At 48.6% G+C, this 261,642-nt stretch overlaps 6 protein-coding genes, 1 long non-coding RNA gene and 1 pseudogene across 34 annotated transcripts; 3 read left to right on the plus strand and 5 right to left on the minus strand.

The window, feature by feature from the left end:
- Positions 1 to 4,401: 4,401 nt before the first annotated feature.
- Positions 4,402 to 6,160, minus strand: LOC100437814 (keratin, type II cytoskeletal 8-like; annotated as a pseudogene).
- A 12,333-nt stretch (positions 6,161 to 18,493) lies between these two features.
- Positions 18,494 to 20,101, plus strand: LOC100450160 (WD40 repeat-containing protein SMU1-like). The gene is given in 1 exon segment (XM_054550915.1): positions 18,494 to 20,101. A coding segment is annotated over 1 exon segment (1,542 nt). The 5' UTR covers positions 18,494 to 18,523; the 3' UTR covers positions 20,066 to 20,101.
- Positions 20,102 to 32,548: 12,447 nt separating this feature from the next.
- Positions 32,549 to 148,521, plus strand: ARHGEF11 (Rho guanine nucleotide exchange factor 11). Of its 14 annotated transcripts, none has more exons than XM_054550925.2 (43): positions 33,647 to 35,104; positions 90,834 to 90,866; positions 92,061 to 92,075; positions 92,402 to 92,493; positions 94,160 to 94,258; positions 98,105 to 98,154; positions 99,309 to 99,366; positions 100,213 to 100,391; positions 101,546 to 101,617; positions 106,786 to 106,905; positions 108,571 to 108,616; positions 109,256 to 109,332; positions 110,491 to 110,628; positions 115,019 to 115,093; positions 115,308 to 115,409; positions 116,836 to 116,934; positions 118,152 to 118,194; positions 119,466 to 119,562; positions 119,744 to 119,866; positions 120,791 to 120,814; positions 122,045 to 122,189; positions 122,807 to 122,906; positions 123,687 to 123,716; positions 126,884 to 127,010; positions 130,087 to 130,266; positions 130,357 to 130,404; positions 130,628 to 130,815; positions 131,134 to 131,280; positions 131,569 to 131,648; positions 131,807 to 131,932; positions 132,431 to 132,548; positions 133,394 to 133,572; positions 134,166 to 134,241; positions 134,497 to 134,664; positions 135,827 to 135,917; positions 136,632 to 136,757; positions 137,188 to 137,249; positions 138,194 to 138,412; positions 138,709 to 139,071; positions 140,106 to 140,201; positions 141,123 to 141,370; positions 141,625 to 141,814; positions 142,558 to 148,521. In XM_054550925.2, the coding sequence occupies exons 1-43, from the start codon at positions 35,073 to 35,075 to the stop codon at positions 142,614 to 142,616; spliced, it is 4,740 nt and encodes a 1,579-aa protein (XP_054406900.1). In that variant the 5' UTR covers positions 33,647 to 35,072; the 3' UTR covers positions 142,617 to 148,521. The 14 variants fall into 14 exon arrangements, with proteins under 14 accessions (XP_024109621.2, XP_054406900.1, XP_054406909.1 ...); XM_054550930.2 differs by having other exon boundaries at positions 33,648 to 35,104; positions 122,810 to 122,906; XM_054550934.2 differs by lacking the exon at positions 123,687 to 123,716.
- LOC129058296 (uncharacterized) lies at positions 111,731 to 116,841 on the minus strand. Its single transcript, XR_008523375.2, has 4 exons — positions 116,280 to 116,841; positions 115,359 to 115,562; positions 112,598 to 112,779; positions 111,731 to 112,182 (listed from the first exon to the last, which is right to left on the minus strand). It is a non-coding gene; the product is annotated as an uncharacterized LOC129058296 (long non-coding RNA).
- On the minus strand, positions 145,534 to 157,962 carry LRRC71 (leucine rich repeat containing 71). 12 transcript variants are annotated; one of them, XM_054550992.2, is made up of 16 exons: positions 157,616 to 157,952; positions 154,475 to 154,624; positions 154,019 to 154,147; positions 153,853 to 153,928; positions 153,556 to 153,633; positions 151,283 to 151,351; positions 150,898 to 151,057; positions 150,738 to 150,821; positions 150,550 to 150,639; positions 149,236 to 149,385; positions 148,937 to 149,030; positions 147,979 to 148,067; positions 146,765 to 146,806; positions 146,575 to 146,686; positions 146,064 to 146,185; positions 145,534 to 145,770 (listed from the first exon to the last, which is right to left on the minus strand). In XM_054550992.2, the coding sequence occupies exons 1-16, from the start codon at positions 157,773 to 157,775 to the stop codon at positions 145,654 to 145,656; spliced, it is 1,722 nt and encodes a 573-aa protein (XP_054406967.1). In that variant the 5' UTR covers positions 157,776 to 157,952; the 3' UTR covers positions 145,534 to 145,653. The 12 variants fall into 12 exon arrangements, with proteins under 12 accessions (XP_054406967.1, XP_054406962.1, XP_002810047.2 ...); XM_054550987.2 differs by having other exon boundaries at positions 146,575 to 146,689; positions 157,616 to 157,946; XM_002810001.5 differs by lacking the exon at positions 146,765 to 146,806.
- A 4,181-nt stretch (positions 157,963 to 162,143) lies between these two features.
- Positions 162,144 to 184,734, minus strand: PEAR1 (platelet endothelial aggregation receptor 1). 3 transcript variants are annotated; one of them, XM_002810002.4, is made up of 23 exons: positions 184,603 to 184,734; positions 174,428 to 174,537; positions 173,603 to 173,707; positions 173,033 to 173,133; positions 172,088 to 172,180; positions 171,591 to 171,834; positions 170,718 to 170,838; positions 170,391 to 170,527; positions 170,102 to 170,314; positions 169,612 to 169,786; positions 169,405 to 169,525; positions 168,509 to 168,672; positions 168,315 to 168,417; positions 168,043 to 168,189; positions 167,693 to 167,818; positions 166,196 to 166,324; positions 165,951 to 166,079; positions 165,591 to 165,803; positions 165,291 to 165,379; positions 165,050 to 165,182; positions 164,813 to 164,881; positions 164,473 to 164,721; positions 162,144 to 163,926 (listed from the first exon to the last, which is right to left on the minus strand). In XM_002810002.4, the coding sequence occupies exons 2-23, from the start codon at positions 174,526 to 174,528 to the stop codon at positions 163,775 to 163,777; spliced, it is 3,114 nt and encodes a 1,037-aa protein (XP_002810048.3). In that variant the 5' UTR covers positions 174,529 to 174,537; positions 184,603 to 184,734; the 3' UTR covers positions 162,144 to 163,774. The 3 variants fall into 3 exon arrangements, with proteins under 3 accessions (XP_002810048.3, XP_054407037.1, XP_009241113.3); XM_054551062.1 differs by lacking the exon at positions 184,603 to 184,734 and adding an exon at positions 176,164 to 176,426; XM_009242838.3 differs by lacking the exons at positions 173,603 to 173,707; positions 174,428 to 174,537; positions 184,603 to 184,734 and adding an exon at positions 173,457 to 173,590.
- An 11,714-nt stretch (positions 184,735 to 196,448) lies between these two features.
- NTRK1 (neurotrophic receptor tyrosine kinase 1) lies at positions 196,449 to 217,353 on the minus strand. 2 transcript variants are annotated; one of them, XM_002810004.5, is made up of 17 exons: positions 217,072 to 217,353; positions 213,765 to 213,839; positions 213,394 to 213,465; positions 211,219 to 211,287; positions 209,956 to 210,101; positions 209,558 to 209,700; positions 206,509 to 206,641; positions 204,313 to 204,639; positions 203,894 to 203,911; positions 203,669 to 203,724; positions 203,287 to 203,389; positions 202,618 to 202,764; positions 202,070 to 202,200; positions 201,710 to 201,882; positions 198,944 to 199,184; positions 198,138 to 198,296; positions 196,449 to 196,842 (listed from the first exon to the last, which is right to left on the minus strand). In XM_002810004.5, exons 1-17 carry the CDS (start codon positions 217,281 to 217,283, stop codon positions 196,657 to 196,659), a joined length of 2,391 nt encoding a protein of 796 aa, XP_002810050.4. In that variant the 5' UTR covers positions 217,284 to 217,353; the 3' UTR covers positions 196,449 to 196,656. The 2 variants fall into 2 exon arrangements, with proteins under 2 accessions (XP_002810050.4, XP_054407056.1); XM_054551081.2 differs by lacking the exon at positions 196,449 to 196,842 and having other exon boundaries at positions 197,720 to 198,296; positions 217,072 to 217,302.
- Positions 217,354 to 219,103: 1,750 nt separating this feature from the next.
- On the plus strand, positions 219,104 to 238,089 carry INSRR (insulin receptor related receptor). Its single transcript, XM_002810003.3, has 22 exons — positions 219,104 to 219,675; positions 223,866 to 224,417; positions 225,976 to 226,279; positions 226,378 to 226,520; positions 226,732 to 226,876; positions 228,677 to 228,891; positions 229,090 to 229,216; positions 231,360 to 231,598; positions 231,999 to 232,166; positions 232,303 to 232,498; positions 232,722 to 232,763; positions 232,839 to 233,059; positions 233,292 to 233,428; positions 233,511 to 233,673; positions 233,855 to 233,960; positions 234,645 to 234,697; positions 234,891 to 235,120; positions 235,616 to 235,726; positions 235,853 to 236,012; positions 236,330 to 236,459; positions 236,595 to 236,729; positions 237,019 to 238,089. The coding sequence occupies exons 1-22, from the start codon at positions 219,591 to 219,593 to the stop codon at positions 237,248 to 237,250; spliced, it is 3,894 nt and encodes a 1,297-aa protein (XP_002810049.3). The 5' UTR covers positions 219,104 to 219,590; the 3' UTR covers positions 237,251 to 238,089.
- Positions 238,090 to 261,642: the final 23,553 nt, after the last annotated feature.

Genomic DNA, 261,642 nt, shown 5'->3' on the forward strand with positions numbered 1-261,642 from the left:
TGACACATGATCTCACACCTGCTTCTAATACAGAGAGTCCCACACGTGATCCTTCCCCTAAAGGGCCTTATAATAGCACCCTCTTCAACAAGATCCTGCCTACTTCCTATCCTCCCTTTCCAAGCCCCATGCCTACCTTCTCAGGGACCCCCACACAACCAAGGGCTCTGCCACAGATTCTCAAACATCTCCCTTCAATTCCACACATCATTTTCTCATTAGTCTAGTATGCACACTGGGTCTGCTGACCTTTCCTCATCCACCTTGGCATCCTCACAGAAACCTCAAGGCTGCAAAATCCAAATAGCAGCCCAATGGCCGGCTCCACACAGAGATACTGAGTGCTGACTCTGAGAACTCGAAACAAACCCTGTCATCAGGATGACGGCCTTCTTACTTCTCATCTCTCTTCCTCTTTGTCAAATGTTTCCAAGAAACCAGAACTGGAGGGGACGAATGCTAAGGTTTGCTTCTGGAGAGCAGCCAGGTAATGAGTGCTAACACCCCAGGGATGTCTGTAGAAAGGGTCTTCTACGTTAAGGAGTTCTGCATTCAGTCCTACACAGTTCAAGGCATGGCTGAAAAGACCCTAATGAAATGGTTAAACACATGGACTTTAATGTCACGTATTTATTTATTTATTTATTTTTATTTTTATTTATTTATTTTTTGAGTCGGAGTCTCGCTCTGTCGCCCAGGCTGGAGTGCAATGGAGTGCAATGGCACAATCTTGGCTCACTGCAACCTCCGCTTCCTGCAAGCAATTCTCCTGCCTTAGCCTCCCAAGTAGCTGGGATTACAGGTGCCCGCCACCACACCTGGCTAATTTTTGTATTTTTAGTAGAGACAGGGTTTCACCATGTTGGCTAGGCTGGTCTCGAACTCCTGACCTCAGATGATCCACCTGCCTCAGCCTCCCAAAGTGCTGGGATTACAGGCGTGAACCACCGCACCCAGCCAATGTCATGCATTTATTAATTCAACAAATATTTATGGGGTACCTACTCAATCCTAGTCACTCTACTAGATAATGGCATGCTGGACCCTGATCTCCCAACACAGAAATTTTTAAATCCTGATTTAAAGCATTTACCAATTACCATGGTGTAAATACTCCCACCACAGTCAATATCAGTGAATGTAGAACTGGGAAGAGATGTATACAATCAGCCCTTGTGACCCAGTACAAGCTGGCTTTGGCAAACCACTAGACAATGAACAAAATACACATAGACTCTATATTCATGAAATTAAGTATAATAACTAACATTTATTGAGTGTCTACTATATGTCAGATAATATTGTAAGAACTTTATAGATATAAACCATTTAATCATCACAAAACCCCTGGAAGGTATGGTTATCTAACAACAAAAAACTAAACACATAATCTCAAATTGTGATAAGTGATGTGAAGCAAACAAAAAGGGTTGGGGGAGAACACAAAATTGAAAAGTTTGCTGATTTTCATGGTGTAAATACGCCCATCATGACCAATTTCAAGCTACCAATGTGACTTCAATTGGTTTGCCAAATTCTACAAAATTTACCATATTGCTCTCATTAGCCAATATGAGCCAGTACAAGCCAGCTCCGGCATACTACTTGGATAGAAGAAGGAGGAGGAAGGGAGAGTGAATTTGGAATGGTCACAGGTCTCTCTGGGAGATGGAATTTAAGCAGAGACATGAAAGATGACAAGGAGATAATCTTATGCAGAACCAGGGACCACCCAGAAAGAGAGGCATGAAATGAGGTTAGAGAGAAAGGCTAGGGCCAGATCATGCAGTGTCCCTTTGACTGTGGGCAGAAGATTGAAATTTATTCCATATGCATAGAGAGACCTGGGTTTAAATTTCAGTTCCACCGCTTACTATGTATGTGATTATGGGAAAGTCCTTTAACTTCTTCAAGACTCAGTTTTCCTCATGGGTGAAATAGGTTTAATACCTGAAATCTATTCTCACTGTGTTATCATAACTAATACATGAGATGTGTATATAATGCCTGCCCAATACTGGAGCTATTATTATTACTAACCCACAATACATAATGCCCATTCATGTGAGAAAGAGAGAACTAGGGGTAAATGTCTGAGAGCCCTGGAAAATTTGCTCCATATGAGGTTGCTCTAGGGTCTCAAACTCAAAGGCCTACAGGGCCAGGCATATCATACCCAATGGAACATGAAAGAGACTAAGGCAAACAGAGAACATGCTATGTTCCAAAGGGAGCAGTTATTACAAAATCTAACAGGTTGTAGTCATCTGTAACATGAACCCCATGTTGACCAGTCTTCCAATTATTGGGATTTTTATATGAAATCTCCCCATTTGCAAATGTTGACTCTAATTCCAATTTAAAACACTGTGTAGACCAAACCAAACAAACCTACAGACCACTCATTTGTGACCCCTGCTTTATACCTTTCAATGGGCTCTTTCTCTAACCCAGGAGGAATTGGACTAGCCAAGGAATGCCTTTGGCTGACTCTGACTGGGGACACACAAGTGAAGTTAGGCTGTAAGAGTGACCTTCAGGATGAAAGTGCAACTCAACTTCCAAGGCGTGGCCAAGCAAAAGAAATGATTCCGTATATCCTACAACTCCTAGATGCTCATAAGCTCGGAAATCACTTTCTGATAATATATTAGTTTCAATCCACCATCTTGTTTTTTTATGTTTCTTTTTTCTTCTTTTGAATTTTTAACAAATTGTTTCATTTCTTTTTTTGTCCTCTACTAATTTAGAAATTATATACACAGTTTCTGTCTTATAATGGGTTGACCTCAAATTTACAACTTGCGTTCTTAACTTGTCCAATGTTGTTGTCTAATGTTAAGTACCTTTACTGCTCCCTCCCAGACAGTATAAGAATCCTAAATATTTTCAGGTTTTAATTTTATTTTTATTTTTATTTTTTATAGAGATGGGGGTCTCGCTTTGTTGCCCAGGCTGGTCTTGAACTCCTGGGCTCAAGTGATCTTCCCACCTCAGCCTCCCAAAGTGCTGGGATTACAGGTGTGAGCCAACCTGCCTGGTTGGGAACCCTAAATATTTTAATTACACATCCCCTGCTCTCCACTGCCAAACCTCACTTTTGTGGCTTTTCCATTTTTGTCTGGCTGGAAAGATGACTCTTAGGGCCACCTTGGAAGCAATGTGCTGAAAATGGAGAGTCTTTGCCTGCCCTGGTACCTGAATAAATAAGCAGGGAAGGGCTGCATGCCTGCTATGTGTTTACCCACTCTGTACTGTTAGGTGATTAAGGAATACATTTATGATGGTTAAGGCACTGATATTTGGGGATTTGCTTGTTACAACACATAACATTATCCTATTTAATACAGATATTTTCAGACGGGCACGGTGGCTCACGCCTGTAATCCCAGCACTTTGGGAGGCAGAGGTGGGTGGATCACAAGGTCAGGAGATCAAGACCAGCCTGGCCAATATGGTGAAACTCCGTCTCTACTAAAAATACAAAAATTAGCTGGGCATGGTGGTGAGCACCTGTAGTCCCAGCTACTCGGGAAGCTGAGGCAGGAGAATCACTTGAACTCGGGAGGCGGAGGTTGCAGTGAGCCAAGATCAAGCCACTGCACTCCAGCCTGGGCAACAGGGCAAGACTCCGTCTCGAGAAAGAAAAAAAAAAGAAAGTAATTTGTCCTTTTTCTCTAATCGTTTTTTTAAAAAATTTCTGTGGTTCTTTCAATATGTGTCTTTACAGATAAGGAAGAATTCTTTATTTGTAACATAACCACAATATTGTTATCATACAAAATATTAACTGTAATTCCTTAAATCACCAAATATCCCATGTACAAAATTCTGATTGTCTCACAAATGTCACTTGTTTTTTAAAAACAATGTGTTTGTTTAAACCAGTATTTACAAGGTGCACACATTATGATCAGATTATATCTTTTTAATCCTTTTATCTATAGGTTCACCCTCCATATTGCTCACTCTCCCTCTCTCTTTCTCTGTGTGTGTGATTTTTACATACATATGTATATGTATATACACACACACAAGTATATAAAAATATAAATATAATTTTTTTCTGGCAGTTCATTTGTTAAAGAAACCTGATTGTCTTCCAGAGGCCCCATAGTCTGCATTTTGATGATTACAGTTTAATGGTATCCTTTTAGTAAGATAACTTCATAGTGTTGTGTAGAGTGTACACTAGTCTCTCTATGCTAATATGGTCAATGTCTATATCCATTAGTTCACTAAAAGTTATATAATATTGATATCCCAATTACATCATATATTGATTTATTAGATGGAATACACCTATAAGGATAAATTCCCCTTCATCTGTTTTTTGTTTTTTGTTTGTTTGTTTGTTTTTTGGCAGAGCTAGCTGAGGTTTTATTTTGGACCAAAAAAAAAACAAAAAAACAATTGAATTGTTTTGTAGCTGGAGGCATGGGCAAGGGGGATCCCCAAGTAGTAAACTCCCCCGCAGGTGGGCTGAGGGCTAGAGCTGAGCCTCAGGTGGGTCTCCTGTTCCCAGTGCTACCCTGCATAGCGGCCTCCCTCCCGGGCTCTGGGGCAGCGCAGGAGGGGCAGGCTGGGAGGGGCTGCCGCAGCTGTTCACTTGGGCAGGAGTCGGAGGACTCGGACACCAGCTTCCTATCACGTGTCTCGATCTTCTTCACAACCACGGCCCTCGAGGAGCTGGTGCGGCTGAAGGAGCTGGAGCCCGCGCCAGAGCCAAAGCTGTAGCCCAGGCCATAGCTGAGGCCGGGGCTTGTGAGGCCCCCATAGGCCGAGCTCAGACCACCTGCATAGCCGCTGGTGGTCTTCGTGTGAATACTCATGTTCTGCATCCCAGACTCCAGCCGGCTCTCCTCGCCCTCCAGCAGCTTCCTGTAGGTGGCGATCTCGATGTCCAGGGCCGGCTTGACGTTCATCAGCTCCTGGTACTCACGCAGCTACCCCAACATGTCCTGCTTGGCCCGCTGCAGGGCGGCCTCCAGCTCGGACAACTTGGCGTTGGCATACTTAATAGCCAGCTCTCCGCACTGCTGGGCATCTGCAATGGTGGCCTCCAGGGAAGCCCTCTGGCCTTTGGGGCCCTCAATCTCAGCCTGGAGCCGGCTGATGTTCCGGTTTATCTTGGAGATCTCAGCCTTTGTGCGCCACAGGTCATCCCCGTGCTTCCCAGCCAGGCTCTTGCAGCTCCTCATTCTTGATCTGGTACATGCTCTCAGCCTCAGCCTGGCTGCGGTTGGCGATCTCCTCGTTCTGTGCCTTGACCTCAGCAATGATTCTGTCCATGTCCAGGGAGCGGCTGTTGTCCATGGACAGCACCACAGATGTGTCCGAGATCTGGGACTGCAGCTCCCGGATCTCTTCTTCATACAGCTGCCTGAAGAAGTTGATCTCTTCAGTCAGCCCTTCCAGGCGAGACTCCAGCTCTACCTTGTTCATGTAAGCTTCATCCACATCCTTCTTGGTAAGGACAAATTCATTCTCCATCTCTGTACGCTTATTGATCTCATCCTCATATTTGTCCTTGAAGTCCTCCACCAGCCCCTGCATGTTGCCAAGCTCCACCTCCAGCTTCAGCTTCTCCTGGCCCAGAGTCTCCAGCTGCCACCTAAGATTGTTGATGTAGCTCTCGAACTTGTTGTCCATGTTGCTCCGAGCCGTCTTCTGCTGCTGCAGGAGGCTCCACTTGGTCTCCAGCATCTTGTTCTGCTGCTCCAGGAACCATACCTTGTCTATGAAGGAGGCAAACTTGCTGTTGAGGGTCTTGATCTGCTCCTTCTCCTGGATGCGCACGGCCTGGATGTTGGGGTCCACCTCCAGGACAAGGGGGCTCAGCAGGCTCTGGTTGACCATGACTGCGGTGATGCCTCCCATGCCGCTGGCCGCACCATAGCCGCCGCCCAGGCCACCCCGAAAGCTGCTGCTGCCCACTCGGGAGAAGCTCAAGGAGCTGATGCGGGCACCGGGCCCACTCAAGTAGGAGTGGTTGCTGAAGGCCCGGGGACCAGAGGCGGACACCTTGTAGGACTTCTGGGTCACCCTGATGGACAGTGGAGGCAGCAGTGGAAGCAGGCAGGCCAAACCAGGCGAAAATCCTAGAAGGAGCAGAGAAGCTGCTTCTTGGTCCCCTTCATCTTTTATCAGTTACCCAGTAGTGCAGTTTATATAGGAAAGACAGAATACATATATGATTATTTCCTTTATTTACCAGTTTTCAAAAAAAAAATTAATAAACTGGTTCCCTAGCATCCTCCAAGTAACCAATTTACTTTGCTTTATTGCCGTTGTTTCTGTCATTAGGAATTCATAGATTTGAACACATTTGTTGTTTTGATCTACACCTAAGGGTGTAGCCCTTTGAGATTCTGGTTTAAAATGGACGTGTCTTATCAGAGCCTCACCTTTGGCAGGTCTTGGGTTTTTATTTTTGTCACCTTAGCCCCACGTCATCACCAAAAATACAGCTTAGTTTGGAAGATTGGAAATGGCTCTCAGGGCAAATACAACTTTGAGTTAAGGGCATGTTTCACTAGATTTTCATCTTCTCCTAGATGTTGGCCTATTAATTCCTATCTTAATTGCTTTTTTATATTTCCTAAATATTTAATTCAGTTTTATGACTATTCTCAGTAGGAAGATTGTTCTGAATTCTTTAGTCTCCATTACTATAAGAATTTACTTCCTTATGTGGTATATATACACCATGGAGTACTACTCAGCCATAAAAAGAACAAAATAATGCCTTTTACAGTAACTTGGATGGAGCTGAATGCCACTATTCAAAATGAAGTTACTCAGAAATGGGAAATCAAATACTGCATGTTCTCACTTACAAATGGGAGCTAAGCTATGGGTACACAAGGGCATTCAGAGTGGTATCATAGACATTGGAGACTCAAGTGGGGGACAAGCAAAGGGTACAATGGGTACAATGTACAATACTCAGCTGACTGGTGCACTGAAATCTCAAACTTCATCACTATACAATTCACTCATGTAACCAAAACCTCTTATACCCCAAAAGCTATTGAAATAAAAAAAAAAAACTTCAAAGAATTCACTGTCTTGAAGATGCCTTTCCTGACCCAATCCTAACTCCTCAAAATCATTTGTGAGACTCTCAATAATCTAACCTCAGTAGACCTCCTCTTCCACTGCCTTCCCATTAAACTATATGTTTGAATTCTACAAATATTTTTCTTCCCTAACACTCTTTTTATCCCAGACTTCCTAGCCTTTGCTAAATTCCTCTGCCAAGAATGCCTTAAATTCCCCAAAATAATGATTAAACCCTAACTATTTTTTAAAGACTCAACCTAATTATCACTTTTCCCATGCTCCCCAAATATTATATTCATTCCTCCATTTTATCAATATAAAAGGTTATGTCACAAAAGCCATGGCAGGGTTTAAGGGCTGTGATCAATGGTGTCAAGTGTCTCAAAAGAGTCCAATTGTCACCAAAATGTATCCACTGGACCTGACAGAATGGCGGCCCCTGGAGACTGCTGCCCGGGCAGTTCAGAAATACAGTGGGGAAGAAATCCAGACTGAAACATGCTGAAGAAAAATGAGCAGTGGAGGTAAAAATGTAGATTATTCTTTCAAGGAGCTTGGTTGTGAAGAGGCGCCAGAGGTTAGGTAGGTTTCATGTTTTGTAAATGGAAAAGATGCATAAATATGTCAGAGGAAAGAGACAGTAGAAAGGGAGAAGATAAAGATACAGGAGACAAAATGACAATTTATAGCACAAGTTCTCACTGAGACTTGAGGACAAAAGTAAGGTGGAGAGGTTTACAGGAGAACCTTAGGGGTGGGGGTGAGCTTTAAATACAAGTTATAACTTCATGTTTTTTATTTTCATAAAACAAATAAGAAGAGTTGTGGAGGGGAACACTTGAAGCAAGGGGTGAAAGTTTATAGTAGCTGCTATGGGGGAAAGGGAAGGAGTTGATACCTCTCAGAAACACACAGGATCACAGAAAATCAAGCAGAGGGAAGAGATCATGAATTTGTACTGGTATAAAATTCCATGGCTGGGTAACTGACTGTCCAGCAGTCTTCACCAACACAGATGCAGGGTCGGAAAAGGAGGACAGATGTACTGCTCTGGGGTTGAAGTTTATAAAGGAACAATGGGTTTGGGGGTATTAATAAGAGAAGTGATGGATCAAAGATATAGACCGATAGACTGGAGAAATTGGAGGAGTGAAGGGAATGTTGATTTTAGTGAGAGAGAACAGATGCAGAGAGGGGTAAGTGTTGATAGGGAAGGAAGTCATAGCCAGGGATATTGGGCTTGAAGAATCAGTTGATAACAAACTCCATGATACGGCATAAGAGTAAGTGAATGACATAGAGTAAAAGTAAGAGAAATTGAACACTAGACAAAGGACAAAAAAGCTTGAACATTGAACAGCCATTAACACTGATCCTGAAAGCCATCCAAGATGATGGCAGGATCCACAAGATATAGGAGAACTGAGTGAGGTGCCAGAATTTTAGATGTGACCAAATCCCTGTATGTCAATTTTCTATATAACAAATAGGAGCAGAGGGTCATGTTGCTAGACTAAAAGAGTCTCAAAGAGGATGGAAGAATTATGGTCATGGCTTTGGGCTTCCATTTTCTTGTCTGGAAAAAAAGGCGAGATTAAATTAGGTCATCTCTGAGCAATCTTAGAGCTCTAAAATCTACGAGCTCCTATCTAGACCATGACAGACTTGAGGGTGCTCCCCACTTTCTAGCAGGGCACTCCCTGCATCTGCTGCTCACACTCTGCTGGGGTTCCCACGTGTCAATGCTCAGCTTTTCAGTCACTCCTCAGCCATGCCCCTGTGTTTCCTGGGCTCATGGGCTGGCCTTCACCCTCTAAACTCCATGGACTCTGATTTATGTGCTTCTTGTCGTCTGTGCTAGCCTGACCTACCTAGCTTGGTGTATCTACTTAGCAATAAGAAGCTCTCTTTATTCACTGTCCGTCTTTTTACCCAAGCCTCAATATCCACCATTTACTCAGCTCTGCTCAGATACCTAGTTCTTGGCAGACCTCTTTCTGTTTCCTACCACTAACACCATGATGTAGGCCTGTAGTTAACATGAATTAGGAAAGCCTTGGGCTGCCAAGGACCTCTTCCTCTCCTATCCATAAAAGCCAAGACTGACTCAGATTGATTAGAGCTTCCCCTTCATCCAATGTTGTTTTTACATGAGTCCACTCCATTTAATCTTTCTTCCTCAATCTTCATTATTCCACCACACGTACTCATTTTAGGACTTCCAATTTCAACCTCACCCTTCACCCTATCCAGCAGCACAGCTTCTCGCCTCCCACTTCTATCCCTAATGCTAATCCACTTCTCAAAAAGGCAGTCTCTCCCACTTTTGGAACCATTGTGATCTTGGTTGAGAATCTCTAATCTCTCCAGTCTGACTGCTGTGTGTTCTCCAGCTGTGAGGATTAGTGAGGCATCAGAATAGGTTGGCACACATACTGGGCTATCCCTGCAGCTGTTGTGCTTTTTCAGAAACCACCAAGCAGGGAGCCCAGCCTGCCAGCAAAGAGCTACAGGCTACAGTGGCTCCTTGCAAATTTCCTCTGAAAACACAGTGGGAAAGGTCACTATGTGTGCAAGTCCTTGGACAGGACTCTGTAAAAGCCTCCTGTGAAACTCATCCAAGTGCATGAAGAAGTGGTAATCAAACTATCTGGGACCTTATCCATCCCACTTTATGTATTGCTGCTGGAATGAAGTAGTCTTTACCTTTTCCCATCTCCACCAGATAATCCTACTGGCTCCCCGCTGTCCTCTCTTAAAATTAAAATAATTTAGGGCCAGGCGCGGTGGCTCACGCCTGTAATCCCAGCACTTTGGGAGGCCAAGGCAGGCGGATCATGAGGTCAGGAGCTCGAGACCAGCCTGGCCAACATAGTGAAACCCCATCTCTACTAAAACTACAAAAATTAGCCGGGCATGGTGGCGCCCTCCTGTAGTCCCAGCTACTCGGGAGGCTGATGCAGGAAAATCGCTTGAACCTGGGAGGCAGAAGTTGCAGTGAGCCAAGATTGCGCCACTATGCTCCAGCCTAGGCGACAGAGCGAGACTCCGTCACAAAAAATAAAAATAAAAAATAAAAAATAAAATAAAATAATTTAAAAACTGGATGTTTTTATTATTGGGCTAATACAGGTTATTGCAGAAAACCTGGAGGAAAACAAATGGAGAAGTGTAAAGAAGACTATATAAATCTCTTGTCATTCCATCCCCCAGAAATAATATTGTTATTATGTTGGCATGTTGCCTAATAATCTTTTTTTTTTTTTTTTTGAGACAGTCTTGCTTGGTTGCCCAGGCTGGCATGCAGTGGTGCGATCTCGGTTCACTGCAAGCTCTGCCTCCGAGGTTCACCCCATTCTCCTTCCTCAGCCTCCCAAGTAGCTGGGACTACAGGCGTGAGCCACTGTGCCCGGCCACAGTCTTATGTGTATGTGTGTGGGGTGTGTGCGGGGGTGTAAGAATACGTTTGTGTTCCTTGTTTTGTTTTACAAAATTGGCATACCTGATAATATTCCAGAATACAGTTAGGCTGTAATTCAATTATTTTATATTATCAAAAATTTTTCCAATTTTGTATTAGTATAAGTAATGATGCTGCAATAAACATCCTTGAGGAATTATTGAAGCAAAAGATATATCCACTGTAAGCCTCTTTATTCATGCTGCCAAATTGTCCCCCAAACAGTAAAAATCAGTTTCTACTTTATTCAATGAGAGTTTCTATTTCACGGAACACTTCTTGCCCACATTAGATAGTTTTACTTTTCTAATGTTTTGCAAATTTGATACTGATTGGTAAACAACATCTTATTTGAATATGTACCCCTTTTGAAAGAAGTTGCTCATTTTTTGTTTGTTTGTTTAGTGGGTTGGTTTGTTTTTTTAGAGACAGAATTTCTGTGCCAGTCTGGAGTGCAATGGTATGAACATGGCTATGGAGTAGCTGGACTACAGGTGTGTGCCATCACACCTGGGTAATTTTTTCATTTCTTTTGTAGAGATGGGGTCTCATTATGTTCTCAGGCTGGTCTTGAACCCCTGGGCTCAAGCGATCCTCCAGCCTTGGCCTCCCAAAGTGCTGGGATTACAAGTGTGAGCCACCACCCCCGGCCCTTTGTACATTTTTTCCCATGCTGATTGGTCCATTCGATCTCAACAAAAACTAGCCCAGTCTCCAAACTTTATTCCACTGTGCTCATCCTCCTTTACCAACCTCATTTCTCATGACCTCCCACCAATCTGTATCCCACAATAGCCAAGCTTGTCTCATTACACAATGCTTGCACTCTTCATTTATATAAATAGCCAACTTTAATTATCACCTGCTATGTGTCAGGCATTGTACAAGCACTTTGCAAGTATTAACTCATTTAGTCTTCACACCAGCTCTATAGGCAAGGTATTATTGTTATTATTAACTACTTTTAAAATGTGGATACAGGCATAGATAAATTAAGTTAACGTTTCCAAGATCACACAGCTTGAATCTTGAACCCTGGAGGATCTAAGAATCAAATCCAGACAGAGGGCTCAAGAGCTGATCATTAGACTAAAAAGCCTCCCTCCTAAAAGGGTAACATGAACAACCTTCCTTTAAAAATTTTACCAATGTGAAAATTTTTCAGATTTTAAGTATAGGAGTGGGGTTAAAGTTTGAAAATAAAGGGCAAGCAGAATTTTTCTTTTTAGCCGAGATAGAGTAGTAGGAACTGGATTCGGTTGTTTCAGTTGAAAACAACTGAAACAACTAAAAAAATAGACAAAATACATGAAACAATAGTTCTCAAGACATTGGATACCAGGAAATGAAGGACAGTGACTCCTGAGAAGTGGAAAACAAATACAGGGAGCCCTACATTGCTCCAGCTTACTTCCTGGACAAAGTTTCCAGGCCAAGGCACAGGAAGGGGGAACTCAGGTGGAGTCTTGTGGTATTCCCCGAGTTGAGGAGTCAAAATTAGGAGTCCAGGAGGGCAAGGTGGCTGGAGTTCACAGGCCAGAGTATCAAAAAGGAAACTGCTGCATAGAGAGGACTCCAGAGATCTGCACAGGGCCGGTCTCTTTTGAGTACTCAGCTGAATTTAGATCAATGAATGTATGTGAGGAAATTTCCTCAGAGTGAGGAAAAAACTTCCTGAAAGGATTAGAAAGAATAACGCTTGGCCAGGCACAGTGGCTCACACCTGCAATCCCTGTACTTTGAGAGGCCAAGGCAGGTGGATCACTTGAGGTTAGGAGTTCAAGACCAGTCTGGCCAACATGGTGAAAACTCGTCTCTACTAAAAATACAAAAATTAGCCCAGCTTGGTGGTGCATGTCTGTAATCCCAGCTACTCAGGAGGCTGAGGCATGAGAATTCCTTGAACCTGGGAGGTGGAGGTTGTAGTGAGCTGAGATCATGCCATTGCACTTCAGCCTGGGCCATAAAGCAAGACTCCAACTCAAAAAAAAAGAAAAAAAAGAAAAAGAAAGAATAACCCTTGACACTCACACAGGGCCAGCAATAATGTCTGTTCCCACCAGCCAGAGTGAAAGATCTGTTAATTCACAAGGTAAGGCAGAGTACACAGAAAGGTCTAGCCTCAATAATGAGGGGGAAAAAAATCAACCTTAGAATAAATATAGTCCTGGTTTTACCACACAAAGTTTAAAAGAACAATCTGAAGGGTTCAGACTGTTTCTAAGAAACTTTACTGCATTCTACAGCAAAATTCAAGAATATATATAAGAAATCAAAAATATCTAGCACCCAACAAAGTAAAACTCACAATGGCTAGTATCCAACAAAAAATTGCCAGGCATGGACAAGACAGGGATGCCCTCTCTCACCACTCCTATTCAACATAGTGTTGGAAGTTCTGGCCAGGGCAATCAGGCAAGAGAAAGAAATAAAGGGTATTCAATTAGGAAAGGAAGAAGTAAAATTCTCCCGTTTGCAGATGATATGATTGTGTATTTAGAAAACCCCATCATCTGAGCCCAAAATCTCCTTAAGCTGATAAGCAACTTCAGCAAAGTCTCAGGATACAAAATCAGTATGCAAAAATCACAAGCATTCCTATACACCATTAACAGACAAACAGAGAGCCAAATCATGAGTGAACTCCCATTCACAATTGCTTCAAAGAGAATAAAATACATAGGAATCCAACTTACAAGGGATATAAAGGACCTCTTCAAGGAGAATTACAAACCACTGCTCAAGGAAATAAAAGAGGACACAAACAAATGGAATAACATTCCATGCTCACAGATAGGAAGAATCAGTATCATAAAAATGGCCACACTGCCCAAAGTAATTTATAGATTCAATGCCATCCCCATCAAGCTACAAATAACTTTCTTCACAGAATTGGAAAAAAAAACTACTTTAACGTTCATATGGAACAAAAAAAGAGCCTGCATTGCCAAGACAATCCTAAGCAAAAAGAACAAAGCTGGAGGCATCACACTACCTGACTTCAAACTATACTACAAAGCTACAGTAACCAAAACAGCATGGTACTGGTAGCAAAACAGATATATAGACCAATGGAAAAGCAAGAGGTCTCAGAAATAACACCACACATCTACAACCATCTGATCTTTGACAAACCTGACAAAAACAAGAAATAGGGAAAGGATTCCCTATTTAATAAATGGTGCTGGGAAAACTGGCTAGCCATATGTAGAAAGCTGAAACTGGATCCCTTCCTTACACTTTATACAAAAATTAATTCAAGATGGATTAAAGACTTAAATGTTAGATCTAAAACCATAAAAACCCTAGAAGAAAACCTAGGCAATACCATTCAGGACATAGGCACAGGCAAGGACTTCATGACTAAAACACCAAAAGCAATGGCAACAAAAGCCAAAATAGACAAATGGGATCTAATTAAACTAAAGAGCTTCTGTACAGCAAAAGAAACTACTATCAGAGTGAACAGGCAACCTACAGAATGGGAGAAAATTTTTGCAATCTACTCATCTGACAAAGGGCTAATATCCAGAATCTACAAAGAACTCAAACAAATTTACAAGAAAAAAAACAACCACATCAAAAAGTGAGCAAAGGATATGAACAGACACTTCTCAAAAGAAGACATCTATGCAGCCAACAGACACATGAAAAAATGCTTATCATCACTGGTCATCAGAGAAATGCAAATCAAAACCACAATGAGATACCATCTCACGCCAGCTAGAATGGCAATCATTAAAAAGTCAGGAAATAACTTTGTTGGAGAGGATGTGGAGAAATAGGAATGCTTTTACACTGTTGGTGGGAGTGTAAATTAATTCAACCATTGTGGAAGACAGTGTGGCAATTCCTCAAGGATCTAGAACTAGAATTACCATTTGACCCCATAATCCCATTACTGGGTATATACCCAAAGGATTATAAATCATACTACTATAAAGACACATGCACACGTATGTTTATTGTGGCACTATTCACAATAGCAAAGACTTGGAACCAACCCAATGCCCATCAGTGATAGACTGGATAAATAAAATGTGGCACATATACACCATGGAATACTATGCAGCCATAAAAAAGGATGAGTTCATGTCCTTTGCAGGGACATGGATGAAGCTGGAAACCATCATTCTCAGCACACTATCATAAGGACAGAAAACCAAACACCACATGTTCTCACTCATAGGTGGGAATTGAACGATGAGATCACTTGGACACAGGGCAGGGAACATCACACACCAGGGCCTGTCGGGGGGTGGGGGGCTGGGGGAGGGATAGCATTAAGAGAAATGCCTAATGTAAATGATGAATTATGGGTGCAGCAAACTAACATGGCACATGTATGCCTATGGATCAAAACTGCACATTGTGCACATGCACCCTAGAACTTAAAGTATAAAAAAAAATTCCAAAATTAAATAACATAATCTATCACATCAGCTGGCTAACAAAGAAAAATTACATGATCATATTAATAGATGCAGGAAAAGCATTTGACAAAATCCAACATCTATTAAGGATAAAAACTCTCAGCTAGGAATAGAGAGAAATTCCCTCAATTTGAGAAAGAATATCCATGAAAAAAAATGCCAGGCATGCAAAGGAAATTATTGCCCACAATAGGGAAAAATATCAATCAATTGAAACTGATCCAGAAATGATACATGAGATAGAATTAGTACCCACAAAGAATTATTATAACTGTATTACACACATTCAAGAAGCTAAAGGAAAGACTGAGCATATTAAGGATAGACATACAAAAAAATGTAAAAAGAACCTAATTGAAGTTCTTGGTATGAAAACTCTAATGTTTTAAATGAAAAATACACTGGATATGATTAATAACAAATTAGACATAGCAGAAGAAAAGATTAATGGATTTATAGAATAGCAATAGTAACTATCCAAAATGAAGCATAAAGAGAAATAAAGACTGAAAAAAACAGATTCAGTGAGCTGTGAGACACTTCAAGTGTCCTATTATACAGAAATTAGTTTCCAAAGGAGAGGAATGAGATGAGGGAAACAGACAAAAATATCTGAAGAAATAACAAAAATTTACCAAATTTCATGAAAACTATAACCCACAGATCCAAGAAGCTCAATGAACCCGCAAGCAAAGAAACTACATTAAGAACATCATAATCCAATTGTTTAAAACAAGAGATAAAAAGAAGATTTTGAAGGAAGCCAGAGGAAGAAATACACATTACATACAGAAGAATAAAGATAGGGTATAAAGATGATTTCTCATTATTTTTAAAAAAATGCATGTTAGAAGATGGTGGAGCAACATCTTTAAACTATTAGAAGAAAATAAACTGTCAACTTAGAAACCTTTAACTCTACAAACATGTCCTTCAAAAATAAAGACAGGACCAGCCTGACCAACGTGGTGAAACCCTGTCTCTACTAAAAAAACACAAAAAAAATTAGCTGGGCATGTCGGTGTGCACCTGTAGTCCCAGCTACACAGCAGGCTGAGGCAGGAGAATCCTGAACCCAGGAGGCAGAGGCTGCAGTGAGCCGCGATTGCACCACTGCACTCCAGCCTGGGTGACAGGCCAAGACTCCGTCTCAATAATACATAAATAAATAAATACATAAACAAAAAAGACAGCCCAGGCACGATGGCTCATGCCTGTAATCCCAGCATCTTGGGAGGCTGAAGCGGGAGGATCAGTTGAGCCCAGGAGTTCAAGATCAGCCTGGGCAATATGGCAAGGCTCCATCTCTACAAGAAATAAAGACAATTAGCCAGGTGTGGTGCATGCCTCTAGTCTCAGCTGCTCAGGAAGCTGAGGTGGGAGGATTGTTTGAGCTTAGGAGGTTGAGGCTACAGTGAGCCATGATTGTACCACTGCAGTCAGCCTGGGTAATAGAGTAAGACCCTGTCTAGAAAATAAATAAATAAAATAAAACATTTTCAGGCATACAAAAGTTGAAAGAATTTATCACCAGCAGACACTACATAATAAGAGATGTTAAAGGAAGTATTTCAGACAGAAAGAATGATACCAGATGAAAATCTGGATTTATACAAAAAAATGAAGAGCATCAGAAATAGTCAGTATGTGGGTAAATACAAAGATTTCTATATTAATTATTTAAATCTTTTAAAAGGCAATTGACTGTTTAAAACAAAAATAATAACAATGTAATGTAGAATTTGCAACAAATGTAGAAGTAAAATATATGTTAACAATAGCACAAAAGCTGGGAGGAGAGAAATAGAAGGGTACTGTTACTGGGTTATTATATTATATGCAAAGTAGAATAATACCACTTGATAGTAGTAGAGAAAAATTAATGCATACTATAATAGCACAACAAAAAGTTACAGCTAATAAGTCAATAAGAGAGATTAAAATAAATCATTAAAAATATAACCATATATCTAAAGGAACTAGAAAAAAAAAGAGCAAACTAAGCCCAATGTTCGCAGAAGGTAAGAAATAATAAGAGTAGAGTGAACATAAATAAAAAAGAAAATAACAGAAAATGGAGAGAGTCAATGAAACCAAAACTTGGTTCTTTGAAAAGATCAACAAATTGACAAACCTTTAGCTAGGTTGACAGAAAAAAAGAAGACTCAAAATACTAAAATCAGAAATAAAAGTGAGGACATTACTACCAATTTTACAGAAGTAAAAAGGATTATAAAAGAATACTATGAACAATTGTATGTCAACCAATTGGAGAGCCATGCTGAAATGAACAGACTTCTAGAAACACAAAAATTACCCTAACTCAAAAAGAAATAGAAAATCTAAATAGACCTGTATGTCATATGGATATCAAACCAGCCATAAAAAACCTCCTGCTATGGACTAAATTATGTCCCACCAAATTCATATGTTGAAGCTCTAACCTCAGTGTGATGATATTTGGACATGGGGACCTTTGGGAGGTTCAGATGAGGTCATGAGGATGGGGCCCTCATGATGGGATTAGTGTCCCTATTGGAAGAGATTTCAGAGAGCTTTCTCTAGTTTTTTTCTCCACCAGGTAAGAATACAGTGAGAAAGCGGCTATCTGCAATCCAGGAAGAAAGTCCTCACCAGAACCCAGCAATGCTGGTACCCTGATCTTGGACTTCCCAACCTCCAGAACTGTGAGAAATAAATGTCTGTTGTTTCTGTCACCCTGTCTGTAGTATTTTGTTATGGCAGCCCAAGCAGACTAATACACTTTCCAACAAAGAAAAGCCCCAGGACCAGATAACTTCACTAATAAATTCTACCAAATATTTAAGGAGGAATTAGTATAAATTTTTCTCTAACTCTTCCCCAAAATTGAAGAGGCAGGAATACTTCCTAATTCATTCAATGAGGCCAGCATTACCCTGACACCAAAGCCAGATAGAGAAACCACAAGAAAATTACAGACCAATATCCCTTATACAGACTCAAAAATTCTCAACAAAATACTAGCAAACTGAATTCAGCAGCATATTAAAAGGATTATACACCATGACCAAGTGGGATTTATCCTCAGAATGCCAGGATGGTTCAACATACAAAGATCAATCAATGTAATACACCTCATTAATAAAATTAATTTAAAAAACCATGATCATCTCAATTGATGCAGAAAAAGAATTTGACAAAATCTCACATCTTTTCATGATAAAAACACTCAATAAACCAAAAATAGAAGGAAATTTTCTCAACATGATCAAGACCATACATGAAAGATCCATACTCACTGGTGAAAGACTGGAAGCTTTCCCCTAAGGTCAGGAATGAGACAGGTTCTTCCACTTTCATCACTTCTATTCAAAATAGTCCTGTAAGTTCTAACCTGAGCAATTACGCAAAAAAAAAAAAAAAAAAGCCATCCAAATTGGAAAGGAAGGAGTAAAATTATCTCTATTAGCAGATGATATGACATTATATGTAGAAAACCTTAAAGAATACATACACAGAAATAGTTAGAATGAATAAACAAATTCAGGGGGGAACTGGGGCCTGCTCCTGGAGAGATACAGCTATGTTGATCAAAATCGAATCTTTGGATGTGATCCGCCTTATCATGCAGTACTTGAAGGAGAACAGTTTACATCGGGCATTAGCCACCTTGCAGGAGGAGACTACTGTGTCTCTCAATACTATGGACAGCATTAAGAGTTTTGTGGCTGACATTAACAGTGGCCATTGGGATACTGTGTTGCAGGCTATGCAGTCTCTGAAATTGCCAGACAAAACCCTCATTGACCTCTATGAACAGGTTGTTCTGGAATTGATAGAGCTCCGTGAATTGGGTGCTGCCAGGTCACCATTGAGACAGACTAATCCCATGATCATGTCAAAACAAACACAGCCAGGGCGATATATTCATCTGCAGAACCTTTTGGCCAGGTCTTACTTTGATCCTCGTGAGGCATACCCAGATGGAAGTAGCAAAGAAAAGAGAAGAGCAGCAATTGCCCAGGCCTTAGCTGGTGAAGTCAGTGTGGTGCCTCCATCTTGTCTCATGGCATTGCTGGGACAGGCACTGAAGTGGCAGCAGCATCAGGGATTGCTTCCTCCTGGTATGACCATAGATTTGTTTCGAGGCAAAGCAGCTGTCAAAGATGTGGAAGAAGAAAAGTTTCCTACACAACTGAGCAGGCATATTAAGTTTGGTCAGAAATCACATGTGGAGTGTGCTCAATTTTCTCCAGATGGTCAGTATTTGGTCACTGGGTCTGTTGATGGATTCATTGAAGTATGGAACTTTACTACTGGAAAAATAAGAAAGGATCTTTAGTATCAGGCCCAGGATAACTTTATGATGATGGATGATGCTGTCCTCTGCATGTGTTTCAGCAGAGATACAGAAATGTTAGCAACTGGTGCCCAAGATGGAAAAATCAAGGTATGGAAGATTCAGGGTAGACAATGTTTAAGGAGATATGAGAGGGCACACAGTAAGGGTATCACCTGTCTAAGCTTTTCTAAGGATAGCAGTCAGATCCTTAGTGCTTCTTTTGACCAGACAATTAGAATTCACGGTTTAAAATCTGGGAAAACCCTGAAGGAATTTGGTGGCCATTCCTCCTTTGTTAACAAAGCAACATTTACACAAGATGGACATTATATTATTAGTGCATCCACTGATGGCACTGTAAAGATCTGGAATATGAAGACCACAGAATGTTCAAATACCTTTAAATCCCTGGGCAGCACTGCGGGGACAGATATTACCGTCAACAGTGTGATTCCACTTCCTAAAAATCCTGAACACTTTGTGGTGTGCAACAGATCAAACACGGTGGTCATCATGAACATGCAGGGGCAGATTGTCAGAAACTTCAGTTCTGGTAAAAGAGAAGGTAGGGACTTTGTTTGCTGTGCCCTCTCTCCCCGTGGTGAATGGATCTACTGTGTAGGGGAGGACTTTGTGCTCTACTGTTTCAGTATAGTCACTGGCAAACTGGAGAGAACTTTGACAGTGCAAGAGAAGGATGTGATTGGTATTGCACGTCACGCTCATCAGAACCTGATTGCTACCTACAGTGAAGATGGATTCCTCAAGCTCTGGAAACCATAATTCAACTTTTCTTTTTAAATCAGCTTGAAAGCACGTACTTAAGGCATATTCATGTAATGTGCTTTTTTTTTTGCCAGCTTTTCTAAGCAAATAGACTGTCTGAATTAGTCACAAGGATAATTTTGTGAAAATTCATGTTTAAGTAGCAAGTACCCTTCCTTTTCTTATATTTTTTTAAGGTATTACTTTATCTTCTTCTAACTGGTGCAGTCACTTAATGTTTTCATTAATCTTCTACCTGGAGAGTGAAATACTGATATTTCTAGAAAAAAATTTTACTCCTTTGATTATTTGAAATGCTGATTAAAATGTCCCTCCCATAGTAAAACTTGTAAATAAGGAACTATATCATATTCAGTAGCTGTGTTCTGTTCCATCTTTTTTTTTTTTTTTTTTTTTTTTTTTTTTTTTTTGAGATGGAGTTTTGCTTGTTGCCCAGGCTGGAGTGCAGTGGCACGCAATCTTGGTTCACTGCAACCTCCGGCCTCCCGGGTTCAAGTGATTCTCCTGCCTCAGCCTCCCGAGTAGCTGGGACTACAGGTGTGCAACACCACACCTGGCTAATTTTTTTGTATTTTTAGTAGAGATGGGGTTTCACCATGTTGGCCAGGCTGGTCTCAAACTCCTGACCTCAAATGATCCACCCGCCTTGGCCTCCCAAAGTGCTGGGATCACAGGTGCAAGCCACCGTACCCGGCCCATCTTTTTTTTTTTTTTTTTTTTTTTTTTTTTTAAGATGTTAATAAACTTCATACCTTTCTGGAAAAAAAAATTCAGCAAAGTTACAGGACATAAACACACAAAAATCAGTTGTGTTTATACACACTAGTAGTGAAGAATTTCAAAATAAAATTAAGAAAACTATTCTATTTTTCAGAGAATCAGAAAGAATAAAATACTTAGGAGTGAATTTAATCTAGGAGGTAAAAGACTTATACACTAAAAACTACAAAACATTGCTTAGGGAAATTAAGGATGACCTAGACAAATGGAACGACATCCCATGTCTATGGGTTAGAAGACAATATTGTTAAGGTGCCAATACTATCCAAAGCAATCTACAGAATCAATGCAGTCCCTACCAAAATCTCAAGGGAGTTTGTTTGTTTCAGGGTTTTTGGTGGACATAGAAAAACTTATCATAAAATTATTTGGAATTTCAAGGGATCCCAAATAGCCAAAACAATCTCAAAAAAGAACAAAGATGACTCAAACTTCTCAATTTCAAAACTTACTACAAAGCAACAGTAGTACTGGCATATAGACATATAGACCAATAGAATAGAATAGAGACCCAAGAAATAAACCCTCATATATATGCTCAATTGATGTTTGACAAGCATGTCAAGACCATTCACTGAGGAAAGGCAATCTTTTAAACAAATGGGGCTGGGAAAAATAGATATTCACATGCAAAAGAAAGAAGTTAGACAAAATCTCACAACTTTTCATGATAAAACCCTTACCTTACACCATATATAAAAATTAGATAAAATGAATCAAAAAACTAAGTTTAAGAGGCAAAACTATAAAACTTATAGAAGAAAACAGACAGGAATATCTTCATGACTTTGGATTTGGCAATGGTTTCTTACATATGATAATAAAAGCACAGGCAATGAAAGAAAAAATAGATAAATTGAGCTTAATCAAAATTAAACACCTCAATGCATCAAATGACACTCACAAGTGAAAAGCCAACACACAGAATGGGAGGCAACATTTGAAAATCATATATCTGATGGAATTATATCCGGAATAAATAAAGAACAACTCGTCGACAACAAAACAATCCAATTCGAAAATGGGCAAAGTTTCTCCAGAGAAGATATACAAATGGCCAGTGAGCACATGAAAAGATATTCAACATCATTTGTCATAAGGGAAATGCAAATCAAAACCACAATGAGATACCACTTCACACTCAAAACAAGGGAAAACAAGTGTCCTTGGCAAGGATGTGGAAAAATTTGCACCCTTGTGTGTGGATAATGGGACTGTACAATGGTGCAGCCACTGTGGAAAGCAGTTTGGTAGCGTCTCAAAAAGTTAAACATAACTGGGCACGGTGGCTCCCACTTGTAATCCCAGCACATTGGGAAGCTGAGGTGAGAAGGTCACTTGAGCCTAGGAATTCGAGACCAGCCTGGGCAACATAGTGAGACCCCATCTCTACAAAAAATTTAAAAATTAGCCGAACATGGTGGCACACACCTGTAGTCCCAGCTACTTGGGAGGCTGATGTGGGAGGATTGCTTGAGCCCAGGTCAAGGCTGCAGTAGCCTAGGTAATGTCACTGCACTCCAGCCTGGGTGACAAAGTGAGACCCTGTCTCAAAAAAAAAAAAAAGTTAAACATAGAACTACCATATAATCCACCACATAATCCAGCAATTCTCTTCCTAGGTATGCATCCAAGAAAATTGAAAAAAGAGACAACCATGTACTTGCACAATAGCCAAAATGTGGAAACAACCCAAGTGCCCATCAACAGATGAATGGATAAACAAAATGTGGAATAATTAATATACACACGGTGAAATACTATTCAGTTATACAAAGTAATGAAATTCTGATGTATGCTACAACATGGATAAAACTTATTTTATCCACCTGAGGTCAGGAAAATATTATGCTAAGTGAAATAAGCCAGATACAAAAGGACAAATATTATATGATTCCACTTATATGAGATGTTTAGAATTGGCAATTCATAGCAACAGAAAGTAGATTAGAGGTACCGGGGGCTACAAGAAAGGGGAAATGGGGAATTATTGCTTAATGAGTACAGACTTTCTGTTTGGGAAAATGAAAAAAGTTCTGGAAAAAGATAGCATAATGATTACACAATATTGTGAATATGCTTAATGCCACTGAATTGCACATTTAAAAATGGTTAAAATTATAAATCTGTTTTATATATAGATACACATATATGTTATATATATAAATATATGTTTTATATATATATAACACATATAACATATATTTTACTACAGTAAAATACACTCAATCCAAAAGAAGGAAGAAAAAACGGAAGAAAGAACAGATGGACAAAGAGAAATATAATAGCAAAATGGTAGATTGAAACCGAAACCAAAACAATAATCACATTGATTGTAAATATACTAAACAACTCAATTAGAAGGCAGAGATTGTCAGACTGGGGGCATGGGGAAAGCACATAACTATGTGCTGCCTACTAAAAACCCACTATATTAGTCCATTTTCACACTGCTATAAAGAACCACCTGAGACTAGGTCATTTATAAAGAAAAGTTTAATTGAGTCGCAGTTCCTCAGGCTTAACAAAAAGCATGACTAGGAGGCCTTAGGAAACTTACAGTCATGGCAGAAGGCAAAGGGGAAGCAAGCATGTCTAACCATGGTGGAGCAGAAGAGAGAGAGACAGCGAGGCAGGAACTGCCACACACTTTTAAACCATCAGATCTCATGAGAACTCACTCACTATCATGAGAACAGCAAGGGGGAAATCATCCCCCAAGATTCAGTCACCTGTCACCAGGCCCCTCACCCGACATGTGGGGATTACAATTCAAGATGAGATTTGGGTTTGGGTGGCGACACAGAGCCAAACCATATCGTCCACTTTATCAATAGTTCCCTTGCATCAGAAGAGAAAAAAGAAATAAATAAACCCACTTTAAATGTAAAGACACAAATTAGTTACAAGTAAGAGTGGAAAAAGATATACTATGCTAACTCTAATTTTAAGAAAGTTGGAGTGGGGCCGGATGTGGTGGCTCACGCCTGTAATCCCAGCACTTTGGGAGGCTGAGGTAGGCAGATCACTTGAGGTCAGGAGTTTGAGACCAGCCTGGGCAACATGGTGAAACCCCATCTCTACTAAAAAATACAAATATTAGCCAGGTGTGGTGGTGCATGCCTGTAATCCCAGTTAGTTGAGAGGCTGAGGCAGGAGAATTGCTTGAACCTAGGAGGCAGCAGTTGCAGGGAGCCAAGATCATGCCACTGCATTCCAGCCTGGGCAACAGAGGGAGACTCCGTCTCAAAAAAATAAATGGCCAGGAGTGGTTGCTCGTATCTGTAACCCCAGCACTTTGGGAGGCGAGGCAGGCGGATCACCTGAAGTCAGGAGTTTGACACCAGCCTGGCCAACATGGTGGAACCCGGTCTCTACTAAAAATACAAAAATTAGCCAGGTGTGGTGACATATGCCTGTAATCCCAGCTACTCAGGAGGCTGAGGCAGGAGAATTGCTTGAACCCGGGAGGCAGAGGTTGCAGTGAGCCGGTATCACACCACTGTACTCCAGCCTGGGCGACAGAGCGAGACTCCATCCCAAAAATAAATAAATAAATAAATAAATAGATAAATAAAGTTGGAGTGGCTTTATTAATATCAGAGAGTACATTTCAGAGCAAAGAATATTATCAGGGCTAAGGAGAGTCATTTCATAATGATATAGGAGTCAATTCATGAAGAAGATGTAATAATCCTAACCATGTAGGCACCTATTAACATAGCTTAAAAATACATGCAACAAAAATGGATAGAACTGAAAGAAGAATAGACAAATCCATAATTATAGTTAAATAGCTCATTCTCTCTCTTTCTCTCTCTGTCTCTCTCTCTCTGTCTCTGTCTCTCTCTCTCTCTCTCACCCTCTAATTCATCAAACAGAGAGAAAAATCAGTAAGGCCATAAAGGCTTTACTACTAACCAAACTGTCCTGACATTTATTAGAGCACTCCACCCAACAGTAGAAGAATGCATGGAATATTTACCAAGATAGACCAGATTCGGTGCCATAAAACAAGTCTCAATAAATTTAAAAGGATTCAAGTCATACAAAGTATGTTCTCTAACCACAATATAATTAACTTAGCAATTAATAACAGAAAAATACCTGGAAAAGTCCCCAAATGTTTAAAAACTAAGTAATTCACTTCTAAATAATCCATGAGGTCTTTTTTATCTTTCTTTCTTTTTTCTTTTCTTAAAATAGAGACAGTCTTGTTATGTTGGCCAGGTTGTTCTTGAACTCCTAGCCTCAAGCAATCCTCCTGCCTTGGCCTCCCAAAGTGCTAGGATTACAGATGTAAGCCACTGCACCTGGCCCATGAGTTTAAACTGAATGAAAATGAACACAGAACATAGCAAAACTTGTGGGATGTAGGTAAGACAGTACTTAGAGAGATAGTTTTAATGTAAAAGTGTCTATATTAGAAAAAAACTCAAATCAATAACCTCAGCTTTAACCTTAAGAAACTAGGGGAAAAAAAGCAAAATGAAACCCAAAGTAAGCAGAAGAAGGGAAAAAATAAAGACCAGTGCAGAAATTAATGAAACAGAGAAAATTAGGAAAAAAATCAATGAAACCAAAAGTTACTTGAGAAGATCAATACAATTTATAAACCTGTAGTCAGACTAGGGAAAAAATTACAAATATCAGGAATAAAGGAAGAGATCAGATTTTATACACATTAACAACATAGTAAAGGAATATTATAAACAGCTGTATACTGAGATATTCAACAACTTAGATGAAATGGACAAATTCTTTGCAAGACTGAATCTATCAAAGCTCTCTCAAGACAAAATAGATAACACAAACAGACTTATTTCTTATATCTATTATATTCTTATATCTATTAAGAAGATCGAAATTTTAGTTAAAACTTTCCTATGCAAAGGAAACTCCAGATCCAAATGGTTTCACTGGGGTATTCTACGAAACATTTAAAGAAGTAATAATGCCAATTCCACACAAAGTCTTCTAGAACATTGAAGAAGAGATAATTCTTCCCAACTCATTCTATGAGGCCAGCATTATTCTGAAACTAGACAAAAACATTATAAGAAAAGAAAAGCGGCTGGGTGTGGTGGCTCACGCCTGTAATTCCAACACTTTGGGAGGTCGAGGTTGGTGGATCACCTGAGGTCAGGAGTTCGAGACCAGACTAGCCAATATGGTGAAACCCCATCTCTACTAAAAACACAAAAATTAGCCAGGCATGGTTGCACGCGCCTGTAATCCCAGCTACTTGAGAGGCTGGGGCAGGAGAATTGCTTGAACCCAGGAGGTGGAGGTTGTGGTGAACTGAGATCACACCCCTGCACTCCAGCCTGGGCTACAGACTAGTATCTATCATGAGTATCATGAGCACATATGCAAAATCCTTACCAAATTTTTAGCAAATCAAATCCAACAATGTATAATAAGATTAATACATTATGACCAGGTAGAATTTATCCCAGAAATTCAGCCTGGTTCAACACTGAAAATTCACCATATCAACCGGCTAAAGAAGAAAAACCATATAATCGTGTCAACTAATGCAGAACAAAGAATTTGATAAAATACACCTATTCTTTTTTTAGAAAAAACAAATGTTGTTGTGTATATTTGAGTTTTATAACATGATGTTATGGGATACATATTGAGAGTAAAATGATTACTATAGTGAAAGAAGTTACCATATTAATCATCTCACATACTTTTTTTGTATGACAAGAGTAGCTAAAATCTACTTATTTAACAAAATTTCCTATGTAGTCCTCATGTTGTACATTAAAACACAACTATTCTTTGAAAGCTCCCAGCACACTAGGAACAAGAGAAAACTTCCACAACCTGATATAAAGAATCTAAGAAAAACCTACAGATAATATCATATTTAATTGTGAAAAAACAATTGCTTTCCCCCTAAGATGAGAAACAAGGCAGGGATGTCTTATCTTAGTAGTTCTATTAACATTGCATTAGATGTTCTAGCTAGTGCAATAAGACAAAAAAAAGAAATAAAGTGAGTGCAGATTAGAAAGAAAGGAATAAAACTGTTATTATTCTCAGATAACATAACCATCTACTCAGAAAATTTGATGGAATTTACAAAATATCCACTAGAACTAATAAATAGGTTTACAAGATTGCAAGATACAAGATCAATATACAAAAATAACTGTGTTTCTATGTACCAGTAGTAAGTAATCAGAAATTGAAATGTGAAAAATGCCATTCAGCAATAAATAAAAGCAACAACACAGATGAATCTGAAAATAATTATGCTGAGTACAAGTCATTAAAAAAGATACACACTATATGATTTAATTTATATAAAATTCTAGAAGATGGAAGCTAATCTATAGAAACAACAACTATATCTGTGATTGCCTGGGGACCAGAATAGGGAAGGGTGTCCAGTGGGAAGGGTTGGGAAGAAATAATCAGAAAGAAGCAACAGTAAAACTCTTCAGCATAATGTTCATTATCTTGATTGTGCTGACAGTTTCATGTGTGTGTGTCAAAACTTATCAAACTATACATTCTAAATATGTATAATTTATTGCATGTCAATAAATTTCTTTTAATTTTTAAAAGGATATTTTTCAGTTTTGTTTGTTCGTTTTGTTTTTGAGACAGGGTCTCACTGTGTCGCTCAGGTAGGAGTGCAGTGCCATGATCACAGCCCACTGCAGTCTTGATCCCCTGAGCTCAAGCGATCCTCCTGGCCTCAGCCTCTAGAGTAGCTGGAACTACAGGTATGCACCACCACGCCCAGCTAATCTTTTTGATTTTTAGTTGAGATGAGGTCTTGCTATATAGCCCAGGCTGGTCTCAAACTCCGGAACTCAAGCAATCCTCCTGTCTTGACCTCACAATAGTTTTCAGTTTTAAAAGCAGGATTTGGGCAGTTTTTTATTATCTTCCCCTTGGCATCTCACCTTTTTTGTTTCTCACATTTGATCCTAGGAACTTTGTCTTATCTGGAAGAAAACACACACACACACACACACACACACACACACACACACACACACACAACACATCCAACTTCCCAAAATATTAGCCTTCGGTCTAAAATTGGTTCTCATTCACACATTTTTTTCTTTACAATTTATCTTGGCACCTTCTCTGTTATTCAATTTGTCTCAGCTACTTGGAGTGTGATGGGAGAGCCTGGTTTCTAAGGTAACCACAGACAGGAAGGTAGTAAGCTGGGGAGGCTGAAGGGCACACCTGGAAGGTGACCCTGCAAACAATGCAGACCTCTCACTTCGAGTAAAGGTGAGAAGCTCCTTCTCCAATAAATTCCCTGAGATCCTCAAGAGAGATGAGGGCCAAATCTCTGGGGGAAAAAACTCAAGGGACATTGAGAGGGAAGACAAAGAACTAAGAGAAAAATTGCTGGTCCACTGCCCCATGGGAAAAAGAACTCTCTGGGGGGTTGAGGAGTTAAACCAATGGACTCTGCTTCTAGCTCCACCCTCCCCAGTTTCTCCTCAAAAAGCTCTGCACCTCTCCCATCTTTCTGAGAAGGTTCTGCCAAATTCATCATTCTTTGGCTTTATCACTTTCCCCCCAGGGCCTGGCATGGTGCCTGTGACAAGGAGGCAGCACAGGTAATAAAAGGAAAGCCAGCCACAGACCCTGGAGCCAGACTGCCTGGGTTCCAGCTATGTGACTCTGGGCAAGTTATTCTCCCTCTCCGGGCCTCTGCTTCCCCATCTGAAAACAAGGTTGATATTATAAAAGTACCTACTTCAAGAGGTTGCTGAGAAAATCGAGTAGTTAATTCTTGTAGTTTGCTTGGAACAGTATTTACATAGCAAGCACTATATATGTTTTGGGTATGATTATAACTTGCCCAGAGTCACATAGCTGGAACCCAGGCAGTCTGGCTCCAGGGTCTGTGGTTGGCTTTCCTTTTATTACCTGTGCTGCCTCCTTGTCACAGGCACCATGCCAGGCCCTGGGGGGAAAGTGATAAAGCCAAAGAATGATGAATTTGGCAGAACCTTCTCAGAAAGATGGGAGAGGTGCAGAGCTTTTTGAGGATACCTGATATTAAAATTTTATTGGGAATTCAACAGGTTAAATGAACATAATATTCTGAGTGACAATGAAATGACATCTGTAACAGAGATTTTAGGACTGGTTGTTCTGGCTACCCAGAAGTATTCTAGAGAAATCAAAATCAGCTAATGAAAAAACCACAGAATTTTCTCACCCTTAGGAGTAAGCAATATCTTAATTAAGCCTCTCACATCATCTTCCCAATTGATAAAGGTTTAAGAGGAGTGAAAGATCGTCAATGAAACAATGGCACTACGTCTCCAGTGGTGATTTTATTTTGCCAGGTCTGTCCCTTAACAGCACCTCAGAAGGAGAATGACAGCAACCCGGAGTTCATCTCTTTAAAAAAAAAAACCAGTCTGGGATGGTGATGACTGCTCATGGATGAGAAGTTGCTTCTCTAGAATTCACATCGTGAACCATTCAAGGTTTTTCACCACTGCTCTCTGTCAGCTATTCAATCAAGCATTGAGTTTCTAGAATCTCTCCCACAAATAAAAGCTGACCATACCCACCTACTCACCTTTTTCTTTGCTTCTCACTACTTAAAGATAATCAGGTATGAATTCTAGCCTCAATCTATCAATTAATGGGATTTCATGCAAATCACCTAAAACTTCTCTGTGCCATAGTTTCCTTAACTTTAATGTAAATAGACATAACAACTAGTGCCCTACCTATTCCCCAGGATGTTGGGCAGAGAAAAGGATTCATCTATTGATAGAGTTCTGTGGAAAAAAAGTTCAAAGGACTACATTCATTTAAGGCAGAGGTGTCTAATCTTTTGGCTTCCCTGGGCCACACTGGAAGAAGAATTGTCTTGGGTCACGTGTAAAATACACTAACACTAACAATAGCTAATGAGCTTTAAAAAAATCTCGTAATGTTTTAAAAAAGTTTATGAATTTGTGTTGGGCTGCATTCAAAGTTGTCCTCGGCCACATGTGGCCTGCGGGCCCCAGGCTGGACAAGGTTGTTTTAAGGTATTGCTCCCTAAGATTTATCCTGATTTTCCTGCCCAGCACTCTATAGCTTACAGAGCCCAGGCTTGTTCATATTAAATCCTTACAAACTGCAGATGGCAGTTCACAAAGTTATCTAGTTCTCTGGACTCCTAGTCTAGTGCTCTTTCCATTGATCACCAGCTGCCTCCAGATGCCTACAACCCAGTCTGTCTAGGACACAATCTAATCTATTTTGTTTTTTAACCTGAGACTTGCAGTTTACTTAAATGGCCAACTAACTTCAGGGAACTCTGTCTTATTAAGCCACCCTCATAATCTTCAAAGTGGAGTGTTCAAGGAGATGCATGAGGAAAATGTTTAAGAATGCACACATGGCTGAGGCGGGTGGATCACGAGGTCAGGAGATCGAGACCATCATGGCTAAAACAGTGAAACTCCATCTCTACTAAAAATACAAAAAATTAGCCGGGCGTGGTGGCGGGCGCCTGTAGTCCCAGCTACTTGGGAGGCTGAGGCAGGAGAACGGTGTGAACCCGGGAGGTGGAGCTTGCAGTGAGCTGAGATTGTGCCACTGCACTCCAGTCTCGGCAACAGAGCGAGACTCGGTCTCAAAAAAAAAAAAGCATTCCTAATAGTATTTAATTATAGCAAAAATAATTAGGTTTTACTAATACTAATGACCTGGCATTCTCACTCAGTCACTATGTCAGAAGTCATCTGTCACACACAGTATATGAGGAGGTTCCAAGAACCAGAGGTAACATCACCATTGACATTCATTTTCTTCATAATGTATGCCATCCACCAGGCAAAAACAAGCCTGTTAACTGCTACAAACTTTACAATTCTTTGTAATGACAGAGAATGACCATGAAAATCTTTGCTGTGCAGATTGACAATCTCCTGGGGAAAGCCTAAAATGAAATACTGAACATGGAGGAGATGCACATTTTTATTTCAGTGTTCTATGATGAGAAATGGCTGTCAAGAGTATGCTACCTAGCACTTACTTGCAAAAACAAAAACAAACAACAACAAAAACGCCGCTTAATCTGTCCCTTCAAGCTGTCCCTTCAAGGTTAAGATGACAGTCTATCTATGAGCGAGGAAGTCACTGCTTTTCTAAAGAAACATATACTTTAGGAAAAAGTATTTTGAAGATGGATGACTGGAAATGGTTCCAACATTGTGATTTTTTTAATTACCAAAAACAATGGTTTCACCTGTCAAAACCTTTGCACTCTTTGAAAAATTAGGAAACAGAATTTGAAAACCTATTTTTTAAAGTTAAATGAAATTTCTTAATGGCTGGAACCCATTTGTTAAGAATATAAAAATGTAACACCTTCCAATAATTCAAGAAGTATTGACTTAAGATATAAATTTACTCGTTGAATTTCAATTAGAAGCCTTTGCATTGTTGATGAACGGGATTGGAAAATAAGTATCATGATTTAATAAATGCAATCAAGGGCATACTTATTCTGTTTGAATCTACCTATCTTTGGCAAGCATCTTTTCCAGTTATGACAGCAATTAACTTTCACCAAAAAGCATGATTTAAAAAATGTTCATTTTTAAATTTCAACCTTTTAATATTTCTACACTAGGCAATGTTGTATAAGATATGTAATAAAATATACGTAAATACTTGCTTTAAAAATATTACATATATTAAGAAAACATTATCATTATTATTATTATTTTGAGACGGAGTTTTGCTCGTCACCCAGGCTGGCGTGCTGTGGCGCAATCTCGGCTCATTGCAACCTCTGCCTCCCTTCAAGCGATTCTCCTGCCTCAACCTCCAGAGTAGCTGGGATTACAGGCGCTCCCCACCATACCCAGCTAATCTTTTGTATATTTAGTAGAGACGGGGTTTCACCATGTTGGCCAGGCTGGTCTCGAACTTCTGACTTGAGGTGATCCACTCGCCTCGGTCTCCCAAAGTGCTGGGATTACAGGCGTGAGCCACCGCGCCTGGCCAAGAAAACATTATTTTAAAATGTTTGGCAACCAGTGGTCTGTCACCACAGAGCAGTGTCCACATTTGAGAGCAACATTTTTGCGGATAGTATGGGAAAGAAAGACATAATTAAGTCAGCAACAATCTAGACTGTGCTTCAAACGCTGGGCAGATCACCTGTTTTCGGGAGTTCTGGCCTAGGGGTTGGTGAAGACAGGGTGAAGGAAGCAGGTTCTTTTATTTGCCAATCTAGACCTGATATACATTAGAGGGAAAGTTCCTGGTTCATAGTAGGTCTTCAATTGATGCTTATTCGTTTCTTTTTCCTCTTGCAATTTGCATATCTACCACTTCTAACACTGGTGAGGTTACTCCAGAGCTCACGAATGTGTACAGATAATTTACATATACATATCCACCCCCTCCCAGAACAATCCAGGTAGTGTGAAAGGAAGAGAACTTATGCAAACACCCCACTGCCTGCAGAGTATTTTACAATGGCATTTACCTAGGCAAGAAGGCAAAGTCCACTCCCCAATCCTAGTGAGAGTTTCCTTTTTATTTTAATAATTTTTTTTAAATTTTTTATTATTATTAGTTTTTTGAGACGGAGTCTCGCTCTGTTGCCCAGACTGGAGTGCAGTGGCGCAATCTCGGCTTACTGCAAGCTCCGCCTCCCGGGTTCAAGCGATTCTCGTGCCCCAGCCTACCGAGTAGCTGGGATTACAGGCACGCGCCACCACATACGGCTAGTTTTGTATTTTTAGTAGAGACGGGGTTTCACCATGTTGGCCCAGGATGGTCTCGAACTCCTGACCTCAGGCCCCGCCTCGGCCTTAATGATTTTTAATCATAACGCTCGGGACATTCTGACTAATGTCATGTTACTTGTAAAGATTTAGAAACTGTGATTCTATGAGAGGGGGTTATGAAAATAGAATTGCTCTGGAAAGGCTCTTCCATAGAGTTCAAAGACACTTTACACAGCCTGGTATTAAGATGCCCAAGCCAAGCCGAGAGGAAACAGCGAAGGGTCTTCCCCCTAAGTCGGTGGTATTAGAAGTGGGAAGGACCACAGAAACGGGAGGAAACAGTTAACAGAACTGACACCACGAAGGAGGCCGCAACAAATGTTTGAAAAATAAGATCAGAAGAGAGGTGGAGAGACGGTGAGCCATAGCTGCGGGCGCCGGGGTAATGCCGGTGGACGCAAAGAGGTAAACCTGCACCCGTGGGCAGGGGCACGGGGCGCGGGCACGGTGGCTGGGCGGGCAGGGGGTAGGAAACAAAGGTCGGCTCCCGAGCAGAAGTCAATAAGAGGGGGAAAAGCAGCCGAAGAAAAGCGGCGAAAACGCGGCAGGGGTGGCGGCGGCGGCTGGGACGGCGCGCGGTGCCTGGCGGGGTCAGGGCCGGGGTCGCCCGCGGGCCGGGCCGCGGCTGAGACGGGGACCCGCTAGGCCGCGCCGAGGGGCAGGGCCGGCGACTGAGGGGCCGCAGAGGGGACCGGCCAAGGAGCGACGGCAAAGGGTTGTGGGGGGCCGGGCGCGCAGGGAGGCCGGGACAGGAGCGGACCGGTCGGCAGGCGTCGCGGCCGCGGGAACCGAGGCAGGGAAAGGCGGTCAGCTTCCCGCCCCCGCCCCCGGCCGCCGCGGCGTGAGGGGAAAGGCCGGCGGGCGGCGGGCAGCGCAGCGAGAAGGAGGAGCCTGCGGCCCCGCCCCGCGGGAGCGAGGGAAGGAGAAAGGCTCGCAGGGAAGAAGGAGGGAGGGAAGGGGGGCGGCCGGCCGGGCCTGCGCCCGAGCGAGCGGCGAGCCGAGGGGGAAGGGGCCCGGAAGGAGGCGAGCGCGGCCGCGACGCCGGCAGTCGGACGCCCGCTCGTGCCGGCCTGCCGCAGCCGCCGCCGCCTTCCCTGTGCGCCGAGCCTGGCGTCCCGAGCGGCCGCGAAGGCCGGAACACTGCGGTCGGGCGCGGGGCGAGCGGCGCCGGGAGCCGGAGGCCCGGCCGGGCGTCCTGCGCGAGGCACTGCGGGCTCCTGCCTTAGAGATTAGGTGAGGGGCGGAAAGGGAGGCAAGGAGAGGCCGAGAGGAGAAAGGCGATCGGATTTTCCAGGAGGCTGGTGTGGAAGAAAAACCCACCTCGAACTCAAATCCACAATAATAATCCTAACGAATAATAAGGGAGCCGTCTTTCTGGCCGGGCGAGAGAGAGGGAGAGAGAAGGGGGAAAGGGAGGAAGCGAAATCTCCGTTTCATGGAGGCTGAGGCAAGAGAAAATTTCGGAGCCTGGATGTGGAGGAGCCCAACAGCAGAACTAACTCAGGAAATTGTCTTTCAGAAAAAGGCCGAACGTAGGCTGGGTCTGAGAATCAGGCTGGGGTAGGTGGAGGAGCCTGCAAGTTTAAAGGAAAAAGAAAAGGAGAGAATATTTTCAGAGATTATCTCTGGTTTGTTATCATTACTACCATCTTTTTTTTTTTTTTTTTTTTTTTTTTTGGTGCAATTGGCTCATTTAAGAATTTCAAAACATTTAATGTAAAAGCTTTTTTTTTTTAAGGAAGTCCATAAATTTTGGTTCCCAGGGTTGCACTGGACTTGGAAGGAGTGCTGTTGTGTACATACTATTGTATGGTTTTATTTATTTTTTTACTGTGCAAATCAGCTGGAAGATTTTTTCCAAGTGCCATTTCGGATTTATTAATCCTTTTTTTTTCCTTTCCTCAAAGATATTTGCTGTTGTCATATTAAGCATTGGAGACCTGAAAATTATTTTCCCCCTTTGAGCTAGAGGGTCTCTTGCCAACAGAAGGACAGCTGAGAAAACTGGATTTAAAGGATGGTTTTATCTGTACTTTGCAGTTAACAGTGATATTTTGAAGGCACATTTTTCTGTGATTCATTTTTTTAGCCCATAGTGCTAACCTTGAAGAGATTCGTGGCTGGGTTTTTGGTTTCTGAGAAGGTCGTAGTTTTTCCTCTTTTCCTTTTTTTTTTCTTTTTTCTTTTCTTTTTTTTTTTTTTAAAGCAGGGGAGGGGAAGAGGGGCTGAGAAAGGAAATCATGTTCACTGGTAGAAGTAGAGTGGAGCATCAGTTACCAGGGTCCTGAGAGCTGGAGGAGAAAGGATTCTATCTTCAAGTTGGGAGGCCCTCCTCTCACCTTGCTCAAAAATTGCAAGCGATTCAATCCTGATCAAGACATCAAAGCTACAGGATTCTGGAACCGTGGAGACACCGAGAAACCATGAGTGTAAGGTTACCCCAGAGCATAGACAGGTAGGTTTGCTAATAATTTGATTTTTCAACATTGACTAAAGGAAAGACTGGGAGGGGTGGTGTTGCATTTTAATAAATGGTTGAGAATAGGGGTCTGGGTGGGCTATGGGAATTGGTGGGCGAGGAGCATTAGTCTCTGGGGACTGTCAGCCTCTGTGGTTATGTGCTCTCTGTGTGTCTATGTTAAAAACATAGCTCTTGATTCAGCGTCTTTTGAATATAAGCAATAAACAGTGAAGCCAGGAGAGGGGAAGGAGGAGGATGTGTTTCCAGTGGCTTTTGACTTTTGCCAGGGTAGAGGCTGAATTTGAGTCCCCCCAACTTGCCAGCCTCAGGTGGGGGCAAGCCAGTCTTGTGAGCTCCTAGGGGTGCACTAGGGGGACTGGCTTTAGGTGTTGGAGCTGCTGGGAGAAGGGCCCTGGCAGGGGCGTGGGCCTCCACCAGGCTGGTTGGTATGGAATGGTGGGGCTTGGTGACGGGGTGGATCCCATTTCTAGAAATGAAGAGGATGTTCTTGGCCTGAATGATGGGACAGAAACATCCTTTGCACCCATGCAGGTCTGGATTTTTACCAGTAGCTGACATGGTCCCAAAATGCATAGATCACATTAGAGTTTCCTCTCCTCCAAGCTTAGAGTTTAAATTGAGACCTGCCAACCGGCTGATGCTCTAGGTTTAATCTTCCAAGCTGTTCTTAATAAGCTTGACTCTGCAAAATGGGCCTTCCCTCTGCCTGGAGCCAGAAGAAATTGTTTTGGGCTCGTAGGCCTGCGGGGCTGCAGCACTGGCCCTCAGAGTCTGAACACATGACACCCCTTCCCCCAAAAGTCTGCCCAGCCACCTCTATCACTGGTAATGTTACTGTGTGGTTGCAATTCTTACCTCCAAATGATTGGTACAACTTCGTAAGGTGTCTGCCTTTTCCTTCCCTCCCCTACCCCTCCTCAACCCTTCTCTCCATGAGAACCTTGCTTGGGGGGTGTGTTTTGTGGGCACTGTACACATCCTAACTGGATAGATGGGTGGTTGAAGGACTGAACAAGCAAATGAAAGGACTGGGCTTGGAAAAAAATATTACTGGAGAGATAGGGAAGAATATTTGCAAGGGAGCAATTGCTCCCTCCATGCCCAGTCCACCTTCGGTTATCCATGCTAATAATAATTTCCTTTTGGCTGTGGAATGTGGCCTAAAATGCATATAATCTCTCTCTCCCAAGCACTAATCTCTGTGTTGCCTCAGAGTCCCATTTAGATTAGTTCAGCAATCCCTAGATGGGAACTGACTTGGCAGTGGAGAAGAGAAGGCAGACAGCCACGAAAGATATATGGCCAGTTCAGACCTCCCTCCTCCTTTCTGTTGGCCTCTCTGCAGTTTGACCCTTGGAAAGGGAGAACTGAGGTGTGTCAAGGTGAGGAATTGGAATGGTTTACATGGCTGCCCTTCTTCCCTTTTCATCCTCTTGGAGTTTGCGAATTAGTGCACTTGCCTTTTTAAGATTTGGATGGTGAACTCTTTCTGGTAAATGCAGGGATTTGAGAAGATGGGAACCCAAGTTTTGGGGGCATGCAAGAAGGAGGAGGCGGTGAGGGTTCCTGGATTGATGTGAGACACTTCTGGGGGTTTGGATATCCTCATAGATAAAAATCTCAGGATTTGCCCAGCACATTACAGTTTCCTAAGTGCTTTCGTAGAACATATCTCATTTGAATCTCACAGTGGTTCTGTGTGAGGTAGACAAAAGCATCAGAGGTTATTATTCATGTTTCACAGAAGGGGAAACTGAGGCTCAGAGAGGCTACCTGGCTTGCCCAGTGCCATCTTGCCTGGCTAGTGGCAGAATCTGGACTCAAAGACTCAAACACAGGTCTTCTGAGTCTGAATCTGTGGCTCTTTCATTGCCCCATCACGTCTAACTAGGCTTCTATACTGGTCCTGTAGAATGTGTGGGGCACCGTTTTCTTCTTTCTCTTTGGTAGTAGGGTAAAGTGCCCATCAGCAGTCAAGGTCTTCCCTTCTACTTTTCTGTCTTGGGGCTCCTACCTTGGGGGTTCAATCTTGGGGCTCATACCTGTAAGTCCTATAGTTAAAGCACTATTTTCTCTTATAAGATAGTGCAGCTTTGCAGGGTAAGGGTATTCCTCACCTCCACCCTGCCTGATTCTCTTCCCCATTAAGAGTGATAGGACTCAGATCCCCTTCAGACATCCCCAGCTAGCTGCATTGAATCTTACTCCCTTAACTGTAGGCTTATTCAGTTGGAACTTTGGGCAACATCAGCCTCAAGACTCTATGGATTTTAAATAATTTACAGTCTTAAATCACACTGAAAGGAATAAAATGCTGCAGATTATGGAGTCTAGTATTGTTTCAGTTTATCAGTTTGCTGTGTAGAGAGCCTAGTGTAAGGTGCTGTAAGAGAGTTTTAGAAAATTAAGGTGTACAGTTCTTGCTCACAGAGAGAGCATGCAACTAGGGGACTGGGAAACATGTAAGACTCTTGAAGACCACATAAAGCAACACCAGACTGTAAGCCCCTCACAAGCAGGGACAGTTTGGTTTGCCTGTATGAAATCCTGTGTGCCTAGCTTAGTGTCTTGCATGAGGTGAGTACTCAAGAAATGTTTGACAAATGAATGTTAGAGTGAATGAACAGATCAGCAAGTATAAATTCTTTCATTGCAGGTTGTTTCAACATTCACGTGTTAATTTCAAATGTAGTCAAATGAGGTCAATTAGAGAAGATTTCCTAGGTAATGTGTATTTTCTAGAAAATACATGACATAATAAAGGACCGTGTATTTGGAAAGAGATTGTAGCTGAGAGTAAGAAAACTTTGGAATATTTACTTGGCAGTTTTTAATCTCCTGTAGCACCCTGTTCAAGAGTGACTCCTGGGTCCATAGAAAGCATAAAGTATTTGCAACTATTCTTTATCTTTCAGTGTTAATCAGTTATTACTGAAAGATGGGCTGAAGTGTAAGCTGTTCATGTCCCTTTCAGTTTTTGTCCATGAGCAACTTACTGCCCATTAATATATATTCCTTCCAAGAGTTTCTAAAAATGTGTTTGCTATTGCAAACAGAGATAATGATACTGAATTATTTTTACAGGAGTGGTCATGAGTTTTGCTAAGCCATCTATATCCGTTAGCCTGGTTCCCCCATGGCAAATGTTTTTGAGATGGACAGGTGGGTTAGAGGTTTGCATCCATGAAACATCTTTCCTCTTCTCAAAGTTAGTTCATGTGAGGATCAAACCAAAGTACTTTAAGCCGAGAGTTTGTGATGTGAGTCCTGGCTTTCCCTTTAACTATGTGACCTTGGGAAAGTCACATTCCTCCTCTGGCTTCCACATGTAAAGCAGTAGTAGTTCATTTCTATAAAGTACAATCCAGTTCTCAAACATTTTTATATGGTGTGTCATTTGAGGATTGTAATGTTTGTTTCATCTCTCTCACAGGCCTATTGAAAGGAGCAAATCAAATGAGATAATGTTTTCAAATTGTTTTCTAAACTGTAAACTCTATATAAATTATAGATGGTAAATTCACAGATTTGATTTAGCTTCGTGCACAACTTTCTGAGCTAAGTAGCCCAAAACAAAATAAGGTGACTGAAATCTTTATATCATTTTGAAGAATTTAAGCAGAGTGAACTGGCTTTATTGTTGTAGAAGTGCATGGGGTCAGGAGGAAGGAGTATTTTTCCAATAGATAGGGTACTAGAAGAATGTGAGAAGAGAAGTGTTGCTGAATCTCCTTCCCAGAAACTCTGATGAATGAGAGAGACTTCATCTACCTTGGCTCACCTTAAATGTCTGTTAGTGATGGGGATAGAAAGGATTTGTTCTGTGATCTCCAGCCATTCCTTGTCTTAAAAGCATATGACTTTCCTAATTCAAAATAAATCCAGACCCAGCAACTGTTCTCTGTCAGGGGTCTCTTCGCACCTTGGCTTCTGGTCTTTACTGACCCCTGGGACCAAGAAGTCCCCAGACATTTAGCTGAGTTTCTACCTAGATTAGAAGGTTGGCCTCCCAGAATGGAGACAGGGATCCAGAGCTACGTATGGTAAGTCCCTGAAATGCTGAGTCTTTTCCAAAATGTACCCTTGTTCCCATCTAGGGGTGTGAGATGAGAGACACAATGGATTTGCAGCTGAAACATTTGGCAATTAATCACCATTATGAGAAGGAGCAGACTAAGCTTAACTTCAGATACTCAAAAACATTTCTGAAAGAGCGCCCTTTTATTAATGTATTTGTTTAGATTTTTTAATAGACAAGAAATAAGAAAAATTAAATGACAATACGAGTTCATCAAAAATAAAAAGATTTTGTGAACGGCACATAGCTAATCCCCTAGTTAGTATAAAGGTAAAGGAGTTCTGGAAGCTCACAGCCTCTGTGGAATGGAGTTTAGAAACTCTAGTTTGTATAGTGTTTCTTGCTGCTTTAAAGTTCTGATAATCTGTTGTTTGTGAAAAGGCTTTGTTAACTGTTGAGTTCTATAAACATAAGAGGAGTTATTTTAATCTATATTGACTGAATCAGTTTCACCTCTTCATAGTGGCATTGCCTTTAAAAATTCATTTTATTGGTTTATTATTTTTTAAGCTTAACTCAAAGATATATCACGTGGCTTGGAAACTCTTTTTGCTGTGGGTTGTGGTGTTCCTTCTTTTGTCAATCACTATATTGATAAAAGACCCAAGCATACACCTGCTAGTGGCATGAAAGATCACTCCTTTGCCCCATGGGGTAAACCATACTGAAGAAGTTGCTGATCCTGGTCTCGAAAAAAGTATAACTTCATAAAAAGTCATGTTAGATCTTTTGTGAAAGGAGGTTTGGAGTTCTGAGGAAAGAACACAGCATCTGAGTTAGTAGACATGGATGATGGAGCCAGCTTTGTTAGCAGCTGGGTGAATGACCTTGCAAAGGTGCCTACCTGCCCTCGACCTCAATTTGCTTATCGGGAAAAATGAGGGAATTAGGCTAGCCAGCCTCTAAGATTTGATTCCTTTTAGCTATTACGTTCTTTGAGCCTCTGAAACCAGAATGCTTTGTGTCCTTTCAGTGGGCCAAATGGTTTTTCAGAAATCATTATCTGGCTTTCCTGAAAATCAGTGAAAATGAAAGCTTGAAAAGAACAGAGAACAAAGCTGCCTGATCAAATGGGAGAGAAGATGGAAGTACAGGGACATGGAAACATGAGGAGGAACTGAGAAATCCATGGCCCCTAATAGAATTGGAATAGGATTTGGAAGGTGGTTTTGTTTTTTGTTTTTTGGGACAGGGTCTCACTCTGTCGCCCAGGCTGGAGTGCAGTGGCATGATCACGGCTCACTGCAGCCTTGACCTCCCCAGGCTCAGGTGGTCCTCCCACTTCAGCCTCCTGAGTAGCTGGCATTACAGGCATGTGCCACCACACCTGGCTAATTTTTGTAGATAGGAGGTTCACCATGTTGCCCAGACTGGTCTCAAACTCCTGAACTCAAGCAATCTGCCCACCTCGGCCTCCCAAAGTCCCAGGATTATGGGTGCAAGCCACCATGCCAGGCCTGGAAGGTGTTCTTAAGGTCTGGAAGAATACCCCAATTTATTGTACTAAAACAATTGGACAGATTTCAGGGAAAAATCACAAAAATCTGGCAGGACTTCAAGGGATCCTCTTGCCCTTTACTCTTGACTCCAAATAGGTTATCTCTTAAGCTAATAAAGACAGGTTGAAGGCCTCTCCCATTTTCAGTGATCTCTGGAGGATGGTTCCATGAGTTCAACAATTAGAAATCCTTTTGGATACGAAACTTCCTCTGCCACAATTTAAAACCATTTTATTGTCTTTCTATTGTGATTTCAGCATAGGCCTTAAAGTCACTAGTATCCCTCTATTACCTTTGTTGACTTCCTTAAGATTTTCCTCCTCATTTTAAAGAATAGCAAACTAAGACATGAATATGTGAGAAAGGGGCTTTGAAAAGTTAGAGTGAAGTAATCTCAGAGTCTTGCTTTCCAGACCCTGCTCCTTTGTCTCCAGTATTTGGGAGCAGCCACTACAAAATGGTGTGATGGGATCTGTAGTCATCAGTCACAGCCTGGCCTCAAATCATGTAGGGAACCAATCTAGCAGCCCTCCTGGTGATGACCTGTGATCTGTGGCGCTTGACAGTCGGTTGGTTGGACTTGAAATATTTATCAGATGGCTCAGTGCAGTTCTCAGTGTTCTGAGAGGTAGTACAGGAGAACATAGAGCTTACATTCTTTTTTTTTTTTTGAGACAGAGTCTTGCTCTGTCACCCAGGCTGGAGTGCAGTGACGTGATCTCGGCTCACTGCAACCTCCACCTCCTGGGTTCAAGCGATTCTCTGCCTCAGCCTCCCAAATAGTTGGGATTACAGACACCTGCCACCACACCCGGTATACTTTTTGTATTTTTAGTAGAGACGGGGTTTCACCATGTTGGCCAGGCTGGTCTCAAACTCCTGACCTCAAGTAAACCGCCCACTTCAGCCTCCCAAAGTGCTGGGATTACAGGCATGAGCCACCGTGCCTGGCCTCAAGCCTGAATTCTTGTTGGGAAATGTTATTAACAAAACAACACAAAATAAAAAGATGGTACATAATTGCTGAATCGTTATGTACACCAAAAGGTACATTTAGAGAAGGGCGGAAGGTTGGTGCTAATAAGAATAGTCAAAGGCAGAGTAGTTAGGAATTATTCAGGTCGAAGAAAGAGAAGAGGCCATTTCAGACTAGAGGAGCGACATGAGCAAGGTTCTGTCTGGGGTGGCACCAACATGGTGTGGTCTCCAAGTGTTAAGATTATTGTAGAGCAGAGAGAAGTTAGACTGATAAGGTGGGTAGGGTAGGGGGAATGAAGGGATTCAGACTTTATGTGGTAGTAGAAAGGGAGCCGGGGAAGGTTTATGTATTATACGGTGATAAAAATAGTGTTTAAAGAGAGAATTCTGATATTAATATATAGAACAGAAGAGATCTTGGGGTTAGGAAACCTAGGAGTTTTTGTAGCAATCTTAGGAAAAGATAATGAGCTTCTGAATCAGAATGGTTATGGTAGGGACAAAGAGGAGTGGCAGGATTCCCAAGACGTTTTGGTGGCAGAATTAACCAGTATTTTAAGACTGAATCAAATTTATTTATTTATTTATTTATTTATTTATTTTGAGACAGAGTTTCGCTCTTGTTGCCCAGGCTAGAGTGCAATGGCACGATCTTGGCTCACTGCAACCCCTGCCTCCCAGGTTCAAGCAATTCTCATGCCTCAGCCTCCTGAGTAGCTGAGATTACAGGTGCCCGACCCCATGCCTGGCTAATTTTTAGTATTTTTCAGTAGAGACGGGGTTTCACCATGTTGGCCTGGCTAGTCTCAAACTCCTGATCTCAGGTGATCCGCCCACCTCCACCTCCCACAGTGCTGGGATTACAGGTGTGAGCCACCGTGCCCTGCCTTGAGTCAAATTTTATTCCCAAATTTATGAGACTGGTGGACTAGGAGAAGGGTAGTGCTATTGATAGACTAGGATCTTCAATAGAAGTCATTTTGTCTGCCATTGATACCTAGCAATTTACTGAATACAGTGGATACTTAACCTTCCTTAGACCCTTAGGTTAGGCCATTTCTACCAAATAGTTTTAGAGTTCTTCCATACAGCTTTTTAAGAGAAGCAGGAGGCTGGGCGTGGTGGCTCACGCCTGTAATCCCAGCACTTTGGGAGGCCGAGGTGGGTGGATTACCTGAGGTGAGGCATTTGAGACCAGCCTGGCCAACATGGTGAAACCCCATCTCTACTAAAGATACAAAAATTAGCCTGATGTGTTGGTGCACGCCTGTAGTCCCAGCTACTTGGGAGGCTGAAGCAGGAGAATCACTTGAACCCGGGAGACAGAGATTGCAGGGAGCTGAGATCACACTGCTGCACTCCAGCCTGGGCGACAGAGCAAGTCTCCGCCTCAAAAAAACAAACAAAAAACAAACAAAAAAAAGTGAGTAGTCAGTTCTGGGAGATCCCTTAGGAAGTTGGATCATGGTTTGAGGAGATTAGCCTGTATTTGATGAATCCTGATTAATCAGCCATATATATATATATATATACACATATTCCTATATATATATATACATATTCCTATATATATATATATACATATTCCTATATATATATATATACATATTCCTATATATATATATATATACATATTCCTATATATATATATATATATACACATATTCCTATATATATATATATATATATATATATATATATATACATATTCCTATATATATATATTCCCACATAGCCACCCAAACTCTGGGGCTGGAGGGCCATCTATGTGGAAATCATTCTAGTTGACTAATGTAGAGAATATAGGACTTTAAGTGAGCCCCAGCTGAGTGACTAACTAGCTGTGTGATCAGGATAATTTGTACCAGCCTGACCAACATGGAGAAACCCCGTCTCTACTAAAAATACAAAATTAGCCGGGCGTGGTGGTGCACGCCTGTAATCCCAGCTACTCAGGAGGCTGAGGCAGGAGAATGGCTTGAACCCGGGAGGCAGAGGTTGCAGTGAGCTGAGATTGCGCCATTGCTCTCCAGCCTGGGCAACAGGAGCAAAACTCCATCTCAAAAAAGAAAAAAAAAAAAAAAGCATTTTGTGAATTCCATGGTGCCAAACATATGGTGAGTGTTGTTAGGGCATTTGGTTTGGCAGGGACCCCAGATTGTCCTAAACTCTCCTCAGCTGCCACTAGAATACCCATGCTTGAATTACCCTCAGTCCTGTGCTGATTTTCAACTAAGGACGGACAGGCATGGCTGTGGGACCATAGTGAACAAATACAGGACAGTAGTTAAAAATCAGGGGCCTAAGCGCTCATCCCAAAGCAGATCCTTTGCTGGAAACCCACAATGTCTTTCCTTTCTAGCCCAAGCTCTCCAGCTTGGGATTCATGACTTCTTTCTTCAGTTTAGCCCACATCTCAATAATCGTAAGTCTCATTACTATACCCTGTCACCCTGCTTCGGGTAGACCAGCCTCATTCCTGGGCCCACATCCCTCTTTGCACACCTTTATATCAGTGTTCTCTGTCTTCTCCCAACTCCATTACTCTTATTTCCTTCAAGGAAGCCTTTGCTGGTTAATATCACCAACCCGACACCTTTATATTATTCAGCATTCCTTTTGCACATACATACAGCAATTCAACTCTATCTTATTTGCTTGTATAAAATAATTTGTGTAAAAGTTCTGGCAGAATATCTAGCACGTGGTAGACTGTTATGTTGGTTCTTTTATATGGTTCTTGTGTTTTATCCTGTTCCTAAGGGTTCAAGAGCAGTGTCTCCTCATTGTTTTGGGTTGTCTTCTTCGGCCCAGCTTAGTTCTCTTTAGACAAGGTATACTCCCTATGTGCTCTTTCCTGACTCGAACATAGCTCATTCTTGACATTGCTGATTCCTTCCATGCCTAGCCAAGGGATTTTAAGAAAGCAAGCTCTAAACACTCCTGCCAGGAACTAAGACCAAAATTCCTCTCGTTCTCATCGGGTGCTAGGTCTTTGGTACTTGGTATTTCTTGCAGGGACAGAGCAGCCTTGTTGGGGTTGCCTGCCTTCAGCCTCTCAGAGTTCTGGGGATTTCCCCATTGGCGGCTTGATTTCCGGACTGCCTTTCCCTGCAGGGGTCTGATGGGCACAAGGCCTACCCTGCCATTGTCCCGCCTGCCCCAGGCTGGCCCCATTCATTTCCCAGAGCAGGGCCTTCAGAAGCTTCCCCCCAAGAGACTGCTGCTGCAGAGAAAGGCCACTGTTGTTCTGGGGGGAGGTGGCTGGAGAGAGTGTAGTAAATAGCTATGTGAATGGGACCTTGTGTGCAGCTAGAACCACAGACCCTCTTCCCTTCAGAGCCCCAGGGAGAGGGGAAAAATACCACTACGATTTCAGTGTCTTCACAGGAACAGGGTTTCAGGTTTGGAAACATTCATGCCATCCCTCAAATAAGAAGCTTGGTCTGTTTAACAAATCTTCACTTATCGTAGTGCTAGGCATCAAGGATTCAACCAGAATACGCTGCATACCTTGCCCTTAAGGAGCCTATGGTTTCGTGGAGGGAGACAGAAGTAAGTATGATAGCACCCAAACTTACTCCTGTGATAACAGTTGAAGCACTGGGAGAGACACCTAAAGAAGGTTTCCTGGAGGAAAGGACCTTTACATTGAGGCCAAAAAATAAAAGCTAGGCTGGAGAAAGGGAAAGTCTAGGCAGAGGGAACAGCAGGTACAGAAGCCTCAAGCAAGAAAGAGCATGGTGTTGTGAGAATTGCAAGTGGCTGTGATCTGTAGTGAGACTATAGAACCATTAATTAAATGAAACTGGAGAAAAGGAAAATGAGTAGGAGCCAAGGCCTGAGGACCATGTAATGCTCTTAGAGGTTTTGGACTTGATCCTGAGGGCAGTGGAAGACCATTGTGAGATTTTAAATAGAGGGTGACATGATCAGATATGCTTTTACAAAAGCAAGATCACCATGGCTACAGTGCAGACATGGGATTAAACGAGTGAAAGAGTGGAGAGAGGGAAGATGGGTTAGGAGACCTTTGTAGTAACCTGGACAAGAGGTGAATGTGGTCTCTGCTACGGAAGTGACTTCAGAGAGGGAGAAAAATGAGAGATCAGAGGTTACGAAGTTGATTATATGGGGGTATGCGGAGGCATGAAGGAGAGTGTGGGGCAAGGATGACACCCTTACCCTTGTCTTGGGCTACTGCGTAGTACTATTCAATAAAAAAAGGAACTCTGGAGGAAGAACATCAGATGGTTGAGGGAGAGAGGAGGAGAGGGGTCAGCATCCCTTTGGACATGTTGTGTTTGAAGTGCCTGTGGGAGATCCAAGGAAAGATGTTCAGCAGACAACTGGAGCTCGGGCTGGAGGTCAGGAGGGGATAGAGAATCACATTAGCAGGTCATCAACACCTAGACGGAGCAGCAGAAGCATAAGACTGTCCAGGGGCAGGGTGTGGAGAGAGCAAAGGGCTGTGCACAGAACCCTGAGAGGCATACATTTAAAAGGGAGGTGAAGGAAGATGAGAGGCATACATTTAAAAGGGAGGTGCAGAAGAGACTGGCAGGGAGTGACAGAAGCAACCACGGCAGTGAGGAACCTCCAAAGTGAAGGGAGGGAGTGATTAACAATGTCAAGTTCTCCTAAGAGGTCATGGACGAAAAGGACAGAGAAATGCCTGGACTTAGTAACTGGGAGGATGTTCATGGCCTCCGTGAGTGGTTTCTGGGCAGTAGCAAGGGAAGGAGCCAGTTCCTTGCGGGTCCAAGTGAGAATAGGAGGTGAGGAAATGGTGATGGACATAGTCTAGTCGATTCTTTCATGAAGTTTCGTCAGAAAGGAAAAAAAAAATGTCGCTCCTGGTCCTGTCAGGTAGGACTTTAATTTTTTCAAGGTAGGGATGTGTTGCCCTAGGTCAAAGGTTCTCAATCTTTAGAATCCTTTAGAATCAGCTGGAGAGCTTGTTAAAATACAGGTCTGTGGGCCCCACCCCAAACGTTCTGACTTAGTGTGTTTGAGCTGAGTTTGGGGCCTGAGGATCTGCATTGTTACAACTTCCCAGATGATGCCAGTGCTGGCATTCTGTGCTTCCAGAGCCACTGCCTTATGACATCTGTGCTCTTAACGAACTCTTTTTATGTTCTCAGAACAGAACTTTTGTTCACTGTCTATTTCAAAACTTGTCAGTGGCTCTACTCTGCTGGGAATTGCTTCAGTGGCTGGTGAATACCTTGGAGCAGACTGGTCACTTTGTAAGCTTAACGTAAGCTCCCCATCTGGGAAACCTTGCTTAGCCCATTTCTGTCTACCTCTGACATAGGTGCAAATAAATCCTATCTACTAGAGATCTTTAAGGATGGTGGGCTTACAGGATTTTTTGTAATTTCGAAATTAAAGCCCAGAAGAGTCATACATAAGAGAAATGTCAAAGCTTATAGTAAATGTCAAGATCAAATATATGTAATTTCAATAATTCAGTTTTGGATTAAGTGAGAGAATAAATTTCCTAAAATGGTTTCTCAAACTGATCCCAGGTTCTGAATTTTCCAGTGGTAAGGATCCTTGGAATGTCATTGTTGCCTCTTAGAATGTTATTAGAGCTCTTAACACCTGGTTGCTGCACTCAAAGAGCTTAGGGCTCCCCAACAAGCTTCCACAGAGTGATCGGTTGTTCTGCCCTTGCAGGAGTCCACACCACCACTATGGCTTCTCTGCTCAAGGGGTGGGAGTAGGGGTCCCATGCAGTTCTGGGGTTCTGTTCTAGGGCCTTTGCCACTCCCCTTGAAATTGGGTTCAGGGAGCACACTACTGTGGTTTCTGAGAGCCCCCTGACCTTCAAGCCTCTTCCTCCTCTCCTGCTTTTCTTTTTTCCCTGTGCATTAGTGGGCCGTTTCTCATCATCTCCAGGTTCTCCAGACCAATGGCTCTGAGTCTGAGATGCAGGTGTGGGTCAGAGGATAGTGGTAGGCACATGACATGGCCTGGCAATTCTTGTGCCAAAGGGTTTCCTGAATAACACTTCAGGCCTTAGGATCATTTAATTAAGCAATGGGAAACCCAGAAGAAATCCTAGTTCTCTTAGCTCAGCCTAGTTCAGGGCTAATAGCTACACTTCTGCTGGAACTCATGCCTGGAGACACATCCTTTTACTAATCCTGAACTTGAGGCCTGGCAGGTTGAGAAAGAACTGGGCAAGATATGGGGGGAGAGACCACTCCCTTGTTAAGATCCTCCTTCCCATTTGTTGGTCTGGCCTATGGGAATTTTAAAATTCATTCAGCACATTTACTGAATACATATTAAATGTTAGGCAGCATTCCAGGCACTGGGGATACACTGGAACTTTCACTCTGTTGGAGCAAGACAGACAACAAGCAAGTGTTTAAAATTATTATTATTGTGATCCATCATATAAATGAATTTTATAAGACCTGGGTTCATAACTGCTGTGGGAGAGGCAGGAGGAAAGATGTGACAGGATTAAAGGAGGGATTAGAGTCGAGAAGAGAAGTCAGTTTTTAAAGTGGGCCAGGGCGGGGGCGGGGGGCATAATTCATGGGAAGAGAAGGATGGAAGCTTGAGGACCAAGATAAGAGTGCAGTGATGATGAGGCTTCTTGGTATTTCTGCACTACAAGATGTATTTGGCAAAGTATCTTGTCCATTATCTGATTGAGGTAGTCCAGGGCAAGGATTTTTATTCCCGTTTTATAGATAGGGAAGCATGCTCAGGGAGGCTTTAGTAACTTGCTTAAGGTCCAGAAACTAGGAAGTAATGGAATTGGGATTTTTTTTTTAAAAAATTCTGTGCCTACTGAGCCCTAACCTAGTGCTGTTCCTCTTTTCCTGTACCGCTGTCAAGGCTTGGTGGTAAAAATATGTAATTCTTCAGGGAGCCAGACATCAGATTTGCCTGACAGTAGTGAAAGACAGTGAAATTTGCCTGACTAGGAAAGAGATAGGTAAATCAGGAGTCAAGTCCCCCAAGTTTTTCTGTCTCTTCCCAATACAATTTCCTTGTCCATGGCCCCTTTAGGACCTGAGGTTTGCATTCACTGTCTAAGAAGAGGATAAGTCCCTCTTCTTTGCCTCCTCATTGGTTAATGGTGGGGAGAGTGGCACGCTGGGGCTGGTAATGTTTCAGTGAGGCTGAGAAAGATGCAATCTCCTCAAAAGTGGCTCAGCACTCTGCCACTTAGCAGCGCAGCATCTTTTAAGCTACTCAGGGGCCCTCTCTTTGTGTACACTATGGTGCCTGGGACTGTGTAGTAAATGGATGCTCGGTAAAGTTTTATTGAAAAATAGGTACAATTTTTTTGGTTAACAGCTTTATTGAGATATACAATACCATAAAATCTACTGCTTTAGAGTGTACAGTTCAGTGATTTTTAGTGTATTCACAGAGTTGTACAACCATCATCACTGTCTAATTTTAGGACATTTTAATCACCCCCAAAGAAATCTTGGCCCATTAGCAGTCACTCCCCATTGCCACCTTCCCCTAACCCCTGAAAACCACTAATCTACTTTTTTCTCTATGGTTTTGCCTATTCTGGACATTTCATGTAGATGTAATAATATAATATGTGGTTTGTTGTGTCTGGCTTCCTTCACTTAGCATGATATTTTAAAGATTTAACCTTGTTTTAGTGTGTATAAGTACTTCATGCTTTTTATGGTTGAATAATATTCCACTGTATGGATAGACTACTTTTTGTTTATCCATTTATCAGTTCATGGACATTTGTGTTGTTTCCGCTTTTTGGCTATTGTGGATAATACTGCTATGAACATTTGTGTGCAGGTTTTTGTGTGGACATACGTGTTCATTTCTCTTGGGTGTATACCTAGAAGGGGAATTGCTGATCATAGGGAACTCTGGGGAACTGCCAAACTGCCTTCCAAAGTGGTTGCACAGCTGGGCGCGGTGGCTCATGCCTGTAATCCCAGTGCTTTGGGAGGCCAAGGCAGGTAAATCACCTGAGGTCAGGAGTTCAAGACCAGCCTGACCAACATGGTGAAACCCCATCTCTACTAAAAATACAAAAATTAGCTGGGCATGGTGGCAGGTGCCTGTAGTGCCAGCTACTCAGGAGGCTGAGAGGCAGGAGAATTGCTTGAACTCGGGAGCTGGAGGTTGTAGTGAGCTGAGATTGCACCATTGCACTCTAGCCTGGGCAACAGAGCAAGACTCTGTCTCAAAAACAACAACAACAACAACAACAAAAACCACCAAAGTGGTTGCACCATTTTACATTCCCACCAGCAATCTGTGAGGGCCCAATTTTTTCATGACTTTCTGTTTTTTTTTTTTTGAGACAGGGTTTCACTTCAGTTGCCTAGGCTGGAGTGCAGTGGCACAATCTTGACTTACTGCTGCCTTGACCTCCCCAGCTCAGGTGACCATCCCACCTTAGCCACCTGAGTAGCCGGGACTACAGGTGCATGCCACCATGCCTGGCTAGTTTTTTGTATTTTTAGTAGAGATGGGGTTTCACCATGTTAACCAGCTGGTCTTGAACTCCTGGACTCAAGCGCTCCACCTACTGCAGCCTGCCAAAGTGCTGGGATTACAGGCATGAGCCACCGCACCCAGCCAGTTTCTCTGTATCTTTACCAACACTTTTTTTTTTATTATAGCTAGGATTGTGGGTATGAAGTGGTATCTCACGGTGGTTTGATTTGCATTTCCTTAATGCTTAAAGATGCCAAGCGTCTTTTTATGTTGATTATTTGCATATTTTCTTTGGAGAAATGTTTACTCAAATCCTTTGCCCATTTAAAAATTGGGGTTATTTGTGCCTTTATTGTTGAGGAATGATTAGAGTTTTAAGCTAAGTCATTTAACCTCTCTTGGCCTCAGTTTTATCAGTTGTAAAGTGGGAAAGTTGGATTTGATCTCTGAGATCCATTCAAATATAATATTATTTGATCTTTGGTAATTTGGTCACTCTTTTAGGGTTCTACTCGCCACCATGTTGCAGTCCAGTCTGGTTATTAGGGGTATGACTTTTATGTTTAATCAACCTAGGTTTCCTGTTTCTTAACCTTTCTACGCCTGTTTTTCCCTTTGGAACATGAGAAAAAAAGTATTTCTTTCATGAGGTTCCTCTGAAGATTAAATAAAAATAATGCATGTGAAGTGCTTAGCAAAATACCTGATGTAGTTAAGAATTCAATAAACGTCAGCTATTATTATTATATCATTACTTCATGTCTTATAGTCTCCAATTAACAAGCCAGCTCCCCATCCCCTGGATGTGACTTGCTTGTCCTGATCTTGGAGCCTTTGCACAGATCAGTATTGTTTAGTTTATCCGTTGCTCCCAAACAGGGGCTTAACATAATTCTAATCATTTATTTTGCTCAGAATTCTGGCGGTTGATTGGGCTGAGCCAAGCAGTTGTTTTCATGTGAGGTCTCTCATGCAGCTGTAGTCATATAGGGACAGGGCTGGGCTTCCAGAGACTTCTTCACTCTGGCACCTTTGTTGGAGGGGCTCAAACAGCTGGGGCTTGAAACAGCTAGAGCTCTTCAGGGATCTCTCTTTCTCTTTCCCACCACTCTTTCTCTGGAATCTCTAGATTATCTTTCTACATGGTGACCTCAGAGTAGCTGACTTCTTAAAAGGAAGATGAAGGCTCTCAGAGCAAGCATCGCAAGACATTTGCAGAGGTGATGTCTTGATGAGCTAGCCTTGGGGGTCTGTTAGTTGAGGCAGTCACAAAGGCCAACCCAGGATCAGGGGAGAAGACATAGACTCTACCTCCTGATGGGCGGTGGCAAGGCTGTGGAAGAACATCAGGGATGGAAACTACTGTTGCAGTTACTTTTTGAAAATTCATTTGCCACAATTATTTAACTCCTTTATTGTTAATTTTTGTCCCTCCTCTCCTTCAAATACCAGTTCAAAACTAACTTACTAGTGAGGTCTTACCTTATTAACTCTCCTTGATGTGGGTTTCTTCTTTCTCCTATAGCTCTCACCATCTAGGTCCCTTTTGATTTTTATATGACATCCAATTATCTTTTCTTGTGCCTCTGTATCTGTAAATACTCCCACAGTACCCACAACCAGACAGCACCCTTTTTTTTTTTTTTTTTTTTTTTTTTGTGAGACAGGGTCTCACTCTGTCACCCAGACTGGAGTGCAGTGGCGTGATCTTGATCTTGGCTCACTGCAGCCTGGATTTCCTGGGCTCAAGTTATCCTCCCACATCCCGAGTAGCTGGGACTACAGGCACGTGCCACCGCACTTGGCTAATTTTTGTATGTTTTGTAGAGACAGGGTTTTGCCAAGTTGCCCAGGCTGGTCTCAAGTGATCCTAGGCTCAAGTGATCCTCCTACCTCTGCCTCCTAAAGTGCTGGGATTACAGGTGTGAGCCGCTGCACCCAGCCTAGACAGTACTCTTTAAGTAATGTTGACCAGCTACATGAAAGAGTTTACTAAAAATCTCCAATTAGGGTTTTTCCAGTAACTTTAATCAGCTAGTGATCAAATGTTGACTGGTTCTCTCGGCGTTAAAAATTCTCACACTTTTTCAGACTGACCCCCAACCCTGGTCCATCCTGCACTTTAGGGAAGCCCAAGTTCTCCACCCCTTTGTTTTCTCACATGTTATCACATCTAGGCATAAAGACTGATAGACACTGATAGACAGTGGGTCAGGAGAGATCCATAATAACAATTAGCATTTGTTCAGCACTTTACTGATTTTGGAAAGTGCTTTAACAACAGGCGTTCTGAAACATAGCTGTTACAGTTATTATTCTCCTTAATAGTGAGAAAGCTGAGGCTCACGGGAGTTGGTACTTGAAATCACATAGCATTGAACCTATGCTCTGACCCTAAATCCTGGACTTCCTCTCCTTGCTTGAGGAAGGCCTCTGGCTTGGCCCCACTGGATCTCGGAAATTGCCTTCTACCTTCTAGTCTTTGTTGAGGGTACTGAACTTTGATGAAATCTCTTCTACAGTTCTAGCCCTACCTTCTCTATTATAATCATCTGGGTGATCTGGGACTCAGAGCTTTGTTTTCCTCACATGGTCTTGCCTCTGCTGCTTTGATTATTTACCCTGGAGATTGTGTTGCTTGGGTGCCCTATGAGCTTGGTTACTTTGAAAAAATGCACTCCCATTAGGGGAAATTGTGTGTGTGTGTGTGTGAGTGTGTTCTAGGAGGATGGTCTGAGAAATAGTGCTTAATAAAATAGGAAGCACAGAATGGGCAAAAGGACAGGAAGGCAGCTAGAGAAGGTAGAGAAAAGAATCTCCCAAAGTGGTAACTTTGAAGTTCTCTTTTCTTCAGTTGAGGAGAGAACAGGCAGATGCAAAACTGATGCTGTCTCTGCCTCTGACTCTGCTGGTATCTGCCCCTGACTGCAGAATGATACTTATGTCATCAGGGACTCTTCACTGAGAATTGGCTTCATTTTATTTCCTGTCTTGATGATCAAATATTTGGTGAATGTAGTTAGGGTGCTGTTGCAAGAACCAGGATATAAACCAGGCAAAGGATAAGAATCCACTTAATACAATAATCGTTGCAGTACCAAGCATTATACAGCATTTTTATTCTTCAAAGCACTTTCCATCTATTGTTATACCTACCCTCATCACAGACTTGTAAGGAAGAGCCTGGGCATGAAGAAGGAGCCATCTCCCTCCAAGTGACTTAGTTTCCCTTTACTCCTCTCCTTCCTTCTGCCTGGGTTCCCCTAGGACACACTTTTTTGACAGATCTTTCCAGCTTTTGAAATTGCCCCCTTCTGATATAACTTAGCTCCTTGATCTGTCCTCCCATGAATAGAGTGCCTTCCCTCCCTGGTAGTAATTAACAGGGGAGCCCGCTCATCTGTGTGGCTGCCCAGACTGTCATCATCAATCTCACGGGGAGCCCTTTATATGAAAGCTACAAGATTAGAAAATAAATTGGCTAGGGCAGAAAGATTACCCACTCAGGCTAGGAACCCGCATGTTCGGGAAGATGTGGGGGAGGGGTGCTGAGGAGGGAGGAATGAGATAACTAGCTGGCAGCACAGATCCTCCTGGAATCCAAGGTCCTTTTTCCCTCTCTAGCAGATTTATGCCCTGTCTCATTTCAGCTACCATTGTCTCAGTCGGCATCTACACCTACTTTGTATTGTGTGCTTATTTATCTTCGACATGCATCGGGGAAGATAATGGAGACAAGTAGTACTTGCCTTTAGGGAACCTCAGGCTTGTTGGAAAGGCACCTGCAAAAGACCTAAGAACCTGGAAGCAGCAGAGTACGTCACTTGAAAGGCAGAGTAAAGGCACCACAGCCCACAGCAGGAGTGCTTACTGTCTGTATCATCAGTTTGGTAGAGATAGCAAATCTCCCCTCCTCTGATTTTACTTGCAAGTCTTATTTGGCAATTAATTGACTTCAGCAAGAGATGTTCATTGATCCTAAGTTGATGTGCCTGCACTGTGCTAGACAGAGGTTGTGGGGATTTAATTTATAAGAATATACTTAACGTGAGGTATGTGTTCAAAAAATAGGAAAGGAATAGTCATTCCAGATGCCAGAGGAGTGACATATCTAACACACATTTTAAAAGGTTTTCCCTGGTATTGTGAATAGACAAGGGGTTCAAGAGAAAACATGAGAGAACTATTAAGCTATTACAGTAATCTAGTCAAGAGATGATGGGCATAATTATGGAGTTAAAAATCTGTTGTTTTGACTATGGCATAGATACAAACTTCTTTAACTGGAAAAAGATAGGTTTCCATTTTTTTTTTCCTTTCCCCCGTTCATTTTATCTTTAATACGGCTTTTGGTCAGAGATGAAAAGGAGATTATTATAATTGGACCCTCAAGTCAAGAGATAAATACATTAAAAGATATTTACATAGTATAGCAGGCTGGGCACCACCTATACCTGCAGACAAGTTTTTTGAGGTTAGCGAGTTGGCTGATTTAATTGCTACTTCATCTAACCTTCATGACTTCACAATCCATAGCCATTTATTTTGTATCATAATAATCCCTTGTGTATGTGCAGCACTTGCAGTTTTATAGTTTGAGAATTTTCATATATATTCTTCTTTTATAACAGCTTTTTGAAATATAATTTTTATGCCATGAGATTCACCTAAGGTCGTGCAGCCGCTATCTCTCTCTGTAATTCCAGAAATTTTCATCACCCCAAAAATAAACCTCAAGCCCATTAGCAGTCACTTCTCATTCCCCCTCCCTACAGTCCCACCAGGCAACCACTAGTCTACCTTATCTCTACGGATTTGCCTATTTGGGACATTTCATATAAACGGAATTATACAAAATGTGGTCATTTATATCTGGCTTCTTTCACTTAGCATGATACTTTAAAGGTTCATTGTGGTGTAGCATGTATCAATACTTCATTTTTTTTAATGCCAATTAATAAATATCCTGTTATGTGGTTATACCACCTTCTATTTATCTGTTCATCAGTTGATGGACACTTGTTTCTACTTTTTGGCTATTATGAATAATGCTGCTATGAACATTTTTGTATGTTTTATGTGGGCATATGTTTTTATTTCTCTTGGTTGTATATGTAGGAGGGGAGTTGCTGGATCATATGGTAGCTCTGTGTTTAGCATGTTAAGGAACTACCAAACTTTTCCAAAGTGGTTGTACCATTTTACATTCCCACCAGCAATCTGTAAGGGTTCTAGTTTCTCCACATCCTCTCCAGCAGTTGTTATTATCTTTTTTTTTTGAGACGGAGTCTCGCTCTGTCGCCCAGGCTGGAGTGCAATGGTACGATCTTGGCTCACTTCAACCTCCCCCTCCCTGTTTCAAACGATTCTCCAGCCTCAGCCTCCCGAGTAGCTGGTACTACAGGCACATGCCACTGCATCTGGCTAATTTTTGTATTTTTAGTAGAGATGGGGTTTCACCATGTTGGCCAGGCTGATCTCAAACTCCTGACCTCAGGTGATCTGCCTGCCTTGGCCTCCCAAAATGTTGAGATTACAGGCGTGAGCCACCGTGCCTGGCCTATTATCTGTCATTTTATTATAGCTGGACAGTAGGCATAATGTAGTATCTCATGGTTTTGATTTGCATTTCCTTAATGACTAATGATGTTGAGCATCTTTTTATGTGCTTATTGGTCGTTTGTATATCTTGGTTAGAGAAATATCTGTTCACGTCCTTTGCCCATTTTTTATTTAAGTTATTCGTCCCTTTATTGTTGAGTTTTAAGAGTTCTTTATAGATTCTGTATACTAGACCCTTGTCAGAGACATATGATTGGCAAATAATTTCTCCCATCTCATGGGTTGTCTTTCCACTTTTATTGATGGTGTCTTTTGACACAGAAGACTTTTTAATTTTAATTATGTCTAATTTCTTTTGTTGCTATGCTTTTGGTGTCATGTCTGATAAACCATTGCCTACCTCAAAAGTCACGAAGATTTACTCTCATGTTTCTTCTAAGAGTTTCATAGTTTAACTCGTATAGTCTATGGTCCATTTTGAGTTAATTTTTATGTATGGTATGAGGTAGGGGTCCAACTTCATACTTTTGCTTATGGATTTCTGATTGTCCCAGCCCCATTTGTTGAAAAAACTATTCTTTCTCCATTTAATTGTCTTGGCACCTTTGTTGAAAATCAGTGGACCCGTAAATGTGATGGCTTATTTCTGGTTTCTCAGTTCCATTCCATTGATCTCTGTCATTATGCCAGTACTACACTGAAGCTTGGTAATAGGTTTTGAAATCAGAAAGTGTGAGTTCTCCAACTTTGAGTTTTTTTCAAGACTATTATGGCCATTCTGGGTCACTTATATTTCCATATGAATTTTAGGATCAGCTTGTCAATTTCTATTAAAAAATCAACAGAGATTTTGATAGGGATTGCATCAAATCTGTAGATAACTTTGTGGAGTAGTATCATCTTAACAATTTTAAACCTTCCAACCCATAAACATGGATGTCTTTCTATTTATTTAGGTCTTTACTTTTTTCAATGATGGTTTTTAGTTTTCAGTGTACAAGTCTTGCACTTCTTTTCCCAAATTTATTCCTAGGTATTGTATTCTCTTTAATGCTATTGTGAATGGAATTGTTTTTTTTAATTTCGTTCAGTTTTTTATTGCTAATGTATAGAAATACAATTGAATTCTGTTTCTTGATCTTGCATCCTGCAACCTTGCTGACTTTGTTTTTATTGTAATAGGTTTTGTTGTGGATTCCCTAGATTTTCTCTGTGCAAGATCATTCCATGTATAGAGATAAGTTTTTCTTCTTCCTTTCCCACATGGATGGCTATTTCTTTTTCTTGTCTAATTTCCCTGGCTAGACTCAGCACATTGTTGAACAGAAGCAGTGAAAGTGGCCATCCTCAGTTTATTCCTGATCTTAGGGAGAAAGCATTCAGTTTTTCACCATTAAGTATGATAGCTTTGGCTTTTTTATAGATGATGTTCATCAGGTAGAGGATTTCTATTTCTAGTTTGCTGAATTTTTTTATTGTAAAAGGGTGTTGGATTTTGTCAGATGCTCTTTTTACATCTATTGAGATGATCATGGTTTTGTTCTTTAATCTCTTAATATAGTGTGTTACACAAATTGAGATTCATATGTTAAACCAACCTTGCATTCCTGGGATAAATCTCACTTGGTCATGGTAAAGAATCCTTTATCCATATTGCTGGATTCAATTTGCTGATATTTTGATGAGAATTTTTGCAAATAGAGTCTTATTTGATCTGAAACAACCCTATGTGATTAGGGTCCATGTGAAGAAACTGAGGCATAAGTTGTTTGCCTGTGACCACATAGTGTCAAACTGGAACAGGAATGCAAGATTTTTGAATTTAGTCTAACTTTTTTTCCACTGCTTTACTTGGCCTCTTGTTTAGCATCTATAACCCACAGTTGATTCCATTTATTTAAACTGTTTCCTTTTATGAAACACCATCATTACTGTCTTGGATTGAAAACTTCCAGAGGGTGGTCTTGTTAATGCTCTCATCACATGACCACCTAATCAGGACTTAATATTGGATCCATTTGAGGTGATAATGAAATTTACATCCTTGATGGGTATTATTTTGATTTTAAATATATCCTTGTCATTGTCTCTTTTTTGATTCAGGAGCATTACAGGGCAAGGACATGCCCGTGATTCTGCTTTCTTTTTTGGTGTTCAGCATTTGCCATCCTCAAATACTTGATACATACTTGATAAAGGCTTTAGGATTGGAAGGATGCATATCTATAGTGCCCACCTGAAAGCATCTAAGGACAGGTTCTGTTGGCCAAGGATCCACCTTGCCTGAAATCTCTGTGTTCTTCTCTTCAGCCTGTACTGTGTACCCCTTCACATCACTCTCTTTCCCATCTTCCTACAGAGCAACTGGCATGTCAGAGACTGTAATTGCTGAGAATTTACTGACAGAATCTCAACATTAAATCTTTTGCTTTCTCCACCTTTTCTGATGTGCACACAGGCTATTACACATTTCACATTTAGATATCCAGAAAAGCTCTTTGGGGCAGCTTGGAAGAGTGGGTGGGGAGCACATGGACAGACATTTACCTGGAAGTATATAACATTTTGCTGGCTTTTGAATCCAAATGAATGCTTTTAAATTCTCAATGCCTACATTTAATGCAATTGCTTTATCGATATCAGCATTGTAATTTATCCTTGCTGTGAACTCCTTAGCTCTTGCTCTAGTATAAAATAGGAAAAAAATGACTGTTCATTTTAATGTTAGTCAAAGCCCAACATCCCTAAGAATATATCTGCTGCAAAACAAAACCCCGTATTATATTACAAAGGCAAATGAAAGTGTGCTTTGTAAAAATTATCTGTCTTGGCTGATTATTTATGTTGCTTCTCCATTAATATGTGTGTTTGGAACTTGCGTATGCATTAATTGATTAAATAATCATATGTATGTACAAACAGATAAAATGCAAGACTGTATGTATATATTGTGATTTTCTTCCATTTTAAATTCAAAGACCATAGCCTCATTTTAGGATCTAGCAGCACTATGACCTGGACAATAAACAGAATGTCTTGGGACAGCCTTATATTACCACTAAAAAGAGCGAGTACCTGCATCTCTATAATTGAGTAAGGGAATGTTTAGTTTCTAATGTGGACCCAGAATAATTTTTTTTCTTAATGCTGTTTTTTTTCTTTTAATCACTTTTTTAAGGTATATTTGATGTACAATAAATGTGAACACTTACAGTATATAATTTGATGTGTTTTGACATACATGTACATCTGTGACACTATCCCCACAATCAAGATAAAGAACATACTCATCACCTCCAAAAGTTTCCTCCTCATGTTCCTTTGTAATCCATCTCTCTCTTTTTTTTTTTGAGACAGAGTCTCGCACTGTCGCCCAGGCTGGAGTGCAGTGGCATGATCTTGGCTCACTGCAAGCTCCATCTCCCAGGTTCACGCTATTCTGCCTCAGCCTCCCGAGTAGCTGGGACTACAGGCGTCCGCCACCACACCTGGCTAACTTTTTTGTATTTTTAGTAGAGACAGGGTTTCACTGTGTTAGCCAGGATGGTCTCGATCTCCTGACCTTGTGATCTGCCCACCTCGGCCTCCCAAAGTGCATCTCTCTTCTTTTCTCCCGTCTCCCTTCCCTAGGCAACTACTTGCCTCCTTTCTCTCACAGTAGATCAGTTCACATTTTCTATAATTCTATGTAAATGTAATCATACACTATATGCTCATTTCTTGTCTTTTTTCAACCAACACAATTATTTTGCAGTGGATCTATATTGTTGTGTCTATCAATAGTGTGTTCCTTTTCATTGCTGAGTAGTATTCCATTTTATGAGTAATTTGTATATCTGTTCACCTGTTCATGGACATCTGGGCTGCTACAAATAAAGCTGCTGTGAACATTCATGTACAGGTCTTTGTGCAGACATGTTTACATTTTTCTTCTCTAAATCCTAGAAGAATGGCTGGGTCATATGATAGATGTGTGTTTAATGTCATAAGAAATTTCCAAATTGTTTCTCAAAGTGGTTTTATAATTTCACATTCTCACTGGCAGTGTATCCTATTCCCAGTTGTTCTATATCCTGGTCAACACTTGGTAAGTTCAGTCTTTTTAATTTTAACCATGTTAGTACATGCATAGTAACATCTTATTGTGGTTCTAATTGGCATTTCCCTGATGACTAATAATAATTTTATGTGTCAGTTTGTCGTGTATATGCTTTCTTTTGTTGAAGTATTTGTTTGGGTCTTTTATCCATTTTCAGTGTCTTTTAAAACTTGTTTAAATTTGCATACAGTAAAATGCTTTGTCTTTTGAGGAACAAAAGTTCTTAATTTTGATGAAATCCAATATATAAGGTTTTTCTTTTATAGTTTGTACTCTTTGTATTTAATGAATAAATCTTTGCCAATTTCATAGCCACCAAGATTTTCCTCCTCTGTTTTCTTCTAGACATTTTATGGTTTTAGCTCTTACATTTAGATCTATGATTTATTCATCATTACTTTTTGTGTAGTGTGTGAGAGAAGAGTTGAGGTTAATTTATTACTATTTTTTGCATATAAGGTCCAGTTGTTCTGGCACCATTACTTGAAAATCATATTCTTTCCTCATTGAATTGTGTTGGCATCTTTGCTGAAAATCCATTGATCATATATGTGTGGTCCAGACTCTACTGTGTTCCACTGATCTATAGCAGAAACACACTGATTTGATTATTGTAGCTTTACAATATGTTTTAAAATCAGCTAATCAAGTCTTCCAATGTTATTCTTCTGTTTCCAGAATTGTTTTAGTATTCTAGGTCTTTTTCATTTCTTTTTTTTTTTTTTTTTTTTTGAGACAGAGTCTCACTCTGTTGGCAGGCTGGAGTGCGGTGGCACGATCTCGGCTCACTGCAACCTCCGCCTCCCAGGTTCACGCCATTCTCCTGCCTCAGCCTCCCAAGTAACTGGGACTACATACAGGTGCCCAACACCATGCCTGGCTAATTTTTTGTGTGTTTTTAGTAGAGATGGGGTTTCACCATGTTAGCCAGGATGGTCTCGATCTCCTGACCTCATGATCCGCCTGCCTTGACCTCCCAAAGTGCTGGGATTACAGGCATGAGCCACTGCGCCCAGCTGGTCTTTTTCATTTCTATATAGATTTTGGAATCAATTTGTCAGTTTCTGTAAAAGTGCCTTCTGAGATTATGATTGGGATTGTGCAGAAACCATAGATCAGTTCAGAGAGAATTGGCATTTTAACAACATTCAGTTTGTTAGTCTATAAATACCATGTATTTCTTCTTTTATTTAGGTCATTAAGTTCTCTCAGCAATGTTTTGTAGTTTTTAGTGTCAAGTCTTATACATTTCTTATCAAATTTATCCCTATTTCATATTTTTGAGGCTATTTTAACTGGTAGTATTTAAATATCAATTTTCATTTATTTTTGTTGGTATGTATAAACATAGTTGATTTTTATATATAGATTTTATATCCTGAAACCTTGCTAAATTTACCTATTCTCTTATAGCTTTTTTGTTAATTCTCTAGGATTTTAGAATCAGCTTGCTTGATTCTAAGTCATGTTGTCTGGAAATATGACAGTTTTACCTCTTCATTCCAATCTGTATGTTTTATGAATTTTGGAGAAAATCAGGATTTTAGAACTTCTTGGTAGACCTTTGGAGCAGATGTTAGATTCTCTCTTACCAGAAATTCTTTAAAAATCAAAACAAAAGAGATTATTAAATCCTCTTCTCCATTTCTTTTTTTTTTTTTTTTGAGACGGAGTCTCGCTCTGTTGCCCAGGCTGGAGTGCAGTGGCGCGGTCTTGGCTCACTGCAACCGCTGCCTCCTGGATTCAAGCGATTCTCCTGCCCGAGCCTCCCAAGTAGCTGGGATTACAGGCGCATGCCACCACGTCCAGCTAATTTTTTGTATTTTTAGTAGAGACAGGGTTTCACCATGTTAGCCAGGATGATCTCAATCTCCTGACCTCGTAATCCACCCGCCTCGGCCTCCCAAAGGGCTGGGATTACAGGCATGAGCCACTGCGCCCAGCCTTCTCCATTTCTTTATTAATTCAGTGAACATTTAGTACCCACTGTATCAGACACTAGTGATTCATGGAAGAGACAGACATACAAACAAATAATTATAATTTAACAAGTAAGTGTAATAAGTGCCATGGTAGTTATGATACAGAGTGTGCTGGGAATTTAGAGGCAGGACCGTTCAGAATCTGGGCAGTGAGATGATTTCTGCAGACCCTGCTGCCCTGGAAGGGTATGACTGCCTGAGGAATACTTGGAGGTCATTGATAAGAAATTATTTAAACTGAGCTATCTGGGGAAGTTCCACCTCTTCGCCATCCTGATTGTCCATATTTGCTTTATTATTATGGGGAGTCTGAAAGGAATACATCTTTATCAATAGTTCTTCTTCTCCTTCCTATTTTCTTTTTTAAATATTAATGGTATGGCAGCAGCCTTAGCTTCTAGCCTTAAATCTCACTAGTCTGGATGTGGTGGGGTGTGCCTGTAGTCCCAGCTACTTGGGGGCTGAGGTGGGAGGATCGCTTGAGCCCAGGAGGTGGAGACTCCAGTGAGCTGAGATTGTGCTACTGCACTCCAGCCTGGATGACAAAGCAAGATTCTCTCTCAAAAAAAAAATAAAAAATAAAAAATAAATAAATAAATAACAACAACTCTATTATGGAAAATTTCAAACAAGAGTAGGATGAGATAAGGAACAACAGTTATCAACTCATGCCAATTTCATTTTGTCTACACTCCTACATACCCTTCATCAGATTATGAAGCAAATCACAGACGTTTTATCTGTAAATTTTTCAATGTGTATCTCTAAAAGATGAAAACGCTTAAAAATACAGTCACAGTACTGTTACCACACACACAGAATGAACAGACGCCAAACAACCTAACAACAGAGAAAAATAATTTTAAAAACAGGAATATTAGGCTGGGCACCGTGGCTCACGCCTGTAATCCCAGCACTTCAGGAGGCCCAGGCAGGTGGATCACTTGAGGCCAGGAGTTCGACACCAGCCTAGCCAACATGGTGAAACCCTGTCTCTACTAAAAATACAAAAATTAGCTGGGTGTGGTGGCAGGTGCCTATAATCCCAGCTACTCGGGAGGCTGAGGCAGGAGAATTGCTTAAATCTGGGAGGCGGAGGTTGCAGTGAGCCAAGATCATGCCACTGCAGACAGAGCAATACTCTGTCTCAAAATAAATAAATAAATAAATACAGTAATATTAGAAGTAGCTCCCTTTTGTTGCTTGCTGACCATGTGCCAGGCCTGTAATGGGTGCTATGGATGCATGGCCTCATTCAGTCCTCACAATAGACACCTGGGGGTTTAGGTCTTATTTGTGATTGGCTGGGTAGTCTGACTCCTGGCAAACGTTTTTCCTACTGTTCTTCTTTCGTTGTTTCATTACGGATTAAAATCTTAGAGATATCCACACTCCTGATTTATTTTTAAGACTGCAGTAGTCATCACATCACTCTTCCAATCCCCTTATTGTGAAAAGGTGTCTCTCCCCTTCCTCAGTTGAGAATTCCCAGAGGGCAGGGACCATAATAGCAAAGTGACTGGCACCTGGTGGAAATTCAGTAAATGTTTTTGATTGGGTGAATTAGTGTATCTGGCTTCCCCTGGGAGACACGCTCTTTGGGCCAGGTCACCCAGAGTCCCATGGCTGACCTTCCATCCCAGTGCTTCCTCCTCCTTCAGTGGAAAGAGGCACCGATCCACACGTGCCTGTGCTGCATGTGGTAAGGCCCTTCAGGATACTGTGACCATTAGCAGACACACACTGCGCATTACTGAGGACCTAGAGTGTAATTATGGCAGTAGACCTTCAGGCTGCAAAGATGGATAAGACAATCCCTGCCTCAAATAGCTCAAAGACCATTAAATAGATGACCACAGTGCAAGATGAATGCAGTGATGGGGATGTGCCCTGTGAGTTAGGAGCAGAGTAAAGATAACCCAACCAGGGGAGGAGAGTGGGGTTGCTTGTTTGTTTGATAAATACTCATATAGTACTTATGTACCAGGCACTGTTCTAAGAACTTTGCACATAATAATTCCTTTAATCCTCATAACAGTCTGTGAGAGTCCCCATTTCATAGCTGCGTATAATGAGACAGAGAGCATTAAGTACCTTACCCAAGTCACACAGCTGGTAAGTAGTAGAACTAGGATTCAGATCTAGGCAATGTGGCCCTAGGTTCTGTCCTCTTAACCACTATATCAAGCAGTCTCTGAAATTCCTGAAGTAGAGGGGAAAATGAGAAGCATAGACATTTGTATCAAATTGTCCAGGATGTATTGTTTAACTGGCTATGTGGTCAGAGAAAAGGAAGAGTCAAGATTGATTGCCAGAGTTCCTACCTGGGGGTTGAGAGAATACTAGAGGAGGACAGAGGTGTGGTGCATGGAGATGAGTTTGTCAGTGTGTTGAGTTTGAGCATCTATTGGCTGTGTTGTCCCCTAGAGAGTTCCATATGAAGCCTGAAATCTAAGAGAGACTGAAGACTGAAAATAAGAATGAGAGTCCGCATTGTTATAAAAGTTGGTTAAAAGAAGAGTAGGCACTGTCTCCTAAGAAGGAAGGGTAGGATAAAGTAGCAAGTCTGAAAGCAAGAGGAATCAACATTGTTGCATGCAGAGAGAGGTCCAGTGAGATGAGATCTGGAAAAGAAAATGCTCTGAACTTCTCAGTTGAGGGGCTGTTGGTAATCTTACTGAAAACAATCTCATCAGAGTTCTGGAGGCAGAAGCCAGATTGCAGTGGATTGAGGGGTAAGTGGGAGGTGAGAAACTGGAGACAGTCGATGTAGATGACTCTTTCCAGGAGTCTGGATGAGAAGTGGAGAAAAGAGATTGGTTGATTGGTAATAGCTAGAGGGGATTGTTGGGTCAAGGAAATATTTTTTCCTTTAAGAGAGAATTGGATCACTTTAGCCCAGGAGTTTGAGGCTGCGGTAAGCTACGATGGCACCACTACACTCCAGCCTGGACAACAGAGCAAGACCCTGTCTCAAAAAGAGGAGAAAAAAAAAGAGAGAGAGAGAGAGAGAGAGAGAGAATTGGATAAATTTATGGGCTGAGGAGGAAGAGCCAATACAATTAGATCTTGAAGATTTAGGAGGGGCATGAGTGAGATTTGAGCTTGAACTAGAGGGACAAGGCTAAGACGAGTGTGAGGAGCTTGTAGGTAGAGGTAGGAAATTGAAGAAGAACAGTGCTTAAAGGCTCCAGTTATTTTTATGTGGTAAGAGGCAATACAATCTAATGATAGGGAGAGGGCGGGCTTTAAATATGGAGGCTGAGGAGAGCTGTAAAGTTTTAGTGTTGTGATGAAAAAGGTCATGGAAACACTAATAAAACCGTGATTGGAGGCACCAAAGGCCTGAGCAAGGCTGGAGACCTTGAATATGCATGTTAGATCACACAGCAGTGTGATTTTTCCCTAGCTGAGTGCAGCTAACAGAGTCGAAGTAAAGCCTGAAAATGGGAGCTTTGCTCCAGTGCTAGTTTGTTGGACAAATTTGATGGGAGGACTGGGATACAAAGGAATCAGGACTGCTGCCTTAGGTGATCAGCTGTGGAATTCAGGCGAAAAGGAAGAGAAGCTGAGAGGACGTTGATACCTGGGAGGAAAATACAGGGGTCTGGTGATGTCACCAGGAAGAGCAAATGTGGTGAGACTGAATGTATGAGGGGAAACTGGAGCCTGTGTTTTTGAAGGTGGAAGTATTGTGAGCAATGTCAAGATGCAAAATGTAGTTCTGGGTGTGAGTAGTGGAGGTGGGGATGGGAGTGAAAGTCATGAAAATTAAGGGAAGAAAAGGAACTCAAAGTGGGTTGAAGGAGAGACACCCATAAATGGAGATTTGCTATACAGAATGAAAGGTGTTGTAATAGAGGGACAGAGAATACCAAGTAAAGTAGGGGCCAAAAGGAAGGTGTGAGCAGCCATGCTGGGGGAGAAGCAGGGAAATGCTTCACCAAGAAGCATTAACGTTTGAGGAATTCATAGGGGCTTGAGGAATAAGCAGGAGTTTTTGCCAGGCATCCAAGGAGTAGGCATGGTGAGACATGGCTGTGGTACATACAGTGGCACAGGGAAAACCAAAACTGCCTTTGAAAGAAACCCACCCACCAGAGAAGGTTCTTGGTGTGTGTGTGTGTGTGTGTGAGATAGTGGGGAGTTATGAGGAGTTGGGGACAGACCCAAGTACATGATGGAAGGGAAATGGAATTCAGCCCTGCAAGTAAACCAGATTTCTATACAATAGTGCAATAGTGGCTAGAGGTCTGGCAGAGGTAGTCAGTTGTAGGCATCCAGGACTAGATAGCAGAGTAAAAGATGAGGAGTCCGCCTGAATATTAGCCTGTCAACTTCATATACCTCCCCTTCCACATCACTGCCCTGTCAACGTCCCCCAAAAAGTACCCTTATCTAAAGGCCTGCAGCGACTTTGCACCAGACAAGGAAGGGAAATCTGGCTTGTGCCCTATTTTATTTTTCTCCCTGAGACCTAGCTATAATGTTTCTTCATGTACATTAGACAGTAAATTTTGTGGAATGAATGGCCAAGAAATGATGAGGATAGTGGTGATGATGATTGCAACTAAAACTTATCTAGCATCTACTACACACCAAGCATTGTTCTAAATGTTTTTCAGTACTCAACAGCAATGCTGTGAAGTAGGTTCTCTTTTTATCCAGAGTCAACATAGATGATTTAGCAAAAATACTGAACTAATACCTAGACAGAGAAACTACTTACTTTGGATATATGGGCAACAGTTACCCATTCAGAGTAGACAGTAAGGAAAGTAGTGTCTTCTGAGAATCTCTTATGAGAGTACTAGGAAGGACGTTTTCTTCATTTCTGTAAAACCAGAAAAGCATGGAAGTGGAGGGCTGGTTCTTTGTTCATTTTGTTTGTGTGTTATCGTTTTTTTGAAATACATTGCACATATCATAAAATTCATCCATTTAAATTATATGGTCAAGTGATTTTTAGTATAGCCACAGTTATGCCATTATCACATCCTAGTTTTAGAATTTTTCAGTATCCAAATGGAAACCCTATGCTCTTCCCTTTCCTGCTCCCCACTCCTTCATCCCTGCCCCAGTTAGCCATTAATCTACTCTCTGTCTCTATGAATTTGCCTATTCTGAATATTTCACATACATGGATTCATACAACATGAAGTCTTTGTAACTAGCATCTTTCACTTAGCATAATGCTTTCACGGTTCATCCATGTTGTAGCATGTATCAGGATTTCGTTCTTTTTTTAATTGCCAGTTAATATGTTATTGTGTGGATATGCCATCTTTTGTTTATCTGTTAATCAGTTGATGGACATTTGGGTAGTTTTCTACTTTTTGGCTTTTGTAAATACTGCTGCTATGAACCTTCATGTACAAGTTTTTGTGTGAACACTTTTCACTTCTCTTGGGTATATACCTAGGAGTGGAATTTCTGGGTCATATAGCATATGCGTGTTTAACATTTTGAAGAACTGCAAAACTATTTTCCAAAGTGGCTGCCCTATTTTACATTCCCACCAGCAATGTATTAAGCTTCTCATTTCTCCACATCCTCGCCAACACTTGTTATTTTCCATTACTTTTGTTCTAGTCATCCTAGTAGATGTAAAATGGTATCTCATTGTTGCTTTGATTTGCATTTCCTTAATAACTAATGATATTGAGCCTCTTCCATATGCATATAGGCCATTTGTATGTCTTCTTTGGAGAAGTATCTTTTCAGATCTTTGCCCATTTTTTAATTGTGTTGTCTTTTTATTGTTGATTTATAAGAGTTCTTTATATATTCTGGTTACAAGTCCCTTATCAGATATGTGATTTGCAAATATTTTCTCCCATTCTGTGGGCTGTCTTTTCACTTTCTTGATGGCATCCTTTGAAGCACAAAGGTTTTTTATTTTGATAAAGTCCAGTTTTTATATTTTTTTTCTTTTGTTGCTTATGCTTTTGGTGTCATATCTAGAAAACCACTGCCTAACTCAAGGTCACAAAGATTTATTCCTATGTTTTCTTCTAAGAGTTTTACAGTTAGGTCAATGATCCATTTTGAGTTAATTCTTGTATATGATGTGAGGCAGGGGTCTAGCTTCATTCTTTTGCATGTGGATATCCAGTTGTCATAGCACCATTTATTGAAAAGTCTATTACCTCTCCATTGAATTGTCCTGGCATTGTTGTCAAAATGAATTGACCATAAATGTGAGAGTTTATTTCTGGATGTTCTGTTTTATTGATCTCTGTCTATCCTTATGCCAGTCCTATACTGACTTGCTTACTGTAGCTTTCTGGTAGATTTTGAAATCAGGAAATATGAGTCCACCAACTTGATTCTTTCTCAAGATTGTTTTAGCTATTCATTTTCATATGAATTTTATGGTCAGCTTCTCAATTTCAAAAAAATTAAGATTTTAATAGGGATTTCATTTAATCTGTGGATCAATTTGTGGAATGTTGCCATCTTAACTATCTTAAATCTTCCACTCTGTAAACATGGATGTCTTTTCATTTAATTGTTTTCCGTGATATTTTATAGTTTTTAGTATACAGGTCTTGCACTTATTTTGTTAAATTTATTCCTAGATATTTTATTCTTTTTGCTGCTATTAATATGGGATTGTTTTCTTAATTTCATTTTTGTATTGTTCACTGCTAATGTATAGAAATACAATTTTTCAGTCCAAGTATGGTGGCTCATGCCTGTAATCTCAGCACTTTGGGAGGCTGAGATGGGAGGATCGCTTGAGGCCAGGAGTTTGAGACTGGCCTGGGCAATGTGGCAAGACCCCATCTCTACAAAAAATTTAAAAATAAAAATTAGCCAGGCTAGTTATCTACTTGGGAGGCTGAGGTGGGAAGATCCCTTGAGCCCAGGAGTTTGAAGCTGTAGTGAGCTACAATCACACAACTGCACTACAGCCTGGGTGACAGAGCAAGACCCTGTCTCTTAAAGAAAAAAAGAAATGCAATTTTTCATATGCTGATCTTATATCTTGCAACTTAGTTCTAATTTTTTTGTGTGGGCTCCTAGGATTTTCTGTATGCAAGATCACATCATCTGTGAAAGGAGAGAGTTTTACTTTTTCCTTTTCCATCTGGATACCTTTTATTTCTTTTTCTTGCCTATTGCCCTGGCCAGAACCCCCTAGTTCAACATCAAATGGAAGTGGCTAGAGCAGACATTCTTGTCTTTTTAAAATTTATTTTATTTTTTATAGAGATGGGATCTTGCTGTGTTGCTCAGGCTGGTCTCAAACTTCTGGGCTCAAGCACTCCTCCCTCCTTGGCCTCCCTAAGTTTTGAGGTTACAGGCATGAGCCATCACGCCCAGCCCAGATATTCTTGTCTTGTTGCTGACCTTAGGGGCAAGTCTTTCCCTGTTGAGTATGATGTTAGCTGTGGGGTTTTCATCTGTTTTTGAGAGAAGGGTGAGATTGAATTTGATAGGTGCTCCAGGCAGCAGGTTCATGTTGAGAAGAAAGCAAGAGAGGTTCAGATTGAGATTCAGCTGATGCATATTGAATCGAGTGTGTGAGGAGAATGAGAGGCTTTTTATATTGTAATGAAGTGGCAAATAATAAGATTACAGGTCCTGGACATCTTAGTGTCTTTCAGCATTTCCAGTCAGGTAGACTGGCTTTACCCTCCATAGAAGTTTTCCAGCTAGCTTAGACTAGCTCATGAATCTGTGTTAGTAAGGAGTGCTGTGTTTAGATCAAATTATGGTTCAGAGTCAGGTTTAGAATCCAGGAGAAATAAAAGATAAGTATTTATCCCTTGTGGGTACCCTTTAAGAGCCTAGCTCAGTACCACCAACCTTAGGATAGCTCTCCTTGATGAGTTCCATTTTCTGATGACTATGTTTATTACTCAGTACATTCTGTGTACAGTTGGCACTTTGTGGATTTGGACTTAACTTCTCTTATTTGTGCATTGCACAAACTTAAGTCTGTTTTTGCCTGTGTCTCCTAACTTCTCAAGATTGTATGCTTCCCAAGGACAAGAACCATGCCTGCACCTTAATATATGCCTCAAATGTCAAAGCATTTCTCTGTACCAGTAAATAGTTGTTAACTGTTGATAAGGGTAAGTGTGGTCATAAATACAAAGATCTCTGAGTCATTTGGGAAGCATATTAAGTATAAGTCCATTTTATACTGGGTAAGCAGACTTTTCATAGAGGTGAAGATCCCCTAAAAGTCATGATTTTAAGATGTGACACAGACACACTTGGGTTTTTAAAAATGTGCAGAGACATTCATACTAAACTGCCCCCTAGGATTTATTTAGTTTCATTCTTAATTATCTACAGGTGATATACTGGGCAGTCTGACTTTTTACTTCCCGTGGACCTGATCAGCATCTCTGCTAAGCCCTACTCCTGAGTGCAATCTTGTAGTTCAACAATAGCTAGGAGGAAAAGCCTTTGAAAACAAATCCATGCCTTGCCTTTTGTTCCTTTCCCCACCTTGTGAAGGAATGAAGTAGGACTTAGGAGAACAGCTCCCTTTGGATCCCTCTCAAAGGTGATACCATTGGCTCCCAGCTTAGAGTAAGAAGCTCTGAGAAGTTGAATGAAGGGTGAGATAGAGACGCTGAACCCATTCTTCCAGCTTCTTCTAGTGTTATTTCCAGAATGGCCAACACCCCTACATTGATACATAAACACATTCCAAGGCCTTGTGTAATAGAAAGTTCACCGTCCTCCTGGAATAGGAGCCCTGGGTTCTAGTTCTCACTCTGCCACTGGGAGAAAATCCAATTAAAGGCTGATTTAGTCAGCTTGGGTCACCATAGACTGGGTGGCTTAAACAGCAGACATTTATTTCTGGTAGTTCTGGAGGCTAGAAATCTAAGAGCAAGGTGCCACCATGGTCACATTCTGGTGAGGGCCCTCTTCCTGGCTTGTAGATGGCTGCCTTCTCAGCTGTGTGCTCACATAGCCTTTCGTGTGTGTCTGTGTGTGTGTGTGTGTGTGTGCAAACTTCCTGATGTCTCTTAGAAGGACACCAATCCCATTATGAGAGCCCTACTCTCATGACTTAGCCTAACCCTAATTACCCTCCAAAGGCCCCATCTCCAAATGCCATCACATTGGAGGGTAGAGCTTCAACATAGGGATTTTGGGGGACACAAACATTCAGTCCATAACAAAGGCTGTAGTCCCCAGTTTCCTTGTCTGTGAAATGAGAGTGTTGAGATTCTTTCTAGCCTTTATCGTTTATAATTCTGTGAGATGTAGATTTGCATTATTTTCGAGTTTGAGTTATATGAAATGTTTCCCCCTACATTTTCTTGGGCAACTGAGAACTGAATAGGGCTAGGTTTAAATAGAGTTAGGCTTATTCTTTTATTTAATAAGCATTTTTGGAGCGTCTACGGTGTTCCAGGAACTGAACTGTTGTAAGCATTGGAGCTGTAACAGAGAACAAAAGAGACAAAAAAAAAAAAAAAAAAAAAAAAAAAAACAAACCTTTGCTTTCTTGGAGCTTACATTCTAAACAAATTAAATAAGAAAATTATTTGTTAGATATTACTGTGTATTAGATAATAGTGGTTACAGAGACAGAACAGGAAGTATCAGGAATGTGGGACTGCAATTTTAGATAAGGCGGTCAGAGAGAAGATCACCTTAGGTGGTATTTGTGTCAAGAAGGGAGAGAGAATGTTTAATTCTGTGTGGCCAGATTGGAAACTGAGACCCTGCTAGGGAAAGCGCCTTAACCAAAAATCCTACGGTAACCTTGTTCTTGCTCCCAGATGCTGACAACTCACTTCTGTGTGCACATAACTCCTCCCCCCGCCGCACAACCCCATCATTCTGTTTTGTGCCAGACACTCTACACTAATTAATGATTTCACAGCCCTTTTATAAATCTCAACCCAAGGACTGTAATAAGAAGTTCCATTGAACACCCCTGCTGCCAGTACTGCCTGAGTCTGGGAAGTCTGGCTGGCTTAGAATCTGTACCAACCCCTGAGACAATCTGATGTTTAAATACTGTGATGCCCTTTTCTCCCCTTTTCAATGCTTCTTACTCTTTTGCTGGTTTCTCTTTCCTTTTTCCACATCTTTCCATATAACCGTCTATCCCCAGCCATTTTATTCTATCATTCTCTTGCTCTTCCCTTTCTTTTGTAACTTCCACATTTCCTCCTACTTCTTTGTTTTTGTTTTTTCGTCTCATGTCTATATTTATTCCATCTCTAACTCTCCTGTTTTTTCTCCTCCTTTCCATCCTGTCATTCCCTTGTACCCTGAAATGTATGTGGAGAACAGGTGTGACACAGGTGAGGAGTTCTCTTCATTTCCCCAGTCAGTCATATCCTGGTACCTCTGCCACCTCCCCCTAACTCTGTGCTGCCTGAGCATGCAGAACCCTTGAGGGGAGAGATTCTGACACAAGTCAGTTAGAAAGGGCTACCGACCTTAGCCAGCCTGGCCCTGCAGGAGCCGCCCTTCACTAGGCCTGTGGCACAGAGCTCATGCTGCTGTTCTCAGGGTGCTTCACTGGGGCCCTTCATCCTCTGGCTCAGGCTCCTGGCACATTACGCTTAGTGTATTATGGGGGTGGCATCACATACCAGTCAAATCGTTAAAGGTGCAGTGTGATCCAGGGAAGGAGGTGCCAGCAGATGGTGAAACTTTTCTCAGTCTCTGCCTTTCTGACCTGAGCCCTATCCAAGTGTCTGGAAAGCCATATCTGCCTGACTTCCCATGCTGTTACCAAGAACCAGAGCATTGAGTCCCAGGCCAGAGCTGTCTTCTGCACCAGAGGGCAGACAGGATCAGACAGCAATTCTCTTCTTATCCTCAGAACCCTTTTTTTCTAAGCCCAGGAAAGAGAGAAACTAGATTCTACCCATTTCTACCCTTTGATTACGGTGCTTTTGGTGGAATACATCCTAGGTCTCTCACTCCCTCTCACAGTCCCACTGTGTCTTCAAATCAGAGTCAACTTTAGGATTGGAAGAAATCTTGGCAGTCATCTAATTAAATTGGCCGTCTGATTCTTAGCCCATATGATTGTGTGATTCCATCTTGGATAGCTCCAGTTTCTCTTTGGCTATCTGGTCTTTTAGATTTGTGTTGTGTGGGCCAGGTGCAGTAGCTCATGTCTATAATCCTAGTGCTTTGGGAGTCCAAGGCAGGAGGATCCCTTGAAGGGCCAGGAAGTTCAAGACCAGGCTGGGCAGCATAGCAAGACCCTATCTCTACCAAAAAAAAAAAAAAAAGATTTGTGATGTCCTGGCTGCCATCAATTGTCAACTGATTTGCCACACAAGTGGATTGAACAGTGCTGTGTGTAGAAACCTATATTTTATAGTGAATGTTTTATGTGTATGTACATATACACACATGCCCATGCAAAAACATGTTTTTCATCCAACTGGCCAGCAGAGGAGAATGCAAAATTTCAAAAATGGGAGACATAATCTTTTCTTTCAAGGAGTTTACAGCTTAGTTGGGGAAACCAGAGATGTAGACGTATATTGATCTAAGAATACCTAGAAAAGAGTGTCAAAACAAGTGCCCTTTAATATAGAAATCAGGTCTCTTTAAGGTGAACTCCAGGGAAAGTTCATATTTTTGGTCGTGCTGAATGTGTGAAATATAACTTGAAATAAATGGTTTGAATGGGTTTGTGTTGACTTTTTCACTTTGATTTTGTTGTAAGAGACTAAGTAGCAGTACAAGAATAAATTTGTGAGGACTGAAGTTAGGAGAGGCTAAATCAAGGAAAGCTTCATGGGATTAATGCGTTTTAAGTTAGGTTTTGATGGAATTGGGTGAGTACCAGACTGTTTGGGGGCATTTCTCAGTCTGCTCTGTCAACCAGAATTCTGGGGGTTCTGAATGGCCTTGAGAAACTGCCCTGACAACCTTCAGTTCTGACCTCTGAGCCGTCGCTGTTCAAAAGACCTTTAGGATGTTGAAGTCCACTTCCTATTTGAGGTGCCCCTCCATCCATCTTTTGCACTATCCAACATTAGCTTCACCTCCCGAAAGTCCCTAGAGGTGATTCCAGGGAACCCAGACCCTCTGAAGGCAGTCAACATTATGGGGGTTGGGGGGATGCAGCCAGCCCTGAGACCACTGGGAGCTATAAGGGACAGCATTCTCTTTTTAATGGTGGGTATAAGGCAGTCATCAAACCAAGCTGAGCAAATCCACTGCCCAAGCAACGGGCAGTAACACAGGAAGGAAGAAGGGAAGTACTATACAAAGTGTGAGTGTGCTGGAGTTTGAAATAATGGGAACATCAGCCCTACATTTCAGAATAGAAGAGCAGCATATTTAGAAATGAAGGCAAGGCCTGGCATTCCTTCCTGTTAGCCAAGATTAGAAGGAGCTGTGAGAGGGGCAGATTTTCTGCAGGACCCCTCTGTGATCTTGGGAGTAAGAGTTAGAGTCCTAGATTCCTTTGGCCTTCTGGATGTCATCGTTTCCACATCCTGTCTCCAGCCAAGGCTCTCCCTTTCTGGAGAGATTGAAGTTGTTGTTTCCTATTTCACAAGATTCCTTTTATTTTTACATTTGGGGGGTGTCACCCAGGGAATTCCTTCCTGATGTCATCTTTGTGGGATGTAAAGGAAGGAGTGAGGGGACGGGCCCCAAGAATGTTTCTCTTTCTGTGAAAGTTTTTTTCAGCTCTTACTGCCATTCAACATTACTTGTATCCATGAGATGGCTTCTTTCTTCCCTCACCCCACCCGTCTTCAGTTTCCTGGAAATGGAATGGGGGCTGGAAGAGAGAAAGGATGGAAATTCCCGTTGCATCTCTCTCGGCTATGCAGTGGTTCAGATGGGGTTTTGGTGAGGGGGGTTGGGAGAAGTAGAGAGATGGATTCAGCCCTGGAGGGAGAGGCCAGGAGACTGCTGAGCTGATGGTATGGGCCTAATTACTCCCTGCCTTGAGCTTGCCTGTAATTGTGGTTTCTGGGAGCCAGCACGTCCTGGAAATCTGCTGGCACAGCAGAGATTTGGGGTTTCCGCCTGGGATGGAGTTGAATTTTCCAGTTGGAGCAACTTGCCCAGCCCCCATTTTTGGTTGGGGAGCAGAGTGAATCCTTAAAGCTCAAAAGGAGCGATTAGGATAGTGGTAGGAATATAAGGCCTTCCTTTGGAACCGAACGAGAGGTTGTATGCTCCGAAATGCTAGACATTTTTGAAAAGTTCAGAGAGGCGGCAGATAGCAGGACCTGGTAAAGAGTTGTATGGTTAAAGTTAGAATGTCAACTGTGTCCCTAACCTAGGACAAGTGATTTAATCATTTTAGACATTAGTTTCTCCATCAGTGATTTGATTTGAATATCTGTCTTTTCTAACAAGGATGTCCCTTAAGTCATAGGTGGAGAAATGCTAGATGAATACAAGGGAGCAACTTAAGCCCCCCTTTTCCCATGGTGGTGATAATAATAATAGCTGATATATTTTAAGCACTTAATGTGTGCCTTGTGCTAAACGCTTTAATGAATTCTACCATTTAATCTCTTAACAATCCCGTGTAATAGTTACTTCTGCTATAGCTAAGGGAACGTGGAGTTAAGAGGTTGAATATGTTACCTGAGGTCATGGCCCCGGTGAGTGTCAGCATCAGGATTCTAAAGCCTGTGCATTTGGCCAGCAGACATATAAATAGTTGTCTGCACTGCATTTTACTCGCTTGTGTCAGGAAACACTCAGAGCCAGGCTGGCTTAGTGAGACTGGCTGTTGGATTTGGCGTCAGAGAATCTGAGTTCAAGTCCTAGCTCTGGGTCTCACCAACCCTGGGACCTCAGGCAAGTCCTTTATCTTCTCTGAGCCTGTTTTCCATTCATGAAACATATTTTCATAGTTGTTCTGAGGGTTAAGTAAGATACTGTCTGGCACAACACCTGCTACTCAGTAGATGCTTAGTGTATGTTAGCAGAATCTGAATTTGAATGAGGGGAATTTGAATAAGTGGCATAGTATAGACTCAAAATAAGCAGCCCCAGTCCCTACCCTCCTGAATTTGTGATCTGAGGTTTTAGAACACTGGCATAAGTTAAGGATGGATCTATGGCAAAGTCAAATGGATGGTGAGGACTCTCTCTAGACAGAGTGCAAAGCATTAGCAGAGTAAAGGCTCTGAAGTTAAAATGCTTGGGTTCATATCCCAGCTTCATCTCACTTGCTGGATGCATGAAATCAAGCAAGTGGCTCAGCCTTTCTGTAGCCTATTTTCTTATCTGTAAAATGGCAACATTAATAGTGCCAACTCATGAGGTTGTTGTGAGGATTAAATGTAATACATAAGAATGGCTAATATGAATAATCAACAATCAATCAATAAGGAATTCTTACTGAGTGCCAGGCCGTGGCCTGAGTGTTTTTTGCATGTTTTAAATAATTTAGTCCTAACACTCTCATGAAATAGAATCCTAACATTCTCTTGAATTCTCTATTATTATCTCCATTTTATGGATGAGTAGTCTGAGGCAAGAGATTAAGTAACTTGCCTAAAGTCACACAGCTAATAAATGTCAAGGCCAGCATTTACATCTGGAAGGGGAACTCAGGAACCTACATTCTTGTCTCAGTAAGTGGTTTAAGAATTTGCTAGCTCTTATTATTATTATCATCTTGAGTTCCCATTTATCAATCAGTCACAAGAATTTACTAAGAGTATATGCTTAGCACTGTGTTAGTTATTGCGGGCTCTATCAACAAAGTATATATGACAGGATTTCTGCTCGTGAGGAATTTATCATCTAGTTGGAGTGAGATATGAACAATATGGATGAAATGATTTGATAACAAGTGCTAAATAGCATAGTATGGACTCAAAATGCAGTAGAAATGGACTTAGTTACTGAAAGAATCATTGGGTAAGTTGGACTAGTTAGGGAAGTTTACTAGAGACAGTACTACTTGAATTCAGCCTTAGAAAAGTGGGCTGAAGGGCAAGGTTGGACTGTTTGGAGCACTAGAGTTTGGGAGGATTTAGAATTTCAAGGTTGGTCATTCAGCATTCAACAAATTTCCGTTGAGTGTATCTTATGTGCCTCACTCGATGGAGAATAAGATCCAAACTGATTGCTCAGTCGCCATTGTTTCTCTCCTGGCCAATCCAGGTTCATTTCCTGGAGATTGTGTTTTGTGGACTAGCAGTTTCCCAGTTGAAATGCTATTATTGCCCTGTTCGAGGTGGTCCATCGTTGATGTAATAAAGCCTCATTGTCATGTGATTTGTGCCTGGATAGAATCATCATATGTGTCCAGGTCCTGGAAAGGAACTGCAGGGACCACTTGGTTCATTCTTCTCTTCCTCTCTCCCATCATTTCACCGCCCCGCTTCCCAATCCCACACATGCACATGCAACCACACTTTTTGTTTAGGAGAAATACAAGGCCTAGAACTAAGACTATAATCCAAATATTCAAACCGTTAGGATACTTTATTTAAACTGTGCTGCGTGAATTGTGAGTCAAATTAAGTGCTGTAGGACAAATACCGACCATTTTTGTAAACCTACAGAGGGAATTATAAGCCCATATCCCAGTGCCAATAATTTTTGTCTTCCTAACACCCCTTTCACTGTTGTGCAAGCCCCTCAGTATCAAAGATGTAATTCAGTAGGAAAGAGTGTAAGAGACAGCAACACTTTCTGGAAGTGGTAGGAGCCACTGCTCTAAAAACCACTTTTCCTCCCACAGAATGGTCTGGGATCTCCCCCAGTGGAGAGGTCACCCTTCGTTTGTGTGATCTAGATCTGCAAAGTGCCTGCATAGCCAGAGCCAATGGAACATTCTTTTGGTTTGTGGCCTGCCTATTGCACCTCCTATCAGGCAGCTACATGTTGAGTTTGTTGCTTGGGGTTGTCTTTGTCATAAACACAGTGGCTAATGTTCTAGTGGTCCAAGGCCCGTTAGTCAATGTGAGGGGATGGAGTAAACAACAGAGAGATCCAGAGTGGATCCTGGGTGATGAAACTGTGGCGAGAGCTGCAGGGATCTGGCTACTGGAAAACTTGACTCTGATTTTCTCTTGGCTGGCCTTCTGTCAGCATCCTAGCCAACTATGTATATCAAGTATACTTTGTAGAGCTCAGTCTATGGGTTGAGAGACCCATTTTAGGTTGTTGGAGACTTGGTGCTAAAGAAACAAAAAAATAGAAGACGTAAGTCTCTCCTTCAGAACAGGTATTTTATTAAACAGATCACACGGTAGAATATGTGAGTTTCTTTTAAAAGCAGTACACAGGCAGGGATCTGTGATGATAGCATAAGTCAGATGCTTAAGGGCCAGGAGATGCAAAGAATAGAAGTGTCATCATTTGAGAGTTCATTGAGGAAGGCTTCCTCAAGGAGGGGAGCTTCCGGACAGGTTTTAGAAGGGTAGAACAGGAATTTCCAGGGGGACCTGGAATAACCTCCCCTGTCTGTACACCCTTCTTTCTTCTACTTCTGGCAGGGCTTCCTGAAGTCACCAGCCAAGAATGTGGAGGGTATGGACTCAGCCTGTGAAGCTCTGGCCCCCCTCCCACTTCTGCCCCCCATTACAGTTGGGAGCTTAGGTTGCCATGACTCAATTTGCATCTACCTGCAGTTACCTCAGCTGAAGAACAGGTTGCATACAGCCTGCCCAAGGAAGGGGATTGCAAAGACAAGCAGATCTCATACCGTCAACTCCCATTACTTCCACAAGTTACCCATTTGATAGTTTAACCTCAGTGGTTTTAAAGTAGAACACTAACTTTCCTCTGCCACCCAGTACTTTCCTATCGATGTTGGCATGAACTCAGGGAAAGGGAGCTAATTTAAAATCCACCTTAAGAAAGTAAATTAGAAAGGTGAATCTTCTGGGCCAAATGACACACTTTTAAAAAAGCAAAATGAAGACTTCTTGGATTGGCCATTATCCTGGGTACCTGTTTTATGGTTGGTCCTTTATTTGTGCCAATAATCAAAAATCGACTCAAGTAACAACTCCGTTTATAGAAGGTATAAAGTGAAGTATGCCTTCTTTGAAGAAAGTCCAGTCTTTTGAGAATTTATATTTAAGGTATTATCACTTTCAGGATGATTTACTTCAGAACATATTTACTTATCTTTTCAGGAAAACATTAGGTAAAACAAGATATGCCTGTAGGGCAGGAAACGGTGGATCATACCTATAATCTCAGCACTTTGGGAGGTGGAGGCAGGTGGCTCACTTGAGGTCAGGAGTTTGAGACCAGCCTGGCCAACATGGCAAAACCTCATCTTTACTAAAACTACAAAAATTAGCCTGGCATGTTGACACACGCTGTAATTCCAGCTGCTCAGGAGACTGAGGCACAAGAATCGCTTGAACCTGGGAGGCAGAGGTTGCAGTGAGCTGAGATCGCACCACTGCACTCCAGCCTGTGTGACAGAGTGTGACTCTGTCTCAAAAAAATTTAAAGAAGATACTCTTGTAGAGTGGTTTTAGGATGACAAGTAATTTAATTATCACAGTGCCCTGCAAAAAGTACAAGGCTTGGTCTTCCCATCTTACTGTTAGGAAAGCTGAGACTGAGAAGTGGTGTGGCTTGCCCAGTGCCACACAGTGGCTACGATGTGGCGAGGAGGAAACCTCATTCCACAGATGGAGGCCTTTCCTTCGGCCCTGGCAAGTACCTGTGACAGATGCTTGTTCTTTATCTTGTAGGTTCTAGGTTCTGCTCGTCTCCTTTGCCCTTTGTTGAAAACCAGGAAACTCAAATGAAAATATACTTATTCATCTTGTAGATATCACCAATGCAGACGCAGAATTGCTTCTAGATCATGGTTGGTGATGGTGTCTGTTGTTTCTTTTCCAGTTGAAATGAATTTGGCTGTGGCCTGCCCTCCCTGTATTCTTTAGAGAGAATCTTTCCTTTCCAGGCTAGGGATGTAGTTCTGCCTGGGTGCAAAGACCTGATACGCTGAAGAAGAATTATAAGGGACAAAGAATCAAGCAGAATTAAGAAAGGACATGAGATGACCTATCTCAGCTCCCTCGTCATGGGGATGATAGGGCCAAGGCACAGGGAGAGGAAGCTGGGACTTTGGTATCAGGCAAACTTGAACTTGTGTCCTGGCTCTACTATTTAATAGCTGCATGGCCTGGGGCGACTTATGTAACTTATCTGAACCTCATTTTCCTTATCCATAAAGGAAAATAACACTGTTATCTCACCAGGTTGTCAGGATTAAATGAATGCCTGTAACACATGCTTATTATATGTAATTTTCTTCTCCCTTTTCAAGGATATATAAAAAGATAAGGGCAGAGTGGGTCTAGAACCCAGATGTCTAGGCTGCCAGCTGTCAGTCCTGCCCTCTTGTCAGAAGGGCCCGCCCCCTCCCTCCTGCTGGGGCAGCCTCCATGATTTCCCTTCCTGTGGCTTTGCTCTCCACCCCTGACTTCTACTCCTAATAACCAGATCTTGGATCTTCCTGAAAGTTGCTTAATGCTGTCTAGAGTTGCACAGCTAGTAAATGGCAGAATTAGCACCAATATCTAGGTCTCCTGGCTTCCTCTTGATGTCTTGAGATGCTATTCTTTTCATTGAACATAAGTTTGATGGAGGACTCCGTGACAAAAGCAAATAAATATAGGCTAAACATAATATTCGGCAGTAGATCATCTAGGAGATCTTAGGAGATCTGTAAGATGGTTGCATCTATATTAGATAACTCAAGACTTGATTTTGTGTTTCAAGGCAGGATGTGCTTGCTTTGGCAGTAGCTTACTAATTATGTCTGACTTAGGGTCTTACAGCAAAGAATAGCACCCATTTTTAAAGTACTGCAGAGCGCCAGCCATTGTACTAGATACTGTACTTACATTACACCAATTCTTAAAACAGCCTGATAGGATAGGTGGCTAGTATTCTCGTTTTGTAGATGAGAAAACTGAGGTTCACAGAAAAGAGTTTGCTGTCAGTCCCACAGATGGCCAGAGGCAGAGCCAGGCCTGTTCTAACTCCACACTTCACCACACTGCTCCTCAATATCAATGTAAATTCCTGGGCATAGCTTGGGCATTGAGCTTTTTCTAAGAAATATGTGACAAATTAGATAAATCAGATGTGAGCTTGTGCCAATACCTATGCTGATAGAGCCTGCAAGGCTGATGGGGTGTTGGGTTCTGAGTGGAGAAAAGGGTGCACAGCCTAGGGCAGTGCTGGATTGTTCTCTACTGAGGGATGAAGATGGTGCCCTCAGAGCCGGGCTCTGCTTCCTTTCTGGGAGACAGTTGTGCCTCTTTACTCTAGGACTCACAGTCCAGCGAACAAGGAGAGAGGTCGACAATGTGGGAGGTGCTTTGGCAGAAATATATACCAGGTGCTGTGGGAGACAGAAGTTCCTGGAGGGATGACTCTGGGCAGGCTTCTGGTTTTCTTTGACTGTTCTGAAGGGCAAGGAGGTCTCGCCACTGGAGAGAAGGTGGAAGTGTGGTGCAGCTGTGGCCAAAGGAGGCCAGATCAGTGCTGTCCAATAGAAAGATAGTGGAAACCACATGTAATTTAACATTTTCTAGTAGCCATAGTAAAAAAAAAAAAAATACAGGTGAAATTATTTTAATGATATATTTCATTTAACCCAATATATTCAAAATACTCTAATATAAAAAGTTATTGAGATATTTTACATTCTTTTTTTTTCACTAAAACTTTAAATCTGATGTGCATTTTATACAGTGTATTTCAATTTGAACCAGCCACATTTCTGGTGCTCTTAGCCACATGTGACCTGGGGTTCCTGTTAGACAGTGCAGGGCTAGAGGGTACTCCCAGTGTCAGCTCCTAGTAACCCACTCTCAGCAGTCTGTCCCTCACCTGTGCTTTCTAGTGCATTCCATGCATTGCTGTCTTTCAGATGCACATCTGCTCTGCCGCAGCTGGTCTCTGGGCCTCCAGCCTTTCCTCCTCCAGGCCGCTCTAGTCACTGCAGTCAGACTTATCTTTTTAAAGGCTAAACCTGATCCTATTACTCCTTCGAGAAAGCCTTCAACAGCTCCCCCATCTGTAAATAATCAAATCTATAATCCTTAGATACCATTTAAGCCCCTCCATAACCTGTCTTTTTCCCTCCATCATACTCCCTAGCAATGATATGTTACTTTAGTATTTGCAGAACCTTTTGACATACTTTATCCCGCCTGATTCTCACAGCAGCTGTGTGAGATAGGTAGGACAGGGCAGGTGAATTATAAGGCTCAGAGAGTTTAAGAGAGGTTCCTGGCTGGGCATGGTGTCTCACACTTGTAATCCCAGCACTTTGAGAGGCTGAGGCGGGAGGATTGCTTGAGCCTAGGAGTTCAAGACCAGCCTTGGCAACAAAGGGAGACCCCATCTCTACAAAAAAAAAAAAAAAATTTAACTAGCCATATATAGTGGTGCAGACCTGTAATCCCAGCTACTTGAGAGGCTGAGGCGGAAGGATCACATAAGACCAGGAATTGGAGGTTTCAGTGAACTATTATTATACCACTGCACTCCAGCCTGAGTGACAGAGCAAGACTTTGTCTCAAAAAAAAAAAAAAAAAAAGAGAGAGAGAGAGAGAGAGGTTCCTAAGCTCAGCCAGCTAGTAAGTGGCAGAATCAGGACGGAGACCCTTGTCTTTTTAATTTTATCTCTTGTTACACTCCCTGTTGTGAGATCCATCCCCTTTTCTCCCATATTGCATTGACAGCCTCCCCAGAGTCCCTGTGTCCTCCCTCTGCCTTCTTCTGCTGCTTCCTCCCCTAGAATGTCCTTCCACAGCATAGCTACCTGTCAGAATCCTCCCTTCCTCCAAGGCTCTGGTTAAAGTCCACTCTCTAATTTCTTCTTTGTCCATCCCCTCCCCAAATCTACTTTGTAACTACCAACACACTTTAACATGCAGTTTCTTATTTAGTTGATGCTTCACTGTCTTATGTGCAGAATTCAATTGTAGCAATCTGGGGCATTGAAGAATTTAAGCTTAAATAGTTCTTACAGGGTTGCCAGTGGTACTCCCCACCTAAGTCCATAGAGAGGCTAACACCCTTCTAGTTTATTAGTCTTTGTTAAAACTATGAAATTATGAATTTAATCCTAATTTATATGCATTGTGGAGGTCACTCAAAAATGTTTCTCTCAACAGCTGTGATAAGTATAGGCTTATTTTGATGTCTAAAGATCTGTTACCTATATCTGATTTCATCTTCCAACACATATTTATTGAATATCTACTATGTCCTGTGTTCTGGACAAGTATACATGAGAACAAGATATATGAAGTTTATCATTAAATGGGAAAAGAGCAGACATTTTAAAAAGCACCCAAACCGGCCGGGCACAGTGGCACATGCCTGTAATCCCAGCACATTGGGAGGCTGAGATCCCTTGTGCCCAGGAGTTTGAGACCAGCCTGGGCAAGATAGTCAGAGCTCATCTCTATTTAAAAAAAAAAAAAAAAAAAAAAAAAAAAAAAACTGGGCAGCTACTCAGGGAGCTTAGGTGGGAGGATTGCTTGAGCTTGAACCCAGGAAGTCGAGGCTGCAGTGAGCCGTGGTTGCACCACTGCACTCCAGCCTGGGCAACAGAGTGAGACCCTGTCTCAAAAAAAAAAAAAAAAAAAAAAAAGAAGAAGAAGAAAAGGCACCCAAACAATAGTGTAGTTACTATTGAGTTAGGCACATTACAAAGGTAAATTTCAGGGAGACTCAACACATTAACTGTCAGAGAAGGCCTCTCTGAGAAAGAGACACTTAAGCTGAAAGCTGAGGAATGAGTGTGAGTTCCCCAGGCCAAGGTGGGAGAGAAAGCCCCTGAGGTTGAAATACAGTGAGTGAGAGGGAGGGTGACCAGATACACGGCTTGAGAATAGGCATGAGACCTCACCCAAGGACCTGCTAGCCATGTGCAGGATTTGGAACTTCATGCAAGGACAGTGGGAAACCACGGAAGGGTGTATATCCTCTAATTTCTCTCTTTAAAAGATCATTCTGTGTGTAAGAATGGGTAGGGGCTAGAGTAGACATGGGGAGGCCAGTTCTTCTAGGTGAGAGATGATGGTGTCTTAAATGAGCATGGTGGCAGAGAGGGGGAGAAGAGAAGTAGGTGGATTTCAGAAATGTTAGGAGGTCATATCAGTAGGACTTGTCAATTGATTGGATTTGCAGAGAGATGTCAAAGATAATCTCAGATTTCTGGCATGAGCAAGTGCACGGCAGTGTTTTACTGAGGAGGAAACGCTTGATCAGGAGCAGGGCTGGGGAGATTGATTGCAGTTTAACTGTTGTAGCTTTGAGGTGTCAGTGAAGGTGATTTGGTCCTCCCAATTACCCTTTGAGAGAGGTAGTATTATCCACATTTGTTATTGGGAAACTAAGGTTCGGAGAGGTTGGATGACTTGCCTAAGACTACATAGCCAAGAAAGGGCTGAGCCTGAGCTTGTGCCCGTATTTTGACTCTTAAAGCTGTGCTTTTAAAACCATACCACATGGCCGGTGTGCTGAGTATTCAATGTTGAACCAAGCTAACCAACCTTCTCAACACACCAGTTCTCTGCCTCCCTTCTCCACACACACCTGTCTGCCAAGTTGTCTGTTCTGATAGTCAAACAAATCCTAAAATCTCTTCTTGTCTAAGACCTTCATGAAAGTAGAAAGGTGAGGTTTACTGGCCCTGCCCTACCTAGAATTTGAACACCCTGGGGGTATTTTTCACTCACTCATTCTAGTTCTGTTCCCCTCACACCTGACATTTTTCAAGCATAGGTCACCCACTGTACACCTGGAAAAAAAAAACACACACACACAATAAAACCATTTGCAGAGGGCTTTACACTTTCAAAGCACTTAATAAATATTATCTTTTTTGCCCTCATATCAGCCCTGGAAGAAAGAAAGGACGTGTATGGTCCTTCAGCTAACATTTTTGGAGCAACCCTCACTATGCACCAGACACTGTGCTGGAACTCAGCTGGTGATACAAGGATGAATAAGACATGGTCCCTGTTCTCAGGGGCTTAAAGTCTGAAAGAGACGACAGACTAACAGATGATATCAATATGTGTTCATTTTGCAGATAAGAAAGATGATAGACTGATGATAGACTCAGAAATTAAGAGACTTGTTTCAAGAGTTTCTCCAGGTTACGGTCCTCTGAATAAGAATGGCTTGGGCTGCCTGTTGAAATAGATTCCACACCACAGACCTGCTGAATTGGATCCCTAAGGGTGGGGCCTCAAGTGATTCATATGCTGCTGGATAGCTAGGAAGTGATCCAACTGAGGAGTGAACCTTCTCTGGTGCACTGCCAGAGAACATTTGTCTATTCTCTAGTTTAAGAGATGAGGGAACTGATGCTTATAGATCAGCAGTGGTTGTCTGCAAACAGCCCTCTTTCCTCATAGCCCTTACTGTAGGGATGTGCAGGCCTAGGAGGGTGTGTTTGCCAGCCTCAGACCAGAGGGAAAATTCTACCCGGAGGCAGAATCCATAGAAAGTTAGGGTGCCAGGAGCCTCCTGAAAACTCCACCCTGGGAGATAAGGAAAACCAACCAGTAAGACCAGGTCAGAGTTCAGTAAGTATGGACTTTATCTGGAGCTAAGGTCCCGGTAGGGTATCTGTTTCCTGGTTTACTGCTCTTGTCTTTAGGGAAGGGCCCAGGAATATTATTTTGCCCCAGACTCAGGAAAACCTAGCTCAGCCTGTGTATAGTGTGTTTTTTTAATCTTTCTCTATCCGTCTATCTTATGTATGTGTATTATGTATTTATATACATATATAGCATATGTGTATTATATATATCTTTAATCATGTCATATATGTATAATATGTGTGTGGGCACATGTGATGTATATATGTGTATATGTCTGGAATGTGTGTGTATGTATGTAAAAGAGAAAATAAAGACCAAACAAATCTACATGTGGCATATACAGGTCATATAATTTTTTATTTAGGAGCACAGACCTTGAAGTCACACCAACTTTATGCACATCTTAACTTCATTTATTTAACCTCTCTGTTCACGCACTGGAAAATGGGGATGTACTACCTGTTTCACCAGACTTTTGTGAGTATTGAATTAGATAAAGTTATATCAAGTGCTTAGCACAGCACGTGGTAGGTAGTAAGAACTTTATCATTATTACCACAGAACGTGGATGTTCTAGGCCTTGTCCTCATTTACACATTTGTGATGGGGTAGGCATAAGGGTGAGGAGACCAGGAACCTCCCATTGACAGATGGAAAGGACATGATGTTATTTGCTTATCTTTGTTTCTTTAAACTCCAGAAGCCAGTCCTGTTTGGCCACCTTAAGTTCGAACTCGTATACTTTGTAGGGGTCTGAGTGAAGCAGTGGGCAGTGTAAGCTGTGGGCAGTGGTGACTGGGAAAGGTAAGACATGCCCATCTGGAGAGGGCTGCCACCACTCATTTTCAGCTGATTGTCTCTATGTGAGACCGTAAGCTCGAGGATGCCAGAACTTCTGACTGATCTTTCAAGAGAAGTCAGAAATCTGTATTTTATTGCTTAGCAACTAATTTTTAAAATATATATATATACACACACATTCACACACAGACACACCGCAGACCAACAAAAAGGATATGTGGGCTCTCTGGAAGGTCACCAAGCATCTCCTTGCTTTGTCGCCCACCCTGTGGGCTGGGGTGATTAGCATGTGGATGCATAGTTAGAAGGCACCTGCTCTGTGCCTTGTGCTGCACTCAGGCATACCGGGAAGTCCACACTGCAACTTCTGCCCTCCAGCAGATAGCAGGACTGACGCACCAGGCCACAGGGAGCCTTGGAGGAGGGGAGAATGTGTGCGCCAATGCGGGCTGCATTGTAAAGAAGAGGAGTTCTGTGAGTTGCTCTACAGATATTGTAAGTGAAAAAAGCAAAGTGCAAAAAGGGGATGATACTACCTGTTGTGTAAGGAAGAAAGGAAAATAAGAATATGTATAGGTATTTATTTAGTTTTACAAGAAGAAACACAGCAAGGAAACCAAAAACAAATGAAAACGGTTACTTGGGGAATGGGGAGAAAGAATAGGTGCACTTCTGAATATACTTTTAAAATTTCATTTTGATTTTTCAACCATGTAAATGTTTGATATATTCAAAAAATGAAATAAGCTTGAAAAAAAACAAACCCTAAGATTCAGTAAAAATATAAAAAGAAACATAAATATATCTCAAATTGATAACATAAAAACAGATTAAGACCGAGCACAGTGGCTCACGCCTGTAATCCCAGTGCTTTGGGAGGCCGAGGCAGGTGGATCACTTGAGCCCAGGAGTTCAAGACCAGCCTGGGCAACATGGCAAAACCCCATCTCTATAAAAAATACGAAAATTAGCCAGGCATGGTGGTGTGTGCCTGTAATCCCAGCTATTTGGGAGGCTAAGGCGGGAGGATCACTTGAACCCAGGAGGCAGAGGTTGCAGTGAGCTGTAATTTTGCCACTGCACTCTAGTCTGGGCGACGGAGTGAAACCCTGTCTCAAAAAACTAAACAAAACAAACAAAAAACCCAACGGATTAACCCAGAAATTTTCACACACATTACTGATGATACTGGGATATAGTCTGAGGACAAAAAGAACTGCAAGAAAACCTTGAACTTCATAGGTTTGTTGTTACTAGTGATACTGATGTAGTAGCTCCAGGAACTATCTTTTCTGCATATTGAATAGAGCAGTGAGTAAATATATTGGTATTGTTTAGGAACGGGGTTCTCAATATGAGAAAAGGAAGATAAAATGTGGAATGGGGAAGATGAAGAACCCTGTTGTGTTGAGTTCAAATTGGAGATACCAGTGTGAACTCAAAAATTTATAATAAATTTTTCTAGCTCTGTTCCTTAAAAGGGCCTGGAATGAGGGACAGCTCAGCAACAATGAGTACCTAGTAGTCAGATCTTGTTTCTAAATGCATTTCCTGCTAAAAGGAACAGGGCTCCTTGGAGAAATGTTTGATTCCAGGTCTGGCATAGGGGAAGTACAAGGTGAGCATGGAGTATCTTTTTGTGACAGAAAGCAAGGACATGATCAAAGACAGATGGTGACATGTTAAAAGGACACAGGAGCTGGCTTTCAGAAGCTCCCACTGGTCAAATTGGAACATTTCAAACTTTTTTTTTTAAAGGGTAATAGACTATAATATATTATTACTTCGTGGGGGAAACAAGATCTGTGAGTTCATAGCACTACTCCAGAAAAGGGATGATGACATTCTTTATAAAAGCTTACTGGCTAATATATGTTGAAGGAATGATAGAATTAGCAAGTTGACATTTTGCAGGCACCAGTGCAATAAGCGCTTTAGGCAAGAATCATCTATGGAGAGTAAAACTATTGGAGGAGAGATTGTTGGAAAACAGTATCTATGCAGTCTTAAAATATCGTCCCACAGATTTCTCATTAATTAAAACGAGAAAATAGATTTTTACCATTGAAAAAATCTCAGGAATACCACTTTACCTAAGTAATCAAACCTACCATCACCAAAATGGGGCAAGCTATCCAACATCACTTATATAATAGTCTCTTAAAAATGTTTAACATGAATCTAACCATGAGGAGGCATCAGATGAATCCAGATTGTAGGCCATTCAACAAGATTACTGGCCTAGACTCTGCAAAATGTCAGTGTTATGAGAGACAAGACCAAGAAAAGTAGGGTTCTAGATTAAATTAATCTGAAAGAGACAGGATGTAAGTATAATTCGAGATCTTTGATTGGCTCCTGAACTGAGGCAATTGGGGAATAGCTATAAAGAACTTAATAAGACAGTTAGGAAAATTTGAATGTGTACTGTATATTAGATAATATTGTATTAGATTCATTGGGTGTGCTGATGGCATTGTGGTTATATAGAAGAATTTCAATGCTCTTAGGGCATACAGGCTAAAATAGGGGTAAAGTGTCATGATGTCTGCAATTTTCAAGTGAGAAAAAATGTATAAACATAGATAAAGCAACTGTTACAAATGTTAGTTGCTGAATCTAAATGAAGGGCATATAGATATTCACCATGCTACTTCTTCAGTGTTAATGTAGTTTGACATTTTTCAAAATAAAATGTTGGGGTAAATGAAATGTGTGCTGCAGTGGTCAGGGACTGCTTTGTGGAGTCAATGCCATTTGATCAGGACCTTGAAAAAGTAGTAGGAGATGGATAGAGATGACAAGGGATGGCAACCATCAAGTCAGAGGTGGGAATGAGTATAGCATCGCTTAGGATCCAATAGAGGTAGGTAGTAGGCAAGTAATCAGAGACGAATTTGAAAAGACGTTTGGGTCCACAGGATGAAAGTTCTTTAATACCAGGTTATTGGAGGCACATCTGATTGTGTAGATAATAAGGAAAGAAATGATAAGTTCTTGATGAGAGGGCCTGAGGGAGTAGTATTTGAGTAAGTTAGTCTGTGGTGGTGGAGTGCTGGATGGACTGGAGAGTGGAAAAGAGGTTTTTTTCAGTAATCCAGGCATGAGGCACTAGACATGTGGCTTCAAGGGATGAGTGTCAGTGATTATGTAAAGAAAGGAGTGAGTCTGGGAAACGATTATAAAGAACCTACAGGTTTCTTTGACTAGCAGTAGGGGATAACTGAGAAGTTGGGTCAGAAAATCTGTCTCAGTGGTGCCATTTAGAGTACAAATTTGGGGGAAATTCTCCACTCTACAGGGCCGCCTCCATACCCCCAGGTTTAGGCTGAGCAGAATCTGAGCTCTGCTGCCAAATTTTGATGAGAATGTCATCAGGAAAAGGGAGGGGCCACTATTAAAGTCTTTTCTATCTATGACAGCCTCCATTTCAGGCCAAACTACCCACCTCTCTCCTTTCCTTGTTTCTCAGATTTTTAACCTTCCAAGGTCTTCCTCCCAAATATGTGCTCAGACTCACAACCCAGCTGACACAATAGTCTGTCCATTGATTCTGTCCACCAGGCCTGCCTTCCATAGGCATTTCTTCCTCCTTCAGTTCAACGGTAGTTTTCTCTCCTTTAAGCTCTCAGAAAAAAAATTTTTTTTTCATCTGTTGCAAGTATACTTACGTTGCCATCTCCTTGTCCCCCACATACCTGCCCTAGCCTCTGATTTTATTTTAGAGAAACTTTTGGTGACTGCTGAAATGGTCTTTGTCCATGCCCGTAATAGTTGTTGACAGCAGGGACATGGACCTTTTGGTTCATTTGCCTTTGATTATGTGGAACTGTTCATGCCTCAGCTCAAATGCAAACCAAATCAGGTTCTCAGGTTCAAATGCACCTTCTAGGCTTTAATATGGGCATAGGAAACCAGCTTCCTGGTGGGGTCAAAAACAAGGCAAGAAGGCCCGAGGTGTCCCAAGATAAGATGGGCTTTCTCTTTAGGTAGGAAGGAGGAGGAGTTCAAGCCCAGCATGGATAGCCCTGTGCAGTCATAGGGAATAAAGTAGGCAGAACATGTAGGAGGAAGGAACAGTGTAGGCAGAGACAGAAGCCAGAAACCATGGTAAGTGAAAGGAGGACAGTAAAGAGCAGGGACCAAGAATAGGACTGAGCCCCTCCCTACTGCGTCAGGCACTGGGGACACAGCAGCAAGACCCTCTCTGCTTTCATGGACCTTCCAACCTTGCCTGTCTGTACAGATTTACAGACAAGTGAACAGCAGCATTTTCAGTGGGTATTTGAGCTGCCGGAAGGACAGATACTGGGAGCTGTGGAAAACATTAAAGGGCACTTCCCCGGGCATCAGGCATTATACTTCCTGTTAGATGCTGTGGCGAATGGCCTAGCTGAGGCCAGATGACTGTTCTCCCAAGTACAGTGGGGAGGTTCTAAAAGGTTTTAAGCAGCAAAATGACATGGGTAAATTTGGATGTTAGAAAGCTCATGGCTGTTAGTAAGCTCACCTTGTGACCAGATGCCTCCCCTGGGTCACTCTTGGCTCTGTTGTGGTTTTTCTTTGAACCAACCATCCCTAGTGTCTTGTCTGGTTTATGTCGTGTTTTGTTTTTCTTTCTCTTTCTTCCTCCTGTCCTGCGTCGCTCTCTCCTGGGCCCACGCTCTCTTCTTCCTTGATGTCCTTCTCTCTCTGATCCAAAGATCAGCCAGTAAAAAGCAGTCTCACCTGTCCAGGTAAGAGGGGTGCCATTGTGAGGGGGAACGAAGACCCCCTCCTTTATATTTATAAGTTACTCGTACCCTCACATGGTTTCAAACTTTAAAAGTACCAAAGAATATAATAAAAGCCTGCAGTTCCATTCCTGTGCCCCAGCCACCCAGTTTCCCTCCTCAGAGACAACAGTGTTATATGTTTCTTTTGTATTCTTCCAGAGATATTTTAGATATTTTTGGATATGTAAATATTTAAACATATATAAACACATAATTTTATTCTCTCTTTTACTCACTTTTTTAAACTGTCCAAATAATTCTATATTTTGTTTATTTCACTCAGTAACATATCATGGAGATCATTCTGTATCGTGTATAAAGAGCCTCTTCATTATTTTTTATGACTGAATTCTGTGTCATTATATTACTGTAATTTATTTAACCAGTCACTCATTGTGAACATTTAGATTATTTCCACTGTTTTGCCATCACACACAGTGCTTCCATGAGTAGCCTTCTACTTGGTCATTTGCTATAGGTAGGATAGGAATTGCCCCTTTCTGAGGGGCAGCGACTATTGATTCAGGAACTCGCAACTTGTACACTTTTCCAAAAAGGAGTGCCACAGCAGTTACTGAAATTTCTTCTATTCCTGTGAGGATCCTAGTTGAAGAGAAGATGAAGCAGTGAATCCTTTGGTTTGGTGATGTGTACCACTTGGAGGTTTGGGGTCTTTAGTAGTTTCTAATTAGGCAAGGTACCTCAGGCTGGCTGAGGAAGTGGAGCTGAATATGGGGTTGGAATACTACCACCAAACAGACCGGATTCCTGTCCTCCCATGGTACCCAAAGGATAAATGGAATTTTCAAAGGCTTGGGCCGTTCCTCTACTGTCTCTTCTAGAAAGTGTGCAAGTTGCCAGTTACCCAGCGGGCTTGTACTCATGCCCATTTACTCTCCTGGAGATCACTGTTATGGAGAGGTGGAACTTTGAGGGACAAAGAGATGAAGCTAAATGGGGAGCTTGTCTCTGCTGCCTCCACTACAGCCGCATGTTGTGCTCATGCAGACCTCTGTATGTGTTTGACCCACCTCGTCTTTCCCTCCAGTCTCCCCTTCCCTTTACAAATCATCGCCTAAAACTAACTGGCTGTTTGTTTTTTTCCTGTCTTTTTCTTGCATTCATTTTCTCTGCTGCTCCGTTCTGTTCCATCAGCCCCATTGCAGCCTGGTAAGACCCAACAAGCATGTACACGTGTGCACATCCCCTTCTTGCTATTGTCTCTTTGTCGCCTAACTCCAGGAAGGGTTTTTTCCCTTCACACCTTGCTGGGTATTAAAGAGATCATGCTTGCCCTGCCAGCCCAGGATTCCAGATAGGTGGTGTTACCAGTGGTGTACACATGGCTAATGTCCTACCAGATTGGGTTACAGGGTGGGTAGGTTGGTCTCTCATTATCCAAGACTCAGGGCCCCTTTTGACAGAGCCTCCATCTACTACAAGGCTGATCCCCTCCCGCTGAGCTCATTGAAGTGCTTTCCTTACTCCTTCTCCAGGTTAAGTAGCCTGTCTTCTCTGGGAGATTCTACACCTGAGCGCAAGTCCCCTTCCCACCATCGCCAGCCTTCGGACGCCTCTGAGACAACAGGTAACCTCTTGGGCATTAACACACAAACACAGCCAGGCATGGTGGCACATGCCTGTATTCCCAGCTACTTGGGAGGCCAATGGGAGGATCGCTTGAGCCCAAGAGCTCTGGTCTGTAGTGTGCTGTGCCAGTCAGGTGTCTGTACTAAGTTCAGCGTCAATATGATGACCTCCCAGGAGCAGGGAACTACCAGGTTGCCCAAGGAGAGGTAAACTGACCCAGTTCAGAAATGGAGCAGGTCAGAACACCAATGCTTAGCAGTAGTGGGATCACACCTATGAATAACCACTGTACTCCAGCCCGGGCAACATAGTGATACTCCATCTCTTTTTTTTTTTTTTTTTTAAAAAAAAGGCACATGGCCGGGCGTGGTGGCTTATGCCTGTAATCCCAGCATTTTGGGAGGCCAAGGCAGGCAGATCACTTGAGGTCAGGAATTTGAGACCAGCCTGGCCAACATGGTGAAACCCCGTCTCTACTAAAAACACAAAAATTAGCCAGGTGTGGTGGTGCGTGCCTGTAGTCCCAACTACTCAGGAGGCTGAGGCAAGAGAATTGCTTGAACCCAGAAGGCAGAGGTTGCAGTGAGTCGAGATCGCGCGATTGCACTCCAGCCTGGGTGACAGAGCAAGACTCTGTCTCAAAAGAAAACCCACATGGACACAGAGATATATACTCATACAGACAGATCTGTATACTCCAAATGTAAAGCAACTTAGTGTTTATGTTAAGCACATGATGTATACTAGGCATGGTGTTAATGGGTTTTATATAAATTGCCTCCATACATCAACATAGAAACTAGGTTTTATTATCTTTATTTTGCAAATGAGGGAGCTGAGGCACAGCGAGGTTAAGAAATACGTCCAAGTTCGCAAGCTTATTGGGGACTTGAAACCAGTTTTGTTTTAACTCTAGAACCCACGCTTTAATCGTTGCAGGATGCAATTACACATACTCATACACATGTACGATGTCTAGTATACACTCACAGGGATGGAGACATTTGGTAGTCATAACCTCTGTTTCTTTTTGTTTTTTAATTCTGTATTTTTTTAAAGGATACATGACAAGAAGAAAACCCTTTTATTTCAGAAATAAAATAAAATATTTCAGAAATAAAAGGGTTTTCTTCTTGTCATGTGTCCTTCCCTGGATTTGGCAAGAGACCACTCCTAAGTCACCCTGCATGAGTTATCCAGCTCTATAAAAAGGATCAACAAGCACTGGTATACCACTTGCTGCATTCATTGGATGTCACTTAACATGTAACTTCTAGGCTCACTTGGGCTTCAATCCTGGGAGGCTCCTTATCGGTAATATTAGTCTTCAGGAGGATGGCTAGACCTGGTCCTGCCCCTTCTTTGACCAGTCTCACCTGGACACACCAAAAGGGACAGATACGTATGTGAGAGACAAGCATTTTAGCACCTCAGAGAAGGGTAGTTTCTTATTTGGAATACAAAGTAAGTTATAGGTTTTGCCGACCACCAAGGGAGGCGTGTCATTGCGATAGTGTTTAGACAGGAATAGTCTAGGGAATTTGTTTAGTGTGAAAAGGCTTCTTGAAGAAGAAAGGCACTGGGGCTTCCCTGGGTTGGTCTTGGCATATGTACACTAACCTCCCACTGACACTGCGTACTCAACCTTTCTCTCCGCCTTCCAGGTCTCGTTCAACGCTGTGTCATTATCCAAAAGGACCAGCATGGCTTCGGCTTCACAGTCAGTGGGGATCGCATTGTTCTGGTGCAGTCTGTGCGGCCTGGTGAGTGCTGCATCCCTCCTGCCCACGGTGGACAGTTCTTGCAAAGCCACCATGTATGTGACAGTGCCATTCTACCTGTGCTTTCCTGTGGGGCATGAATGAATTACTCTAGAACTGGTTCTCCATGGGTGCCTGGGGAAGCCTCTTCAATGCTAAGCCCCCAGGCAGAATTTCTAGAGATTGCACCTCATGCTTGCTTCCCTAGCTGGAAAGTGAAAAACCAGCAAAATAGCTGTCAGGTCATCATCAGGCAGATGTCTGATTGCCATCGAAGGGAGCCCCTCATACTGGGTCACAAGATTCCATGGAGGAATCAAAGGCCCCCTTTCTTCATATTTACCTCCACATTACCTGGCTAAGTGCACAGATGGTCACTTTCTACAGAGGTTTATAACCTGAGACAGGCACAATGGTCCAAATGATTACAGAGCACATTTACTGATACAATTAACATTAAATAATAAATTACCAACAGATGAATGATATATGTTGGATGTGATGTCAGGGGAAATGGTGTTTGGAAGTTTGAGTAGTTTGTGATCTGAGGCATAGTCATTTTCCTTGTGATCATTTGGGAAGCCCTCTTAAAAGAAACAGGATTTTAGAAGTAGTTTGAAAGATGGAAATGAAAAGCAAATCAGCAGGATAGGAATTTGGTGGAAAGGAAGTGAAGAGTGGGTGGGCATCATAGCCAAATCCATCAAGTTACCAATTGTGTATAGAAGGGGTGTGAACAGTCAAAACTCTAGCATATGCCAGGTAGTGGAACCATTGTTGGTGGTCCAGGCTGAGGAAGACAATCAGAAAGGCGATGGGTGGCCAGGTGTGGTGGCTCACGCCTGTAATCTCAGCACTATGGGAGGCCGAGGCACACGGATCATGAGGTCAGGAGATCGAGACCATCCTGGCTAACATGGTGAAACCCTGTCTCTACTAAAAATACAAAGAAATTAGCCAGGCGTGGTGGCAGGCGCCTGTAGTCCCAACTACTCGGGAGGCTGAGGCAGGAGAATGGCGTGAACCCGGGAGCCGGAGCTTTCAGTGAGCCGAGATCGTGCCACTGCACTTCAGCCTGGGTGACTGAGCGAGACTCCGTATCAAAAAAAAAAAAAAGAAAGGCGATGGGTGTGGGAGAGTCCTTAAAGGGTGAAGAAGTGTCCCTAAAAGGAGTGAACTTCAGTGCAGTAAGTAGCATTGGGCTGGTGACATGGAGCATCCTAGGCTTGGCTTAGACAAGAGCACAAGGAAAGGATTGGGAGCAGGTTTCCTGATAGTGCAGAGCAGGAGGGAAAATATACTTGCATTGATTTTGGAAGAAGATATGAGATATGTTCACAGGAAAGGTGAAAAGAGAATTTCAAATTTACGACCAAAATGAGTATGTGGATCATATAAGGATATAAATAAGTATGGCTTCTTATATTTGGGAGTAAACTTATATCAGTGGGAGGTTTGTTTTGCATATCCTGGGGTGAAGCTCTAAAAAGATAGTTTTATTCTTTGCTTCTCTTATTTCTCAGGGTTCCTGGACTAGGGTGAGACAGTTAGTGGAACTGCCAGTAACTTGTACTTTTCCTCTGCTGGTCTATCTGGTACAGAAAATGTGTATGGGATCCCCTCCAGTGAAGTCTAAGTTCAGCTCTCCTTTACCTTCTTCCTTCTCTTAGGCTGAGCAGAGTCAGACCCAGAGAAGAAAGAAGGAAAAGATGGCTTACAAGGAGAATATGAGTTGTAGAGTCTGTGTGTGTGTGTGAGTTGTGTGTGTGTGCATGCATGCATGCGTGTGTGCATGTGTGTGTTGGGGAGGAGAGTAAAAGAGACTTCATTTGGATTGGCATTGAAGTCACAAGAGTAACAAAGCAGCAGTTATCTTTTCCAGATACATATTAGGTTTCTTTAATTCACTGTTTCTCAAAGTATAGTCTATGTTCTGCCTGTATTAGAATCACCTAAGCCCAAGATGATTGAAATCCTTTTTCTTGGGCTGACCTCAGAAGCACTGAATTGCTTTCTGGCAAGAGGTCCAAGAAATACACTTTTTAAAAATTCCCACAGTGATTCTCATGCTTGCTGAAGTCTGAGAACTTCTGCTCAAGTTCCTTAACTCTGAAGAGTTTAGTTTAAAAAAAAAAAACACTAAGTTATTAGAAGTCACCTCACGTGTTTCATACATTCGGGCAAGATAGTTCTGTTCTCTTTAACGTTAGTTTCTAAATGAATGTATAAGAGGGAATTTCAAGCTATTTGCAAGTACTCTTCCATAAATAGCACACTTTAGATGAGGGTAGTCTTGAGTCCCAGTATTGAAAAGCCAAATTGGAATGTAGTCATCACTGTATTTTTCTTTTTAGAGTAGAAACATTTAGATGGGCTTTGTGGGAGTTTTGTTTTGATCAGAGGAATGCAACTTAAAGATTTAATGATCACGTTGGGGCAAATGTACAATATGTAATTTTTATGCTTCTCATTAACTTGTTTTGGCTTTAGTGTTTTTTGTGCTTCCTGAATGTAAATTAAACTAGGAATATAAGTCATTTAAAACTATCTTGTGAGGCTGGGCGAGGTGACACATGCCTGTAATCCCAGCACTTTGGGAGGCCAAGCCAGGAGGATTGCCTGAGCTCAGGAGTTGCAAGACCAGCCTGGGCAATACGGTGAAACCGTGTCTCTACAAAAAATACAAAAATTAGCCGGATGTGTTGGCACATGCCTGTAAGTCCCAGCTACTTCGGAGGCCGAGATGGGAGGATCGCTTGAGCCCGAGAGGTCGAGGCTGCGGTGAGCCAAAATCGCACCGCTGCATTCCAGCCTGGGTGACAGAGTGAGACACTGTCTCAAAACAAACAAACAAACCATATTGTGGTCAAAACCACTGTAGCCTGCAGTTGAATGACAAGTTGAAAAAGTCAAGAGCATGTTCTTTTGAGCACCTCACAGTCAGTTACCATCAGAAGCTCTTAATTTGGTCCATTTTAAAGGGAGAAACTGGGCTGAGTATGGAGGCTCACGCCTATAATCCCAGCATTTTGGGAAGCCAGGGCAGGAGGATCACTTGAGCCCAGGAGTTCAAGACCAGCCTGGGCAACATAGTGAGACCTCATCTCTACAAAAAAAAAAAATTTTTTTTTAATTAGCCAGGCATGGTGGCATGCACCTGTAGTCCCATAGCTACTTGGGACGGTTGAGTTGGGAGGATCACTTGAGCCCAGAAGATCCAGTCTGTAGTGAGCTGAGATCATGCCTCTGCACTCCAGCTTGGGCTACAGGGCAAGACTCTGTCTATAAAAAAAAAGGAGGGGAGAAACTGTAAATGGCTTAAAACAGTTTTTTTAAAAGAAATAATACAGTTGTCTTCAATGATGTGAATACCGAGAATATCTTTATGAACCTCTCAAGACTTAGGAAACTCTTGTTTTAATCCTTTTCTCCGAATTTCTCTTAATTATTATTTTAACAATTATGTTTCATACAGTAAACTCATTTTCCCCCCCGGATAATAAAAAAAACTCTGATTTGACCTTGGAACATATCCAGACACATTCGAATGAAGCACACATCCTCTTCACAGAGCCTGGCCCTGCCTCTCTCCTGCCTTGGCCTGGCTGTCAGAAGTCTGGCATCTTATCTAGGTGAAAGGAAGAGCAGGAGATGGGACCTTATGTAGTTCACTCTAGCTTAAAAGTAGTTGTGTCCCTGGAGTAGAATAGGAAGTACACCCAGAATTTGAGATACTTAACACAGAGAAATAAGAGGAAATTTCAGAGGAGAGGTGATCTGACAGGGACCTTGGTGTAGCTTCAGTGGAAGTGGTTGTTGGGCTCTGCTGACCAGGCCTTCTCCTTACAGGAGGTGCAGCCATGAAGGCCGGTGTGAAAGAGGGCGACCGGATCATCAAAGTGAGTGACCCCAACACGCACTGCCACTCCCAGCAGTGGAAATAGGTGTGCAGGGCACTCCTGGCCTTGGCCCATCCTGCACACTTTCATCTTGATACCAACTGCCAGGCAGCCACTGAGTTAGGAGTGGTACCATGCGAGGGAGCACAGTGGTATAGCGTGAGAGAGAGTGAGGAGGAGGATAGCTGTGTTCTGCATTTTAGGCCTTTGTTGACTCGAAAGCAACCAAGCTTCTAGAACAAGTTTTATTATTCTCATTTCACAAATGACCAAAATAAGATTAAGAGGGAGGGTTAGTAACTAGTGAAGGATCCAAGGCTTCGATTCTTGGGTTGATATTCTTTACTCCATATAATGCCAACCTGGGGTCCTTGCCCATTCTGAACTACTATAACCTGCCCTGGTCGTTCAGACCTTTCTTTGACAGAATGGTGTTCAAGACCAGCCTGGGCAACATACTGGGGTGCATTAAGGAAATCCTAGATGCAGAGACTTCTTAGTCCTCTGTAACAAGGAAGCACACTGGGTCAGTGGACATTCACATGTGTGTGAGGCAAATGGTTAGAAAAGTGTCTACCAAAAATAAGTGAATGAATGAACAAATTAAGGAATGAAGACCCAGGTCTTGTCCTTGAAAACTCATAGGCTAGCTGGAGAGACAGAACAAATAGCAGATACAAACAGAACAAATTCATAGTGTGACTTAAGTAAACAAGTGACCAGAGGAGGCTAAAGAGCATTGGAAAATGGCTTCCTAAAAACATGGCATTTTGGGCCGGGCGCAGTGACTCATGCCTGTAATCCCAGCCCTTTGGGAGGCCGAGGTGGGCGGATCACAAGGTCAGGAGATCGAGACCATCCTGGCTAACACAGTGAAACCCCGTCTCTCCTAAAAATACAAAAAATTAGCCGGGCGTGGTGGCGGGTGCCTGTAGTCCCAGCTACTCAGGAGGCTGAGGCAGGAAAATGGCATGAACCCAGGAGGTGGAGCTTGCAGTGAGCTGAGATGGGCCACTGCACTCCAGCCTGGGCGACAGAGGAAAACTCCATCTCAGAAAAAAAAAAAAAAAAAAAAAAAGGTGGCATTTTGAACTTACAGAAGGATCCCCTAGCTGTTCATTACCATTACTCAATATTGTTTGTCCCTCCAACAGGTCAACGGCACCATGGTGACCAATAGCTCACACCTGGAAGTGGTAAAGCTGATCAAATGTGAGTTGGAGAGAGGTGACAACTAAAGTAGGGAAGCAGATGATCCGAGAGGGAGGAAAGGAGGGAGGAAGGGGCAGGCCTGGCATTCCAGGAGGTTTCCTTTGTAGATATGTGAGGCAGCTAAAGTCACATCTTTAATCTTAACATGGAGTGATCCACTTAAATGGCCACAATTCCCTATTATTTCAAGTGGAGACAGTACTAGGCTCTCATGAGACATCTTCATTTTTACCCACACTCATCTTTGCCACACCTCTTTAGACCATATCCTACTGAGACCAGGTCTCCCTCAAATACCTTTCAATTCCCTCTGCCATTCATGGACATTCTTCCTCATTTGTTTTCTCTTTGGCAGGGAAAAGCAACAATAATCTGTTTATAGCCAGGAAGGCCCAACAATTGAGTCTGCACAAATATTCAAATAGAAACAACAAATGTTGAAGAAAGAGTTGAAGAATGTGGGAATTTTGGGGAGAGCAGAGGGCTAGAATCTGAGTGCCTGGTCTGTGCCATGTGGGCAGTATGCTCGGAGTGTGACGCTGGCTACTTACTTTAGTGAGATAAAGGGGGAAACAAGAGGCTGCTGAGGCGGCCTGTGGGGCGTGTTCCCAGATATTTATGAGTGGAATTCTAGTTGAGGTCTCTGCATGAAGGAAGGGCAGGAAGTAGTACTTGGGCATGAAGGCAGGGATTAGAGAATGGGTGGGGCATTAAAAGTGAAGAGAATTTAATCTACAGAATAATGAGTTTAATGACAGGACAAGGGAGAACAGCCCCCTCCTGTATAGCTGGACTGTCTCTCCAGAACAGCACTCCTGGAGCAAGTCTCTCTCTATTTCCCTCTAGCTGGCGCCTATGTCGCACTCACCCTCCTGGGCTCTTCACCTTCATCCGTGGGCATCTCTGGGCTCCAGCAGGACCCATTCCCAGCAGGAGCTCCCCGAATCACATCAGTGATCCCCTCACCACCACCTCCTCCACCTCTACCACCTCCACAACGCATCACAGGACCCAAACCTCTGCAGGTAATAATCCTTCTGGCTTTCTTTCCTCACCCTAACGTCCTGTAGAAAAGCTCCGCATTGGGGAGGAAAGCAAGTTAAATCCAGTGGGGCTGTGGTAAACGGAGACAAGCCAAAAGACATATGAAAGACCGTTGAAAGAGTTGAACAAAAATGAAGGCTGCACAATGACAGTTGTTCCATGCCTTAGTGTCTTCCTTCCATGCAAATGCATATGAGGTTTTATCACACAGCAACACTGTGTGTTTCCTAAATGTGTAGAAGACTCTAAGGATGCTGTCTAAAAGTGCTCCTCATCGGAGAGAGAGTGTACACTTCAGGCAGGGACAGAATGCATCTGTTCAAGACCATTGCCAGTCAGTGTTAACCAGGGTTTGGTATAAAGTCAAGGAGTCAGGGAAAGGTTTCCTAAGAGAAAAAAGCCTGCTTTGAGGTGCAAAATATAGAGCCCACTCAGTAGAGGGAGGGACCAGAAAAGGACAAAAACAAGTAGAGGCTAGGCGCAGTGGCTCATGCCTGTAATTCCAGGACTTTGTGGGGCTAAGGTGGGAGGATCACTTGAGCTCAGGAGTTCGAGACCAGTCTGGGCAACATGGCAAAACCCTGTCTCTACCAAAAATACAAAAAATTAGCTAGACATGGTGGCATGCACCTGTGGTCCCAGGTACTCAGGAGGCTGAGGCAGGAGGGTTGTTTGAGCCCAGGAGGCAGAGGTTGCAGTGAGCCATGATCGTGCCAATGCACTCCAGCTTGGGTGACAGAGTGAGACCCCATCTCAAAGAAAAAACAAAACAAACAAAAAAACAGGTAGAAAGAGAACTCTGGAAGCAAGAAACACCTATGTGAAGAGTTAAAAGAGGACAAGATGCAGACAAGTATAGGGAACATGATTTTTCAGTTGGAATGAAGACTGAGCCCACAAGTCCTGGGAGACTTTAGAGAGCAACTTGATACCAAAGTTCATTACAGCCAAATTGAGGCATAAACTCAAAATCAGATTTTGTGTTTACTGCATTCCAGCAAGGTACTGAATAAAACATACTTATGATCCAGGCTCTACTCTCATAGCTTTCCTTGCCCAAGAACCAGCAGATAGAAGAGAGCTAAGCTATTGAGTTAGTCCCTAACTCTTATATTGCCATATTTTCCATCTCTAGGATCCCGAAGTTCAAAAACATGCCACCCAGATCCTCAGGAATATGCTGAGGCAGGAAGAAAAAGAATTACAGGTAAGGTCACTGCCAAGGATAGACTGGCCATTGCCTAAGTGAAATAATACTTTATCAGAGCAGCCTGCCAATGTACACAACTTAATTTACAGGCAATATCCTATCACAATAAAACCTCAAAAAATAAAACTTCCAGACCACTGAAGAATTGTCATTGGCCAGTAGAATTTGTTAAAGCAGAATTTCACCAGTAAAGTGAATAGGATTCTCCTTGTGTAATAGATTAGGATAGTGAATATGTACACAAAAAAAAGTCAACGGAGTTTATCTGGGACATTTCCAAGGAAGGGAAGGAAAAGAGGAAAGAAAGGGATGGATAGGTGAGTGCTGGGCCAGACTGAAAGAGGTGGGGAGCACTTGGGTGAAGGATGAAGAGAGTTTACAGGCCTAGGAAGTGATGTGCACAGAGAACAGTAAGAAGATTAATTTACTGGAGTGGACTAACCAGATTCCTATTGTAGCCATCCATATAAGTGCCACCATATATAAAACATTGTTTTAGTTTCTAGGCTATATAGAAATAAAAAAGATTAGATGGTTCTTGCCCTCAACATGTTTAAAATCTAGTGGAGGAAATTCAAATTACAGTAGGAGGGAGAGTGGGAGGAACAAAGATCTTACAATAAGAGAACAAAGAAGAGAAAAATTAATTAATAATGGAAAATATGGGGAAGCGCTTCACAGAGAGGATAGTATTTCAGCTGGGCCTTGAAGAGTGGTACTTTAGTAGGCAAAAGAGATGAGGCAGGGAATGCCAGTGAAAAGACAGCATAGGTCAAAGGCGCAAAGATATGAAAATACAAGTATTTATTTCACAAGCACTGAGTCCTTGTTATATGCTAGATACCATGTGTGTGTTGGAGCAGTAGATGGGGGTAATGTTAGGGGTGGGTGTTGGAATGGTTACAAAGATAAACCTCTCCTTTAATGAGTTAGTGATTCCATAGGATATGGATGAATGAATGAAGATACACTATATTATGATAAGTGCTAACATTTATATATTGGCAAATGTCAGAGTAATCAAGACAGTATGATACTGGTTCAAGGATAGACCTGTAGATCAATGGAATAGAATTCAGGTGCCAGAAATTAACCCATACATCTATGGTCAATTGATTTTCAACAAAGGTACCAAGACAATTCAATGGAGAAAGAATAGTAGTTTCAACAAATGGTGCTGGGGCAACTGGATATCTACATACAGATATTTAATTTGGACCCTTACCTCACACAATAAACAAAATTTAACTCAAAGTGGACAAAGACTTAAATGTAAGAGCCAAAACTATTTTTAAAAACTGTAGAACTCCTAGAAAAAATTTTAGGTAGGAGTAAATCTTCATGACCTTGGATTGGGCAGTGGTTTCTTAGATATGACACCAAAAGCATAACCCCAAAAAAAAAGAAATAGTTGGATTTCATCAAAATTTAAAGCTTGTGTATGTCAAAGGATTCTATCAAGAAAATAAAGACAACCCATAGAAGAAATGGGGAAAAATATTTACAATTCAAGTATCTGATAAGGGTCTAATAGCAGAATATATAAAGGACTCTTAAAAGCTCAACAATAAAAAGACAACCCAATTAAAAAACTTGCAAAGGATTTGAATAGACAGTCTCTAAAGAAGACAGACATACAAATGGCCAGTAAGCATGGGGAGATGCCCAGCATTGTTATTCACAGGAAGATGCTAATCAAAATGACAATGACCTACCACTTCTCACCTATTAGGATGGCTATAACCAAAATAATGGAAAATAACAAGCGTTGTGAGATGTGAAGAAATCTAAACAATACTTATTTATGTTTTGTCTGCATATTCACTATGCTAATCTATTCCGCCATTGATGGTGGGAGTGTAAAATAGTGCAAGCACTCTGGAAAACAGTTTGACAGTTCTTCAGAACATGAAACACAGCAATACTATATGACCCAGCAGTTCCACTCCCGGGTATATATCCAAGAGAATTGAGAACATAGGTTCACACAAAAACTTGTACATGAACATTGATACCAGCATTATTAATAATAGGCAGAAAGTAGAAACAACCCATATGTTCACCTGCTGATGAATAGATAAGCAAAATATAGTCTGTTCATACAATGGGATTTTACTCAGCCATAAAAAAGAAAGAAGTACTAATAAATGCTTCAACATGGAAGAACCCTGAAAACACTATGCCAGGTGAAAGAAGCCAGACACAAAAATCTACAGGTCATGTTAGTCCACTTACATGGAATGTCCAAAATATGCAGATTCATGAACAGAAAGTAGATCAGTGGTTGCCAGAGGGTGAAGGAAGGGGAAATTGGGAGTGACTGCTTACAGGTACCAGCTTTCTTTTTGGAGTTATGGAAATGTTCTGGAATTAGATAGTGGGGGTGGCTGCACAACTCCGTGAATATACTAGAGACCACTGAGTTGTACACTTTAAAATGGTGACGTTTGTGTCATATGAATTATAGCTCAATAGCAATTAAAAAAATTTTTTTAATGCTCTTGGAGCCCAAAACAAAGCATAATTATTTATGGAATAATCAGAAGGCTTCATGAGGTGATGCTTGAGTTGGGTTCAGTCTGCTGTTAATAGAACATTGAAAATGGCAGTGGGACCAGGAGTGGTAGCTCATGCCTGTAATCCCAGCACTTTGGGAAGCCAAAGTGGGAAGATTACTTGAGCCTACGAGTTCAACACCAGCCTGGGCAGCATAGTGAGACCATGTCTCTAAAAAAATTTTAAAAATTAGCCAGGCATAGTGGTGCATGCCTGCAGTCCTAGCTACTTAGGAGGCTGAGGTAGGAGGACTGCTTAAGCCCGGGGGTTTGAGGCTGCAAAGCTATAATCGCACCACTGCACTCCAGCCTGAGTGACAGAGCAAGACCCTGTCTCAAAAAAAAAAAAAAAAAAGAGAAAATGCAGTGAGTCTTGTGACTGGAAGGTGTTATTGGCCATGAATACCATGAGGAGCTTGGAATTTGTTTTGAAGTCTGTGGGAATTAATCAAAGAACTGTGAGTGGGGGACTGATGACATTTTCAAACCAGTGTTCTTTGGAGAAGTGTGTTAAATGTAAGGAAACCATCGAGGAGGCTATTGCAGTAGATAAGCAATAATGACAGATTTAACAAGAACAGCAGGAGTAAGAACAAAAAGGAGAGGATAGCAATGGGAGACTTGTCAGAGGGCCAATCAGTAGAACTTATCCATTGGTGAAGGAGAAGAAAGAATAAAAGATGGCTCCAAGTTTGTGTGTCTGGGTAGATCAGGTGATACCAGTGACAGAGTGAGATAGAGGAGAGGAGCAGAGCTTAGGGGAAGGAAATGAAGGTCAGCTTTGGGTATACTAGTGTAAGGTGCCCATGAGACATTCAGATAAAAACCAGCCACCAGGCATGTGGAGATAACAGGGCTGAACTTAGGAGAAAAGCCTGGGTTGAAACAGAGATTCGGATATCCTCAGTATGAAGGTGATAGTTGAAACTGGGGACTGGATGACTGAAAGAGGTCACCCAGAACACCAGTACAGAGAGGAGACAGCTGAGGATGGAATTGAGGGACATAGGTGCTTCTACAGCACATGGCACTAACCTCTAATATCACACCACTTGCTATTACATTTGATTTTTGAAAGAGTAGCCTGTGCAGTAATGGGAGGAAACTAGATTGTATATGTTGATGAGCGACTAGAAGCAAAGAAGTGCAGGGCCCTAGTTGTAGACTAATGTTTTGAAACATTTGGCTGTGGGCTGGGCATGGTGGCTCATGCCTATAATCCCAGCACTTGGGGAGGCCAAAGTAGAGGATCACTTGAGGCCAAGAGTTCAACACCCCTGGGCAACATAGCAAGCCCCTGTGGCTATTTAAATAAATAAATAAAATAAAATCAGAAAACCACAGGCTCATATCCCTTTACAAAAAAAGAAGAAAAAATGGCTGTGAAAAGAAGGAGAAACAAATGGGGCAGTGGCTTGAAGAATCATCAGAAATGATTGAAAGAGTTTTGTTGTCGTGGTGGTTTGTTTTTGTTTGAAATCAGGAAACTTGAACATTTTGTAGGATGGAGAGAAGGAGCCATTGGAAAAAGAATACTTTGAAGATATGTGAACAATGCCCAAGAAGAGCCCAAAGCAGTCAGAGGGGTTAACTTTTTGAAAGATTTAGACATAGTTTCTCTTCTGAGCCAGGAGAAAAAGATGGCTGAAGAAGTTTCGAAATGGAGTACAGTTGGGAAGGTTTTTACCAGATGGTATTACCTGCCAAGGCTAGGGAAGGGTTGGGGTTTGATGGGCCTGGAGAAGATGAAATATTAAGTATGGGGAATTTGTAAAATGGTTGTCAGGTAGTAGTGAAGCCCCAGATGAGCCTAGATAATATGTGAACCCAATGTCTTTATTTACCAACAAGCTTTATGGAGCCTCTCCTTTTGTAATGAAATGTTAATAGCTGCCATGTATTCGGGTATGTGACTTTGTGCTAGACATTCTGCTAAGCACTTCATATACATAATCTCACTCCACTATTACACCCGTCCCATGAGGCGGGTATTGTCATCTCCATTTTATCAATGAGGATGTATTCAAGCTTGCCCAAGTCTATACAGCTAGTAAGTGGAGGTGCCAGAAGTCAAAGCCAGGTGTCCCTAACTGTGAAGCCCTGAGGAGTGCTAGATAAGTGGCTAGGATGGTACCTGCTCTCCAGGAGCTTCCTGAGGATGGGACTGGCAGAGGCATTGGCTGTTGTAGTTGACACTGCTTCCTCTCATTTCTTGTGGTTCCATTTTGTGTAAGTTCCCTCTTTAGCACTTTTTTATGTTCTGGTCTGGACAGTCACTTAAATATTTCATACTTGAGTGGTAGCTGAAGAAGGCCTCATTTGGGATGTGGGACTTAAGGCAGACCTTGAAGAATGGCTCAGATTAGGACAGGCCTTTGTGTTTGTCTTCTTTCTGTGGTTGTCTCCTGTGTTCTTTTTCTCATCACTTACATCTTTTTCTGATCCTGAATGATGTTGAAATACCGTGCATCTACTTGGAGGCAGAGACCTCTTCTCTCTCCTCTTTGTTTTGGGATAACTGCCTATTCTCCCCACTGGTGAGTCATCCATTCTCTACTAACCACCCCTCTGCCTTTTCCCCTCCCCCTTCTCCTCCTCACCCATCCCTAGCGTATCTGTGAGGTCTATAGCCGGAACCCCGCCAGCCTACTGGAAGAGCAGATCGAAGGTGCCCGGCGGCGAGTCACTCAGTTACAGCTGAAGATCCAGCAGGAGACTGGTGGCTCAGTGGTGAGTGATGTAGGCACAGCTCTAGTAAGGGCACATGCAGTGGAACTGGGGATAGAGTGAGGGAAAAAGCAAGGACAGAAGGCTTCTTGGGTTATGCCAGGACCTCAAAGCTGAACTAGTAAGTGTTTAGTATTTTACAAAGAAACCAAGGTCAGCACCAAAGAGGCTGAGCATTGTAGTGACACTTGGTATACCATAAAAAGGAAAAGCCTATTTCTTGCCCTCCAACAACATAGGCAATGGAAAGAAAGAAATATTAAATAAACAGATTGTCAGTGTTAGTCTCTGAATTATCCTTCCCTTCTGGGTAGTTCCTCTGGGTAGTTCCTCATAGTGGATGTATGTATATTTCTATACTGGTTTTACCCAATATTTCGTCTGGTACCCTTTCCTACCACCTATCCTCAAGTAATGAGTCTTCTCAAAGAAATACAAGTACTTTTTAAAGTCAGACTACATAAAAGCCCCCAGTCTGTTGAGATGGATCTGTATCAGCAGATAACCACACTTTATGGAAAACTCCAGAGAGTAGATGATTCTTTATCTATTCTCTTCAGGGACTTTGCTATTAGTGTCTTACTGCTCTCCATCAGGCCTTAATTCTTGGGGTGAATAAGAAGTAACTCTCCAGAAACTTTAAGGTCTCCAAGAATAACATTTGCCAAAGCCAATAGGAATTATTTAAAGATGATCTACTTTTGCTTTTAGGATATCCAGATCAAAAAAGTTAGGGAAACACAGGCAAATACATTTAAACTGCTTCATTTTCTGAAGGACTTCTCATATTACATGGTTGATAGGTAGGAGCTCAGGTTGTGGACTTAGACCATCTGGATTCAAATCCAGCATCACTTCTCATCAGCTTAAATACTCTTGGGCAAGTTAATTAATCCATAGGAGCCTTAGCTTCCTCATTTATAAAATGGAGATCACAGTGTTGTCAGAGTTAAAGCATGCCTTTGACACAGGGGCTGTACATGTTTGCTGCTGCCACTGCATTGTTGGTTGTGCTATGAGGTGATGAGTCTGAGAAACTAAGCTTGGAATCTGAAGGTCTGAGCTCCAACCCCGGCCTTAGGGTTGACCTGCTGTGTATCTTGGGCAAGTTACTTAAGATCTCTGAGCTTCTGTTTCCTCATTTATAACATGAGAGTAACATGCCTAAGCCAGAGCCATTGAAAGATTAAATGTGACCTAGAAAAGTGCTTTGTAAACAGCAAAGCACTATCAACATCACTTCCTTCACATCCCACTAGCTCAGTCAGTCTCAGGCCAATGCCTGTCCATCCTCCTCAGAGATCTCCAAAGGTAAACCTTTTATATCTTCCCTCAGTCACCTGTTTGAGCCTTTGTTTATACTTCTTGATGGTTAAGAAGTTCTTTCTTGTATCCAAATAAGGCAATAGATGCTTTGAGGTCCAGGGTGATTGGATAAAGCTAGCTTTTAGAATTTCAGTAATGGTAAAGCTCCCTTTCCACCATTAGGGGTCATTGTCATCCTCAAACTGTACAAATGAAGCAATATCTCTTCTAGCTGGGCATTTTTGAGGCAATGAAGCGGAAGAGGCCACTAATTGTAAGCAAATAAGGCACTGATTGGTGGAAGGAAACCGTAGCGGGAGAGGCTGACAGAATTTGCCCACCCTGTGGGCCTTTCTGTTTCAGGACATACTTCCGCTGTATGGTGACACCAGCCAGAGGCCATCAGAAGGTAAGTCCCCCATCACCCCTTTTTTCTCTGGCATATCTCTAGTCCAGGTTTCTTATCTGTTTACCCTCCCCATGGGGCAGATTCCAGGAAAGAAAATATGTAGTGACTCCCCTCTGAGAAATGAAATAATGGGAGAAAGCAGTACAAATACACAGGGAAGCTGGATACAACTTAGGCAGTAGAATTGAGTGTATAGCCAATAGCCGGGATAGGTAAGGGCTAGTAAGATACCAGAATGAGTATGGTCCAGACAGCAGCTTGCCTGACAGCTCCTGGCACTAAGGAATTCAGCAAATATTTGTTGTAAGAAGAAATGGGTGGTGACTAGAGGAGGGTTGGGAAGGAGTTGAGGGGCAAAACTAGTTGTGAGAGAGAGTTATGGAGTCTTATTTCAGGAGGTGACATGGCCTGTGCCCAGGTGCAGAGACAGGTGAAAGCTAGATGTGATGAGAGAAGAGGGGAGGTGTGCCGGGAAGTGTCCTAGTCTAGGGGTCGTGGGATGAGAGAGCTGAAGGGAAACTGGTGAAAGAAAAGGTGGCAGCTTCCCCTTCCTGCCCTGCGCACAGGTGCCCAGAATAAAGGCTCTCTTTCCCCTAGGCCACAGCTCCTTCTGTATTATAGAAACTATTTTCTTCTCAGGCCGGCTGTCTCTGGATTCCCAGGAGGGGGACAGTGGCTTGGACTCTGGGACAGAGCGCTTTCCTTCCCTCAGTGAGGTGAGTCCCAGCAGGGCAAGGCCCATTCAGAACGTGCATTCGGGGTCCCTTCCCTTGACCCAAGGTTCTGCTGCCTACCAGCTGCACTGAGGCCTCTGTGTGCCTCTTCCATCGTTCTAGTTCTAAGGATGTAATCACTGTGCTCTGGGTTCCAAAGCAGAAATTTCAGATGCATCCAACATGCAAGATTATCAAATCTGGCTTTCATTTTATCATTGTCAACTCTGTTATATAAAGAGTACGGTGGAGAGGGTGGCCATGGCATTAACTGTGGCAAGTCTTTGAGAGTGAGGGAGCAGAGATGAAGTAATCTAAAACAGTGACTTGACCAAAAACACATTTCCACCTGTCCAGGAATAACATCATCTTAGATTAATACAGTGAACCCAACCTATTCAGAAGTGGTAGTCTTTTTTTGCTGTGGATCTTTTTCTTCTCAAATAGCTTGTCTTTTCTGGAATGACTAAAAGAATTTCAGGTTTTGGCCTCAAAGGTTATCTCTTCCAGGTGTTCTCAGTTTGCACATGTAAACTATGAACTGCAATACAAAAGTAAGAATGAGTGGAAGAAGTAGTAATGAAGTTAGCAAAATATTTGCTTAGCCAGAGTAATTAAATATGTGAATATGTGGTTGAAAACATGTTAAAAACCTAATTTTAGATAACAATTGGAATTTTATTTTCTTACTGCCCTGTCCATGGGAAAATGGTGAAATATATGTGAAAGGATCGGTATGTGGAAAAGTCACCAAGAAAGTGGAGTGGGACAGGGATCCTAAAGAATCTACAGTTGACATTATCTGGAAGGCCACAGAGTTGGTGATGAAGAGTGTGTGCTGTGAGTTGAGGCTGCCTGGGTTAAGTCCAGGATACACCTCATGACTAGCTCTCTGACTTAGCAAGTCTCATAACCTCTTGGAGTCTCAGTTTCTTTGTGTGAAAATGGGACGAATAATAGTATCTACCTCAAAGGGCTACTGTGTGAATCGAATGAGATAATATGTAATGAAGGGCTTAGTATAATGCCAGGCACAGAGCAAGTACTGCACTTCTCTTAGCTGATGTTGTAAGTATGGTTATCACCACCAACACCAAATGAGCTGAGCCTTGAGGGTCTTCCGGACAAGGTGCCTTCTCACAGAATTCTTCGTTTCTCTAGTCGTTGATGAATCGGAACTCGGTACTGTCAGACCCTGGGCTAGACAGTCCTCGAACCTCCCCTGTGATCATGGCCAGGGTGGCCCAGCACCACAGGCGGCAGGGCTCGGATGCAGCAGTCCCCTCAACCGGTGACCAGGTGAGTGATCTGGAGCCACCCTGCAGTTTTCCTTTTCTCAGAAGTGAGATTTGGAGGCATGGGTGTTACCAATACATGGTCTTGGATCATCAGACTAAACCCCTGCTTCAGCAACCCAAACTTTGAGACAGTCACTTACATAGAGAGCAAATAGTAAAGAAAGAGAACATGGCATAAATAGAGATATGAAAGTAAGGCTGGCTCCGTTTCTATGTGGAGAGTGGGTGAATGCATCTGTAGGGAGTAACAGCTAAGGAGCGGATAGCTGGTCTTTCTGTCTGTACAGAATAGGAAATAGGTTTAGGCAGTGTTTCTCCAGGATACTAATTTTCAGTTTCCCCGTTCCTTAGCAAAATCCTTTGCTCAAACAAAATCTTATTACTTGGAACCCTAACATAGAAAAGAAAAAAAAAAAACTCAGCTCCCCTAGGACCTTTACTGATCAACCTCCCCCTGCCCTCAAGGGCACTTCCATGGAGCCCTAAGGTTCTGCAAAACCTGATTTGAAACGCCCTGCTCTCAGGGGTGGAGCTAGATCCAGGAGAGACTTCAGGAAGACGGGTTTGACTTAATGCAAACAGCTTGCAAAGAAGCTGGGCTGTCTGGCAATGGAATGGACTTGAGAGCCAGAGAATTGCCTGTTGTTTTTCAGACACTGTTAACTGTGTCTAACAACGTTCAGACGTTGTTAGACATCTAAATATTCAACGTTCTGCCTGTATAATGTTACTTAATATTTTTCTTTAAGCCAAGTTTAAGTTCTTTAAACTTAAATTCATCTTAAGGAAATCTGTCATTACCTTAAATTAAAACCAGCATCACGATACACGGTAAATGTAGAGTAAATGTAACACTAAATGTAAATTTAGAACCAAGTTTGTTAAATTCTACCTAGAAAGATATAGGACAGTGTAGAAGAAAGCTGCCATTTATATTAAAAAGAGGAAAAGGGGCCTCTTTCTTAAGACATCTCTGGATGAATGTTTAAGAAACTGATGGTTATTGCCTCCGAGGAGAGGAATTAGGTGCCTTGAGGACGAAGTGGATGGAAGACTTTTTATTATCTTTACCCCTTTGTGTCCTTTTAATTTTAAACTACGTGATGTAACTTACTCAAAAAGTAGAGACAAAATTTAAAACAACCTGAAAAATAAACTCTAGATCAATTCTATTGCTTGTCAAAGGCTTTAATTAAGCTTGAGGCCAATTCTGCCTTGGTTAAAGGTATTAAAGCTATGCAGGCACCAGGCTGAAATTTTTCCTGGGTTAATCAAAAGGATGGAATGAGAACTGAAAAGAAACTAACTTTCTTACAATATGAGCCAGTATTATTTAATGCCATGTCCAGATATCACCTAAAATCATTTTGACCCTCAACAAAAATCATCTCACTTAAAATAATTTTGAGTTCCACTTCCCATGCTGGAAAACACTGGTGTCAGGAGTTAAACAGGTGGTATTTTCAAACTGTGGGTTGTTATCTTTTGGTGAGTCATGGTATCAGTATTGAAGGTCATGAGCAGCATCTGTTTTAACGAAGTAGAATCTAATAGCCTGGAAAAGAAAATACCAGAATTCATCAGATGTAATAAAAGCATTTTGTGAAATTTCTGTTTTAATTACATATGTGTGTGCTGAGTTGCAGTGAAAACATATTTATTAGAAGTCATGGTCAACAGAAAGTTTGAAAGCTACTTTCTGGAGTTCTTTTGACTCTGGGAGCCTATTAATCACTGAGTCCAGGAGGAGGTCTTCAGAAGATGGGGTCTCTAAAGTAATTTGGATAAAGAGGGAGAAATGGTACAAGGAAGAAAACAGAGCAAACGATAATCCTACTCACTGAGCTCTCTTTGGTGGTGTTGTGATTTTAGTAAACTTGTCCTCTCACCTTGGAGTTCAGGATTCCAAGCAGCATCTTTTTTCTCTTAGAGCATTTATCCCTCTGCTGTTACTTCCCTATGTGGCTTACCTCAACTTTATATGCTTTATCTCTGTAGGCACCTGGCACATAGTAGCCACCTTCATAATGTGTAGTTAATGAATGACTGAATGGGAGTAATCAAAATTGTCTTCTGAGTGGCATCTTAGGGGAGGACTTATCCAGGACACAGAGCTCTTAAGTTTCTTGAAGCTGAAGTTTCACAGTGTGATCTGTAGAAAAAAGGATCGTGGCCTAAGTGAACATACTTTTTTATAAATCTAGAGTTATGCAGGCATCAAAAGAAAATTCTAATCAAGAGCTACTGTGCAAAAGAAGAATACATGTGACCAAGCCTCTCTGAACCTATTCTGGTTGGGCTGCCAAATTCACAAAAAATAGAATTTAAAAAAGATTACAACATGTGATACTCTAGTGTTACCCATTGTATAAAGTTTGGTTATTCTTACGATGTGGAGGGGAAAGGTGGGGAAAAGGATCTGACAGGTATTAAAATGCTAGTGTACCAGCTGCTGTGCCAGATCTTTACCAAAAAATCTCAAGTAATTCTCACAATCAGGAAAAAAGTTGGCCATTAGAATCTTCGTGTGGTCTAAGGGAATGTCCAAGGGCTAACCTTGTTACCGGCCGGGTCAGAACTAGAATTTAGTTCTCCTGGGCCCCAACACAGAGCTCTTTCCTATCCTAGCCACTCTTTCATTGCCCTCTCTATACCCCTGTCTTTGTAGAACTAAAGGACCAAGTTCAGGTTGCTAAGGGGTTCAGGCGTCTATCCTGTTCTAGGAAAGGCTTTCCTTCAGGTGGCTCATAGAAGCAGGTGTGGGGTCAATAGTGTTGGAGCCCTTGTTTTCCTTCTGAAATTTTTTCATCTTCTGAAAACTAAGTTGCTATTTTCAAGTGTTAAGAGCAAATAGAGTGTAATTCCAGTTTCTTAGTAGTAATAAATGTTAATAACAGCATAGGAAGAAAACCTATACTTTCCATAAAACTGTCAGCAGCAGGGAAATGGATGCATAAGGAACTCTCACTTTCTGTTATGTCATTCTATAACATTTGATCTTTTTAATAATAAGCATATTCTACTTTTGTAATCAGAAAATGTATTTCTAAAGACTTTTTAAAAAAAATCCTCCCCATAAACAAGCAAAAACTTAGTGCTTTTCAGGTTTCACCAGAGAGCTCAGTAGAGTCAGAAGTGCTCACCCACCACCTCCTGGGGCTCTCAGACCACAAGAGGGTCAGAGAGTAGGGTGTTTCAGAGAGGAGGATACTCAGGATGTGTCTGGGAAATACAAATACAGCACATCAGGCCTGATTCTGCAGCTTTGAGCATGCCAGTCAATCTGTCTGGGCCTCACTTTTTTCAAGTATAAATGAGTGTTAGACTCTAGTTTCTGAGATACCTTCTGGGCCGCTCGTGTTCTGTGACTCAGTCATTCTGGGCATAGAGACCATAAATATCCAGGAAAACAAAAAAGGGGTGAGGAGCATCAGAGAGGAACTGTCAGGAAAAGCCCCTTAAGAAAGTGGGTTAGAGGGGTATCATAGGTCTGGGTTAAAGTAGGCACATGTAAGCTGAGTGGGTTCCAGAAGCAGAGAACTTGTTGGGGAATCACTGGAAATGAAAAATATCAAATTGAGTGAGAAATAGAGTTAGTAGAAAAGCTTTGAAAGCTCAAGGAACCTTTAGGAGAAAAATTTGTTCAGTGAAGCATCTGAAAAGTTTATGCAATATGAAGTCTCATCATACCTAATCCATGGCATGTCCATTAGGATTAGGTTTTTATTTAAATTAGCATAAGGGGGGAAAGAAAGGAAAGCCAGACTAAGAAATTTGGATTTTAGACAGGTAATGGGGATCTACCACAGATTCTTGAGCGGGCAAGCGAAATAATGCAAATGGTGTTAGAGAAAGATCAGCCACATCTCCATTTGTTCAGAGAGACAGAGATCTACTAGTAGGCTCTCCGATCATTATTTAGCCACCAGTACTTACTAGGCACAGAATAACTGTTCAGTAGCACTGTGGTAGACACTAGGTTTGGAGGATGTGTGTTTGGGGTAGGGGTGGCTGTTTAGTCTGTTAAGGAAAACAGAGCCCCCAACCCAGCAGTCCAGCAGGAGCTGTAGGCTCTTATTTTGTTGACTGACAGTCCCACCCCAGATCTTTTGCAAACAGGAAGAGAGCATTTTCTCCTACTTCCCATCTTCATATGTCATGTGACCAGGCTGTTCTGAATCTGCCCTGCCCCACCCAGAAGCAGTTGACTTCCTGCAAGTGGAAATCATTTCATCTCTGCTCTGATTTGGGGGCGGGAGTGAGATGCCAACGTTCACCAGACTCGGGTGGCTTTGTGAGTGCTGTGCTGCAACTAAACAAACTTCACTGAGGTGGTTGAATCCTCTGTCCTCTATAACTTCTCATCCCTGCAACTTGACTCTCTCCCCCAGGGTGTAGATCAAAGCCCAAAGCCTTTAATTATTGGCCCAGAGGAAGACTATGACCCGGGTTATTTCAACAACGAGGTAACGGTTTCCTAGTTTTCTCCTTTCATCATTTTTTTTGTCATACAAGCTGCTCTTGACTAGAAGCAGTTTGACTAGCCTCAGCTGTGAAGGGAACTTGAGGCGGGGAGCCTCCTGTTATGAACCCAGGACGGGGAATCACGTGGGAGCTAAGCTGGAACCCGCTGTGCTGCTGTGCCCGGCCTCCCACCATGCTCATCCTTCTGCCTTCCAGAGCGACATCATATTCCAGGATCTGGAGAAACTGAAGTCTCGGCCAGCTCACCTGGGGGTTTTTCTACGTTACATCTTCTCTCAGGCGGACCCCAGTCCACTGGTAAGTCAGAAGCATCCGTCTTGATTGAGTGCCTGCTGGTACTGGGCAGAGAGGACCTCTAGCCTCTGTTTCTGCTCCCTGGCTGTTACAAGTCAGATCCATGGGCACAGTCAGGCACTTCAAGGACAGACAAAATAGCCAAGAAGATGAAACCTATGGAGAGGGGATTTTTCACTGTATGACGCAGCTAACTACATCAGCTGCCTAGGGAGGAGTAAGAGAGCAAGGCCAGGAAAACTCATTCTTGATCAGTTCAGGAAATCGTCTTGGAGAAGTTGCTCTTCCTAGAGTTTTTTTTTTTTTTTTTTTTTTTTGAGACGGAGTCTCGCACTGTCGCCCAGGCCGTAGTGCAGTGGCTCATTCTCAGCTCACTGCAAGCTCCGCCTCCCAGGTTTACGCTGTTCTCCTGCCTCAGCCTCCCGAGTAGCTGGGACCACAGGCACCCATCACCATGCCCGGCTAATTTTTTTATATTTTTAGTAGAGACGGGGTTTCACCATATTAGCCAGGATGGTCTCGATCTCCTGACCTCATGATCCACCCGCCTCGGCCTCCCAAAGTGCTGGGATTGCAGGCATGAGCCACCGCGCCCGGCCTCTTCCTAGAGTTTTTTAAACGCAGGTAGATACAGACCGACTAGGGAGTTGAGAGAGTGGCCCTGCGAGAAAACTTGCAGATGGCAAGGCTTAAAGGGTCTTTCGTGTGAAGGTGATGACAAGAAGGAATGTGAGGGGATGGAGACCAAAGTGCCGGGAACAGTGCTCAGAGCCAGCAGCCTTCCCAGTTTCCTCATTCTGTTCAGCTGCTTAGAAAGGAAGGGCAGATGGAGGAGAGGGGTTGCGGTTGTATTCTTCAGAATAAACTTCTTACCTGGGGCATGGGCTGCTGTTTTGTCTTTCTGGGGATACCATCAGAAGCCAGAATGAACAGCCATCCACAGGTATTCATTGAACACCTGTGTGCAAGTCCAAGTGCCAGAAGCATTCCTGAATAAAGACAGGGCACACCACAAAGAGAAATAAAACATGAACCCTCAGGAAACAAGACGTAAACCAGCACAAGACACAAATGAAATAGCACGTGTGGAGAGGATACAGAGTTGAGGAGTGATCAGTGTTGAAGACGTGCCCGTGGGAGAGGGGTTGGGGATTATTTTACCACAGGTTTCTGAAATAGTCAGACCCCAGCTTTCTCAGCCTCAGCACTGTTTTGAACTGGAGAATTCTTTGTTGGGGTAGACTGTTCTGTTCCTTTGGGGAAATATGGCTGCATCACTGGGCTGTACCCACTAGATGCCAGTAGCACCGCACTTGCTCAGTAGTTGTGACAACTAAAAATGTCTCCAGACATGGCCAAATGTCCCCTAGGGGACAAAATCACTGCTAGGGGAGAACCACTGCTCTAACCCAGTTCTCTCTCCTGCTAGCTTTTTTACCTGTGTGCAGAAGTTTATCAGCAGACAAGCCCCAAGGATTCCCGAAGCTTGGGGAAAGACATCTGGAATATTTTCCTGGAGAAAAATGCGGTAAGGCAGTCATCGATTGGATTATAATTTTATTATATTCTTTGAACTACTCAGAGGCAGGGAAAATTAAGCAAAACATTCTGGCCAAACGGAGACAGGTTCTTAAAGAGAAATCTAGGCTGAGAGATTAATATTCCTGGATTCTGTTCCTAGCGCCACTCTCAAAAAATCTCGCAGTACCTCTGTTGTTCCCACATATAGAATACACATTGCCTCTCTCTGGAATGTTTGGAGGAAGAGATTGTACCAAATTCTCCCTATTCTCCCCTGATTCAGTGCCCTGGTTCCCCCCAACCCTCCCTGCCTTGCCCATCCCTAGGCCGAAGAAACAGAGGTCTCGAGACATCAGATGATCTAGATCCGTGAGGCAAGAGGAAAACCCCGGTTTCCGAAGCTCAGTCTGAGTTGCTATTACTGCCCAAAGGCAGGAGTCAGAGGTGGGAGGCCCCAGAGTGTCTGGGGTAGACAGCACCCTGTGCATTGGGACAGAGTTCCCCAGGTATGTCAGGGATCCCGCTGGCAAGAACATTTCTGCCTGCAAAGGGCAATTGCCATCCCAGACTTTCTAATCTGATCAACTAGACTAATTCCAAGGTGACTTTATTCTTTTGGCAGTAAGCTAGTAGGGTTAATGAGGTTGGAGAAAATTGGTTTTTCTTAAGAGTTTTATATTTGCCCTCTTAAATGGGTCTTGAGTAGGGAGGTTAGAGCTGCCAGTTGTTCTCTCTTGGTTGTTATGGAACCTCTCCAGTATCCAGGTGTCAGGGACTTGTGTAGCAAAAGCCAGAATACCATGCTAACTGCAAGGCTGGGTGACACAAGGCTAGCTTTCCCATGGGAGTGAGCGGGCAGGAAAGTCCACCAAATAGCCTAATGAAGGCTTTTCCTTTTCCCTTGCTGCTAAGTCAGCACAGGTCCACTTTTTGGACAACATGCCATTCCATGCGCTCTAATGGCCTGGAAATAAGAGTGAAAAAAACTGCCTGTGCCGTCCTTAGAATATAGTACCAGCTTGCTCTGTAGCCTCAGACTCCATTTCCCAAAAACCCTAGCCTAGAATTCAGGTATGCAGTTGGAGAGTGATAAGAAGGATGGTAGGCAGATGTAGGCAAAAAGGCAAGAAGTTCATGTGGCCAAGCCCTCTTCGCCCCGCACACTGTTCATCTCCCTGGAGTGTGCAGACCTGACCGCTTCTGCTCCACACTTCTGTTTTTTAGCCTCTGAGAGTGAAGATCCCTGAGATGCTACAGGCTGAAATTGGTAAGTTGGCTCATTGGTCGGTTAGTCTCTTCTTGGTGGCTTTCTTGTCCTGAGCTCTCAGGAGGCTCCAGAGGACAGAAGGGACATAGTCCCTGTCCTTGGGCAACCGTCTTCTAATAGAGGAAAAGACCCATGGGACAATTGCTCCAGAACACTCCACAGTAGATTACGGACAGGTGCAAATGGGACAGACCCCTGCTTAGGCGCTCACTCTGCCGGGGGGAGCTTGTCATGGGAAGACATTGGACTTGGAGTTAGGAGACCTGGCTTCATGTCTGCCAGCCTTCTACATGACCTCTCTGGGCTTCCGTTGGCTTATCTGAACAAAGAGGAAATAGACTTGATCAGGGATTCCTCAGCCAGGTTGATTATCAAGAATCCCTTGGGGAACTCAAAAAATACAGAAACTAGGGCCTCACTCCATCCTCCCTGCAGAGTTGGAATCTCCAGAGTGGTTTTTCTTATTTTTTTTTTTGGGGGGGGAGTGTTTTATTTTTGTTTTTATAAGTTCCCTAACTAATACTGACAGCAACGAGTCCAGAGTGAGGACCAGGCAGGCTAGATGGTGCCTGTCTCCCTTCTCCTTCTAATCATGAGTAGAAGAATTAAGGGGAGGCAGTCTAAGGTGATGTCAGGCTGAGAAGCTAATCACTGGCAGCTTTTTAGAGGACAGGAATTGGAAGCTGCATTTAGAAAGAGATGATTTGTGGGCACATGTGACAGGGAGGAAAGCCCAGGCATAGAGTGAACAGAGCTTGCTCAAAAGCAGAGTGAGAGTGAAATGCAGCTCCCAAGGACTTAGCCTAGCCTGGGTGGAGCTAGATGCAGGGACTAGAGGAGAGACATCTTTCAGTTTCTACTGGGGAGCTCAGGTTTCATGGAATGTGAAGTGCTTGCCTTTTTTAGCCTTGTGAGCTGCTTCTGGAGCAGTAGAGGGGAACAAGCCTCTCAGAGGTCTGCACTTGGATGTCAGAGGATGGTACTTAGACATATCCAATGAGAGGGGCTTTAATACTTCTCTTAATGGAGCACAGAACATCCAGAAAATATTTTTGTCCTTGCCTTGGACTTTGGATATCAGCATCTAGTCCTGAATTCAGGAATGACCTGAGAGGTCCAGGCCTCCTCTCCCTTTAGGCTAACAGGGCAGAAAGCCAGCCCTTCCTCCCAGTGTCATAGGGAGCTGAAATGCCTTGAGATGCTCAGCAGAAGGGATCTCCCCCCACCCCCAGTACCCCATCCACTCTGCTTTCTCTGGTCTCCCACTACAGACTCGCGCCTGCGGAACAGCGAGGATGCCCGTGGTGTTCTCTGTGAAGCTCAAGAGGCAGCCATGCCTGAGATCCAAGAGCAGATCCACGACTACAGGTTGGCCCAGGAGCTGCCCTCCCACCACTCTCCTCGTTCACCTCCGCCTCTTGGCCCTGGCTGCTTCTCTCTGGGACGTACACTAATCTCTTGTTATATGTGTTTGCCTTGTTCTTTCTGGGTGTCCATCTGTTGAGTATATGTGTATATTTCTTTCTTTCCCTGTGTTTATCTGGCTTAGAACGAAGCGCACTCTGGGGCTGGGCAGCCTGTATGGTGAAAATGACCTGCTGGACCTGGATGGGGACCCTCTCCGAGAGCGCCAAGTGGCTGAGAAGCAGCTGGCTGCCCTTGGAGATATTTTGTGAGTCTTTCAGCTTCCTCCCACCCCACTGAACGTCCTAAGCAGGTTGACATATTTTGTGGGTCTGTTCTTTCAACCTCTCCCCCTCTTCCACTTCTTGCCTGATTCTCCTGCCCCTGAAAGATGGGGAGTCATGCCCTCCTGCTGCATTGGTCAGGCTGAGGGCTGCAGGTGTTCAAGGGTGTGGCAGAGCCTGGAGCTCCTGATAGTCATTTGGTGGTTATGACAGACCACGGGCCCCAGGAATGTGGTAAGCTTTCTGCTTTCCCCTGCTGGCCCTCTTCCTGACCTTTCTCCCTTCCTGCCTCTAAGATCTTATCTGTCACAGAGTGAGGCCAGTGCTGTGTGTGCCCAGTGGATAAAGTTCCTTCGGGAGGCAGCTAGAACTGGCTTAGGGGAAATTGAACCATCTTTTACTAATCCACATCAGAAAACTGAACTAGTGCAACATATTAAGGCGCTTCTGGCACAGCTGCTTTTGTTATGTTTTTCTAGCGCCATTTTCGAAAGTGTCATAGGCACCTGTGATGCAAGCCCCAGTATCACAGACTTTGTGGGGACACTTCAGGCTTAGAAGCAATTTTTTGCCCTAATACTGCTCCTCACTAAGTAGTTATGTGACCTTGGTTAAGCCATTCCATACAAGTCAGATCCATAGGCACAGCCAGGCACTTCAAGAACAGGGTAAAAATAGCAAAGAAGATGAAACCTATGCAGTCTCTGCTAAGGCTGATATTTCAACTCGGCAAATATTTATGGAGTTCCTGCTATGTACCAAATGCTTGTGCATCAAACGTACTTCTCTCCTTTTCCCCCACTAACTCTCCTTTCATCTAGGAAGAACTTACCCTCCTCCTAGCCTCTAACCAGGTGACCAGCCTCTGTCTTTGCAGTCTGAGTCATCTGTTCTTTCTTCCATTCCAGGTCCAAGTATGAGGAAGACAGGAGGTAAGCAAGTCTATGATGTGGATTTGCAGCTTTCAAGGTGGAAGGAGTGGGGTTGAGCTACTATGCTTTCCATTTCTGACAATCACAGGGGAGTCCCTCGTGTTGTACAGCCACGAAGGACTGTGGTTCCTGCAAGTCTAGCACTCAGGTGTCTGTGTGACCATAACATAGGGGTGATGAGGCCCATGCCCCTGATGCTCAGGGATCACTGCCTGGGGTTGTGGGTCTGCTCCTCAGTGGGAAGACACCAAGCTGCCATCGCTTCTCACAGTCCCTTACCTGGCGGCAGCTTCTCTACCCAGATGAGTCCTTTGTCTCCCTTCTCACGTCTTTCCCTTAAACCACCTCAAGTAGTAACAGTAATCATGGAATCAGCCTGTTAGTGACATCTGCAGAGGGGAGCTGGGGTGCAGCATAGTTCCTTTCTTGGCACATATAAGAATTTTTTTTTTTTTTTGCAGCCTATATCTTTATCTCATTGTTTTTCATTAGCCAAGGTTAAAATGAGTCTGCATTCCCTGAGCATACACACTAATAAGGGAGAGAAAATGGGGTTAGGAGTCTGTTTAAGAGGGAAATACAGACAGAGCTGAAGCCTTGCTGCATTGAATGCACAGAGTGGGTCATCATCCATCCAGCGAATTGTGGGTACAAGGACATTTTTAAACGGAGCTCTGGACATTTTCATTTGTGGCAGTTGGAAGCCACTTGACAGCTCTTTTTCCATCTCTTTTTCTCTGTACTGGGGTGGGAGGATGGTGAAGGCAGTGTACCTTGGCAGAGGCTGCTTGGCATTTCTCCTTTCCCCTGGCCTCCCCACCCCTGCACATATGCCTGAGCGTATCAGCTGCAGGCCTCAGCCAGCCCTCCACACCTGCCTATGGCTTGACCAGGCGCGAAATTATTTACTTACATTTTAGGGAATTGGCATGTTCTTCCACTGACCATCATCTGCTCATGGGGAAGAGTTCTGCTTAGGGAAAGAATAAGACTTCTCCTGGGAGAAGTCTTATCTTGGTTACCTGTGGGCTCACTGCATAGATAAGGTCACAGCCCAGACTTTTAGCCAGCTTCTGCCTGCTGTCCCATTTAATTATTCTAGACTTTTCTTTGAATACTTTTGCCTGTAACTACCCCTTCCCCACTCCACTGGGTGGTGGTGAAGAGATTGTTTGGCACAGGGAAGATAACTTGAGCTCTCTGATTCAGGACACTGTTCCTCTTTTAAAGCGCCCCCATGGACTTCGCCCTCAATACCTACATGAGCCATGCTGGGATCCGTCTTCGAGAGGCACGACCTTCCAACACAACTGAAAAGGCCCAGTCTGCTCCTGACAAGGACAAGTGGCTACCGTTCTTCCCTAAGACCAAGAAGGTGAGGGCCGGGCATGGTGGCTCATGCCTGTAATCCTAGTACTTTGGAATGCCAAGGCGGGTGATTGCCTGAGTTCAGGAGTTCGAGACCAGCCTGGGCAACATGGTGAAACCCCATCTCTACTAAAATACAAAAATTAGTCCGGCATAGTGGTGCATGCCTGTAACCCCAGCTGCTTGGGAGGCTGAGGCACGAGTATTGCTTGAACCCGGGAATTGGAGGTTGCAGTGAGCCAAGATCATACCACTGCACTCCAGCCTGGGCAACAGAGTGAGACTCTCTCTGAAAAAAAATTAAAAGAAGGTAACAGAGCTGTCCTGGAAAATATCTCCTCTTGGTGCAGTTCTCTGTGCTGAGGTAGGTCAGGAAAGCCGTTTTGCAGGTCTCTGGCTACATCCCTCCACCTGGATGTGGAGTCAGTGAGAACCCCCAGACTAAAGCAGCTCTCAGGCCCTTCCAAACCCAGGCCAGAGGCGAACATGCTTGTTAGGGTACCAACAAGAGTCAGCTCTCCAGTTACTTGCTGAGGGCCAGCCTTGGGGGACAATGGCAGAATTGATTAGCAGCCACGCCTGGGTATCAGGACCTCCTGCAAACAGCAGTGTCTCCTGTCTCAGCAGAGCAGCAATTCCAAGAAAGAAAAGGATGCCTTGGAGGACAAGAAGCGAAACCCTATCCTCAAATACATTGGGAAGCCCAAAAGCTCTTCTCAAAGCAGTGAGTATTTGGGGAGCAACAGCCTTGGGCATTCCTTGGGCAGGGACCTCAGCCCTTTCATGTACCAGTGTGTTGGCAGAGGGCCTTCCTGTGTTTCTGGGAGCCACAGGCCCAAACTCAGACCACAGCCACTTTCTCCCCTTGCCAAATCCAGTGCAGGATCTCTGAGGTTCAGGTGAATGTTTCCAAGCCAAGGAAGCCGTGCCAGTCCCTGGGTCTTAGTCTAGGAACCCAGAGCAGTTCTAGCTACCAAACGACCATGTGAGAAACATTTCCCCTCAGCAAGGATCGCCCTGTGGACAGTAAATGCCCCCTTCACCTTCATCCAAGGGTCTATAATTGGTCCTAGCACACAGGACTACAGTAGTACAGATGTGGGCGGGGGATGGTTGAGTCACTATTAAGTAGAACTAGTCAGGTTGGGGGCAAGTTTGAGACCCAAAGGTTCCCCTAATGCCATCAGTAACCCAAAACTCAACTGGTCCTATCATTGATCTCTTCCCAGCGTGTGTCATTTGTCTGGAAATTGTTGCTGGCCCCTCCCAGTCAGTACCTTAAGCCCCCCAATATCAATGGGAATCTGTGAAGGGCAGTGGGGTGGGCTGGCCTCCCTTTCTGAAATTGCTACATTGCAGGAAACGGAAAGGGATTCTTCTAGATCAGCCTTGATTTTTGCCACTACCTTTTAATTTTTTGGCTTGATGTAATTTTTATTTTGATTCTTAAAACATTGATTGACTTTTCATGGTTTACTTTTGTTTTTGTTTGTTTTTCTTTTAGCATTTCATATTCCCTTGTCCCCTGTGGAAGGTAAAAGGACCATTTTATTTGGGTTTGTCTTTGCATTAGCATTGAGTTTCCATCTCCCAAATCTTGTCTTTTCTGTTTCTTTCTCATCGTCTCCCATCCTGTTCCTCCTCCCTCCCTTTCTTTCTTCTCTCCATTTCTCTTATGCGTTGCTCATTGTTGCTAAAGCTGCTGTGTGCTGCAAACCCTGTGGGGGATTGGGGAGGGCACCACCCTTATGCCAGGTACGAGACCTTGTCTCCTAACCCAGAGTTCCAGGGGGCAGGGCCCCTTCTCCTCCAGGGACAGCTCCTTCTGGTAGTTCTGGCCAAGACTAGACTTCTGGTTCCTCTGGCAGTTTTTCCATAGCCTGAGGCCTTTTTTTTATAATTTGGTCACATCTCCAAGTATGAGGGTCCAAAAATCCAGAGTTCTATATAAGTGAGGGGAACCCTCACACATTGAAGGGTCTTGCAGTGAAGCAGAAGTGCCTCAGATTTTTTTTTTTTTTTTTGGAGACACAGTTTCACTCTCGCCCAGGCTGGAGTGCAGTGGCGTGATCTTGCCTCACTGCAACCTCGCCTCCCAGGTTCAAGGGATTCTCGTGCCTCGGCCTCCCGAGTAGCTGCGACTACAGGCATGTGCCACTACACCCAGCTAATTTTTGTGTTTTTAGTAGAGATGGGGTTTCACCATATTGGCCAGGCTGGTCTCGAACTCCTGACCTCAGGCAATCCACCCGCCTTGGCCTCTGAGAGTACTGGGATTATAGGCATGAGCCACCGCGCCCGGTCAGTGCCTCAGATTTTTGTTTTCAGTTAAAATAATTAAAATGTCAGTTTTGAAGGTGATTTTTTTTTTTTTTATGTAAAGTATGGGTCTCTAACAGTTTTTCTCTTGGGTATTTTAGTTCGTATCATCTACTTAAGCCCTTCAGTATAGCACCTCCATCTCTTTTGACGTTTGACTACCAGCACTGTATAACCACAGCAGTGAAAAAAAGAATGACCCTAAATGTATTTTAGAAGACCTAGTATCTTCCAGAATCCATGTATTTATTAAAACATTAATGTGATACACATTAACCCACAAGAAGCTGAGAGCCTACAGTGAATTGTCACAGAATTGAGCAAGTTCATTTCCTGTTAATAAGGTCCATATGCATGCAACTGATTAACACTTTCTAGGTTCTACAATAAATATAGAGAGAGAGACAGCAATGGGATGCAACCTGGAAACTATTCTGTTACTGCAATTTATTTTATGTAAAAGTGACAGTTAAAAATATTATCTTCCAAATTAGTTTAAAAGTTACTAAACTCCTAGACTCTATGCCATTTTAAGCAGTAAAAATAAGGAATTAACGTAAAAAGGTTTATAAAACAAGGGGAAAAAAAGAATGGCCTTGAAATCCAGTCCTCAGTTTTTTTTGTTTTTGTTTTTGTTTTTTGAGACAGGGTTTCGCCCTGTCACCCAGGCTGGAGTGCAGTGGTCTAGTCATAGCTTACTACAGCCTTGAACTCCTGGCTCAAACAGTCCTCCCACCTCAGCCTTCCAAGTAGCTGGGGCCACAGACGTACATCACCACACCTGGCTAATTTATTTTTTGTAGAGAGAGGGTCTCACTATATTGCCCAGCCTGGTCTCAAACTCCTGGGCTCAAGCGATCCTCCTGCCTTGGCCTCCAAAAGTGCTGAGATTGTAAGCATGAGGCACTGTGTGCCTCGCCACTTTGCTCTTTTTAAAAATGCATTTCCTTCTACCTGTTTTTCCCCTGTTACTCTGGGTCATTCGGTTATACCAGATCTCAGGGCTATGCCTATATTTTGCCACAGCTAAGGTATAACTCTATGTAGAACATTAATTGTGCATTTTCCAAGTGGCCCATGGGAAAGAGAAGAGTGGACTCAGCCTGCCGGCTTTCAGTTATAGGATGTTCCCAGGCTCCCACATCATCACCCAGCCAGGGCGGCTCAGGGCTGCGGCTGCCCAGCTGGCCCTGGCATCTGCATGGCTTCAAGGCCCAGATGCACATTCAGGCTGAGACAGGCAGATCTGCTCTTAATCTCCAAAGTGAGAGTGATGGTAATAGCCCCTACTCCTGTAATGTGCACCCACAGCCACTTACACAGTTTTAGAAAAATATTCCCTAGCCACTTGCCTAAAGCCTGTCGAGTTGTAAACTTTGAAGACAGCAGCTAAATTTTTTTCTGTTCTCTCTGACTTAGAAGTTTTCTTACGAAAGTCAGATTTTGAGACAGATTTGTAAGTTTGTATATGTAGATGTCAGAATCTCTGAAGTAGGATCAGCGCCCAGACCCTGGGCTGTTGATATTGCCTCCCCATTTCCCCTTGTCCTTTCCGCTGGTCTCAGGCAGCCAGCATTTCTAGCCCACCCCTGTTGTAATATCGCTGGGCTCAGAACTGAGCTAGTTGACTTGAAGGTGAACTCCTTATCTCTCTTCCCTCCTGCTGAGAGCCACAGAACTCTGGGTCTGAGTTCTCCAGGGGCTGTAGTTGGCATTACCTGTGCCTTTTCACTCTCCCGTCTGCCCTCTCTGTCTGAACAAGAACAACTCTCTTCTGTCTTAGCTTTGAAAGGGGGCTGGAATTTGAATGCCAGTGAAGTCTCTCCTCTGTTCCTCCTAGGTCACCTCTTACGGTACTAAAGAGTCTGATTCTGTAATGATGAAGGCCAGAGAAGGGCAGAAAGGACAGGAAGGAGAGGCAGAGAAAAACAAATAAAGAACTCTAAAATTCATTTAAATTTGAGAAATGCCTGATATATTTTGGCAACATGGCCAAATTACATGTAGATGTGCTTTGGTCTTCCTGGCTATTTTTTTAACCTGTATGTGGCTTTTAGGAAAAACCTAATCATGACTTTCAAGCAGAAGCGTTATTGTAATAATGTGAGAGCCAAAAGAATGCTTATGGAAAATATACTTCCAAACCCTCTCATTTTGCGCACGAGGAAAGAATAAACCCAGAAAGGTAGTGTGACTGCCCAGGGCCACACAGCATATTCATAGAAGAGCCAGGACCAGAACACATCTCCTGACTCTTGGTCCAGTGCTGCTCTCATCCACGCTTGCTCATTGCTCTGTCTTCTGGGATCTGGGGAAGTCCAAGCCTGAGAAGCCATCCCTGAACAGCAAGCCTAGTGTCCTTCATTTTCTTTTTGCTTCTAGTCAAACCAGGCAACGTGAGGAACATCATTCAGCACTTTGAGAACAACCAGCAGTATGATGCCCCAGAACCTGGGACACAACGACTCTCAACCGGAAGCTTTCCCGAGGACCTGCTGGAGAGTGACAGGTAGCACTGGCTGGATGGGACTCGCCAGCTGCTCAAAGAGTGGGGCATGGGCAGGGCTGATGCTAGGGTTTAATTCCAGCTACTTTACCCCTCTCCACTAGCTTCTAAGCCTCCCTTTACAGAACTTCCTCCCCACCCCCAGTATCTTCAGAAGACACATTGTGTGCTGGTGAACAGGCCAGTGGAAGAGCAAGCAGATCCCCGACTTCCAGCCCAAGAACTACACACTTTTCAAATTTCCTTTGGATTTATCACCTGACTACTCAGTAGCCTTCATCCAAGATCGAGCTAGGTGATAAAAAGCAGCTAATCAGGAAACCCTAAGTGACAAGGATAAGGAAGACTGTAGTGGGGGCAAGAGGGAGTCCTGGGGGAAAAAGACCCAGGCAGGCAAAAGAAAGTTGTTTCCTGTCTGTATGTGAAGAAGAGAGCCAGAGATGAGGTTCTGCTGGGTACTTTAAAGACAAGTGATGTAACTATAGGCATCAGATGTCCACCTCAGCAAAGAGAGGAAAAGTGGATTGATTACAAATGGACTGTTTTGCCCTTTTCAAGAAGAAAAAAGGGAATTGAGACTGGCATCTCTCATATTCTTCTTTGGTCAGGTTCTAACTAGAGTCCCCGTCTGGTATGAAAACATGTTCTTGGACTTACTTGCTCTTGATTGTGGCATGACAGCAGTCAAGTCATGTCTAAAATTCTATAGCCAACACTTAAAAGCCAACACCACCCTTAAAGGTGACTTAAACAGGTAGAGTAATATGGTCTTGTGTGGGGGGAAATAATGCTCGTATACAGTCAAGCCTCAGAGCCATTGAGCTGGAGTACAGGCAGGCATGAAAGCAAGTCAGTATGTAGCAGTGTGGATATTCAAGCCATTTTGCCTTTGTTGTTTGTTTGTTTGTTTTGGGGATTTTTTTTTTTAAGAGACAAGATCTTTCTCTGTCACCCAGGCTGGAGTACAGTGGTGCAATCATAGCTCACTGCAGCCTCAAACTCCTGGGTTCAAGAGATCATCCCACCTCAGCCTCCTGAGTAACTAGGGATACAGGCATGCACCACTGCACCTGGCTAATTGATTTTTATTTTTATTTTTTTGAGACAGTCTCACTGTGTTGCCCAGCTTGGTCTCGAACTCCCAACCACAGCAGTCTTCCTGCCTCAGCCTCCCAAAGTGCTAGGATTATAGGCATGAACCACTGCACCTGGCCTGTTTTGCCTTTGAAATAACTAATTATCAAACCATAAGCCAAGCTTTCCTGCTTGAATGCAGGTTACTCCTTTCTGTTTATATGAAGCCTTTTTTCAGTTTAACACGTGTTAAAAGATTTTGCTGCCATGAGAATTGACAGATTTACAGGAGATAAAGGTTAAATTTGTACTGGGGGAAGGTTGAGTTCTAACATTAATGGGTAAGTTAAATACGCAAATTATGTGATTCCTGTGGTAGCACATGCTGTCGTAGATATATCAAATATTTTAAGATTATAAGACATCAACGTTTTGAGAAAATATTTGAGACCATTTACAAACTTGCATTCTTGGCATTGCTAGGTAAATTTGCCCTAAGACACTCACTAGGATCCTAAAGCTACTCTAAGCAGAAGCCTTTGGATTTGATGATTATCAACTCATTGGCAATCTCAGAAGAAATAGTATTAGCAGTATGGTGGGTCAGAGATTGTTGTAGATACTCAACAGGTATAAGATGCCCCAGTTCTAGAAAGCAGCACCCTAGGAATCTGGGGGCAAAGATAGATGATATGCCTCACTTCTTGGTGAGGGGCGTTACTTACTTCTGGGTGCTTGAAGGAAGGTGCTTAGCTCTGCAGCCCCAGTAACTCCACTGGGTGTTTGTTGTGGTGGTACAGTGACCCATTAGGACACTGAAAAGTGTTCCAAGTTAGTCTGGGTTGGGATTGTTCTAACAATTCTGGAGAGTGAATTCAATAAGGGGTCAGTGGGCAGTATGTTTTCTAACCCTGTAGACAAAACCCTCAGGACCCTAGGAGATGAGCTCCATTTTGGATCATCCGGCAGTTTGGGCACGATGAATGGAGACCGAGACATTTAGCTCCTCATTGCAGCAACCTGCTGTGCTATTAAGAGCTCTGCAGAAATTTCCAGGCCTCCTGTGGTCCTAGAAGCAGAGCAGGATGTGGATTACTAATAATATCAGAAAACCAGCCCAACAGGGCCACAGCATGGAGGTGGGGGGACCATCCTGGGGCGGCTAGGGGTCAGAGGTGCCAGCTGTCTTGGGCTGATGCACTGCAGGACTCGACACCGCAACACCCAGTCATCAGCATCTCATCAAACCCCAGAGACACTCAGTAGCCAAGCACGGCAGGTCAAGGAGCGGGTTCCTGCCTATCAGTAAAAAGGCCCCTGTAAGCGCAAGCCTGTCTGCTCTTGAGAGGAAATGGAATCTTAGGAACAGTACTGTTAAGATAAGAATGGAACTCATCCACATCACAACTGGAGGGCTAAGAATCCAGCAGCAGATAGAACTTTCTGACAGGCAGTGTGGAAAATCCTAAAATGAGCTGTGAATATAGTGACTCCACTTTCCTCTTAAGACCTCTTAAAAGAGGTTCGCCTCAAGCAGAGTTAAAGGTGGGAGCTGACCCGTTCCAAAGCAGAGGCAACGTGAACTGGCCACTAGACGGCCCCAGGGGCAGGGAGCTGGGACCTTGTGGTCCCTGATGAGGGACGATGATGTCTACCACCTTCTTGACAGAAGCATGGTGTCTCAGGCCTCTGGACACACTACAACTCTGAGTCTATTAGCCCCAGATTTCATCTTCCTGTTAGGATCCCTTCCTAATAGCTCCAGAGGAAGATGACTCTGTCCATCCATCAGGCTAGGCTGGGGAGAGAGGAGGAGTTTGTAGAGCAGCAAAAATAGTCTGTCATTGAGAAGCTTCCACTGCCATCCAGCTGCTTTGGCCATGTTCAGGAGGAGAACCTGTGGCACGGAGGCATCTTTGAGATGGAGCCACAGGTAAGAGTTGGCCAGGATGTAAGCATGGCCCACTGACTTCCCAAGTCTCAGTCTTTTGTCCCTTCCCCCCAGTTCACGCTCAGAGATTCGCCTAGGCCGCTCTGAAAGCCTCAAGGGCCGGGAAGAGATGAAACGGTCTCGAAAGGCAGAGAATGTGCCCCGCTCTCGCAGTGATGTTGACATGGATGCTGCTGCGGAGGCTACTCGCCTGCACCAGTCAGCCTCGTCCTCTGCCTCCAGCCTCTCCACCAGGTGGGCAGGGCTACAACAGCTGCCCCCATGGACATCTCAGGGGTGGGGGCAAGGATAGAGGGTTGCTGAGAGTTGACATTCCCTCCACAGGTCTCTTGAGAACCCAACCCCTCCCTTCACTCCCAAAATGGGCCGCAGGTAAGTGATGGGCACGGTGGTGCCACTGTTTGGTGTCTCTGTGTCCCATCCACACCCAGCTGCTCCTCTCACCCGCAAGGGGCTGGTCGGGTGGGTATCTCCTCTTCTGGGCCCACTGGTTTCCCGTGTGCATGGGGCAAGCAGGTCGGGCAGGAGAGGGAGGGCCAAACCCTCTGTGTGAGCTCTTCCTCCTAAGTGAAGCTGAGCTGCCTGTTTCCCCCAGGAGCATTGAGTCCCCCAGTTTGGGGTTCTGCACAGATGCCCTCCTTCCCCACCTCCTAGAGGATGATCTGGGCCAGCTGTCTGACCTGGAGCCAGAGCCAGATGCCCAAAATTGGCAGCATACAGTGGGCAAGGATGTGGTGGCTGGGCTAACCCAGCGGGAGATTGACCGGCAAGAGGTCATCAATGGTGAGAACGTGCTCCACTGCCCCCAGCTCCGCTCATACATGTGGGAATAGGTCCAGAATGCCTAAGACACAAGGGTGGGAAAGAGGTAAATAGGGTGGGGGGCCCCTGTGTGCTGGAGCAGGTCCACGTTGCCTGTTGCTATAAGGTTCCCCTCAGTTCTGGCCCTTGGGGTAAGAGAAAAGTTGCTATATGATCTGAAACCGGCACTTCAGTTCCCCCAAAAATAGAGTGGTGTGGGAACCAGGGCAGGGACTCTAGATACTTGTTGATCCATTTTCTCCCTGGCTTTCTACCCTCCTTGTCACAACCACCGCTCAGAGCTGTTTGTGACTGAAGCTTCCCACCTGCGCACACTCCGGGTCCTGGACCTGATCTTCTACCAGCGAATGAAGAAGGAGAACCTGATGCCCCGGGAGGAGCTGGCCCGGCTCTTCCCAAACCTGCCTGAACTCATAGAGATTCACAGTAAGGAGCCTGTGCCCCTCCAGACTCCTCTTCTGCTGCCCTTCAGCTTCCTGTTCCACTTTGGCCCCACTGCCAGGACCTCCCTGAGTAGATAACCTCCCACCAATCCCTGGTGAGAAAAAGATCTGTGGACAGCCTGAAACCAGCACTGGAGTTCACCCCGAAAGTACAATGGTTTCCAGACCCTTCCCTTGGCACTGCTGTCAGAGATTCGCTTCTCTCTGTCAGAAAGGTTCTGGCAGTTGAGCTCAACCCCAGGCATTTCTAGTTGTTCTCTTCTTGCCCCAGATTCCTGGTGTGAAGCCATGAAGAAGCTCCGGGAGGAAGGCCCCATCATCAAAGAGATCAGTGACCTCATGCTGGCCCGGGTATGGCTCCAAACTTCTCCCTCTTGGCAAGGAGGAGACTGGGGGAGGCAGGGTCTCATTACCCAAGGCCAGGGAATTTGGCAAAGGAAGGGATAGGCAGGGGTCTGGTCCCAGGCAGGGGTTTGATGCCTGGCCCCATGTCCATTCTGCCTCTTCAGTTTGATGGCCCTGCCCGAGAGGAACTCCAGCAAGTGGCTGCACAGTTCTGTTCCTATCAGTCAATAGCCCTAGAGCTAATTAAGACCAAGCAACGCAAGGAGAGTCGATTCCAGCTCTTCATGCAGGTGCGTCCTTGGCCATGCCTGGCCTTCCTTCATCTCCATCAAGGTCACCAAGGATCTCCTGAACTTCTCTCCTTCTGGCCACATTCTCCCTGTCTACAGCAACTCCCTCTACCCTTCGGCACACGCTCCTCAAAAGCACTGACTCACTCTAGACAAAGAGACTTCTGTTTGTCGAAAAGAATTCTGGATTAGCAGTCAGAGGCCTGGCTCACCCACCAGCACCTGTGTGCCCTGAGATGGATCTCAGTTTCCTTGTCTATAGAACAGCAGCAATATGCCTGCCCTTCTGTTCTGACCATATCCCTTTGAATTGGTGTCTCCCTGCCACGACACACCCTTCTCTACATCTTTAAGGAAGAAGCTTCCACTGCCATTTCTGAGTGATCCATCTGGCGTTAGGACCTGTTTGTCATGTTCACACCCATCTTGGCCCTGAGCCCATAAGCCAGCTCCCAGCCACGCTGACATCTCCTCCCTTCTGTGTCTCCTGCTGTCTAGGAGGCTGAGAGCCACCCTCAGTGTCGGCGGCTGCAGCTGAGAGACCTCATCATCTCTGAGATGCAGCGGCTCACCAAGTACCCGCTGCTGCTGGAGAGCATCATCAAGCACACAGAGGGTAGCACCTGGGGAGGGGCTGGCATCACAGGCAGTGGGCCTTGTGCCAGACCCTCATTCTGGCACTGCTTTGTGACCTTAGCAAGTCACTGTGCCTTGTGGTCTTTGGTGTCTTCGTCCTTGTTCTGTTGTGGGGTGTTTCAGAGAAGAAAATGATTGTAAATGTCCTTTGGAAAATATAAGGTGTTTAACAGTGGGAGGAGTAGGGGCCACCATTGAAGTCCACCTGTGTGGGCCTTTGTGCAAATCCAAGGAAAGCATCTGGTGCCCAACACAGGCTGGCACTCAAGGGCACCTGGGTCCCTCTGGTTGCATGGGGCTGGATTTTATCCCCATTCATGCCCCCTGCAGTGCACAAAAGACACAGCCTATGTGGTAACACTAGAGGAGCAGGGGATCAGACTGAACAAGAGGGTCTAGCCTCAAGTTGTCACTCTCCCTGGGATCCTGGGCATCTTTCACTACCCCCAAATTTCAGACATTGGAGTCAGGACAGAGAGGTGTTAGGAACCCCAATCTGATTTGAACAGGCTTTCTAGAGGCATAATTGTGGCCATTTACCAGTCTCTGTCCCTTGCATCTGTAGAGCTGGTTGTAGTAGAGGCAGGGATTCCCAAGAGCTATCAGCATCTTCAAAGCAGTGGTCTGTCTGAGACCTGAAGATGCTCAGTAAAAGTTACCCTTACCACTTGGGGTCCTCAAGTGAGGCAAGGGTGGCTCCCCTCCACCCACACCTGCTGGTTTTAAGCAAGCCAGCTGCCATGGATGAATAGGCAGATAACAGCTGGCGCCATGTTAAACTTCTCAGGCAGGAGCCCCAACCATCTCCTCTGTCCATTTTGGTAGGTGGCACCTCTGAGCATGAGAAGCTCTGCCGGGCCCGGGACCAGTGCCGGGAGATTCTCAAGTATGTGAATGAAGCGGTAAAACAAACAGAGAATCGCCACCGTTTAGAGGGCTACCAGAAACGCCTGGATGCCACCGCTCTGGAGAGGGCCAGCAACCCCCTGGCAGCAGAGTTCAAGGTAGGAGGCAGAGGCTGCAGCAGTCAACCCCTCACACTTTGTGGGTACCCTTAGGAGCAGAACACTGGTCAGGGCTTGGAGAGTCTTAGAGGTAGGAGACAGAGACCAGATAGGGTGGCACAATGGAGCCCCAGAAGACACACACCCTGCTATTGTCACCCTGTCCCTAGATGGACAAGGCAGGCAGCCCCACCTAAGAAAGACTAGATGTTGGAACTCAGCCTGAGAGAGCAGGGGATGGGGTAGAACTGGAGGTAAGGTGGAGATCTTCTGGGAGGGAATAGAGCTGGAGGCATGGGCAGGAAAAGCAGTGTGTGGTCTTCTTGGGACTGTAGCTGGCACATGGTAGGGGCAGGTGGGAGACCCAAGTCAGAGCCATCGGTATATCCCCCTGCTGGCACATGGCACATGACTTCACAGTTACCTTTTTGCTTGTCTTCATCCCCCACAAGAGAGTAAGGGCAAGGACTTTTTCTTATTTACCAATTCCCAGCACCTTAACACAATGTCTGGCACACAGTAGGCTCTCAAACACTTGAATGAATGAATGAATGAATGAATGAATGAATGAATGAATGGTGTCTCCTTAACAGAGTCTGGATCTTACAACCAGAAAAATGATCCATGAGGGACCCCTGACCTGGAGAATCAGCAAGGATAAGACCTTGGGTATGTGCCAGGGGACTGGGACTGAGCAGGAACCTGCAGTGGGTGGGCCTCCCTGGGCTCTTCTGTCTTTCCCAAGCATTGAAACATGACTGGAGGTGATAGCTCAGGACATGGGAAGGGAATAACCAGAGAGAGAAATGGGGTCACCAGACTCCCAGGGCTTCCTAGAGCCTCCAAGAGCCTGTGGCCCTGCATTGTGCTCATGAGGGATGAGTAGGCACCAGGGAACGCCTTCCCACGACCATACCCCTCCAGACCTCCACGTGCTGCTGCTGGAGGACCTCCTGGTGCTGCTGCAGAAACAGGATGAGAAGCTATTGCTGAAGTGCCACAGCAAGACCACTGTGGGCTCCTCAGACAGCAAGCAGACCTTCAGCCCCGTGCTCAAGCTCAATGCTGTGCTCATCCGCTCTGTGGCCACAGGTACCTGGGGAGATGGTCCAGGCTGACCTGGGGCTCAGGGACCATGTCCGGCAAGTGCTGGGTGAGGCAGGGCCAGTCTGGAGCCTTTACAGGACCTACTTGTCCACCTGTGTTCCTTGCCTCCTGTCCTGACCCAGCCTAAGCGGGATGACTGGCCCAAAGTGGGGTAGGATGAGGGTTAGGGTGGGGACCAAGAGGAAGATAGACAACCTGGCACAGGGGTGGTCAGCAGTCCTCAAGCACAGTGCTGGATGGGATGTGCACACCCAGGATGGGGTAAGAGTGTCTGAGCAGGATTGGGAAGAATGGGATTAGGCAGAATGAGTAGGACAAGCCTTTCTGCTACAAGAGTGACTTGGGCAGAGCTTGGTTACAGAAGATGCTAGTACCCACGGTACAGAGCTGGGTCCAGTGGACAGGGACATTTCAATGAGAAGTGCAGTGTGTATGAGAAAGCGCTCTGGAGCAAAATTCTCTGGATTCACTTTCTTCATCTGTAAGATAAGAGTGATACCTACCCTACCTCTTGGGGACATCAAAAGGGATGACAGGTATGAAAAAGTTTTATAAACCCTTGGCCAGGCACTGTGGCTCACGCCTGTAATCCCAGCCCTTTGGGAGGCCGAGGCACGCAGATCACTTGAGGTCAGGAGTTCAAGACCAGCCTGGCCAACATGGTGAAACCCTATCTCTACTAAAAATACAAAAATTAGCCAGGCATGTTGGCAGGCACCTGTAATTCCAGTTACTCAGGAGGCTGAGGCAGGAGAATCGCTTGAACCCGGAAGGCGCAGGTTGCAGTGAGCCAAGATGGCGCCACTACATTCTAGCCTGGGTGACAGAGCAAGACTCCATTTCTAAAAAAAAAAAAAAAAAGTTTTATAACTCCTAAGCACCATACACATATCAGCCATCACTGTTTAATTAGAGCAGGAGAGGAATGGGGGTGGCTGTGAAAGATGACATTAGGGGTCCTGGAATTTCCTTTGTCCCTTATGTAAGTGGGTTCCCAGTGGTCCTGAAGATCCACATCTGTCTCGTGCTGCACTCTCCATCCGCATTGAGGGTCAGGGCTTTGAGTCCCACTCTGTCCCCTGGCCCAGGCTGCAGTCACACCTGCCATCCCTAGTACAGACCCTTCTACCTTCCTTTCCTCACGCAGATAAACGGGCCTTCTTCATCATCTGCACCTCCAAGCTGGGCCCACCCCAGATCTATGAGCTGGTTGCATTGACGTCATCAGACAAGAACACGTGAGAATTGATTGAGGGGTTACCCGTAACCACGGTCCCTTTGGCACCAGGGTGGTGTGTATGAGGACAGTGGATCGCAAGGCCAGGTTTGGGCCCCAGAGCAGTCCCTGGACAGGGCGTTGGGAAGGGAAGTGAGAGGTAGGACAGAAGTAGAGAAGCTGGGAGGGGTCATCATCCCCGACCTGGTCACCAGGCCCGTTTCTGGGAGAATGAGCCTTCTGGCGGTCTTCCAGCCGCTGCTGCTGCTTCTTTCCTTCCTGCCCTACTCCCTTCACCATCAGGCAAATTAGATTCATGCATCCTTCTCAGGCATTTGCCTCCCACCCAGCCCATGTTCTTTGACAGCAGCTGCCAGAGGTGGCGTGGTACAGTGGAAGGAGACAGGTCGAGTCAGACAGTTTCCCAACTCCAGGGTTTTCATCTGTAAAATGTGGCTAATGCTACCTGTTAGAGAATTACTTTAGAGAGAAAACATAGAATGCTTTGCACAGAGTGTAACAGAGGGTTGGTGTCCAGGATTTGGTAGCTGCAAGTAATATAACCCCAAGGGAGCAGTCAGGGAGGACTGTACAGGGAGGTGGGCACCTGCCAGGCAGAGGGTTCTTAGGGCCTGGAGAAGGGCCTGGAAGCCCTGCTCCAGTGGGCTCAGTATGGGGTGGTGTGTGCTGCTATCTTGCTCTCACTACAGTCCTCTCTGTTCCTGCCGAGCAACAGATGGATGGAGCTCTTAGAAGAGGCCGTGCGGAATGCCACCAGGCACCCTGGAGCTGCCCCGATGCCTGTCCATCCTCCACCCCCAGGTCCCCAGGAGCCAGTCCACCAGGGCCCCATACCCAGCAGGTGCAGTGCTTAGCCCTCCAGACCCTGCACTCTCTCCACTCCAAATCTCCTGTTTCCTGCTGCTTCTAAGCCCTTCGCCCCCGTGGGTAGACAGCCACAACAGGGAAATGCTAGCAGGGAGCAGACAGCTCCAAGTGCTGGCAGATGGAGGAACATGCCCCCTGTCCCTGCTTCCTGTCCCTGTCCACTCCCCCACAGCCTGCCACCTGGCTGTAATAGAGCTGAGCCTGAAGAAGGGTGAGGGGGGTGTAGAGCAAGGGACCAGAGAAGCTCAGCCAGCAGCCCCCCTCCTCTCTGGGTTGCCAAGCAGGCCAGCCAGGTGAGGAGGCCCACACCATCCTTCTCGGATCCTACTCCATTGCCCATTCTAACGCACGAGTCTAGAGTGGAATCTCATAACGTCTCACCCTGTGTTGGTTTCCTTCCTCAGGGTAGAACTGGATGACTCAGACGTGTTCCATGGTGAACCCGAACCTGAGGAGCTGCCTGGCGGTAAGGGCCCTGAACTGTCCTGTGGGAGCCAGCCCAGGCCTTTTTCTGTAGGCACAGGTTGGGTGTGAGTATGGGGGCGATGGGAGATTCCATCAGGGCCCGGGGTGTGAGGTTTTGATAAAGAGTAGAGAAGAAACAGGGCGGGAGGAAGAGTCTGGAAGAGGAAGGAGAGCAGACTGAACAGACTTAAGAAAGGGTGAACTCGCTCACCTGACCAGAAATTCCCACCCAGCCTCTCTGGGTGACGGCATCAGCCGTGGAAGAAGATGAGCAGTCTGGCGGGATCCACGGGCCCTGCATCCTCCAGCCAGGGGTTACTGTTGGGGAGAGAGATACGTGCTGCAACTATGGGAATGGAAAACATGGGGGTGCTGGGGAGCTCAAAGGGCTTAAGATGCAGTTACTGTGATGGGATTGGTAGAGGGGACAGCATTCTCATTGAGAGCTTGCATGTGAAGTAACCTGGAGTCTTGGGTTTCAGGAGAAATCTCGGGTTTCCTGGCTGGGTCTCTGTTGTTTCCTTCTGCTTAGAATGCCTTTCCTCCTAACACCACACCTCCTTCGCGTCTTCGTTCCAGTGTCCTCTTGGCCCAATCTGTTTAATACTGTAGCCAGCACTGTCCAGCCCCCAGCCCCATGCCCTGCTGTTGTTTTCTTCTTTCCCGTGGAAGTTACCGCCTTCTAACAAACTACATAATTGACTGAAGTGTCTTATTTTTGTGTCCTTCCACTAGATTGCAAGCTCAACATGGGCAGGGATCTTTTTGTTTTGCTTACTGTTGTATGCCAAGAGCCTGGGACAGTGCCGGCCACAGGAAGTTCTCAGTAAACAACTGTAGCATGAGTCAGTGTTCCCAGCCCCTTGGCTCCAAAGCTGCCCATAGGCTCTCCCATACATGCCCTCTCCGTTTCCCTGCCTTACAATCTTCTCTCATCCGAAACAGGCACTGGGTCCCAGCAGAGGATCCAAGGGAAGCACCCGGTCCTGCTAGAGGACCCTGAGCAGGAGGGCAGTGCAGAGGAAGTGGAACTGGGTGTCCTGCCTTGCCCTTCCACATCCCTGGATGGAGAGAACAGGGGCATCAGGACAAGGAACCCCATCCACTTGGCCTTCCCAGGCCCTCTGTTCATGGAAGGGCTTGCTGACTCCGCTCTGGAAGATGGTGAGTGCTTCAAGGCCCTGCCGTCAGCCCCTGGTCCCCAGTCGCACACGCAATGTGAACTGGCAGGCACCTGCACCCTCCACCTTCCCGAAGGCTCTTCCTGGTGTGCTTGAGGAGAGATGGATGCAGAGACAGATGTCATTCCCCACCCAACCCCCACCAGCTAGTTGGCCAGAGCCCTCCAGCTTCACCTGTGCCTGAGGTCACCACCTTGGGGTCAGTGGGGCAGTACAGCGATCCTTCTGGCGTGGTGTGCAGTCCCATGCTGGGAAGACATCACCCTGTTTCCCCTCCAGTGGAGAACCTGCGACACCTGATCCTGTGGAGCCTGCTGCCAGGTCACACCATGGAAACTCAGGCTGCTCAGGAACCCGAGGACGACCTGACACCCACACCTTCTGTCATCAGCGTCACCTCTCACCCCTGGGACCCAGGCTCCCCAGGGCAAGCACCCCCTGGGGGTGAAGGGGACAACATCCAGCTTGCAGGGCTGGAGGGGGAACGGCCAGAGCAGGAAGACATGGGTCTCTGTTCTCTGGAACACCTACCCCCAAGGACCAGAAATTCTGGGATATGGGAGTCTCCAGAACTGGACAGGAATCTGGCTGAAGATGCTTCAAGCACAGAGGCAGCAGGAGGTTACAAAGTTGTGAGAAAAGGTAAAATAAATGGGAGTGTCCAGTGGGGAGACAAGCACCCTTGCTAGGTGAGATAAGTCTTCCGAACAGCTGCTTCCTTCCCTATACTCCCCCTGGGTACCGTGTGAGCAGAGACCTACGCTGGGTCCTGGAAGAAGGAGACAACGCCGATATCAGGCAGGCTTTGGAGTTGGACATCCGAGATTCAGAGCTTAGCTCTGCCACTTAATATCTGTGTGGCTTTAGACAAAATTCTGAATCATCTCTGAGCTTCATTTTGTAGCACATAAGGACATTTCTTTCTGCCTGGCACAAACCAACTACCAGTACCAGTCTCTGTTAGCACTCCTCACTGATCTCCTGGTCCCAGGGAAAAGAGCCACTCTTCTCAGGAGCCTCAGGCCAGGAAAGACAGGGCAGGTGCTTGCAGCCCCTCATGCCAGGCAACAGCTCCAAGGGCAGTAGAGGTGGCAGCTGGGACTGGAAGGGATGGAGGACAAAGCTGGGAAGACATTTGGCGAGTGAGGGGTGTGGGGAGTGAACAAGGTGGCAGGGAGGGCACCCCGGGTTGGGGAACACCATGGGCGGCCTTGAGACAAGAAAAGCCAAGACAAGCTCACAGGGAGGCCGATAGGTGAGCCCAGGGAGGAAGGTCCCCACCCCGGGAAGAGTGGGCTGGTCTGAGAGGGTGGCAAGAAAGGTAGAACAAAGCCTGGGGCACGCATGGGATGGGGTTCCACGCTAGTGGGCCTGCCCTCCCCTGGGATTCCACTCTGCCTCCCTTCCAGCAGCATTTTTCATTCCATCTGCCCGAGGGCCACCTGTCTCCTGGGTTTCTGGGAACTGACCTTCCTTCTCTGTCTCTCGGTGAATTGGTGGAAAGTTCTCTGCACTGCCTGGGATGTCATCGTGTATGATCTTGTGTTCACCTTGTTCTTCCCGTTTTCTCCTCCCCCTGTCCCCACCTCCTGCTCTCTCTCCTTCCTGTTCTCTCTCCCTTCCCTTTCCTTGTCTTTTGGTCTCTCCTCTTCCTGGTGGTGGTGGTGTCGGTGCAGCTGAGGTGGCAGGCAGCAAGGTTGTCCCTGCACTACCAGAGAGTGGCCAGTCAGAGCCTGGGCCACCTGAAGTGGAAGGCGGAACAAAGGCTACGGGTAATAACTTTCTCCTTGGAGCTAAAGACAGGCCAAGACTGGAGTGTGGAACCTGTGAGGGCAGAGTCGGACCCCTGCCCATGATCACACACACACCCACAAGCTCCCTCAGCTGCCTGGAATGGGGAGGAGGAAGATCTGGCTCTAAAGACGGGGAGATCTGGTTCTAAAGGCTGGCTGTCCATCCAGCCTTAAGAAGCTACCTGTCCAGGCTCCTGTTCAGAATGGCAGGGATAAATGCCTGTGTGCAATTGTGGGAGGGGCAGGGAAGCCTGGCCTGGGGGTGGGGACCCAGTGTCCTTCACCTGATACGCAAGCAGCCACTTCCCCACCTCAGCCCCCACTCCAGTGTCACTGTGGAAATCGGCTGAAAGAGCCTCCCAGGTTCCGCGGTGGTTCTCTGTGCTTCCTGCCTGTCAGGAACCCTCCACGTCCTTCCTCCAGCTCTCTCTGACACCCCTTGGTTGGGTCAAGGGACCTCCAGAGGATCATGGCATGGATGGAAGAGGGGCCGGGCAGGGCTGTAGTTCATCCAGAGCTGGAGTCAGGCAGGGCAGGAGGGCTGCTGCCTGCTCCTTTCAAAAGAGCCTGAAACCAGCCCACAATCTGTTTACTCAAGGAGGGGGAGCCACTCCAATTTCCCCAAATGAAATACTGCAGCTCTGCCACTTCTCCCTTGAGTTCACTGCTCAGCATCTCCCCCGGGTTGGGGCCAGACTGAGCAAGTGCCATCTAGAAGGTCTCGGGAGCAGGGCTTTTAGGGGGCTGGCAGACAGTGAGCAAGGCCCACATGCTCTGAGTTCGTCTGGAGAGGATTGCCTGGCCTGCTCTGTCAGGTGGCTGGGGAATCCCACAGGAACGGGAGGATAGCTTCGACTTCTCTGTTTGCCTCCTGATCTCATTCTCTTACTGTGGGGACAGGGAACTGCTTTTATGTCAGCATGCCATCAGGACCCCTGGACTCAAGCACCGACCACTCAGGGGCACCCACGAGCCCCCCTCAGCCTGACAGCCTCCCTGCAGGGCAGACAGAGCCTCAGCCTCAGCTGCAGGGAGGCAACGGTGATCCAAGACGCCCCAGCCACTCTCCCCCAAGCCTGGCCCTCAGGGACGTGGGCATGATCTTCCGTACCATTGAGCAGCTCACCCTCAAGCTCAACAGGCTCAAGGTGAGGGAAACAGGGCTTGGGTCCCTGCAGGCCTTCAGTCCATCACCCCAAAACCATTCCCCATGAGTGAGATGTGTGTCTTCGCGGGAGCCCTAGATCCTGTCCTGGCCCAGGGACCTTCCCCCAGCCCACCCAGCCACCCCTAAATCACACCCTCATCCCCAAGGCCCAGCACAGATCAGAGTGTGACCCCTTCCCCAGGGGCCTTAGGAATAGAAGGACTAGAGCAGACATTCCCCCGCCAACTCTTCCAGGATATGGAGCTGGCCCACAGAGAGCTGCTCAAGTCCCTTGGGGGAGAGTCATCTGGTGGCACCACGCCTGTGGGCAGTTTCCACACAGAAGCAGCTAGATGGACAGACGGCTCTCTCTCACCCCCCGCTAAGGAGCCCCTGGCTTCTGACTCCAGGAACAGCCATGAACTGGGGCCCTGCCCTGAGGATGGTGAGTGAAGCCAGGTCCCTCTCAGTACCTACCATGGGGGAGAAGTCTGCCAACTCGTGAGGACACATCACTAAGCAGTGAGAGATGGTGGTTCTGAGAGTCTGGTTTCCCCTTGAGTGAAACGAATTCATTCTCTCAGCTTCAGAGAGGGATCTTTTTAGGGAAGTCCCACAGAAACTCCCTGGCAAAATGGGGAGCTTAGAATTGAGCCCTCTTTTTCCTTGTGCTATGGAGGTGACAAACCAGGAGGAGCCTGTTCTCACATCTAAGACCTGTTCTTTTTTTAATTTTTCATATATATATATATATATTTATTTCTATTTATTTGAGACAAGGGCTGGCCTGGCTATGTTGCCCAGGCTGGTCTCAAACTCCTGGGCCAAAGTGATCCACCCACCACAGCCTCCGAAGCAGCTGGGATTGCAGGTGCACACCATGGTGCCGGCCTAAGACTCGTGCTGATTAAATGGTTCAGAACCACACTGGGTGGGCCAGGGACACAGACAGCTATGTCATAACTCAGGAAGACAAGGCACATACCTACCTGACCTAAGGGCTTTAGGGGCTGATGAAAGTGGAGTTCAGTAGACAGCCCTTTTCAAGCCCTACAAGAAACTAGGGTTTCTGGAGGAGAAGGAAGGTGATGAAGGATCTGTTCTCGTGAGCCTGAACTTTCTAGACAAAACATGTGGAAGCGGTCACCTCAGGCTGGCCAGTTCCTCACCTTCATCCTCCTCCCACAGGCTCTGACGCCCCCCTGGAAGACAGCGCAGCAGACGCAGCTGCGTCACCAGGACCATAACCGTGCAAAACACCAAATCCTCTGCATCCCCACTCCTCCTTCAGGGACTGGCCTGAGACCGGGGCACAGGTTAGGGGGGATCCCAACGCTCCTCCCTGTGGAGGAGGCAGTTGGGGAAACTAGGATCCAGCCAAGGCCTGGGGGGAGACCCGCATGCTGCTTGGTCTGCTTAAGTCGGAGTCAAGTTTCAGTGTCTTTTCCCTCCCTCAGCCCAACCCTCCAAGGCCTCATGTCTCCTAAGCATGCTGACTGCATCCGAAAGGCCCCTACTCACCATGGTCTGCCCTCACCCCACATGTGCGTGTACCCGCGCACTCCTGTATGTGCGCTGCCCTCAGATGTGCAAGTGAAAGGAGGAGGCTTCTGTGTAAATGCACTTTCTTCCTCCCCTCTTTCTCCATAAGACCCCAGGTGGAGGTGGGTGCCTCCCCTCCCCTCTTTGTCACTTTGGTTTCCTATAAATATGTATGTATCGTATGTGCATCTTTGCTATTGTAAATAACTTTGACCTTTTTTGTTCCTGTTCCTGAAGTGCTGGAGGCAGTTATGGAAGGAGCTGCTTAGGGAAAAGGGGGTTCACTTGTATCTCCTTAGTTAACAACCCAGCTCCAGGATCGAGCCTAAAGCGGGAGCCAGGCCTGAGTGTCCCTGTCCCTGTGAGTGGGAAGGTCTTTTGGCTTCCCATCCCACCTGGCTCCAGAGCCTGCCCTCCACAGCTTGCTGCCGAGCTACTCCCTCCCTCCCTGGACTTCTCATCTTCACAAGATGGGGACCATGGGGGTTTCTTACCCCACCTATGTCCCCCTTCCCCACCCTGTCCCTATAGAAAACCAGTGAAGCAGGTACGGAGCTGAAGACTGGGCCCCAGGAGGTGGGGACGGGTCTGAATGCTGAGTCCCTGAATTCACCCAGGACCATCCAAGGGGCCACCGCAGCATTGGCCCCATCACCACGTCCTCACCCAACTCTCCCTGATGAATAGAATATACACACTGTGCTAGGTGTATATATACATATATATATATAAATATATATATAATATATAAAATATAGATATGGAAATGACTGTTTTGCTGTTAAGATAATGTATACTCTTTTATTTTCTTCCTTTCATGGTTAAGATTTTTTTTTTTAAGAAAAGTTAAATATTCTTCAATGATGGTGTGTGTGTTTCTTGGAATCGCTGTGATAAAAGGTACGGTGTTTGTTCCCTGTAAGACTGGTTAGGATTGGATAGTGGGAACCAGAGGGAGCCCTCTCACCCCCAGACCCAGATCTTGCCTGTTCCCTCCCAGAGCTTCAGATGTGCACTCACTGAACTAGGGACTGGGCAAACAAGTTATACAACCCCCATGGAGAAAACATGACAAGACACTGAACTCAGTTACACACACACAGATATATATATATAGATACATATGTATACACATATATAGATACACACACACACATATATATACACACACAAACATACGTATATATACATATATGTGTATACAAAGGAGCAGTGGACCCAGAGTCAAGAGGTCTCATGAGCTGCCCTCAATGAGCTTGAAGACTTTAAAAGCCAAATCTAAGTGGGAGGGTTGCCTCAGGCCTGGCCAGTTCATCACTGTCATCATCCATCCACATCCTCCCACAGACGCAGCCACATCACCAAGACTGTAACCATTCACCTCTGTCTGCTGGCATTCAGTGTTGGATTAAAGTGACAAATTCTCTCTCTTCCAGCCCAACTCTGACTCCTCTACCTCTCACAATCCTCAGCTGTGTCCTCATTAGGGTACAGTCTATTTGGGCATCAGAATTGATAGAGGAGTCATTAGTGATGAAGGGTGGAATAAGGATATGGGCTGAAGGGGTCACCGAAGCTCTGGAGGACATGGCAAGTTTCCCTGCAGAAGCTGGGGTGACCATCATCCAGCACCTCAATGTGTTCAGTGTTGGGAATTCAAAGAAATGATGGGTTTTCCCTGGAGAAGCTGGCTCCACAGCCAGCTGCAGAGACAGAGCTGGGGCAGTCAGACTAGGAGGGCTCCAGGCACTCAAGAGGCAGGAGACAGGCCTAGGTGCCACTGAGCCACACAAAGTAAGATGGCAGGACAAGGGAATTCTAGGTAGGTAGAGGCAGTGGAATGAGGGAGGTAGGACTAGAGAATGTGGAACAGGTTGAATCTGCTCAGAAGTGAGGAAGGAAGGCTGGTCTTTGCTGATCTGCGCCTTCTCGGACACTGCTGTATAGGTTACAGATAGGCTCCCCGAAACCAGTCCTGTGCTCTCTGGGCACTGGCAGGTGACCTCAGTGGAGGCAGCACTGAAGGGTAAAGGTTTGGGGACCCTGACTCAGCTCAGGAACCTCTGGTTTCAGATTGCTGACTTCTGCAGGCAGGTTATTAGGGTTCATGTTCAATGCTTAGCCTTTGCTATGTAGATGTTGAGCGTTTAGCACCCTCTCCAAAGTGGCCTGCCAAGCCTTTGTTCATTTTCTTAAGCTGAACCCTTACCTCTCCTCCAAAGCAGTCAAACACCTGGGCCAGATGGGGAAGCAGAAGGGAGCGGGCATGGAGCCTGTGCTTAATTCCTCTGCTTTACCTACTCCTGCTCCCACTCCCTCCCAAGCCTATGTGTGTCAGTTACTAATCCCTATCCCAAATCTTTCTGAATGCAAACCCTGGCATAATGCATGTCCCCTAGGGAACACGGTGGGGGAATGGCTATTGCCTGAGCAAGGAAGAACTAGCCCCCAGGAGGCAGAAGGGCAATGCCCCTGGCTAACTGAGGCCAGAGGAGCTGAGATCATCCCCAGCGGAACTGTAATTCAGACCACTTTTCTGCCATTCCTGGCATGTAACATGGACAGACGCAAAATCTAAATGTTCCAAGTAGTTCTGGAAGAAAGTTTTCCGACAACCTCAAGGAAAAGTATAGCAACAGACTTTGTTATTGGTCTGAGATCTCCCCCAGGGAGGTCACCCCACACAGGGACAGGAGGTGCTTCTGTAGCCCCGAGTCTTAGAGGCAAGCAGGTGGGACAGGGCTAGGGGAAGAATGCCATGGCCTCATCCTCCCTGAGTTTGGCCTTGATGGGATCCCTTGGCAGCATCAGCTCCTGGATTATGGCATACGCAGGACATTGTGGGGCGAAGCAATTTTTCTGAAAAGAAAAGGAAGGCTGACATCTGACAAGAGGAATGAAGATTAGTCCTCTGGGAGAAAAAAATGGTCCTGGGGCAGGGTGGGTTAGGGGCTGGGGGACATGCAGAAAAAGCAGAGTGATTAATACTGCTGATTTTCCAGCAAGAGGAATGGAGGTTATGTTGTGATTATTAAAAAGAAGCAGAGAAACTACAGACCTTCCTTGGAAATGGGGAGACAGAAGCAGCTGTCTAGTATGACAACTGATAGGGGCAACATCTGCTTCAGCAGGAGAGAATGAAAAGGACTCACAGCCAGGGACAGCCACAGCAGCCCCACTGGACCCTTGGATGCACTCTTGGCCTTGGAGAACTGCATCTGATACTGCACTGTGGCGAGGAAGCCCTCCAGCCCCACCTCTGTGATGCGGTTCCCTGGTGGAAGGTGCAGACAGTGGCCTCTTAGCACCACAGGCCTCACTGGCACCTGACACACCAGACATCCCCAGCAGCCCAGTTCCTCCAGCTCCCCACTCCAGACTTACTGGCCCAGGCACACCTTTCCCTGACCTAGCCCTTCACTCAGCTCTTACACACTCCCCATCTCTCTAACTCCCCTCATTACTCCAATCGCCTGTCCTCAGCCTCCTCCCAGACTCAGCACTTCCTCTGGCCCCTCCAGCTCTGTGCCAGAGAGCCTTGGGGGACATGTAGCCCAAAGATGGGAGGACCAGCTCTGCTCCATGGAGTCAGGGTAGACACCCTCAGGCAGGATAGGGCCCAGGTAGCCTCATGGCAGGAGGACGGGAGGTTGGCAGACATACGGATGAGGTTGAGGTGCAAAAGGACCTTGTTCCCAGGCATGAAAACTTTCCCATCTCGGTGCTCCACAGGCTCCAGGAGAGGGTTGACCACCTCAGTAGCCTCAACAACCAGCTGCTAAAGCAGAATACTAATTGCAGCAGACAGCAGGGGAGCTGGTCAACAGGCCATTCATTCATTCATTCAACATACATGTTTTGAGTGCCGGCTATAGTCCAGGCTTTGTCCCAGGTGCTGGGGATACAAAAATAAATAAGCCCATACCCTCAAGAAGCTCCTTTGTGTGGGGGAGCCAGAAAGTGAAAGTAACGTGGTCTAGAGTGAGCACTGAGAGAGGCAAGCTCAGAGCCCTGTGGGAGCACGGAAGAGGCCAGGCCAGGAAGGGTTTCCTGTGAATGCACATGATATTGTCAGACGAAGACGGGAAAGGTGTTCTAGGCAAAGAAAGCAGGTGCAAAGGCTCTGGAGCATGAAACAGTATGTCACATTGAGGTTTTACTAAGTGTTTCCCAACACCTAGAGCAATGAGGAGAATGGATTGGAGGGAAGTAACAATGACGGCATGATGAAAAGAAATTGCAGTAGTCCTAGTGACAATCAGCAGCCTGATCAAGACAGAGGCAGAGATGAAAAATGGAAACTGAAAGGCAACCCCAATCTCTTCCTCCCTCTGAACGTCCTCTTTTGCTTTTGTAAGATTTTGTCTTGGGTGCCAGAGAAGACTCCTAAAAGGAGAGGGGCCCTTCCCTGCCTAGGGTGTGCAGGGAGTCTTCCAATGGAAGAGAAAAATACAGAGAGGCAGATGCTCAGGCAGCTGACAGAATGGAGGGATGAGGGACCGTAGGAGCACTGAAGGCAGCCCAGGAAGATTTCCAATGCAAGCAGCAAGTTGGTCCAAGTTGAAAGGGGGCAGAGAAGATCCAGGGGCAAAAGAGAGAGGGTCTAAAGAAGGACCCATGCACAGGGTAGTGTGGGGCAGTGCCATGACCATAAAAATGCCCTGCCTTCCTCAGGGAGCTGCTGAGAGGGGCAAAAAAGAAGATGCATTGTTCCTATGCAACAGTCCAAGCAAGTGATGGAGGTGGTGATGAGGAACTGAGGGCCTCTGGGCCTCTGGGGAAGCAGCCTGGCTGAGTTGAGACAGCAGATCCAAAGTGTGGGCTACTAACAGACAAGCAAAAATAGAAGGGGCCTGCTCCCATTATTCCCACAGAAGCCCAGGGTGAGATGGGAGGGGGTTTCAGGTGAGGTTGGGACAGGAGTGGAGGACAAATTTGAAAGCAAATGGCTGCCGCCACAGCATGGGGCTGGAGACCACATTCCAGGAGGGGCTGGGGTGAGACGTCTCAGGCAAGCCTGGAATCCCAGGGGTGCGCCCCCTGCCTCCACTCCTCCTGGCAACTTACCTCAGACTCCAGGAGGATGCTGCGCTTCTCTCTGCTCCCGATCTTGATCCCTTTTGCCCTGCTTGGCTTCTGCTCAGGGATGGTTACCTCTGGGGCCAGAAGAGGAGCCAGAATGCACAGTGCACACTTCTGATACCACCCAGGCTCCCTCCCCAGAGAAAACAGGCTGTGAGGCAAAGAGACCCCCCAACTTTGGGTTTGGGTGCAATAGAAATGGCTGGAGGGAGCTGGGCATGGTAGCTCACACCTGTAATCCCAGCACTTTGGGAGGACGAAGCAGGAGGATCACCTGAGGTCAGGAGTTTGCAACCAGCCTGGCCAACATGGTGAAGCCCCATCTCTACTAAAAATACAAAAACTAGCTGGGCGTGGTGGCGCGCACCTGTAATCCCAGCTACTGGGTAAGCTGTGGCAGGAGAATTGCTTGAACCCAGGAGACGGAGGTTGCAGTGAGCCAAGATCGCACCTCTGCACTCCAGCCTGGGCAACAGAGTGAGAATCCATCAGGAAGGAAGGAAGGAAGGAAGGAAGGAAGGAAGGAAGGAAGGAGGGAAGGAGGGAAGGAGGGAGGGAGGGAGGGAGGGAGGGAGGGGGGGAAGGAGGGAAGGAAGGAAGGAAGGAAGGGAAAGAAAGAAAGAAAGAGAAAGGAAAGAAAGAGAAAAGAAAAGAAAACAGAAATGGCTGGAGGGGGCCCCAGCTAGGTGGATGGGTTCTTTGAAGACAGGCCCACAGAGCTCCAGCTTCAACAAAGGGGATGAGGAGAGCGGTGGGTCAGGATGTCTGGGCTGGATGCGGCTCTCCACATCATCCTGCTGTGAGAAGGAAATCAAGCCCAGAGGGACATGGCGAGATGAGCTCCAGGCAGGTGCACCCAGGCCCAGAACAGCCTCCTGCACCCAGCCCGGCACTCTTCCCTCCTCCACACAGGAAGATGCCACCCAGGGGCACCCGCACTTACTCCCCTTGCCTGCCTTTGTGGCGTCTTCTTTCTTAGGGGTTCCTTGTGTGGGTGACTGCCCAGACCCCGACTTCTCCTCTTTCTTGGCCAATTCCTGTGGAGAATGTGAGAAGAGAGGTGCAAGTCCCACCTCCGGAGCGGATGGGCAGTGGTGAGGGAAGGAGCCCAGGTTAGGACCCGGGGCCTTAGGGGGAACTTCAAAGGCCCATGTGGACTTCTTCCCTCCATCACCTCTGCACATGATGGAAGCCCCTCCCCTGTCCATCCAGCACCCAGGCTCTGTCCCATTGCACACCTACCCATGATTTCTCCTTTTTCTTGCCCAGGCCCTTAGGGGTTTTCATTGTCTGCGTCTTGTCTGTCTTGTCCACCAATGTACTATTGCTGATCCCTACCATCTGACTCTTCTCACGGTCCGTTTTGGAGTCCCCATGTCGAGAGGAGGAGGGCTGTGCTCACAAATGGGAGGGAAGGGATGAAGAAGCCAGAGTCCCTTCCTCAATGGGGGCATGAAAGGTAGCTATACCCATACTTGGGGAGCAGTCGAGCTGACAGCACCCTCCCACCCACCTCCCTGCCTAAATGCTAAAATAATTTGTATAGGACTCCTCTGGGGTGAGATGCTTTAGGGAAGAAATAGCAGAGGGACCTGGGTAGGGGTGAGAGGAAGGGTGAGGCAGGGTCTCAGACTGTCATATTGAGGGGGAAAAATAGCAGCTTCTATTGAGCTAAGTGCCAGGTGCTATTTTAACTGCATTGCAGGAATTAAGTCATTAAATCCTCTCGACAGTCATGAAATAGGTACAACTATCCCCACTTACAGATGAGGAAACTAAGGCAAGGAGAAGTTAAGTAACACAGGCCAGGTGCAGTGGCTCACTCCTGTAATCCCAATACTTTGGGAGGCCGAGGCGGGCGGATCATTTGAGACCAGGAGTTCGAGACCAGCCTGGTCAATATAGCGAAACCCCATCTCTACTAAAAAATACAATAATTAGCTGGGCATGGTGGCACATGCCTGAAATCTCAGCTACTCGGGAGGCTGAGGCAGAAAAATCGCTTGAACCTGGGAGGCAGAGACTGCAGTGAACCGAGATCGCACTACTGCTCTCCAGCCTGGGTAACAGAACCAGACTCTGTCTCCAAAAAAAAAAAAAGAAGAAAAGAGGAGGAGGAGGAGGAGGAGGAGGAGGAGGAGGGGGAGGGGGAGGAGGGGGAGGGGGAGGGGGAGGAGGAGGAGGGGGGGAGGAGGAGGAGGAGGAGGAGAGGAAAGAGGAAAGAAGAAAGAAAAAAAGAAAGAAGAAGTTGTTTAGAAACATGCCCAAGGTTACAAGCTGGGATATGGATGAGCCGGATTTCAGGTCCAGATGGTCTCAATCTAGTGTCCTATCTCTGAACCAGTACACTCTACTGCCCATAGTGTGGTTCTGCAATTAGATCCCGCCCAGCAGGGGCTTGGCAAACGTCTGCGCAGAAATCGGAGGGAAAGAAAGTCACGACAGAGGGTGGAGATTAAACTGGATGGCCAGTTTTCTGAAAAGCAGCGGACTTGGGGAGTGGGCTCGAGGGTCAGAGGGGCTCTCGGCTGGTCCTGGGGCCTGGTAGCTCCTCACCGATCGCGAGCGCTCCTGCGTCCCTTTTTCCAGCAGGAGGCGTCGGCGCTCCACCACTTCGGTGTGTGTCAGCTCGAAGGCGCGCAGGACCTGAAGGAGGCGGGCGCTCAGCCGTCGGAGGCCGGGTTAGTCAGGGTCGGCTCCCTCGGCCCGCCCACGCCCCGGCCCCACCTGGTCGGCACACCCACCTCAGCCAGCTTCAGGGCGCCCTTGTCCTGGATGCGGTTGTGGGCCAGGGACAGCCAGAGCAGAGAACGGTTCAGCCGGAGGCCCTAAGAGCGGGCAGGGACGCGTGAGCCGCCCAAGCCGCCCCTGCTCCCAGCAGGTCCCTCCCCGCCGCGCACGCACGTCCGCTATATAGCCTGCGCCCTCGTCCCCGATGTGGTTGAAGCCCAGGTTGAGCGAGACGAGGGTCCGGTTGCAGCTGTGCAGCGTGGACAGCGCCTGGCCCAGGAGTTGCGCCCCGCGGTCGTCGATGTTATTGTTCCGCAGAGACAAGTGCGCAATCCTGAGGCAGCCGGAGGGAGAATGTGGGTCGCTGGAAACGGTACAGGGCGTCCGCCGGAATATGGGAGACTTGAGGGCTTGAGGGGGCGGTCTGGTCTGAGGATGTAGGGGCAGAAATCGAGGACCCTTGCCGAGATGGTAGGGGGACAAGGAAGGGCGGGGACTAAAAATGGCTTGGAATTTCGAGACCGGCCCAGAGAAAGGGGGTGAGGGCAGGAAGTCTCACGTGCTGTCCAAGGCCATGAGCTTGTGATAGGACTGCTCCGGCAGTGGGTTCCCCTCCAGAGACACCTTCCTGAGGGCAGGGGAGACTGAGAACCAGAAAGTACCACTGAGGCCAGGTAAGGGAAGGGAACAGAGAGGACGTGTGCGTCTCTGGGAAGCAGCTAGGAAGTAGAGTCGAAGGATTGCCCCCACCAATATAGGAAATATATGTGAGAATTCCCCAGACTAAAAATTCACAGGTGTGCCCATTGTGAAGGGACTGCTCCCCAAAGTTGGTGACCAATGGTAGGGTGGCCCCTAAGATGGCCTTCAGTGGTCCTCACCTCCTGGAACTCATGCCCCTGTGTCATTCCTTCCCCTTGAGAGTGGACTTCACATTAGAAGTGACTCACTTCTGGCCAGGCACAGTGGCTCACGCCTGTAATCCCAGCACTTTTTGAGGCCAAGGTGGGCAGATTGCCTGAGCTCAGGAGTTTGAGACCAGCCTGGGCAACAGAGTGAAACCCTGTCTCTACTAAAAACACAAAAAATTAGCGGGACGTGGTGGCGGGCACCTGTAATCCCAGCTACGTGGGAGGCTGAGGCAGAAGAATCACTTGAACCCAGGAGGTGGAGGTTGCAGTGAGCCAAGATTGTGCCACTGCACTCCAGTCTGGGCGACAGAGCAAGACTGTCTCCAAAAAAAAAAAAAAAAAAAAAAAAAAAAAGAAGGGGTGGGGGGTGGGGTGGAGGGAAATAAGTGACTCACTTCTAATGAACAGAACATGGCAGAAGAGATGGGACAGCACTTCCAGGTTTAGGCTACAAAGGCGGTGGCTTCCGTCTTGAGTGCTCTCTGGCACTCTCTCAGCTGGCCAGCTGCCATGTGGTAAGGACACTCAGACAGCCTGTGGAGAGGCCCAGGCAGCCACACAAGCGAGCCTGGAGGCAGATTCTCCACCACAGTTGATCCTTGAGGTAAGTGCAGCCACACAGTCAACAGCTGTACCGCAACCTCAAACCCTGAGCCAGAGCACTCAGCTAGCCCATCCCCAGGTCATCTCACAGCAGCTATGAGATCATAAATATATGTCCTTTTAAGCCACTGAATCTTGGGGTTAATTTGTCACACAGCAAGAGATAACTAGAGCATGAGCCTCCACACGGCAGTGGCTTCTCTAACAGTGCTGTGAGAATGGAGGTCCTTTTCTAAGTCACAGCAAAAACTGAACTAATGGCTAGAAATGACTCTATGTAAAAATTTGCTTCCGTGATTTCTTATTTTGTTCAACCTTTCAGCCTGCCTCATCTGTCACATAAACTTGATTATTCAGTTTAAATTTGTTTATGTTGCTATGACTTACTTTTACACATTATTTACAGATGAATTCATATAGTTGTTTTCTGCTAGCTAATTCCCATGATGGAAGGAAATATATTTCATGGTGTTTTACACAGAGTGCTGGGGACCCCCAGCTGAAGAAGACACAGTCCCTGCCCTCAAGGAGCATCCATGCCATCTACAGGAGGAAGACAGGCAAGCCACTGCGTGGAGGGTTACCCCTCCCACCATGAAGCAAGAGGAGGCAGGGTGCTGTGGGAGCCTAGAGAAGGGGCGGGGCCAAATCAGCCTTGCCCCTTACACTCCCAACCACACCTGTAGTTACCCTGCCCCATGCCTTGCTCCTGCTCCTTCCAGTACAAGTACGCCCTTTCCCATTTCCCTCTCTGGCCAGCTCCTAGGCCTCCTTCAGCTCAGTACCACCTCCTCCAGTCAGTCTTCCAGGTCTTCCTGCCTCACATCCATAAAGTGGGGTGGCACTTCTCTCTGCCCACTCCCTCCTCCAATGAACCAGTCCTCCATCACCAGTCTCCACATTGCCCTGCAGTATTTATTCTTGTGTCCTTTTCTCTCCCTCCCTGGACTGCGAGTGCCTGGAGGATAAGAACTGTGTCTTACCAGCCCCCAGTACAGGGCCAGTGCCCCAGGCAGCCAGGAAGGAGAACGAGAACCTCTGGGGAGGGAGTGGAGGGTAATGAGACTAATGCAGGGGAGACAGGTTGAGCCCCTGAAGATCAGGCTCTTTGGGTGCTGGTGTGGGCAGAAAAGCGGACCTGGCTTCTTGTCTAATGGAGGTATCATGGTCCAACAGACATTGCCTGCTTCTGATTCCACAGGGATGCCAGCCAGGCCCACAGGAGCTGGGACCTGCCACTTCCATCCCCACACTGCTCCCCTCTGACCACCCGCCCAGCCAGGCTTCCCAGGCACGGGGGGCCTCCCAGTCTGCTGACCTGAGCGTGGATGAACAGAGAGGCAGTAGCTCGACGAAGGTGGTCAGGGTCTTATCCGTCAGCCCCACCTTCCACAAGCTGTCGTGGGCGGGAAGTGCGGAAACGCAGGGCTAGAGCGCCCCCTCCTACTAGAAAACCCTCCCCACACCGTCCTCCCAGCGGCGCCCTTCCTCATCCCCCACCCCCGACCTCCCCACCGTCGCCAGGGTCTCCCATGCCCCTTGGTTCTCTCTCCCAAGCCACCAGGAGCCTCAACTCCCACTCTGGTCTCCCGCCCATCCCCTCAGTGCCTCTCACTTGATGGCCTGTAGCTGGGTGAGCGGGGGCAGACATTTAGAGAAGATACCCAGAATCCGTTCCTCAACCTTCCAACCTGCGGGCCAAGAGGAGGCAGGCGCCTCAGACCTGGGAGGCGCCAGGGGAGCGGGAGGGAGCTGGGGCGGGTAGGGGAAGCGGGGCTCACCGCGGATGTAGATTTCCTTCACTGACTTGCTGTCCTCCTGCTCCAGCTCCACCTGGATGGTGGGCCGGAAGAACACGTATTTGCTCTCCAGGCTGTTGAGGCTGCAGGACCCCGACAGCCGCGGATCGTCTGGAAGGCAGAGGTGAGGAGGGAGGGGAACAGCCACCTCCCGGGGCCCCACGCCGGACCGGCCCACGGGTGCCCGGGCGGGATTGGAGGACACCGCCAGCGCGGGAGGCGCCGGCCTGCGGGCGCTGCCTCTCCGGCCACTCGCGCCTCTGCTGGGTTGGAAAGGAAGACGGGAGACTCCCCCACCTCCCCACCGGCCTCGTCGAATCCCCCCGACTCATACACACACACCGCCCCGCGTCCCTCCATTTGGCCCGGCGTGGGAAGGGAGGCTGAGGATGGACGAGGCGGCCCTGGCAGGCACCGGGGAGCTCCACTGTCACTCACCTAAGGTGGCCTTTTCCGACATAGAGGCGGAGGGGACGAATGGCGGGTGTGGGCGGGGCCGGTTGACAACTTTGGGGAAGTCCGTGTAGCCCCACCGCGTGCAGAGCTCGGCGAAGTCGGTCTCGAGGACCCCGGAGCACTGGTACTCCTCTGCGGGGGCGGGCGAGGGCGTGAGAGAAGGGGCCGCGCCCACTCCCGCATCCCCAGGCTCGCCCGCACGGGCGGAGGGGCCCTCCTCAGATGGATATTTTTGCAGCCATTCAACTTGCAAATGCTTGGAAGTACGGACGCTGAAAACACTTGATAGGAAACGGGGAAAGCAAGAGCTCGGAGAAAGGGGACTAAAGGGCGTGCGTCACGGTAGACAACGGGGTCCCCTCTTCTGTATGCTGGCTTCCCCACCCCCAGGTCAAAGCCACTGCCACCCCTGCTCTCCACTCCCAGCCGCGGCTTCCGCCTTTCCCAGGTGTCCCCAGCCCAGCTTCCTCCTCTCAAGTCCTCCTTCCCTGCTGGAACTGCTCAGGGTCCCTGGGAGAAAGCGCAGGCCCGATGTGAGTTCCTTTCCACTCCCACTCCTTCCCTACACATACGCCCAAGAGCAGCAGAACGATAATTTTATTTAACATTTCCCCTGTCCAATGTGTTTATATAGCACTTCGTAGTGTCCAGTGCTGTTTGAAATGCTTTAGAAATATTAACTCATTTCTGAGTTATGTTAATTCACACATGCCTACCACATCCCAACCTGAGGGCTGTGCTATGCAAACTTGAGACTCTGTGTCTTCAAGGGACACTTGCTCTTTCCGGCTCCCCACCATAGGCATCCCAGGAAGAAGTGGCTCCTAGAGATAGGACGGGGGTCCCTGTCAAGTGCCGGACAGCCTGGAGCTCCACAGAACAGCACGCTGGCCACAGAGGCAGGTGCTGCAGGAACTGTGCTGGGAGGGACACTGGCAGCTCAGCAGTAGGTAGCCTGCCTGAGGGAGTGGAGGGGCTGGCAGGATGCAGAGAGGCTCGAGGGTTCATGGGGAAAGGCATGAGAGGCATTTTCCTCTTGTGTCCAGCAATCAGTGGGAACCCAGGCACACAGCCAAATGGAGGAAGCAGGTAAGAGAAGGCATAGGGAGGTTGCAGTGACCCCCTGGTCTGGCTGGCTCCTGCACACCTCCCTGCCCTCCCAAACTTCCCTCTGCTGGGAGAGCTCCTCTTGCTTCCTTGCTTCACTCATACCTCCCTTCTCAAGAACAGAGATTCTCAAGCTTTAACATCTTAAAAATCACGTGGAGAGCCTGTTAAAACAATTTCCTGGGCCGTATCCTACAGAAATTCTGATTCTGTAGCCTGGGTGAGAGCCATGATTTTGCATTTTTAGCAACTTCCCAGATGATGCTGAAGTTGCTGGTCCAAGGACAGCACCTTGAGAAGCCCTGCTCTAAAACAGCGCTGCCCTGTAGTACTTCATGCCGGGATGGAAATGGGCTCTCTGCACTTTAGCAGGTAGTTACCTGTCAGACAGCACTGCTCTTTTCCCCTCCCACACCCTTTCTCATGCTCACTAAAGATCTCACCTCATAGCTTCTTGAGAAATAAAACCCATTAGATAGGATTTCCTCTAAATCCCTACACCTTCCTATATCAGCCATCACTCTCTACCCGACGAGAGCCCACATCTGCCCCTGCCACAGCACACAGTGGTGTCTGCTAAGGCCACCATGACCTCCAAGTTGTCCTATCCAGGTGCCTGTGCAGGCATCACTCCCATTCTGTCCTACCTCTCTGCTGGCTGCTCAGGCTCCGCTGCCAGCTCCTCATCCTCTACAACCTGTAAGGCTGGATCCTGAGCCCTCTCCTCTTCTCTAATTATACTCCCTGCGTCCTTGAGGGGTCTTTTTCATTGCCAGGACTTAATTATGCCAGAACATCAGCAGCTCCCAAAGTCACAACTCCACCCAAAGTCACAACTCCACCCCTAACCTCTCTTGGGCACTGCTGACCCATGTGTCCAGCTGTCCAGCTGGCATCACCCCTTGGAGCTCCTCCCTTACATGCACCTCCTTTGGCCTTTCCCATCTCCATGAATGGCACCTCCTCCCACCCAGTGCCCAGTCCAGAAGCCTGAGAATCTTTCTTGCTCTGTCGCTCACTCCCTACCCTGTCCAGTCCTTCACCAACTCTTATTCTGCCTCAAAAGTGTTTCTCTGAGGAGCCTAACCCAACCACCCCTCACCATTCTCACTGCCCTATCCCAACTCCCACTGTCCCCGGACTAGGCTGTTGAAATAGTCTGGTAACTCATCTCTCTGCCTCCTTCCACCCTGTATTCTATACAGCAGCCATGTCGTGTGTGTGTGTGTTTGTGTGTGTGTGTGTGTGTGTGTGTGTGTGTGTGTGTTTTGAATGTCACTGGCTTCGTACCTGTAGGGGATTGTATACTGTCTTGTCTTCCCTTCCAGAAGATGTTGTTTCTCCAGCTCTTATAATTCCTTCCCCCCATCCACCAGCACTAACAAGGAGATAGCACCTGGCTAATGCTGGACGATCAGAGCTTTTTCCCAAGTTGTTTTACTTCAATTCCAGAGACAGCAAGTTCTTGTCCCCCTGATGATGAAGCTGGCAGATTTGTATCAAGAAGTCTTCTGATACATTTCCCCTTCATGCTTAGTTTGATTGGGGTTCTATCACTTGCAACAAAAAGGGCCATACCTCTACTTGTACTATTCTACTCATTTTCTTTTCCCAGAGGATGTAAACCCCATGCGGGCAGGACCGTGTCCACCTCGTTCTCCTCCATGACATATCTGGCCTCATGGCTGGCATTTGGAAAGTAATTGTTGAACCAATGAATGAACATCTGTAAACTCTGTTCAAAGGCACCTCCTGGCAACCCCCCTGGTGCCCTCACCCCCTGGGCCTTCCTCTCTTCTATATCTTATCACATCTTATTGGTATTTGTCACCATCCCAAACCAGAGTATGGGTTCTTTAAGATCAAGTTCAATTGAAACATCTATCAAGCCGAGATTCAGGAACTCAACCTGGGTGTGTATGAGTTCAGCCATAGCCGTGGAGCAGTGAGTAGCTAGTGGGACCCCGGGAAGACGCAGCCTGGAAGCCCGATCCCCAAACCCCGGCTCCAGCGTACCAGGGCTTTTGGGCTCCTCCTCTCCCACGGGAGGCAGAACGGTCGCCGGCTTCTCTTTGGCCGCTCGCTCTCCCTTTTTGGTCACCGCGCCAGAAGACTTCTGGGTCCCCGGACGCGGGGCCCTGGGTGAGGCCCCCGGCGCGCTCTGCTCGCTCGACATGCTGGTGTTGTCCGCAGCGTCTCTGGGACCTTCGTCGGGGCAGGAAGGTAGGATCGCACTCTACGGGGCTCACTCTGGGGGTGGCTGAATCAGGGGATCTCTGTTCCGCGTCCAGGGACCGGATCCGACCCGCCCGCGGTGGCGTAGCCTACGCGTCCCTCTCCAAGACAACCGCGCGAGGCGGGCGGGCCCGAGGGAAAGGGGCAACCGCAGAGAGCACGCGGGGCCGACAGGGGGCGCCGCAGGGCAGAGCAAGGCGAGGGGAGAGCCCGCGAGGGCGGCTGGCGGCGGAGCCAGAGCCAGAGGGGCGGGCCAGGCCCGGCGGAGCAGGCAGGGCGAGGCCGGCCAGAGATCGCAGGAGCTGATGGGTCCCGGAGGGCCAGTGCTGGCCGAGCCTGTGCTAAGGGAGAAGGGCTAGGGTGACCTAGGACCTGAGCGGAGCCATGGCGAAGGAAACGAGTGGATCTTAGGACGGGAACGGGGACAGGGATAGGGCGAGGGCGGGCAATCCAAAGTCATCCTGGAATTGGGCCTGGGGGAGGCGGGGCGGAGCCTGGGGGAGCGGGGTAGTGGGTGGTCGGAGGACACTAGGGAGAATCCAGGTGGGGGCAGGTCCACTCTCCAGAGTCCACCCACCTGTCCAGTAAGGAGAGAGCACCTGGTGGAAGGAGTCTAGAGAAACCCATCTAGTTGGTGTGGTGCTAGGTTTCTATTCTCCACCCCCATCTGTTTAGCCTCCTGGAGGTCTCTGGGGACTCAGTTAATCTGCTAACGAGTTAATAAGGTGAGTCACACTCCTTACAAACCTGAGATTCAAAGTCATCACCTGACTGCTACTCTAGACCCTGATGGTTCTGCCCTGGTGGGCCCCATTTGAGTAAAAGCATATCCCCAAAATACTAAGGGTTGGGTTCCAGACCACTGCAATAAAGCTAATATGGCAATAAAGTGAGTCACACCGCTTTTGTTTTTCTCAGTGCCTGTAAAACTACCTTTACGCTATACTGTAGTCTGTTAAGTGTGCAATAGCATTATGTCTAGAAATGCATATACTTTTTTTTTTTTTTTTTGAGACGGAGTCTCACTCTGTCGCCCAGGCTGGAGTGCAGTGGTGTGATCTCAGCTTACTGCAACCTCTGCTTCCCAGGTTTGAGCAATTCTCCTGCCTCAGCCTCCTTAGTGGCTGGGATTACAGACGCGCACCACCATGTCTGGCTAATTTTTGTATTTTTAGTAGAGACGAGGTTTCACCATGTTTGCCAGGCTAGTCTTGAACTCCTGACCTCAAGTGATCCTCCCTCCTCGGCCTCCCAAAGTGCTGGGATTACACGCATGAGCCACAGCGCCCAGCCCAATGCACATACCTTAATTTTAAAAATACTTTATTGCTAAAAATGTTACTATCATCTGAGTAGTGAGTCATTATCTTTTCACTGATGCAGCGCCTTGCTTTGAGGTTGATGGCTGCTGACTGATCAGGGTGGTGGTTGCTGAAGGTTGGGGTGCCTGTAGCAATATCTTAAAATAAGACAACAGTGAAGTTTGCCACATCGATTGACTTCCTTTCACAAAAGATTTCTCAATAGCATGCAATGCTGTTTGATAGCATTTAACCCATTGTAGAACTTTTTTCAAAATTGGAGTCAATTCTCTCAAATCCTGCCACTGCTTTATGAACCAAGTTTATGGAATATTCTAAATCGTTTCTTGTCATTTCAACAATGCTTACAGCGTCTTCACCAAGAGTAGATTCCATCTCATGAAACTGCTTTCTTTGCTCATCCATAAGCAACTCCTCATCCATTCAACTTTTATCATGAATTGCAGCAATTCAGTTTCATCTTCAGGCTCCACTTCTAATTCTAGTTCTCATGCTATTTCTACCACATCTGCAGTTACTTACCTCCTCCACTGAAGTCTTGAACCCCTCCAAGTCATCCATGAGGGTTGGAGTCAACTTCTTCCAAACTCCTGTTAGCATGGAAATTTTGACCTCCTCCCATCATGAATCACAAATGTTCTTAATGGCATTTAGAATGGTGAATCTTATCTAGGGTTTCAGTCTTACCCAGATCCATCAGAGGAATCACTATGTATGGCAACTCATGCTTTACAAAATGTATGTCTTAAATAATCAGACTTGAAAGTCGAAATTACTCCTCAATCCACAGGCTGCAGAATGGATACTGTATTAGCAACCATGCAAACAACATTAAATCTCCTTGTACATCTCCAGGTGCATTGTCAAGGAGCAATAATATTTTGAAAGGAATACTTTTTTTCTGAGCAGTAGATCTCAATAGTGGGCTTAAAATATTCAGTAAACCATGCTGTAAACAGATGTGCTATCATCCAGACTTTGTTCCTTTTCCAGAGCACAGGGACACAGGCAGGGTAAAATTAGCATTCTTTTCTATTTATTTATTTATTTTGAGACAGATTCGTGCTCTGTCACCCAGGCTGGAGTGCAGTGGCATGATCTTGGCTCACTGTAACCTCCACCTCCCAGGTTCAAGCAGTTATCCTGCCTCAGCCTCTCAAGTAGCTGGGAGTACAGGCGTGCGCCACCACACCTGGCTAATTTTTTTTGTATTTTTAGTGGAGATGGGGTTTCACCATGTTGGCCAGGCTGGTTTCGAACTCCTGACCTCAAGTGATCCTCCCCACTCGGCCTCCCAAAGTGCTGGGATTATAAGCGTAAGCCACCATGGCCGGCCTTTTTTTTTTTTTTCTTTGTAGAGACAGGATCTTGCTCTGTCACCAAAGCTGGAGTCCAATGATCATGATCATAGCTCACTACAGCCTTCTTTTTTTTTTTTGATTCAGAGTCTCGCACTTTCTCCCAGGCTGGAGTGCAGTGGCGCAATCTCGGCTCACTGCAAGCTCCTCCTCCCGGGTTCAAGCGATTCTCCTGCCTCAGCCTCCCGGGTAGCTGGGACTACAGGCACCCGCCACCACACCCGGCTAATTTTTTGTATTTTTAGTAGAGACAGGGTTTCACTGTGTTAGCCAGGATGGTCTCAATCTCCTGACCTTGTGATCTGCCTGCCTCGGCCTCCCAAAGTGCTGGGATTACAGGTGTGAGCCACCGCACCCAGCCTCACTACAGCCTTCTAACTGCTGGCCTTAAGTGAAACTCCCACCTCAGCCTCTCAAGTTGCTATAACTACCGGCATGTGCCACCATACCACACTAAATAATCAACGTAATTCTTAAGGGCCTGAGGATTTTTGGAATGGTAAATAAGCACTGGCTTCAACTTAAAGTTACCAACTGTATTAGCCCCTAACACCTGTCCTTTGAAGCTCTGAAGCCAGACATTGACTTCTCTCTAGCTGTGAAAGTCCTAGATTGGCGTCTTCCTCTAATATAGGCTGTTTTGTCTACATTGAAAATCTGTTGTTTAGAGGAGCCACCTTCATCAATTGTCTTAGCTAGATCTTCTGGATAACTTACTGCAGCTTCTACATCAGCACTGGCTGTTTCACCTTGCACTTTTACGTTATGGAGATGGCTTCTTAAACTTCTTTCATTAAACTTCACGAACCAACCTCTGCTGGCTTCTAACTTTTCTGTAGCTTCATCACCTCTCTCAGCCTTCATAAAACTGAAGAGTTACGGTCCTGCTGTAGATTAGGCTTTGGCTTTTAAGGAAATATTGTGGCTGATTTGATCTATCCAGACCACTAAAAGTTTCTTCATATCAGCAATAAGGCTGTTTCACTTTTTTTTTTTTTTTTAACGGAGTCTTGCTCTATCACCCAGGCTGGAGTGCAATGGCATGATCTCGGCTCATGGCCAACTCCGCCTCCGGGGTTCAAATGTTTCTCCTGCCTCAGCCTCCTGAGTAGCTGAGATTACAGGTGTGTGCCACCACACCTGGCTAATTTTTTGTATTTTTAGTAAGGACAGGGTTTCACCATGTTGGCCAGGCTGGTCTCAAACTCCTGACCTCATGATCCACCTGCCTTGGCCTCCCAAAGTGCTGGGATTACAGGCATGACCCACCGCGCCCGGCCGGCTGTTTCACTTTCTTATTATTCATGTTTTCACTGGAGTAACGCTTATAATTTCCTTCAAGAACTTTTCCTTTGCATCCACAACTTGGCTATTTAGTGCAAAAGGCCTAGCTTTCAGCCTGTCTTGGCTTTCAACATGCCTTCCCCACTGAGCTTAATCATTTCTAGCTTCTGATTTTAAGTGAGGGATGTGTGACTATTCCTTTCACTTCAACACTTAGAGGCCCCTGTAGGGTTATTAATTGGCCTCATTTCAATATTGTTGTGTCTCAGGGAATAGGGAGGCCCTAAGAGAGGGAAAGACTTGGGGGAACGGCTGGTCGGTGGAGCAGTCAGAACACACACAACCTTTGCTGATTAAGTTTACCGTGTTATATGGGTGCGGTTCATGGCGCCCCAAAACAATTACAATAATATATCAAAGATCACTGATCACAGATCACTATAACACATATAATAACAATGAAAATGCTTGAAATATTGCAAGCAATTACCAAAATGTGATGTAGAGACCCAAAATGAGCACATGCTACTGGAAAAATGGTGCCAACAGATTTGCTTAAAGCTGTGTTGACACAAATCTTCAATTTCTTGCTTTGCTTTCCTTAACCTATTGCTGTCACCTATATGTCCCAAAACCTTCAATTTCTTTAAAAATTCTGCTACCTGTGAAGTGCAATAAATCAAGGCATGCCTGTATACTCTCTCCTGTTATCCTGTCTCCAGCCTCTGCACCCCCCTCAGCCTCAACCCCTCTGCACCCCTGCCCCTGGCACCTTCCCACACCTGAGCTCTGCGTTGTTACCCTGTGGAAATGCCACCCTTTAGGGAAGTCTCCAACTTATTCAGTCTGTAACTGTCAGAGCACACAGGTGGCTCATCTATCTTAGCAGTTACTGCATGTCACTGGTACTTTAATTCAGTCAGCCACTCAGCCTTTTGGGGAGCATTTGTTGAGTGCCTACTCTGTGCCAAGGGAGAGCTAATATTGAGCATAAGCACAGGATTCTTGCCTTCAGGGAGCTTACAGTCTAGTGGGAGAGGCAGAGATTAATCAAATAATCACATAAAGAAAGAACACATTAAAGAAGTGCCTGGCACCCTGTAGGCCTTCTGCAGGTACCTGGTGAGTGAACACAGCTGCAATCAGGGCTGTGAAAGACGTACAGAGGGTGGACGCTTCCCTGAGGAGGAGGTGTAAAGGAAAAGCAGGGGTGAACAGGTGAGTGGGGGAGGAAGGGCACTCCAGGTGTGCAAGTCCCTGTGCCAGAAAGAAGAGTGGCCTACAGGAGGACCTAGAGGCCGGTGTGACTGTTGTGCAGTGACAGGAACACAGTTCAAGGTGAGGCTGGAGAGACAGATGGGCCAGGCAAAGCAGGGCCTTTAAGGCCTTCAAAAGTTTTGATGCTGGCAGAAGAGCAAAGGGGCACCTATGAAGGCTCTCAGGTAGGGAGTTACTAACCAGCCTGTATTTTGAAATTATGAGCCGTGCATTGGAAGGTTCACTGAATCAATGGAGGAGGCCAGTTAGGAGGCTACTGCTAGAGTTAATTGGGTTGGGTCCATCTCCCTACTAAATGGTAAGTGCCCTAGGACAGAACCTGTGCCTGGTACCCTTCTAAAATCACAGAAACACACACACGCACAGAGCCCAGCCCAAGCGTGCACAGAAAAGGTACCCCACACACACGTCTGAAATCAGAGTTACCCAGCAACTTCCAACCCACCAGTTTATGTACACAGGGCCCTGGGGGCCTTGGGAGCAGTGGGTTGGGAAAGGGAGCCAGGCATCTTGCTGATCAGCGTCTCCCATGGTAGAACCCGGGAACGAGGCTCCCATCACTTGCTCCGTTAAGTGTTGTTCATGTTCACGGCCTGCCGGTCCACTCCCTGCTCCTGGCAGGGGTACACTAGGCTCTGTCCCCAGCCTTGAGCAGCAACAGCCAGGTGTGCTGGCCTCTGCCACACCATCCTGGCTCCTCAACGGTCCTGGCGTCGAAGTGGAGGTGATGGGGGATGCCGTACTGGAGGCAAGTCATAATGTCCAGGGATGTGGCTGTTCTTGGGTGAGTCATAGTGGCCGGGGGGTAGGCCCGGAGGCAGAGGGGGCTGGGAGCCCACAGAGTCTCGGTCTGGAAACATGAGGACAGGATAAGAGGGAGTAGCTCCTCCCACCACTCTCCCCACTCCCACCACTCCCACTGTGCTCCTCTCCTCTTCAGCCTCTTTAAGGCAAAGAGAAGGAGACGGGGCCTGGATACATACACCAGTTTACTATCAGCTGGCCGTGCGGCTCCAAGCAAAACGCTCTTAGCTCCTCAGCTGCCAGTGGAGAAAGCCACCTCAGCCCGCCCACCTCCCAGGATATGAGGAGACTTTATCACCTGCCTGGCTCCCTACTTTTCTGGGTACCAACTCCACCACTCTGGTGCTGTACAACCCCACTTCAATCCTGAGCCCTGCGAAGTAGGTACACCATACTGTTCTCCAGATGAGGACACAGGCTCTGAGAGGCCACGTCACCTCCCCATCGTGCCTGATTTGAGCCTGAAGCTGACCCCAAAGGCCTCACTCTTGGTGCCACATCATGCCTTCTCCTCTCCCTCTGTTCCTTCTGTTTTTCTGCCTCCCTTGTCCCAGTTCTCTGCTGCTCCTGCCAGTGGAGAGGGAGGGCTCACCATGGATCAGGGGACTGGGCTGCTCATAGGTGCCACTGTCTCTCTGTGACTGGGGTTGCCGCCGCCTCTGGCTGTCCCAGAACTGAGGAGGCTGCCTGGGGGAAGATCCTGAGGGAGGGCCTTTCATCTCCATGTAGCTGCTCTCCCGGGGGCCCCCTGGCAAGCTGGGCAGGTCCCGGATGGTGGCATAGGGGTTCTCACTGCTCAGGGAAGCCACACTGGCCCCGAGCTCCTCTTCAGAGATGAGCCCTAAGGATAGAGGAAAGAAGTCAGGCTCCATGGAGGCACTGGTTCCTTAGCCCCAGCTCAGCCGCCTCCCTTGTTGGCCCTGTGCCCATACCTTTATTATAGAATGGACCTGGGCCATTGCTGTAGCTATAGCTGTAGCTTCGGTCCAGGCGGCTGCTCCCTGAGGAGGAGGAGGCAACTGGTAATCAGCCCTCTGTCCCCTCCCCAGGCTCACACTTCCTCTAGAACTGGGGCCCAGAGCCCCCGTCTCCAGACACACACACTCAGACGTGGCATCTGGGCTGCACACATCCACCCGCACCAGAGACCCTGGCCTCCCGGCACCTACCCCTGTCCAGAGGCCCTGGAGGGGGCTCCCGGCGGTGCTTCCAGTCAGCAGGCAGGGTGGTGTGGTTATCATGCCCTTGGGCCCCACCTGGCCGCTCAGTGGCCTGCAGGCTGGCAAAGAGCGGGCCTGGAACCTAAGAGGGGACAGTGCAGGAGGGAGAGCAAGAGGCAAGGACAGGGTTTTCCAGAGAAGCAGGTCTGTGCGCTTCCCTCCATAGTGCACCCCCTCCCCCGGCACTGACCTTGTTAGGGGGTGGGGGGTTTGGGGAGCACTGCGACAGGGTGTGGTAGCTGGGGTTGGAGTAGTAGTGACTGTAGCTCGGAGGGACATCTGCATGACAGACACAAGCACAGGGTGAGCTCAGCAATGGGCAGGAGTCCAAGAGAGCTGTTTTGTCCCCGGAGATCAGTACTTTGGCCTCCCTGATCTCCCTTCCTCCCTCCTCCCCACTCCTCATCTTCCCTTCGGGTCACGCCCAGCATCCACTCTTGTGCCTACGAGCCAGCCACTCATCTGTGCCCCAGGCCCTGTGCCAGCTCACCTGGCATGACATACTCGGAGCCATCCAGTCGCCCGCTGCTGTAAGCCACAGCCAAGTGGTGGTGTTCCTTGCCTTTTTGCCAGTGCCGATAGCCAATGAACAGTGCCACCAGGGCTACCACAAGGGACCCCAGCACTGCAATGCCAATCACTGCACCCAGCGAGTTATACGCTACTGGAGTGGTCGGCATCACTGTAAAGGGCTCCTGGATTCCTGTGTGGGATGGGGTGCTCACTCAGAATGGCATCTTGGCTCTGCTGCATGGGAGAGGTGCTCAGAAGGGAAGTAGGGACTGTATGAGGGGCCTAGGTCCCAGTTCCCTGGGGACAATGGGTGGGAAGGAGAGAGCAAAGAACTCACCAATCCTGCAAGGTGCACCACTGTGCCCTGGGGGACATACACAGGCCCCAGTCTCTGGGTGGCACTTTTCTCCAGGACCACACTGGCATGGCTGGGAGCAGTTAGCACCAAATGTCCCCAGAGGGCAGCCTGGGGAGACAGCCAAGAAGGCAGGCCGGCATCAGAGCAGCCAGGAAACTCTAGTCTCCTTTTTGGGTAAGGGTTAAGTTGGAGGCAGGGGCCTGGAGTTCCCCTTCTGTTGGTACCTTCTAAGCAGTGGTGTCCAGTCCAGCCTGGGGGGCAGATACAGCTCCCATCCTGGGGATGGCAGGTCCCACCATGGTGACATTGGCAGGTCTGGGCACAGTTTTCTCCCCAGTGTCCTGGAGGGCATGCTACGGGAGACAAGGGGCCTGTCTGGGGGGGCGGGTACAGCTTTTCCTGGATGAACTCTCAGCCCCCAGCATCACTGAAGCCTTTAGCTCAGCTTTGGTCTCCCTGGGGACACCAAAGCTTTGAACAGTATCTGCAACCAATGACTCACAAATGATTATTTCCAGCCCCATCTCTCCCCCAAACTCCAGACCCACATGTCCAACTACCTACTCAACATCTGCACTTGACTATCTAATAGCCACTTCAAAATAACGTATTCAGTGCCACACAACCGAAGGCTTCCAAGCTACCCCAGATGGATTTTTGTTTTGTTTTTAACATAAGACAGAAGTAAACGTCTATCCTGTTTAAGGCATTATTTTTGTGTGTCTAACGCTAGCAATAATCTAATAGTAGTTGTAACCAGATTCTATGGAAAAACTCTTCACCAAGATGACTTCCTTCTTTACCCCGCCTGCTGGTAAGCTGAAATTCGGCCTTCTTCATAACAGCCTGTTTCCTCTTTCCAAACTCGTTTTACTTGGCTTTTTTGGACTAATCTTTTCAATGATCTTAATACATTTTTGTGGGGGAAAGGCTCACAAAATAAAGAAATACATGTATTTATTAATATATAAATAAAAATAAACTGAAAATTGCAAAAGAAAAAAAGGGCTGGGCGCAGTGGCTCACACCTGTAATCCCAGCACTTTGGGAAGCCAAGATCACCTGAGGCGGGTGGATCACCTGAGGTCAGGAGTTCGAGACCAGCCTGGCCAATATGATGAAACCCCAGGGGTCTCTACTAAACATACAAAAATTAGCCTGCTGTGGTGGCGTGTGCCTGTAATCCCAGCTACTGGGCAGGCTGAGGCAAAAGAATTAACTGAACCAGAGGCAGAGGTTGCAGGGAGCTGAGATCGTGCCACTGCACTCTAGCCTGGGCAACAGAATGAGACTCTGTCTCAAAAAAAAAAAAAAAAAGAAAGAGAGGGAGAGAAAAGAAGAAAGAAAGAAGAAACAAAAGAAAGAAAGAAGAAAAGAAAGAGAGAAAGAAAGAAAGAAAGAAAGGAAAGAAAGAAAGAAATCAATCAATCAATCAAGAGAAAATGTCCCAAGCTAAGCCTATGATGTCCCCCGCTCCCATAAAAATACTGTTCTTCCCAGGCTTCCCATGCAGAAGGGCAGGAATTTTTTCCCCCTGACCTGTTCACTGCTTCATCCTTAGCACCTAGAACAGTACCCAGCATGTAGGTGGTGCCCAGTAAATATTTGCTCAAGGTGGGCCCAGAGGCTTTTATACCCGGGAGCTGGGGGACAGAGACCTCCCGTCCTCAGCACCCCCTCTCAGCATGCACATGTGCTCAGACACACAAGCTACCACATACGCTGGGAGCAGTCGGGGCCTGTCCAGCCAGCCAGGCAGTAGCAGGTCCCGTTCGAGGGGTGGCAGAAGGAGTGGTTAGTGCACTTGCAGGGCACACAGCGTTTGCCATAGCGGCCAGGCTGACAGGCTGGGGGAAAGGGGTACATAGTGATTGCGGGCAGAGGCCAATCCTCAATCAGCCCTTACCCCACCGTCTCCCTCCCTCCTTCCCACTGCAGTAACTAGTCTGAAGACAGGTCAGAGGAAGAGACCGGGGGTAAGGTCGGGGGCGGTGGGGGGGTGTGCTCTGGCATCTGACACTACACTGCCCCCCTGCTGGTGGCAGGTGGAAGGGGCAGTAGGGAGCCTCACATCTCTGGCAGGAGGGGCCTCGGAATCCGGGTGCACACACACAGTTGCCATTCTCAGGGAGACAGGTGCCCCCATTCTTGCAGGTGCAGGTGTTGCTACAGTTGACTCCCCATAAGCCCTCAGGGCAGGACAGGTGGCAGCGGGCGCCTGTGGGAGACAGCAGTCGGGTGTGCCTGGCTGGGCCCCCTTCAGTTCCAGGGGGCTCTTCTGGACACATTTCCTATAGATGCATCCCCCAATCCACAGTAGGCCTGGGGCCCCAGAATGCTCACCCATCCAGCCAGCCTGGCACTGACAGCGTCCATGAACAGGGTCACAGCCATCAGAGTGGTCACAGTCACAGTGACTGGCACAACCTTCTCCAAACTGCCCCTTCTTGGAGAAGGAGTGGGGAGCAGGTAGGCCTGTCAGCTGGGGGACGCCATGCCCTCCCCTCCCCCAGGCAGACAGGCTGTCCAGCACTCACCGGACAGGGAAGCTGGCAGTGGGCCCCATGCCACCCAGGGGTGCAGGTACAGGCTCCAGTTTGGGGGCTGCAGACTGCCTCATGGGCACACTGGCAGCTGGCATTGCAACCGAAGCCCCAGGTTCCAGGTGGGCAGGGCACAGAGCAGTTACCACGCTGCCAACCTGGAGGAGGGGCCTGGTAGGTAGGTATGGGGACCCAGCTCCCCTCCTGAGCAAGCACACAGTGGGAGCTGGCTGGGCCAGATTCTATGCTATGAGCTGGGGTGGGGTGGTGGGTGTTCACGACACCATAGAGGAGAAAAGCTTATGAACTATTTGATGTGGAGCAGAAGGCTAACTGCCTTCCAGTGAGGTACCACCCCATTGTGGGTCTGGGGTGCCTTCTGCAAAATAAAGGGGATGGCACTAAACCCAAATATTTACAGGGGCCCCATCAGGTAACTAAATGACTTATACAGAGGATGTGCCAGACAATAGGGAGTAGTGGGGACTGAAGATGGGAGACTTGTTAAACTTAATAGAGAGGTAGCCAAACAAAACACAACTGTATCAGAATCCAGCCTAAAGCTTGCCAACGTGTCACTCTGGCAGATGTGAGGCCCTTCCCAGCATGGTAATTGTGTTTCTGTATGACTGAGGGTGAGGGATGTTCACCGGTGAGGTGGCTTTTGGCCTCGGCCTTTAAGGACAGGTAGGATCTTTGTGGTTGAAGAAAAGCAAAGTGGATATTCCAGGAAGAAAGTAGCCTGGATACTTTCCCTGTGTCCAGCTGCAGCCCCTCCACCCTTACCCAGCAGCCGCTCCCCTGCCCTTGGCCTACCCATACTCTTGGACTCTCCCTTCTTCCCTTGGCCATCCCCCAAGTCTTGTCTCTGGGAAACTCCATCCTATTACCTTCCTTGCAGATACACTCGCCGTCGATGGGTGAGCAGGCGATGGCATTTTCACATGAGCAGCGTGCAGAACAGTTGACACCGTAGGTGTCAGGAGGACAAAGACTAGCACAGTGAGGGCCCTGAAAGAGGGTGAGCGGGTGAGAGGGGCGGCCCATTCCTTGGCCTCTCCACCTGACTCGCTTCCTTGCAGCGGGGCGCGCCTCACCGTGTAACCCGGCGCGCACTGACAGAGGCCGCTGGTAGCCTGGCAGACGCCGCCGTGCAGGCAGAGACAGTGCTCCTGGCACCCTGGCCCGTGCGTGTCCTGCGGGCAGCTCTCATTGCAGTGGAGGCCCGCCCAGCCCGGCAGGCAGGAGCACTCCCCGTTCATCGGGTGGCAGCTGGGGGCAGAGGCGGGGGCGTGGCGCGGTCTGAGCCGGGCAGGGGCAGGGCAGCTTCCCCGACCCCTCCGCGTGGTCAGTGGGATTCGCACATCCCTGAGGTAAGGGGGCCACTAGGGAGGCTCCGCGCTGTTCTGAAAACGGGGTTGGGGCAAGTAGCGGTACCCCAGGCCCCTCCCGGCCCCTGAGGTCCCTCCCTTTCCCCTTCTGTGACACCTGTCCCCCTTGGATATGGCCCTGGCTCTGTGGCGACTTCGGCCAGGAAGACCTCCCCATTGGCCTCCTGATCCTTTGACCACATGTCCCGCGGCCCACCTGAGGCTGTGCTCCGGGTCGCAGGTGCAGGGGGCCTGGCAGCTGAGACCGTAGAAGCCGTCGGGGCAGAGGCGATCCGTGCAGCGGTCCCCAGTGAAGCCGTGTTCGCACAGACATGCGCCGTTGGCCGGGAAGCAACGGGCGTCCGGGGCGCAGTCGCACGTCTCAGCACAGTCCTGCCCAAAGCGGCCCACCGGGCACTCCTCCCGGCACCTGGGCACCTAGCTGAGTGAGCCTGGCGGCGCCCCACCTCCTCCGTCCCGTCTCCCGCCCGCCCCACGCCACTCACCGATCCCCAGTGTAACCCGGAGCGCAGCGGCACTGCCCAGTGAATCGGTCACAGAGGCCGCCGTTGTGGCAGCGACATTCCTGGGAGCAGTTGGGTCCATGAAAGCCCTCTGGGCAGGGCAGGGAGCAAATGGTGCCCTGTGGGGATGAGGGGTCAACAGGGCCCCAGGCACCCAGCCTCCTCCCCAAGGCCACAGGACCCCTTAACACCCCCATAACCACAGAGCTCACACCCCTCACTCACACCCTCCTTGGAGCCCTGCTTAGCACCACCCACAGAATTCTCCCCAGACCCACACCCCATGCCCACAGGCCCCATCCTCCATACCATCCAGCCAGGGGGGCAGCTGCAGGAGCCCTGTGGGGTTTGGAAGACACCTCCATTTTGGCAAGGATGGGTGCTGGGGCAGAAGAAGCCAGAAGTGCCCTGGGAACAGGACACGTCACAGCTGCAGGACAGAGTGGGTGGAGTCAATGTGCAAACAAGAAATAACTGCTTCCCCTCTTGCCTCCAAGGACTGCCCCCACAACCCCCACCTCAGGACTTAGTGATTCACACTTGCTCTTTCCTGCTGGGGACTGTCGAGTCAGAAAGCAAAGGTTTCCAGGACTGGAAATGGCAGGGACACCCTGGCACCGGCAGGTGGGGGTGAGCAAAGAGCCACGGGTGGCATGTCTGCCTCTCGGGTGCCCCCACCTCCTCACCTTGGCTTAGCCTGTTCACTCTCGGGGAACATCTGTGTTCACTCTCGGGGAACATCTGTGCTACTGTAGTAGGCTCAACTCCACGAGCCCCTCCACAAAGTGTGATCCTGATTTCCACCTAGGTCTACCTTCTCCCTCCTGGGACTCCCCAGCTCCCCCTGCACCCTGCCTTGCAACAGGGTTCTCTGGGTCCTTGTCCCAGCCTCACTTTGCAGCATGCCTTCACACACGTGCTACCTCATGTTATCTTCACAGCCACCCTTCCATGTAGACAATACTATTCTCGTTTTACAGACAGGAAACAAGCCCACGAAGAGTCAATGATTTGCTCAAGGTCACTCCACTAGTGAGGAATAGGATCCACTGGGAACAGGATCTTGGCCTCCACACCATCCCCACACTTGGGGCCCTGTCTGAGTCGCCTCATTTCCCCACATAGGTCTGTGTTGCCTTGTGTCTGCGACCTTGTTAAAGTGTCATTCCCCCCATTACATACCTGGGTCCAGTTCTCTCTGCGGGGCAGAAGCAGGCTCCAGTCTGGGGATCACAGGGTGCCCCGTGGCACTGGCAGTGGAACTGGCAGGCAGGGCCATAGTAGCCAGGGGTACAGGACTGAAGGCAGTTCGGGGGCTGCAGACCAGAAGAGCAAGAACATACCCCACTCTTGGGATCACACGAGCTGTTGTTGCCGCAGCTGCAGGGCTTGTCACACTGTGGCCCCCACATTCCTAGGGCACACTCTGTGGGATAAGGAGGCGGGAAGGGGGTCACCAGGGGTCTAGCCCCTCCCCAGCCTCCCCGTCTCTGTCTCCCAGCCCCCACAGGCCCACCCTGTCTTCCACATCTCCAGAAAAGGCAGGTAGCAGCAATGGGACTCTGGCGGGTAATCGCCCCGGGGTCCTAAGCACCGTGTCCTGGTAGGGAGGGTGTACCTGAGGGTCCTGTGACCCTGAAGTCACAAGAGGCCACTCCCTGGGGTCAGTAGCAACTCACCACTGGAACAGTCATCGCCCCGCCAGCCTGGCACACATTGGCACTGATTGGGTGCCACACAACGGCCATGGACACACTCCTGGGCACAGAGCGCTGGGACAGAGATGGGTGTGGTGAGATGTGTCCACCCCTGCCCCTACCCAGCTTTTATCCTGCAAAGCCTAACCCCACCTTCTTCCAAAACCAGGGACCTGAAGTTCTCCAAGCCCCAATTCTGCCTCTAAGATAAAGATGAGGGGCAGCAACTCAGGGGGAGAACTTAGCAAGATGCCAGTGTTCTGGGTTCCCCTGTTCCTTTTTGTGAAATTGTCCGAGCACCTTGTTGGGAAAATGCTTTGGAGGAGATCCTCAGAAGGGGACAGGACATGGACACTGTCCAGAGAGACGGCAGGTGGGGGCTGGGGTTCTCTGGAGAGCAGTGTTTGCAGAGGCTCGTGATGGGCAGTGGCTGAGGGAAGTGGGAGGAAGAGGAAGACAGGCTCCAGTCATCACAGGGTACTGGGAGGGGGGTGCAGTGGGGGCAGGAGAGACTGGATAGTGACAAGTCAGAGACCAATAGCGACAGAGAGTGAGAGAGAGGAAGAGACAGAGGCAGACCCAGACACCAAGTCCTGAGACACACAGTGACAGAGAGACAGAGACAGCGCAAAGACAGAACAAGAGCTCTAGGGCAGACAGCAATTCAGAGACACTGTTGAGGGACATGGAGAGATGGGGTGGGAGACACATGGGGCCGGCTGGAGAGAGGGGTGTGAAGTGGCGATGGAGAGGGAGGTGCTGATCCGCATCCTGGGGACAAGGCCAGGGAGAGGAGAGGAGGGGGGAGCCCAAAAGGGCAGAGGAGTAACCCCATTCTAGCGGGGGCCGGGAGGGACTCAGAAGGGTAGGCTAAGCTCCCCCCATTCCATTGCCCCACCCCGCTCCCTAACCCAACCCTGGACTCACGGACACAGAACCCCCTGCTCTCATAGAAGCCATGGCAGCACTGCAGGCGCTGGCGGTGGTCCGTCTTCACCACCTGACGGTACACGGTCCGGTATACAACCCTGCGGAGGCCAGGAAGGTGGCCCTCAGCCCTCCCTGCTGTCCGCACTCACCACAGTGTGGCCAGGGGGAGGCCAGGGCAGGGGCACCGCTTAACACTCTGGGCTGAGGGCGCATAGAAAGCACATTCCCCGTTTGAGGTTGCAGTGCACTACGATCTCGCACCGCACTCCAGCCTGGGTGACAGAGCGAGATCTTGTCTATTAAAAAAAGAAAGAGCATTCCCTTCTTGCCTCCCCCCGACCCCACAGGCACATACTGTCACATGCATGCGTACCCTAAACACACATACACACATTCACATATACATCCCATACACACGTACCCGACACAGACCATGCAGAATGAATCCCTAGAAGCCAGGAGTTTCCTCTGAGTTTCTGAGAAGCGAACAGGCACAGAGGGCCAGGGGCCAGCCTGAGGCAGCGACTCAGGTAGCCCATCCACCCATGGAGGACGAGGAGCACTCACTTGGGCTGGGGGCAAGTATGGGGGCCCTCCCAGGGCCGCTCGCAGGGCTCTGAGGGGAGCAGGCTGAAGGGGCGGGAGTGGGACTCCTTGGTGGTGGTAGTGAAGCTGCAAGACAGGGAACAGGGTCAGGGCTGAGGGCGGGAGGAGGCCTGAGCGGCCACGACGGGAAAACGGCCATGAGGGCTTGGCCACAGTGGGGAATCCACAGCCCAACGCTGGGGCTGCTCCCCTAACCTAGGATGGGACCCCCATCCTGTCCCACCTCTCAAGTCTGGAGGGCTTCTCCCAGAACTGGAAGGTTCCTGGGATACCCTCCGTCAGAGCCCCCTTCCCACTCTATTGGACTGGAGCCTTCCATTTTTCTCTCTCTGCCCTCCCTCCGTGTATGGAAAGGGTGAGCGAGAACTGACTCCTGGGCCCAGCTGGCGGAGATGGGCTGAAGTATTTCCGGCTATATTCTGCCCTGGATCTTTTCTCCCCGCCCTGTTTCCTTTGCTCCCCCTGGGCCAGCCCCTCTGCTTGCTCCACAATGAATGGCTCCCACTCTGCGCTCTGTTCCAAAGTTGGCCTCCCACAGGAACTAAGGGACAGGGACAGAGAAAGGATGGTTCAGAGACTGAGACAAGGTCAGAAATGGGGCTGGAGTCAAAGGCAACCCACAGAGAGGAGTAGAGAGAGCAGAAACAGAGAAATAGGCGGGAGGGGAGAGACTGGAGAGAAGGAAGGAGGTTAAAGAAGGACCAAGAAGAGGACCCCAGTAGGGACAATAGGGACAATCGGGAGCTAGGGCTTGGTGCCCTCAAGGTGCAACAGGGGCCCTCTCACCTTTCCCAGAAGCTGCAGGTGTTGGGATCACTGGGGTTGAGAGTTCCAGCCAGCCGCAGGCCCACAGCCAGGAGAAGGAGGGGACACAGAGGCGGTGACATTGCAGAGACCTGCAGCAAGACCGGCACAGAGTGGGCAGTGGCGCTGCAACCAGCAGCCTGGAGGACCTGTCTGCAGAGATCTGAGCCGTGGGCATGCAGAAGAGACCAGACTTCGGCCCCGTGTCCTCTGGCCCCTTGCTCTGAGCTCCAGCTCCCCTACACCTCACTCCTGAACTGCAGTCACTTCCACGCCTCCGGTCTTTGCTCATAGTTTGCTTAGACACCCTCACGTCTCATTCTTCACCTGGAGTTCCCGTCTTTCAAGGTCTAGTTCAGGTGCCACCCCTTCCCTCCTCCACTTCCTGATCCTCATTGGCAGAAGACCCCACTCATTCCTTCTGGGAGTCCCAGTACCATTCACCCCCACCCCACTGTTCCAGTGCCTGCTCCCTGACCATGACTTCCAGAGGCCAGGACCCAGTGCGTTTCATCTCTGAATCCCCAGCCCCCAGCCCAGGCCCTACCCAGGGCACTTTGATATTTGTACCAATGTGTGAGACTGGAACCAGTGAGAGGAAGTGATGAGGGACTCAGCTTTGGGCTCAGTCAGAGGAAGAACTTTCCAACAGTCAGAGCGGCTCAGGAATAGAATCGGCTACCTCAGGTGGTGAGTTCCCTGTCACTGGATATATGCAGGCAGAAGCCAAAACCAGCCCGACGAAACGCTGTCAGGGGTTTCCTGCTCTATGTGGTGGGAGTGGGGCTGGGTCCAGGTGACCTCCCAACCAGTGGTGTGCTGGAACCAGCTTATACGGGCCCAGAGAGCCAATTGTACACGTCTCTTCCTAGCAATATGTTCAGTGATGTCACGTGAGTAGCTTGAAATCAGGCATGGGGGGTTATTGACACCAGAGAAACTAGCAAACACTAAAACCCAAGGCCAGTCTCCCTCCCAGAGTCAGTTGTGACACCTTAGCCAGCACACCACAACACCCAACTCTAGGTGCCTGAAGAGGTCACCAACCTGGCCTTGCATTTAAGGAAAAGCTCCCGCCTCCCTCAGACTGTCCTGTCAGCCATTTGGAAATGGGGTCCTCTCCATCCCCACCACCCCTGGCTCCCAGGACTTCAGACGACTCTGCTGCCTCAGCTCCTGAGCTCAGGAGAGGCTGAGTTACCGCAGTGCCCATCCCCACAGCCGGCTTCAGGTTCTGCATTCCGTGTTCCCAAAACTTGCTCTGGCTCCCTGCTCTACGCCTCCCTGAGGCGCCCACATCTGCTTATAATTTTTCTGAGATGAGAGAAAGGTCGCGGTTGCTGGCCCCTTACCCCCCTGAGTATCTCTGGAATGTTGCTGCGTGGCCCCACCCCACACCCCACACCCACACACTCCCAGGGTCCCCACAGCCACTCTCAGCCCCAAGAAGGGCGGCCCCTCCGTCCCTCCAGGTCTAGGCTCCTAACTTAACCCCATCTCATCCGCCCATGTTCCTCCTTCACCTTTAACCCTCCAGCAGCCAAATCTCCAGCTTTTCATCCAGGATGCTGGCCCACCTCTCCTCCCAGTGCCAGGGTCTACCAACCCATCCAGTGCAGCCCGGCCGCATGCTCCATCACACTTCCCGCAGGGCAAATCTCAGCCTCTAGCCTCCTCTGTGCTTCCTCCTATCCATCCTCAGTCCCCAAGTAACTCACCAGGTAAGGCCTGCCCACAACTCAGCCCCGGGGCCTGGGGCCTGGGGCCTGGGGCCTGGGGGCCAGGGAATGTCCTGGGGGATCCCAGCGTTCAGGATATGAAGCCTGAAAACAGGAAACAGAGCCTGGCTGGGAAGAGGGACAGCAGGGAGCGTGACGGGGGTGGCTGCATCCCCCCACCATCCTGAATGCAGTGGGTAGCATACGGGAGGGCCATGACCAGAAGCCTCTTTCTGGCGGCTTGTCTCCAGAGCTCACACTGTGGCCCCCTCTGAAGGGGAGAGGCTACGATCAGGAGTGCCCTAGAGACACTCCCCAGAGTCTGTCCCAGAGCTCCACCCCCACATCACCCAGACACATCCCCACTCCCAAACAGAGTCATCCCTTCTCCCAATGTCCCCAAACCATCCCCTCCCACCCTGCCCTGCTCCAGCTATCTTCCCAGGCCCAGTGCCCACTCCAGGGCTCGCTCTGCCTAGCCCCAGCTAACCTTCTCTCTACCTCTCCCTCAGTGTGGTTGGCAGCCAAGGCCCTGGGCAGGACCCCGAGCCCTCCATACACCTCTGCCTGGTCTCTCGGTCTCCACACTCCCCTCTTCCCGGACCCTCAGCTCTGGCCCTGGCGTGGGGCCCCTGTGCTCCAACTGCAGCTCAGTCTGTCTGAAGCCAGGCTCATCACCCTTGTCCCTGGGTAAGCCTCATCTCCTGAGACACACAAGGACTCCCCAGCCATCCCCCTGCCCTGGATCTGTTCACAGAGCCTATGGCATGGTGGCATGGACAAAACTTGTCGCAGGAAGGACTCGAGTTAAGGCCCAGGGAGGAAGTGCCATATAGGTTGAGCTGTTGATGGGCCGAGAAAAGGTCCTTCCTCCCATTCCTGTCAGCCCCTACCCACCCAAGTCCTGTCCCTGTCACCTCCTCCCAGCCAACTTCTGGAGGACACGGTTCACCTGGGGGGATTTGAGATGGACTGAAGGACTGAGGAGCATGAGGAGGGGCTGACTCTCATCCCCACCCACTTCTGGCTGGCTGGGAGCTTAGCTGGCTGGAGGGGTGGGTAGGTTCTGTTTTCCCAAAGGTCCTCAGGGTAGGGCCGGAGTGTGGAGGAGGCATCGGCTGGTCAGCCCAGGGGCTGGAAGCCAGGGTAGGGTCAGGGGATATTAGTGGGTGGCCCAGGGAGGGGACGGAGGGGATGGGGCTCCTGGCAGGAAGAGGAAGGTTTTGGCTTGACCATCCTCTGCCTCTGAGAAGGGAACACAGGCCAGACCATGAGCCCAGAGCCCCAGCCTGGCCTCCAGGCTAGTTCCCATCTAAGCCTTTGTCCCTGAGGGGCAGGGCACCTGAGCCCGGCCCATGCTCCCCCAACCCCTTCCAGCCACAGCAGCAATGGGCCCCAAGAGATTGCAGATACCCCTCAAGGGAGTGAAATGAGACCACTCCTGGGCCCCTGTTCTGCCCTGGGGGCCCACAGTGCACTCACTGAGGGGGACCCTGGAGCACCCCCACTGCAGGCTTGCTTCTTCTCATGCAGAGGTCCCCTCCTGTTCCCCTACTCAACCTTCACCCTCCAAGCCTCCGGTTTGAGGGACTCAAACACCTTCCCTCCCAAGAATCATAAGGTGACCCCACGTATCGTTCACTGAGCTGTGACAGGCAGGGTGTTGAGAGATTTACATGGATCATCACATTTAAAGTTTACATGAACCCCTTGTAGTAGGTGTTATGGCCCACTTCAGAGATGAGGAAGCAGGCACAGACACAGCCAGGAGTGTCAGAGCTGGGATCCAAATCCAGGCTGCTGGCAGAGGACTCCCCATGATTCTATTCTTTCCCAAGCCCAGATGGGAAGCCCAGGGGCTCTGTATCTTCTTTTTAAAAGTGTCTCTTATGGGGGTGGGGGAGCTAGCAGGGGGTTGGACAGGAGAAGGGGATGGGGGTGGGGGCTGCCACAAGAACATGATCAGAAGCGTGGGAACTGAGATGTGTTTACAGTCAAGAATGAGCTGACACTTCTCTCTCCTCCACCTCGAGATGCAAATCGGCTGGGCTCCTGGCCAGGCCCTGAGATCCCAGTCCCGCCTGCGCAGCCCAGCATCCCTGTCCTCTCAGCCTCCGAGCCCACACAGAAGACCAGATCACCCTCCCTGGGCTTCCCCAAACTCCAGCTCAGCTGGTTCCCTCTGGTGGGGAGCCCCCCTACCCTCACTGTGCCCCAGCCCCTCCTAGGAGGAAGGAATTGAGTGTGGGCTCTGGGGGAGCAGGGGTGGAGGGGATTAGAATTCCTGGTGGACAAGAGGATCCATTTCTATAGAAAGCAGAGAGTAAGGGTGATGGAAGTGAGACAGCCGAAGGGACTTCCCCACGGGCTCCCTTCCAGCTTCTCTGGGAAGTCATGTAGCATAGGATAACCCCTCAGCTCTGCACCCCCAACCCCTGCCCAAGTTCAAGCCTGGGTGTGAATCCCAGCCTGCAGTTCCCTCACCTAGAAAATGGGGGTGAGATTAGTGCTTCCTTTGTAGGGTCGCTGTGCAGACTAAATGAGTTGATCTAGATAAAGCGGTTAGACCCAGTACCTAATATGCTCAGTTAACATTAGCTGTCTCCATGATAGCGTCCTCAGTCCCACTCTTCCTCCTGCACCCAATGTGGCCCCCATCCGCCCTCCCCTTGGTGCCTTTGGGTATTAATTCCAGGAAAAACCTTCTTGTTTTTTTCTGAAGAACCCCCAGGATGATCCGGGAATGGGAATGGGGCCGCAAATGCTGACAGAGAGAAAGGAAGTGGGGGCGGGAGGGGGCCAGGCTCCCCCGAGAACCTGATCCCCCAAAACGATGGGCTGCCCGCCAGGTGCATCTTCAAGCCAGATGCGGTTGGCAAGGCAGAATGCCTAAATTCTGCTTCCCCAAGACCTGGGCCTAAGCACCAACCCCACTTCCTTGCTCGGTCCGACTGCCCCCTCCTCTCTTCTCCATCTCCCTCTTTCTCTCATCACTTCCCACCCTGGAGTACAAAGCTTCTAGTCCTATCCCTGTTACTTACAAACTGTGTAACCTGAGTTATAATACATAACTTGAGTCCTCTGATCCTCCATCTCCTCATCTGTAAAATGGGAGACTAGCACTCCCCGCCATCTCTCAGCGCCCTGCAAAGGTTGGAACTGTTGGTTCCAGTGACCATTCTGGAACAGAACCTCAGACCTCAGACTAGAGCCTGCTCCGCGGATGTGTGTTGATGCAAAAACAGAATCCTCCAAGCTCCAGGGTTTCTGCCTCTTCTTTTTTGACTTTTTTTTGTTCTTCATCAGAAACTCTCCTATCTGCCTTTCCCCATCCCCTTCCTTCATCAGCTTCTTGGTCTCTGTCTGCCTGCCTCTCTTCTTCCGTTTGTATACTGCCATGTACAGTTGTACGGTGTATTTACTGCATAACAGCATCCACTTTCAAGGGCAGAGTGGAAGCTGAACTCCAGCTACAATCCACTCACTAAAGCCATGCGTCTTAGCTTGGTGCTAAGGTTGTCTTGCCCTGTATCTCTCTTGTCTTTCTGTCTGTCTCCCTGTCTCTGTGTCTGTTTCTCTGTGGCCTTTTCTAACCTATCTTTGTCGTGGAGACAGGATCACTTAGTCCTTCCCACCCAGCAGTGAGATCCCAGTCCAAAGACTTCTCCCCTCCCTCCCCACACAGGGAGCTCCCCCAGCAGCCTGCTGCTCTCCACAGGCTACCCAGTACACCCATGTACACACTCGCACACTGAAGCACAGAGCACTGCCTATATCCCGCCTGGCCAGGCCCTCGGCACGCCAGGCATGTCTGCCGGATGGAGAAACAGGAAGCCTGCGTGTGCAGCCAGAGTGCGCCAGAGGCTGGGCGGGAAAGGGGCAGGGGTGAGGGGCTGGACTTGTGTTCTCTGTGGCTCAGGAAACAGAAGCTAGAGGGTCCTAGGTCCGACCTGTTTACTCATCAGGAAATGGGGCAGCTGCAGAGATCCTGATTCACACATCTATCGCACCCCTCCCAGAGGGTGTCGCCAGTGCCAGTCCCAACCCTCGCCGCCACCCTGGAAGGTGCTGGTGATTGTCATCCCCATTTCGTAGGCAGCACAGTGGAGGGTCTCAGGTAAAATGCCTTGCCAAGGGCTGTCTGGCTGCCAGGGGCAAGAGCAGGATTCAAATCTGCTTCAAAGGACAAAGCAGTGTGGGGAGGTAAACCCTGGGTGACATAGACTAGGGAGCAGTGCCCCCTCAGGCCCACCCTGCTCATCGCCACCCCGATAGTGCTTTCAGAAAGTGCCGTGGCCACTGCCCCTCTCTCCCACTCTCTGTGGCTCCCTACACACCAAGAAAGAACACCCAGGGGGCCAGCCCCTACAAGGGGGTCCAGCTTCATTGCCTCTACCCCTGCGCTCCCATCACACTGGACAGCCGCTGACCCCACATGCCTCTCACCACACCGCCACCGTGGCTCAGGCCACCCCTACCCCTGAAATGCCCAGGTTCTACCCAGCCTCAAGGCCAGCCGCTTCCAAGAAGCCCCTCAGTGGCTCCAGGCTCACACCCTCCTCCCTGCTCTCCAGGCCTTCCTGCAGGCTCTCGGCACAGTTACCACAGACTTGCATGGCCTCAAGGAGGCCGGGGTTGCTCTTCCCCCTGAATGCCCTGAGGCTGGCTCCCAGCTGGACATGCACCTGTCCCTGGAGGCTCCACACCTCCCCGAACCCCAGCCAAAGTCCTGGCACCAGTGTACCTCCTCTGGAAGCAAGTGGAACTCACCCAGGCCAACCCAGGAGTTCACAGCCCCTGACATACTCCAAGTCTGCTGGGCTGATTAGGCTGATGGATACCCTATCTGTGATTGCTGGTTTGTGAGTCTGGTTTCCCCACCAGGTTGGACTCCCTCAAATCTTATTCCTCTCCAAGGCTCTGTGAGCAGGCCTGGGTGCCCCCTGGGTGTTTCCTCGCGGCTCCCATCCTATGAGTCATTATGCTTTTATTAAAGTCAGTCTGCCTCACTGGACTGGAGCTCCCCGGGGACAGGGCACTTCTCTGCCTTCCTCACCACTGTAACCCCAGGACTGGCCAGCACCTACACCCAGGATGGCCGGCACCCAACAGGCAATAACTAAACATTTGTGTGGAGTGGATGGACTGATACACCCTGAAATCTTTCTGACTCCAGTGCGCCTTGACTTTCCCAGGAATGGGAGAGAGGAAGAGATGCTCAGAAGCTGTGGCTTCTCCCCGTACTCCAGACAGTAGAGCTGGGCCCTTGTCTCGGGGGCCCTCAAGACACAATGAGGTGAGCGTTTGATGAGATGTTGGAAAGTGGAATGCAGAAAGAACTTTTCAACGTTACAAAGCAAAAGGCGGCTCCAGACTTGCCCTCCTGACCTCCAGCAGGAATTCCTCAGGGCCGGCCTCCAAGTTCCTATGGGATGAGTGCACAACAGCACCAGGCCCTGAGTCACCTGGAGGTGGAGGGGCATGCCCACACCGCCTGAGCCCTCATCCTGTGCCTCCCCATCCAGGGCCAACACCCCCTCACTGTCCACTGCACACGTCTCCCGCTACACAGAGGGACTGGGCCCCAGGTGCCACTTCATGGGGGTAGGACGGAGGGCAAAAGCGGGAGGGCATGAGCACCCACCAGCAGTGAGCGCGCTACGCCCCAGGGCCCACCCACCTGCAGGGATCCTGATTCACACATCTATCGCACCCCTCCCGCAGGCTGTCACCAGTGCCAGTCCCAACCCTCGCCGCCACCCTGGAAGGTGCTGGTGATTGTCATCCCCATTTCGTAGGCAGCACAGTGGAGGGTCTCAGGTAAAATGCCTTGCCAAGGGCTGTCTGGCTGCCAGGGGCAAGAGCAGGATTCAAATCCGCTTCAAAGCACAAAGCAGTGTGGGGAGGTAACTCCTGGGTTACCTCCCAGGTACTGGGATATTAATTACTGTGCCTCGTTAAACGTGTACTGTGGCTAGATCCTGTCTTTCAGTTCTCCCAGCAGCCTATAAAGTAAGCGCTATTATGCCTCCCATTTTATGAAGAAATATTCCAGAAAGGTCCAGTGATTTGTCTTGGGCCACACAGGCAACTGAAGCCAGAGCAGGGATTTGGGCCAGGTCTATGTCATTCCAAAGCCTGTGCTGCTTTCTTTTTGTTTTATTTTGAGACAGGGCTTCACTGTGTGCCCAGGTTGGAATGCAGTGGCGTGATCATGGCTCACTGCAGCCTCAACCTCCTGGGCTCAAGTGATCCTCCCACCTCAGCATCCTGAGTAGATAGGCCCACAGGTAGGCACCACCACGCCCAGCTAATTAAAAAAAAAATTGTAGGGATGCAATCTCATTATGTTGACCAGGCCAGTCTTGAACTCCTGGCCTCCAGAGATCCTCACGCCTTGGCCTCCCAAAGTGCTGGGATTACCGGCATGAGCCACCTCGCCTGGTGTTTCCAGTGTGCTGCTTTCTAACCTCGTAGTTTCTCTTTGGTCTTCTGACTTTCTCCTCTCCCTCTGTCTCCACCTCCTTTTTGTTCTATCCCTAGGTCTCTGCTCTATTTTTCTAGGCTCTATTTTTCTAGGCTTTTCTCCCTCCGGGCATTTTGTTGTAATGAGTCTGTGCCTCTGCTGTGTCTCTGCATCTGTCAGCCTCTGTTTGCTTATTTATGTCTGTCTCTATCTCTGTCTTTGTGTTTCTCTCTCTCCTTCCCTGTCTTCTCTGTCCCTTCCTTCTGGCTTCTCCCCCGCAGGTTAGATGACAGGAGCCAACATCCTCCCCAAAGCTAGGATGGCACCCCAGGGTCCCCCATGAGTCCTGGGAGGCCTCTTTCTCAAGGCTCCCAAGGCTCCTCAGAGGAGAGGCTTGGGGAACACCGTGGTGGAGGCTCCACCTGGCCTCAGCCTCCTCCCCAGCAGTATCTGTCGGGTGCGGGGAGGCACACAGCAGCCCCATGACCTTCTATCTCTCTCCAGGTTTCCGACTGGTGGATGAGGCTGCCTGGAGCGTGAGTTTCCTCTTCTGGGAGAGTCTGATAGGAGATGTTGAGGGGGGACAGAGGGTGGAGGAACAGATGCCAACTCTCAGCTTCATCCTCCAGTGGAGAGAGAGGAAGGCAGAGAAGTGAGTCTGGCCAACTCAGCTCCTAGAGATGGCAGCCCCACCTGCAGTGGGGAACATGGTGGGTGGGCCTTCGGAGGCCTCAAGAGTGGGAGAGGCCACACAGCAGGGAGGAGACACAGGAGACAGGAGGGCTGCGCCCACACCCTGGCTTATGACTGGCTCACAAGCACACACAACAGGCCCTATACCATGAGCTGGTTTTGAGTGGGGTTCAGATATGAGCTCCCCCGTCTCCAACCATCCCCCTAGCACAGGCCAGCTTAGGCCAGGGTTGAGAGCTGACACCCAGCCCAATCCTGCCGGAGCTGAGGCCTGGCTGAGCCTGGGAACCTCAGGCCAGCACAAGCTGTTCCTGTCCCCGGGGACTAGGGTCACAGCCAGCCCCAGGAGAGGCCACTCATAACAGGCCAGAACAGGGGAGTGGAGAGCAGCTACTGGAGGCTGGAGATGGGGGTGGGGGTGAAGGGTGGCCTTGCTGGGGCCTGGGCTCCTGGACCCCCCACACACCCACCTGGCCCTTAGCACAACTTCAGATCATCAGCCTGCCAAGTTTTCTGAGGATCCAGATGCCCGGGACCTCAAGCTGAACCCCCGGTCCTCATAACTGGCAAAGATGTGAGAGCCGGGGACCTGCAAACCTGGGTCCTTCCCCTACATCCTCCCTCAAACATTTTTCCCCGCTGGGCAGAGAGGTGACACTGATAATCTGTTTATCTAGTGTCATTCAAAGCAGGAGACACGTTTTTGCTCACTTATGCCTCACAACCCATGAGGTAGGCCCTATATTATTCTCCTTTAGAAATGAGAAACTGAGGCACAGAGGTCAGGTCTCTTGACCAAGACCCCACAGACAGTAAGCTGCAGAGTGGAGGGTGGCACTTAGGCAGTCTTGGCTCCAGTGTCGATGCTCTTGTGGCTACACTTCCCTTGAAAGCCAAGGACAGCACCCGGTGCCGGCCAAGGACAGCACCCAGTCTTCTCTTCCCAGCCCTGGGAGGGGGCAGGGAGCCAGGCTGCCCCTGACTCACAAAGTCCGGGGACCAGGGGCTCAGGGAACAACCTCGCTAGCATTTCATCTCATTTACATGTTCATTACGGAAGGGAACCCACAACCCATCCTCTCTGGCCCCCTCCACTCTCCCCTTCCCCTCCTTCACGTCTCTCTCCATCCGTCCCTCTTTTCTACACTCCTGGGTCTGGGGCCTCAGACTCCAGTCGAGGAGGGGGACCTCAGGGACCGCACGCCCTTTCCCCGGGGCAGGGTGGTCTCCGGGGCCGCACCACCTGGGCCTCCCCTGCCAGGGGGCGCGCAGTCACTCACCTGCCTTGGGGCCCCGTCTCTCCTGCGGCCTGGGGTAGGAACCGCCGGGGTCTGCGAGGAGGACGACTGGACAGCCGAGGACGGGGCGAGGGTCCCCGCTTCGAGCCCCAGCCTGACTGCGGGAGCGGCGGGGAGGCGGGACGCTGCTGATCGCAGGGCCGGGAGGGGCGCCGAGGGGCGGGGGGCAGGAAGGGGGTGGGAACTCGGGCCCTCGCCAAGGCAGGAAGTTTTGACAAGGAAACAGGAGCCGGGGGAGGGGAGATCCAGGCGCCCGGGAGGGAAAACTGTATTCTGGGTGGGATCACAGAGGCCGACTCTGCGCGGCCTGGGCCAGAAGCAGAGGGGGATGATAAGGGGATGAAAAGGGGAGGTCAGCGCAGGGTCCTAGGGCCCCAGTCCCTCGCTAGCGTCCCCTCGTTGTGCGGCCTGGGTTACTTAACCTCTCGTGCCTCAGCTTTCCTATCTGCAAAGTGGGATTGTGGGAAGGAATCAATGAGATCGCCTACGTCGGGCACTGTCCAGTGCTGCCCAGCAACCGTGATCTTAAGACCCCGCCCGGGCACCGCATCCCGCTAGCCTCAGAGAGGCTGACAGGGCGAGGCCTCTCCTCTCCTCCTGCCGCCCCTAATCGCACTGCGGAAGGCCAGGCGCGGTGGCTCATGCCTGTAATCCCAGCACTTTGGAAGGCCGAGGCTGGCCGATCGTGGAGCCCAGAGTTTGGAGACTAGCCTGGCCAACATGGCAAAATCCTGTCTCTACTAAAAATACAAAAATTAGGGCCGGTCGCCGTGGCTCAGGCCTGTAATCCCAGCACTTTGGGAGGCCGAGGAGGGCGGATCATTTGAGATCAGGAGTTCGAGACCAGCCTGGCCAACACGGTGAAACCCCGTCTCTACGAAGAGTACAAAAAAAATTGCCGGGCGTGGTGGTGGGCGCCTGTAATCCCAGCTACTAGGGGAGGCTGAGGCAGGAGAATCGCTTGAACCCAGGAGACGAAGGTGGCAGTGAGCCGAGATCGCGCCACTGCACTCCAACTTGGGCGACAGAGTACAACTCCGTCAAAAAAAAAAAAAAAGTGCCCGGTGTGGTGGCGCGCACCTGTGGTCTCAGTTTATTGGGGAGGCTGAAGAGGGAGGATCGCTTGAGCCTAGGAGGTCGAGACAGCAGTGAGCCAAGATCCTGCCACTCCACTCCAGCCTGGGCGACAGAGAGAGACACTATCTTAAAAAAAAGAAAGAAAAAAAAGTCACACCGCGCGAGGGTGTGACCCTGGGAAGCAGTCTCCGCCTCTGCCCGCCCCGCCTCCGGCCCACACCCCGCAGCGCGTAAGCAACTCCTGAGTCCACCGAGTCCGGTGCGAGCGCCACCTCGCGGCCAGCATCCATTTCCCAGAGCCCCCACAGCCGGGGGACCGGACCTGGCAGCCCTTCCCCGCCTGATATCAATGAACATTAGCTTTCGCCGTGGTTAGCCCTTCAGGCGTATTGCCTCATTGAATCCTTCACTCGAGATTGGTTTCATCATTATGTCCTTTTACATATGGCGAAACCGAAGTCCTGAGCGGCTTAGGACACTGATTAGTGGCAGAAGCACTATTTGGTTTGTTTTTGAGACGGAGTCTTGCTCTGTCTCCCACGCACGATCTCGGTTCACTGCAACCTCCGCCTCCCGGGTTCAAGCGATTCTCCCGCCTCAGCCTCCGGGGACCGAGTAGCTGGGATTACAGGCGCGCGCCAACACGTCAGGCTAATTTTTGTATTTTTAGTAGAGATGGGGTTTCACCATGTTGCCCAGGCTGGTCTCGACTTCCTGGGCTCAGGCGATCCGCCTGCCTCGGCCTCCCAAAATGTTGGAATTACAGACCTGAGCGACGGCGCCCCGCCTACAAGCAAGATTTGAACCGAGGTCTGTGGTGCGTCCAATTCCAGGGCTCACGCTCCACCTCCTCACACAAACAGCCACAGAGTAAGCTTAGGTGAGGAGAGCAAAGCAGAATCATCCCTCCTGGGAGACTTTTAAAACTCAACTGTATTGAGGTATAATTGACATACAATAAAAAATGTACCTACTTAGAGCATACAATTTGGTAAGTTTTGTTTTTTAGACTTTTTTAAATTGGGGTAAAATATACATACTATGAAATGTATCATTCGAACATTTTCAAGTGTACAGTTCAGTGGCATTAAGTACATCACATGTGTGGAACCATCGGTGTTATTCGTCTCCTTTTCTGATGAAAAGGTCAGATCTTTTTCATCATCCCAAACTCCTGCCCCCAGCCCCCGGTAACCACTATTCCACTTTCTGTCTCTATAAATTTGTCTGTTCTAGGTACCTCAAATAAGTGAAATCATGAATACTTGTACTTTTGTATCTGGCTTATTTCACTTAGCAAAACATCAGCTCGATGAGTTTTTTGTATGTGTGTGCATCTGTTTAACCACCATCCCAATTAAAAAAAAGTTTTTAAATTTCCATCTCCTCCAAAGTTTGCCTGCTCCCCTTTGCAGATAATGTCCCCAAATTCCATTCTCACTCCCCAACCCAAACCCTGTGAAATCTCTGATCTGTTAGGCCGGGCGCAGTGGCTCATGCCAGTAATCCTAGCGCTTTGGGAGGCTGAGGTAGGCGGAGGTCGGGAGTTCAAGACCAGCCTGGCCAATGTGGTGAAACCCTGTCTCTACCGAAAATACAAAAATTAGCCGGGCATGGTGGCGGGTGCCTGTAATCTCAGCTACTCAGGAGGCTGAGGCAGGAGAATCGCTTGAACCTGGGAGGTGAAGGTTGCAGTGAGCCGAGATCACACCATTGTACTCCAGCCTGGGCGACAAAAGTGAGACTCTGTCTCAAAAAAAAAAAAAAAGAAAGAAAGAAAGAAAAAGAGATCCCCCATGTGCTTTCTGTCACTGTAGGTTTATTTGTTCTAGAATTTCCATATAAATGGAACTGCACAATATGTGCTTGCTTTCCTTTAGCTTCTTTCACTTACCACAGAGCTTTTCAAAAGTCTACTCCTTCTCACCATGAGTAGAATTCCACTGTATGGACCAACCTTGTCTTCTCCCCACCCCAGTTGATGGGCACTTGGTCTTTTCTGGTTTGGGACTACTATGAGTGAAACTATTATGGATATTCTTGCACAAGTCTCATGTGGATATACATGTTTTCATTTCTCTTGATTGCTACTTAGGAATGGGATTGCTGGGTCATAACAGTTACAAATTATTTACTAGTTTCAGATTGTCTAAAATGTATAACTGAGAATACTTTTTTGTCTGGGAAACTTCGATGTCAGAGACAAGCAAGAGATGTTTAATTGGTGTTTTAAGGGATGAGAGGTGTGTGTGGGTGGGCGACTGGATGGTGCTGTTGGCTTTGGGGAAGAAAAGGAAGAATGAAAGTTTCAAGGCGGCTTTTTAGGACTTCAGTGTCACCAAGAGGCTCCAGCAGAGGGCAGCAGAAACCATAGGACAGCTCAAGTGCTGGCGGCCAAAGACCATGGAGTTTCAGACTATCAGAGGCCAGAGGGACCATTCTTGAAAGTCACCTGATCCAGCACCTTCAAGGAGCAGAGTGGGAGACTGAGGCCTGAAAAGGAAGAGGTGCAGGCGCTCTTCCCTTCCTTTGCCTGGCCCACTTGTTCTCATCCTTCCACACTCAGGCATGAAATGTTTAACACACACATGTCTCTCCCTAGGACTCTGAGTTCTTCAAGGATTGGAGCCAAGTCAAAATCATCTTTATGCTCCCAGGGCCTGGCACAAAGTAAGTGCTCAATAAAGTACCACCTTGTGCAATGCTCTTCCAGCTCCCTGCCCCCCAGCTCTGCCTGCTGGGCCCAGCCCTACATATAGCTAAAAGGATGGACGTCCCCTGAGGCCTGCCAGGAAGGCAGATGCAGGCTCAAGGTTCTCATTCATTCAGCTGTTCAATAAGCACTATTTTGTGTCTGCCTAGTACCCAGGACACAGAGGAAATGACATTGATGATGACCATGATGATGATAATAGCAACTACTAACTTTGGGGTGGGGGATGCTGGTGCGCCAGCCTCCTACTGATTTAACTTACCTCCTCCTCCTAACTCACTCCTACGGATTACCAGGTACTATTTTAAACCTTTATTTAATAACTTATTTTAGCAGTAAATAAGAGTTTCCTGCCCTCAAAGAGCTCACATGTGAATTGGGGAAAGAGTCAACTATTCATTGAATAAAGATTTATTGAGCACCTACTATATGCAGACATTGGGGCTACAGCTATGAACAAAATAGATAAGATTTTCTGCCTAAATATAGAAAGTGGAAAAAAAATGAAGGTAACATTCTGTTAGTGGTAGTGGGGAAGGGGTGGTAAAGACGCTAAATCTGGAAAATCATGACACATTAGGTGATTAAAAGAACTATCATTTTAAAATAGAGAAATAAAACAGGGAAGAGAATAGGGAGTGCTGGAGGTGCAATTCTTGGAAAGGTGGTTACGGAAGATGTCACTGAAAAGGTAACCTCCAGGTAAAGGAGATGAAGGCAGGAGCCATGGAGATTTCTGGGGGAAGAGCAAGAAACAGCAAGTACAAATGCCCCGAGGCCAGAGTGTGTGCTGTATTCAGAGAATAGCAATAGTAGCCCTGTTTGGAGCGTGGAGCCAAGTGAGTGACGGGGAGCATGGTGGCAGACATTGAAGACAGAAGTGTAATGGGGGTCGAATCCTTCAGGCCCTCCTAGGCTGCGGTAAGGCGATTTGATTTTGCTTTGCGTGAGACGGAAGCCATTAGAGGATTTCAAGCAGAAGAGAGACATGATCCAACTCAGATTTTAAGAGAATGATTGCTGTTTTGAGAATAGGCTGTGGGGAGCAACAGTGGAAATGGGTAGACCAGTGAAGGGGCTGCAGCACTAATCTGGGTGAGCAGCCTGGTGGCTAGGCCAGTGGAGGTGCTGAGGAGTGGGCGCAGCACATCGCAAGGGCTCACAGAGGGCAGCTGGGATCAGAGTGGGGGTGCCTCTTTCCTCCGGAGTGGGAAGGAGGTTGTGAGGAGTCCTAGGCTCCCGGAAGAGGCTGGAGAAGGCTCCCCGAGGCTGCGGCTGAGGGTGAGCAGGAGGCTGGTCTCAACTCCTGCACACACTCACCCCAGCAGGCCGAATGTTGGCGCACACCATGCATGCCACTCCATGTCTCACCCACAGTCCTGCAGGGATGCTCTAGCCAGAACACACACAGGGGGAGGGAGCGGCCTCTGTGCCCACACATGGCACCGGTGGGTGGCTGGCCTGGGTAGGGGCTGCAGGGAGCAGTGAGGTTGTCTCAGGGGAGTCCCACAGGGATAGTACATTCTTGCCGCTCTCTTTTTCTCTCCACCAAGCTTGTCATAAATGCCTGGCAATGGTGCTGATGACAGCAGTGGACCTGGCCCACTCACAGGGGCCATGCCCATCTGACCCCCTCCCTTATCCTCCTGGGTCTTAATGTGTATGTGTGTGTGTGTGTGTGTGTGTGTGTGTGTGTGTGTGTGTGGAGGGGGTGGTCCCTAAAATACAAGCCAGGACCCCCTAGCTGCCCATCTTCCAGCCTGGCCTCCCCCTCCATCTCAGGCTCTCAGGTCCCTGCCCCTGTGTGGTCCCTGGTCTGAATCTGCCCACAGGGTCCCAATCCGCACTCTCCTCTCCCCCTCCCAGCTCTGCCTTTGGCCTGCCCACCAGCCTGCCTGGCACTCAAACTCCCATCCCTCACTACCACCCCCCACTCTAGCTGTAATCACAGCTCAGCTCAGACCTCCCCCTCCTGTGAATAATTGGGGCTGATTTAGGGACTATCAGGGGAGAGAGGGGGGGCTAATGGAGTTCGTGGGGGGCCGCCCTGGTGATGAGGGGAAGGTTGAGAGGCAATTAGCAGGGCTGACAGCCTCAGGAATCACCTAATGTGCCTGCCCGCAGGAAGGGCTGGTGAGGGGTTTGTGGGGAGGGGGCGGCTTGGACTTGGATTTGAGGAGGGATCTGTCCCTCCCTCAGCAGGAGGTTGAAGGACACAGCAGGAGGGACCTCCAGAAAGAAAAAAATGAGGGCAAGGGGCAGGAGCAAGAGGGCTGGATGTGGTGGGGGCATTGGGGAGGGAGGGAGGCTGATGGGATGAGGCAGAAGAAGCTCCTGGTCCCCCATCGCCCCCAACACACACACAGCGCCCCAGCTGAATCCTATCCCTCGCTGGGGACCAGCTCCTGATTAATACCAACATTAGCCCTGAGCACTCACCCCTCCCGGCCTCCTTGTCATTAATTACCTCCTCTCCCAGCCCAGCAGAGGGGACGCCAGCTCCTCCAGGGGAAAGAGCCAGAGCTTCTGACCCCCCTTGGCCAGAGAAGCCTCCTCTACTCCTTCCTCCCTGCTTCCAAAGAAAAACGGAGGAAGAGAGGAAGAACAGAAGTGGAAGGAAGGAAGGAAGGAAGCAGGCAAGCAAGGGAGGGAGGGAGGAAAGAAGGGAGTTCCCAGACCCTGCTGCTCTCCCCTCAGGGTCTTTCTACAGTCTAAGCTCCATCCCCAACCCTGGAGATGGTCAGCCAGGAGCTGAAAACTTCTGGCTGGAAACACCCATAGGGGGACCTCCCTGGAGGGGTTGGACAGCCAGATCCCTGAGCCCTGTCCCCAGCCTACATCCCTTCTGATTTCAGATTAGGAGCACGAATTTGCACAGACCCATGCAGACAGCTGAGTTTACACAGACCTTCTCACAAGGACTGTCACACACAAACACAAACCCAGATACACTGGGACCAGAATCACCCTGGGTGGGAAGGGGTGACATGCTCCACTGTGAGGTGCCCTTCACCATCACACATGAAATCACATCAAGAACATCCCATTCAAAGGAGCACCAGACAGCTGCCTGGAGAGGGCAGGGAAGGTGTTTCAGAGCATCCAAGTGCTGGAGGAGCAGGCAGGAGGGTGGGGTTGGTGGGCCAGCCTGTGTACATGAGCCTAGGGGGATGGAGTCCTTCCTCGCTCTTGGGCAGCCCTCATGGACCTCTCTAACTCAATTGCGAAAGCTCTCCCTGTCTTTCTCTCTCTCTCCCTCTCTCTCACTTTCTCTCTCTTTCTTTCTGTCTTTCTGTGTGTGACACACACACACACACACACACACACTCAACCTTAAAGTAAAGTGTAGTAAACTGAAATCAAGCCCATTCCAGTCTGCTCCTTGCCCAGGGCGCCAAGCCCTGACCCCTCTCAGCCCTGCCTCACTCCTGCCTCCTTGGCCCCTCGCCTCCCAAACTGTGTCTCTGCCTATCTTCCTTTCAGAAGACATAGGTAGCCCAGTGCCCACTCCAGGATATGGGTAGAGGACTTTGTCAGAGTTTTCCGAGCCCCTCCCAACACCCCCGTGAGCCCCGTTATAAGACCAAGTGAGCCTGGAGACCTGTCGATCGATATTCCTCAAAGATGAAAACGCTAATAACTTTATCCCCTCTTGTCCTCCAACTCTCGCCTACATTAGCTCTGACCACAGGCCCCAGGCAGCTGGGACCTGCCGTGGGCGGGCCTGGAGCTGAGTAACCCCTTCAGATCCAGGTGGGAAGCACGAGGGTAGACTGTAGGAAGGACTTCCTGGCACTTAGGAACGGAAGGCCACAGGGATAAGGGATACAAAGCCTTTAAGGCACGTTTCCCACTCCAGGTCCATACTCATGGAGACCTGTCTCAGGGTCTACGAGGATTTGTGCCCTCGGAAGCACCCTTCAAGGGTACAAAGGTCCCTGTCCAATCCCTGAGGGCTGCCCAGAGGTGGTGAGCTGAGAGAGAAATTCTCACTAGGGAAACTCAGGGAGTGGGCGAAGAGTAAATGAGGGACGTGGGGCAGGGGAGGCTGGAGGCTCTTCCTGCATCAGGGCCTTCTGGATCAGTGCAGGGACCTGGAGCCCACGGGGTGTCAGAGGGAGGGAGAAGGCCCTTCCTCACCTCACACTCTCTGCAGCCTGGTAAGTCCCCTGCAGCTAGAGGGAGTGGTTGGGATCAGGGAATAAGAGCTTCTCTTCTGCAAGCACTATCCCTTCAAAACATACAACCTGCCTCACCCCCACATACCAGGGCTAGTGTCTGGGCTGGCAGGATAGAGAGGAGGAGGAAGAATAGGGAGAGAAAGAAGGAGGGGGAGAGAGTGTTTTTACATAGCAGCTACTAAGGCCAGGCTCTACAGGGAGAGCTTTCCACATGGGACTTGTTTAAACCTCATAACAATCCTGTGAGGTTATTGCTATTATTATCCTCATTTTGCAAGGGAGGAGACTAAAGTACAGAAAGGTTGAGTAACTTGCCCAATGTCACACAGCCGGTAAGTGGCACAACCAGATTCCAGAATCTAGAGGCTTAAGCACCAGGAAACACAGCCCTTGAAGGAGAGGAAGGGGTCCCAGTTCAGTGGGTGGTGGGTTCAAGAGCCTCTCGTCCCCAGGGCTGGACTAGAAGCGGGGCTCATGGAAAGCGCATGGCCTCTGAGGCTCTGCTTCTGTGACTCTTGGGTTCTGTCCTGTATCTCAGGCTCTCTGCCTTCTTCTCTGTTCCCTGCACATGCAGGGCTGAGTCTCTGCATGGATCTGGGTTGCCTCTCCTCTCTGCCCCTCCTCGCCCCCCCGTGTGGGCTCCTCCTGCAGCTCTGGCCTGTCTTGTCTGTCTTTCCTGCCTCCAGATCCCCCTCCTGCCCACCACTCCAGAGCCACTGCGGCTCAAACTTTCCATCTTAGCACGGGAGTCCATCAGCACTGGGGTGGGAGACAGAGGGAGACAGTCTGGGAGGGTACTGTTGCTTAGAGCAATGGGGCCACCTCACTCCCCAGCATCCCAGGGGTGCCTGAGTCGCCTGGCAGTTCAGTAAGCAGCGGGCTGAAAGTCTGGATTCCTGGGTCCTGGCTCCTACCAGAAGAATCCCCCTCCCCTACCCCTGCTGGGCAGCTTGTCCAAGGCTGCTTCAGGAATTTGGCAAGACAGGCTCTCTCCAGCTCGTACTTAGAAAGGCCAGGGCCTCTGTCGTCTGGAATTCTCTCTAGGTTCTATCTTTGGCCTGGGGATGCAAGGGGCCACAGGCTAGGTCACTCTCCACCAAGGCTGTCCTAGCACTCTGCCTGTCCTTTTCCTGGAAACCTGGACAGATGCTCTGCTCTCCTGTCAGGAAGCCAGCCCCTGTGGGAGCAGGACAGGAAGGAGACAGAGGCTCCTTAGGAAGGCTGAGAGGGTTGAGGGTGGCTTGCACCCCTTCGTTCTTTACAGACCCCATCCCAGTGCTGGAGGCCCCTGGGGAGCCCCACTGGTCTCTGCACCACTGAGTCTTTCCTTCTAGAGTAAATGCGGAGGAGCTGACAGAGGCTTGCTTAGACGGGAGAGTTCCAGCTTCTTTCTTCAGTGCTGGGTGTTCCTGAGGTGCCCACGACCCTTTCTGAGCCTCTGTCTTTCAACCAAGACAGCCCTCTCTGAAAAGGAAGGGGCCTGGGCCAGGCTGGGGGGAACCCAAATGTCCGATCTTTACAGCTTCAGGTTGTTGTCCTGGTCCTTGGGGCCCCATTCTATCGATCCCCCAGCAGCTATCCATCTCAGCTGGTGCTCAGCCCCTGGGGTATGTCGGGGCGGGGGCAGCTAATGGACTTGGCACAGCCAGGAGGTAATTAACAGGGAGGGGGCACGGGCCACAGCGGGGTGGAGGGGGCGCTGTTAATGACAGTGGAATCCAGTGATTGGGGAGGGGGCTCTGTGTCTGTGTATGTGTGTGCATGTGTGTGCATATGTCTGTGTTTGCACATGTGTGTCTAGGCTGTGTGGGGGTAGGCCAGGTTCCCTGTTGATGTGCACATCTATGTGTCCATCAGTGAAGGGGAGGGAATGGGGTGCTTTCAGAGGAGGGAAATATGGGTGCAAGCCCCCTCCTCACCAATCAAGACAAAGTCCAGCTCCAGATCACCTGAAGGGATTGGAGTGCCAGGCTCCAGCTCTCGCTCCCACATCAATGAAAGATATTCAGTTCCTTCTCCCATGCTCTCCCGGAATCCCCCTTCCCTGTCCAAACCTTATTCCCAGAATCCCTCACCTCACCTGCCCAGCTTTTCCAGCAATACTTCTGGTTATGGTTTAAGAGCCTCTGATGTCCCCACGTCTGAGGCCTGATAACCTTGAAAATGGTTCACATGCCCTGGCAGCTCCCTCATGCTACCTGACCTCCAAACCGGCTCTTTAGTGATGCCCCTATCCTGCTCTTTATGGGCCAAACCTCGGGTCCCCTCCTGTCTCTACCCACAGAGCCTCCAAGTCTGGGTGTCCCATCCTCTCCTAGCCTGCAGAGAGGTTCAAAGGGCACAGGTGAGGGGGCAAGTGAGGTAGAAAGCCCCCTGGGGAGTCCATGATGTCCTCCCAGACTTCCTCTGATTGAGCCACTGCCCTACCTGTGTCTGTTTGCAGCGCTGGTCTCACCCTCTCTCTCCATGTGTGTCTGGCTATGTCTGTGTGTCTGTCTCCATCTTTCTCTCTATCTGTGTGTCTCAGTCTTTATATCTCCCTCTGCAGTCTCTATGTCACTATGTCTGTACGTCCTGTCCCTGTCTCTCTCTCTGCACTGTCTCTCCCTTTGCATCCGTCCCTGGGTTCACCTGTTGGATCTGATCCCCCAACTCTGCATCCCTCACCATGTTCCCAAGCCCTTTCCTTCTGATGGCTCCATCTGCTTTAAGTGCCCTCCCTCATAGGGGTGATGTGGCACCAGCCCCACCCATACCCAGCAGGAGAGGGAGGCCTGTGAACTTGGCCCTTAGGGACCAACCACACACACACACACCCCAATCCCCCCATCGATCAGCCTGCAGCCCTGGGTCAGTCCTCCATTAGCACTAACCAGCCTAGACAAGAGGCAGACACACCACCGGGCTAGGCCTAGGGGTGATAAGACACAGATTGAATCATGGGGGTGGGGGTGGGGTGGGACTGGCACCCAGGGACATGAGCCAGCCATGTGATTAGCCCTGAGGAGCCAGGGGAAGCTTGCATTATTGCAGGAACTGGACAGGTGATTGGAAGTGATAGGGCTGAGGGTGGCGGGGAAGATGCTTCTCCCTGGCTCTGGGTGGCCTTTGGGTTAGGGAAGGTGGAGACAGAGCCCAGGTGCCCTGACATGATGGGGCCCAGTCTCAGTGCTGCTGACAGAGCCTCAGACCACTCAGTTAAGGCCAGTGGTGTTCCAAGGGACAGAGGACAGGGGAGACCTCACCTACTCCCTTGGACAGAATGGGACAGGGAGATGGCTTTGTCCTTAGGAAATAGTCTCTTTACACAATACCTGGCCTCCAGATGCTAATCAAAGCACCTAGAGCTAAGAAGAGTAACAGAGGGGCAGGAACAAGAGTTCCTGCCTCCGTCAATCCTTAGTCCAGCTCCCTCCCTTTCCTGCCACACACACACACACACACACACACACACACACACGTTTCTCTCTCATCCACTGCTGCGTGCTTGCTCTGTCCTGGACACATCAATACAAGGAAGACACCCCATCAATGCTCCCATCCTACCAGTACATCTAACTTCCACCCCTTCCACTGTAGCACCAGCCTTCCTGAACGTGAACGACAAAGATGGACAGTTAGGCTCTCAAGGTCTAGGAAGTTTGACCAGAGGCTGCCTCACCAGCAGGTGAGCCAGGTGACCATAGGAATGGGATCCAAACTATAGTCAAAGGTGAGAGTGACAGGTCCATGGAGCAGGGGTAGGCAGCTGAGGGGAACCTGAGTGGGGGAAGATCCCAGAGAGCTGTCCCCCTACCGGAATCCCAATGCCTCCCTCCTGGAACGACGTCATCCCAATAATTGGCAAGAGACACAGCCAAGGGATAATAAATATAATTGCTATGACGGGACCTTGCCTAGAGAAGCAGGAACATCCTCTACTCCCAGCCCCCACCAGTCCCCTCCCACATGCTGAGGGTGAGTTAGATACTTTGAGATCACCCTGGGGCTGCTGGGAGCTATGGGGGATGCTGAGGGCAGGCCCCAGTATTCCGGCTAACCACTCCCAGACCCTGGGCCGGCCCCCTAGCCCAGGACATCCAGGTAGACAGGAGGTGCCTGGGCCAGGGCTTGCAGCCGGGCGTGCACATCCTTGATGCTGTGGCGTTGCTGGGGCTCCCGCTGCCAGCAGCCCCGCATGATGGCGTAGACCTCTGGTGGGCAGGCACGTGGCCGCTCCAACTCACGTCCCTGCGTGATGCAGTCGATTGCCTGGGGCCACCGGACAGACAGAGGAGAAAGCACACTAGGCTGGGGGCAAGAGAGTGAGGCCAGTCCCAGTGCCCTCACTGAGGCTCCCAAGGCAGCTCACACTACTCGTCTGGGCTTCTTAGCTGCTAATAACCCGAATGGACACAGTCAATCCCAAGATTCATTTCTGCTCTGACACTGAGAAGTGAGAAGGATTAAGGCTCGACTCTGGGAAGCTTGGGCTGGGGTAGGATTGCTTCCAGAAAACTGGGATCAGATCCTAAGAAGACTTGCCAGGTGGATTGAAGAAGGGGAGGGGCTGAAGTATTTATCAGTCCATCAGCTTAGTGTTGGAGGCTGAAAGGAGGAGGAGAAGGGCCCTCTGACTCTCAGCTCCAGAGAGAGAAAAGAAAATAGAGCAGAATTGCAGTAAAAGGCCTTGAAAAATAGCTGGCTTTCATTTTAAAGAAGAGGGCAATCCTTACTTCTCCCTTCTGTGGATACCACTCTGTAAGACTAGCTCTCCCAAAAAGAAACTGCAGCAAGAAAGATCAAAGTTAGACTCTAGGAAGAACTGCTAAAGCAGCCAAGGAATCCAAAGGAGAAAGAGTGGCAGGGAGTGATTGGACAAGGGGCCTGGAGCCTCTTTTCCCCTTCTTCCCCCCTCCCTATTAGAGGACTTGGGTTATGGGTGGCACTAATTCCATTTCTTCTCTCAGTGCTTGAGAAAATTAAAATCTATAACCCTCTCCCCCACCCCACCAGCCTCCGGGGAGCAGACTGCATTAGGAGGAGAAATGGAAACTGACAGCTGCGAGCCAAGCAGGCGGTGGGGGCAGCTGCTCTGGGAGACAGAACACCTGGGGCCTGCTCTGGCTGTGGCCAGCTAGGAGGGCAGGGGGAGGGGGTAGGACTGTCCTTCTGACAGTCTAACCTCCAGCCGTCCTGCTGCAGTGTTGGGCCTTCTTGTGCTGGGTTCCTCTTCCCGTGCTGGTCCCTTGCACTCTGATAATTCCTGCTGAGGTCTATAAAATGCAGCTATGGATGGGGGTCTGGGCTCCTTGGACAAAGTACTTTGAGGTTCCCCCAGGGGCCAACTGGGCCTGGGCTTAGGATAGTAGGTGAAGGCAAGAATAAGGGAGGAAGAGAAGAACAGGGCCGGGGTGGAGGGGACACAGTGTGGGCACGGCGCTGGAAAGGGCCCCCCAACAGGCTGTGGCAGAGGGGCAGAAGGGGAACCGAGTTCCCTGAAAAAGGGACCTAAAGGGGCATGGGAGGGGGAGGCCAGCAAGGGGTGACCACGGGCCAGGGCTGACCTCCGTGTTGGAGAGCTGGTACCAGGGCTGCTTGCCGTAGGTGAAGATCTCCCAGAGGACCACGCCGAAGCTCCACACGTCGCTCTCGGTGGTGAACTTGCGGTACAGGATGCTCTCGGGTGGCATCCAGCGAATGGGCAGCATGGTGCGGCCTCCCACCTGCCGCGGGAGGGCACTGCGTCAATTCCAGGGGCGCCTGGGACAGCCCGTCAAGGCACAGCCTGCCCCAGCCCCATCATTAAAAATAAATACACAAGCTCGGTGGTTCACACCTGTAATCCCAGCACTTTGGGAGGCCGAGGCGGGCAATCATGAGGTCAGGAGATCAAGACCAGCCTGGCCAACATGGTGAAACCCCATCTCTACTAAAAATACAAAAATTAGTTGGGCGTGATGGCGCGTGCCTGTAATCCCAGCTACTCGGGAGGCTGAAGCAGGAGAATGGCTTGAACCAGGGAGTCGGAGGTTGCAGTGAGCCGAGATCGTGCCACTGCACTCCAGCCTGGCAACAGAGTGAGACTCCGTCTCAAAAAAATAAATTAAATTAATTAATTAATTAATTAACAAACAAACAGTAGTGGCTCTCAGGTCTAAGAGGTAAAAACCGAAGGTGCTGTTTCCATCTGGGATAGCGAAGGAGACAGAGCCCCCTCCACTGGGAGCCGAGGAGGTAGGTTGAAAACCAGAGCCGGTGAATCTCAGACCTGTGCAGCCATCCTAGCGAGGGCAGGCTCTCAGTGGTCTTGGGATCCAGGGTGTCTACAGTTTGGATGCAGGGGAAGGCATTAGGGACAAAGGACCCTTACACGGTAATAGTCGGTGCTGTAGATATCCCTGCTCATGCCAAAATCACCAATCTTGACCACCAGTCCCTGGCCCACCAGACAGTTGCGTGTGGCCAGGTCCCGGTGCACAAAATGCAGACCCGCCAGGTACACCATCCCCGCAGCGACCTGGCTAGCCACGGCCAGCAGCTGCCCCAGACCCAGGGGGCCTGGAGCCACATCCTCCCCACCAGCCAGCAGCTTGGCATCAGGCCCATGGGATCTGTGAACAAGAAAAGGAGAGGGGATAGGCTGGGAGGATAGAACTCCCAGGAGCCTGAGGAAGGCGATCCCCAGCAGCCGCATGTGATGGGAGAGGAGACTGAGGGCCTGGAAGTGGAGGATTGAGAGAACAGTAGAGGCAGCCGTCCAGAGGGGTGGGATGGAGGGGCAGAACAGGTGTGCCCACCTCCAGGGCTCCCACCAGAGACAGCCCATGGTTCCCACATCCATGCCTTCCTCTCTGGCAGCTCCTTGAACTCCAGATGCCCACTGGCCCCTACATCCCTTGCCATAGGCATGTCAGACTCAGCCTTTGCCAATTGGAGCTCGGTGTCTTTCCCCAAGCCTGCCGCTGCCTCAGGGACGGGACCCTTCCCACCCAGGCAGACCCTGAAAGAAGGGAGTCCTTGATTGTCCTGTCTCTCTCCCCTCTGCCCTCAGTGTCCAGCCATTCCCACGGGGTCTTCCTTCCTTTCGAAGGTGTCCAGGATGCCCGCCTTCTCCCCAGAGCGAGCACTCGGGTCAGTCCTAGTCACTCATCCGTATTCCCCAATGTTCCTTCTGAACCTTTACCTAAACTGATCACTTTGCCAAAAATGCCCTTTCCTACTAGCCAATCTCCTCCTCATTTGTTTAGTTGAGGCATTTGTTAAACATTTCCAATGTGCCAAGCACCGGGGCTACAGTGCAGAGTATGATGCAGATAAGCAGGTCATGGCAGTGCAGTGTGAGGGGCACCTGGCCGGCACCACTGGTGGGAATGGAAAAAGCCAGGGAAGGCTTCCTAGAGGAAGGGACACCTAAACTGAGACTCAAGTCCTGAAGCCATTCGAAGAGAGCCGAGGCAGGGAGGGGTAGAGTTTGTGTGTCTGTCTCCATCTTTCTATGGAGGGAGGGAGGCCCAATGCCCCAGGCAGAGGGAACTGGAAGTACAAAGGCCTGGAGGGGAGAAGGAACAGATGGTCCCTCCTAGGGGAAGTCTTCCAGACTCATCTCTGAGCATTAATGATTCCCTCCATTGATTCCCCCAGTGTTCCATCCAGCAGTTAGAACCTCGTCTCCCACAGCCTGGGCCCCAGATGCTGGGGCCTGTGTCCTCAAGACCAGTCTGAGCCTATGCCATGTCTGGGAGCAAAGAGATAGGCTCCTCCCTGGCCTTCTCGGGCTCCTCTATGCCGATCCTCCTCCACAGTCAACCTTGGGTCTGGCCTCGCCTTCTGCTCCACACCCTGCATGGGCTCCCTCCTGGTCCACAGGATAAGCCCAAGACTGAGGGGTCTCTCCTAGCTGAGTCCTGCAGCCTGACTGCATGAATGACCCATCACTCCCAAAGGAATGTTTGGGGACCGGATCATGACCATCAACTGGACAACCACACAGCGCTTGCTCATCCAGAACCACAGCCCCACACTGTCCCCCTTACTGGTGAGGAAAGTGAGGTCAGAGAGGAAAGCTACTTGGCAAAGAAGGCTCAGCTCATAAGTGGCAGCTGATTCCAAACCCTGGTCTTCTACCTGCCTTGCAAACACTGCCCCATCCTCCCAGGGGTGATCTCATCAGAGAAGGACTAGACCAAGGGAACATATGACCATCACATCAGGGGCTGAGTGCCTGGGGTCACATCACCCCTGGGCCATTCACTACCTGTGTGCCCTTGGGCAAGTCACTGAACCTCTCTAAGCCTTATCTGTGAAACAGGCACATTTCTCGAAGTTATTAAAATTATCAGCACAAATAGATAAATATATCAGAGTTGTTCTGTCTGAAGCCAAAGAAATGAATTGTCTGTAACTTGCTTCAAGTGTAAATTGCAATATATGCTTGGAGGCCATAAAAAATAAATACATATTTATATTATTGTACAAGATATATATGTACCAGCACATAGAATCATAATAAGAACGAATTGTAGAGCCAGGTGCAGTGGTGTGCACCTGTAGTCCCAGCTACTGGGGAGGCTAAGGCGGGAGAATTGCTTGAGCCCAGGAATTTGAGGCTGCAGTGAGCTATTATTACAACACCGTTGCACTCCAGCCTAGGCAACAGAGCAAGACCCCATCTCTAAAACAATAACAATAATAAATACATTTTAAAAAATAAAAAAGAATAAGTTATAAAGTATATAACATAGCACCTAGGACATAGAAGGTGCCTGATAAATGTTCGTTACTGTTGTTGTTATTGTCGTTATCTAAACTGCTACCCTTACAGGCCTGGACTTTGTGTGCCACACACAAATGCACATACACACTCTGCAAAGCCCACCCACCCCAAAGTTTTAGCTCATGGCCTTTGCCATCGCAACCTCCCTGACTACTGACATTTGTCCTTTGCAAGAGTCACCCCTACATTCACACATCTGCCTCCTCTACCATCTCAGAGCTCCTTGGGGATGGGAGTGTGCCTTCCTGATCTTTCTTGGTGTCTCCCCTTGGTTTGAAAGACAAGCAGGGATGTCTATAGGGAAGAGATGATGGGGCCCAGAGCCAGGGGCCAGGGGCCAGTGCTGAGGCCAGGTGCTGGTACCGGAGGAAGCGGTTGAGGTCCCCATGCCGCATATACTCAAAGACCATGAGCAGGGGGCGGCCCTCGGTGCAGACGCCGAAGAAGCGCACAATGTGCTGGTGCTGCAGCATGGTGAGCAGCTCAGCCTCACGCTGGAAGTCCTGCCGAGCACTCTCGGACACCTCCTTCAATGCCTGGATGGAAGGGGCACGGACAGGACTGAGTGGGGGCCCAGCCCTCACCGCTGTTCATCCAGGGCAGCCCGCCCACCCCAGTATCCAGCCATGTCAGCCCTCTGCATCTTCCCCCGCTCTGTCCTGATGTGATGGAGCTCCTGGGGGTGCGACCCAGGCCAGCAGTATCCCCTGGGCAGGGTCTCACCTTGACAGCCACCAGCATCTTGTCCTGCTCAGGCAGGAGGTTGTGGCACTCAGCAAGGAAGACCTTCCCAAAGGCGCCCTCCCCCAGCTCCCACTTGAGCACGATGTCCCGGCGCTTGATGTGGTGAACACCTGAGGGGGCTTGCAGGGTCAGACGGTAGCCCCAATCTTGGGAGGGCTGGGGTTGTAGCAGGGAGTGTCTTGGCAGGGCTGTGTGCTGCACAAGGCTGCTCAGACAAGGGACTGCATGGGGGCTAAAATTAAACCTGCACCCCTTCACCAAGCCCCATGTCATAGTGTGGGGCTGCATCTGCCCAGAGAGGACATGGTGTGGGCTAGCTGTGACTCTGGACAGGGGCTGCAGCTAAGAGCCAGGCTGGACTCAGCCTGAGCAGAATATGACAGGGCCTATGGCTGGAATAGGGCTGGGGAGGGGTGGGAGAAAGGGAGGGATCGTTCAGGCCTAGGGGCTTCTACACACACACACACACACACACACACACACACACACACACTCGCCCCTGCCCTTGACCCAGCATAGCCCCTCACAGGCATCACTGAAGTATTGTGGGTTCTCGATGATGTGGCCTTGGAGCCCAGAGCCTTTGCCCTCGGTGGGGGACAGGGAGCTGCCACCCAATGTCATGAAATGCAGGGACATGGCCAGCCCGTCCTCTGGAGCCAGCACAGCCGGGCCTAGAGAGGAGACACAGCCGCATGGAGGGGTTTGCCCACACCTTGGCCCTGCCCACCCTTGCCTGCAGGATGCCTGGTCACCCCCACCTTGTAACTTGCAGGGGAAAGACTGAGGAGCTAGGGAGCGAGACAGCAGGCAGCGGGAAGGGGGCACCACCGCCTCTCCCTGTGCTGGCTCCTGTCCCACCCCTGGCCCCATGGGCACCAAAGAACTCCCCCTCCACCCCCACAGAGCCCAGACCTCCCAGACCCACTTAGTGCTTGACTACAATCCAGCCACCAATTAGCAGCTGCCGCCTCTGAAACTACCCCAGCACCAGCCCGACACACACTCCCACACACTCACACTCACAAGCCTCACAAGCCTCACAGCCAGGCCTTCATTTATATCCCAAACACACTCACACGCCCTAGAACTCCCATGTGCACAACCCCCCAGACAGAGACAGACTCAGGAAGAGCCAGTAGGAAACAAAGCCAGGAGAACAGACAGACAGACAGCCCTCTGCAGCCCCGACTCACGGTTGATCCCAAACTTGTTTCTCCGTCCGCATTTGTTGAGCACAAGGAGCAGCGTAGAAAGGAAGAGGCAGGCAAAGACGGCCAGGCCCACAGCCACCGAGACCTGGTGCGGGGCAGGGATAGTTAGATCCAGGGGCTTCTCCTGTACTCTCAGAGCCTCCTGTAGCAAGCCATTTTTTCATCCTGCATGGGAGCCCAGAGCCAGGCCTCCAGATCTGCCTCATCCTCCCCTGGGGACCCCTGCAGTGGCTGTGCGGGTGGCCGTCAGACCTCAGGCCAGATGGTAGTGATCTCCCTGCTCTGACCAGAAATGACATGCAGATGAGCCTCTACCCAGCCTCCCGGTCCCAAAGTCTGCACAAGCTTCTACTTCCTATCTCACCCCAAAAGGTGTTTCGTCCTTCTTCTCCACCGGGTCTCCAGATGTGCTGTTAGTGTCTGTAGGGACACAGGGCAGGAAGGATGAGCCTTGGCGCACACTGTAGCCTCCAGTAACCCCCCAACCCTGGCCCCAGTGGTCTCTCAGGGATCAGTTCAGCTGTACCCTCTGCCCCAGCCTCAGCTCCAGAGACCAGGCAGAACCTCCCCTCCACCTTGGGCTACTCACCCACTGGCGAGAAGGAGACTGCAGCAGGAGGGAGGAGAGAAAGCAGTCAGAGGGAGGAGGAAAGCAGTGAGTCCCCTGCCTACTCTGGGACTCATTCCTTCATGGGGCGAGGGGGGATGGAGGTGGGCTGCTGGGCCTCAAGGGAGAAGATTCATGTGACCGTTTTCCAGCTGGGCCATGATGCCCTGGTGCATGGCTGTCTCCTCAGCCAGCCTACAAGGATGGAATAGCTCAGGAGTTCAGGAGTCCTGGCTTGGGGAGAGGGTAAGGAGGCCAGAACAGCTGGACACCAGGACTCCAGACTCCTTTCTGTCCCAAACCAGGCACTCCAATTTCTGGGGTCAGGGCTATAGCAGGAAGTTGGCTCTAACCCAGGAGGAGCCCAGGAGTGGGGGCAGGGTTCAGGATGGCGCTCGCACCAGGGATGGGGTCCTCGGGGTTGAACTCGAAAGGGTTGTCCATGAAGGCAGCCATGATGGAGGCGGAGGCCTGGCCGAAGGGGTTGGCAGCCAGCAGCGTGTAGTTGCCGTTGTTGACGTGGGTGGGCTGGTTGAGGCGCAGACACCCGTGCCGCACGGTCTCATTGGCCGCCGGCTCCAGGAACTCGGTGAAGATGAAGCTGGTCTCATTGAGCACGGAGCCATTGAAGAGCCAGCGCAGAGATGGTGCCGGCTGCCCATCCACAGAGAAGGGGATGCACCAGTGGTGCATCTCCACCGCTGTGTGCAGCTGCACACTGGCCGGGACTGTGGGCCAGAAAGAGCAACAGCAGGAGGTCAGGGTGCAGCTGGAGGGAGCCTGGCACACACCCGACAAGTCCAGGGGCAAAGCAGGTAGAACCCAAAATCAAAGGGCAGGCCTGGGAGAAACAGGTCAGCAGGCCCTAGGAAATTCACCAAGGAGAGACGTTTTGAAGAAAGTTGGCAATACATTTTAAATAAATCAGGCAGCAGACATATAAAATTTAGAGGCTTAAAGAACATAAGTGGTGGGCCATAAATAAGTCACAGCCCCACAGAAGTGGGGTATCAGCTTATGACAATTAAACATGGAGTCTTTGGGGTAAAGAATCTAGAAGAAGTCAGTGTAACCAAGCTGAAGAAGATGGGTCGGGGGCCCTAACAATCAAACCAGCCAAAAATATATACAGTTAAATTTTTGGGGAAAAGCCAGGCACAGTGACTTGCTCCTGTAATCCCAGCTAATCAGGGGGCTGAGGTGGGAGGATCGCTTGAGGCCAGGAGTTCAAGGCTGCAGTGAGTTATAATCCCGAAGCATTCCAGCCTGGGCAACAGGCTGAGACCCCATCTCTTCAAACACACACACACAAACACACACACACACACACACTTTTTGAAAAAAGATATGGGTTTGAAATAGACCCAATCTGGGCCAGGCGCTGTGGCTCACGCCTGTAATCCCAACACTTTGGGAGGCCAAGGCAGGCGGATCACGAGGTCAGGAGATTGAGACCATCCTGGCTAACATGGTGAAACCCCGTCTCCACCAAAAAAATACAAAAAATTAGCTGGGCGTGGTGGCGGGCGCCTGTAGTCCCAGATACTCAGGAGGCTGAAGCAGGAGAATGGCGTGAACCTGGGAGGCGGAGCTTGCAGTGAGCAGAGATCGCGCCACTGCACTCCAGCCTGGGTGACAGAGCGAGACTCCATCTTAAAAAAAAAAAAAAAGAAAATAGAAATAGACCCAATCTGGTAAAAGTAAAAGCCCCTCAATGATAGAAAAAAAGTGTATGTATGCATAAATATATATATATATATAATATAGCATTCATACATAGGAATACTATTTAGCAATGAATTGCATGAGCTACATACAGCAACTCCCATTAACATGAATGAATCTTATAAATATAATGTTGAATGAAAGAAATCAGATACAAAATAATATACGCAGTATGATTCCATTTATATAATGTACAAGAACAGGCAAAATTAAATGATAGCGATAGGAAAGTATATTTGAGAAAAATTATTTTTAAAAGCAAGGAAATGGTTATCCTGACAAAAGGCAACATGAGATGGGAGAGTGGGATGGGATTGCGAATAGGGAGAGGTGTTGGGTGGTGGGGGGTCTTGCGTGGTGCTGGTAAGAGTAATTATTGTTTAAAGTATATATATTTTTTGCACATTTCTATGTATATTTCACAATAAAAGAAGAAAACTGAAGTAAAGTAGAAGATTTAAGATAATTTGTTGGCCGATCTAGAGAAATTAGGCAGCGAGCGAAAAGAGGAACTCAGGAGGAGAATTTCCTCTTTTGTAAATAGGATGCGAGGAGAAGGACCCGATGAGGGACGGGCATGAAATAATACTTCAGAGCAGTGGGAACAGCCGGGCATCTGGCGTTGAGGGCTTCAGGTAGCAAGGCTCGGTCAGGGGGCCAGAAAGAAATCCATCTCCATCCCTCTGGCCTTGACGAGACCCCAGGACTTCCCCCGAAGGATCAAGTTTTCATGGGAATCTGGAAACAGCTGGGAGGGAGCAGCTGTGGAGACACATATCCCACCCTTTCCTCCAGCCCCCCACACTACATCCTCTTTTGAGGGAAGAAGAGATGAGTAGGGGGTGGGTGCAGGAGCTGCCACTGAGACTCACAGGAGACGTTGACCTGAACAGAGACCTCTGCCCGGCCCACATCGTTCTCTGCCCAGCACGTCACATTCTTCCTGTTGAGGTCACTGGTGACATTGGCCAGGGTCAGCCCCAGGGATGGCAGACCCCCAGATTTCTAGATCAGGAAAGAGAGGGGGGAATCAGAAGGAGCTTTAGCCAGCTTGGGGCTGGGGCTGATGTCTTTGGAGAGCCCCTCTGGCTCCAGATGGAAAGGAGAGGAGGGCTGGGAGGGAAGAGAAGGGAGAGAGGGGTGGGAGAGAATGTAGCAGAGAGTGGCCTTTCTCCTTTAGGTTTGTTCGTTGACTATCTCCTGGATCACATTTTTTTTTATGTTTTATTTTTGTAGCAACAGGGTCTTACTGTTCTGCCCAGGCTGGTCTTGAACAGGGCCTCAAGCAGTCCTCCCACCTCAGCCTCCCAAAGTGCTGGGATTACAGGCACCCAGCCTGGATCACGTATTTAATTATCTGAAAAATCTAAAATATAACCAGTAGCCTCAAAATAGGCACAAAATATCCCAAACTGAAACTAAAAGCAGCCATCTGAGCAGCTAAACAGATGTCACGCATCCCAAGTACCAAATTTGTATACAGCTCGTTGGAGACCCCACTAGGACCTCACTGCCTATTCATTCCTGTTTTATACACAGTTCTAACAAACTGAGTCTCAGCCCAAGGAAGATCAGAAACAAAGAGATGGTGCGAATAGCACAGCAGCAGTTAGAAACAACAGCAGCAGCATCGCCTCCTGCAGCAGATGAGGACCATGGGTGAGGTTAGACAGGCAAAGTGACTTGATTCTGAATCATCGTCAGGATTGAATCAGATCGAGTTTCTCTTCCTAGGAAACCGTGGATTTGTCATGTGTAAGTTACATGATCTTATGACAATTCTTCATCTTGCTGAACTATGGGTTTTTTGTTTGTTTTCTAAGCTGAAGAGGTGGACAAATTATCTTCTGACATTTTAAAAAGTGATTTTCACAAAATGAAAATAATGAAGTGGTGGACAAATCTCATTTATCTCAAAACTTCATAAATATGGAATCCTCTGACCACATGCCAGAGGAGGTATGGTTTCCCCAGGCTTCCATTGGAATATGTGAGTTCAAAGGTTCCAGTAGAGTTTCCAGCCTTTTGTGCAAGCTCTGGGTTCCAGCCACTTCAAGGGGAAGCCCTGCCCTGCCCTCTGCTTCCCTTGGCTGTCCCATCCCCTCCAATTACTGTGGGGCCAATAACTCTTCCCCTTGAGCTGCTCTGCCACCCCTTGTCCTCCTACACGAGGGAGAGCAGCCTCTCTTCTCCTCCATTTAACCCATTTAGGGTGCAATTTTTTTTTTTAAGAGATAGCGTCTCGCTTTGTTGCCCAGGCTGGTCTCAAACTGCTGGTCTCAAGTGATTCTCCCTCCTTGGCCTCCCAAAGTGCTGGAATTACAGATATGGGCCACTGTGCCCAGCAGGGAGTGACTTTTGTATAGGTAGTTTCTAGAAAACACAGATGGTAGCAAACATATAACTCTCCCAAAGAGAAAGCAAATCCTGGAATCGCCCCAGAGTTGATCTAAGGTCTCTCCATGCAGGGGTATGGCCTCTGCCTGGTCCCCTTTCTTTTACTCACTCTAGGCAGCTTTGCTCTCTGGAAGGGGGAGGAACTGCTCAATGGCTAGTGGTCCCTCCACCATGTCTGAAGCCCCCTGCTCAGTGCCCCAATGGCTCCTCCGTCAACATGGTTCCAGGGGCCTCCAGCAATTCTGGGGTGGACTCTCCCACCAAAGCGAAGACTCCCCAACTAAACACCATGCTCCCAGCCCCCTAGGCACACATTCCTGGTCCCTGCATATCCACTCCTCCTGCCCAGGTGGAGCCAGCTTTTTGGGTGGGCACAGCCCATTGTCAGCTGCTGTTGACCTCGTCAACAAGGCTGACTGAGCTACCTGTGGCTACTCTCAGCTGCTCATCACCAGCCTAAGGACAAAGGGTAAGGCCTGGGAAGGTGTCCAAAGGCATGTCTGAATAACAGAGATAGAGGCCAGAGAACACCCAGGGGCAGGCAGGACATCAGAAGGCCATCATGTCAACCTTCTCAGCTTACAGATAAGAAAACCAAAGTGCAGGCAGATTAAGGGATTTTTCTGAAAGTCACTCTCAGAATTAATTAGTGAAAGAGCCGGAGCCAGACCTATGCCTCCCTTACTAATACGTTCATCATATGCCCAAGAGGATTCTGCTTCCAGAATCTCCAGAAAAAAGACCACAATATCCCCAAGAACTCATCTCGGATGCAGTACAACTGATATTATGCCTCCTCCCTGGGTCCCAGTTTCCTTATATAGAAAAGTGATCTGCCGGGCACAGTGGCTCATGCCTGTAATCCCAGCAGTTTGGGAGGCCGAGGTGGGTGGATCACGAGGTCAGGGGTTTGAGACCAGTGTGGCCAACATAGTGAAACCCCATCTCTACTAAAAATACAAAAATTAGCTGGGCATGGTGATGCGTGCCTGTACTCCCAGCTACTCGGGAGGCTGAGGCAGGACAATCACAGAATCGCTTGAACCTGAGAGGCGGAGGTTGCGGTGAGTCAAGATCGTGCCACTGCACTCCAGCCTGGGCAACAGAGCAAAACTCCATAAAAGAAAGAAAGGAAGGAAGGAATGAAGGAAGGAGAGAGAAAAGGGATGTACAGGAGGGATGGTCTGTTGGGTTCCTCTCAGCTCCAACATGTAAGGTTTCTGTGACCCTCTCCCTTGAAGCCAACACCATGTTCCTAGAAAGCGGTTCTAAGTCCTGGAGCTTCAAGTGTAGCCTGCGGTCCCTGCTGGGTTAGCGCCCACCCTGAGGGTGTGTGCGTGCCCTGGGCTGCCCCAGAGCATAGGCCTGAGCCCTGCGGGTCTAAACCATCTCTGTCTGTCCCTCAGCCTCAGTGTGCTCCTTATTCGTTGTCTCTTTCCTCCACAGTGTGTCTCTCTTTCCCCATCTTTGTCACCTGTGCTCTGCCTGGACCTCTTGGGGGCTGCCGGCGAAGGGGCTTCTCACCATCACTGTGGCTGACTGCTCCAGCTCCGTGAGGATCCAGCCGGCCTGCTCCAGGCCCCGCCCCTCCACCTGGCACCGCAGCAGCACGTCGTCCCCCACATCCACCGAGGCATTGGGCACCTGGACCTTCAGCGTGGGCACACCTGGCCACCCAGGATGCCCGAGGGCCAAGGGGTGTTAGAGCTAGGAGTGGCCCCAGAACTCTACTGCGGGGCTGCTCCTTCCCCCACCCTCCTCAATGACCCGGAGCCCAGGCAGTGTCACCCCAGGCAGTTTCCCCCAGGCTTTGCCAATGCCGGTTCCCCAGGCCGTTTCAGTGCTTGCTCAGTGCCCTCTCCCCCAGGCAGGTAGGTCTTTTTCCCAGCCCCCTTACACCACCTCCCTCACCCGGCACCTACCACAGCTGGCATTGGGCATATGGGCCAGGGGCCCTTGCCCGTGACACTGCAGCTTCTGTTCAGGCACTCCGCCCAGTCCCTCCTCCTCCCAGCGCTGTAGCCAGCGCAGGGCACAGGAACAGTGCAGAGGGTTCCCCGACAGGACCCTGGCGGGCATGGGGGACACCAACAGAGTCAAGGAAGGGGCCTGAGGGATCACAGGGGATAAGAGGGAGCAGTTAGGCAGCAGGGAGGGTGGTCTACAGGTGAAAGGGAGGACACAGAGGTCTTTCTCTCTGACTGCAGTAACAGGATGTTATTCAAAGAAATAGGCCATTGGGAGGCCGAGGCGGGTGGATCACGAGGTCAGGAGATCGAGACCATCCTGGCTAACACGGTGAAACCCCGTCTCTACTAAAAATACAAAAAATTAACCAGGCATGGTGGCAGGCGCCTGTAGTCCCAGCTACTCAGGAGGCTGAGGCAGGAGAATGGCGTGAACCCGGGAGGTGGAGCTTGCAGTGAGCCGAGATGAGATTGCGCCACTGCACTCCAGCCTGGGTGACAGAGCGAGACTGTCTCAAAAAAAAAAAAAAAAAAAAGAAAGAAAGAAAGAAAGAAAAGAAATAAGCCTGGCGCAGTGACTCACACCTGTTATCCCGGCACTTTGGGAGGCCGAGGCAGAGGATGGCTTGAGCCCAGGAGTTCAAGATCAGCCTGGGCAACATGGCAAAACCCCAGCTCTACAAAAAGAAAAAATAATGTAAAAATGAAAGAAATAGAATGCAGAAAGTGGAAGACAAGACAGCTGATGTCTGAGGGATGCATGGGGCTCCCTCACCCCAGGCTCCCCAGGATGAGAAACCAGGCAAGGGGCTCTCAGCATGGTGACAAGGAGGGAAGGGCACCGCTTCCCAGAGTGACCCAGAGGCCTTAAGTGCCCACCAGGTACACATGGACCCCTGCTGCCCCACTCATCCCTGTGCAGGGTGCCCTGGGAATGTGGGCAGATGTGCCGTGGACACACAGTGGGCCTGTGATCTGCTCAGCCAGGCCCAGCACACACACAGTCATCCAGGCCAGCTCCCCAGGGCAGTAGCCCTCTTAACGGGTGGTCCTGCAGCCCCTGCTTTGATGGGGGTTTCACTGGCATGCACATAGTCCCCAAAGAGACCCCCCAGCAGTGTCACACAGACACAGTGACCCAATGCCATCCCACAGACCCAAGTGCACACAGGCACACACACACTAGGTGCTCTTGCCCCTGGAAGTGCCCCCACTCACAGTTCCTGTAAGGAGAGGCCCTGCACAGTTTTCCAGGAGAGAGACTCCAGAGCGTTGAAGGAGAGATTCCTGCGGGTGTGGAGACACAGCAAGACAGACCCCTTGAGTGACCCGACCTCACTCTGACCCAGAGTGAGGGAGGGGAGGAGCCAAGAAAGAAGTTGACATCTGGCTCCCCCACCCCAGCCTAGGCAACCAGAACCGGCCCTGGAAGGCAGTGTGTGTAGATGGTGTGGGGGCGGGCGGGGGGACTTTCTGAGTCCCACTCCTTTTCCTGGGACAACAAGGGTTAACCCCACTTAACCCCCTCTCCAGACCCCAGGGAGGGGGATCTGAGAAAACAGCCGCTCCTCCCTCCCCCCACTGCTTTGGCCCCAGCTGGCAAAGTGCTGAGGCCACAGCTGGGGGAAGGGCTCCATCTGTGCTCCCCTCCCTACAGAGCCCAGGACGGGGCCAGAGGAAGAGGGGAAGGGTTGAGGCTGCCACTCCCTTGCCCCTACCTGACCACAAGGAACTCAACGCACTTCCTCAGGTCCCCTCCTCCTCCTCCTTCCGGGCCCTCCTCAGGGACTAAAAGGTCAGGTAGGAAAGGACCCACACCCCCAGCCCCCTTGTTGTACGGATGGAAAAAGTGAGCCCAGCAGGGGCCCGGCTCCAGGCCACACAGGAAAATGATGTAGGAGCCCCAGTGCCCTGTGCCCTGTGCCAGGCTGCCACTGCTGGGACCCTCTGCCTCTGAGGGGCCTATCCTGACCCCTCTCTTTTCCTAGCCAACCTAGAATTTGTGGTGGCTAGGTGGGAGAGGTACCACCACATAGGGACCAAAGACACAACCCACTCTAGAGCCAGATAGAGCAGGTGTAAGTTCTATCCTGCCACTTACAGCTGTGTGACCTCAGTCCAGAAACTCAACCTCTCTGATTCTCAGAATTCTCATCTATGAAATGGGGACAAGAACACTCTCTCTCTCACCAGGTTGATTGTGAAGATTCATTGACATAAGTATCGTGAAGTGTCATTGAGCACGTTTTTAACTGAAGCCCTGGTGCATAGACGGTGATATGACATCACTTTATTTTGCTTTGTTAAATTGCTGGACACAGCAGAGTTTACAGGACCCTGCATAACTCCATGAATGTCAGCCCCACCATCCTTCCCATCTCTCTGCCTGCTCATGTTGGGGGACAGGGGAGCTGAATTCCTGCCCTCAGAAAGCCGGGGGGGGGGCTGCCAGGGACTCTGATGGTCTCTTCTGCCCATCCCATGACCCTCTCTGTCCTACAGCAGGGGTCCCCAATTCCCAGGCCACAGATGGGTGATAGTGCCACTGTTCTCCAGCCTGAGCAACAGAGGGAGACCCTGACTCTTAAGAAATAAATTAAAGAAAAAGAGAAGGACAGCAAGGAAGAGGGGCTATAAACAGGGCAAATATGTGGTCTATTAGGAACTGGGCCGCACAGCGGGAGGTGAGCAGCGGTGAGTGAGCATTACCGCCTGAGCTGCGCCTCCTGTCACATCAATGGCAGCATTAGATTCTGTGAACTACTGCGCATGCGAGGGATCTAGGCTGTGCGCTCCTTTTGAGAATCTGACTAATGCCTCATAATCTGAGGTGGAACAGTTTCATCCTGAAATCACCCTCTCCTCCCGCACCACCCGTGGTAAAATTGTCTTCCATGAAACCAGTTCTCTGGTGCCAAAAAAGTTGGGGTCCGTTGCTGTACAGGAGCGATAGCTATGACTCCCAGGAATGAGGAGGGTGACAAGTGGCAGACCTAACACCCCAGCTCCCAGGATGTCCTAGGGGCCAAGTCAATGAGTCCCTGGGAAATGGAGTCCCAGCCAGAACCCAGGAGTCCTACTCCTGCCGCTTGCTCCCTTTGCACTGGTGTGTATCTGAGCCCTGGGAAGAAAGATAGGGCAGGCACCTATGAGAAGTATCCCTGCAGCACGGACCATGGAAGTGAGATGGCAAGGAGGACCTCTAGCTGGCAGGGGCGAGGGCATGTCATCCCTGAGGGAGATGGGAGGAAGCCCCGGGAGAATGGTGAGGTGACTTCCCTGGCCAGGCTTGGGCCCTCCTCGTAATCATTCCCTGGGGACAGCCAAGCCCATTAGCAGCCCAAGTCTGGGTGTCCTCCCCAACTCCCTCTGCCCAGCACTGGCCACACTCACAGGCGACTGAGCCGAGGAGTGAAATGGAAGGCGTCTGGCGCCACGAAACGGAGACCACTCTTCACGATGGTGCTGGGGAGGGGTGCAGGAGGATCAGTCCCCAGGTCTCAGCTACTCTGGGCCCCTGGCCCTCCCTGCCCATCCCAGCCTCCCAGTCCCCTGTGCTGAACCCCTACCCCTCCTCAGGCCCCTCATTGTTTCCTCAACTACTCTAGACCCCTCAAAGCCCTGAGCTTCCTGACTTCTCCTAGTCCCTCAGTGCTCAGCCTCTCAGGTCCTCCCAGGCCCTTGGACACTTGAGCCCTCCCTGACCTTCTGGTCTCCCCTAGGCCCATGCTGAGCTCCACACCCACAGTCCCCATTTCCCTCACAGGTTTCTCAGCTCCCCCAGGCCCCTCAGGTCACGGAGCTCCAGATGCTGCAGATGCTGCTGGTTCTCGATGTAGCTGTGGGGAGAGGGGATGGGAGTTACAGGGCTCAGGCCCACACTTGAGTTCCCGTGCCCACCCACCTACTCCCTCACAATACACATGCACATGCCACATGCACACGCATATGCACCTGTTCAGACCTGCATACACACTTACATGGGCATGCACACACAAATGCATACATGTGCACAGAGACACACCTTCTCAAGTCACACATGCACATGTGTGTGCGTGAACACACAAGCGCACACACGTATGGATCCCCACACCCTCACACATATGCACACTCTCACATACCTCTTGCACACATGCACACACCCAGGTATGCACATGCACACACACAGAGGCATAAGCATCTGCACAGATGATGCCATGCACATGCACATGTGCCTGCAGGAACATGCTCACACATGGACACACAGAAACAAAGCTCACGTCCATCTCTCACATGCACACACACAAGTCCATTCTCAGATTGGTGTTCTGCTTTTATATCAGGCATCCCTGGCACACACTCGTCAGTGGGAGGTTGTACTGAAACACTTGCTACCACAAAAGGCCAAGGCTCATCCCTGCCACTGCCCCACCCAGCACAGACGAAGCCTGTGCTCATGCAAATGTGTGTTCCCAAACGTGCCCGCTCAAGGGCCACTGCCCAGCCTCACCCGTACTACTCACACACACACACACACACACACACACACACACAAACATCTCTGCACCCCCATAGCCTCTGGCCCTTCTTCACACCCAAGCAGCAATCCCTACTCCACTGAAACCTCCTCTACCATCTTTTCAGCAGATCAAGCAAGAGGCTTAGAAGCTATCAGTTAGGGATCCCAAGGAGGGACCCAGGAAAGAGGAGAGGAGCAATGAGAGGAGGTAGTCAGAGTGTCGGGGAGGGGAGAAGAGACAGAGACTGGCTGACTTACACAGCGAGAGAGAGAGAGAGAGAGAGAGAGACAGAAAGATGGAAAGGCTCAACGAGGAGGGTGGGGGCAGAAGGGCAGAAAAACAAAGAGAGAGTGAAACAGAGACACTGAAAGAGAAACTGACAGGAAGAGACTGTCAGAGAGATAGTGACAGGCAAGAAGGAAGACAGATAAGGGAAGGGAGACAGACAGATAAGGACAGAGAGCTACAGAAAGCAAGATAGACAAGAAAGAAAGAAGAATGAGTAGGCATTCGGGGCTAGGGGACAGCTGACGCCCTGGGCCCTGCCTAGCTGCTGGATCTGATGTACCAGGGAGTTCCTGAGAACTTGGCTGCCCCGCAGTGACATGTTAGTGTGCCCCCCCCACCCCAACAATACACATGCCAGGGGCTCCTGACTCACTGCCGGTTCTCAGAACTCTCCCCCTCTACCCTGTAACTTTCCCTAACTTACAGGAACCAGGACCAGCCTAAGTGACCCCTCCTTTCCTCCTTTCCTCCCTTCCCCCTTTCCTCCCTTCCCAGCCTTGGCCCCACCAGGACAGCCAGGGTCAGGTCCTAAGTTTCCCTGTGGACTTAGTAGAGGCCTAGAAAGTCATCTCCACTGACTCCGAGGGAGGCCAGGTCCCTATTTTACCCACCCCCCAGCCCCTGCCTAGAGGGTTTCAAGCTGTAGGGACCCAGGGAGGGGGTGAGAATGCAGTGGGCTGGCAGGGTGTGTGCGAGCTGTCAGGCCGGCATGCTCAAAGCTGCCTCAAAGCTGCCTCATTCGTTTGGATTCATAATCAATCTGTCTATTCGAGTCCATTATCTCCTCGTTAGCTCTGCGGGTGAGGGAGGAGGGAGGGGGCTGTGCAGGCAGTGGGGAGGGGGGTGTCAGGCTGCAGCCCCACCCAGGGGGACATCTCAGCTCACCACCCTGCATGCTTCCTAGTCCCCAGCTCTGGCCTGTCCACTCCCCCTATCACTCCCATCCCTACCCTGCTGGACCCACTTGGGGCTTGGAAAGAGCTGGGAAATGTGAGCCCTGATGGGGAGCACTCAGGAGTCTGGACCCCAATCTGAAAGCCCAGGGTGATGAGAGAACTGGACTAGGACTGGCAACCTGTCTCTCATGCCCCCTCCCATCATGCAGAGACCTAGGCCCAGACCAAGGCAAGGCCATCTCCTCTACTCCTGGTCTCCCTAGAGCTATTAGAGAGAGATATTGAGTGCCTTCCCGTTAATTACCATGAGATACCCGAGGAACTCAGTGCCAATTATTGCAAGCTGCTCAAGTAACTTCCAGACAGTGATGATCCTCACCTCGGATACCTTCCAGCCCATCACAGCACAAGGCCAAGCTTCCTTGTCCACCCTCGAAACCCCAGGCCACAGGAGGAGGATTTTCTAGCAATTCCTCCCCTCTTCTAGATGTCTTGCTGGCCATGATAGCCATATGCAATATTCAAGTATTTTCCAGCCATCACCATGTGATGCCTGAGTACCTCCAGGCCAGTCATTACTGCATACTCCCATAGGTTTCACCAGCTGCTAAAAAGTACTTGACTATTTTGTAACCAATTCCTGCAGAATGTCAGAGTCCTGCAGAATGCTGAAGATTCCTCCCAACTTTGTGTACCAAAGGGAGGAGGGTCTCTCAGCAAGGGCCCTGACTCCCCACCCCAGGTAGAGAGAAGAGGTTGGAGAGGGAGATGGGAGTGGGGAGAGAAAATCCAGGAGGGGGTCCCATTTCCCAGATCCAAATCAACGGGTTCCGGGGAAAGGAATGGTAAAAATGGAAAGAGGAGAGCTCAACCACTCAGCTCCTCACCACCTCCCACCAATGCCAGCCAGCTCAATCCCCAATTCCAGAAGAAAAGCTAGGGTTGCCTCCTCATAACAAGAAAGTGGGTGGGGGCTGGCTTGCCCCTAGAAAAGGGAAAAGGCAGTAAGGGTGTCAAACTAGGGACTTCTCTGCAGGTAACCATCCTTCTCTGTGGGACAGAGCAGGGGCTTCTCTGGCTGAGCTCCAGAAAGCGCCTTCTAGACGGCTAGGCTCTCTCAGACCTGGTCCACGGAGATTCCCCCCTCGATCTCCCTGAAGCCGGCGGCCCAGCTGCCCTGAACACTAGGGGACATCCAGGCACTGACCATAAAGCTTGCTAGGGCAGCGGCGGCTGCTGAGGAACGCCCGGGCAGCGCCGAAGACTGCGTGGTGCCAGCCTTCCGCCGTGCTCGCCCTGCCTGACCAGCAAACAAGCGGCGAGTCCGCGCCCTCGGGGCACGGCAATGCCTGCCTGTCCCCGCGCCCCCTCGCCCGTCGGACACTCACAGCTCAGTCAGGTTCTCTGCGCTGGGCAGGTGGTGGAGGCTATCCAGGGCCCCATCCCGGGTGCATCGCAGTCCCGAGGAGCCGTGGGGGCAGCAGGCATCGGGGCAGGGTGCGGCGCCCGCAGATGCCAGTATCAGCCAAGCCAGCAGGCTGCCCGGCCCCGCAGCCCAGCTGTGCCAGCCAAGCTGCCCGCGCCGTCCTCCTCGCAGCATCGCGGCGGCGCCCGCCTCGCTCAGGCGGGGCAGCCGTCTGTGCGCTCCCAGCTGCAGCTGCCAGGCCTCCCCCGACATGTGCGCTGGGCGGTGTTAAAGACCCAGCCGCCAGGAAAGGGCGGAGCCAGCGGCCCCCGCCCGGCCCCGCCTCGCCCCTCTTCTCCACCCCCTTCCCTACCCTCTGACACCCCCAGCTCTGCCCCCTCCTCTGTTAGGGGCCCCTAGCGTCAGCCTTCTCCCCGAGGATCCCCCCCCAGCTCCGGGAGACGCTGAGGGGCCGCAGCAGAACGCCTCCGAGGTGTCTGCTGAGGCCGGAGGTGGGAAGTTGATACGTTATTTCTCTCAGCTTAAAGCAGCTGCATTTTTACATTTGGGGAGGAAGGAAGATGACTGAGTTGAGGAAAGGTTGCTGTCCAGGTCATCCTAGCCAGCCTCAGCCTCAGCGCTCCATCCTCGCGGCGCGCGTGCCTAGAGGAATGCGCATGTCACTTGGAGTAAGTTAGGTAGAACATTCTCCGAACTCTAGGAAGAAAAGGAAAAGGACTACCAAAGGATCAATCGCAGAACCTGGGGAGGAAGACACAGACGAGGCAGAGAAAGGGAAGGGGGTCGCCTAATCCGGCCGAAGGAGTCCGGAGAGCCAAGACCGCGCCTCCAAGAGAAGCCACAGGGTGGCGCGAGAAGCCCGCGCGCAAAGGCGCGAGCTCCCTGCCCGGGCTGGGTGCCTGGGGGTGCGATCTGCAGCCCCCAGTGAGCAACGCCTCGGGTCTCAGCTTCAGTCCCTGACCCCGGCCAGCCAGCGCCGGCCCCGGGGCAGGATAGGGCAAGGCAGGGCAGGGCTGACATCGATCGCCTCCCTGACAAGAGCATCGATTTATTCGTGAAGAAATTAATAGATCTTCTCTTAGCTCCCCGGACGCGGGAGCCGCCCGCGGGTGGAGCTGAGGACCGCGCACCTTGGAGGCCGAGCACCTGGAAAGCCCCGGGATCCCCAGCACCCAGGGCAGCAGAAGGCTGGTCCCAACCCCTCCCACCGCGCGAGCCTCTGTGGCTGCACTAACCCATCCGTCTCAAGCTGGGGAGAGCGAAGGGAGGAGGGGTCTCTCTTGGCGGGGAGACAGGCAAGGCCCCAGGGAGCAGGGGAAGGACGGCCTCCTAGAGGCTCACGGTGCTCTTCTCCGCCAAGGCCCCAGCACGGATGGCCCCCCAAGTCCCCGAGACAGGGACACACAGACCGACCGAGCAGCCTGAGCTCAAGAAGGTGACCAGACGGAGGCAGAGCCCCACACAGTGATCGCCTTCTTCATCGGGATCTTGGTCAGAACCAAGGGACTAGGCGGTGACGGAGCCTGGCGCTAAGGGGTCTCCAAAGAGGACAAGGAGGCCTCCTAGGAGGCTGAGAGGGGCTCCCAGAGGCCAAGGGCTGTCCACGTTCTCCCGGGTCGAGGCTGCCAGAAGTTATCCCGCAGGTGTCAAGGCACCGGGAAGCAGAATCTAGACACAGCGCTCCCCAGAAGCCCGGGCGCTGGCTGCCCCTCCGGCGGTGCGGCCCCACTTGGAAGAAGCCTGTGGTGGGGACAAAGGGTTGGCGGGACCCGCTGCAGCCGCAGCGGGATTTGAGGAAGCTCAGTTCTTGGCCCACCCTCCCCCCGTATTTTGGCCTTATTTCCCCAACAGGCCTGTCCTCCCCTCAGTTGTCAGGCTAAATATTTTGGCTTGGCGGGAGGGGTGGAGAGAACCGAAAGGTCCCTGCGAACCAATCTGTTTAGGCGGGGGGCGGGGAGGGCGGGAGCTGGGCGCGGCCCCTGCGTGCCCGCCCTGGGAAAGACCGCAGCCGGCACAGTCAGCTGGCGCTGGGGGGCCGCGCGCCCTGAGGAGACTCTCCCTGTGGAGTCCCACGCGCCCCGGGACCCCCGCTGCCCTCCTTGGGAGCGGTCCCCAGCCTGCTGCTCCGCCCTCAGGGTTGGCTGGCCTCTCCGCCTGCCTTTTGCTCAGAACCCTGTGTCATTTTCTCCCTCTGGAGGCCCGAGACTCTCCCTGTCACTGTCTGCATCTCTGTCCCCATCTCTCAATCTCATGCTGAGTCTCTCTGTCTCCAGCTGCCTGTCACTGTGTTTGTGTCTCTGTGACTCTCATTTCTTTTTTTCTGTCTCCTGCTGTCTCTGTGTGGGATTCCTTGTCTCTCTGTCCCTGCCCTCCCTCTCCTATCTGAACCCTGGTCTCTGTGTCCCTTAGGGCTTATCAAACCCTTCTCCCCAGAGTCACCGGGAGGAGAGCCGGGACTGGACACAAGCCAGGGCTGGGACAATGGCAGTGCCTAGTCTGTGGCCCTGGGGAGCATGCCTGCCTGTGATCTTCCTCTCCTTGGGATCTGGCCTGGATACAGTAGAGGGTGAGTTCCCAGAACTGGCTCCCAGACCCCTACCTCCCTCCCAGCCAGATGGGAGGCCAAACAACTGAGCTTGCAGCCACAGCACATCCACTTACTCTGCACTGGAACATGGAGGCTGGGGTTAGCACTCAGGAGAACTGCCCAGCAGGAAAAGCAGTTAGTTCCCCACATAGAGGTGTTTTTCCCTCAGCTCCCTCAGAGATGAGAAGAGCTTCAAAACGGGAGCGAGTAGATATCTTCCGTCCCTACTAGGGAAACTGTGATCCCAGCGAAGCTTGCCTAAAAACCCAAATGAGGCTGTGAGAGTGTTAGAAGTCATCTCTAGGGCCACTGAATGGGAAGAGGCAGGGCGGGGATAGGTAGCTGAGAACCAGGCACCATTAAGTAATGGAGGCAATGTTGCCGACAGGAAACTGCAGCTCTGAGAACTAAGGGTAAAGCTAGACTGGGTCCTGAGCTCCTGCCTCCAGGGCCCTGTCCTGTGTCTCCCCTCTTGGGGCCCAATCCCTACAGGGAGGAAGGCTGGTTTTGGGGGAAGACTGCTTTTCCTCAACACCCCAGGGCCTGTCCCCCAGGCTAGATACTGCCCATCAATATGTTTTAGAGAGGAGGAGTGGGGGGACTATATAGACTAAATGACCCTCATGGAGGTGCTGGGGGCTTGGTGGAACGAGGAAAAAGAGCTGAGGGTGGAAGCTTCAATAAGGGAAGGATTAAGAGGTATCCCCTTCCCCAGTCCCACCATTCCCCTCCAAACTGAAGCAGCTCAGGAATCCAGACTCTGTGCTTGCCCGAGGGGTCCTATGATGCCCCTCAGACTGGGGGCTCCCAGGGGCAGGAGAGTCTCCTCTTCCCATGGAGACAGGAAAGTGATGCAATGGGCTGGGTAGGAGGTCCCCTGAAGGGTGCTAGTCACAGATCCTCTGTCTGTAAGGCATAGCACCATTCCCCCAACAACCGAACCCCCTCCTCTTCTGCACAGCAGATGCCAGCTGGGAGTGTGGTTGTCAGGACAGGGGCACGTCCTTGGAGGGGCTAGTATTTGCTCAGGGGACCCAGATGTTCTGTTCCCAGTGCAGCTCTGCACAAAGCCAGCTCCTGAGGGAAGGCAGGGGTTAAACTGTGAAGGTTTTAGATTTGTTTTTCCAAATGACTCCCATCAGGGGAGCCCTGGAGAGGCAGGGGCATGATGGGAAGTGGGCGCCTGAGAGAACCCCCATCTGCCTCGCAGAGCCTGATTGGCTTTTGCCTGGAAGGGATAGAAGTGTTTTCTCATTCTCTCTCCCTCTTTTTTGCGTGCGTACCTGCGTGGGCTCAGACATAAACACACACACACACAAACACACACACACACACACACACACACAGCTGCTGGGCAGAGCCAAGCTCAGGACCATTAATGACAGCAGGGAGAAGATGTGAAGCAACCCCCAGGGAGCCAGCCTTGCCTGCCCACCTCTCTTAACAAACTATCAGGAATGGGGCCTGGATAGCGTGGCATGTGGCATGTGGTGTTTGTGATAACACCGGAGGGCTCAGTGGGAAGGGAAGTAGAGGCTGGAGACGTTAGCAGGAGCTGAATGTCAGGCTGAAACATTCAGACTTGAATCTTCTGCAGTGGGGAGCCACTGAAGGTCCTCTTGGGAGCAAGAGAGTCCAGGGAGAGAAAGGGAAGTGGGGCTTGGGCCCTAGTGAAGAAGCCAGACACATGCAGGTCCCCAAGGAAGGAGTGAACTTGGGATCCAGACATCCATTGTCCATGGTTCCTGAGTGCCCAGTGGTTCCAGCCCTGGACTGGGCACAACTGGGGGAAAGCAGAGCTGACTAACAAGGGTCCCACCCTCCTTGGAGGTGGTGACAGAGATGTATACAACAATTTTGGAGCCATGCCCCCAGGTAATCTGATGTGGGCACTGGACTAAGTGTAGCTGAGCCTAAAGGGGAAGTGATTAACTCCGGGCCAGAGGGTCAGGGAAGAAAGGTCTGACCCGAGAGGCTGAAGGACCCTTCTGAGGCTGGATGCCTTAGTAAAGAATGGTTTATCTACACCCTACAATGTCAGGCTGAGGAACTGAAACTTGAATCTTTAGCAATGGAATGTCCCTTCAAGAGTAATCATATTAATTCAGGGAACAGGCATCTAACTCCCTTAAGGCTGGGAGAGACATGGGACCTATGAAGCTCAGATCACTTCTTCGCAGTCACAGAATTCAGTCATTCATTCATTCATCAAATATTTATTGAGTGCCAACTTTGTGCCAGGAGCTATTGGTATAGCCACTAGGGTACAACATGAATTATACAAATATCCCTGCCCTTATGGAGCTTACAATAAACAAAATATATCTATTTCTATAAATAAATATATATATTAATATATAAATATTTTAGCCAGTGTTAAAAATAAATATATGGCCACGCATGATAGCTGATACCTGTAATCCCATCACTTTGGGAGGCCGAGGCAGAGGGATTACTTGAAGAGGCCAGGAGTTCAAGGATGCAGTGAACTATGATCCTGCCACTACACTCTAGCCTGGGCAACAGAGTGAGATCCTGTCTCAAAATATTATACACATACAAACACACACATATACACACACGCACGCACACGCACATTAGTCAGTGTTAAGAATTATAGAGAAAAATTAAGCAGAAGGGGGGAGTAGAGAGTGTCACAATTTTATTTTATTTATTTTAATTACTTTTAGACAGGGTCTCACTCTGTCACCCAGGCTGGAGTGCAGGGGCGTGATCACGGCTCACTGCAGCCTTGACCTTCTGGGTTCAAGCGATCCTCCCACCTCAACTTCCTGAGTAGCTGAGACTATAGGTGTGCACCACCACGCCCGGCTAATTTTTGTATATTTTTTTAGAGGTGGGGTTTCGCCATGTTGCCCAGGCTGGTCTCGAACTCCTAGGCTCAAGCAATCTTCCCACCTCGGCCTCCCAAAGTGCTGGAATTACAGATGTGAGCCACTGCACCCAGCCAGTGAAAATAGAAGTCAATTTTAAATACGATGTTCAGGCCGGGCATGGTGGTTCATGCCTGTAATCCCAGCACTTTGGGAGGCCAAGGTGGGTGGATCAATTGAGGTCAGGAGTTGGAGACTAGCCTGGCCAACATGATAAAACCTTGCCTCTACTAAAAATGCAAAAAATTAGCTGTGTGTGGCGGCGGGCACCTGTAATCCCAGCTACTCGGGAGGCTGAGGCAGCAGAATCGCTTGAACCTGGGAGATGGAGGCTGCAGTGAGCTGACATTGTGCCACTGCACTCTACCCTGGGTGACAGAGTGAGACTCCATATCAAATAAATAAATAAATAGATAGATAGATAAATAAATAAAATTGGATGGTCAGAGAAGGCCTCATTGAGAAGGGGACATTTGGCCAGACTTAAGGAGGTGAGCAAGCCATGTAGAAGGAAGAGGATTCTGGCCAGAAGGAACAGAAGGACAAAGACCCCAAGGCAGAAGCTTTGCTGGCTTGTTATAGTAGTAAAGCTCCTGTTATATATAAGGAAAAGCAAAGAAGTCAATGTGGCTGAAGATGATAAAAAGGATGAAATCAGAGAGGCTACAAGGGCTCAAATTGTACAGGGCCCTGTAGGCTGTAGTAAGATCCAGAGAGATGGAAGTCATGGGGGGTTATAAGCAGAGGAGAAACGTGATCCATCTGTGTTTTGAGATCACTCTGGCTGCAGAGTGGAGAATGGCCCATAGAGGGACAAGGGTGGAACTGGAGAGACAGTTTGGGAGGCTATGACTGTCAGTCCAGGGGAAGATGATGGTGGAAGCTGTGAAGGTGTCGACAAGCAGTTCAGATTCTGGACATATTTTAAAGATAAACCCACAGGATGTACAAGGTGAGAAAGAAAGGTGTTAAGGGTGACTTTAGGTTGGGAGCCTGACTGCAAGAATGAAGTTGCTATTAACTAAGAAGGGGAGATGGGCTTGGGAGAGAGAGTCAGGAGTTCATTTTTGCCTGTGTAGCTCATCTGGTAGAGACCCTGCAGGCTGCAGGTGAGCCCTCCGGGGCCCAGGGAGGAGGCCACCCCACACCCAGAGCAGAGCCCGGCTCCTCACTCATTGTCCTACTGCCAGTGCGGCTCCCCTCCAAAGCCGCCAGGGCTGGATGGGGAATTTGGTCTGGGCTGTACTCAATGCTGCATGCCATGTATGCCCACAGTGTGCCCCAGCCTGGACATTCGCTCAGAGGTGGCAGAGCTTCGTCAGCTGGAGAACTGCAGCGTGGTGGAGGGCCACCTGCAGATCCTGCTCATGTTCACAGCCACCGGGGAGGACTTCCGCGGCCTCAGCTTCCCTCGCCTCACCCAGGTCACCGACTACCTGCTGCTCTTCCGTGTCTACGGACTGGAGAGCCTGCGCGACCTCTTCCCCAACCTAGCAGTCATCCGCGGGATGCGCCTCTTCCTAGGCTATGCACTGGTCATCTTTGAGATGCCACATCTACGTGACGTGGCACTGCCTGCACTTGGGGCCGTGTTGCGTGGGGCTGTGCGTGTGGAGAAGAACCAGGAGCTCTGCCACCTCTCCACCATTGACTGGGGACTGCTGCAGCCAGCACCTGGAGCCAACCACATCGTGGGCAACAAGCTGGGCGAGGAGTGTGCTGACGTGTGCCCTGGTGTGCTGGGTGCTGCTGGTGAGCCCTGTGCCAAGACCACCTTCAGCGGGCACACTGACTACAGATGCTGGACCTCCAGCCACTGCCAGAGAGGTGGGCACTGGCACAGAACATGAGTGTAGGGAAGGGAAAGAGCAGGGTCACATGGGGCTGGGTGGCCACAGGACGGTGTGGGTCAGTACTTTCAGCTGCCACTGTTTTTTAATCCTCACTCATCCTATGAGGCAGGTAAGGAAACTAAGGCTCAGAAAAGTTACATAACCAATGTGGCATAAGACAGCTAAGGGGTAGGCCCAAGCCGGCATCATGGAATAGGTGAAGGACAGGTTCAACGTGGGCATGGGGGGAAAAGAATAGGCACGAACAGAGAGTAGGCAGCGCAAGAAGCAGTGTGGGGCAGTGGCTAAGTCCAAAGCCAGAGGACCTGGGTTCAAGTCTCAGCTCTACCACTTACTGGCTATGTTCACTTAGCCTCTCTGTGCCACGGTTTCCTCAGCTGTAAAATGATCATTGGATGTCATGAGAAATGAGTTACTCTACAAAGTGTCAGAGCAGGGCCTGGGTCATGGTAGCAGTTCTATGTTCCTAATCAGAGTGGCCACAGCACAGTGATCCAGGGTCAGCTGGCAATACTGTAATGGGAGGTTGAGGTTGGGGGTGAGCAGGAGAAGAAAGGAGATGATCAATGAAGAACTGAACAGGTGAGAGCAAAGGTGTAAGGTGGGACCTTTAGGATGATGCAAGGAGAGGAAAAAGGCAGTAGAGAAAGGGGAAAGGAGAAAAAAGAGGGATGGCTGGTGCAGGAGGAAGCAAAACATTATAGGAAAGGAAAGGAAAACCTTTCAGAGGTGGGGAGCAGATCTGGGGACCCCAACCTGGGGGTCTTTTCCACTCAGCTCCTGGAGGTCAGCTCCTCTCACCCCCAGTGTCTCAGCAGCAGGGCGGGCAGGAGAGTAACAAGATCCCTGCTGTATCGGCTGCACCCCACCTCCCTGATGCCTCCCTGTTGGCTGTAAACACAGCTGCTGCGCATCCTCTCATGTACAGTGTCAACACGACCTGGCTGACCCCTACCCCACAGATCGCTCCCATAGCCAGCCAGCTACCACTGTGCAGTTTCTAGGCGACTGGGCCTCCAGCCCCAAACCCTCCCACTGCTGCTTGGAGCCACCTCCTGCCCAGGGCAGGGAGCTGAGGTGGGGGCGGTATGGGCAGGAGCATGGGTAAAACGACAGATGTCGACCCCTCCCTGCACACACTCCCAGGCCCCTGGGCCTAGCTGCTCAGGAGAGGCTGGCCCGCTCACCCTGGCACCATGCCCAGCCATGATCTGGGCACCAGGCCTAGATAGGATAGACAGGACAGCAGGCTGGAGAGCAACAACCCTGATGGACAAGGTCACTGCTGTGTCCTGAGCTCTGACACCCCGGACTAGGCACTGTGGGAGGTGGGGAGCCACAGACGGCCACAGTCCTTGTCCTCAAGAAACCCATCGGAGGGGAACAGAGTCGGTAACCAGTGTCATCTGAATGGGAGGGACCTGGGTGCAGATTGAGTGTCATCCCAAGAGAAACAGGGTGGGGCCAGCATTGGAAGGACAGCCAGGACTGAGGGGTCATGGCCAATGTCTAACACACCACTCTCCCCACAGTGTGCCCCTGCCCCCATGGGATGGCTTGCACAGCAAGGGGCGAGTGCTGCCACACCGAATGCCTGGGGGGCTGCAGCCAGCCAGAAGACCCTCGTGCCTGTGTAGCTTGCCGCCACCTCTACTTCCAGGGTGCCTGCCTGTGGACCTGCCCGCCAGGCACCTACCAGTATGAGTCCTGGCGCTGTGTCACAGCTGAGCGCTGTGCCAGCCTGCACTCTGTGCCCGGCCGCGCCTCCACCTTCGGCATACACCAGGGCAGTTGCCTGGCCCAGTGCCCTTCTGGCTTCACCCGTAACAGCAGCAGGTGAGTGTAGGGAGGGTGGGGGCACCCTGGGAGCAGTGAGGAGGCCTGAGGAGGCCCAAACTGGTCCAAGGCTCAGGACATCTGCTTGCTCCTGCTAGCATATTCTGCCACAAGTGCGAGGGGCTGTGCCCTAAAGAGTGCAAGGTAGGCATCAAGACCATCGACTCCATCCAGGCGGCACAGGATCTTGTGGGCTGCACGCATGTGGAGGGAAGCCTCATCCTCAACCTTCGCCAGGGCTGTCAGTACCTACTTTGGGGCCACACCCCTCCTCCTGGTCATACCCTTCCTCCCAGACACACCCCTTACAATGACCCAACTCAGCACGATTTTCCATCATCCTGGGTCCCAGTCCTGAGGGCCCACCTTCCTGGGGCCCCCATTCAGCCCCCTTGCCCCACAGACCCATCACCTTCCTTGCTCCTGCTCCAGCCCTGTCTTCCCATCCCTAGACAACCTGGAGCCACAGCTGCAGCACAGCCTGGGGCTGGTAGAAACCATTACTGGCTTCCTCAAAATCAAGCACTCCTTTGCCCTCGTGTCCCTGGGCTTTTTCAAGAACCTCAAACTAATCCGGGGAGACGCCATGGTGGATGGGTAAGGGTTAGGCCTCTGACCAGCTCCTTCTATTACACTCCTTCCTCCAACACTCCCAGAACAGTGGTGAAGAGAATGGGCTCTGGAACCAATTTTGCTACTCACTAGCCGTGTGACTCTGAGTAGGTTAACTTTTCTGGTCTTCAGTTTTCTCATCTGTAAAATAGGGCTAATATAACATTACTTACTTCTTAGGACTGTTTTGAATATTACTCAAGTTGTTATGTGTAAAGCACATAAAACAATGCCTGGAACACAGTATATACAATATATATTACAGTCACATATAACTCTATAACGGTTGGCTATAATTGTCATCATCTGGTCCTGTCAGCTGCAGAGCAAGACTGCCTGGGTTTGAAACCCATTCCTATCATCTGCCAGTCAAGGCCTACCTATAATGTAGCCAGGATTTTTTAAAATGAAAAGAATGAGCTGGGCACGGTGGCTCACACCTGTAATCCCTGCACTTTGGGAGGCTGAGGCAGGTGGATCACTTGAGGTCAGGAATTCAAGACCAGCCTGGCCAACGTGGTGAAACCCCATCTCCACTAAAAATACAAAAAAAGTAGATGAGCATGGTGGCGCGTGCCTTTAATCCCAGCTATTTGGGAGGCTGAGGCAGGAGAATTGCTTGAACCCAGAAGGTGGAGATTACAGTGAGCCGAAATCGTGCCACTGCACTCCAGCCTAGGGCCTGAGTTACAGAGAGAGACTCCATCTCAAAAAAAAAAAAAGAAAGTTTTAAATTACCATCCAGGCTGGGCACGGTGGCTCCTGCCTGTAATCTCTGCACTTTGGGAGGGCGAGGCAGGGGGATCACCATGCAGTCAGGAGTTCAAGACCAGCCTGGCCAAAATGGAGAAACCCCATCTCCACTAAAAACACAAAAATTAGCCAGGTGTGGTGGTGGGCACCTGTAGTCCCAGCTACTCAGGAGGCTGAGGCAGGAGAATCGCTTGAACCTGGGAGAGAGGGGTTACACTGAGCTGAGATCGTGTCACCACACTTCAGCCTGGGTGACAGAGGGAGACTCCAGCTCAAAACATACATAAATAAATGACTATCCAGGCCGGATGCGGTGGCTTACGCCTGTAATCCTGGCACTTTGGCAGGCCGAGGTGGGAGGATCACTTGAACCTAGGAGTTAGAGACCAGCCTGGGCAACATGGTGAAAATCTGTCTCTATAAAAAATACAAAATTAGCCAACCATGGTGGTGCATGCCTGTAGTCTCAGCTACTCAAGCTGCTGAGGTGGGAGGATCACTTGAGCCCTGGAGGTCAAGGCGACAGTGGGCCACAATTGTGCCACTGCACTCTGGCCTGGGTGACAGAGTGAGGAAAAAAAAAAGTTACCATCTAGTCTAGTGGCTCTCTGTGGCTTCTCACGTCTCCAGACACATTGCATGTACGCCGAGGGTGTCCACACCTCAGCTGGAGAGGAATGGCCCAGGCTGAGTACTACTCCTCCTGGTGTCTCCAAAGCCTCCACAGTCTGGCACATAGCACATGCTCAGTTCAGAGAGAGTCGAGGGAAGGATGGGGGCAGGGAAGCTGCGGACCCCATTTCACTGATGAGGAAAACCAAAAGATGGGGTGACTTGGCAGACATCATACTCCTGGTCAGTGGCACGGAGTGGGTATGCACGAATGCCCCCGGTGTGCTGGTGTGAGCCGGCCACTGAGTGCCCCTCTCCCCGGGCCCAGCAAAACCCTTCCAGGAGGAACCCATAAGCCATCCCCTTTCCCACCTCCTGCCCCCACCTCCCCGCAGAGCAAGGTCCCCTGGCCTCCCCCAGGAACTACACTCTCTACGTGCTGGACAACCAGAACCTACAACAGCTAGGGTCCTGGGTGGCCGCGGGGCTCACCATTCCCGTGGGCAAGATCTACTTCGCCTTCAACCCCCGCCTCTGCTTGGAGCACATCTACCGACTGGAGGAGGTGACAGGCACGCGAGGTCGGCAGAACAAGGCTGAGATCAACCCCCGCACCAACGGAGACCGCGCCGCCTGTGAGACCCCAACCCCAGTACCGGTGGACACGCGGCCACACACTAGACACGCACACCCGGGGGAGGGAGAAAGCTCGAGGGGGACAGTCTGAGAAGTTCTCTTCAGAGGTCTCACTGGGAATGGGATGCCGCGGGGTCAGGGTGGGCGCTCAAGCAGCTGGCAGGCGCGGTTGAGAGCAGGCCCCTCGCCCCAGCCAGGCCAGACTCGCACCCTGCGCTTCGTGTCCAACGTGACGGAGGCAGACCGCATCCTGCTACGCTGGGAGCGCTATGAGCCACTGGAGGCCCGCGACCTGCTCAGCTTCATCGTGTACTACAAGGAGTCGTGAGTGCCGGGGGCGGGGCCGGAGCGGGGGCGGGACCAGACGAGGCCAATTTCTTCGGGACGACAGGCAGGTGAGGGCGGAGCTCAGCGAGGCTATGAAGACCCAGGAAGCCAGGACCCGCAAGTTGTACTCGCTGGTAGGGCCCAGGTCTGGCTCTCTTCCCTCACCTTCTTCATGCCTCCATGCCTCGGTTTCCCCTCACCAAGTGAAATGGAGAAGACAGGGCTTCTGAGAGCCCAGGAGAGCCATCCTGCTGGGAAGGCTTGGATCATTAAACTTCGCTTCATTATGCTAATGTTCTACACTGACCACACGCTCCTGCTCCAGCAGCGGTTTGGGGAGCTCCCACTAATTTGGCCGGTTTTATGAGCAGCTCTGCCAGCATTTCATTTAAGCCTTAGGAAGGGAGGGAGCAGGGGCCGCCAGGGACCACAGCTGCTCTTTTCTTTGGAGAGAGTCAACTGACCCTAACAGTAAGGATAGTGGTTAGACCACAGGAAAGACTTCTCCAAAAACACGGTTAGAAATCAAAAGGAGATATCCTTAGAGGAGGGAAGTGGATTTCAGATGCAGGCTGGGAAGGCGGGAGTAAGGAGTTCATGCTCTCTCTCTGGTAGATATTATAGAAGATAGAGGCCACCTGGCTTAGAAGCATTTCCTGTGAATTAAAATGGAGAGGACTTAGCTGACCACTGGCTCAGGGTCTGGCTTGGGAGGATACAGGAAGGAAGTCAGTTGTAGGAGACCCACTCAAATGGCCAAGACTCTCCTAGGTCTCAGTGGTAGGTGAAGGTCTCTAGCATGGGCAGCTGGAGAGTTTGTTAAATACAGATTCCTGGGCATCGCCCCCCACTGATTCTGATTCAGATTCAGTTAATCCTGAGCAGGGCCCAAGAAGCCACATGTCTAATAAGCTCCTAGGAGATGCTGAAGCTGCTGGTTTGTGGACCTCACTCTAAGGAGCCCTGGCATGACTACAATGTGAATCTCCCCCAGCTCCCCGGCTTGTGCACTTCACAATCTACACAACTATACACAGCTGTCTCTGGGCTCAAAGAGCAGAGAACCTTGGGAGCCCTTCAACAAGCTTCCCTAACATCACTGTCTTGCAGCGTGGCTGCAGCTATGCTCCCTCAGAGACACACACTGCAGATCCTGCCCAGTCCTGACTCCAAACAGACCCAGACCTGCTCAGTGTGTCATGCCTCACAGGACACCTGCTCCCATGACACCCACTATGAGCCCCCACCCCCCCAATCTGCTCCTGGACTATCCTACTTATAGGTCCCAACAAAGGCAGGCACTTCCAGCTGGGCTACAAGTTCCCCCACCACCACCCAATTTGACCTCCCTCAAGTTTTGTCCCTGGCTCAACATGAATTCCATCACCCCCTTCCCAGTCCAAAGAAACAAATCATCATGAACATCAATGTGATGTTCCATTGTCTCCCATGGTCTATTCTGCTATCTCCCATGTGGGGCCCACTGTCATCTCCCCCAGGGAGCCCTCTTCTACCCCTAAAGCCAGTGATGCTTCCCCAAGCCCTGCCCCGAAACTGGCCTTCAGGCAGCGAGCACTAGTTGCCTCTGGCCCCTTAATTTCCCTGTGGCAGTGGGTCTTGGCCTTTTAGGGTCATGGACATGTTTGAGAAGCTGTTGAAACTAGGAACCCTCTCTCTAGAAAACACACATGCACAAAATTTTGCCTATAGTTTGGGAGGCTCATAAACCTCCAAAAAACACTGGGAAGGGAGCAGTCTCCTGTTCCTGGTTCCAGGCAATTACACTTAGGGGGATTAGGATAACCTTATTGCTTGCTGTTTCTAGGAGAGGGGACTCTTTCACACACACTTTCTTGTTTTATTTATACAGTGCAAGATTTTTTCAATATTCATTGAAACTAGAACTTGATATTCCCTGCTAAGGATGAGGAGATATAGCATTACAAATTTCACCGACACAGATATCACTGTCCCTCCTCCCCCACCACCCCTTGCCAGGGTCTAACAGGTGGCTGGAGTCATGGCTTTGCCCTCATGCATACTGGAAGGACAATGACAGTCCTGGGGTGATTCAGAGGGGGGGTGCCAGAACTTGAGGGTGGGGTTGAATGACCCCTCAGCTCTGGGGATGGGTGTTCAGCCCATTCCAGAATGCCACAGAGCACGTGGGTCCAGATGCTTGTGGAACCCAGAGCTGGAACCTGCTGGATGTGGAGCTGCCCCTAAGCCGCACCCAGGAGCCAGGGGTGACCCTAGCCTCCCTCAAGCCTTGGACACAGTACGCAGTGTTTGTGCGGGCCATCACGCTAACCACTGAGGAGGACAGCCCCCATCAAGGAGCCCAGAGTCCCATCATCTACCTCCGAACGCTGCCTGCAGGTAGGCATTTGGAGGGTGCAAGAGTCAGTCAGACGCCTGCATCCATGAGAACAGGGGAGCACAGGCCCCAGAAATAGAGAAGCCGGGGCACTGAACACCTGGCCCACAGAGGCTGGAAGGCCAGATGCTTGAGTCCTAGAAAGAAGTGGGAGCATTTGCCTAGGTCCTTGCAGGACTGGGTTTGGGACAGTCCAGGGTCAATAGCTGAGGGAACTGAAGGGCCTATGGCAGAGAAGGGGAGGACAAAAACAAAACATTGAGTTCTAGGAAGCCAGGGATGAGGATCACCTATTCTTCAGGAGAACAAGGCTGTTGGACCCCAGAAAGGGGGGCTCATTACTAGATAGTATTCAGAAGGAAGACCCACAACCCCTGAGTTGCATCCTTCTCGCACTCCTAGCTCCCACGGTGCCCCAAGACGTCATCTCCACGTCCAACTCCTCTTCCCACCTCCTGGTGCGCTGGAAGCCACCGACCCAGCGCAATGGGAACCTCACCTACTACCTGGTGCTCTGGCAGCGGCTGGCAGAGGACGGCGACCTCTACCTCAATGACTACTGCCACCGCGGTGCGCAGGGACGACGCGCAGGCCGGCTGCGGGGCGGGTGGGGAAGGGGAGACGGAGGCGCAGGGCCGGGGCAGGTTGGGGAATCAGGGGCGGGTAGACCGCCTGTCTTACTAGTGTCTTCCCGCTGCGGCTCCAGGCTTGCGGCTGCCCACCAGCAACAACGATCCGCGCTTCGACCGCGAAGACGGGGATCCTGAGGCCGAGATGGAGTCTAACTGCTGCCCTTGCCAGCACCCACCTCCTGGTCAGGTTCTGCCCCCGCTGGAGGCGCAAGAGGCCTCGTTCCAGAAGAAGTTTGAAAACTTTCTACACAACGCAATCACCATCCCCATGTGCGAAGAGCGCGCGCGGCCTGGGCGGGTCTGATGAGTGGGGCCTGTGAGGGGCGGGTCTTGCGGGAGGGGCGGGGTTTGTGGGTGGGGCCTTGCTTGTGTGGGCGGGTCCCGGGTTGTGGGTGGGTCCCGGGTTGTGGGTGCTTTTGGAGGCGGTATGCGCTGCAGAGGGCACAGGGGTGCATCCGGACAGGCCTGATAGGGCTACTCCTGGCCTCCCCAGATCCCCTTGGAAGGTGACGTCCATCAACAAGAGCCCCCAAAGGTGAGCAGGACTAGGGCAGGTGCTGAGGGGCGTGGCTTTAGGGGCTGGGCCTTGGCGCTGACTCGCTCTCCCCAGGGACTCAGGGCGGCACCGCCGGGCAGCTGGGCCCCTCCGGCTGGGGGGCAACAGCTCGGATTTCGAGATCCAGGAGGACAAGGTGCCCCGTGAGCGAGCGGTGCTGAGCGGCCTGCGCCACTTCACGGAATACCGGATCGACATCCATGCCTGCAACCACGCGGCGCACACCGTGGGCTGCAGCGCCGCCACCTTCGTCTTTGCGCGCACCATGCCCCACAGTAGGTGACCCACACACACACCTTCTACCCCCATCACCGACCCCAAGGACCCTGTGCAAAGGTTTGGGATTTGATTTCTCGCTAACCCCAGAGCCTCGCTTTGCTTGCCGCTTTCAGTTCCCATAATCCCAAAGCTTTCCCCACCTCCCAGCTCAGCCCAGTTTAGCTTGGGTTTGAACATAAGGTGAGATGAACCACTTTTGGCCCGGCTGCTGGATGCCCCTTCCCGCAGGAGAGGCTGATGGTATTCCAGGAAAGGTGGCCTGGGAAGCCTCCAGCAAAAACAGTGTCCTCCTGCGCTGGCTAGAGCCACCAGACCCCAATGGACTCATCCTCAAGTACGAAATCAAGTACCGCCGCTTGGGAGAGGTAGGTGCCCGTGGGATCCCCATCCCAGCCCCATTTTGTGCCTACATCGCCTTCCCAGCCAGCTGTTCTGCGTTACTCTCAGGAGGCCACAGTGCTGTGTGTGTCCCGTCTTCGATATGCGAAGTTTGGGGGAGTCCACCTGGCCCTGCTGCCCCCTGGAAACTACTCTGCCAGGGTTAGGGCAACCTCGCTGGCTGGCAATGGCTCTTGGACAGACAGTGTTGCCTTCTACATCCTTGGCCCAGGTATACACAGCCTGTGTCACAGACCTGTATCACCGAACAGCCCTACCTGGTCCCCAGCCCACCACAGGCCCCTCCCCCGCATCCCTCCCCATCCTCACCTCCCAACATGGAAGGAGAAGCATGGCCTTCCCTCTGACTTCTACATCTTTCACTCTACCCTCTGCTGCCCTCTGACTGCCAGAGGAGGAGGATGCTGGGGGGCTGCATGTCCTCCTCACTGCCACCCCTGTGGGGCTCACGCTGCTCATCGTTCTTGCTGCCCTTGGTTTCTTCTACGGCAAGAAGAGGTGATGATAAGTCCCACCGGTCCCCACCCCCTTTTCTCCCTGAGCCCTCATCATAAAGTCTGTCAAAGGGAGGTAGATGAGACAGCAGAAAGACAGGTCTTCCATACAGGCAGTAACTCTTCCCCTGCAGTGGCATGGAGGAAACATACCTCTCAGCTAGGGTGACCAACTCATCCTGGTTAGCCTAGGACTTTCCTGGTTTTATCAGTAAAAGTTCCACATCCTAGGAAACCCCTCAGTCCAGCCACACTGGGATTGTGGGTCACCACACTCTCACACCACATGTCAGGTGTGAGAGTTTGTGCACCCAAGCTGAGAAATAATAAAGCTGGAGGAGAAGCAGGAGGCCTGGGGATGTGTTCCAGAATGTCTGATGTCAGATCCTTCCAGGGCTGACTGCAAGAGGAAAATGGGGCTGGACCTTGATCAGCTTGGCTATAGGGACTAGCTGACAGGGCAGAAGCCCCTTTACTCCTCTGTGCTCCCTATTCCCTGTCAGATCTCAGGAATAGGGCCAAGGCCAGCTTGGAGGGTACTTAGGGATCCCCAGGAGTCACCCTGACCAAGGCTGGGGGTGTGGTCAGTAACTTCCCTCCTCCTTGAAATATCCTTCTTCCTTCTTCTGATGTTGCTCATTCCTTCCTGAGAACCCTTCCAGCCTGACCCCCTCACCTCCCGTTGCAGAAATAGAACCCTGTATGCTTCTGTGAATCCGGAGTACTTCAGCGCCTCTGATAGTAGGTCTGGGAGTGGGTGGACAGGTGGTGTGGGAAAGGGAGACAGGAGAGGAGCAGAGACAGATTTCCAGGAGACCTTCTTGCAGAAGATAGCCTTGGGACCAGAGCCCTTCAGAAGAGGAGAAGAGAAGTTGGGGGGCGAGGTGTGGCAGAGAGCAGCATCCTTGTTTTGTGACCCTCCACCTCCTTGCAGTGTACATCCCTGATGAATGGGAGGTGCCTCGGGAGCAGATCTCGATAATCCGGGAACTGGGCCAGGGCTCTTTTGGGATGGTATATGAGGGGCTGGCACGAGGACTTGAGGCTGGAGAGGAGTCCACACCCGTGGCCCTGAAGACAGTGAATGAGCTGGCCAGCCCACGGGAATGCATTGAGTTCCTCAAGGAAGCTTCTGTCATGAAAGCCTTCAAGTGTCACCATGTGGTAAGGGAGAGCCAAGGGCATTGTCAGGGTCATAATTAGTGTAAAGGTCATGTGGTAAGAAAGAAAGGGTCAGAGATGAGGTTAGGGCACCATTAAGGTCAAGATTGGGACGATGGTTGGGATCCTAATTGGGGTGAAGGTCATGGTTAGGGTTAGAGTCAAACAGGGTCATAGTAGGGCCACTGTAGAGTCATGGCTAGGGCTGAGATCAGTCATGATTGGGGCTCAATATTGGGCGTCCAGCTCATTATTAGAGTGCTGATTGGGCTCAAGGCCAAAGTTGGACCAAGTTCATGACTGTGATGATCATCAGATATGATGAAGGTCATGGGTTAGGGTCAGGGTCATTGTTAGGTCAGGAGTCAGGTTATAGTCACGGTTGGGGTTAGGGTCAGGTTTGGTGTCTGAGTCAGACTGTGGTCACAGCAGATCAGACTTTTAGCCAAATGGGTCAAGGGGAACTAGGGGGTCTGCTAGGCCCTTTGTCTGTCCCAGGTGCGTCTCCTGGGTGTGGTGTCTCAGGGCCAGCCAACTCTGGTCATCATGGAGTTAATGACCCGTGGGGACCTCAAGAGCCATCTTCGATCTTTGCGGCCTGAGGCAGAGGTAGGGACCAGGAAGACCCTGGGGAGTGAGAGAAGGGTTGGGCACAGTGTGGGAGGTGGGGGCCAGTTCTGGACAGGAGACCAGCCTCTGGGTTCCTTCCTCATCAGCCCCCAATCTTGGCTCTAGAACAACCCTGGGCTCCCACAGCCAGCATTGGGGGAAATGATCCAAATGGCTGGTGAGATTGCGGACGGCATGGCCTACCTTGCTGCCAACAAGTTTGTGCACCGAGATCTAGCAGCCCGCAACTGCATGGTGTCCCAGGACTTCACCGTCAAGATCGGGGGTACAGACGGTGCCAGGCAGATGAGGGCGGCCTGAAAAGTAGAGAGACTCCCTTAAGCTAGGCATCAGGAGACCCACAGCCCTGGTCCTGACAGCCTGTGAGACCCTTGGCAAGTCACCCCCACCCTGGATCTTAGTCTCTTGTCCAAGGGCAGAGGGGTTTGAATGGGATGAGCTCTGAGGTCCATTGAGCCCCTACTTTCCAGGGTTCTTGGTGACTCTGGAGGATGAGAAGATTGGAAGAGGTATCCCAGGGGCAGGAGCTAGTGTGTGGCTCTTATGCCCCACATCTCCTCCACCCTCACCCTCACTTTCCAGACTTCGGGATGACTCGGGACGTGTATGAGACAGACTATTACCGCAAGGGTGGGAAGGGGCTGCTGCCCGTGCGCTGGATGGCCCCCGAGTCCCTCAAAGATGGGATCTTCACCACCCACTCGGATGTCTGGTGGGGCCGAGCTGGAGCACAGGGCTCCAGGGATGTGGAGGCGGGATCTGGGGAGGGGCCTGGAACCCCCTTCCCTTGGAGTGCACTGAGCAGCACGAAGGGTGCTGGGCTCAGGAGCTCCTGCATGCCCTCCAGGTCCTTCGGCGTGGTACTCTGGGAGATTGTGACCCTGGCTGAACAACCCTACCAGGGCCTGTCCAATGAGCAGGTGCTGAAGTTTGTCATGGATGGCGGGGTCCTGGAGGAGCTGGATGGCTGTCCCCTTCAGCTGTGAGTCACCTCCCCTGCCCCTTCCTCGTTGCTGATCTACCTACAACCCTCCCCCACCCGGCCCCATGATTCTGGCTCACCTCCTCTGATGCTTTGACATCCACTGACCCTCAGCTATGAGTGCCACCCCCCCATCCCAAACCCCCAAGACTCCCATTTAATCCGTTCTCACTCTCCCAGGCATAATGGCCCACGATCCCCACTCCCACCAACTGACCCTCAGTGCAGGAGGCTGAGAGTGCGGCAGGGGCTCCCGGATGCCTCTGACCCTGCTCCCCACACCCACCAGGCAGGAGCTGATGAGCCGCTGCTGGCAGCCGAACCCACGCCTGCGCCCATCTTTCACACACATCCTGGACAGCATACAGGAGGAGCTGCGGCCCTCCTTTCGCCTCCTCTCCTTCTACTACAGCCCGGAGTGCCGGGGGACCCGGGGCTCCCTGCCTCCCACCGATGCAGAGCCTGACTCCTCACCCACCCCAAGAGACTGCAGCCCTCAAAATGGGGGTCCGGGGCACTGAGGGGCACCTCATTCCCTGGCTGGCTGGCCTCCCATGGGGAGAGAGGAAGAGACCCGACCTCTGTGGCTGAGATGCCTGAATGTTCACCCCCACCCCCGCTCAGGGCAAGGGGTGGCCGAGGGTGGGGCAGAGAACAGGACCAGGGAAGGCTGTGGGGGTGGGCAGAGGAGTCTCACCATAGGAGTTTCTCAGATTCTGAGTCCCTTGGGGGAAAGAAAGCAGGGTCAAAACCGGAGGAGTAGAGATCAGGTCAGGGACAGACGTCCTGCCCTCAGAGCAAGGGACCCCACTCAGACTAGGAAGAGGGGGCCCGCCCACCCTAGAGGCCCTGCCCCTCAGTTTGGGGTCTCCTCTGGACAGGTAGGGCCACTGACATGTTTGAAATCAGATGAGCAATCAGAAGCAGGCCTGGGGCACTCTCCATGCATGTGTGGGAAGGGGGCGGGGGGTCCACATGACTGCCTTGCTTGCCACTGCTTTTCACCTCCTCCCCTCAGCTCCACTGACCAGGTGGCATGGGGAGAACCCAGGGGCCTGGGGAGTGGTTCCCAGCCTCCCCACCCTCACCTCCTCCTCTCCTCTTGCCCCACCCAGGGCTCCCCAAGCTTGGTGCTCCTTCCTCCTTTCCTCCAGGGGCATCCCTTGGAGTACAGTCACCCTTTCTCTAGTTCCTCCCCTCAATGATTAGCCCTGCATGCTTAAGGCTTTCAGAGCCTCATCTTCCTCCCTCCCCTCACCCTCACCCAGCCCCACCCCCACCCCTGCCTCTCATGGGAAGACTGGAGAAGGCACAATAAATGCTGAGGCCCGTTTGTACCCTGGTCCCAGGCAGCCCATTATCTCTCCATCTACATGGTGTTAACACTGGATGAACTTCCTTTCTCCGTCCTCTGGGACTCGAGGTGGTGACCCTAAGGCAGAGACACAGGATAAATACACTGCTGTGAAACACCACCTCCATGAGGACCCGAGCAGCCAAGGTTGCCATGGCAGTGAGGCAGGGCAATCTTGCTATTATCTCCTGCTCAGGACCAGAAGTGGTTGAGCCCGGCAGGGAACCTTTGTGTCTGGCCTCCAAGCAGAACCAACCAGTCCCCAACACCTCATCTTAATTTCTTCCCTTGTTGTGTTTGTTATATCGGTCCACTGGGTAGGTATTTTCTGGAGTGTCATAGGACAGACTTTAAGTGGGCAGACATGGGGCAGGGGAGAGGCCCTGATGACATCACCTCTTCATGCCAGATGCCCCCACCCAAGCCAGGGAACACACAGCAGGGCAGGGTCTGTGCGTCTGGCACCCTGTGGTTATCCTGGGAGGCCAGAATCTCAGTGTTCATCGCACGTGTAGAGACACCATTGAGGCATGTGGATGTTGCACAGGAGAGCCAGCTCCCAGGCTTTTCTGCCAGTGCCATGAGGGCATTTGAAAGGGAAGGGTTGCAAAAGAATGACTTCAAACCTTGACGAAGGGGGTGGCAGCGGGAGGGGCTGCCCATGGCTCAGAACTCTTTAGTTTCCTGCACCCAGGGGCTTGGGGCATAGCTGCCATGCCACACACATGCCACACGCTCTGGGTCTGGCGAGATGAGCCTTTCTGTGCACCCTTGCTCACGCCCGCCAGCAGCTGTCCTGCAAACCACAGCTCCCTCACACCAGAGTGGAGTGGGCACGAGTCTGCGTGAGGCCGTCTCTATGACAACAACTACCCTGTTACCCCCACAGTGTCAGGGTGGGCAGCAAGGACCGCCTGTGTGGAGCCCCACCCCTCCCCTGCCCTGCATTGGTGACTGAAGCAACAGTGACCCCTAATGGTTACCAGCAGAACCGCAGCTAAGGGAAAAGTTGGGGAGTTTGGGCTACCCTGCCTTCTGTTGCTGGGTCTCTGAGAGGCCTCCAGGAGGGTGGAAGGGTAGACAGACTCCACGCAAGCCCTGGCTCTAAGACCTGCACACTCACACAGAGCACACAGGCATGCCTGCATTTTTACACGCCTGCAGGGCAGCAGTGGGGTCAACCCCTCTCCCCACTACCTATGCCCCCTAACCCTCACAGTGCCGATCGTCTGGATGTGGAAGAGCTTAAGGAAGGGATTGGAAGTCTAAGAAAAGAGGGCTTCAGAAATATGCCGTCGGGGCTGCACCTGCAAAGATGGGCAGGTGGTGGCTGGCCCAGAAGTACTTCTGGGGGAAGGATGTAGGGATGCTAGGAAATAAGCTCTATTGCTGTCCGAGTCCTAGAAAAGAAGCGGATTTAACTAGGTAGCAAGATAGATGGAGGTTGGACTTCAGGAGGGACTTCCCAACGTTACAGGGAAGCTTTGGGGAGGGAAGATATGTCTCCTATCTGAGAGACAGTTGCAGACAGACAACAGGTTGACCTGGAGAAGGAAGGATGAACACCTACCACAGAGGCAGAACAGTAAATGCAGCGACTAAAATACAGAAACACCCGTCTTGGTCCCCCTCCTCTTCCCCAGATTCAGACAGAACTCCAGAAAAAAAAACCTGTAGCTGGCTGGGAGAAGACAGGTGAGCATAAAAGAAGGGAATGTTTACCATCCATCCCTCATGTGGGCAGCAAGCCATCCAGGTGCCGAGGCAAGAGACCGAGGGCACAAGCTGTTCCAGTATAATAAGATATATAAAACAACAAGAGTTATACTAGATCTAGATCATAGACATGATTATATATGAATATCATTAATCATTAATTATCCGGAGGCCTAACCGTCTCCCTGTGATGCTGTGCTTCAGTGGTCACGCTCCTAGTCTGCCTTCATGTTCCATCCTGTACACCTGGCTCTGCCTTCCAGATAACAGTAGCAAAATTAGTGAAAGTACTAAAAGCCTCTGATATGCAGAAATAATGGCATAAGCTGTCTTTCTCTCTGTCTCCTCTCTCTCTCTGCCTCAGCTGCCAGGCAGGGAAGGGCCCCCTGTCCAGTGGACACATGACCAACATGACCTTACCTATCATTGGAGGTGACTCACACTCTTTACCCTGCCCCTTTTGCTTTGTATCCAATAAATAACAGCGCAGCCAGACATTCGGGGCCACTACCAGTCCCCGCGCATCGGTGGTAGTGGTCCCCCGGGCCCAGCTGCCTTTTCTCTTATCTCTTTGTCTTGTGTCTTTATTTCCACACTCTCCCGTCGCCGCACACAGGGAGAGACCCACCGACCCTGTGGGGCTGGTCCCTACACCCTCAAAACTGTCCCTGTGGCCTTGTGGCAGGTCCTCCACCCAAGAATGGGTGCTGGGGACTATGGATCTCATACCCTACCCCCTCTAAGCTCAGGAACAACTGATGCATCTTTGTGGGGGCTTGGAGAACAGGTTGGAGTTCTCTGGGGAGAGAGGCCCAGAGGCCTGGGGGAGGAGGTGGAAATGGTCCGAAGTCAAGTGAGCTGTGCCACTGAGCCAGGCCTCGGTGGCAGCAGGATGAGGTTCCTCTTCCTCTAGGCTCACAGTTATTCTTCCTCTAGGCTCTGGCTATGGAGCAGAGGGTGGTTCCTGGCTGTCACCAAGTAGGAAGAAGAATGGGGTACAAGGACGTGAGAGCTCAGCTTCCAACACCTGCTCATACCAACGTGTTTTATCCCGCCCCATAATACCACGCTCCAAGTCCCAGGGAGCTTGGATGGCAGAGTACCAGGTCTTAGATGTCCAGCCAAGGGGCAGTCCTGGAGTAGACACTTTGGACCTTGCCCTTGGCCCAGTGTCGACACACTGTGGAAGCTCCTCCCTTGGTCCATGAGCTGTTTGGCATCTTCTCACACTTTCTGTTGAGGGCTAAGAACAAGGGGGATGTTAGTATGTGACCACCAACCCACAGCGAAGGTCTTCCTGCTTCCAGACAGAGGCTTCCATGCACAACTCCTCAGGCCAACACCACCTGCTCCCAGGGGTAGGACTGAAGTTCTGGTCTCCTCCAAGCCCTGTGAGGTCGATTGACAAAGTACTGACACTCCCTGTCCACCCCCTTTCTTTGCACAGGAGGCAGAGAGCTTGAACCACCTGGCTCATCTCCTGGTCATCCACCATGAAATTGAGCCCCTCTGGGTTACTCGGCCAAGGGCCCACTAGTAAGTGATCACTAGGGTGGCACCATCCACTGCTGGAGAGGGTGGGGAATGTAGCATCCTCTTGAATGTGTGCCAAATAAGGAATCCAGGTGGGCGGAGCTGGGGATGGGTTTAGAGCAGATGATACTTGGTGAGCCCCTGGACCCTGGATGCAAAGCTGAAGTGAAGGGTGCTTGGGGAGCCCTGGGCACATAGTGCAGAAGGTACCTGGTGAGTCCCTGGTACACAGTTGGAGCACAAGGTGCTTGGCGAGCCCCAGATGCACGGTCAGATGGGAAGGGTACTTGGTGAGATAGGAGCTGGAGATCAAGTCCTCAGCTGCAGCTGATGCCTGGCTGAGGCAAGGCTCTTTAAAGGGGCCACATGGCTCAGAGTTCTGATGTCCTTGCTGTTGAAAAGTGGCCTGATGGGCCATGGGTTAAGTGTTCAGAGTGGGTGTGGTGAGGGGTGGGGTGACCACTGGGCGTGGATATCTGGATTTCCCTAACTCTGAAATATTTGCCCTTCTCCAAAGCCAGGAGATCTAGACCCCTGCCCAGGATCTTGGCTAATTGCATAGCTTGTCCAGCTCCAGCTTAGATATGCTCCTCATTCAGCCCTGTGAAATATGCTCCTCATTCAGTCCTGTGAAGGCAGCACATCTGAATGGTTTGGCCTCCCCCGACTTAGCAGGCCCTGAGTTGCAGGCAGAGTCCAGCCTTTCCCCACCTTCAGCACTCCCACCACGAAAGAGGAGGGAGGACGGAGGGGCATAAGGGAGGCACTCACAGGATGAAGATAGGACTGAAGTTCCAGGACCAAAAAGTGAGGCTAGTTCAGGGACAGAGGGCATTCCTTCTTGCCTCTCTCCCTACCCTGTCCTTCCACACAGAGGGAGGTAGCTATCAAGCACCAAGGCCTCTAGATGTCAGAGGGAGGACAAGAAAGAATGGGGGTGCCAGGTAGGTCATGAGGAGAGAAAGAAATAGAGCAAGATGTGGAAGAGAGAGGCAGCGGTAGGGAGACGGGAACTCAGAAACGTCCCTATGCACAGCTGTGGAAGCTCTGAGGACACCCCGGGACTTTTTACCCAGCCCTGTCCCTTTGATGTCTGTGGGTCTGGCCCCCAACCCTCCCCACTTGTGAACAACAGGGGAACTTTCTGCTCAGTCATTTCTGGAGATGAGATGGGTCCCATCCTGAGGGCCCGCTCTGGCTCCCAGCCTCCCAGGTGTGTCACCCTGTGTCTTAAGCAGAACTGGACAGGAGGAGGGGGGCGGACAGACACGCAGGAGGAGACAGGGGAGGACAGATGAAGCAGAGAAGACAAGGGTGGCAGCCAGGAGGAAATTCTGAGACTATGAAGAGGGATTCTCAAGAAAATGAGACAAAAAGGACAGAAGTTGACAGCAGGGTCAGACAAGAAGCGGAGAGGGAGAAGGGGCCTGGCCAGCAACCTTCCCTAGATGGCGGCAACTTCTGGGGCATGGGAGGCACAGGTGTGAAGGAGGCAGGGGTACCTCTTTTGGAAGCAGAATTTCCTAGGGGAGAGACCTTAATGCTGGAAGGCCAAGAGCTGAAATAAGATAATGGACGCCCAGTGCTTTGTAAGCAATAAAGCACTATACAAATTACTGTCGTTGTTATCTGGTTGTGATATCATTTACAAAGATACTGCAGAAGTACATTTAGTGACACGGAAAGATGGCCACGATGAACTGTGGAGTGAAAAGAGCAGGTTACAGATAATATAAATGATGCCATTTTTTACATTTCCATGTACAAATTCAGAAAAAATATCTGGAAGCATAAATATGCAGCTGGGTGATGAGTTGTGGATGATTTATGTCTTCTTTTTGCTTATCAGTATTTTCTCTTTGTGTTTTTTAAAGAACATACATTATTCATGCAGGGAAAAACAAGCAGTTTGCTTTTAAAAGAACGAGGCTTCCTGCCCAGAGGTCTGGGCTCAGGATGAGTGAACAGAGTCTTACAGGCCCCCCGCTCTGCCCTCTCGCTACCTGGGTGTGTATCGCGGGCTCTGTCACATACATACTCTCCAAGGACATTTTTTTCCTCCGTGTTTTAGGCTGGGACAAAGTCCATTTTCTTGAATTCAGGATTGGCAGCATGCTTTTGTAGCTCTACCATGTCTTCCATCCCAGGAGACATAAAACAGGTGGGAAGTAGAGAAAAGCAGACACTTCTCAGAGATTCCTAGCAACCCTAGGCTTACCCCAAGGGAGGCCAATAGCTCTCTGTTTACAGGATCTTTGGGGCCGTAAAAAGTGAGGGCACCTTCCCCTCCCAACCCTGTGGGGTCGGCCTCTGCCTACAGTGGCTCAAACTCCCAAGTCTGGGTTCCCACACCCTTCCATTTCTCACACGTTCCATGCCCATCACCTAGACGTGTCTCTTTTTCCATTCCTTCCCTCATTCTCTACCCACCCTTTCCTCCCAGTCTAAGTGTGGACCGTCACACCCCTTGAGGCCTTCCCCAAATTCTTCCTCACTGGGCTCCCACTCTCCTTTCTTTCCCAGCCTGAAAATACAACCCTCGCCTCCACCCACTCCTGAATCTCCTCCCCCAGAGCCACTCCTCCCCACCACCCAGAATAGTTTTTGTTCTGTTTCGTTTTTTTTTTTTTTTTTGAAACAGGGTCTCTATCACCCAGGCTGGAATGCAGTCAGAATAACATTTAACATAAGTAACTCCTTATACTGGCAAAGAGTTTTCTATTTCCAAACTAGATTTTTTAGAATCTACTTTAGAGAGGGCAGCATCAATGATCTGAGAAGCAAAATGACTCGCCTAAGATCACATAGCCAGTTACTGGAGGTCCAGCCCACATCCACCACCCCACTCTGCCTCAAGGACTGAGAATACAGCTGCATTTTCCTCTCTTGGCCTTCAGTCTCTGTCTATAGTTCTAAATTGCATCTTCCCTGTCCCCAGGCTGTGGCATTTAAGCCTTCTACTTCTAGCTGCAACCTGCCTTTCCAGCATCATGATATGCCCCAGCCTAATACAAAGCCCATGTTTCAATCAGTCTGGACTCTTCCCTACCTGCCAGCTTGTACTGTGTCACCCACCACCAAGCCTGGGACTTGCATCTTCTGAGACTGGCCTTCACATCTGTCCCCATTCCCTCCTCTGCATCCTTGGTCTCTGTGCCTTCCCCGTGATGCCCTTTCGGATCTCTATACCACCCACAGGGCATTTAATACCTACTACCATACACAGCTATGGTGTGAGTGTTAGGCGTCCCCTTAGGAAAACAGAAACCACTCTAGGTATTTCCACAGAGAGATAATTGAATATAAGAGATTGACTTTACTGGTGTGAAAGGGTTGAAAAGCAGAAAGAGAACACTAAGTAACACAGAGATAACTGCAAGAAGAAGCTAACTCCCCTAGGCTGGGGGAACAAAGAGTCGAGTTGAGGTTGTGAGAATCTAAAAATGCAAGAAAGGGACCCTATAGAGGTGGGGTCCCTCAGAGGAGGAGGTGGTGCTGCCTAGCTGGTACCCCAGCAATACTGAAAGGAAACAGAAAGAAGTGAGTCCTCCCCTGTCTCCCTGCAGCACCCGCTACTGGCAGAACCTAACAGAGCGGGCAAAGGAGTCTGGGAAGGGTGGCTGGCAGAGTTTCAGCCCCAGCCTCACAGAGCAGAGTATAGAAGGGAGGGTTTAGAGACAAGAAACAATAAGCAAATGACCAGCCTCATGGTAGTTATTATTTTTCTTATACCTAAAATATATTGAGCACCTACCACATGTCTACACTTGACATACACTTTTTTTTTTTTTTGAGACGGAATCTCGCTCTTATCACCCAGGCTGGAGTGCAGTGGTGCGATTTCGGCTCACTGCAATCTCCGCCTCCCAGGGTCAAGCAATTCTCCTGCCTCAGCCTCCCGAGTAGCTGGGATTACAGGGGTATGCCACCATGCCCAGCTAATTTTGGTATTTTTAGTAGAAATGGGGTTTCACCATGTTGGCCAGACTGGTCTCGAACTCCTGACCTCAGGTGATCCGCCCACCTCCGCCTCCCAAAGTGCTGGGATTACAGGCGTAAGCCACCACGCCCAGCCTTGACATACACTTTAACACAAAAAACAATCTGGTAAGATCACACTATTGCTGACATCTTACAGATGAGGAAAGTGAGCCTTACAGAAGTCAAATAACTTGCTCAAAGTCCCACAACTAATAAATGGCAGAGCTGGGATTCAAAGTCAAATCTGTACACCTATTTTCCACTATAGCACGCTGCCTACATGGTGTACCACTCTGGGCCAAGAAGGCTTTGGAGATGGGTGGGCATAAGTCCTTATGAGTAGGATGGTGTCTGTATGGCCCCAGCACCAAAATGTGTTCAGCAAGAAGCGATGTGCTGAATACCCACTCATAGTAGGTCCTGCAGTGGGTGAAGAAGTCACAAAGATGGGCAATAACAAGCCCCTGCCCTGAGGGGCATGCTCTCTGCTGGGAGAGAAGACATGTAGACAAACAATTGCAGTACACCATGGCAAACCCTCATGCAGCTGTGTAAGAACCAAATGCTACGAGAGTACCATAAATGAAGGAATGGATGAAACTCGGATCTCGATGCTTCCCTGCTGAAAATCCTTCAGTGGCTCCCCAGTGCCAATGAGGTAAGCACAAAGCTCGCAGGTAGGCCTACCTCTAGGCTTCATCTCTCGAGCCTCCTGCCCCTTCACACCCATACCATCCTCCAGAGGGCTTTGCAGCTCTAAGCCTGCATGCCCTCATTCACTTTGTTCCTGCGACTCAGCATCCTCCACTCTCCTCCACCTCTCCCTTCCCATATATCTTGAGGATCACCTACTCCCCCTTTAAATGAGCTCTTTCAACTGCTGCCTCCTCTCTGAAGCCCTTACTGATTTCTCTTCCCCTTGCAATCTCATCCGAGGCAGAATAGACCACTCCTTCTTATACCCCTTCTCCCAAATCCTTGCTTCAAAGTTAAACTCTGAATGACCTGGATTGTTTGCCTATATATCTTTCTTGCCCTCATGTCTCATTTATCTTTGTATCCCTTGAAACCATAACAAACTCCAGCACATTCCAGGCTTCAAATAGATGCTTGATGAATTAATGACAACAAACCAACTAGGGGCAGAGAGTACAGAAAGGAAAAAAAATACTACCTTGAGAGCCAGACCTGAACTGAATCTTGGTTCAACATACTTAACTAAAACTAGTTAAGTTTAATTTGCTCCAGCAAAGTTATTGGTAATTTACTTCTCCAATCCTCAGGTTAAGTCACCTGTCAAATGGAAAATCCACCACGTACCTCAGGACACATGATCCCCGAGCCAAAGCATCAGCTGGACCAGCTGCCTCTTCCCTCAGGTGGTCGGGGATGATGCTGGGACAACATGTGAGGACCTCAGTCCCTGGGGCTACACTAGGAAGTCTGGAGGCCTGACTGCCATGACTCCTCCTCAGCCACCAAGTCTATACTCAGCCACGATGGAGGAGGGAAGAGGGAAACCCTTCAATCTCTCATCGTTTCTAGCCCTCTAGTTCTAGCACTCAGAGTCTGTGAGATCCTCAATTCCCTCTAACATCTTTCTGCCCTAACCCTCACATCCTCTAGTTCCTGTGATACCTTCAGCTTCATGGGTCCCTCAGAACATCTGGAGCCTCCTTGGGTTCTCTAGGGTATCTCTTGGTATCCTTGAGACCACCAGGATACCAAGCAGTTTCCCTCCCTGATGACTTCCAAGCAGTCCTGGAACTTGGCTGTCAAGTCTACAAGCACTCTCTCTGCCAGTCTCTCCAGATTCCCAGGCTCTCTCTTTCCCTTCACCATCCCTCTCCACCCCCTCCAGGCACTGCCAGCTCTGACCCAGCACCATCTGGACACACGGTCACCTGACACGGAACTACAGCTGCTGCGGGGCTCCACCCCCTGCCCTCCTGTCACCACTGCCCCAGCCGGTTCATTGCAATTCAGTCTAACATCAAATTCAGCTTCAGGAAACTTCTGGCAGCAAAGTACACACAGCAGGAGAGAGAAGTAGAGAAGTGGGAAGGGCAAGCTGATCTGACCCAGTGTGCTCCTGCACAGCTCCAAATGACCACCCCGCCTCCACATCCTTGCCCAAGCCCTTCCCTGTGCTCAGGACACTCTCTCCACCCATGACTTCTTATCGGGATTCTACTTAGCTCTCAAGGCCCAGCCCAGATGCCCCCAGACTGCACTCTCTTGAGTGTCCTCCCCTCCTCTCTAGGACGTAAGCCCCTTGAGGACAGAGGATGACATTCGGGAGCCCTTTCAGGGCCCAGCAGCATGCAGGGTTGAAGGGAGAGATAAAGCCAGAGGGGAGACCTGAGGTCTGACCCTTAGCCCTAGTCAGCAAGAACAAGAAGGTTGCTAAATGCTCCCTTCAGGATTCTGGGGGCTGGTAGAAAAGAAAGGAAGAAAACACCTAAGCCTCTGACGGCTGGCACATCCATTTGCTGATAGAATCCCAGAACCTTGCCGGGTGCGGTGGCCCACGCCTATAATCCCAGCAGTTTGGGAGGCCAAAGTGGCTGGATCACCTGAGGTCAGGAGTTCGAGACCAGCCTGGCCGACATGGCAAAACCCCATCTCTACTAAAAGTACAAAAATTGGCCAGACCTGGTGGTTCATGCCTGTAATCCCAGCTACTCAGGAGGTTGAGGCAGGAGAATCACTTGAACCAGGAGGCGGAGGTTGCAGTGAGCAGAGATCATGCCACTGCACTCCAGCCTGGGTAACAGAGCGAGACTCTGCCTCAAAAAAAAAAAAAAGAGTCCCACAACCTCTCTTCTAGAAAGGTGTTCTCCCCCCGCTTACCAGACAGCAACTGAAGCTTGGAGAGATCAAGAAACTTGCCCAGGTTCACCTGGGCACAAGGGTGGAGGAGGGGTGAAGATATAATAAGAGAGGCTATTTCCCAGCTAACTCTATCCCAGTGAAATGTGGAGGCACACCAGAGATTCCTGGCAGTCTCGTAACCTGGGCTGCATGTAGACAACGCTGTCATGGAGGGCTCAGCTGTTTCAAAGTCCAAGACAGCCCCCTCTGTTTGACAGAGCTGCTGGCCTGGGCCCAGGCTTCCACACACAGAGTAACTGATTCCATTTTAAAGGTGAAAACACTTCTATTGCAGTGATCACAATGTGTATCAAAGTGGTAAGCACGGTTTCCAGAAGTGGGCTGTGCAAAGCAGCGTTCAGGCCATGCAGAGCGGAGCCACAGACGGGCTGTGCTGAGACTGCCCCGCTGCATGGAGAGCAATGCTTAGACAGCGGGCTTGGGAGAGAATGGCAATCAGGTGTTTGAATGCTAACAATCAGACTCACTGCTCTCCTTGTTTGGCCCTTTTCAAATAGACAAAGACAACTGGGCCAAGTGCAGTGGCTCATGCCTGTAATCCCAGCACTTTGGGAGGCCAAGGCTGGAGGATCACCTGAGGTCAGGAGTTCAAGACCAGCCTGGCCAACATGGTGAAACCCCCATCTCTACTAAAAATACAAAATTCGCCGGATGTGGTGGCAGGCACCTGTAATCCCAGCTACTCAGGAGGCTGAGGTAGGAGAATCCCTTAGAACCCGGGAGGCAGAGGTTGCGTGAGCCGAGATCGTGCCACTGCACTCCAGCCTGGGTGACAGAGCAAGACTCTGTCTCAAAAAAAAGAAAAAAGAAAAAGACAACTGGTTTGAGTCTGGGGGGTTGGATACTTGAGCGCGAGCAGTCCTCCTCCTTACAGTGTCATCCTACCCAGAGCTGGGCCCAACAAGAGACAGTCTATCCCCAAGGGCCTCCTTGTTCAAAAGGCAGGATCCTGAGGGTGGCCAGGATTCTGGAACTCTCTGCAGAACCTGGGCTGGGGAGGCAGACTTCTGGGCTGCAGGGACCTGTGCAGCCACTCCACAGCCCTCCCCACTGCCTTTTTAGTTCCTCCCCATCTTTGGTCCTGCTCTGCCCCACCCCAGAACTGAAAAGGGGGGATGAGGGATGCGGGGAGCCTTGTTCTGTGGCTGTGCTGTGTGCTATAGGTGGTGGCACCCACTGTCCCCTGTTGGGACACTCTCCCTAGACCTTGAATGGCTGGCTCCTTCTCACCTGTCACCTCATGGAGAGGCCTTCCAAAAGCATCACCTACTCTACATCTAACACCCTACACTGTCATCCTCATACCTCCTATTCACTCCTATAGTGAGCTGAAATCACTTTTCCTATTTGTTCATAAGTTTATTTCTCTCTCCGCCACCAGAATAAAGGCTCCCAGAGAGCAAGGCTGTGCACATCTTGTTTGCTGCTGTATCCCCAGGGCCAGGCACTGCCAGCTACATCAAAGGAGGGCTCCACTCTGTTGAATGAGCTGACTGGATGGACTTCCACTTCTTATTACTCCTCTAAGGATATAATAAATAGAACAATGATAATAATTCCGGCCTGACAGCAGCAGCCTTTTACAGTTGACAAAGCAATGCACTGAGTCACTGGTCATTTCCTACGTACAATGACTTTGTCTGGGTTATTCCCATTTTACATATGGGGAAAATGAGGCTCAGAGGGCTTCCGGGATTTGCCACAAGCCACACAGCCTTTCTGGTGGTGGAGCAGAGACTCAAAAAGACCCTGACCCCCACCACTCTCCTTCCATAGCCTCACAGTCACCCATATATGGAAGGGTAAACCACAGCTCCTTCTTCCTCATCATCCTCGTCCACGCGGGTGCCCGTGGCAAACACAGGCGTGTGAGTGAAGAATCATCTGCCACACACAGAAGCTGACCCACGACTGTGCGTGAGGAGAAGCATGGAGACAGCCTGTGAGGCAGCCCAGCAGGGAGCATGGAAGAGGAGTCAGCACGAGCCGCCTCTCCCTGGGAGGGCTGTTATTCTCTAAACCTTCCTTTTCTTCCTTTCTTTGCTTTTTTTCCCTCAAAATGTCAATACATAGTTATTCAGCATCTCCTGCATGCCAGCATTTTACCAGGCACTGAGAATTCAACATAAATAAGACAAGGTTACCACCTCAGAGTGGAAACAAATGAAGAAAATAAACTCGAAACCTATCACTTCTGCCATTGATTTATTGTCTATTCAAGTAAATCAGCTGATCTTTGAGCCCTCTATAATATATTAAAAACCAAGCAAATGATCTAATTTATCAATATCAATAATAATATTACAATTGCAAGTGGCCTTATAATTTTCAAACATTGGATATATTATAGGCTGGATGTGGTGGCTCATGCCTGGAATCCCAACACTTTGGGAGCCTGAGGCAAGAGGATCGCTTGAGCCCAGGAGTCTGAGACCAGCCTGGGCAACATAGTGAGACCCCCATTTCTAAAAATAAAAAAAAAAAGGATATATTAATATACTATATAACATTTTGTGAAATAAGTTTTTTTCATGCCTTCATAAGAACAAGGAACGATTTTACTAGGCCTGGCTCTTTATAAATTCATGCACTAATTCTATAATAAAGACTGATTTAGAAACAGCCAGACACATGGCAGACCCACTGAGAAAAAGTAGCTGTTGAAGTCAGGGCCAGAAGCTGACCATTTCGGGTTCATAGTCTCTCACTTCTATTTCACTTCTTTTGTTACCTAATTTTTCAATTAGAAGTAAGAGGCACTAATATGCAGCCAGGCAGAGTGGCTCGTGCCTTTAATCCTAGCACTTTGGAAGACTGAGGCAGGAGGATCAATTGAGCCCAGGAGTTCAAGACCAGCCTGGGCAACATAGGGAGACTCATCTCTACAAAAAAATTTTAAAATAGGCCAGGTGCAGTGGCTCACACGTGTAATCTCAGCACTTGGGGAGGCCAAGGCGTGTGGATCACCTGAGGCCAAGAGTTCGAGACTAGGCTTGCCAACATGGTGAAACCCCGTCTCTACTAAAAATACAAAATTAGCCAGGCATGGTGGTGCATGCCTGTAATCCCAGCTACTTGGGAGGCTGAGGCAAGAGAATCCCTTAGAACCTGGGAGGTGGAGGTTACAGTGAGCCAAGATAGCACCACTGCACTCCAGCCTGGGTGACAGAGTGAGACTCTGTCTCAAAAAAAAAAATTAAAATCAAAAAATAAAAATTAATTGGGTGTGGTGGTGTGCACCTGTGGTCCCAGCTATTTGGGAAGCTGAAGTGGAAGGACTGCTTGCACCTGGGGGTTCAAGGCTACAGTGAGATGTGATTGTGCCACTGTACTCCAGCCTGAGTGACAGAGAGAGATCCTGTCTCAAAAAAATAAAGAAATAAAGAAAAAGTTAATAAGCAATGATTATTTCTTTTCCCCCAGAAGTGAGCTCCAAAACAAGGAGCTGAGTTTTTATTTACTTTTGCATATTTGGTGAACTGTAGGCATAGAATCCGTGTTTACTAAATAGATACAGGAAGAGTAACTATAAAGTAATGCTTTGGCTCTACAAATGCCTAGAACTGTTCAGAGAAAAGGCATTATGTGAAATCTAAGATATCCCACTGCTCCTTTCAGTAGTGTTGTGGGAGTATGTTATGATTGCTCATGATGTTGGCAAAGGACATTCTGCTGAAAGAAAAACTACTTGCAAAAAGATACTATGATTCTGCAAATGAGTCCATGTTTTGGGTTTAAAAGGCTGCAAAGCATACATTCCTGCAAGGGTAGGGTTTGGGCTGGTGGTTAGAAAAACATCCTGGATTCTGGTTTCTTAAAGCTTGAAACAGAACTGGATGCAGTGGTGTGTGCCTCTAGCCCCAACTAGTTAGAGTTCAAGTCTAGCCTGGACAACATAGCAAAACCCCAGCTCTTAAAACAACAAACCAAAAAAAGTGTGAAAAGGGTCTTCTCAGGGCAATTCCATACAGAGCTCTATTGCTCTAGTAATAGTTCGAGGCTTTGGAAAGTCCTGCTCCTTTTCCTTTCTCCTCAGGTGTCTTTAACATGAACTCATTCAGTGGAAGAGCAGTTGGCAGTGCCCACCCATCTGTGGGGAGCTGCGCCCTTAACTCTGGCAGCTATACTGGCTAGTGATTGAGATCCCAAAATCTGAAACCAGACCATCTGGTTCTAATCCCCACTTCCTTTCTGTGTGACCCTGGGCAAGTCATTTAACCTCCCCAAGTCTCAGACTCCCTGTCTGTAAAGTGGGGAGAATAATAATAGCACCCCCTTCATGGGCCGGTTATAAGGGCAGGTGAGTTCAGACCAGTAAAGCGCTTAGCACAGTGTTTGCTCATGGCAAGCCGGACATGACGGCATATCTTTCTCCACCCCCATGGCCTACAAGTTCCAAATTGGAAGACCCAGGTTCAGATTAATGTTCTTATTGTGTGACAGAAGCTAAGTCTCTTGACTATCATCTCAGTTTTCTCACTTGTAAAATGGCGCCAGGTAATCCTCAAATAAGGCAAGGCTAGGCCTTAGCAGTTATTTGTCAAATAATAACTGAATATAACAATGATGGGCCATTGTTAAGGTTTGGACACAAAGGGCAGGATGGTAAAAACGAAAACTCATCAGTTTTGTTCCCTGAAAGCAGACAGTAGGAATAAAAAAATGAAGAACTCTATCTATATGATCCACTGTGCATATTATTCTTGCTATACTGGACACAGATCTCCTCAGATTCCCTCGATCACCATATTCTTCCCAAAAGCCCTATCCTAGAGCTTGCTATAAAGGACAAGATGTGGCACCCTGCGCTTCCTAGCACTAAGAAAGAGGCAAGGCATTTATTTGGCCTCTTTGGATTTTGGAGGCAAGATATGCTGCACTTGAGAATCTCGTTCAGCCTAGTTATTGGGTGACCCAGAATTCAAGCAGCCAATTCAAGTGAGTCCCAGGATAAGAAAGGTCCCTACTGGGTGGGGTGCAGTGGCTCATGCCTGTAATCCCACCACTTTGGGAGGCCGAGACGGGCGGATCACCTGAGGCCAGGAGTTTGAGACCAGCCTGACCAACATGGCAAAACCCCGTCTCTACTAAAAATACAAAATTAGCCGGGCTTGGTGGCGCGTGCCTGTAATCCCAGCTACTTGGGAAGCTGAGGCAGGAGAATCGCCTGAACCTGGGAGGCGGAGGTTGCAGTGAGCTGAGAGGCGCCATTGTACTCCAGCCTGGGCGACAAGGGAGAAACTCTGTCTCAAAAAAAAGAAAGGAAGGTCCCTACCACCGTTCAGGCTGTGGCACAAGCTGCTCTGCCTCCTGGGCCGTGTGACCCAGCATGTCCAGTGGTGCTGGAATCACCATGGTGGATAAAGGATGGAGTCTTTGGTGAGCTCCTAGGGAGAACTGCAGCACACACCCTAGGGTTCCAGAACAACCCTGCCATGTCATCTCTGACAAACATGTCATGCTCTTTCTGACAAAGAATTACACTCTGAAAAATAGCTGTAGTATGCTCTTGAGCCCTAGCAGAGACTAAGTGCCTGACCAATGGGCACCAAGTGACCATTCAGCCTGAGATGGCCATCCTAAGCTGAATGATGGGTCATAAGGTTGGACGTCCAAGGCAGTAATCCATTACGTGATGGGAGGGATACATTCAAACCAGGCTCAAGCTGGTTCAGAACACATAAGCAAATTGCATGAGCAGGTGGTGGCCCAGACTCCCAAATCACCTGCCTCTATTTTACTGCTTCTTCAATCCACATGTATGTCCTCTGGGCAGGGGTGGGTAGAGGGTCCATATAACCAACTGATAAATGTGCCAGGATGATATGCTGGCACTGACAGCACTGTGGCTCCACTCGGGAGGTCCCTGAAGGACAACAGTCAAGGAGAATCCTGCCAGGGATCAGAGCTGCAAGCATATAGCTGGTCATCCACTTAGCACATGGGGAGCGATACTCCAGGGTAAGAATATACACTGACTACAGGGAAGTGGCACCTGGCCTGGCCAGCTGGGCAGGGCTCTGAAAGGAATAAAATGAAAAGACTGGAGAAAAGAAAGTCCGAGAAAGACATAGGGTATGGCAGGGCCAGGACTAGGGAGCAGGCCTCCCTAGGAACTTATTTGCCTCATCCAGGCCCAGCCCTGGCAGATGGGCCTATGGAAGTGTGCACACAGGGTGCAGATCTTTGGGACTCAAATTATGCCCACCAAAGAGCATCTATCACTGGGGAGAAAGTGAACAACTCACTGGGCAGGATAACTCATCCTGTAGATGTTAGCCAGCCTTTCCTTTCTGCCACCTGTACCCCCAGTGCTGGCACAATGGCCTGATCAACATAGTGGACTTGGTGGCTTTTCATGGGCTCAAGATCATGGATACCTTCTCACTGAGGTGCAGAGCTACAGCCAAGTGCCAAACTTGCTTGCAACAGATTGATACTGAGCCCTATACCTGGTACTATTCCTTAGCAGGGAGAGAAAACATCCAGCCATATGGTAACAGGTTGATGACATCAGACCCCTTCCTCTTTTGAGGGAGCAGTGATGTGTCCTCGCCAGAATGATTACAAACTCCAGCAGCACCCTCCATGTGCTTACAGAATGCCTGATCTCTCAGCATGGTATCCCACATCACAGTGGCTCAGACCAAGGAACCCATTTCACAGCAAAGAAGCACAACAACAGGCTCGCGATCACAGGGTGGACTGGTCCTGCCCCATCACCCATAATTAGTCATCTTGATGGAATCATGGCATGGCCTGTTGAAGGCTCAGGAAGGCACCATCTGGGGAACAACCCTTTGGGGGGTTGGAGCCCTCTCCTCCAGGATGGAGCTTGAAACTGAACTGGACGCAGTGGTGTGCGCACAATATTGTACTGTGTCCCCTGTGATCAGAATACACAGATCTGGGTATCAAGGACTGGAATCAGAAATGGCTCCTCTCACTATTACATCCAGCAACTTATTTGTGAATGCATGCTTCCCTTCACTATCATCTTGGGATCCTCCAGGCTAGAGGTCCTAGTTAACAGATGTAGAAGAATTGTACCAGTTGACACAGTAAGAATTCCATTAAACTGGTAGCAGCAACTACCACCTATTCACTTTGAGATCCTCATGCAGTGGACCAACAGGCAAAGGAAGGAAGTTCCTACACTGGCTGGGATCATCAATTATGGTTACCATGAGGAGCTAAAGTAGCTGCCACACCATGAGTCAGGGAGGAGAATGTCTTGTACCCAGGGACTCTCTAGGACATCTCTGAATACTTTCATGCGTCTAGTGATGACTGTTAATGGGCTGCTACCACAACCAACAAGGACAGGGCAACTAGGGATCTACACCTTTTGACAACGAATGTCTGGATCACCCTACCAGGAAAACAACTCAAACTAGATGAAGGGCTAACTGAAGGTGGAGAATCTGGAATGGAGGAGGGAAATGATGAATATCAATTAGAGCCTCTGGACTAGCTACAAGTAAGAAGGCTATAGCTTTTTTTTTTTTTTTTTTTTACTAATCTTTTTGCCTCGGTCTTTGAGAAAAACACTTTTTTTCCCCTTAGTGATGGGCTTTTGCTCTGTCACCCAGACTGGAGTGCAGTGGTGGGATCACAGCTCACTGCAGCCTCCAACCATTGGGCTCAAGCGATTCTTCCACCTCAGCCTCTCAAGTAACTGGGACTACAAGTAGCACACCACCATATCTGGCTTTTTTTTTCTTAATTTTTTGTAGAGACAGGGTCTTGCTTTATTACCCAGGCTGGTCTCCAACTCCTGGCTTCAATCGAGAGAAAAACACTCTTGACTACCATCTTGAAGGGGACCCTGTGACTGGCAGGATCTGTAGCTCCCTTCTTAAGGAATAAGTAAGGAACTAGGAATGTCACCATTTGCACAGAACAAGCTGAAGCCTAAATTATCATCTGGGAGCTGAACATAATGAGAGGGTACAGGGGGTGGACCGTGTTGGACACAAATTGTGTATGCTTCCTTAGATTCTTTTAATTGACTCTTTATTTCCAAAAGGGCTGCCTGCCTCCCAAACCACCACCGCCTCTATCAGAGCCCTTTTTTGTGGCCAGAGCTGCCTGACGTCAAAGCTGTAGTCCTAGGAATGCATGGTCTTCACACCCACATGTTGAGGCTGTCTCTCTGAGTCACCCCTCTATTTCTGATTAAAATCAAACATCACACATGGGCCATGGCATCTGGCTTCCCAAGTGGACACCAAGGTCCAGAGGATGAAACCTCAATGTCAGTTCCTATAGGAAAACCTTATCCAATGGGAACTGGGAGGCACCAGGGAGTTGGGCAGATAAATCGCTCCTCCTTTCTCCCTTCTGTGGATTACTCCAACGTGTGATTTCACCTTACACCCTGTCTGAAGAAAGTCCTCCTTGCCAAGTGAAATGCTTACCAAGCAACTGGCTGCTGCACTTTGCAGCTCATTTTGAAGTAGCCAATGCAGTAACATTGTTTGCATCTGTTTTTTGCTGCACTTCTCCTTTCCTCACCACTCCAAGCTTGGTCCCTCTTTTAGAAACACCTTTCCCCACCTTCTTCAACCCTACTCATCCTCCACAACTCAGCTCAATCTCATGTCTTCTGACATCTCAACCCCCTACACACACACACACACACACACACACACACACACACACACACACACAGGCTAAATTAGGGGCCTCTGAGGGGGGTTCCTGTAGCACCAGCCTACACCACTATCATTACAAGCTTTAATAAGTATGTTAGGAAAATCCTGCCAAAGCAATCAGACAAGGGAAAGAAATAAAGGGCATCCAAATTGGAAATCAAACTGGATGTCATACTATTGCTGTTTGCCAATAATATGCTGGTACACCTAGAAAGCCCTAAAGACTCAACCATAAAGATCCTAGATCTGATACATTCAGTAAAGTCTCAGGGTACAAAATCCGTGTACACAAGTCAGTAATGCTGCTGTACACCAACAACGACCAACCTAAGAATCAAATCAATAACTCAATCCCTTTTACAACAGCTGCAAAAACAAACAAACACACAAACAAAAAACTTAGGAATATATTTAACCAAAGAGGTTAAAGATCTCTACAAGGAAAACTACAAGGAACTCTACAAAGAAAACTCTATAAGGAACTCTAAAAGGAAAACACTGCTGAAAGAAATCAGAGATGACACAAACAAATGGAAACACATCCCATCCTCATGGATGGTAAGAATCAATATTGTGAAAATGACCATACTGCCCAAAGCAATCTACAGATTCAATGCAATTTCCATCAAAATACCTTCGTCATTCTTCACAGAACTAGAAAAAACAATCCTAAAATTCACATGGAACCAAAAAAGAGCCCATAAAGCCAAAGCAATACTATGCAAAAACAACAAATCTGGAGGCATCACATTATCCAACTTCGAATTATACTACAAGGCTATACTTATCAAAACTTCATGGTACTGGTATCAAAATAGGCATGTAGACCAATGGAACAGAATAGAGAACCCAGAAATAAAGCCAAATACATACAGCCAATTGATCTTTGACAAAGCGTACAAAAACAAATTGGGAGGGCTGGATGTGGTGGCTCACGCCTATAATCTCAGCACTTCGGGAGGCCAAGCCAGGCAGATGGCTTGAGCCCAGGAGTTTGAGACCAGCCTGGGCAACATGGCAAAACCCCATCTCAACAAAAAGTACAAAAATTAGCCATGTGTGGTGGCGCATGCCTGTAGTCCCAACTACTTGGGAGACTAAGATGAGAAGATCGCTTGAGCCCGGGAGGTTGCGGCTGCAGTGAGCCGAGATGTGGTCTCACTCTGGGTGACAGAATGAGACCCTGTTTCAAAAAATAAACAAATAAATAGATTGGGGAAGGACACCCTATTCAATAAATGGTGCTGAGTAAACTGGCAAGCCACATGTGGAAGAATGAAACTGGTTCCTCATCTCTCACCTTATACAAAAATCAACTCAAGATGTATTAAAGACTTAAATCTAAGGGCTGAAAGCATAAAAATTCTAGAAGATAACATCCAAAAAACTCTTCTGGACATTGGCTTAGGCAAAGAATTCATGACTAAGACCCCAAAAGCAAATGCAACAAGAACAAAAATAAATAGATGGGGAACTAATTAAACTAAAAAGCTTCTGCATAGCAAAAAAAAGTAATCAGCAGAGTAAACAGACAACCCACAGAGTGGGAGAAAACATTCTCAAACTGTGCATCCAGCAATGCCCAGTGCCCAGAATCTCAAGGAACTCAAACAAATCAGGAAGAAAAAACAAATAGACCAGGCGTGATGGCTCATGCTTGTAATCCCAGCACTTTGGGAGGTCAAAGCGGGTGGATCACCTGAGGTCATGAGTTCCAGACCAGCCTGACCAACATGGAGAAACCCCATCTCTACTAAAAATACAAAATTAGCCAGGCGTGGTGGCACATGCCTGTAATCCCAGCTACTCAGGAGGCTGAGGCAGGAGAATCTGTTGAACCTGAGAGGCGGAGGTGCAGTGAGCCGAGATTATGCCATTGCACTCCAGCATGGGCAACAAGAGCGAAACTCCATCTAAAAAAATAATAATAATAAAAATAAAAGCCTCTCCCTCTCCCTCTCCCTCTCCCTCTCCCTCTCCCTCTCTCCCTTCTTCGGTCTCCCTCTCCTTCTTTTTTCGGTCTCCCGCTGTTATCGAAGCTGGACTGTACTGCCATGATCTCGGCTCGCTGCAACCTCCCTGCCTCGGGCTCCTGTGACTCTCCTGCCTCGGCCTGCCGAGTGCCTGGGATTGCAGCCGCGCGCCGCCACGCCTGAATGGTTTTTGTATTTTTGGTGGAGACGGGGTTTCGCCGTGTTGACCGGGCTGGTCTCCAGCTCCTGGCCTCCAGTGATCTGCTTGCCTCGTCCTCCCGAGGTGCTGGGATTGCAGACGGAGTCTCGCTAACTCAATGCTCAATGGTGCTCAGGCTGGAGTGCAGTGGTGTGATCTCGGCTCACTGCAACCTCCACCTACCAGCCTCCTTCCTTGGCCTCTTAAAGTGCTAAGATTACAGCCTCTGCCCCGCCGCCACCCCGTCTAGGAAGTGAGGAGCATCTCTGCCTGGCCGCCCATCGTCTGGGATGTGAGGAGCCCCTCTGCCCGGCCGCCCTATCTGGGAAGTGAGGAGCGCCTCTGCCCAGCCGCCCATCGTCTGGGATGTGAGGAGCGCCTCTGCCCGGCTGCCACCCCGTCTGGGAGGAAGTGAGGAGCGCCTCTGCCCGGCTGCCCCCTCCGGGAGATGAGGAGCACCTCTGCCCGGCCGCCCCGTCTGGGAGGTGAGGAGCGCCTCTGCCTGGCCGCCACCCCGTCTGGGAGGAAGTGAGGAGCGCCTCTGCCCGGTTGCCCCATCTGGGAAGTGAGGAGCGCCTCTGCCTGGCCGCCACCCCGTCTGGGAAGTGAGGAGCGCCTCTGCCCGGCTGCCACCCCATATGGGAAGTGAGGAGCGCCTCTGCCCAGCCGCCCCATCTGGGAGGTGAGGAGCGCCTCTGCCCGGTCGCCCCGTCTGGGAGGTGAGGAGCGCCTCTGCCTGGCCGCCACCCCGTCTGGGAGGAAGTGAGGAGCGCCTCTGCCCGGCTGCCCCATCTGGGAAGTGAGGAGCGCCTCTGCCCGGCTGCCACCCCCTATGGGAAGTGAGGAGCGCCTCTGCCCGGCCGCCCACTCTGGGAAGTGAGGAGCGCCTCTGCCCGGCCGCCCACTCTGGGAAGTGAGGAGCGCCTCTGCCCGGCCGCCCACTCTGGGAAGTGAGGAGCGCCTCTGCCCGGCCGCCCACTCTGGGAGGTGAGGAGTGCCTCTGCCCGGCCGCCCACTCTGGGAGGTGAGGAGCACCTCTGCCCGGCCGCCCCGTCTGGGAGGTGAGGAGTGCCTCTGCCTGGCCGCCACCCCGTCTGGGAGGAAGTGAGGAGCACCTCTGCCCAGCTGCCCCATCTGGGAAGTGAGGAGCGCCTCTGCCCGGCTGCCACCCCCTATGGGAAGTGAGGAGCGCCTCTGCCCGGCCGCCCACTCTGGGAAGTGAGGAGCGCCTCTGCCCGGCCGCCCACTCTGGGAGGTGAGGAGTGCCTCTGCCTGGCCACTCCGTCTGGGAAGGGAGGAGCGCCTCTGCCTGGCCGCCCCGTCTGGGAGGTGAGGAGCGCCTCTGCCTGGCCGCCACCCCGTCTGGGAGGAAGTGAGGAGCGCCTCTGCCCGGCTGCCCCATCTGGGAAGTGAGGAGCGCCTCTGCCTGGCCGCCACCCCGTCTGGGAGGAAGTGAGGAGCACCTCTGCCCGGCCGCCCCGTCTGGGAAGTGAGGAGCGCCTCTGCCTGGCCGCCACCCCGTCTGGGAGGAAGTGAGGAGCGCCTCTGCCCGGCTGCCCCATCTGGGAAGTAAGGAGCGCCTCTGCCCGGCTGCCACCCCGTATGGGAAGTGAGGAGCACCTCTGCCCGGCCGCCCCGTCTGGGAGGTGAGGAGTGCCTCTGCCTGGCCACCCCGTCTGGGAAGTGAGGAGCGCCTCTGCCTGGCCACCCCGTCTGGGAAGTGAGGAGCGCCTCTGTCTGGCCGCCACCCCGTCTGGGAGGAAGTGAGGAGCGCCTCTGCCCGGCCGCCACCCCGTATGGGAAGTGAGGAGCGCCTCTGCCCAGCCGCCCCGTCTGGGAGGTGAGGAGTGCCTCTGCCCGGCTGCCACCCCGTCTGGGAGGAAGTGAGGAGCACCTATGCCCGGCTGCCCCGTCTGGGAGATGAGGAGCACCTCTGCCCGGCCGCCCCGTCTGGGAGGTGAGGAGTGCCTCTGCCTGGCCGCCACCCCGTCTGGGAGGAAGTGAGGAGCGCCTCTGCCCGGCTGCCCCATCTGGGAAGTGAGGAGCGCCTCTGCCCGGCCGCCACCCCATATGGGAAGTGAGGAGCGCCTCTGCCTGGCCACCACCCCGTCTGGGAAGTGAGGAGCGCCTCTGCCCGGCCGCCCCGTCTGGGAAGTGAGGAGCGCCTCTGCCCGGCCGCCCCGTCTGGGAGGTGAGGAGCGCCTCTGCCCGGCTGCCACCTGGTCTGGGAGGAAGTGAGGAGCGCCTCTGCCCGGGCAGCCCCGTCTGGGAAGTGAGGAGCGTCTCTGCCCGGGCGGCCCCGTCTGGGAAGTGAGGAGCGCCTCTGCCCGGGCGGCCCCGTCTGGGAAGCGAGGAGCGCCTCTGCCCGGCCGCCCTGTCTGGGAGGTGAGGAGCGCCTCTGCCCGGCTGCCCTGTCTGGGAGGTGTACCCAACAGCTCCGAAGAGACAGCGACCATCGGGAGCGGGCCATGAGGACGATGGCGGTTTTGTTGAAGAGAAGAGGAGGAAGTGTGGGGAAAGGAAGGAGAGATCAGATTGTTGCTGTGTCTGTGTAGAAAGAGGTGGGCATAGGAGACTCCATTTTGTTCTGACTAGGAGAAATTCT

Source organism: Pongo abelii, chromosome 1 (genome assembly GCF_028885655.2).
Source record: "Pongo abelii isolate AG06213 chromosome 1, NHGRI_mPonAbe1-v2.0_pri, whole genome shotgun sequence".
NCBI lineage: Eukaryota > Metazoa > Chordata > Mammalia > Primates > Hominidae > Pongo > Pongo abelii.

Bases quoted from the DNA above. Each gene is read 5' to 3' on its own strand.
- PEAR1 (XM_002810002.4), bottom strand. From the start codon at position 174,528: ATGTCACCGCCTCTGTGTCCCCTCCTTCTCCTGGCTGTGGGCCTGCGG. The intron at 173,708-174,427 runs GTGAGAGGGCCC...CCTGTCTTGCAG, and splicing joins ACCTGCAGCTTCTGGGAAAG to CTTCACTACCACCACCAAGG. The intron at 165,380-165,590 runs GTGAGCTGGCAC...TCTGTCATGCAG, and splicing joins CTCCGAGTATGTCATGCCAG to ATGTCCCTCCGAGCTACAGT.
- INSRR (XM_002810003.3), top strand. From the start codon at position 219,591: ATGGCAGTGCCTAGTCTGTGGCCCTGGGGAGCATGCCTGCCTGTGATC. The intron at 232,167-232,302 runs GTGCGCAGGGAC...CTGCGGCTCCAG, and splicing joins CAATGACTACTGCCACCGCG to GCTTGCGGCTGCCCACCAGC. The intron at 232,764-232,838 runs GTGAGCAGGACT...CGCTCTCCCCAG, and splicing joins ATCAACAAGAGCCCCCAAAG to GGACTCAGGGCGGCACCGCC.
- LRRC71 (XM_054550987.2), bottom strand. From the start codon at position 157,775: ATGTCGAGCGAGCAGAGCGCGCCGGGGGCCTCACCCAGGGCCCCGCGT. The intron at 153,929-154,018 runs GTGAGCCCCGCT...CTTGGCCCGCAG, and splicing joins GAAGGAAATCTACATCCGCG to GTTGGAAGGTTGAGGAACGG. The intron at 149,031-149,235 runs GTAGGTGTGCAA...CATTCTCCACAG, and splicing joins AGAAAAAGGAGAAATCATGG to GAATTGGCCAAGAAAGAGGA.
- NTRK1 (XM_054551081.2), bottom strand. From the start codon at position 217,283: ATGCTGCGAGGAGGACGGCGCGGGCAGCTTGGCTGGCACAGCTGGGCT. The intron at 211,288-213,393 runs GTGAGTGTGGCC...CCACACCCGCAG, and splicing joins ACTCCTCGGCTCAGTCGCCT to GAATCTCTCCTTCAACGCTC. The intron at 203,390-203,668 runs GTGAGATAGGAA...GCCCCGCACCAG, and splicing joins AGGACGAAACACCTTTTGGG to GTCTCGGTGGCTGTGGGCCT.
- ARHGEF11 (XM_054550925.2), top strand. From the start codon at position 35,073: ATGAGTGTAAGGTTACCCCAGAGCATAGACAG. The intron at 118,195-119,465 runs GTAAGTTGGCTC...CTCCCACTACAG, and splicing joins GATGCTACAGGCTGAAATTG to ACTCGCGCCTGCGGAACAGC. The intron at 122,190-122,806 runs GTGAGGGCCGGG...CTCCTGTCTCAG, and splicing joins TCTTCCCTAAGACCAAGAAG to CAGAGCAGCAATTCCAAGAA.